This window comes from Podarcis raffonei, chromosome 7, assembly GCF_027172205.1.
Source record: "Podarcis raffonei isolate rPodRaf1 chromosome 7, rPodRaf1.pri, whole genome shotgun sequence".
Classification (NCBI taxonomy): Eukaryota; Metazoa; Chordata; class Lepidosauria; order Squamata; family Lacertidae; genus Podarcis; species Podarcis raffonei.
Window position 1 is genome coordinate 72605391 of NC_070608.1, and position 288358 is coordinate 72893748.

At 43.2% G+C, this 288358-nt stretch overlaps 1 protein-coding gene and 2 long non-coding RNA genes across 10 annotated transcripts; 1 reads left to right on the top strand and 2 right to left on the bottom strand.

Annotated features, from left to right (window-relative positions):
- Positions 1–31990: 31990 nt before the first annotated feature.
- Positions 31991–35367, bottom strand: LOC128417890 (uncharacterized). The gene is made up of 2 exons (XR_008331597.1): positions 35163–35367; positions 31991–32586 (listed from the first exon to the last, which is right to left on the bottom strand). It is a non-coding gene; the product is annotated as an uncharacterized LOC128417890 (long non-coding RNA).
- On the top strand, positions 32555–165025 carry CDH10 (cadherin 10). Of its 8 annotated transcripts, none has more exons than XM_053397105.1 (12): positions 32555–32675; positions 84251–84626; positions 124378–124672; positions 135697–135816; positions 137061–137228; positions 144641–144828; positions 148701–148954; positions 153262–153398; positions 154039–154160; positions 158175–158283; positions 159705–159956; positions 163548–165025. In XM_053397105.1, the coding sequence occupies exons 2-12, from the start codon at positions 84396–84398 to the stop codon at positions 164039–164041; spliced, it is 2370 nt and encodes a 789-aa protein (XP_053253080.1). In that variant the 5' UTR covers positions 32555–32675; positions 84251–84395; the 3' UTR covers positions 164042–165025. The 8 variants fall into 8 exon arrangements, with proteins under 8 accessions (XP_053253080.1, XP_053253077.1, XP_053253078.1 ...); XM_053397102.1 differs by lacking the exon at positions 32555–32675 and adding an exon at positions 34470–34706; XM_053397103.1 differs by lacking the exon at positions 32555–32675 and adding an exon at positions 34709–34730.
- Positions 53373–54854, bottom strand: LOC128417887 (uncharacterized). The gene is made up of 3 exons (XR_008331594.1): positions 54461–54854; positions 54259–54350; positions 53373–53579 (listed from the first exon to the last, which is right to left on the bottom strand). It is a non-coding gene; the product is annotated as an uncharacterized LOC128417887 (long non-coding RNA).
- Positions 165026–288358: the final 123333 nt, after the last annotated feature.

Consider the following 288358-nt stretch of genomic DNA (forward strand, 5'->3'; position numbering starts at 1 on the left):
AACAACAACATGCATGTATGTACTATTTACTCAACTGATACACCACTCTATACCCAGAAGTCTCAGGGCGGTTCATGACAAGACCACAACATATAAAATCAAACCAAAAGCAGTAACCCAATAACACCCCCCCCCCGAAAAAGAAAGCCACATTCCAAAAGGGTGGTGGATGTCAATAAGATCAACCAAAGGCCTGGTCAAAAAGGAATGTTTTTCTGATGCCTAAAGGTGTGTAATGAAGGCGCCAGGCCAACTTCCCTGGGGAGAGCATTCCACAGACGGGGAGCCACTGCAAAGAAGACCCGTTCTCATATTGCCACCCTCTGGACCTCTCGAGGAGGAAGCACATGAAGAAGGGCTTCAGAAGATGATCTCAGGGATTGGGTAGGTTTATTTGGGAAGAGGCGGTCGTTGAGGTATTGCGGTCTTGAGCCGTTTAAGGCTTTATAGGTCAAGGAATGTGGGTGGCGCTGTGGTCTAAACCACTGAGCCTCTTGGGCTTGCCGATCAGAAGGTCAGCAGTTCGAATCCCCATGAGCTCCTGTTGCTCTGTCCCAGCTCCTGCCAACCTAGCAGTTTGAAAGCACGTCAGTGCAAGCAGATAAATAGGTATCACTGTGGCAATAAGGTAAACGGTGTTTCCGTGCGCTGTGGTTTCCGTCACGGTGTTCTGTTGTGCCAGAAGCGGTTTAGTCATGCTGGCCACATGACCCGGAAAGCTGTCTGTGGACAAACGCTGGCTCCCTTGGCCTGAAAGCAAGATGAGTGTCACAATCCCATAGTTGCCTTTGACTGGACTTAACCATCCAGGGGTCCTTTACCTCACAGGTCAAAACCATGTATACATTGCTTGCTGTTTTAGAATAAAACATTTAATCTTCTCACTCACTTGTGTATTTTGTATTGCTTCTGAACAGGAGTCAGCAAACTTTTTCAACAGAGGGCCAGTCCACTGTCCCTCAGACCTTGTGGGGGGCCAGACTATATTTTGGGGTGGGTGGGGAAATGAATGAATTCCTATATCCCACAAATAACCCAGAGATGCATTTTAAATAAAAGGACACATTCTACTCATGAAAAACACACTGATTCCCGGACTGTCCGCAGGCCGGATTTAAAAGGCGATTGGGCCGGATCCGGCCCCCAGGCTTTAGTTTGCCTGCCCATGCTTCTGAATCTCATTTTAAAAGAGCCACCTTGAGTTTGGCAAGACAGACAATCCAGACACAGTTTTAGAACTTGAATGAATGGGAACTTGATCTCTGCTCTGCCTTGCTACAGGAATCTCCTCTCCTGAATTACCACTGGTGTGGATATCCGTGCGGCTTTTGATAGCCTTTTGGTGGCTCCAGAAGCCTGACAAAAATCCACCCATTCTGCAATAAACATTTGCAGTACGAAAACCCTCCCATTGCTTTCAAAGGGGATTCACCCCACTGATGCTAATTGCAGTGTGGCAAGAGTAATTTTCATCACTTCCCAAGATGATGATGTTGATTTTTAAACCCAGGTACAGTATGGTTGCTAACAATAAAGCCAGCCAGCCATCTTGTGTTTTATTGCTGCAAGCTGACCAAGAGACAATTTTTTTATAAAATATAAAATTGCAGCTTCAAGAGAACCAATTATTAAAAAAAAATGACAGCTAAGTTTTGCAATCTCAACAGGTCTAAGAGGCACGATGACTTTCAGGTATGTTGCCACCTGCTTGCTAATAAATATATTGGTCCCTCAAGAAAGATACACAATTAGTAAAACAAAAGCAGGATAATCTAAATGAACGTTGGGGGGTGGGAGTGGGGGGAGTAGGCTACCGTAAACCTGTGTGCTTGATTTGCCCTTGATTAAAATACAGAAACATCACAGAGGCTCATCAATGAGAAATTCTGTGATTTTTGCCTATCTTAAAAGGTAATATTAAATGATCACTTGGCAAATTCACTCTGGGCTTAATTATCCAGCACAGAATAGACAAGAGGAAGCCGAGAAAAGCCGAGAGCCATCATCACCTCTCTAGGCTGAGAACAGGCGTAGACTGTACACATGTCTACACACCTGATGGCTGTTCAGCTTGGTCTCTCCTAATTGTGATAGCAGCAGAACAGGCATCACTGAGATAGAAATGGCTACACTCAGCTTTCTGTTTCTCATATATATATATTGTTCCTTGCCTGGGTCTTATAGTATTTCAGCCATGTTTCAGCCATTACATTTGTGCCATTTGCTCCCACAAATAATTTGTTTGTGTGGAAGGTGCAATGTCAAGCCCTCCAACATTTCTCTGATGAAAATAGGGACGTATTATTCCATAATTATAATGTTGTTATTTATACCTGCCCTAGCCCTAGCCCTGGATTGCCCTAGCCCAGACATGGTCAAACTTAGCCCTCCAGATGTTTTGGGACTACAATTCCCATAATCCCTGACCACTGGTCCTGTTTGCTAGGGATGATGGGAGTTGTAGTTCCAAAACATCTGGAGGGCCAAGTTCGGCCATGCCTGCCCTAGCCACTCTGGGCATCTTCCAACATATATAAAAACATAATAGAACATTAAACATGAAAGAACTTCTCTATACAGGGCTCCCTTCAAATGGGTTGGGGGTCAGATGACTCCATACCCTCCAACATTCCCTCTTCAAGGAAAGCCCTAAAGGGAACATGATTTCTGAAGCCAAGAGCAATGTAGTCAAGTTGCTCTGATTAATGAGCAAGCATTGCTGACATTGGAATGATCAAGGAATATCCCACAATGCACTGTGACCTTTGGCTTGTTGGTGGCATCTGCAGTTTCCCCTTTTTGACAGAGATGCTTGAATTGAGTCCACACCTGACAGCCCTCAAGTCCCAGATTGGGCTTGAATCCTGACACTATAAACTGCTTGGGAGCTTTGTCCTGAATTCCCTTTGAGTACTCTTGAGCATGTTTTGATCTGTCCACCCTTCAGCAAAGGAGAACTGACCAGCCCTATTCTGCCGTGAATAGCTTCCTACAATTATGAAGTTTATTCTGAATTTTGTCTAAATCTGCTCCTCTCCAATTTCCACCTAGTATTTCTAGTCCTGGCCTCTGCAAATGTTTCCATGTATATATATATAAATGTTTAGGGTTACTCTCATTTTGACTCAAAAAAACCACTGAGCCTCTTGGTCTTGCCGATCAGAAGGTTGGCGGTTCGAATCCCCACGACGGGATAAGCTCCCAATGCTCCGTCCCAGCTCCTGCCAGCTTAGCAGTTCAAAAGTACACCAGTGCAAGTAGATAAATAGGTACCACTGCGTCAATAAGGTAAATGGCATTTCATGCACTCTGGTTTCTGTCACAGTGTTCTGTTGCGCCAGAAGCGGTTTAGTCATACTGGCCACATGACGCGGAAAGCTGTCTGTGGACAAATGCCTCAGCCTGAAGTAGGCAAGAGGGATCACTACGCAGTGAAAACAGCAATCCCTCTTGCTGTTCTGGCTTCTGGGATAGCTGGGCAGCCTGCATTCGCTCCATAAGACACACACATATTTCCCCTTACTTTTTAGGAGGGAAAAAGTGAGTCTTATAGAGAGAAAAATACAGTAAGATGAGCGCCGCAACCCCATAGATGCCTTGGACTGGACTTAACCGCCCAGGGGCCCTTTACTTTTACCTTTTACTATAATAGTAAGTGCATTAATGCATACAATAAAATAACCCCAGCAACTCTGATGCACGCCCAACGTTCTTTTAGCCCCACACGGCGAAAGCATTTGGGAGTAAATTGGTGTGCTTTAGGATTGCTGCGGTTTTTCTGTGCATCACATTAATCTTAACAGCCAAGAGCTTTCCCCCCTCTTCTTTAACACATTATTATTTAAAGGGAACTAGAGATGTGCTGTATTTCTCATGGGCATAGGAAATACATATAGTAAGATAATAGAGGTCATTCAATATGGGCTAAGTATGCCCAAAGGGCTTTTCTATCTATGATTTATTAAGTACCTGCAAGGATCCTAGATAACTGGCTGATAGCTTGGGAGAGTTGGAAACGGATAATTGAGAAACGCTTTTGCTTCTCACTGTATGCTACAATCGTGTCTGCTAGGACTCCTTGGGAATGCATGTCTGCCCTCCAAACACACACTGTGTGTTTGCAGCAGTTTAAGAAGCAGCACACATGTCTGTAACACAAAGCAGATCTTTGTACGAGCTCTGTGTATGCTGCAATCTTGTGGGATCCCTTGGCGTGGGAAAATGAGAATGTATGGTTGAGCATATCATGCCTATAAAATCCCAGCTTCCATGAACGCCAAGTTTCTAATGCTCCTGGGTGCTGATATATGTTCGGAAGTTTGCAGAAGTTTGTGGAACTCTTGAGTTGTCGAGAGTTCAAATGTGAGGCTGTTCCTTCCTATATCTAGAAAAAAATGGAATGTATTACACAAAACAGTACCAGAAAAAAGGAAAAGCAGAATGTAGTGCGAAATGAATGGAATTGTGCATGTCTGCTTAAACTTTGTGATTAGCAGAACTTATCTTTCTTTGGTAAAGCCTTAAACGGCTCAGGACCGCAATACCTCAAGGACCGCCTCTTTCCTCTAGGAACCTACCCAGACCCTGAGATAATCTTCTGAAGCCCTCCTTCTTTTGCCTCCTCCTCGAGAGGTCCGGAGGGTGGCAACAAAAGAACAGGGCCTTCTCTGCAGTGGCCCCCTGTCTGCGGAATGCTCTCCCAAGGAAGTTCACCTGGAGCCTTCATTAGACACCTTTAGGCACCAGGCAAAAACTTTCCTTTTTAACCAGGCCTTTGGCTGATCCGATTTACATCCTATGCCCTTTAAAAAAAAAAATGGGGGGGTATTGGGTTGCTGTTTTTATTTTTATTAGCTATTTTGTGGTTTTATATCTTGATTTTATTCTGTTAACCGCCCTGAGACCCCTGGGTATAGGGCGGTATAATAATAATAATAATAATAATAATAATAATAATAATAATAATAATAATATTGTGTTTTGTAATGCAGGATGTTGCTTTCATCCCGGTTGTACTTAGCTGTGTGCTTCCCAATTGTACACCGGTTTCTTTTGTCATGAAATATAAACAGGCCATGGTGACTAGCAGCAAGTTAGTTGGAATATTTTGCCTGCGATAATTACGCTTCCCTTGTGAAAGGCTTAGCTATTGATTTAATTTCAAAATGTCTCTGAGTGCCAGATGATTTGTGTACAATTGCCTAGATTAAAAATGATCCATTTTGAGTTCACTGTGTGATTTAGATGAAGGTATTTGCTAAATCTGGCTTAGCACGTCAATGTCATCTCTCCTGGATTAATAAGAAAGCTGTTTACACTAATGCAGCCTCCTTCTGATATTCCTCCTCAGGTGAATACAAATCCTGTTCAAAACTTACGAATCTGACAGTCAGTGGTGACTTACAGAGGTGCATTATTACATGGAGCTGATCTGTTTATACTGAACGTTAAGTGGATAATGCAATAACCTTACAGTTTGCGGCTAATTTTGTGAATGATGGGGAGGGGTTGTGTGGGGCTTCCTTCTGTCTTTGAAGGGAAAGCAGAGAGAGAGAGAAAGAGAGAGAAACGTTCAGATGGATGAATAAGTAATGCTTGGATCAATATGTTTTGAGAGATCTTGAAAAAATATCCAAGGTAGATTATTGGTGCAATTAGGTACCGTTGCATTTCAAAGGATGTCATGAATCTCTCCTCCTTCAATGCTATTCACTCTGTTTCATCATTTGCTAAGACCAAAGGGGAATTCTTTTAAATTGGAGGAAGTGTCACAGTGATCAGCAGAGACCAAAACTAAATATAGGTTCTTAGCAATCAAGTATTCAAAGATATCTCAGTTGGAATGAGATACGCAGCCCTTCTGTCCCAAAGGAAGCTGTATTTTCATGGACCCCTCTACCTCTCTACATCCTGCAAGTCTGCCATATTTCAAACAGTGAAAATCCAGACGGAAAAGTTGAGCTTTTTGGGCAAAATTGCTTTAATAAATGCTGCTTTTGAGATATTTTTATGGGAAAACGGCCCACCAAAAACCCCACATTTTAATACTGCATAGGATCCTCACAACATTTAGGGTAAGACAATTAACAAATCTTGATATGGCCCCCTGCATTTATTTCTAACTATCAAGTATTCTCCAGTCACATTGACTATTGATGAACGTTTGGAAATCTGTCTTATGGGATGGGCAAACTGGCAGATTGTCCCACCAGAGCACTGCTCTCAGTGTGCTTCTGCTTGGAGCAATCTATTTCCCAGTTTGTCTTCGAGGAGGATGAAAGAATAGATTTATTTTCAATTGCCACGATGCTTAAGAGAAAATAAAAATCCTTACTGTAGCAGCAGAAGCAGCTGCTCACCTGCTCTACTCTCCCCTTTACATTAGAAGATGATGCCTGTTCCCTAACATCTCTTTCAACTGCTGCTCCTACATATAGGTTAGTGACTAAAATAAATATTTAAAGAAAGCCTTTTGCTATCTCCAAAAAAACTGTGCTAATAGTCTCCCGTAGGCCTTCATTATAACTCATAACTCTGTATTATGCTGTACAGTCGCGTAATTGGGAAATGTCAGTACTCCTAACTCCTTGAATAGTTGCTTTCCGTGGAAGGAGATGGAGGAAAAAGATGTACTAAATGACCTAACGAGAGACTGAAACCAAGCCCCTTGGCTGCTGTCAGATTTCCAGCTGAATTTCGAAATTCCTTTTCTTTCTTTTTTAAGGGATATATGTTTTGTTTAATCCCCCCTCTCTCTCGAATGCTACTGACCTGAAGCAAAAACAGTATGGTCTCATAGAAGTCTTTATGCAAAATTCATTTCATGCTACTTGGTGACATTTTTGAGAGATGAGAGAGGGCAATAAGCAGCCAAGCTCATCAACTGCCATGTGAATTCCTATTGAGGGGGGGAAACAGCTGGCAAAATTTGAAAGCAGGACCTCTTATAAGGATACTAAGAATCCCTTAAAAGATTCGAGGAGGGATGGGATCACTGCCTAGGAAGGAAAACAGGTTGAAATGTGCTTTGCTTATTCACTTAACTGTTTCCTATTAGATACCTCAGAGTTTATTTATGAAAGGATGACTAATGGATGAAAACAGCGTAGCAACAGTACTGAATTATTTAAACTGCAGCCACAAAACGGCAGAGTTCAATATCTGATGATTTGGAATGATATAAAAAAGCAGCAATCCTTCGGTTTCAAGTGTGAAAAAGAGGAAGCAGGACTGTTATACATGTTAGGGTTGTGTAGATTTTCCCAGACATATCCATGCGGAAATCTGAAAATGACCGGATTTTGACTGTTTGAAATATGGCAACCCTATTATATGTGCATTAAGAAAAATCTGGTAGGAAAAGAAAGAGTGCGCTTTCATCTTTGCTCATGCTCCTAAATATAAGCGACAGCCTGTGGAAAACCAGAAGTGTAGCATATATGCGTAACTTTGTGCATGATGAGTTTAGGAGCTCAGCACCTGGCTATGGAGTTGTGACTGCATTGTCACATTCACACGTTGTCCAGCAAAGATTCTCAAAGTGTCCAAAGAGACCCAGACATCGAAAGGCAACATGGCTTATGGGTTACAGCAGAGTTAGGAAAGTTCCCTCTGGCTTGGTTTGAATCAGGGTAGGCAATGACAAGCAGAAGTGGTCAAAAATACTCTGTGGGGAAAAGATTGGGGGGGTAGCACAAAACGCATTAAAACAGCTAACCCTTCTGCTATAACTCCTCCTTTTCCACAATCCACCTTATTTGGTGACTTTTGCAGCAACTCCTTCTGTGGCTGTTGCTTCATTTAATCTCACTTTTAATTTGTATACTGCCTTTCTGCATTACTAGTCAGAAGATTGACAAGTGGAAGAAACAACAAAATAGACAGTAAAGCTCACACCAGTAGTTTTAATAATATGATCCAATAAAAAGCCACAAAGTGCTTAAAAATACAGTGGTACCTAAGGTTAAGAACTTAATTCATTCTGGAGGTCTGATCTTAGCCTGAAACTGTTCTTAACCTGAGGTACCACTTTAGCTAATGGGGCTCCCGCTTCCGCTGTGCCGCTAGAGCATGATTTCTGTTCTCATCCTGATGCAAAGTTCTTATCCCGAGGTACTATTTCTGGGTTAGCGGAGTCTGTAACCCGAAGCGTCTGTAACCTGAAATGTCTGTAACCCAAGGTACCACTGTAAGTGGTTTTAAAAATACATTGAAATTTCGTGGAAAGCATGGCCTCCATGGGGCTGTCCCTGAATAAGTTTTGCCCAACTCATAGCTGCGGACATGCCTTAGACCTGGTGCTCACCTCTATGGATGTTGGTGATCTGACATTAAATAAAAGTGAAACAAAAGAAGTGCCATGGTCAGATCACTTCCTGGTGCAACTGGACTTCTCCGTGACCCTTCCCCTCTGCAGGGAGGTGGGACCGATTTGGATGGTCCACCCCCACCACTTAATGGATCGAAATGGTTTCCAGAGAGTGGTAGGGGATGTTTTATCCCATGCTGATGGCCTTTCAGCTGATTCCCTGGTGACCCGCTGGAATACGGAGTTAACCAGGGCTATTCACTGTCTGACTCTGAAGCTCCCTCTCCGATTGCATGGAGCCCGGACAGCCCCGTGGTTTTCGCCAGAGCTGAGGGTGATGAAACAATCGCTGAGATGGCTAGAGCGCCGGTGGGGGAAAACTCACTCTGAATCAGACCAGACACTGGTTAGAGCTCAAGGTCGAGCCTACCAAGTGGCGATGGCAATGGCGAAGAGGGCCTTCTTCGCCGCTTCTATTGTATCTGCCGAAAACAGCAGCAGGAGACTCTTTCAGGTGGTTCATAATCTATCAGAACCACCTTCATCATTGGGGCTGGGTAGGGACCCCAAGATTTCCTGCAATGCTTTTGCAAAGTTTTTTGCAGATAAAGTCGCTCAGATTCGGAAGGAGGTATACTCCACCGTGGGAGCAGGGCCGGGGTGGGAGAGTGCTAGAGTCCTGTCTAGTCATGTTATATGGGATCAATTTCAATCTGTTACCTCCGAGGATGTGGACAGGCTGCTTGGACGAGTGAAACCAACCACCTGTCTTCTTGATCCTTGTCCATCCTGGCTGATAAAAGCAAGCCGGGAAGGGCTGGGTGATGGGCTCCATGGGGTTGTGAATGCTTCCCTCTGCAAGGATTTCTTCTCTGGCTCAAATTAATATCCGAGTCAAAGAGGGGGGACGGATGTTGGTTGTAATACTCACTTCATTACAAGTCAGTCAGGTTTGCATTCTGAGCCAAGGAATTAAAAACAAGAAGGCAATGTTTTGAGGCTAGAATGAAGCAGTTGGCATTAAGACTCATGTCTGACTGGTGAATTTGCAGAATGGCACTGGGAAATTCATGATCATGCCTAACTTCGTATACAGCAGTCTTGCATGACAGATCTTTTTCTGATAACAGGAAAAGTTTGAGGTTGCTCCAGTAACAACAAATGCAAATAAAGCTGTTTGCATATGCAAAACAAACACGTCAGGGAGATGGCATAATCTCAAGCCACTTGCCATCTAAATGGTGCAGTTTGGGGTGGGGGAGGGGAGAGATTAAATCTTCATTAGCATATGTAGATTTGGTGTCAGTCTGTGCTCTTGGGAATAATGGGAATAATACTGACTGACATCACCGAGCAGCTGAGCAGACAAAAAAAGAGCTGAAAGGCTCTTCACACACAGTGATCTGGAGATTTGGTTATATTTGTCATTCTGGTCCAAATCACCAACCATTGCTCCAAACTGAGGGAAATAGCAGCCATGATAATCAGGCATCACTAACTATATAGAAAAAGTCTGGATCCTTAATTTGAATACATTTTATTTCTTTTGTTTGTTTATCACCTTTTTGCTAATGCAGAACAAATACATGATATAAAGTAGACCCAAGGTTTTCAGTGTGACCGTCCAAATTGAAGATGGCTCCACGAAGATGTCATCTTTGTCTCCCTGCTCTCTTGCTCTTTTTTCTATTCAAGAAATTTGTTAGTCACTTTATCTTGCCCACAGCAACCTAAAGTAACTTACAACCAACCAATTTACCAATCCCAAAACCCCACACAGATACATTAAAACCAAGAGGGAAAAGAAATACATTGAAAACATTCCACAGGGCAGATGGTGATGTTGAGGTTCATTCTTTTTTTCAACGGACTTTTTTCAGTCATTATCTTGAAGTGAATATGAATGGATTCCAACTTCATTGACTTAAACATACATTAAAGGAAGATTTAAGGCTTCTTGAGCCTTCGACCCTTTCAGTGATCATTGAGTGGATAGTACAAATAAGCAGGTTTGACTGATGACTGACTCGAAACCTTGAATTTCATTGGGAATGAAGGATGGATTTCTTTAATTTATTTATTTTTTAGCGGTTGCTTGATCAATCCTGTTACTTTGAGAATAGTAATCAGCCAGGATCAGGGGAAATGTTTGAACACCCTAACCACAAAGCTCATACCCAACCAAGTAAAGTTTATTGTGTTGAGAATGAACCATAGTGAGCGGTGGGGTCTCATACTGTTTCCTCCCCTCTTCTCTGGTGTACCTGTTAGGACATCAGAAGTTTCTGATTCAGCCATACATCCGGAATTTCCTGGACATACCCGGAATACTTCAGTTGGAAGAAGTGTTCGGGTGAAATCACTAAAAATGTCAAAATGTCTAGGGAAATCTGGCAGTATTGCAACCCATGTCGGCAGTATCATTTTGCTGATCTTCCTTTCAAAAAAAAAAAAAAAAAAAAGCTCAACTTTTTGAAATATGGCAACACTAGTTTATCATTCACTGCAGTTTATTGTCTAAATTGGGGATGCCGGTGGCACTGTGGGCTAAACCACAGAGCCTAGGACTTGCCGATCAGAAGGTTGGTGGTTTGAATCCCCATGACTGGGTGAGCTCCCATTGCTCGGTCCCTGCTCCTGCCTACCTAGCAGTTCAAAAGCACGTCAAAGTGCAAGTAGATAAATAGGTACCGCTCCAGCAGGAATGCAAATGGCGTTTCTGTGCACTGCTCTGGTTCACCAGAAGCGGCTTAGTCATGCTGGCCACATGACCCGGAAGCTGTACCCCGGCTCTCTCGGCCTGTAAAGCGAGATGAGCGCCACAACCCCAGAGTCGTCTGCGACTGGACCTAATGGTCAGGGGTCCCTTTACCCTTTACCTTTATTGTTTAAATTATGGTAAACCTTAGCAATGTTTTGTTGAAACAGCCCCACTGCATAACTTATGGTTCAAAGCTGGTTTGTTTCAAATAAATTATCATTAAGGCTGACCACAGTCCATCTTATCTTTGTCAGGTTTGGACAATATGACAAACTGCAATTAAGAGAAAAAGAGAACCCAAGGTTTTCGGTCTTCTTGTGGTGATTGAAGCAGCTCCCTGTGAGAGCTGGGTTTTAATGTAGGGCAGAAAATACTTGCATATGCCCTAGATTTCAGTGGGGCTGTTAAAAACAACCACAGCCGGTTGTGCCTTGTCTTGCTGGAGGCATTAAGGAATCAGTCCAAGCAGGTAGCATAGTTACAACCTCTCTCTTTCAGCTACAGGTACACAACAGCCGCCATATTTTCTGTCAGTTCAAATGAAGGATGTCAGTGCAGCACAAAGTGTGGTTTGGACATGCATTCTCACTTGTAGCCTCACTCAGAAGGTGCCGTTTCGCTTTTTGTTTTGCTTCAGCTGGAATCAAAGACATCTTCTGGAACAAAGCTTCAATTACAGGGCAAGTTTTTACTAATGAAGCTATTCCGTTTTTCTACGCCAGTCAATTCTTCTTAGTTCCCTCAGGCATTTCATTTCATGTGACAATTTGAACCTCAAGTGTTCATATCCTTGCCCCTTATGGATTCATTTTAGTTGTTTTATTTTTAATGAATCTGTACGCTGCCCTTAAATTTTCAGGGCAGTGAACATTAAAAGAGAGAGAGAGAGAGAGGAATAAGGACACCTAAAACAATGATATTTTTTATAGCAGTTCAAACGGAAAGAAAAAGAAAAGAGAAAATGCAGACGAAAACAATGAGATTTAAAAAGCTGAAAGGGCATGGGGGGGAGAGATCTCTTATCAGTGCTGAACAAACACTAAGTGCCCCCCTCTTGGCAGAAAAATCCATAAGTGTTCTTCCACAACTCAGACAGTGCAGTACCAGAAGGAGGCCTTCGAAGATGGCCCCATGGCACAGTAAGTTTAATGTGTTTAGTGCTTCATCCATCTACCACAAACTGATAGGAGTTTGTACAACAGGGCTTGGATATCTGGGCCCCCCAGATATCATAAGGTTACTAGTTACCACTCCACCATCCCTGACTTCATCATACTGGTGGGGGCAATTGGGAGTTGCGTGGAGTCTACAGGTTCCAAACCTTTGCCGTACAATCTGTCCCTTTGACTGTTTCTCATGCTGATTTGTCATCTGTGCGTGGATTTATTCAGATATACTCAACATTTGTTCCGAAATAAAACAGGAGGTACTAGCATTATTTGTGCCTCTGCAGTGAGAGATTCAGAGGGTCGTCCAAAAATGGATGTTTTCTGCAGTGGCTCCCCATTTGCTTCCCCCAGGGAGGTTCAGTCTGCACCTTCATATACTGTACCTTATGTGCCTTTAGGCACCCAGCAAAAACATTCCTCTTCAGCCAGGCCTAACATCCTATATCCTTTTAAATGTGTTTGTGGGTATTGACTTGACTTGTTTTGGTTCTCGTTTCCCCTATGTATTTCATGTGTTTGTCTTGTATTTTTTGCTGTGAACAGCAACAAGAACTTTAGATGAAGGGTGGTATACAAATTTAATGAAGGTACAGTGGTACCTCGGGTTACATACGCTTCAGGTTATATACGCTTCAGGTTACAGACTTCACTAACCCAGAAATATTACCTCAGGTTAAGAACTTTGCTTCAGGATGAGAACAGAAATCATGCTCCGGCAGTGCTGCAGCAGCAGGAGGCCCCATTAGCTAAAGTGGTGCTTCAGGTTAAGAACAGTTTCAGGTTAAGAACGGACCTCCGGAATGAATTAAGTACTTAACCCGAGGTACCACTGTATAATAATAATAATAAATTTCTATGTAACCTTTCAGTATTAAGATTCTCGACATCATTGCCATTACATTATGAGCTCGGGGAGTGGTGGTGTACCAGACCCCTTCTAATTCCTGGATCCAGCAAGTGTTAAAATATAAGCTGCACCAGATTCCGAATGAGGTAATCGCCTGAAAAATGGGCCATTCTGAGAACAAAGGAAGGGGGCTATTGACTGGATGGAAAATGGGTGGGGCTCCTCCTCCGTCTTGTATATAATTAGCCAGAGTGTAAGGCAGAGTATGCAGGGATATGACCTAGAAGTAAAGCCAGGGAGGCAGAGCAAGGTGTTTGATGTCTGTTTGAACCCAAGGCTGCGAGTATGAGAGAAATTAGACCATTTTGGGGTGTTGATGCTGTGCACCCCTCCATCATAGGCTCAGGTTGTAAATATGTGTAAAGAAACCATATATTATGAAGACACCACAATCTCCACTATACCTCATTTCTAAAAGGAAACATGAACCCCTAAAATCTTACACCACTCAGAGACTGGAGTGGATTGCAACATCTTACCACCAGTAGTGGTTTTGTGTACAAGTTTTTGCAAAAAAATTCTTCCATCCTGGACATTTTACTGGCTCTTCTTCTTCTTCTTCTTCTTCTTCTTCTTCTTCTTCTTCTTCTTCTTCTTCTTCTTCTTCCCCTCCTCCTCTTTCTTTCTTTCTTTCTTTCGTTCTTTCATAAAATATAAATACCATTTCTTTGGAAAACCCCTTCCTCAAAGCATTTTTTCCATCTTTAATAAACCCCCTCAAAAAACCTAACTCATCTCCTTGCACTTACATCTGTGGGCTGATTTTTTCAGTTCTCAATTACTTGTCGTTAAAATGAGAAATTATGCTTCTGAGCCTTCTAAATCACTGTAAGGATATCATTTTGTGAGTCACTTCAGTGACTCACAGTGGCTGAATGTTGACTCCTATTCATCAGATATCGTTACTTGCCAGTTAGTTCGCAGACCCACATGGCAAATTGACTATTTCTTTTGTTCTCCTAAGTGGTAAAAATAATTTCACCAGTCTCTTATTTCCCCAAATTTCCAATCAGGTGCAGAATCCTGATAATATTCTGCAGATCACTTGTCAGGACAATGCAGAAGACAACCAGCTTACCAAACTGATGACATGATAACATGATAAATTACCACTTGGTAAATGATCATCTGTTTTCAGACAGAATAAAAACGAAAAATACAGTAATTCGGGAGAAATATGTTGGTATAAGAAAGAAAGAAATGAAATTAGCGTTGACAGGATTTGAAACTGTTATAAGGGAATGATGGTGTTGTCATGTAGGGCTGTCGTAGTAAAAAATAATAATGCAATTTTTGGGAAATCAGCAAAAATGACACTGCCAACATGGGCTGCCATATGTCCAGATTTTCCCAGACATTATTACTGATTTCTGCCCAGACACTGCTGCCAACTGCAGTATTCCAGATATGTCCAGGAAATTCTGGACATATTGCGACCCTATGTCATGTATCCCATCAATTATTTTTTGTGTGACCATGGCTAATGCATCCTGGGAAGAATATACATTCTGGTGTCTCATGAGTAACAAGATTGTTACCGAGTTCAGCCTTTCTATTAATTTTGATTATGCCCCTTATCTCTTAACTCCAGAAATGTCCAGGTTTGAGGGGAAACTGAGCAAAGCAAAAACTTAGGTATACATGGCAAGAAAGCCACACTTGTTATGTGCTGCCCTCCATAGACATTACTCCACAAAGATGTACCCTCATCGGCTAAGCATAAGCCTGTCAGAATAGGCAAAAGCCTTTCTCTTTCAACCTAATCTCTTTCAATGTCTTTCTCCTTCAAGCTGACAATTTACCAAAATTCTTATGTTCAATAATTTTTAATGAAATTCCCCCCCCCCATACCACACACACATTAGTTGATGGAGAACGGTTGGAAAACATGCAGGAAAGCTTTTAAGCACTAAATATTACTTCTTTTATGGCATGCCATGATTCTGAGCTCAAGACTTGGAAATGCTTGCGTATAGGGGAATCCATGTGCTCATGTAGACCTTGTTGGATGTTTTGTGCTCATGCCCTCAACCCAGTGATTCAACGGTTGTGTGAATCTTGTGTTCTATCGTAAGAGAAGTGAAGGACTGGATCTACACACAGGAAAAAATGCTATAAATAAGGAACTGCCCTGAGACCCTCGGGTATAGGGCGGTATAGAAATAATAATAATAATAATAAATAATAATAATAAATAAAGTCAGAAATTAAATCATTAAATCATTATAACAAAAGAAAAAAACACTATGTGATTTATTTATTTTTGCTCGCTGGCACCATCTGGTGTTGCATGTTTATAATGCATTCAAAACGCTGTAGCTAATGTAGCTGAGACCTGGGTGACTATCACAGGCACCACCACCCCCACAACAAAAGGTGAATTCTCTGGATTTGTTGTTGTTTAGCTGTTTAGTCATTTAGTCGTGTCCGACTCTTCATGACCCCATGGACCAGAGCACGCCAGGCACTCCTGTCTTCCACTGCCTCCCACAGTTTCCTCAAACTCATGCTGGTAGCTTCCAAAACACTGTCCAAACATCTCGTCCGTCCTCTGTTGTCCCCTTCTTCTAGTGCCCTCAATCTTTCCCAACATCAGGGTCTTTTCCAGGGAGTCTTCTCTTCTCATGAGGTGGCCAAAATACTGCAGCCTCAGCTTCAGGATCTGTCCTTCCAGTGAGCACTCAGGGCTGATTTCCTTCAGAATGGATAGGTTTGATCTTCTTGCAGTCCATGGGACTCTCAAGAGTCTCCTCCAGCACCATAATTCAAAAGCATCAATTCTTCAGCAATCAGTAATGTGGGTATTGATTAATAAGGGATGACAGGATGTTAGGGTGAAACAGATTGTTTGGGGTGATGTAGTTTTCATCCCTTTGACATTAGGATAATTTAGGCCATAGGATTGTTGTCATTAATCTGCCTGGTGACCTTTGTCAATTGCTTTGGTTTTCTTCCTCAGCGTTTCTTTCTCTTTGTCAGGTTTTTATCATTTGCCAATGACTGAGTCATCCCAAGGACGCTCAACTTTGTGTTTCGGCTGTTCTTTCAGATGTTTTCATATCCTTGTTTGGAAAGTGAGCATAAGGAAATTGACATAGTGGGAAGTACAACAAAGAAAAGAAAAAATCCCAGTTGAAATGATTCTTACTCATTGGCAAGTGATACGATTCAAACTGCACATACATGGCAAAGGCTTTGAAAATGTATTGACTGATGGTTATATTTTAAGTAATGGATCATGTGTCTGGTACAATTCCATTTAATCTATTGAGAGCCCTATGGATCGTGTGGGCTCTGGTCAATTTTCCTTTATACCTGCCCTTGCCACAAGCAGTTGCCTTTATTCAGTTTGCTCTCAATGCAACATCTGTGCATCAGGTCATTAAAAACAAACAAAAAACACTTTTGTTTCTACTGGCATATATTTTCCTCTCATATGCTTTCATTCTTTAGAAGTATCTGGTACATAGTTTTATTTCATTGCTCCGAATTGAATATCTTTTTTAAACAATGCTAAATGCTTTTTTTTAAAGTCCATGAATCTCAGTAAATGTGGTTTTTTGTTTTGGGAAACATACTTAGCTAGAATTTGTATCATGAGTCCTGCATGCCTCATGGTTGTGGCAGCCTCATCCATCTGAGGACCATATGTGTGAGAACATAAAAACCTCTGGATCAAATCAAACATGTGTCAATGCCACAATCCTGTCTTCCACAGTGGCCAGTCATATCCCTCAAGGGAGTACAGAAGCAGGTATGGAGGTCAAATAGCTCTCTCCAGCTATTGCTTCCTGGCAACTTGTGTTCAGCGTCATAAGACATTTAAACTTGGAGGTTCCATATAGCCATCAAAACCATCACCAAGTTCTCAAACAGCAGACTTAGGTGATTGGGTGCTGACAGGACTGGAGTCAAATTAGGACCATGGGGAAGCAAGAGAGAGACTGCAATAGGAACCACAGAGATAACGTTGATTTATTTAAAAACATTAATATTCTACTATTTCTCCTTAAAAACCTCAATACATCTAGCAACGAAATCAAACCATTACAGTGGTACCTCGGGTTAAGTACTTAATTCGTTCCAGAGGTCCGTACTTAACCTGAAACTGTTCTTAACCTAGAATCATAGAATCATAGAGTTGGAAGAGACCACAAGGGCCATCGAGTCCAACCCCCTGCCAAGCAGGAAACATCATCAGAGCACTCCTGACATATGGTTGTCAAGCCTCTGCTTAAAGAACTCCAAAGAAGGAGACTCCACCACACTCCTTGGCAGCAAATTCCACTGTCGAACAGCTCTTACTGTCAGGAAGTTCTTCCTAATGTTGAGGTGGAATCTTCTTTCTTGTAGTTTGGATCCATTGCTCCGTCTCCGCTTCTCTGGAGCAGCAGAAAACAACCTTTCTCCCTCCTCTATGTGACATCCTTTTATATATTTGAACATGGCTATCATATCACCCCTTAACCTCCTCTTCTCCAGGCTAAACATGCCCAGCTCCCTTAGCTGTTCCTCATAAGGCATCGTTTCCAGACCTTTGACCATTTTGGTTGCCCTCCTCTGGACACGTTCCAGTTTGTCAGTGTCCTTCCTGAACTGTGGTGCCCAGAACTGGACACAGTACTCCAGGTGAGGTCTGACCAGAGCAGAATACAGTGGCACTATTACTTCCCTTGATCTAGATGCTATACTCCTATTGATGCAGCCCAGAATTGCATTGGCTTTTTTAGCTGCCATTTCACACTGTTGGCTCATGTCAAGTTTGTGGTCAACCAAGACTCCTAGATCCTTTTCACATGTACTGCTCTCAAGCCAGGTGTCACCCATCTTGTATTTGTGCCTCTCATTTTTTTTGCCCAAGTGCAATACTTTACATTTCTCCCTGTTAAAATTCATCTTGTTTGTTTTGGCCCAGTTCTCTAACCTGTCAAGGTCATTTTGAAGTGTGATCCTGTCCTCTGGGGTGTTAGCCACCCCTCCCAGTTTGGTGTCATCTGCAAATTTGATCAGGATGCCCTTGAGTCCATGATCCAAGTCGTTGATAAAGATGTTGAATAAGACTGGGCCCAAGACAGAACCCTGTGGCACCCCACTAGTCACTCTTCTCCAGGATGAAGAGGAACCGTTGATGAGCACCCTTTGGGTTCGGTCAGTCAGCCAGTTACAAATCCACTGAGTGGTAGCATAGTCAAGACCGCATTTTACCAGCTTCTTTACAAGAATATCATGGGGCACCTTGTCAAATGCCTTGCTGAAATCAAGGTAGGCTACATCCACTGCGTTCCCTTCATCTACCAGGGTTGTAATTCTGTCAAAAAACGAGATCAGGTTAGTCTGACATGACTTATTTTTCAGAAATCCATGCTGACTATTGGTGATCACAGCATTCCTTTCTAGGTGCTCACAGACTGTTTGCTTAATGATGTGCTCCAGAATCTTCCCTGGTATTGATGTCAGACTGACTGGGCGGTAATTATTTGGGTCCTCTCTTTTCCCCTTTTTGAAAATAGGGACAACATTTGCCCTCCTCCAGTCAGCCAGGACTTCGCCTGTTCTCCAGGAATTCTCAAAGATGACTGCCAGTGGTTCTGAGATCACATCTGCCAGTTCTTTTAATACTCTTGGATGCAGTTCATCTGGCCCTGGAGACTTGAATACATCTAGACTAGCCAAGTATTCTTGTACTATCTCCTTAGTTATTCTGGGTTGTGTTTCCTCTGCTGAATCATTTGCTCCAAATTCTTCAGGTCGGGCATTGTTTTCTTTATCGGAGAAGACTGAGGCAAAGAAGGCATTGAGGAGTTCAGCCCTTTCTGTGTCCCCTGTTTGCATTTCACCATCTTCTCCTCTGAGTGACCCCACTGTTTCTTTGTCCTTCCTTTTGCTACGAACATACCCATAAAAGCCTTTTTTGTTGCTTTTAACCTCTCTAGCAAGCCTGAGTTCATTCTGTGCTTTAGCTTTTCTGACTTTGTGTCTACATGTGCTGGCTATTTGTTTGAATTCCTCTTTGGTGGTTTCCCCCCTTTTCCATTTTTTGTACACATCCTTTTTTAATCTTAACTCAGTTAAAAGTTCTTTAGATAGCCACCCTGGCTTCTTTAGGCACCTTCCATGTTTCCGTCTCATTGGTATTGACTGAAGTTGTGCTTTTACTATCTCCCTCTTAACAAACTCCCAGCCATCATGAACTCCCTTTCCTTTTAGTATTACTGTCCATGGGATCTCACCCAGCACTTCCCTAAGTTTTATGAAGTCGGCTTTCTTAAAGTCAAAAAATTGAGTCCTAGTATGCTTGGCTGCTCCTTTCCGCTGTATAGTAAACTTCAGAAGAGCATGATCACTCGCGCCTAAAGATCCTTCCACTTCTACCCCACTAACCAGGTCATCAACATTGGTTAGGAGCAGATCTAAAATGGCTGTTCCTCTTGTTGCTTCTCCCACTTTCTGGACAATGAAGTTGTCTGCCAGGCCAGTGAGGAATCTGTTTGACCTTATGCTCTTGGCTGAGTTTGACATCCAACAAATATCCGGGTAATTGAAGTCCCCCATGCCTACTATCTCCCTTCCTTTTGCATGCTTGGCCATCTGTTCCAGGAAGGCATCATCTATGTCCTCCGTTTGGCTTGGGGATCTATAGTAAACTCCCACAATTAGGTCACTGTTATTCTTCTCTCCCTTAATTTTGACCCAAATGCTCTCACTTTGGCTTTGAGGTTCTAAATCTTGGATCTCTTCACAGGTATACACATCTCTGACATATAACACCACTCCTCCTCCTTTCTTGTCTGGTCTGTTTCTCTGAAATAGACTGTATCCCTCCATTATTACATTCCAATTGTGGGACTTATCCCACCAGGTTTCAGTGATGCCTATTATGTCATATTTAGTTTGCTGTACCAAGAGCTCAAGCTCATCTTGTTTATTTCCCATGCTTTGTGCATTAGTGTACAGACATTGAAGTCCATTAATCATTCTCCCGTGTCTCTTATTTAAGGATTTTTTCCTCCCACCACTAGGTCTGCGTGCTGTTTGCTCCATTTGGTCTATGACATTTGGATGACCATCTTCATCAATTGATAGACTCCTACCTTCAGGAGCACTGTCTCCCTCCCCCACATTAGTCAGTTTAAAGCCCTCCTGATGAGGTTTCTGAGATTTTTTGCAAAAACATTCCTCCCAACCGTTGTGAGGTGCAGCCCATCGCTTGCCAGAAGTCCATCTTCAAGAAACTGCAGTCCGTGATCTAAGAATCCAAACCGTTCCTGTTTACACCATTTGCGAAGCCAGCTGTTCACTTCCACTATTTTTCCCTCTCTCCCTGGGCCACGTCGTTCAACTGGGAGGACAGATGAGATGACAATTTGTGCATTTAATTGCTTCAATTTCCTGCCCAGAGCCTCGTAGTATCTTTTGATCTTCTGGAGGCTATTGCTTGCAGTGTCATTGGTTTCTACATGAACCAAGAGGAAGGGGTATTTGTCAGTGGGTTTTATGATTCCTTGCAGTCGTTCAGTTACATCTTGGATCTTAGCCCCGGGGAGACAGCACACTTCCCGAGACATCTTGTCAGGCCCACAGATCACTGCTTCTGTTCCCCTCAGTAGGGAATCCCCTGCCACCACTACACGCCTCCTCTTAGGTCTGGTCGGGGTTCTTCCGTGAGCTGTCCGTTCCAAGGTCGCCTGCACATTCCCTGAGGACTGCCTTTGCTGCTCATCTTCATATACCTGATCGACTGTAATGAGGGAGAGATTCTCAAATGGCGTCTGCTCTTCGTCTTCCATGCTAGGGGAGAGGACCTCAAAGTGATTGTGTATTTCTAAACAATCAGAGCGAACCCTGGGCCTCTTACTTCTTTGAGTCACGTTTCTCCATATATCTGGCTCTGGTGTTGGTGAAGCACCTGAAGCACCACTTTAGCTAATGGGGCCTCCTGCTGCCGCCGCACTGCCGGAGCACGATTTCTGTTCTCATCCTGAAGCAAAGTTCTTAACCTGAAGCACTATTTCTGGGTTAGCGGAGTCTGTAACCTGAAGCATATGTAACCTGAAGCATATGTAATCCGAGGTACCACTGTGTTTAACAACACAGAACATTGTTTACAAGGGTCAGATATAAGAATAAGAATAATAATAAGACTAATTTATTATTTATACCCTGTCCATCTGGCTGGGTTTCCCCAGCCACTCTGGGCGGCTCCCAACCAAATATTTTAAAACACAATACATTAAACATTTAAAACTTCCCTAAACAGTATGGGCACAGTAGTCCGAAGTTCCCTGGAGTATGGAAAGTAAATAAAAAGGCTATGTCTGCAGGGGACAGCCTGTGAAATTGTGTGAGAGAATTGCCTCAACTCATCCTTTGGCTTGGAATCAACTTGATCCCCTCCCCCTCCCCCTCCCCCTCTTTCCTTTTTCCTTTCTCCTTCTGTGAAGGAACTCCTAATTGGGGACTTCCCTGGCTTTTTTCTGGCCCATGTAGCACCAGTCTGGATAGTTGGCCTTGGTGAAGATTTGACGTTTTCATCCCCCAAAAGTTTTTGATTTGAGTTTCTACTGAAATGAGGCTGCATTTTAATGTTGTATTTTAATCTTGTTTTTAAGTTGTATTTTAATCAATTGTTTTTATCCCTGGTGTTAGCCGCCCTGAGCCTGGTCCTGGCTGGGGAGGGCGGGGTATAAATAAAATTTATTATTATTACTACTACTACTACTACAGCATGGGGGCGGGGGACAGACTTTATGTTGTGGTGCCTAATTTGTGGAACAGTCTTGTCCCTGAAATAAGTCAGGCACCAATTCCTCCAGTTTCTCAGTACCTCCTGAATACATATTTATTCACCCATGCTTTTGCTGCTTCTTGACACCAGGCCATTGAGAATTGTCTGGCTGCTCCAGATTCATTGTGGTTTGTTAAATTGTACTTTTATTTATGAATTGTAAATGTTTAATGATACACATAAACACATGGGACAGCTGTGTTAGTGTTGTTGAGTAGAATCCCTGATCTGGACCTTTTGTAGAAACAAATCAGCTTTCCACCCCAATGATGAGCTTCAAAGCTTTCCTGCAAAATAGTTTTAACATTAACTACATATAAATATTGTTAATAACAAGATAACCAAGGAGCACATTGCAAACGTGAAATGTGCTTCAGCCCTTTCCCTTCTTTATGCAGTTCAGTCAACGTTCCTCTCTCTGGTCCCAGAGAGAGTTCCTGAGATTGTTCAACATTGCAGAGCTTGTCTGCAACAACTACTGCCAGCCATCTCAAGTTTCCTCTCCTGCTGTGAGAGCTGCAGCTTGGGTTTCTGGCAGACAAGTCATCAGGTAGTTTAGCTCGCTGAAATGAGAAAATGCCAGCCTTCTGCTTTAAGTGGAAATTCTTGCTTCAGGTGCACTTCTCTTTGCAGCATTCCAAATGCAATGAATTCAAACCCAACATGTTGTGTACATTAAACTTATCATTTTAACATGTTGCTCCTGCTTTATCCATTCAGCAATCCCATCGACCCCTTTTCCAGGCCCACTTTTCATGCACCTGCGCAACCCCTTCTCTATTTACACCTGACCCACCTTGGCCTATCCCTACATGCCAAGGGACGTCAGTGGCGCTTTGGTCTAAACCACTGAGCCTCTTGGGCTTGCCAATCGGAAGGTCGATGGTTTGAATCCCTGTGACGATGTGAGCTCCCGTTGCTCTGTCCCAGCTCCTGCCAACCTAGCAGTTCGAAAGCACACCAGTGCAAGTCGATAAATAGATACCGTTGCAGCAGGAAGGTAAACAGCATTTCCATGCACTCTGGCTTCCATCACGGTGTCCCGTTGCACCAGAGGTGGTTTAATCATGCTGGCCACATGACCCGGAAAGCTGTCTGTAGACAAACACCGGCTCCCTCGGCCTGAAAGCGAGATGAACGCCGCAATCCCATAGTCGCCTTTGATTGGACTTAACCATCCAGGTGTCCTTTACCTTTTTTACCTTTTATCCCTACATGATGCACTCGTTTGAGGTGAGTTGGAGGTGCTTCAGAGAGAAGTTTGCCAAACTTCCCTCTGAAGTGCCTCTCCGCATCCATTAAACAGCTCGCCTGGGGTGCCTGACACTCTTGTTTCTCGCTGGCTCACCTGCCTGCTGTTCTGTCATCATGCTGGAGCTCATGACGATTCTAAACTGCAGCAGAACAAAAGTGTATATGAAGACACACACACACACGTTTTGAACAAACATTACAGCTCCTTCTTGTGTTTTGATTTTGGAATGGAGAAAATGATTCATTGCATTTCAGCAAGGTCCTAAGGCATGGCCTGTTGTGGGCGGTTTCACACAATAGTGTTCTCCACTATTGGGTGACTTTCTGCAGTATCATCAGAGTGCCAACACCTTCTCAGTCAGACTGCAGATCAGCATGAGTATTACAAGCTCTGCTAATGATGAGTCAGAATCACCTGACGCCATCCACAGGAATATATATATATTAAAGAACACCACACATGCTGTTGTGATTTGGCTTTGACTGTGGTGGAAGGGCCTATCATTATGGCAAGGAGCAAGACAAAAGGTGTCACTGTTTCATAATAGTGGAGTTCACCATCTTCAGCTCACGGACAGGCAGATGTAAATTTGTGGTGGGTTGTGAAAGGTGCAGCACCTCGGGGTGCCATTTTTTCTTTGGGAACTGGTGGTGAGTTAGTTGCCCTTGCTCTTGGGGGAACCACCCACTAGGCAAGAATCCCCGGAGATGAAATCACTTGTCGCCACCACAGAGTAGAAACATGACTATGTAAATGTATTCCTCCTACTCTTGTTGAGCAGCAGTTATAATGCTGTAAAATGTTCTCACAGGCACTTTTTGTGGGCTTTGTGCAGTCAGAACTATGGTATCTGTGCCTGCAGTAGAGCAGCATTTCTGGAGTTTATAAGAGCTTGCAGTCCCTGTCCTCAAATGGAGGAGCTCTTTCGACATGGCATGAGTCAACAGGGCCAGGACACACCTCTCAGTTTCTTTTTTCATTTCCTGCACAATACAGAACACTCTGTGGCGCTCAGTTGCCTCCATCCACTTCTGGTATATTTTGCCTCAGTTTTCACCTTCAACTCAAAAGGGGGAGAGGAAGGTGGGGGAATGGGTGGGCTAAGTTTCATGAGTATTTTTCCTCAGTTCCCACTGCCCTTTGTTGATATTTCCTCCATTTTTATTTTTATTTTTTCAAAAAAGGAAGAAAAAGTGTCTTCTGTTCCTTTGCAAGGTGCCAGACTTGCGTACAGAATTCCCTTCACCTGAAGGAAATTATCAGTCTTGTGCTCCACCTGGATTCATAGCATCAACTCTCTACCTGAACTGCTTGAATTTTCTCCAACAAGCAATACAGGATTGGCTAAAAACCACATGCTTCTTGGGTTATGGGAATTAAACACCTTTGAGCTGACACCTTTGTCTGTCCAAACCAACCCTAATGCTGCCATAATAGGCTAAGAAAATACAGTGGTATGCTTCAGGTTACATACGCTTCAGGTTACAGACTCTGCTAACCCAGAAATAGCACCTCGGGTTAAAAGTTTGCTTCAGGATGAGAACAGAAATCGCATAGTGGTGGCACGGCAGCAGCGGGAGGCCCCATTAGCTAAAGTGGTGCTTCAGGTTAAGAACAGTTTCAGGTTAAGAACGGACCTCCAGAATGAATTAAGTACATAACCAGAGGTACCACTATACACCTCCAGAGAGTCCAATGTCTCATGGATGCCATGTTTGTCATAGGACCTTGGGTGACCTGAGTTCACCCACTTCCGAGTTGGTCAGCTTCCTAATCTCTCATGCATACGACTGCTCAAAACCCATTAGGAAGAAAGACAGCTATAGCTGGTATTTTTTGAGCAGACATCTGTGCAACCCATTCTCCCCACCCCACCCCGTGGGCCTTTGTCTTGAGTTTGTGGCATTCTCCAAGCAACTGGGGAGAACGTTTTGGCCATGACATCAAGATATGCAGTGACATGGGGGGTGGGTTCCTGCTCAAGAACAGGGGCTGCAAAATATTTCAAGTTCGAGGACACCGATGGGGTATCTATGGGAGGGAAGGGGAAATCTATCCAGTGAGAGGTCTGGAGAGTAGCAATGCAGGAATGGGCCTTTTCTGCGGTGGCTCCCTGATTGCAGAATGCTCTCCCTAGGGAGGCTCACCTGGCACCTTCTTTACACATCTTTCAGCACCAGGCGAAAACGTTTCTCTTCAACCAGGCCTTGGACTGATTAACATTCTATGGCCTTTAAAATGTGTATATGGGAGAGGGGTTTCTTGTTTCTTTCACATTCGCTTTTGTTTTATTATGTATTTTGTGTTTTCATTTCTTTGTTTATATTTTTTATTGAATTTTCAGTTTTACACTTCAGAATATTCATTTAACCAACCTTAAGATATCAATGACTTCCCTTCTTCTCTTTCCATGGTTCATTTTACATAACATAAATCCCTGCCTATTTTACAAAAAAACCCCTATACCATTCAGTATTCCATTACTGCATCCATCAAAACTTAGTAACACTGTTGAATTTATCTTAATGCTGCCAGTGTTTTCAGCTGTACACAATTATTTCCCATATATTCAATAAACATTTTCCAATCTTCTCTAAATGCATGTTCTTCTCGTTTTCGTATTCTATATGTTAAGTCTGCAAGCTGCGCATATTCTGTCAACTGAAGTTGCCATTCTGAAGTTGCCATTTGGTTGGGACCTCGCTGGTTTTCTATTTGGGAGCTAACAAAACACGGGCTGCAGTAATGGATTACATAAAGAACCTTTTTTGACACCTGGGGATTTCAGTCTGAATTGTCCCCAACAGAAAGGACTCTGGTTTGGGGGGGGGGGAGTACTTTCCAACATTTTTTTCAATTCATTATGGATCATTTCCCAATACTCTTTTACCCTTTTAGAAGTCCACCACAAATGATTGTGTTTTCATTTTTATGTTGTGAACCTCTCCGGAATATTTGGATGGAAGGCACGATACAAATGAAATAAGTGAATGGGCCTCCAGATGTTATTGGACTCCCGCTTCCAACAGACCCTGCCAACACGGCCAAATGTCGGGAGTGATGGGAGTTGTAGTCCAAAAATATCTATAGGGGCAAAGTTTCTAAGATGCTGCTCTGCACAGGTGCCAGTCCATATGTGTGACTGTACAGATGGCCAGTCAAAGAAAGCGTGTTCTCCATAATAGAGAGCACGTGTTGCGGTGGGGGCCAAAAAGGCCACCCCACTGTTGTTGGGCAAATTGGCCACATGCTGTGATTGGGGAAGGAGTGTTGCTGGGGTGAATGTTATGTTGCTAAAGTGTGGGAGGGGTCAGAGGTCTTAAATACAGGGCTCGCAGCCTGGGACCTTCTCTTGGGCTGCGTGCACCGGATCACCCGCCCACCCTCCCTGAAAAGGGGGGGTCGTTGTCCTCTGACCTTGCTATGCCTGTCATGGGGTCGTCTGCCTTGGGGCAGGGGCCTGGTAGGAATTTTGTCCATTTGGCTGATTGGCTGTTGCCATTTGGTTTTTGCCTACTGCGTAGCAAATTGTCACAACTTGTAAGGTTGGCGGTTAGGTATTAGTTAAAATTGGTTGGTGAAGGGGTAAGTGTCTACCCCTCCAATGGTGGTGCTGAAGGGGAATTTCGTTAAAGGAATCCAGGGGCTTGCCATCCCTTTCGTCCGAATCCCTGGAATCGGACTTGGGCCGTGCAAGCCCCAGGGGGCATGAGGGTGAGAGATGAGGGACTGATGCCCAGCTTCATTTCTCCCCAATATGGTTCTTGGCTTCCACTGGAATCTGGAAGTCAGTTCTGTCCCTGGGGCAAGGACAGATAGTCGTAACCAATGCCTAAGCAACCACTCACGTGTGTGTATTTAAATAAAGTTGTGGCCAAATTCATGCCAAAAACCTTAAACAAAAATTGATGTGTGAAATGTGAGTTGTTAGGGTGGCCTGGGGGACCTCGACGCACAACTACTTTCATATAAGTAACTGGTCTCTCTTCCCCATCCCTTTTCTCAATTATATAGTGTAGTAACTGCACCCGTCCTAATTTTACACGCTACATTTTTTTAAAATGAAAAATGTTTGTGATGTTGTTTTGATGACAAACGCTTCGCTGCACAAGTTCTGCTTCTTCCTCGTGTGAGCGATGGGACTGGAGCTAGTTAGCTGTCGTTTTCTATCGTTTAAGCCATCACATTTTGGCAAGTGCAAAGTTTAGACAATGTATCTGGAAAAACACAGATTAACCTTATCAAAGGAGGAGGGCTTCCTCGTTTGTTCATTTCCGTGCAATTGCATATGCACATATATGCTTATTTCAGCATAATGGGATGGCAATGTTACTACCTGTCATCTCTTCAGGAAGAGATGCATTCGCAACACTACTGAAGCAATGCACTAAAATTTACAGCCGTGCCAACTAAAATACATTTTTGATTAAATCTTCCCTCTGAAAAATGCTACGCTGACACTTGGAATGGGGGTAATTTATTTACGTTAGGAAAGGAGCGAGTAAACAGGTTGAGCAAACTGGCTTTGCTATTTTCAAATGCCACTGTCATTGCTGGAGTTACGGAAAGGCTGAAAAAACTTGGGAGAACAACACTGTGTCCCTGATATTCAAAATGCTCCATCAAGCTATGGCGTTTTTATACAACAAAAGTCCTTTACAGTAGTCCTGTAATGAAATGGGACATAGTGTTAAAATAAAGAATAACCCAACACCCACCCACAGCACACACACACCTACCAACAAATGAAACTGGTGGGGCCAAACTGAGGGGGAAACTAGGTGATTTTCAGCAGAAAATAAGGTGATGGGATACTAAATTATTTCATTCTCCGCTGCCATTTCTCTTTAACATTTCTCCTCCCCTCACAGAATTCCAGAAAGGGAGATATCATACCCTCCGACTTTTCTCCGATGAACATAGGGATGCCCTATTCCATAATAATAATAATAATAATAATAATAATAATAATAATATTTATACCCCACCCATCTGACTGGGTTGTCCCAGCCATTCTGGGCGGCTTCCAGCATATATAAAAAACGCAATAAAATACTAAACATTAAAAAGTTTCCCTATACAGGGCTAACTTCAGATGTCTTCTAAAGGTTGTATAGTTACTTATTGCCTTGGCTCAGAGGTCACATGACTTCATACCGTCCAACATTTCTCATAGTAAAAACACATAAATAGGAACTATCAATAAAAACACATAAATAGGAACTATCAAGCTTTTCAGCCTTGAAAATGATTAAAATAGTACTGTTACGAGTTTGTGGATGCCAGACCGTTCTTATCACTGGATTCAACAAGTGTTAAATGTTAATAAAGCCAGGCTAACTGCCTGTTGTGGTGATCATGTGGGTGATGGGTCATTAAGATAACAAAGGAATGGGGGATCCGGGCCAGATGTCAAATTCCTTCAACTCTTAGAAAAAACCTAAGTGTTTTAGAGCAGATTTTGCAGGGATGTGACCTAGAAGCAAAACAGCAAGCTGAAGAGAGGGAGAAGCAAGACGTTTTGGGGGTGTGAACCCCTCCATTGCAGGTCTAAACCACTGACCCTCTTGGGCTTGCCAGTCAGAAGGTTGGCGGTTTGAATCCGCACGATGGGGTGAGCGCCCATCGCTTTGTCCCAGCTCCTGCCAACCCAGCAGTTCAAAAGCATGCCAGTGCAAGTAGATAAAGAGGTACCACTGCGGTGGGAAGGTAAACAGCGTTTCTGTGCATTCTGGCACTTGTCACGGTGTTCTGTTGTGCCAGGAGTGGTTTAGTCCTGCTGGCCACATGAGCAGGAAAGCTGTTTGAGAACAAACACCAGCTCCCTTGGCCTGAAAGCGAGATGAGCGCCACAACCCCATTGTCGGACTTAACTGTCCAGAGGTCCGTCAACTTTTACCTTACCTTTATGTGTTAACAAACCTTATATCCTAAAGACACCACAGTCTCAACTGTGCCTCATTTCCAAAAGGAGGCACAAGCCCTCAGTAAGTGCCTGGAATCTCATGCCACTTGGAGATTGGTGTGTCTTTGATCAAAGATTGGGGTGGCATGTGCTTCTGAACTTGAATTCAGACCCCCTGCCCCCACCTCTGGAAACATAATGGGTATTACTGATCGTGATCCTTCATCAAACAAAAATACCCATTTTATGTTCATTTGACATAAAATGAGAATATTTTAAAATGTCACTTTCCACACACACAAAAACTCATTACTGCAAGGATATTACTGCCCCTCTTAGCCATTTCTCATTTTAAACCAAGGCTGAGAATGCCTGATCAAAGTTTAGCTAATTTTTCAATGCCAAGGTTCATCCATGGACAAATGTTGAATGATTTTAGGGGAAACAGTGTCTTTGAACATATGCAGAGTGTTTTTCTTTCACCACTTCCTTCAGGGATCAGTTAGGATGCAGGAAAGCTTCCAGGTGGGTTTTGGATCTTAGTTACAACATTGTATTAATATTAATTAAATTAAGCACTAAGTGGGGAAATATTATATTACATTTAATAATATAGCTCCTGGAGAGCTATTGGCTGCTGCAACCCAGAGATGTAAATGTGTAAATTTAAGGCTTGATCTGCAATTGGGGAATGGGTACTTTTATGAACCATCTTTTTGAGCATGGTGGGTGGGGGAAATGTCTGCATTGCCCCAAACATGGCAGCCATCCTCTATCCCAAAAGCTGATTGTGCTAGGGCTGCCATATTTTGAAGACGAAAAAAGAGGGCGCTATGACGATTCTTGTTTTAAATGTCCCTACTATATGTAAGCTATAGAAGGAGTGGTATATTGCTGAGGGGGCAGTAGAAGAGAAGAGGAAATCAAGTCTTCAACCACCAGTCTCGGTTTCATCCAGAAAGTTTAGCCAGAGGCATTTTGGCAAATTTTAAAAATCCACCCAGACAGAAATTTTAGCCCTGAAGAAGAGGACGTGTCCTGGAAAAAGAGGATACATGACAACCCTAGGATTGGGCTAATGTTTTCTATTTTTTCAGAGCGCTGTAATTGCCTTGGCAACAGTGTTTCCTCCCCTTCTAATAAGGAGCGTCTCCACCCCATTGTTCTGCCCAGACACTGAGGTCCAGCTCCGAGGGCCTTCTGGTGGTTACCTCCCTATGAGAAGTGAGGTAACAGGGAACCAGGCAGAGGGCCTTCTTGGTAGTGGCGCCCGCCATGTGGAACACCCTTCCATCAGATCTCAAAGAGATAAACAACAATCTGACATTTAGAAGACATCTGAAGGTTCACTGAAGTTTTTAATGTGTGGCATTTTAATGTATTTTTAATCTTTGTTGGAAGCCGCCCAGAGTGGCTGGGGAAACCCAGCCAGATGGGCGGGGTACAAATAAATTATTATTATTATTATTATTATTATTATTATTATTATTATTATTATTATTAACTTGCATGGCAAGTCCCCTCCCCCATGTGAAATGAAGACACTGGACACATTATTTAAGGTTAATGGGCATAAAAGGCCACAACTTTATTGATTACAGAATTGAAAGGTATTGGCTTTAGGCATTGGCTCCTATCGACTACCCGGCATGGGAACCGGGAAGGGTTGTCCACAAGCCGTGGGAGTCCTGTTAAAGTACGCCAACTAGGATCCCACGGGTGTCACCGCTCGGGGGCGTGCCGGAGGCCCTTACCTCCCTAGGTTTTGGACAAGGCCACGCCCCCCGGAGTCCTCTACCGGACTACCCCTTTCATTGGGGGGAAGGTGATGGCGCTTCCTTCCCCCCCATTCATTTGCATAACAATTAACCCCTGCCAATGCCTAACCGCCAATACCGCGGAAGTTGTGACATTTGCTACGAGGTAGGCGAAAAAACCAAAAGGCTCGAAATGCGCCAAGTTGGAAAAATTCCTACCAGGCCCCTTGCGGCGACCAACCGAAGTCCATAGCAAGGTCATCGCTAGCCTAGCCTCAGGGAGCCTAACCTCAGGGTGGGCGGGATGGGAAAACCTCACAGCTGGCAAGGGGAAAAGAGGGCGGTCCCCGGGCGTGCCTGGGCTTAAATAGGCTATGCCCCACCTCCCCGACCCGCTGAATGGCGGGCTGGGTCGGAGACACGCCCGGGGATTCCCTGTTCACGCGGGGGCAAAGGCCGGCCCCCGCGCGCGTGTGGGAGGGATTAGCCCGCAACCCCCTCTCCTCCCAGGTCGGAAATGGCTTTGTCACCTTCAGGCTACTTTGTTATGTGACCACCCTGTAGAAGTGCAGGTAATAACAGCAGAGACACGTTTGATGTTTTATCATGTTTTTAATTTTCTATGGGAGCCGCCCAGAGTGGCTGGGGAAATCCAGCCAGATGGGTGGGGTAAGAAGAAGAAGAAGAAGAAGAAGAAGAAGAAGAAGAAGAAGAAGAAGAAGAAGAAGGTGGTGATTAGGGAATAGGACTGGCTTTTTTGCACTCAGTAATGTTGACACATAATCCAATATGAGTTGCTTCGTGGTTTTATGACATCACAAGGCACAAACTGGCTGGGATCACAATGAGAAGAAACAAGGAGGTGGTGTGTGGAATCAGTAAAAGGAAAAGAATTGCAAGGAAGGACACTGTTAAAATGTGGGGTGGGGCTTTTTTTGAGACAGTTACCTTGGGACTAAAGACATCTGCCACATTTTCGCAAAATAACCCCTCAAAAACAAAAAACAAAAAACAACCCACACCAAAAGGGGTCGTTTTCACAGCATGTCAAAATGCTCACAAAAAGCTTTGAGGTGAGGGATGATTCATGCATGGCACCTTGAGTTCACTGGAGGAAAGGAGGAGTATATATTTTTTAAAAATAAAATAAATAAATATGCAGTGAAGCCCTAATTTGCCCCCCTTATCAGACATACTAGTAAATGTTGATAGCTAACATTTAGCATTTGCTCCATGCTACCTACTGACATTCACCGGCATGTCTGAAAGGGAGGGGGGAATTAGGGCTGTGACAATTTTTCAAGATATCCTGGGGCATCAACATTCATATATGAGTCTTAGCATTCACCATATCCAGGGCATTCACTGTTACATATACGTCACAAACAGATATATCACAAATTATGGCAGAAATGTTCATTGTCATGACTGTAGCTCATCCAGTTTCTTTGCCTGCACCGGCAACTGAAGGGTCAGGCAGTATCTCCCAGGGGACCAGAATTGCCCTAGCAGCTCTCAGTCCTTGATCCTTTTTCTGTTGCAGGTGTGCCATATTTCCTAAATTCATTGCTCGCTAACTCCCAGTCCTGAGCTGCGGTAGCTGTTGCTTGAAGAGGCTGCTTTGACCTCATGCAACGGAGAGAAAGTGTGCAGGTCTGGTGCCTTTATGAAACAGAAGCAGAATAGGCTTTGCTGGGAACGCCTGTAGTTTCTGCAGGACTTCACATGGCTGACTCTGTCTGTGGAGAATTTACAAAAAACCGAGGACTGTTTCATTCCGAGCTTCGGGTAAATGGAGGGAAACGATTTGAGGAGGTGGACTGCTCAGGTATGTCTGTGTGACTGATGCAACTTGGAGTTAAAGGAAACAGAGAGAGTATGGCAAGTGGCTGTGTGTCCTTGAGGAAAAGTGGTTGCAATTCTTGCCTTGCTTTTTAAAAGAAAATACCAAGATTTTGAGGTGTCTGTTGTAGGGTGTAGAGCCAGCATGACTTAATAAGTAGGAACTGTGTTTTGATGTGATGTATCCCCCCCCCCAGTTCCCTCAGATATTTTTCCTCCTTCAATTGAACTATTTGAAGCATACCAATTCACGACACTTCAGTTTTAGCATTTATGTGTTTGTAGCTTGCTTCTCCTGGTGAATAGCTTTACAGGCAAGCTTTGCTTATCAGTTACAAGCAAATTTCCCTGCCTTTCCTCAGTAAAGCTTAGGGCAGAGACTTTTTCAATGTTATAGTCGCACAAATGTCACCCTGTCTCCGGTGTGCTGGTTGGGCTGTGAGATAGTAGCTTGTCTAAGACCATCCCGTTGTGTTGTGTGGTTGAATTTGAACTCAAGTCCGCCTACTCCAGATCCTAAAGTACAATATACAACTCAGAGGTAAGTATCACTATGTTGAATTATAGTTACTTCTGAGTAAGTTGGGGGGGATTTCAGCCCCAAACTCTTTGCTATACACACAGTGGGTTTCCCAGACTCAGATCCTTTACAGTGTTTACTTCCAGACAGAAGTTTCAGTAAATTCCATAGCATTTACTCCCGGATAAGTGTGTGGATTTCAGCCTTACCTGACTATTTTGTTGCTTCTTCCTTGCCATCTATTTGTCACGCTTCAACTATGGCTAGCATCTTCTGACGAATACAGCATTTTGCTTGTGGTGTTTCTGCAGTCCTTCAAACAGGTATAACTTTCTATTTGACAAGGCTGATGTCTCTACCTCACCTCAGAACAGCGCAAACCAGTGCCGCCTCACCTTATAGCTATGACTTCTATAAAATTGCAATGACAGAATGCGTTCTTACTTTTCAGGCACTTCAGCCTGGGAGGACAAGAAATGCATATTATGGCACAGGCCAGCTGTCCTCTGGTCAGCAATTAGAAGGCCACTTTGAGAATTGGATGGAGATGTTCAAAACCAAGATAGCAAACTGACCTCCAAAGGCAGCTTTTTGAGATAGTCCTATTGCGACAGTTGTGATTCTTGCATATCCTATTATTGCCTTTGCTATGACTCCCAGTTCCTGATGGGTACTGATCTAGGGACTTCAGCTGCTAATCACTATTCTATAGGTTACTTGTGCCCCATGTGACAAGTAATCTCGGATCTGTTCTCTTTTGACTTACAGGATAAAGGGCAGAATTGATCCTTGTTCATTCATTCATTAAGAGGGCCTCTAGGGATATACATTTGCTTGTTTGTTTATTATTCTGGCAAGTCTACTCTCTTTGTTGAGGCTTATTATTTAATAGGCGTTGTTTCCTCTTTTTTTGTGGGCCATATAGATATTACTGTGAGCTCTTACGGACAGGATCTGAAATATAACACATACACCAACAAATTAAATTATTAAATATGTCTGTAGCCAATTTAAATTATGTTGTGGTGTGGAGCAAAATACAGCAGTACTTCACAGCCTACCTTATTGTTTGGAAAATTCCCTCCATCGTAAGTGGACACTTGAACCAATTCTCATATTTTAAAGAGGGTTTTTTCAAAAAATAAAAAAAAATAAAAAATTCCTCATGGCACAGAGTGGATGGAGCAACACTGACATCCTTTGGCTTAGGCTTAGGGGAGTGTTTGCAGCATCTGCCCCCAAAGTGCCGTGGAGTCTCTGCAATTCTCTCTCTCTCTCTCCCACTGCTGAAGGTTTGGGTTCAGTGGGATCCAAGAAGGGATTGTGCTGAGTCCAATTTGTTGCATTAGGGAGCATCAACTGTTACAGATTTAATCTGCGCAAAGGATTACATCCGCAGAATGGAAAGCTACAGGGCGGCGATCCCAGTAAATGTTACCAACACAATGTGATGCCAGAGATCAGCTGGAACAAAAAAAACCGCTGGACCCCAAAGAGGTCGGAATAACTCAAGTTTGTTTGGTGTGTAGGGTTTTTTTTTTTTTGGAGGGGCAGAGGCTGCCAGAAAGGCGTCCAGTACAACTCGTTTCTTGCAGTAACAGGGGGGGAAAGAAAACTCATCGTAACATAGCTGAGGATGAGCAGCGGATAAACCCCGTCTCTCCCGGACCAGGCAGTTGAAGAGTGTGTGTGAATTGGAAACACCAATTTATTCGATATCATCTCTGAGAGGGCTGTAATTTAATTTGAGAGGTGGGGGGGGGTGTCTGTTGGATTTGACATGACAAGTGCCGCAGTCTCTCTTTCTCTCGGTGAGGAGGGAGGAAAATTAGATACCTAACGAGGAAGTGTGGGGGTGAGGGGGGTTTAAAAACAAACCAGCAAGAAAAGCCAAGGAGTGGCGATGCTGTGATTGTGTATTATTACAGCAAGCGGAATAGATGAACTGATTACCTTGGACTTGAAGCAGAAGAGTGCCATTCTGTCAGGAGCAGGAGGAGGGAGTCTTCCATAGAAAGCCCTCCTTTCTTTCTTCCCCTCCCACCACATTCACTTGCAAATCACTGTGAGCCTGGAAAAGCCTTCTCTTCCTTCCAGTCTGTGTAACCTTCCCATGGCAAGTGCTTCGCCTCTATCAGCAGAACCACTCTCTCTCTCTCTCTCTCTCTCTCTTCCTGTGTGGTGGCTTTTTTCCTTTTTTTTTTTTAATCAGGCGCTCTGAATGAAAGCCAGTCAGAGAGGAGAGGGAGAGAGCGAGAGCGAATGCTCCCCCCCCGCCCCTCCTTTCCCTGCTGTCCAGAGTTAAGTGATGCTCGGAGAATAAGCCTGAATTAAATTCAAGTAGGATCAGTCTTGCGGGGGAAAGAGAGAAATAGGAGAAAACCACTAAAACAAAGAGGAAGGAAGCTATTGCAATTATCCCACGGCTTTGCATAGGTTGTTGGACGCTACTTCATTCGCGGCAAAAAGGTAGGAACGCTCTTGCTTCTAGCTTTCATTATGTGTGTGAGAGAGTTTGTTAACAGCAGTGTGGTTTATTGTGACAACAGCAGAGATCTGAAAGATGTAACTTTCTCCAGGATTGTATGATGGTCGTAAGAGAGAAGTTATGTGTATATATATATATATATATATATATGCATGCAGCCCAGGTAGAATTGCACATATACAGTATATATATCTGTGCAATTCTAGCTGGGCTGCGTTGCTACCTGCTCAAGAATGACAAAGCTATGCAGTTTGCAAAGCCGGTTCATTAACAGCCAAGCTAGAGTCAGAGTAACATATAATTCCTTACAACACACAGCCCACCGGCATTTTGCTGTTGTGAAGGAATTGGTAGGAGGGTAACCAGGAGGGAGATAAATTCTGTGTGCACTTGAAAAGCTTAATCTCTCACAAGGGTAACTATCATGGTCAGAGCTTCAGTTGAAAACACACAAGCCAGGTCTTCCAGCATCCTTGCACGAAGGATAATGGCTTTCTTTATCCATCAATAACACTATCATAGTTTTCCTCCTCCTTCTGAATAATATCTCACTGTGAAGTGTGGCACACACACACACACACACACACACACAGAGTGCGAATCCTGCTTCAGGCTACTCCTTGTAGACAGTGGGGATGGATTGATGCACATGGGCTAAACTTATGCGCCTGTCTTGATGGCTTGTAGGATACGCAGAGAATGCTAAGCTTATGTACCCATCCCGCTTTGTGTACTTGAGAAAGAGTAAAGCAGTGTGTGTGTGTGTGTGTGTGTGTGAGAGAGAGAGAGAGAGAGAGAGAGAGAGAGAGATAGCACATTATGTGGGAATACAGGCAGCAGTTGTGCAAGTCTTTACTGTCGCTGCTGCAATAAAATCCATATTTGATGTGGTGTTAAATTAATGCAGCATGCTGCAAGTCCCCATCCGTGCTCCTGACAAGTCACCGTTGGTGGCATTGTCAGCTGCTCTTACGGCTGCGCTGCAAAAATTAGCAGCAAGCGAACGTGCGACACGGTGCCAGATGTAGCCACCTAAACCTAACAGGGCTTTTAGCATAAAGGATGCCACCGACAGCACGTGCGGTCTGTGACAAACGGCAGCCAGTGGAACCTGACCTATCATCTTTGTTTGCTTGCACACAAATGGAGCCATTTCCTCTTGTCCTCGTCTTTCACTCTGGTAAAGGGGGGGGGAGAGAGAGAGAGAGAGAGAGGAGCATCTGTGTTGTTCAAAACTGCATATCCATTACTTCCAAGATGCTTGGAGGGGCATTATTTTGATTCTCTCTCTGTGCCATACTGAGAGAGGCAGGAGGGAGGGAGGAGAGAGCATCTACTTCATTTCTGTGTGTGTGTGGCAGCTGGCTTCATACGCATATCTGGCCAAATTTTGGCTTGGGGTTCAGTACCAAATTTCCAAATGATCTCCTTTCAGAAATGTTTTGTTCTTGAGAGCTGCTGCTCAACACCCTTGCATATCACCTGCATGCTAATATGCTTTCATCCAAAATACCTTCCTCTGCTGTGATTGGGTTTTTTTGTTTTTTAAATGTTCCAAAGGGAAATTGCATGAGCGAAAGAAAAGGTGGATGTAAAGCTGACTGAGAGGAAAGAATGAGTGAGAGAAGTTCTCTACTCTGAGGAGAAGAGACTCCTCTAGATTCATGCCGTCAGTGTGGTTGGGTGAGGAGAGAGATGCTGTGTTTTGGAACATAATCAAATTACCTGGTTCTAGCTCTGCAAACTCCTCAATTTCAAGCCTGCCCTGGTGAAGGAATCTGATTTATTGTGCAATGTGTTTCAGTGAGTGTGGGTGACCGTTCCATAATGCAATGCCTCTCTTTTAAGATTTTAGTTGGTTCTGAGTATCAATATGGCATTTAAATGAATGGATTTAATTTTATTAGAGGCTCAATGTCACAACAAATGACGTCACTTACACTGTTTTCATTTTATGTTTGTCATACCATATGATTGATTTGGGGGGGTAACTATGGGGGAGAATACAGCTCTTGCTGCTTTCTTTGCACTCATTTTATATTGGCATGTCTGTCTCCAATTTAGGTTGGCAACTTTGGGTAAAACAGATTAGTCTTAAAGGCATAGCCTTTTCCTTGTAGCTATCACGATATGCAAATGTTATGTGTGGGCATACTTAAGCATTGTTTGACAGTGTATTGATTTTTATTCAGAGTCGCAGTCATTTGTTACTTCAAAAATATGTAGGAATCTTCCCAGCACAGGAATACATAGCTTGAAAAGGTTCCGAGTGCCAAGAACAGAAGTGCAATTTTTAAAAATTGATACACTACACATAGTGCCATGGTCCCTAGATGAGCATCATTTCTCTTGTATTATATCGTCCAAAGTAATTTGTTGTTAAAGTTAAAAGCAATCCAGGGAGCTCTGCAACGAATGTGGCTGTTAAACAAAGACTATATTGTTTCATCTTTCTCATTAAAAGACTCAGTGCCGAAGACAGAGAGGGTTAATTTGAAAATGGTAAGCATTTCTAGCACTCAGAAAGTCATTTCCTGATCTCAACGTGATATCTTAGGGAATTGGGGGTTAAGGGTCTCTCTCCCCCCCCCCCTCTGCAATACTTACTCAGATGACTTATTGTCTAGATATTTTTGATTAAAAATGTTTTCTTTTTGTGTTGTTTTTTTTATAAAAAATCATCCCATATAATGCCACTAGGCTGCAGCAGTAGCTCACAAGGGTCAGTAAAGGGTTGGACAACTGCTTGAGCAAGTGTTAACAAAGTGACATGCCTTGTATCATTGTATTAAGTACTGTCCATTTGCCAATTGATTCATTGTCAGTGGTTGAAATATTCTGCCCACTCTCCTCCTTGGACTCCTCCACAAGTTCTGGCTTCTATGTAACACCAGTGTTGGCCCAGATGACCTGGAGAAAGCAACAGAGAGGAGACAGAGACATCCAGAACAATTTATGCAACATACATCTGAGCTATAAAATTTCCACTGTAGTTGCACCAGAGTCTTTCTTATTTAATAGGCGACAGGGAGACTGCTTCACATCTTAGTTAATTCTGCAGAAAGACCAGATTTTGAACAAGAAACCATCAGGTGAAGGACTCTTTATGGCTGATCTGAAAACTTTACAGGTGCCCCAAAAGAATTGACATGTAGGATTTAATCCATTGTGGATCTCTACACACTGGAGAACAAAGAATCCCCACAAGGCGCATGGTAGCATTGAAGCAGGAAGCATAAGTGAGTCCTTCCAGTTTCCATGCTTTGGGGACAACATCTCAAAGGGGAGTCACACATCTGCTGCAAGCTATCTTTGCATCACAGGCCTCCTCATGGGAGAGATGCACGATTTGCCCCTTTGCACATCTTCCCCTTCTTGCTTTCTCCACATAATGTTCAAAGCAATCCATCAGGATACTCTGTACAATGAGGTGCAGCTGATACAACTGAAAAGGCAGAACAGGTGATAAATAGAATCATAGAATTGTAGGGTTGGAAGAGACCACGAGTACCGTCTAGCCTCACATCCTGTGATGAAGGAATCGTTTGCCCAATGTGGCTCTCGAACCCACAACCCTGAGATTAAGAGTCTTATGCTCCGTTGTCACCCCATTTGCCCTATATTCTCTGATCAGTCACCTAGGTTAGCTGTCAGAGATTAACTTTGGACAGTATTGAAGCTAATGATGCTAAGAGTTCCATCTTGCAGGGCCTTCTTGGTCATGACTCCCTGAATGTAGAATTCCCTTCATTGGAGTCATATAGGCACCCTCCTCTGATAACATTTCACCAGTTGAAGACCTGTTTATTCTGCTTGGCCATTGAGGGCTCATCATCTGCTGTTGTGTGACTATGCAATCTCCTGTTGTTGGCTGTTTAGGGAAGCTTTTAATGTTTAGCAGATTACTGTATTTTAATATTTTATTTTATTTTAGTATTTTAATATTTTGTTGGAAACCACCCAGCATGGCTGGGGAAACCCAGCCAGATGGGCGGGGTATAAATAATAAATTATTATAAAATTATTATTATTGGCTTTCTCTATGTTATTATTATTTTATGGTGCTTTTTGTTGGTCGTCTATTCTGTATTCTGACTCTGTGGCACCCTGGGAAGTTCAGTTGAAAAAGATGGTCTAAAAATATGAGTGATATATAGTGTTAGTCAGAGAAGGCCACCTGAAATCAACAGACTTACGTTATTGATGATTTGGTTGGATATCACCCATGATAAAACAAAAATAAATACATCCACATGCAGCATGTCAATGTACATGGGCTTCCCCAAAAACACATTTGAAAACTCTTCCTATCACTCTGTCATATCCATTTGTACCTGGGCTTTCATCTCAGAATTAGAAATGTGCTTGAATACTTTCAGGAAGAAATACAAGACACACACATATGCTCCCAAGTATAAGATATACTTTGCCACTTTGAGAAGTACACAATTTGTGGACTCCAAGGGTCTTCTTTGTGGCCCGCACAAATTCTGCCTCCCATTTGAAAGGCATTCCTTATAACTTGAATATACGAAAGTAAAGAAATTGCAGGGTTACTTGATGCTGAACTTGTTTCCCACCACAAGTTTAAGCATCTCCAAAATACAGCCCATCCTTCAACGAATGAATTCACTAAACAGGCCAATGAAATGATGGACAGAAGAAGTCTTAAGACTGAGAGCTCTCAACCCATAAATTGTGTTGGTTTTACATGATCTTATATGTTTCCTGGCTCCCTAACTCCATTACTGACTGTTTATAGCAGATGTTGTTGGGGAAATTGGAACTGGTGTGCTGTTATCAAATAAGTTAGAAAACCAGGTGTATGGCTGATATGTTTTGGAAGCAGGTGTGTTTTTCTCCTATCTTATCTAGTATAACCCCTAAACTTTGCATCCCAGTACTTTCTCAGTGCAGTAAACTATTTCTTCCCAAGTATGAAACCTTTTTTTCATATTTTTGAATATGGAGATGCTGGTTGTTCTATAAACTGAGATCCTCATTCCAGTCTAACTCACTGATGTGGTATTTAATTATTGCCTCAAAATAATGAAAGATACAGGGCACACAATTAAACCCAAATGAACCATGTTTAAGTTCCACTGATATCATTGGTAGATAGTTCAATTTAGGCTTACATTTTCCATTAAGTCCAAAGAGACTTAAAATGCTAACCTTTGACTACAACATGCCTATAGCAATCAGATCTGCTTTTTTAAGAAGTCTCAATTCTGGCTTGGCTGCCCAAGGTATCAGAGCTGACCTCCCCGCTAAAGTAACTTGGATTATTTTGGTGCCACTGTGAAACTGTGGTTTGAAAAACCCAACCACCAATAGCTTTCTTTGCACTATAATCTCAACCTTTTATTTAATAAAGGGGATTGTTTTGGGTGAGAACCCATTTATTTTCCCTCGGAGACTATTGAGCATCTAAAAAAATCAAGGCCATAGATGTATTTTGTTTGCTGGTAAATTTGGCCCTGAATTAGGCTGATTTCGTGCTTCTTATCCTTTAGCACATTTGCTAATCCATGGAAGTCCATCCTGTTTTTCACTGTGTGCCTGCCCTAAACACAATTAAGGGGAATCGATTCATTGCAAACAGTATTACCTGCAAGTAAGTGTGCTTGGAGTGCAGCCATTTTTGTTGAGAAATCTTTTAAATCAAGGCCTATTGAACCATTCAATACATTTATACTGCCTCACATACTTCTAATCAGTTTCAGATATGTTTAGTTGCCAAAGTTCTGAACCTAGATCTTCCTAGAAACTGTAGGATTAGGAAAATGCAGGGAAATGGAGGTGGGGTTTTTGGAGGAAGCTATGGCAATTCAGTTGTTTTTAGACGGTCTACAATTTGTGCTTCTATGCTCCTGATACGACCTGAAATACTGGTTTTAACCAGGTTCAGACACTTTTATTGTCATGATTGTCAACTGAGGTACCTGGAACCTAGAGCTTTGTAAGTAAGCTTATTTATCTGCAACAAAGAATGACCAGACAGAACCCAGTGACAGCTGAACCATTCTGATTTTGTAATGTAGGTGTTCCCACCCCTTACGCCACTCAAACCCCCATAGACTTTTTGTCAAAATGGCAATAGACTTTGGGAAGCATGGTTTAGATAGATTGATTATTCCTTCTTAAATATAACACATATAATTATAGTAAGAACTCTCGTGTAGGAGTTAATACAGTCCTGTTCAGACAGTACCCCTTCAGACTACTGAGGAACGGAACACACTTCAATTGTATCCCTGTTTTCCTTCTGTTTTTCTGTTTCCTTTTTTTAAAGGCCCACAATCCCTTATACTGGCACATCAGGGGCTGGGGTCTGTCCTAGTTCTCTTCTACATGTGAATAACTTTCCATTTGTGTTGTTTTTTAATGCATGGGAGCATTTGAAATGCAGAGCCCCAGCCACCCACCCACACATTGCAAATAGGTATTATTCACACGGGACTGTATCAGATGATTATTCTGACTGTATAAATTGGCCAGGCTAAGGCTTAACTCTTATTAGAGTGGCATGGTTGGCAATCCCATCGCCCCCCACAGAGATACAGTGTTGCATAAACCACGCGGGAAGGAAGGGGATAATGAGAGAAGAACCACTCCAACCTCACCTGCCCATTCTACCTCTGATGTTTCTTCAGTCCTGTCCGCATAAATATGTCCTTAGTCTGTGCTTTCTACATTATCTTGTTGCTAAACAGGCAAGAGATGGAACTGTGTCAATCTCCCATACCAAGAATCAGGTCTGAGTCAGCTGTTAAGTTGCATTCCAAGTACTCGCATATTCTGTTTCTTTAATTTACAATCTGCATCCATTTCTGGTATCTTGCTAGAAGCAGCTCTCCCCCCCTCCTTTTTTTTTTTTTTTAAATGCCTCCCAGGACTGTATGTGGAATAGATTCTTGTGCATTCAGTTGATAAGGAAGAATTGTGTGCTGCAGGTGGCACGAGTGCGGGAAGTATCTTTTGAGATATTGCTTCGCTTGCTCTAGCAGAGTGGATAAGATTGGAGAAGCAGCTTCTGAACTAAAGGCTGCTAGTTGGCAGTGTGTAATATTTTCTCAGCACCAGTAGCTTGAGTCAAGGGAATATAAAACATGGAGTGAGGTGGGGGAATTGCCTCTACATATATGCTTTCCCCCCACCTACCCAGCAACATGCTACTGTCTTTCTGAACTTTCTTTGTTGCCAACATAAACTTTATACTTTCTCTCCTTTTTCGTGTGCAGTGCACATAAATCAAAATATGAAAAGAAAATGGTTGCTGCAAAGCAGCCCGTGGGAAAAAAACAGAAATCCTATCAGGAAATGAAATGGCCAAAAAATCTTCCAGGTTTTGCTAGTGCACAAAAGATAAAGGACTTTTTTGTTTTGTTTTGAAGAACAAAGAAGTCATTGCACCATTTTGGATTCTATGCATTTTTATATCACTATATATGCATTATTATTATTTTTTGCTATTACGATTTTATCACTGGCCACGTCGTGTGCTACAGGCTGACTGTATTACATTTATCCTATCTTGATGCTTTGTGTCACCCTATAAACAATATAGAATACCTCTCTACAGTGTGCCTAGACTGCATGATTTTAAATTGATGTAGCCTTATAATATTTGCAGATGTTATAACACTTGAGCTTTTAAGTCATAAATGGTTGGTGACAATGCAGTCCTCTCTCTTGGGGGCAAAGCATTCAAAATATGTTGAATAACACAACACTTGTTTCAGTTTGCATATGCATAACACTTTTGTCTTGATTTCATCCTGAGCATTGCATATGAGAGTCTCTGTTAATTAAATGGACATTTGAATAGTTATGACCCAATCCTAATTATAAACATGAATACATCCTATCATCTGTTTTACAAATTGGGTTGTAGGGTGTTCATATTATTTCACTGTGTTTACTGCAAAAATACTCCACCGGGGACCATTTATGAATATCTTCCCATTACATATTACATGCTATCATTTGTCATCAGAGCCTACCACTCTGGGGCATATCTAGCCAAAGTTAAGCACATTTAATTCCCATTTATATGCAGACTAGGGGTGGATATAGCCTGGATCCAGACACATAAAAGAAGCGTTTCAGTTAAGCACATTGTAAACTTTGTATGAGAAATCGGGTTGGCAAAAGCGGAACTCCACAGCGCCATCTGGTGTCATTGTGTTAGAATGCCTAAAACAACACATATAAAGTTCTTTTTCTTTGCCAATGTAGCTGAGTACTAGGAATATAATGTCATCAAACATATCACATAGTTCATCTAGTTGGTGTGGGATAGAGGCAGTGCTTTTGTTCGGGGGGTACTCAGGGGTACGCAGTACCAGCACCATATTTGTTGTTGTTAAAAAGCATGGCATGTAACAACTTCATGGTGAGTTGTTGTTGTTGTTGATTAGTCATTTAGTCATGTCCGACTCTTCGAGACCCCATGGACCAGAGCATGCCAGGCACTCCTGTCTGACACTGCCTCCCCCAGTTTGGTCAAACTCATGTTAGTAGCTTCGAGAACACTGTACAACCATCTCGTCCTCTGCCGTCCTCTTCTCCTTGTGCCTTCCATCTTTCCCAACATCAGGGTCTTTTCCAGGGAGTCTTCTCTTCTCATGAGGTGGCCAAAGTATTGGAGCCTCAGCTTCACGATTTGTCCTTCCAGTGAGCACTCAGGGCTGATTTCCTTCAGAATGGATAGGTTTGATCTTCTTGCAGTCCATGGGACTCTCAAGAGTCTCCTCCAGCACCATAATTCCAAAGCATCAATTCTTTGGTGATCAGCCTTCTTTATGGTCCAGCTCTCACTTCCATACATCACTACTGGGAAAACCATAGCTTTAACTATGCGGACCTTTGTTGGCACCTATTTTTCTAGGAAAAAAGCACTGGATAGAGGCACAGATAGAGGAGGCTCTGAAAACCCACATCATACGTCAACTAAAACTAGGGACCGGTTTACAAATACAAATTTGTTTGATGCTCTTAGGGAATGACTTTGTGGGTCAGTCTTGCAAGAGGTTACCCTATGGTGGCAGGGGGCGGGGAGAAAAAACACACGTGTTCACCAGGGGTTCTGTCTGTGTTCGTTTTTGCACAACTGTAAGAGTGGGAGGTGCTTGTTCCCGGCAAAGTCAAACAAATGTATTGTAGAGAAAGAAAGCTTGTTCGATTTCATGTGACACATTTTACAGTGGCCATTAACTGAATCCTTCCCCTCCTCTCTCAGCTTCTTGTCACATCTACGCTGTGCATATCACACACTACCCCTCTGTGAAGGTGTGTATCAAACTCTAGCTGGCCACAACGGTGAGACTTTACAGAGAAGCAGAGATGTTCTGCAACGTCCATCTTTTGTGTTTTTGACTTACGATTGCTGATATGTCCGTTTGGTCCCTTTTCGGGTGGGTGGCTTTTCGGATGGGCCCTGGTCCTCCCTGCCAAACTGGCCTATCGCAGGCTGGATCGTCTTCCTGACACCAAATGGGCCAATTGCAGCAGGAATAAGGGGGCATTCTCCTGGGCGTCCCCCTGGCCATGCCCAGGACATTTGAGGTCCAGCGCCGAGGGCCTTCTGGCAGTTCCCTTATTGCGAGAAGCAAAGCTACAGGGAACCAGGCAGAGGGCCTTCTCGGTAGTGGCACCCGCCCTGTGGAACGCCCTCCCATCTAATGTCAAAGTGATAAACAACTACCTGACATTCAGAAGACATCTTAAGGCAGCCCTGTTCAGGGAAGTTTTTAGTGTGTGACACCTTAGTTTATTTTTGGTCTTTGTGGAAGCCGCCCAGAGTGGCTGGGGAAACCCAGCTAGATGGGCAGGGTACAAATAAATTAATAATAATAATAATAATAATAATAATAATAATAATAATAGTAATGCCCGGATGGTGGGGCCTTTTGGCTTTTTCTCTCGCTGTGCCGGTTCTTCAACCCACGCTCCTTCAGATTAGGGTTTTCATGGATACTCGGACCTTGCTATGGAAAATGTTGGTCGCCTAACCTTCTCATGATCGGGCAGGAATTTTTCCTTCTTGGTTAATCAGCACCACCATTTGGGTTTTCACCTACCTCATAGCAATCGTCACAGCTTTGTAAGGTGGATAGGCATTGGGTAAGCCTAGTCTTGGGTTGGAGGGGCGGCTGTAGCCTCTGCCTGCCCCTCCACGGCTAAAGGTGTCATGTTAAAAGGTTCCAGGAGGAGTGGCTTCTGTCCGATGCCCAGGTGGGGGCTAGGGCCATACTATTCCTCCAACAGGAACCTCTCAGGGGATTCCCCAATTTGATGTAGGTCATAGGGTGTGCCCGCCACCGGCTTCATCCCTAGAAACCCTCCCAGTGGACGGGCAGGAGTGACATGTGCAGTTGCTTACCACAATGCCTATGGCCAAACCTCACATCTGTAACCAATAAAGTTGTGGCCTTATTTGACCCCAAAACCAATATATTGTGTAGTGTCTAGTTATTTACTTCTTGGGGAATGGGGTGATCACGCAAACACATTTGAGTCATTACTTGATGCTGCCTTTATCAACAAATGGGAAGTGTCCTTTTGGCCATTAATGTTTAGAACTTATCTGCTGTTCTCCTGAAGGGATCCCATTTCTGACTCATTTTTTATGGTTTCCATACATTGCTCATTCCCTCTCCTGCACACAATCCAGTTTGTCTTTACTTTATAAACAGGTCATATTTTGAATTCTCCTTTAATGGGACTAAGTGAAATTTTGGTGGCAACCATACTTGATTTGTGGGCTGAAATTGCCTTGGTGGGTAATAGGTTGTTCAGGCCTCTCTCGGATATCAAACCTAAATGTTCACATTGTTGGCATTTTACCTTTGATAACCTGGTTCCTTCCAGACGTTTGGTGCTCTTCCTATTAGCCCCAGCCAGCATGGCCATACAGGTTGTGACTATTGGGAGTTATAATCCAAAACACTTGGAGGGCACCAGGTTGGTGAAGGCTGCAAACTATGCAGGCTCTTCTTGCTTAGCTATTCTAATGCTAGCTTGCATGCAGTCATTTTATGCATGAACTGGGTCACAGCATGCATTTGTGGAATGGCCCGCAAACTGGATTCCAGAAAGGTGGATAAAGTTTAATTAGAATGCTTAATTCACTGAGAGAAGCAACATAAAATACACACTGCAACTTGCTATTGTTAACTGCATTATTTTTAGATGGTGTGCTCTTATGAAAGGAATGGAAGTGAAAATATCATATGAAAAATTACTACATTTTTCCTCTAGTCTTATAATTCTGCAGTATGCCAGGTTATTAAATTTATCAGCAATATACCTTGGTTTTGAAGGAATTTTTTTTCTGAGCCAAGGCAAGCAACGTGAACTTTTGGGAACTGGGACTGTATATCTATATCTGCCAATCTGCTTGCATGTATAAAAGAGCATTTTGCTTCTGTGGATGTGCAATGGGCTCAAATGGCACTTTTGCAAACCAAGATTTTCTTAGGAGTCATAATAATCCACCTATCTTCTTATAACCTTACAATTCGTGTTGGTTCATGTGTTTGATTGGCCCTGTAATTCTCTTTCATAGCACACGATAGAGCCAATGTTCCTTGCTCCACAACAATACATAACATATTGTGTGTGTGCCTAATTTCCTTTTGCAAAATATTTTCAAATATGTAAAAACATGTAACATGCCATTTTGAAAGGTTAAAAAAGAATCACATTTCTTCTTAACAGATGCAGAGAAAAAGGAAGGGAGAAAAAGACAGAGTAAAACATCTGTTGTCTCTCAACATTTTTTCTCCAGGTGTAGTCGTAATAATAAGTTCCATCTGTCTGCAAACTGTTGCCAGTCGGACCTCTTCATGCACTAGCTTCCAAGTGAACTGCTTGCTTGTCCAAGGTGGGGAGGGACTCATCCTCTTTGTCACCAGAGTAAGAGTAATACAGTCATACCTTGGTTCTTGAACACCTTGGTACTCGCACGTTTTGGCTCCTGAATGTCGCAAACCTGGAAGTGAGTGTTCTAGTTTGAGGACATTTTTCAGAAGCCGAACATCCGACACAGCTTCTGCTTGACTGCAGGAAACTCCTGAAGCCAATCGGAAGCCGCGCCTTGTTTTTCGAACACTTTCAGGAGTTGAATGAACACCTGGAATGGATTAAGTTCAAGAACCAAGGTACCACTGTACCAAGTTGTATATGCATGTGAACTGGCCCATCAGATAAAAGATCTCAGGATTGTCATTAGTTATTTTCAGTCCTTTGGTGAATTTCAACGTCCAGGTACCATGTGCCTTCTGTTAGTCTTTGTTTGCCACTGAGCAGTGCTTTGGAGTCACAAGACTCTGTTTACATTCCACACATTCCATATTATTGGAAGTCTCATGGGAGACAGATGTGACGTACTGGTTTCTTTTGTTGTTCTGTTGCTCTCTGTTTTCATAGAGAGAGGATGTATATTTCTTTGCTGTCTGCATAGTAAAAAATAAAGCATAGTGATGTAGCCATAAATCTCATCACTTCCCTGTGCGGGAAACTCTGCTGAATGGGAATGGTCCTGAAGCCTCATCAAAGGCTCAGGTTGTTAATTATCATCGGGGACGATTCCGAAGGCTCGGCCGGAGGAAAACGAGCTTTATCAGCTTGGCCGAGCAGAGATTCCGACACCTACCACCCCACAGGTCACCTCTGACCAAAAGACCACTCAAGATGACATTGTATGGTTCAATTTAGGCCACAACCTTATTGATCACAACAGTAAGAGGTTTGGCAAAGGCATTGGGTAACAACCAGCATCATCATGCCCAACTGCTGGATGACTGAACCAGGGGTCAGACAAATGTTGAGGAGGCCCTACGACATGCATAAAATAGGTGCCACCTCACAAGAGCAACCAACTCAAGAAGTGCTATGGCTCTAGCCTGGGTGTCTGGACAGAAACATCTCCTCCATGATCCCTTTAATGGGAAACCCCTATCCCCTTGGAGGGGCAGGCAGAGACTTATATTCTCCCCTCCAACAACTTGTTTTCACCCAATGTCTTCCCTCCCAGAGCTGTAACAATTGCTATGAGGAAGGCAAAAAACAAAAACAAAACCCCAGACTGGCCAACTGCTCCCTGGCCCTGAATACGGTGGCCAATTAACTCCATAGCAATGTGTAGTTACAAGCACAGCAACATGGAAGGTAGGTAAGAAATCCAGGAATGACTGCAGTGACCTGTGAGATGCAGGCTTGCTATTATCCCCACGGGAGCGGACCTGAATGAAGTCTGTGGTGGACCCAGTCAAGTCTCTCCCCCCCCCCCAATTAGGATTGCCATATTTTGAAGAGCAAAACAGAGGGCACATTTGCCAACTTCTCCTTTTAACTATGGATTGCTATGACGGCTCTCATTTTACATCCCCATGAAAAAGAGGGAGTGTCCTGGGAAAAGAGGACATATGGCAACCCTACAAATGAGCCCACCTCTGAGCCCAAGATTGGCCAATTTTTCAGGAAGGCTAATTCAAATGATCCAGCCCAGAGGCCGGAAGCGGGGCTAGTCAGACATTTCAGGAAGTGGGGTTATTCAGACATTTCTTGGGTTTTTATATGTGCTTTTGATGATGTGTGAAACAGGTCTTTTAAATCTTCGTCTCTCATAGTCCAGGCATTACATTCTGTTCCCACCTCCGACCTGATTGCAAGTTTCCCCCATTCCATTCCCTTGAGTTATTTTGGGACTGGCTTTTTAAAGCTTTTTACCCTACAGACTTTTTCTTTTGTTGTTGTGGGTGGGTGGGCAATTGTGTTTATTTTGGGGTTATCTTGAATCTGCCAGTACTTCTCTCTTGTGTATCAGTTGTTGTATAGCGCTCCAGTTGGAGAAGAGCCTTTGCCAAAGGTGTCACAGGCTTTGAAGGGAGAAATGTGCTAGGAGGAAGGCACGCTTGGCAAATGCGCACTGTGATCAGCTCCTGCCCGGAAACCAATGTCCCCGCTGTGGAAGGATGTGTGGATCCAGAATTGACCTCCACAGTCACTTACAGACTTATTGTTAAACCCGTGTTTATGGAAGACAATCTTACTTGGCTACGAGTGATAGCCAAAGAAGAAGATAGAAGTACAACTCTGAGAAAACCTGAATCCATATTAGCATACAGACTTTAAAACTTGTTTTTTTATTCAGTTAGTAAAGTATTTATACACTGGCATATCTTCAAATCATCGGGACAGTGTACAACAACACAAAAACGTTTAAAAGCAATACAAAGCGGTGGTTAAAATGACTGGCTACCTGAGGAGTTTTTTGAAAGACGACATAGGCCTCTTGCAATTTAATATCGAATATATACTAGAACAGGGCTTTGAACCTTGTTTCGAATCTTGCCTCCCCTACAGAAACTTGAAATTGCACCCCTGCTGGTGACACAGGGCATTGCAGCAGCCATATGGAGAATCCTAGCCCTGTATAGGAGAGAGACATCATAGCTAAAATAGTCCTTGCTCTCTGAAGCAAGTTCTGGTTAAATATACACCTTTTGCAGTTTTAAAATCTTATGCACTTTGACTTTTTTTTCGGGGGGGGGTTCCTCCTCTGATGGAGAATGTGCTACATAGCTGTCCATTAATGCTAATCTTCAGTTGGTGACAAAATGCAAGCATAAATTTTAAAGGACGTTGGCGGGGGAAGAGAGAGAGAGAGAGACACTAATGGATACATGGGGAATGAAGTAGATTCATTTTATTTTCTGTAAGTCATAGGCCAGATCTACTTTTCTGGAGATTAGCTCTGACTATGAATATCTACTGCAGGTAGAGTTAATTCTTTTTTTAAAAAAACTAACTAACAACCTGAGAGCATTAATACTTATATAGACATAGATTTAGATTATGCACAGTTTTGACATGTTCTTCTTTGCCTTAACTGGCCTTAGATGAGCTTACTGCTTAAAATAGACTGAACAGAATATTATGGCATGGGAACTAGGTGGGGGAAGATGCAAGGGTGATCCTGACTATGGGTATTTAGGTAGATTTATGCAATAAGCTACCAACAGGGTGACAGTGTATTTTAGGAGCCAGTGTGCCATACCCAAACATTTCAAACTGTGTGAAATTTAAATGCATCCTTGCAGATTCTTAGGATTGCCGCGGAGGGTGTACTCACTTGCCACAACTCCTGTATTTGCATGTATTTGCAAGCATCTACTTGTCACATGGGACGCGGGTGGCGCTGTGGGTTAAACCACAGAGCCTAGGGCTTGCCGATCAGAACGTCGGCTGTTCAAATCCCCGCGACGGGGTGAGCTCCCATTGCTCAGTCCCTGCTCCTGCCCACCTAGCAGTTCGAAAGCACATCAAAGTGCAAGTAGATAAATAGGTACCACTCCGGCGGGAAGGTAAACGGCGTTTCCGTGTGCTGCTCTGATTCGCCAGAAGCGGCTTAGTCCTTCTGGCCACATGACCCGGAAGCTGTACGCCAGCTCCCTCTGCCAATAAAGCGAGATGAGTGCCGCAACCCCAGAGTCGGTCACGACTGGACCTAATGGTCATAGGTCCCTTTACGTTTACTTGTCACATGCCTGCTTTATGCTTACAGGTGCATCACCAAGGCATCCCCACCCCATGCTTTTCTGATGGCATGGGAGCTGCTGCAGCACTGCCAATTCTTTCGCTGCCAGGGTAACATGGGGCAACCTCAGCCACTGACATGCCAATGCAGAGTGGCTACAAGTACCACATGGCAGAGACAGTCCTCTATTTCAAAGTATCCTCTCTGTTTGAAGGACTGTCCAATCCAAATCTGGTTTGAAGCAAAGAACCAAAAACAGGGCCTTGAAATTGCACACAGAGAGTAGAGTTTTTATGTCAACCTTCTTAAATGCATCCCTCTCATTTGAACTGTCCGGAAGGTTGCCAAACATCCCCTTCCAGAATAGACTTTGCTCTTGTGGTATGAATACACCAGATACAATATACCATATAATTTTGGACTGCCCTTTCTTCAACATTCTTCGGAGAGACCTACTCACGGCCCCTTTGAAGCTTAAAGTATCTACTTGCAAAGGATTTGTAATCCAGTATCTGTTGAGGGATTATATACCCAGAACTACTGAGATTGTTTTAGGATATTTAGCCAAGATCTTTATAGTCAAATTTAAAACAACTTAATTTTACTTAATGGTGGCTACTGAATCTTTTACATGTTTTTTGTGTTTAAAATATCTGGATTACCAACGTTTTATGGATGGTTGGGTCCCCCCCCCCCTTTCTCTCTCTCTTTTATGATTTTATTGTCTAAATTATGCCAATAAAGGCTGAATGAATGAAAGGATGCATGAGTAGACAGAGTGGTCACAGGTCATTCAATCTTTACCATGTGTGATGGATTCTATTTCTTTTCAAATTATAGTAGGTACTTTAAAAATGTGTAGCTATATATAGCGTATGTGAATTTTATGTGCACCTGTGACCTCTTCTTGCATGCATGAGGCATAATTGGCCACTCTGTGTCAGCACAAATGTTCTTGAAATTGGGATGCTGGCATAAAGAGAAGTCACAACTTGAACTCCAACTTGGCCTGGTTCACAGTGATGCTGCTGACATATGAAGTCCTGAGCGACTTGCAACCTGGCTATCCAAGAGAATGCATTGCCCTTAACAAACCTGTCCCTTCAGGTATACCCTGGAGAGGTCACTTCATTGCTGCAAATACAGCCGTTTGACTTCACCCTTGGAGGCGTACTCCATTGTCTCTCAAGACAGACAACAAGAGATCAGGACTTCCTTGTTCTTCAATCATCTGCACATGTATATCTTGTGGCAATGGGGGGGTATTATATGCTGTGGCATCGCCTCACTCCTGAAGGATGACAGGCTTCAATCTTAGTTGTACTTCAGGGCTTGTTGATGAAGACCTATACAGTGGTACCTCAGGTTACAGGTTACAGACTCCGCTAACCCAGAAATAGTACCTCGGGTTAAGAACTTTGCTTCAGGATGAGAACAGAAATCGTGCGGTGGCTGCGCGGCAGCAGCAGGAGGCCCCATTAGCTAAAGTGGTACCTCAGGTTAAGAACAATTTCAGGTTAAGAACGGACCTCCAGAACGAATTAAGTTCTTAACCCAAGGTACCACTGTATAGTCAACAAAACACCTGCTGATTTAAATGTCCAGTTTTAAGTGATTTTTATACAGTTGTACCTTGATTTTTGAACAGCCTAGTTCTCAAACGTTTGGCTCCCGAACAATCAAAACCTGGAAGTGACTGTTTCAGTTTTCAAACGTTCTTTTGGAAACCGTACATCCAGTGGGGCTTCCACAGCTTCCGATTGGCTGCAGGAGCTTCCTGCCGCCAAACAGAAGTCGTGCTTTGGTTTTCGAATGCTTTGGAAGTCAAACAGACTTCCAGAATGGATTCCATTCGACTTCCTTGTTTTGCTCATGTACCTTGTACACTGACCAGGGATTTTATAATGAAGGGCATCAAATAAATATTTGAAATCAATCAATCATATCACTGAACTACATGATCTCTCAAATTTGCCAGCTAGCTTTTCACACACATACACAAACACACAACTCGCTCCACACGATATCTGAGCAAATTAAGATGATGGGTATCTGGGAGTCTCACCACTACTATGTTCTTTAGCATGCAAAGCAGCATTGTAAATAGTAAAAAAATTACTTCTTTTTTTTTAAGGAAGAGAAGACACATAAGATTTGAGACCCAGTGCAAAAGCTTCTGACGGTACCTTTGCATCTAATTTTCTGTGCAGGATTACAACCTTGAATCTTTTTCAGCTTTTACGAACACGCTGGTTCAAAGGAGAATGATTTATGCATATATTTCTCTTAAGGAGTGCCTGCCTCCATACTCACAGAGAGACTTTTCTGCAGAGCCCTGAGAAATAAGAATTGAAAACTGAATGATGATCTGAAGTACTGTAGAAATAATCCTATTAAAGGTTTGCTACCTATACATATTCAGACTAATTCAGAAGTCTGCGCTTTGAGTAACAGAGATCAGGATGCCAGAGCCAGTTTAAATTGGATAGAAGAGAAGGAGAAGACGAAAGATCATGTGGATAAAATTACAAAATTGTATTTGTCTGTCGCCTTAAATTATGTTTGTGGTGCAGCCAGATGTTTGAAACCCTTCATGTTTTTGCAGTCCTAGGAATACCATAAAACAGGGTGTGTTTACAACAAAAAGTGGTTCTTAAACAATTCTCTCCCCCCCCCCCAATTGCCTTGTACTTTTCAAAGCCCAGATCCAATGACAAGGAGCTCTTGCTTATGTGCAATCCAGTTTTCATTTTAATGTATTAGAAATAATTTTGCTTAACATTGCTATGGATACTTAACCCTTTATTCACCAAAATATTGTAGGGATTGTGATGCAGTTCCAAGGAAAAAGGCTATTGCTTGTAATGTGTGAGTGTGTATGTGTGTAAATGAGACAATTTACATTATCACTGGGTTATAGAAATTGCACTTTGTCTTTTTCTGCATCTTGTCGTAGGATAACAAGACTAGCTACATTCTCATTTAAATCAATCCTTTCTTCAAAAGTCACTTACCTTTAAGCCATGCTAATGTTACATGCTTTGGCTACCCTTGAAACCTCTCCCTGAAGTCGACCATTTCCCATACATACAGTCTTACTGTTTCTCTGAACACGCACACAAAAGGGAAACATTAAGCATGTTAAATGAATCTAAATTAGGCATTATAGTGGCATGTCAGAGCAGGCAGGGTTATGTTAATAATGTATTGACCCACCTGAAGGTGAACAATAGAGTTTCCTGATGAAATTCCCATCAAGGTTTTTTTTCTTGCTTCCTCCTTCAAGGTTTATGATTTTAAATCCTTTGGTGCCATCTTGTGGTCTGCATAACAGTTTTTGAGAGGAACATGTTTTGAGGAGTATGTATCTAATTCTTTTTATTAAAAAAAATGTCATCTGTAACATATCATAGGATGGAAGATGTGTCATATTCTAAAAATTCTGAAAATATGAAATGACTAAGATGATGACTCCAGGAAAAATATAGAAATCGATAGGAGTCTCTCAGGCCTGATTCAAGCATCATCTTTGTGATGTGTTCGCCTCTCAGTGTGTTTGGCTCCCACATTGCCTCTGTGCCACTTGACTTTTTGCATCATGTGGATTGTCAGAGTTGCATAGGCAATGCCCACAACAATGGCAACAAAGAGCACTAGAGTGGGACCAGTGGGATGGGCAATACTTGCATGATTCCACTGAGAATGGGATGATAAAGGAGTCATTTTGGACTCACAGCTGTCCATGGAGGCACAGGTCAATCTGTAACTGGCTATATTACAATAGTGCTACTGATTTTAATATGATTGATCTCATATATCCGTTAAAGCTAGAGAAAAGGACATCCTAATTGCTTTATCTTAATTGCGGATAAGAGTGTTTTACAGTTGCTTTGCCTGCTTGGTCCTTATCTTTAGCAATAGACCTATGCAGTGTATAATGCAGGACTCATAATTAATGTTCATAAGAACGTAAGAAGAGGCATGCTGGGTCAAGTCCAACATTTCCTTGCCACAGTGGACAACCAGGTAGTCATGAGAAGCCTACAAACCATGCATGCTCCTTCTGATCTCATCTCATTACAAACGTTTGCAATGTAATTCCACATCAAGTGGAAAATGTCGACTGTTATTAATTAGGCTAGTGGGCCACTATGAATCTGAAACATGAGTTCCAGTCCCAGAGCTAAAATTTGAATTTCTAACCTCATGCTCTTTCAAAAATCTAGTGATAAATAGTTATATAGATTAGATTACAAACCTTCAGTGTGGGGATCACTGAACTTTTGTGCTTGTAATGTATTATGACGCACAAACTAAATAACTGTAGTATACAATTTTTTTAAAAGTTAAAGAAGGTATGTGCCTTTTTTGGGGATGTGACTTTTCTCAGTGAATCAGTCTTCCAAATGGAAAATAAAACTAGCAACTTTCAGTCCCTCACTTCACCAGATATGTAGGTTAAATACATTCTAGGCAAATCAGCCTAGACCATCCTCTTTCAAAGGTCATCTGTGTTGCTTGTTCTAGAGTTTAATTCTTCAGTGTCTGTTGAAACCTCTACAAAAGGCTTGTGCATGGGTCATCAAACTGAGGGCAGTATGTCAGAAGGACATATGGTAGGGAAAATGTTGACTTCTGAAAAGAATAAAAAAAGACTGAATTCCTTCATTTCATCTCTACACTCAGATATTCCACAACTATAATTCCCAGTATTTTTTCTTGTTGGCATGTGTCAGCGCTGCCCGAGGTCCCAGCTCACACAAGACCAACACTGCTTCGTTCTTTAGTATAAAAGTCTTTATTGAAGTTCAGTTTCACTTCCACACGCGCAGTGTGCAACGCTACGTCTGTAACCTTAGACCGCCGAAGCTCCGTCTGAATCTCCTCCCCCCTGACACCAGTTTAAGATTCTAGCCTTACTCCACCTCTTCCTCTGTTCCTTCCTTCTCTGGGTCCGCCTGCTAGTCGGGGTCTCACCCTTCCTAGACTCTTCTGACGCTGAGTCCCCTGACTCTTCCCCCTCCCTCCTTTGGGCTTTAGGACCTGGCTCCCAATCCGGGTTTTCTGCTGTCCCGCGCTCCTGCACATTTGAACTTGGCGCGCGCAGCCTCCCACTTTCCTTCTGACCGTTACACTTGTGTCACTGCTCCCTCCTTCGGGGAGGCTAGCTGGACCTGACCTCCCCTCCGTTTCCCCACTTTCCGATGGGGGCGTGGTCAGCCCTGACTCATCTTCTCTCCCCGCTGGAGGAGAGGCTGGTCCTGACTCATGTGACTCTTCCCCCCCCACTGCGCTCTGGTGGGGGAGCTGGTCCTGATCCTCCGCTGCTCTCTTGGGAGTCCCCGCTGGCCCCTTGCTTCTGGTGCGTCCCCCCTGGGACCCCCCTTGTCCTTACCATAGGCGCCCCCTTCTGGGAATCTTCTGATTCGCTGGAGAAGCTCATGGAATCTCTCGGGTCACTGTCATATTCCCCTACGCTCCCCTCGGATTCCTCTCCTCCGCTCTCTATTTGCTCTCTCCCCTGTGCTTCTGCTCCTGAGCCTCTGACAGCATGGGACATATTTGTAGAAATACATAGGTTAAAATACTCTGCTGCATACCCCCCGCTTGGATCTAGCTGTGCTTAATGAAACGTTCTCAGAATGATGTACATATCAACCCTGTAATATAATGTTTCCTTGCTATATCACCGTTCCTGAAACCAAGGAACCAAGTTTCTCTTTTCTGTGAAAATTGTTTGCAAAAGTCTAATCGCCAGGACTCTACCTGACCCGTTCAAGGGCACATAAATATCCATTGAAGGGAAAACTCTAGGAAACTTCATTTGTTTCAGAAATCTCTCAATGTTTGTGGATGTTGCTTTCCCTTATTACAGCTGACTGCTTAGCCAGAGGCTACACATACAGAAAGCCAAACAGGAATAAACCAATATTAACATGCAGATGCTTGCTAGTAAATGTGATATGATACAACATCTGGCATTTCAATTTAACATGGGATTTTCAGTTTATAGGTTACATTTTCTCACCCCGGCAAAGTTCTCTTGACAAAATATGACCCTAATTCCTGTTTATCTTCCAAGCCTTCAGAAATATGCATATGTATATAGCTCTGTGAGAGAGAGCTGGAAACTGGTTTATAGACTCCCAGTAAATGTAGCTTGCATTCTGCAAGCATAGATGCATAGAGTATGGATACTACTGGAAATTTAGCCTCCTCCAAATCCAACAAAACATGGCAATAATACATCTCATGTTAAGTTTTGACTTGCTCTGTGCTAGAATACTGACTAATATTTTGTGGAAATCTTTATGCTTTTGAAGGTGTGTGTGTTTGTGTGTATCTCCCATATTCAGACTCTTGAGTTATTTTAGTTTTCCGGGTAGTGTTGAAGTACCATGATAATTGTAGGGTCTGTTTCTTTCTCACTTATCTTGAAGGCAAAGGCTCTGTTAGACTGCTAGCATTAAAGGACATGCCCCCCCCAAAAAAAACAACAACAACTATCTGCCTTTAATCATCCAAATATCATCAAAAAATATGGATGGAATACAGTGGTACCTTGCTTCCTGAATGGCTTGGCTACCAAATGGCATCCATATTAGCCTCATCTCCCCACTACTCCATAAGTAGGGATGCGGGTGGTGCTGTGGTCGAAACCACTGAGCCTCTTGGGCTTGCTGATCAGAAGGTCAGCAGTTCGAACCCCTGCAATGGAGTGCGCTCCCATTGCTCTGTTCCAGCTCCTGCCTACCTAGCAGTTCAAAAGCACACCAGTGCAAGTAGATAAATAGGTATCACTGTGGCGGGAAGATAAACAACGTTTCCATGCGCTCTGGTTTCCATCACGGTGACCGGTTGCACCAGAAGCGGTTTAGTCATGCTATCCATATGATCCAGAAAGCTGTCTGTGGACAAATGCTTGCTCCCTTGGACTGAAAGCGAGATGAGTGCCACAACCCCATGGTTGCCTTTGACTGGACTTAACCAGGGGTCCTTTACCTTTTTTTACCTTTACTCCATAAGTACCCAGGGCACACAGGACAAGTCTATACCTCCCTGCTGCTTTCAGATACCAACCCTACTGCAAAATACAATGTTGCCAGGTTCTGCATAGCAGCGATCAAAACTTGTCAGATGATGACAAACTGGATTTAATGAACACTCATATCAGAGTGCTTATAAATTGATAGCCATAGCCATTTATATACTAACCTTTTATGCCATTCCACATCCATTTAATGCTCCTAACCCTTCTTTTAGCTTCCTTTTATTTGAAGAATTTTAGCTTTCCAAAATATTTTACAGATTTTTAATGATTGTACCCCACCCTATTTATGCTGGTGTATGATCATAGTAAAGATTTGATTGATTGATTGATTGGCTCCCAAATGTTGCAAACCTGTTCCAGTTTTTTTTCTTCAAGCCAAACATCCGTTTTGGCTGTCAGCATTGTTTCTGGGGCCAGTCAGCCAATCAGAAGCCGTGCCTTGGTTTGTGAACGTTTTGGAAGTCGAATGGACTTCCAGAACGGATTGAGTTCAGGAACCAAGGTATCACTGTATGCTGCTTTCAATCTAGATTGATTTTAGGTGGATGTAGTTATTTGAGACACAGTTGAAAACCATCCCCTTGGTTAGGTTATCCATGCCTTTTCCTCTTTGCAGTTGCCCCGAGTGAAGAATGAAGAAAGTGGAGATTGCTATCATAGTCTACACCCAACCACAACATCATTGGGCGGATACACACACCCCTTGCCAGAACCACCTCCATCTGTTTTCAAATGAACACACTGCAGGGTAATGCAGAATCAGTGCAGTGAGCCTTCTTCCCACCACTGCCCCAATAACTAAATCAGTTTCTCAATAAGTATTCTTTAGAGGGAGGGAGGGGAGATACAATGGCATTAGATTGGGTGTGGGTAACCTAGAAGTGGAACGCGGTTGGCGCTGTGGGTTAAACCACAGAGCCTAGGACTTGCTGATCAGAAGGTCGGCGGTTTGAATCCCCGTGACGGAGTGAGCTCCCGTTGCTCGGTCCCTGCTCCTGCCCAGTTCGAAAGCATGTCAAAGTGCAAGTAGATAAATAGGTACTGCTCTGGCGGGAAGGTAAATGGCGTTTCCGTGCGCTGCTCTGGTTCGTCAGAAGCGGCTTAGTCATGCTGACCCGGTTATACACCGGCTCCCTCGGCCAGTAAAGCGAGATGAGCGCCGCAACCCCAGAGTCATCCGCGACTGGACCTAATGGTCAGGGGTCCCTGTACCCTTTACCTAACCTAGAAGCAAAATACCAAGTCCTCGACCTCCATTGATTCTGGAATAGAGTGTATCTATGTAGCCACAGGTTGTTACTGTATCACTCTGAGTCCTTTCAAGTTGGGAGTGGACAAAGTAAAGCAAGTGATTTTGCAGCAGAATTCCCTTGCTGCTACGATCAACATGCAAGCCTGACCTGAAAGCTTTTACAGGACTCGGGTAGTGCCACATGGCCCTGTTATAGGCTTTCCATTTCATTTTCTGTATTTATTTTATAATCAGGCTTTCTGCTGTGCCATATGCGCTACATGCCTTACCAAACATCCCGCTTGTCAGTAATATTTGCGGCTAGGCTGAAACAGAATCAGATTTTTACATATGGAGCCCCTTTGGGAAGAATGGAGTTTACAAAGCCCAGATGTCATCAAACAGCAATCCCGGGGCACATTTAGTTCCCCTGGTGTGATCATGGCTGCCGTCTCAGATATGATTTGATTCTATTTCTTGTGGTCCCAGGCTGCCCAGTGGGAAACTCAGGAAGCTCCGATAGTTCTCTCCATTTTGTTCTCTTAACATTGCTCTCTTGCAAGCGAGTGAGAGAATGAATGAATATACTTATGCAAAGTGAGCCCAGCTCTCTCGCTGGTGATTTCTCTCTTTGACAGCCTCAGCGCCGTATTGTAATGTTCTACGACGCACTGATTCTGCAGACTTTCAGAAACAGAAAAACCAGGAAAGATGTGAGTAATTTCAGGGGCAACTGACATGTCAGAGATTTTGAGATTTTGAGTCATGTGGTTCATTAACTGTCTTGGCCAGTTATCAAATTATCAAAACAAAAGGTTCCAAAATTAAGCACTGGGAGGGGGGGGCTATTACTTAAGCCATTATCTTTCCAAAGTTATAACAAGACTTAATTAATGGAGGCTAGAGTACGGGGTTGCTGGTGTAGTTCCCAAAAATTTAACAAGCAGAAAACCTCATCCGCTCCCCCAATTAGTAATAGCCAAACAAAAAGAGTTATAGCTAAGTAAGGCTATGTGTTGAATGGGAGTGTAATGTGAGAAGCACACAAACCAAGCCTTATGAGGAAGAGTTGGAAGAGTTTGGTATGTTTAGCCTGGAAAAGAGGGACTGAGGGGTGATGTGATAGCCATCTTAAAATGTCTGAAGGGCTGTCACATGGAAGATGGAGCAAGTGTGCTTTCTGCTGCTTCAAAGGGTTGTTTTCTGGTTGTTTAGTCGTTTAGTCGTATCTGACTCTTCGTGACCCCATGGACCAGAACACGCCAGGCACTCCTATCTTCCACTGCCTCCCACAGTTTGGTCAAACTCATGCTGGTGGCTTAGAGAACACTGTCCAACCATCTCGTCCTCTGTCGTCCCCTTCTCCTTGTGCCCTCAATCTTTCCCAACATCAGGGTCTTTTCCAGGGAGTCTTCTCTTCTCATGAGGTGGCCAAATTATTGGAGCCTCAGAAAGTAGGCCTAGACTAATGGATTTCAATTACAAGATAGGAGATTCCAGCTAAACATTAGGAAGAACTTTCTGACAGTAAGAGTTGTTTGACAGTGGAGCAGACTCCCTCAGAAGGCTGTGGACTCTCCTTCCTTGGAGGTTTTTGAAACAGAGGTTGGATGGCCATCTTCCAGGGTATCTTTAGCTGTGATTCCTGCACTACAGATCCCTTCCAACTCTGCAGTTATGTGATTCCGTGAGAAACAGTGTGGTGTGAAATATTGCTGGAGTTGGGCTTTAAATGGGGGAACTGATGTCAAAGTCCAGCATTTGCACAATATCTCACCATGCTTGATTTTTTTTTAAAATAGGAAGAAAGGATCAGAATAGGGCTGACAGAAATTGTAATAGCAAAGTGCAATAGCTGGACTCTGCATGAAGAACAAGAGCTAGGAACAATTTGTAAAAGCTGGCAATTATTTAAATGGAGAATTGTGTCACTTGCTAAAATTGGGTATTGGAGAAAATTGTCCTGAAAATATAATGCCAATGTTTGGGAAGGCAAAAATATCTGAGGGTGAAATGTACATCCATATGAGTGAGTATGAATGGGTAAAACTGTGAAAAAGCCAAGTTTGTTCTTTTGAATAGGGAATGATATGCAATCAAGTTAATTATGCATGCAGTATGTAACATGTGTAGAAACCATTCTGGAACTGCAAAAATCATACCATTGTGAAAATCAATTATCCTTTTGGTGGATAGCGGTTCTGAACATTGCCAATATTCATGAGATCAGAATCGTTGAATAAAATAGTGGGAAGGTTTGGTACTTCCCTAAGGTGCAGGGTATTTGTCAAACACGGATGGGGGAGAATTTCAATTCAGTTTGCATTTAAAAGCAAACTTTCCAAATTGGCATTTTCCAAAACAGCAAACCAAAACACTGCTATCACTCAAAATTTACTCTTATCTGTCTATTGCAGTACACTTCTCCAGCCAAACCATTTACAAAAATAAAAAATGCATATATTATGGTAAGCGTACAGATGTTGGTGAAAATAGCATACAAAAAAGCAATATATTAGGGGAAATCTCTTTGCAAAAATGTGTATTCTAAGCAAAATTGTGCATTCAAACATGTATAGTTGGGGAAATTCACACAAAAATGTTGGTGGCTGTTCATGAGGACTTAAAAAATTGCTAAGTGGTGTAGAAATGTGGAGAACTGAACTGAAAATTGGAAGAAGAAAAAAGAGAAACAGAGAGAAACCAGAATTGGTGTATTTGGCCATTCCTATCCCTGAGAAGTGCAATTTATTAATGTTATTATTTATTTATCAGGAGTATTTATAAACTGCTAAAGATAGTGCCACAATAATGCACAGCAATGAAAACAATTAAAAACAGATGAACTTTTCTAAAACACACACACACACACAATCAAACAGTGCCCACAAGTCAAGTCACTCTTCTAGGAAAGCCTGTAAAAATAAAATGGCTTTTTAAATCATTTAACGAGATGTAGGTATCTGGTCCATGGGGTCACAAAGAGTCGGACACGACTAATCGACTAAATAACAACAAATGTATCGATGAGGAGGAGGACATATTTTTGTACCCCTCCCAACTGACTGGGTTGTCCCAGCCAGTCTGGGCAGCTTCCAACAGAATATACCTAAACACAACATAACTTCATCCACTAAAACCTTTCCGATCCAGGACGGCCTTCAGGTCTAATGGGGGGGCATTCCACCCATCCACTCAGTAGGGTGGGTGCCTCTACTGAGAAGACCCTCTGCTTGGTTTCCTGTAACCTCACTTCTCACAGGGAGGGAACCGCCAGAAGGGCCTCGGAGCTGGACCTGAGGCTGAGTGATGGGGGTGGAAATGCTCCTTCAGGTATACAGGACCAAAGCCATTTAGAACTTGAAAGGTCAGCAACAACACTTTGAATTGTGCTCAGAAATGTACTGGGAACCAACATAGATATTTTATGAGAATTGGGCCTTTCTAATTTCAATCAGATACGTGTTCTACAGGGCAGGTGCCATTGCACTGGAGGATCAAGTTTTAACTACGATGGACTGAACCTCCAGCACACGTAGCACCTAAAGAGACTGTAAATGACCATGGTGCTTAGCAAATATCTTCTTCTTCTTCTTTGGCGATCACTCGTAGCCCAGTAAGATTGTCTACCATGAACACGGTCTTAACAGTGAGTCCGTAAGTGACTGTGGAGGCCAATTCTGGATCCACACGTCCTTCCACAGTGGGGTCATAGGTTTCCAGGTGGGAGTTAATCACAGTGAGGGTTTGCCAAGTGTGTCTTCCTCTTAGCACATTTCTCCCTTTCGTCCTGAGTATGAGCATCTTCAAAGTCCATGACACCTTTGGTAAAGCTGTTCTCCAACTGGAGCGCTCATAGGCCAGTGTTTCCCAATTGTCAGTGTTATCCTACATTTTTTATTTGCCTTGTGAGAGTCTTTAAACCTCTTTTGTTTACCACCAGAATTACGCTTTCCATTTTTGCGTTCAGAATACAGTAGTTGCTTGGGAAGACGATAATCAGGCATCTGAACAACATGACTAGTCCAACGACTAGGCAAATAGATGGGGAGTAAGATGCTCGCTGAAATATCCTGATCCCAAGTTGCTCAGGGCTTTAGACAGTAACACTGCGTGTTGCACTGCAAGCTGTTGTGACTGATGTGATGTTGAAAGTAGGTTTGCAAGGGGAGACGCACAATTTGCAGGAATGACCAAGCCTACAGTCCTCTGTCAGTCCTCTGTCCGTAGCCAAACAATCTGGATTTAAGGAGTTTTCTCAGCAGTGGACAGGGGCCAACCCTTATTACAAACCATGCCACCATCTTCTAGACTAGCTCCTGAACCTAATGTACGGGCAGCCTAACATAGAGCACGTTGCAATAATCCAATTGCCAGGTTACCAATTCATGGGTCATGGTTGCTAAGCAATCTTTGTCCAAGAACAGCTGTAGAATCTTGCCAGAATTCTGTCACAGTTACTGACTTGGAGATGCCATGCATGCTTTGATAGAACTCTTTTCAACGAACAATCAGAATCTTCCAATTATTCTAGACACCTGCGGAATATTGTTACACACTAACATATGGTGACCCGATTTTGTTGGCTTCTTTTTCCTTTTCTTTTTCAATTGATGCTGTTGTTCCCCATAATTAAATATATTTTGTGCAACTTTGTTTCCTTTGCTACTCTAGTTTTGAATAGCTGAGTTTTGCGATTTTTTCCAATAAGTCACTGTGTTTTAGAAGGAGGTGGGGGAAAATCAGCTTTTCTTTGAAATCTAATTGTATTAATCATCTCCTTTTGAAAGCAAATTTGCATTGATCTGTTGATAATTATTAGGACACGATCCAGCGGACTCTAAGAACTTCTATGTGCTTTAGAATTTAATGGGAGTGGATTACTGAGCTCTCCCTGAAGTTAGGAGGAAGAAGTGCCTGAATCATGTCCCTACTTAGCAACTTTGAATTAAATGTGATTTGAAAGGGCTGAGCTACACTCTTAAATTCAAAGTCACCCGTTATACTGAAGACAAGACATTCTTCTCGTAATAGTGGCACCACTAATGTATTTATATAGGATAATCTCCTGTGTATTTCAGACTGCATCTCTTCCATGCATTTGGAACTGTTCCACTTTCCTTTTGACTACACAATATATGTAGGCATTGTACAGGGTTGTACAGTCATGCCCTCGAGCTATATTTCCCGTTGCCCATAATGGTAAAAGGCACTCCTCAAAAACTTGTAGTTTAAAGTGACAATTTAAACCGCAAGTCTAGCCAAGCAAGCTACCTTTAAACATAATAGGAGTGGATCTTTCGGCAGTCAAATTATACTTAACCCTCCAGGGCATGGGGGAAAGTAGGTAGGCTTTTTGAGCAGCTGATGCTGAATCTCGGTCAAGTGATCTTTATTCTCCCCTCTCCCCTAGAACCGTAATTCCCAAATGCTGGTGTCATAGGGTGGGTTCGGGTGGAGGTGATGTTGACTACACAAGCAGGTTTCAAGTTGCCATGCTGCATTCCGCTTTCAAGTTGTCATGCTGCATTAAAGAACTACCAGGTTATCTTTAAATGGCCAGTGCAAGTGAATAATGCAGCTACCTTAGGCTTGTTAATAACTTTGTAGCATTCATGCTGCTTGACTGCTAGTGGTTCGCAGCGCTCTCGTAAAGCCACTTACATATAGAGATGGATAGAAGTTAAGTGGTGACATAGAGCTGGACTGTCTCCTTTCGAAAACAACAACAAAGCATGTTCAAACAGCCAAAGGAAAACACGGGCCCTCCACTGGTGATTTAGATTTACAAACTAAGCAGCACTATGCACAAAGCATTCAAACTGCAGGTTAAAAATGCTAGGAATATTCACAGAGATCATAAGAAGACTGGGAAAGACGGGAAGACCTGCTCCTCTACCAACATATGCACGAACGCAGAACTCACTCCTCTTCCTTCCCTTTACCACACCCCAGTTTTTCTTGGGGATCAGTGCTACCCAAGGCCCGCTTTCAGTATCCCGGCTCCTCTAATTTCTACTGCACTCATCCTGAGGTGACAAAGTCTGCCTTTGTGAAAGAAGCATTGTAGCTACCGCTTTGAAATTTGGCGGGCTTCATCTCCTCAGAAGGGTCGACAGTGTCAGTGAATTGCATCCAGTTTGGATAATAATGAAGTTATAGGCTATCCGACCCCTTTTTATGAAAGAAAGAATCAAACTTTAAAGGTGCCTTGCATGAAAACCCCTGTGTGCTTCTGCCTACAATTTGGCAGGCTTAATCTATTCTGAAGTGACTACGGGCCCTGTAAATTCATGCGAGTGGCGCTGTGGTCTAAATAAAATAAAACCCCAAGGTGGTTGTCACCAATGGAAGCGAAGGCTCAGAAAAAGCTCAATATGGAGGCCAAATGGCCGAAATATTGGGAAATTTTGGAACAAGAAGGAGATAAACTGAAATTGCAGAGTTTTGAGAATTTAAAAGATAAAGTTCGAAGACTGGCTTCATTATTATCAAATAAGAGAGGCCTACAATTTGGACAAAAAAAATTGGCTTCCAGGTGGAAAAATCAAAATTGGAAACAGAATTGTTAGATCCCAAAACTAAGATACTTTCAAGAATGTATAACTTGCTGTTGAAATGGAATACGCACGATGAAACGGTTAAATCTGCTATGATTAAAGGGGCACAAGATATTGGTCATAACATTATGTTTGAGGACTGGGAACAGTTGTGGACCACCGGTATGAAATTTACGGCATGTAATGCCTTAAGAGAGAATATTATGAAAATGATATACAGGTGGTACATGACACCAGTCAAGCTTGCAAAAATATATCATTTGCCTGATAACAAATGCTGGAAATGTAAAGAAAATGAAGGTACATTCTTTTACCTTTGGTGGGCATGCGCAAAGATTAAGGCTTTCTGGGAGATGATCTATAATGAAATGAAAAAGGTATTTAAATATACCTTCCTGAAGAAACTAGAGGCCTTTCTCCTGGGCATAGTCGGCCAATTGGTGCCAAAGAAAGATAAAACTTTCTTTATGTATGCAACAACAGCAGCAAGAATACTCATTGCAAAGTATTGGAAGACACAAGATTTACCCACTCTGGAAGAGTGGCAGATGAAGGTGATGGACTATATGGAATTAGCAGAAATGACTGGCAGAATCCGTGACCTGGGAGAAGAGTTGGTGGAAGAAGACTGGAAGAAATTTAAAGACTATCTTCAGAAACACTGTAAAATTAATGAATGTTAAAAATGATGTTGGATTGGAAATAAATGGCATTAGCAACAAAGTTATGAGAATATGCAAAAATGAATTGATAAAGGATGAAAATATAGAGGTACAATATGTTAAGATATAGAGTTAAGATAAATGAAAGAGGGTAAGGATTTGCTGACTTGATTATTTTAATTTGGTAATACAATTTGGCTTGCCGATCAGAAAGTCAGTTGCTCAAATCCCTATGATGGGGTGAGCTCCCATTTCTCTGTCCCAGGTCCTGCCAACCTAGGAGTTCGAAAGCACAGCAGTGCAAGTAGATAAATAGATACCACTGTGGTGGGAAGGTAAATGGCATTTCTGTACGCTCTGGTTTCTGTCACGGTGTTCCATTGTGCCAGAAGTGGTTTAGTCATGCTGGCCACATGACCCGGAAAGCTGTCTGTGGACAAACAGCAGTTACCTCGGCCTGAAAGTGAGATGAGTGCCACAACCCCATAGTTGCCTTTGAGTGGACTTAACCATCCAAGGGTCCTTTACCTTTTTTTTAACCTATAAATTCACCCACTTTGGCCGGAAGGGGGAAAGTTAGAGCTTTTTTCAAATTCTCCAGTATAGTGAATTTTCATAGTTCAAAGTGGAGAGAGAACAGAGCAACTCAGACACAAATAGGTTGTTGTTTCTTTTCAAAATAATGAAAATAACAATGCGCAGATCTAGATACATATTATCCCACATCACTGAAATTAACATTCTGTAAGAATTCTTTTATTTGCAATGAACCTACGCAGCCTTCAACACACACTTTTGTTGGTTTGATTTCTAGATTGTGGCTTTCCCTTTTGTTAAAAAATGACTCATGTGCCCAGTGTTTCTCTGGAGAATGCAATCTTTCATTGTAAAGCTTCTTAAAGGATAATTTCTTAATGGAGTACATGCAGATATAAGCACTCCTAATCTCCCTTTCTCCCTCTCTCCCTTTTAAGCATACTCTGGAGACTAGTGACACACTGATGTAAGGCACATAACTAGTAAGCTACCTGATATTACATACTTGGTTTAGCAAATTGCTGCCAAGCGATGCTCCATATCCCTCCCCCTCCCCCCACTGTGATTTTCGTCTCCTTTTCTGGATTTCAGCATCATTTTTTCTAAGTTCAAAATGGTTCAGATGTGGCATGGTTTCTGGCAACATTCCCCCCCCCCCATAGTTCTAACCTGGAAGTTTTACATTGCAATATAAAAATAAGATTATCGTCCCTATGGATCGATGCCTATTTTACTTCTGGAAAATTACATGCAGTCAAATATTTGCAAGATGCTCAACACACACAAACTTCCCAGCTGAGCAATTTTCCTACCCCTTTTCCAAAATGCTTTTGTTTTTTTGAAATTCATCTGTTGTTGTCGCTAAGGCAGTCCTTCCACAGTTGGATTTTGCCATAGAAAATGCTCACGCAGAAGTGTGCACACACTGAGGAAATTCCACTTGTTTAAAGCTTTCCTTTGTTTTTGTTTTTTTTAGTAAATCTTTTTTTGTTTAAAATAAAGACACAAAAGATTATTTACAACAGAAGCGAATAAGAAAAAAGAAAGAAAAAGAATCAGGATAAAGAAAAAGAAAAACTGTATACAAAAAGATAACAATCAAATAAATAATTTGGGTATAAAACTTCCAATCGTCTTATTATACTATTTATATCGTTGTGGTTTTCTCACACAGCTTTGCATTATATCATATTTTTTCATATACTCCAGCAAAATATTTGTTACATTTTTTTTACTTACAGGTATCATTCAAGTTCTGCTAGTATGGTATTATTTGTACAGTATAGTCTTAGCTTTTCTTTGTTATTAAGATTTCGTGAAGAGGAAAACCCCAAGCTCACTTTAGAGTGCCTTTTGGACTTTAGGTGAAATTGTAGTGGGATTTGTAAGCCTATGCCAATGTAATGGCTAATATTATAAACATAACAAGGAGACAGTATACGTGACCCCAAAGGATGCATTTAGCATTCCTCTTTGGCTAAGACCTGAACCAGCTTCAATTAGATTGTGTTAGTCCTTGGATTTAAAAGCCTGTTGATGCTTATGCATCAGGTTTTAGCTGCATGCAACACCCTTTCCCAAATCTGACATTCACTGGCTTTGGGATGCTGATTATCGGGACTCTAGAAATCACATTGCAGGGTGGGTAGGTATCATATTGTTCCTCCCAATATGATGCTCAGTATGACTTGTAATTTTTCTGCACATCTCACAGCTCTAATTTTCTAACCTCCCTGAGCATGACTCTTTGCCTTCCAGTTGAGTATGATTGGGTGGCAGCATACAAGGGAGCAGGCACACATCCCATTGAGATTTGGATCTGGAGATGATTGAGGCAGACTGACTGTAAGCCCAGCAATATTTGAATATGGGCATATACATGCAAGAAAATGATTCTCCTGGGCCCTGGGATTGCTTAGGTTGTTTCTAGGGATGGGCAAATCTGTCCATTTTTCAGATTCTCATTTTCCCAGTTATAAATTCAATCCTCCGACTCAGTTTGAGATTTCTTTTCTTTTAAAAATCCTCATGAAAATTCACCAGCACTTCAGTATGAAGTTCTATGCAATTTCTCCGATGTACACATATTTGCAAAGCAATGTTTTAACTTATTTCCACTAATATAGGCATTTTTATGCAAATGTCATCCCGGCAAATGTGTATGTACTTCTGTACACAATACCTGGCTCGAGAACTGCGTCACAAAATTCAGAGAGATACGAATTTCCAAGGATGGGTGTGTTTCAGTTAGCACATTTTTTCAGAAACTACAAATTAGTTAGATTCACCTTTTAATCTGAACGGAATCAAATTTCTTCCCCTTCCCTAGTTCCTAATGAATACTCAGTTGCATACACAATTTAACTCTAATGCATCTTGTCAAAAGTTTATGATGGGGGAATAAAGGGAGGCTGAACTCATTTAGACTCCTTGAGGCTCCTCTGCACTTCAAAAAATACTTGCTTAAAGATTATGAAGGGGAATACAAGTACTGACAAGCTATGTAGTCTCTCGAAGCCCTTGCAAATAATAAATATGGAAGAGGGGAGGAGAAGGACCCAGACTGCATGCCAGTTCTAGCTTGGGAATCCCATTAAGGGCTTAGGTACGTGTGTAAGAGAAATAATGCTCAAAGATGCAGAGCCAGTGTGGTGTAGTGGTTAAGAGCAGTGGACACGTAATCTGGTGAACCGGGTTAGATTCCCTGCTCTTCCACATGCAGCTGCTGGGTGACCTTGGGCTAGTCACACTTCTTTGAAGTCTCTCAGCCTCACTCACCTCACAGAGTGTTTGTTGTGGGGGAGGAAGGGAAAGGAGAATGTTAGCCGCTTTGAGACTCCTTCGGGTAGTGATAAAGCGGGATATCAAATCCAAACTCTTCTTCTTTTTCTTCAGAGGAACAAAGGAGGGGAAGAGTAATATAGAGGTTGTCAACATGGTGTCCTTCAATTGTTTGAGACTGCAGTTTCTGCCAGCCTCAGCCAGTATGGCCAATGGCCAGCGATAATGGGAGTTGTAGTCAACATCTGGAGAGAATTACAGTGGGTACCTCTGAGTTAATGGGATGCAAATAAGGGGGGATGTGTGTGCATCCTTTTGGTTACAGGTCCCTAACTTGAGTGGGTGCAAGTGCATTTTCAGTGGTACCTTGGGTTACAGACGCTTTAGGTTACAGACACTTCAGGTTACAGACTCCACTAACCCAGATATAGTATCTCAGGTTAAGAACTTTGCTTCAGGATGAGAACAGAAATTGTGTGGCGGCAGCGAGAGGCCCCATTAGCTAAAGTTAAGAACAGTTTCAGATTAAGAACAGACCTCCAGAACGAATTAAGTTCTTAACCCAAGGTGTACTGTACTGTGTTGTCATGCCAAGGTGATGCTTGGTTTTGTCTATGTGGTGCTTTGGGGCCCTCGATAGCCAATCAATAGATGAGTCACATGGTTGACACATGGTAGAAAGTAAGACGAATGCAGATTCCAGAGGTTCCAGTCTCCATGGAGAACCACTCGCATGGTCTATGCTAATAGAGTATAGCCAGTGTAAACTACTTTCTTGTCATTGGATGAGGATCCTGAGAGGTTTCCATGCAAAATGGAAGCCTTTTGAACGCATTTGCTGAGATAATACTCAAAGTTACAGGGAAGAATGCTGTCCTGGCAACACTTTTCTGGTGACACTGCAGGGATATGCAAAATACTCTTGAAAAAAATTCACTAGTCTTACTGACTTTTTGTATCAAAATATGTACCATTGAGCACAAATGCCATTTTTGATTCATTCACATCCATGCTGCAATGATCAGAGGAGTGCAAAATCAGACCCATAGCTAAATTCTGATCTCCACATTATTCCAAGAAGTGCAGATCAGGTACTTTCATACAGCTCAAATTTCCTCAAGCATCCCTGGGAATAATAAAGGAAAGGGTTTTGAAAGTAAAAATAAAGAGGAAGTTGCATTTCACTGGAAGATAATTATTCAGCTTTATAAAGGTGTCTCCTCCCCTGCACTTTTCATCTGGAAGATGATTATTTTCATCGTGAGACTTGTTCGGTTGGCACCTGTCTGTCTATACAAGAGAGCTTACTCGTACTGCCACCATCTAATTAGCAGTAATGGTATTCTCCATGGTTTATGCTTGGGCTGTAGCACAACTTTGAGACGCTTGCATACAGACATCAGTGAGCACATTATTAAATTACACAGTCTCCTAAGCATGCACTGTTTCTCCATGCCCCAGTTCTTCATGCCTTGGTGAACCGGTTCTGCTCTCTGAAGCTGCAAGGCTTCAACCTGAGCAGACGCTGCAAACTCTTGATGAGCTAAGGGCTGGTTTTTAGATGCTTGCCAAGTTTTTATACTGCTTCCATTTCTCTGATAAACTCAGTAGCTGACTGACAGGGTGAGAGTGCTGAAAAGCAAATGCCCAGAGACTCCACATTTTATCTCCCCTGGAGGGAGAAAGTGTCTTTCTATAGGCAGTCAGTGTCATTCAATGGAAATCACACTTCAGGGCAGGAAATTACCTGGAGGACACAGGAAATGTTAACCTGGTTCATTCAGTTTTAATCTAGATTGTTGAAAGCATGCTAGCATATTGTGCCCTCCCTATCCTAGGACATCCACCATTTAAAAAATAAAAATAAAAATGCTCAATAAACAGAATAAATATCAGGTGCAACTATTTCAGACACTTTTTGTTTTTAAAGGGTCAAATTTATAATCATCCAAGTTACTTCCTATAATAAACATAAACGACCTGCATCCAGGAAGAGGGCCTTCTTGGTGGTGGCACCAGCCCTGTGGAATGCCCTCCCATCAGATGTCAAGGAAATAAACTATCTGACTTTTAGAAGTCAACTGAAGGCAGCCCTGTTTAGGGAAGTTTTTAATGTTTGATGTTTTATTCTGTTTTAAATCTGTTGGGAGCTGCCCAGAGTGGCTGGGGAAACCCAGCCAGGTGGGTGGGGTTTAAATAAATTATTATTATTATTATTTATTATTATTATTATTATTATTATTATTATTATTATTATTATTATTATTATATCCTTTTATACTGGTTCAACTTTTTTCCACACCTTTCCCCATAGTCATTTGTATTACAGATTTATATATTAATTTTCCTATGTACATAGGAATTACACAACTAATTATCTATCATAATTGATTTACATCAGACAACACTTCAATATACTTAACAATTAACCTGCATTGCCTTAGTGGATATCAGAAGCCAAACTGGATGGTGGAGGTCTATATACAAAATTGCAGATTCAGTTTATTTATGCCTTTGGCCCAACAAATAATTGCTGCAGTTGGTATACCAGAGGTTTGCTTGTTACAATATACTTTCATAGATAACTTCAAATGTTTTGGCAAGCCTGTGTCATTTTTACAGCCCCGTGACTTCAGGGTTTTCTTTGCAACTATAAAGTTAAGGAGGAAAATAAATGGAGACTCTCAGAATGCAGGAAGAAGGTGTGCAAGACTTACAGATGGGTTGAGGATTGTTCTGAGAAACCAATGGACCTTGCTCCGCCCCCCCTTTTGCTGGTGCTTGGTTTATAATCATAACTACTGTGGTACCTCGGTTCTTGAATGTCTTCGTTGATGAACATTTTGGAACCCAAATGCCGACAACCTGGAAGAAAATGCTTCCATTTTTTAATGTGCCTCGGAAGTTGAATGGCTTCCACTGCATGTTTTAAAATTTTCTCAACTGAATTTGCAGACAGCCCTTTGCTCTTCGGTTTTCGGACATTTCAGAACTCGAACGGTCTTCCAGAATAGATTACATTCGAGAACCGAGGTACCACTGTCTTCTGTTCCTACACAGAAGATGAGAAACTGTGCATCCTAACTATAGCTTTCATGTTGTTGTTGTTGTTAGCAAACATTGATTAAAGGGTGCGTGCATTACGAAGCTGAAATCAAGCCCTTCAGAGGGTTTTGCCTGTACTGGAAAGTAACAGTGCAACTTTTAGTAGCTATAGATGTAGACTGGTTTATGTTCTGAGGTGCATAAGGATGCAAATAATGTCATAAATGCTTGTATGCTGTGCTTGTCTTTTTTAAAAAATAAGCATATTATAGGTCACAGATGGAAAATTTATGGCTGTGTGAGCAGCATGCTGGTTCATATGTGGTTAACTGTGCAGCTGCTTTGTTCCAGACTTGACATATGGGAATGAGGCAAAGATGAGGCAGCCATGTACCGTAACTTCCCATTGCAGTACATATCCCTTTATGACCCGGACCTCAGCTGGTGGGCTGATGGAAATATATGGAGTACTGTATAGGTGCACAACAAAGAGAGAAAGTGGGAATGCACATGAGGTTAACAGAAACATTTTGCATACACAAACACCAGTTTTGAAATAAATGTGGGATTTTATCCTCAGATGGAGAATCTGAGGAATTTATTTTCATTTGATGCAATTAGCAGAATTTCTCTGTATGGGTTTTTCATATGTTCTTAGGTCACTGGAAAAAAATAATAATTTTGAAGACTGCCCCTCAGATGAAAATTTGAAGAATTTTGAAGGAAGCCAAAAGAGTTTCAATAAGATGAATGAAATACCTTGGGTCAGTGGGGTTGGGGTTAAATATTCCCGGGTATATGGTGTATATGGGTTCAAGAGAGAACAGAAACAGGAAACTCTGAAAAATGAATATTTTGGGCTAGGCCTTACAGAGCTGCACACTACCCAGTCTTGCTGTAGATTAAAATTATTAACTTGTCAAATTAATTCTATACTATGCATACACTTTAATGAGTACACAATGAAAATATCCAGAAGTTATTTTTGTACTGTAAAAAATAATGCTTAGTGCGTTAAAGGTTGCTTTCCTAAACTGTACTTACAATGTAATACAGCACAGAGTGAGTCTTGTTGACTTTATGGCAACTCTTTTATGTTTTAAGAGTTTTCTAAGGGAAAGATTCCCTTGTGTTCATTATACGAACACGGCTGCTCTCGATTACCAGGGCTTTTTAAATGCACAGAAACACACCATTGCTTTCAGCTAGGTGATCATGAAAGTTCCTGCACTTAAGGCAACAAACAGAATTCAAGCAGGAGTCTCAAAAGGGGTAGATATGGCAGGCCAGGGGTGGAAGAGAGACGTGAAACTACTATAGGAATCCATTAAGCAGCCTTGCCTGCCATCTCCATGTGCATTAGCTAGTTTTGTAACTTCGACAAATTCCATCCAAGCTTTCATTCCACTGACCTAATTTAACAAGAAGGAAATTCAATAACAACTGCTAACATCCAAGAATTATTTCCCCAGAGAAATTTAACAACACTTCGACATCAAATGGGAAAGTGCGGAAAGTAGAATATATATGCCTATGAAGCTAGGAGCGAAGAAACAGACCTGTGTAAAGTGTATCCCTCTCACACAGGTAGTCCAAAAAGTGCTCCATTTGATTAATCTGTTGCTGCTGTTCTTTTTTTAAAAAGCTATAGATGTAGTGGGCAGTCCTTATTGCCACATACTGAACTTTGAGCAATAAAGCCAAGTGTTTTCTGCTATATAAATATTAAAATGTGCATCTATCTGTACACCACCTGTCAGGGAAATGTTTTCCTGAGGCAGAATCTTTGCACCACATGAGAACATCTTCCAAAGATCTCCATGAGCAGCAGGAGATTGTGTGTTTGTTGATGATGCACATGAGGATCTTCAATGCTGCTGTCATCTTGAACAGAGCTGATTATCGCTTGGCAGGACCAGGAGTGAGGGTACCTAGAATCGGCTCCCCCTCACTTCACAATGAGTGATGGACGTTGTCAGAAATGACAGCAGAGACCATCTCTCTGGTAGAATGTGCTTGCGGTTCTCAGATTGCTGGATGTCATTTTCCCAGACAAATGATTCACACATGGGAGTCCTGTTTCCATGAACAAATTGTCCTTGATGTATAGGGGCATATATGTCTGACTATGTATGCTCTCTGGCATGATAGTTTGACTAAAAATCCCTATATTGTTTCATTTATGCTGCAGATTGAATATTGCAGTTTGAAGCAACTGGAAGCATAAGAACTGACTCCTTTGGAAATGAAATATTGCCCAGGCCCATGGAAATATTCTTTAAACTTTCGGATAGAACTTTCTTTAAAACAGAATTAAAACATCAAAAATACCTATACAATGTCATGTGCTGTCCAGCACAGGCTCGGCATCTTACAAATATGAAATAATCCAAAAGAATTTATAAGCAAAGGCCCCTCTCTTTCTCTCCAGCCTGCTTTTCAGCCTCCGGGTTGTTTGCTCTCCCTTCAGGAGAGCAACCATTTCCTTGCAATGTTCTCCCTGTAGCAGTCAGAGAGACAACTGTATCTGCATGTTCACTCTGTTGAGTTTGGAAGACAAAGACTCAGGACAACTCCTTTTAAAATGAAGATTGCGGCTCAATACCTCTCATATGATCCCAGGTTGTGGATCGAGGGCCCGACCCCTGCTATGTGAAATAAACACACAAGGACACGTGATATAAGGTTAATGGGCAAGAAAAGGCCACAACTTTATTGATTACAGCAGTGAAAAGGTATTGGCTTAGGCATTGGATGACTATAGGAGGTGGGCTTATTCAACAGTAGGTGGAGCCTGTTGATGCTAATCCAACTATAGGCTCACCCCTGATGTCACCGAGGCTCGTGCCATGGCCTCCCGCCAAGCAGGCATCGGACGGAATACACGACCGCCAGATTCCTTTAACGGAATAACCCACGGTAGATAGCATAGGCGATGGCCACACCTAGCCCTTGACACACATGAATCCAATGCCTAACCTACCCACCAATACCACAAAAGTTATGACGATTGCTACGAGGTAGGCGAAAAAACCAAAAAGCCTAATGCCAAATGGAAAAATTCCTACCAGGCCCCCCAGACAACCGGGGCGACCAACCTAAGGTCCATAGCAAGGCCAAAAAACCTAGACCCTGAGCTAAATGGGAGTGGAGGGTGGGTGACTCGCTGCGGGACGACGACGACGGAGGAGGAGGCGGAGCTGGAGCCGCAGCATTAAGCTGCTAAACACGCCCCCCGGAGACACCTGGTTGGCTGCCTCCGGTGGGCGTGGGCGCCAGCCAGGTGAGGAGGGGCGGGGGCTAAGGCCCCCGGCCAGGGGCGGAGCTCGGGCTCCCACCCACAACCACTCCCCTCTCTTCCAGGGAGGAGAGTCTTTACAACCCTCACATGTTAGCTACCAGAGAACAGTTAGTTAATCATTAACCCATTAAGGAGCTCAGAGTCCTTTAGAAAATAACGTTGGAAAAACTCCATTGTTAGCAACCCTTCAGAAATCCACATTTACCCATTTTCCATTTTAAACCTTCATTAATTTGTATACATTTTTCATTTCTGTGTGAATTAAACCATTATACTTAACAATTTACATCTGTTTTGGGCAACATAAATGTTTCATCACGCTTTATAATTTAGTGATGTTGTACCATAATGGTTATCTGAAACCAAAGAGCCTTTGTTTTCCCCAATGTAAATTTCTCAATAATATCCCTACAGAAAAAGCAAGGGCATGGTTGGCAAACCCATTTTTTCTCGCAAGATTACTAGGAAGACCACAATGAGTTATTTCTGTCCAAAGCTTATCCATCAACAGCATTAGTACCACACCTGCAATAAGATTCACACCATGGCTGTGAGCTACAGGGATTTTATGGATAATGTTCTGTAATGAAGGATGCATGACCATTGGTGATAACCTTTAGAGAGAACAAAATTAGTTGCAGGACAATGTAATAAATTTAATCACTGATATAGGGACGAGGAACCTGTAGTCTTCCAAATGTTGTTGGACTCCAGTTCCCATCATCCCCAGTCAGCATGGCGAAGAAGAAGAAGAGGAGGAGCAGGAGGAGGAGGAGGAGTTTGGATTTGATATCCTGCTTTATCGCTACCCAGGGGCATCTTACCCATAGAGGCTAGTGGCGTGGGGCGCCAGGGTGCCAAGTTCTGGAGGGTGCCAGGGAAGAGTGGATACAATCTGCTGGGCATCTCTTTGGCTCTGTCCCACATGGGCTGTTAGGACTGCAGCCCAATATATTAGTCAGGCATGGTAAGGAGTGGGTGGCACTGTGGTCTAAACCACTGAGCCTCTTGGGCTTGCTGATAAGAAGATCAGTGGTTCAAATCTGTGCGATGGGGTGAGCTCCCATTGCTCTGTCTCAACTCCTGCCAGCCTATCAGTTCAAAAGCACACCAGTGCAATAAATAGGTATCGCTGTGGCAGGAAGGTAAATGGCATTTCTGTGTCCTCTGGTTTCGGTCAGTGTTCCATTGTGTCAGAAGCGGTTTAGTCATGCTGGCCATATGACCCGGAAAGCTGTCTGTGGACAAACACTGTCTCCCTCAGCCTAAAGCAAAATGTGTGCCTCAACCCCATAGTCGCCTTTGACTGGACTTAACCATCCAGGGATCCTTTACCTTTTTTATAGCCTGCATTAGAGCTGTATATGTGTGTCTGTGTGCGCGCACGCATTTTTATGGGCACATAGCTCCCCCCCCCATATATCAAGTAATTTTGACTTCAGGGGAAATGTAACAACTTGTAACTGGCATAGTATTTTGGATTCCAATCTGTGTCATTCAAGCTGTTATACTCATTAGATATGGTCTACAGGCATCTTCTCTGAGAGAAGACAGCTCAGTTGATTCCCTAAAAATTGCACGTTATACAAGGCGACAAATCGTTTACAATTCGACGTTAAGCTGAATGACTCATTGCTGCAAGTTCTGGCCTATGCAAAAATGCACATTGTTTTCAGTAGTTTTGGTGTGAATATCCCTGTCACTTTCAGATGATGCATGAAGCTCAACTTCTGTATTTAATCAACAGATGAGTTGGGTAAGAAGTAAAAGGGTACGGTTAACATGAATTCAGTCCAGTATGTATCACAGCAGCACAACCATGCTTAGCATTTATCCCATGCATTAGAATAGGGGTGGGAAAGCTGTGGCAATCCAGAGGCTGTTGACTCCAAATCCCATTAGCCCCAGCCAGTATGGCCAGTTGTCAGGGCTCAACAGAGTTGTAGTTCAAAGGTTCTCCATTGCTTTTTTAGAATATTTGAAACACTTTTCTCTTAATTGCCCCAGCAATTCTTACAACCATTCAGTTCAATGAGGGTGCCTTGTTCAAAGCCACCTATGCAGATGCAAGACCTGAAGCTTCCTAATTTGTAGTTCATTCTTTAAGTCACATGCAGATAAAAAAATGGCAGTAATTTGTAAATGCCTGTGTGTGTGTGTGTGTGTGTGTGTGTGTGTGTGAAAGAGAGTGACTGAATACTCTGAGAGCTACTCTGGTTTATTTTAATAACCACAGCTGAAGCTACACCAACCAGAATTTAATGCTAGTTTGAAAGCACGTCAAAATGCAAATAGATAAATAGGGACCACTCCGGCGGGAAGGTAAACAGCGTTTCCATGCGCTGCTCTGGTTCGCCAGAAGCAGCTTAGTCATGCTGGCCACATGACCCGGAAGCTGTCTGCAGACAAACGCCGGCTCCCTTGGCCTATAGAGCGAGATGAGCGCGCAACCCCAGAATCGGTCACAACTGGACCTAATGGTCAGGGGTCCCTTTACCTTTACCCAAGACTGGGAGCTGCTACCCCTACTTTTTAGATCATGGTATCCCACTTTTCTGTCAAGGACCTTGAGGTGGCATACATGGCAAATGTAAAGATAAAGGGACCCCTGACCATTAGGTCCAGTCACAGATGACTCTGGGGTTGCGGTGCTCATCTCACTTTACCGGCCGAGGGAGCCGGCGTACAGTTTCCGGGTCATGTGGCCAGCATGACTAAGCCGCTTCTGGCAAACCAGAGCAGCACACAGAAATGCTGTTTACCTTCCCGCTGGAGCAGTACCTATTTAACTGCTTGTACTTTTTGCTTTCGAACTGCTAGGTTGGCAGGAGCAGGGACTGAGCAACGGAAGCTTACCCTGTCGTGGGGATTCGAATCGCCAACCTTCTGATCGGCAAGCCCTAGTCTCTGTGGTTTAACCCACAGCACCACCCATGTCCCTGACATACATGATACTCCTCCCCATTTATTCCCACAATAAATGAGGCTGAGGTCACCCAGTGAGCTTGGTGGCTGAGTGCATTTTTGAACTCTGGTTTCACAGGTTGTAGTCTAAAACTGGATCCAGGAAGAAGAGTTCCTGGAACTCCAGGAAGGGTGAAGTTGTCTCAGGTTGATGTGCACCTTTCTTATTTCTTTCAGGTGGATTTCCAGCTTACTATTGCATGTCCTCTGATTTGTCTAAAACACTGCTTCTCAATCTTTTAAACCCATGCCTCCTTTTGCTAACATAACCCCCACTCTTCAAACCTGGCTCCCCAGATTACTTCATCTGAATTTTCAAATGGATGGAAAAATTGTGACTTTAATTTTATTCAGCGGTACCTTGGTTCTCAAATGCCTTGGTACTCAAACAGCTTGGAACCCAAACACTGCAGACCCAGAAGTAAGTGTTTCGGTTTGCGAACTGTTTTCAGAAGCCAAACGTGCTCTGCTTTTGAGCGCAAAACTTCCATTTTGAGTCTGTTTTTGCTATTTATTTTGCCTTTTTGTTTTAGCAGCTTTTTTTTTTTACCGTGGAACCCAGTTCAGCTACTGATTGATTGATTGATTGATTGATTGTGTAACTGTGGTTTATTGCTTTCATTTTATGGATCAATGGTCCCGTTAGATAGTAAAATTCATGTTAAATAACTGTTTTAGGGGTAGTTTTTAAAAGTCTGGAATCGATTAATCCATTTTGCATTACTTTCTGTGGGAAAGCGCACCTTGGTTTTGGAATGCTTTGGTTTTGGAACGGACCTCCGGAACAGATTAAGTTTGAGAACCAAGGTACCACTGTACTTATACTTTCTGGGAGGAACACTCACCCCTGCAAGATTTTCGTATGCCCTCTCTCTGGGCTTAGCTTCCCCCTTGGTTCACAAACACTGCTCTAAAAATATGATGATCAAAGCAGGCAAAGTGGTTGTCATGGTTTGGTTATAGTACTAAACTCATTGCAAAACATTCTATTGAAAATTCAAGTGTGAGTTTGTCAGGAAAACACAAAACCATTTTAAAAAAACCAGCAGTAATTTCTAACTAATACTCTGTGTAGATATAAAGTGATATAGGTCAGGGCTTTGCACTTAGAATTACAGAGTCTACTGATTGCTAATTCATTTCTAGGGAACAAAACGATTTGCAAAGCATATACATTGTTAATCGGTCAAGGCAAGCCTCATTATTTTTTTCTTTTATTTTTTTGAAGTATTGTAATAATGGGCATAGCTCCCTCATCTGATTCAGAAGGGGGTGTTAAAGTGGATTCCTTTGGAGAGTATTTGCTTGATGCTCTAAATTTAATCCAGCTCAGATAACTCTATATTAAATTGTGGCCCTGTGTACTCCCAGGTATGTCATTGAGAGTGGGATGAGATGCAGAAGCTTCCGTGACTCCTCCTTTGCGTGGCAAGGTCCCAAACCCACCCGGGAAGTGGAATAAAAACACATGAAGCAGTATTTTAGGTTAATGGGTGAAAAAAAGCCACAGCTTTATTGGTTACAGAATGTGAGTGGTATTGGCTTAGGCATTGGAAACCACACAACTATATCTGACTCCTGCCCATCTGCAGGAGTCTTGGAAGGGTTAACCACCAGTAGGGGGAGCCCTGCTGATGCACATCAACTAGGAACTCCCCCAGGGTCACTGCTAGGGGTCGTGCCACGACCCCCCCCCCGCCTGGGGCTTCAGACAGAGACCATGCCCCCCAGATTCCTTTAGCGGAATACCCTTGAATTAGGAGGGGTAGGTGATGGACACTACCTCCCCTCCCCTTCGACCAAATACTCCAATACCTAACTGCCAAACCTTACAAAGTTGTGACAATTTGCTATGAGGTAGGTGAAAAACCAAATGGCTGGTGCCAATTTGCCAAGTGGAAAAAATTCCTACCAGGCCCCTTGGACAACCAAGGTGACCAACCAAGGTCCTTAGCAAGGTCAAGAAATAAAGAGCTTAACCTAAGGGACTATATGGAAATGGCTGAGATGACTGGCAGAATCCGAGACCAGGGAGAAGAGTTGGTGGAAGAAGATTGGAGGAAATTTAAAATTTATTTGCAGAAGCAGTGTAAAATGTATGAATGCTGATGACATTGAAATGAAATGAAGGGGTTTTAGTGACGAGAGTAAAAGTTTGAAATTATAAATTTGGGAGGTAGGATACTTAAGGACAAAGTGGTAGGATATGAATTTGCTGAACCAACTGTCAAAAAGGGATACAAAAAAGGGAGACGTGAGGAAGTCAGGAAAATAAGTTAATCAAGGTTGAATAATTAGAAAAGAGTGATTTGTGTTTTTTCTTATTTTACTTTTGTGTGTTGACTGGTGTTTTTTTTTCTTCTTTTCTTTTTTTCTTTTTTAGGTTAAATGTTTGTATTTTATGTATTTTATGTATTGTGAAATCTTGTTTTTGTGCTTTTATTGTCCTTTGTTTGGTGATGTCTTTCCTTATTGTTAAACTTAATAAAATATTATTATTAAAAAAAAAACTAAGGGAGGGACGACGGGAGAACTGACCGAGCAGGGAGAAAACAGGGGTGAGTCCTCAGCCACGGACAGTTTAAAAAGCCCGTGCCACACCCCCGGACCATCCGGGTTGGACGGCCTAAGGATGATGTGGCCAAGGACCAACCAATGGCGCAGGGGCTATCCCACCCCATGTGCGTGGGGAGGGCTTCCTCCCAGCCTTCAACATCATCTCCCCAGGAAGGAGAAATGGCTTTACCATCAGAAGGGAGAGTCATAGAGTTGTACAGTTGGAAGGGACCCTGAGGATCATCTAGTCCAACCTCCTTATAAGGCAAGAATATGCAGCTGTTCCATATGGGGTTCAAACCTTCAACATTGGGGAAAACAAAAGACGAGCTTGTCAAAGCCTCTATGACACATTGAGCTTGTCAAAGCCTCTATGACACATAGATATAGGACGTAATATAGATTTTAATCTCTGGGGGAAAACTTTGGAAGAGTGATCTGAAGTTTACAGAATGTTATTCCTCGAAGGAGAACTACCCGAAAATGATGTACCAATGGTATTTAACTCCGAGTAGACTTACTTAGATGTATAAGACTGAATTAGATAAGTGCTGGAGATGCAATGTGGCTGAGGGTACATTCTTTCATATGTGGTAGACCTGTAAAAGGGTAAAAGAGTATTGGGAAATAATTCATAATAAATTTCAAAAATGTTTAAAAGTATACTTTTCTAAAAAACAAAACAAAAAACAACAACCCAGAGTCCTTTTTGTTGGGGAGAATTCAGACGGAAATTCCCAGGCGTCAAAAAAGGTTATTTATGTATGCCACTATTGCGGCCCATGTTTTGTTAGCCGCAAAATGGAAAACAAGCAAGGTCCCAACCAAAGAAGAATGGTGACTTAAACTGATGGAATATGAGCAGCTTGCAGACCTAACATATAGAGTAAGAGAACAAGAAGAACATACATTTAAAGATTGGAAAATGTTTATTGAATATATGAGGGGAAACTATGTACACTTGAAAATGTTGGCAGCATTAAGATAAATTCAATAGTGTCAATAAGTTTTGATGGATGTAATAATGGAGATATTAATCAATAATAAAAGGAGAAGGGAAGTCATTGATATTTTAATTTTGGTTAAATGAATATTCTAAAATGTAAAACAGAAAATTCATATATATGAACCTGCAACCTTGGCATTATCAGCACCACACTCTACCCAGCTGGGCTACGCAAGTTCAAATATAACCAAAGTTACGGAAGGGTGCAGAGGGATGTGGGGAGAAGTGTTGAGCTTCAGCTTTTAGGGAGGGCTCCTGGGTGGGCATGGAGCGAATCTGTTCAATTTAGGTTCATCCATTAATGTCATATCATAATCCCGTAGAACCTATCTATAGTACAACAAGAAGTTCAACAATAGGCAGCTGCCAAAGGTTTGATTGACCACTAAGTCTGACTTTAACAAAGATAGTTGCATTTTAGGGATTCTAATACCATTGTGAGCTAGTGTTGCCAAAGAAGTTAACGGACAGGAGAGCACAGATTGGAGTTCCAATTTGACAATTTCCTAACAAATATTTTAGGAACAAGTAAAGACATGTCTTTGGGATGCAGCGCTTGACCCTGTATATCCAATATGGCAAAAAACAAAGGCCACCTTCCATTTCATCACTCCTTCCATTTACATTGGCTTTGTATCCTGCGTTGGATTTTGCTGGAACTTTGCATCCCAGAAACTCTCTCTCTTAGAAAGTTTGCTTCTTGTCATGTTGTATTTCTTCCGATGCATATGATGTCCTCTTTTGCCATTTAAAGCACCCTGGGGAACTAGTATTCCACCATTTCTGTGGTTTCGAAAACGGCCTTTGCATTAGCCTTTAAGTGCCTCTTGGTAACAAGATTAATAAAACACTGGGTTACTTGTAAGTCAAATCAGGTGGAAAACATTTCAAGTAAAGACTGCAGTATTTAATATGTAAGTGCCAATGGTGCAGATCCCCTAGTCTACATGATGAATGTTCTCAACGACCTTAAATACAAAAGTTAAAGGTAAGGGTATTTGGTGAGGGGCAGAGGAAAACACGTTTATCTGCACAATTCATTTTTCTCGAGCATTTCATGCTGAATATATTTTACAAAGCTCTGATTAGGTGACAGTTTCTAGATAACCTTTATACTTGCCACATCAGCTGTTTGTTTTATGCTTGGGGGAGCTAACCAATTTGCTGTAAGATTTTACAGCTATTCTGCCAGGAACAATGTGAAATCTAATGCAAACAAAAGGAACATTTTTAGCTTGCAATTATATATCTGTAACTGTATTGCACTCTCTCTCTCTCTTTCTCTCTTTCTCTCTTGCTGTTTCCTTTTCAGATTTTGGATATGCCCAGACGAGAGATGAGCTGGTATAAACAGCTTGGCTTCACTTTCCACTGAAGAATATCTAGAGCTCAGTTGAAGGCAAAGTGTCCAACTTGCAGCCAAAGGCACTTGAGAAGACAGTCAGCAGAGGAGAACGATGATAATACAACAAGGCTTGCTGGTGGTACTACTGTGGGTGTGCCTGCTCCACCCCTGCTTAACAGCAATGGTATTCAGCAGGACTACGGACCAGCAGCCCAAAAGTTTTGCTGCACGTGGAATAGGGAATGAAGGAAAAGCTCTGCACCGCCAGAAGCGAGGCTGGATGTGGAACCAGTTCTTCTTGCTGGAGGAATATACCGGCTCAGATAACCAATATGTAGGCAAGGTAGGCCATATGTATATCTTCTCCTATTCTTCTTATGCATTGCAGCAATTTAATGGTAGGAAATTATCTTTGAGGACTTCATTCTCAAATAGAATGAAGAGAGACCTTTTGTTTGTTCTGTTGAAAAAATAAAATCAAAAGCTTTGGAAATGGGAGTATTGGATTGAAACACCCATGTTCTAATGTGGATAAATAATCATGTGTTTTTTGAGTTTTTGAATTTTTTATTTATTTTTGTATACAAAAAGCAGCATTTTTGAGTATGACTTAACTTTTATACTTTGTACACCTTCCTCTGGAACACAAACTATCCTTCATCTTCCAACATTGATGAAAAAGGTGACCCTTGCTAACAAACCTGTTCAGAATTTTTGTTTTAACATGAAGTGAAAAAATGGATTAGTAATTTCATGAGTGAAAGAGTTTTATGTTCAGTTGAAGCATAAATTTTAAAAAAGGACAAAGCCTTATTCTCAAGTACTTTCGCCTGGTTTGAAAGAAAATTACAGCTCTAGTGTAGTACTATAGATTTCCAAGTATTTTTTACAGGACCCTATCCTAAGTATCATTTATGTATCACAAAATATGGCTGCAGTAGGTGGCCATTTCAGTGATTTAATACCTGTAGCCAAACTGCATGTGACCTAGATTTATTAAATCTTCTTCAAATGTGAAAAGTTTGCGTAGCAGCTGACACTATCCCTACCACTCCATTATGACAACATGCCATACACTAGGAAAGCCCTGATGGGGGTTCCTTGGAAAATTAGTTACCCAGACTTTCATAAATGGTGTCTATCGATTACCCTGCAATGAACAGGCCACAAACAAATACATGGTATGCTGTAGGGTTAATTCTTAATCAAATCAAAGTAACATTGAGGCTGAACAGACCTGGCCATTGTCCCTCATGAGCTCAGTCAGGGGTAGCAACTTGAAAAAAAATATTGGGGGGGGCAGGTAAGCTGACATAGAATCATAGAATCATAGAATCATAGAGTTGGAAGAGACCACAAGGGCCATCGAGTCCAACCCCCTGCCAAGCAGGAAACACCATCAGAGCACTCCTGACATATGGTTGTCAAGCCTCTGCTTAAAGACCTCCAAAGAAGGAGACTCCACCACACTCCATAACTGAGCACTTGACATGGTGTGCATACTGTTGATGGATCTCAACCAAAACTCTTGCTACCAGCTGCCAAATCGTACAATTCCAGGATGACGAACAGGAACAGAACTTGCTTGACTAGTAACTTTATTTTTAGTTAGCTTTATTATGTACAGCAGAGTAAAGCACAGCTTTGTACAAGTTACTGTATACACAGACTAGATTCAAACTTCTTTCCAAACTTCAACACTCCAGTACTCCAAGAAGAAAACTGCTTTGTCATTCTGCTTATAAGGAAGAACTTAACCAATCACCACCTGTTGCTAGGCTTCCTTTATCTCCAAGCAGACTTGTTTAACTTGGCTTGTTGCCAACCCACTAATTGTTCACTCCAAAAGCTGCTAGAAAACCAAATTCTCAACACACACACACACACACACACACCATTTAAATGGTAATGTCCATCAACTGGGGGGGGGCAGCCTCCTCAAATATTTTATTGGGGGGTGAAGGGACCTCAGCCCCTAGGAGTTCGCTCCTATGATCTCAGTGAGCATAATTCTCCGCAATATGCTTGTTTTTCTGTGCAGTACATTTAGCGATTTCTGATTGGGTGAGTCAATATGGAAAGGCTTTGCTGGAGGAGAAAGTCTGAAAACTACTACACTAGAAGTGCAGAGAGGCCTATAGCTTACATTACCCGATGTCCTGTCAGTGCGTAATCTTCCATAGTGGAATGTCAGATAAAATCCATGCTTGGAAACACTCAGAGATGATACATGAGTGATTCTATGTCAGAAGTGGCAGTGTGCATCTTCCCTATGGATAAATCCCTAGATTCTGGAGATGACTCTTGCATATCGCTGTCAGGAAGATCTAAGAGACACCACTACCAATGTTACAGTAGAAATGCACACAAACACTTGTGAGTTACTTGTGTGTCCTATGAGGGAAAGGATCTAGGAAAGGATCTACAACTAGATCCTACAATCTAGGAAAGGATTCCACAACTAGATTGGGACTGTGGGAACCAGGGATTTCTTTCAGCCAAAACTCACCAGAGCTCAGCTCCAGCACCTCTCAGGTGGGCACCATTGCCAATCTATGAGAACAAGGGAGAAGTTCATGGTAAGCTCTGGCACATCTTTATCTAGAAAAATAGCTCTGGATGGAACTCTTTTGATATTTATAATACCTATTTGGAATCAATAGAAGGACTGGGTCCCAGCATTATGCAGTGAATATTGATGGCCTAATTATATAATATCTAGAGAAATCTCTATACAGGTTGGCAAAGGGATATTTCAGGGGAAGAAATGACAAGTCGTTGTTTTTTTTAAAAAAAATAATAATACAAGAACAGGTTCGAAGATATTTCATGCTCCTATAGCCTGATCCTAACCATGTTAGCAGGTCTTGATGAAGACTGTCTGGCTAAAACAGTGATGTTCTCTTTTTCATATATTGGGTTAGTTGCTCAGCTGCATAGAGTCAAAACAAAGATCAGAATTATAGTGGACTTGCTGCCTGGCTTTGTGGACATTTTCTCTATTTTTGCTGAGTTCAAGTAGATTCATGCTTCAAATCTACGTGCAGTTGGATTTCAGCCCCAATGAAATTAGTAGAAAACTTCCACGGAATTGTGTTTTGGTATAAGGCCACTAGACCACAAAACAATTCAAATAGTTGGAGGAGCTATGCCTACAAATTAGTGTGCCATTCTCAGCATCAGCGACTCATTTGGAGCCATTCAGGGATAGCCAGAAGGCTTTGTGCTCCTGTGCAAATTTTCTAGCTGAGGTTATTCAAGCGCATTCAAACTCTGGCATTTGAAAGAGGAGATCTCTCCTTCCTCAAACCGTTCCTCTCTATTGTTAATTAGCAAAATATTTTTGCATCTATGAATGGAGATATTATATTTTATGCCTTTTGATAAGCAGCAGATTCCCTTGAAAGGGAACAAAAATAGATAAATATGGATTTGCAATAAGTCATATAACAGTGGAAGCTAGCCTGAAAGCATTCCATTTATGCCACATTACCCTGACTAAACATCCACATTGCATTATGTTGCTTTGCTCCAGAACAGACACTCAACTCAAATAACCTCACATAATGTAATGTAACATGCCATATTACATATGCTTTATTAATTCAGATAGGCCAAATTGAATGGGGGGGGGAATTATTTTGTCCTCTTTGGCTAAGGAAGCTCATAAAAAAATCAATTTATTGAGTACTCCAGAGCTAAAACATAAGATCTGACAATGTTCAAAACACCTTTGAGGGTGAACAGCTGCAAGAGGAAGGATTTTCAGCAGGTAACAGGAGTGGAGTCCTGATCTGAGTAAGGGAGCACATTCCAGAATTGGGCTTTTTCTTCAGATTCAAGTGGCCAACGAAAGCATGATCTTTTTTTAAAAAAAAGTGTGAATACAGAATGTGTACAGGAGTACCTTGGCTCTCGAACTGAATCCATTCTGGAAGTCCGTCCGAATTCCAAAACGTTTGAAAATCAAGGTGCAGTTTCTGATTGGCTGATTGGCCTCAGAAACTATTCTGACAGTTGAAACAGATGTTCAGCTTCTGAAAAACCTTCGCAAACCCAAACACTTACTTCCGGGTTTGCGGCGTTCGGGAGCCAATTTGTTCATCAACTAAGCCATTCAGGAACCAAGGTACCACTGTTAAACTATGCACTATAAAACAATTGGATAATATAGGCATAGGAGGTAGAAAATATAAGCCTTGACTTGGCCCATGCAAGGGATTTGAGCCGTTTTCTTATAACGTCTTCCTTATTTTTGCCCTGCCAGAAGATCACAATGTGGTGAGCCACACTTGCTCCTAGGAATGCTTGCAAAATCCAAGCCAACTCTCACCACAATTGAGTGGAGTTCATGGTTTGACAGCTTTAACACGTCCAATGAGGCCAATGAACAAGGACCCTGGGGGATGATTCCCGCAAATGTAATAGAACTAACCACAGGAGTGCCTAAAGGATAACATATTGTGTGGAAATGTTAATGTGTTTGTAAGTGTTCTACAAGAGGGCTTCAGTTTCCCATCTATAAAGCGTACTCAGAGATAATGAGGCGCTGGGGTGCAAGGAAGAAGGAAGGAAGCCAAACATTTCTCATTCATTAACACCAAAGGAACATGGCACTAGATAGCGGCAAAATTCTCAGAGGCCACAGCTTATTTGTAAGTGAAAGTTGGTGTTAGTAATCAACAATTCTGATCAACACTTCCTACCCAAGATCTAAAGTGACTTCTTCCTATTTGGCTGTTTGCAGCTTCTTTTAGAAACTTGGTTGCATGGATTTTACTTTGAGGAAAAATAACAAGGAACAAAAGCTCTTGGCTGATGGCTTCATTTACAGTGGTACCTCAGGTTAAGTACTTAATTCGTTCCGGTGGTCCGTACTTAACCTGAAACTGTTCTTAACCTGAAGCACCACTCTAGCTAATGGGGCCTCCTGCTGCTGCTGCGCCGCTGGAGCACAATTTCTGTTCTCATCCTGAAGCAAAGTTCTTAACCTGAAGCACTATTTCTGGGTGAGCAGAGTCTGTAACCTGAAGCGTCTATAACCTGAAGCGTATGTAACCTGAGGTACCACTGTATTAACAATTATTTACTTGCCTTCATTTGTTCTTTTTAAGGATGCTTTCCAAATTACCCCCATCATTTCCCTGACTAGATTTTTGGATACCAAACTACCTGTATATGGAAAAGCATTGTCAATCTTTGGGGTTCATTTGTTTATTTTTTTCTCCCCAAACTTTGTTGAGACTTTCCTGCAGACAAATATGAGCAAGCTGAATACAATTACCATACAAAGGACAATTGTTGTCATCATGCAATCCCGTCATATATTTATTTTGTGACTTAAACTTTTGCACATCTACTGAGAAGTGAAACCCCACTGAGTTCACAAAGGTGCATTCCAAGCAACTGTGTAATGGAGTGCAGTCTAAGTTACTGTGCAATGAGGAACCATTGATGATGAAATCACATCATGACTGTTTTTTCGTGGGTGAATGCGCATATGCACAATGCTCACATTGGACACTGCCAACTCATGGAACAATAAGGAAACAAAACAAGGGGCCTTCTGGCAGATTCCTCACTGTGAGAAGTGAGGTTACAGGGAACCAGGCAGAGGGCCTTCTCGGGAGTGGCGCCTGCCCTGTGGAACGCCCTCCCATCACATGTCAAGGAGATAAAGAATTACACAACTTTTAGAAGACATCTGAAGGCAGCCCCATATAGGGGAATTTTTTAACGTTTGATGTTTTATGGTGTTTTTATATCTTGCCGGAAGCTGCCCCGAAAAGGCTGGGACAACCCAGTCAGATGGGCAGGGTACAAATAGTAAAATCGCCATCGTCAGCGACTAAGCACTGTTGCTACCATGGAGGGGGGTGGGAAGGTGTCAGAAAGGGCAGTGCAGTTCTGATGCAGTAGCAGAAATATCAGACTGGCTCCGCTGGTGCATTTGCACTGCACCAACCTCCCTGCTGTTTGGCCCTTCTCCCTCTTCCTTCCTGTAAGCAGCAGTGATTTGGCTGTCAATAATAATAATAATAATAATAATAATAATAATAATAATAATAATAATATTTATACCCTGCCCATCTGGCTGGGTTTCCCCAGACACTCTGGGCGGCTTCCAACAAAATATTAAAATACAATAGTCCGTCAAACATTAAAAGCTTCCCTAAACAGGGCTGCCTTCAGATGTCTTCTAAAAGTCTGGTAGTTGTTTTTCTCTTTGACATCTGTTGGGGGAAGTGTTCCACAGGGTGGGTGCCACTACTGAGAAGGCCCTCTGCCTCGTTCCCTGTAACTTGGCTTCTTGCAGTGAGGGAACCGCCAGAAGGCCCTCGGCGCTGGACCTCATGAGTTCAGATGAGCACCCCCACACACTACACTGTCCTCTACTGATGCAAACTGATATGTGCAAGTGGATTTGAGGACTGTGCAAAATGTCATTTGCTAGGCCATATCCTTGCATTCATGTCCTAATCCAATGGTTTTAAAACAAGGTGTTTGAGGAATGCTGGGGTGTTGCTTTTTTTTTTTAGAAGCTCATTGGGCTTCTAGATAATACCAGCAATGGGCAATATGCATCTCTGAAGACAGCTTTCTAAGACCACCAATTCTTCCAGACACTGTTATTCTTGGGAACTTTTCATGTATTCTAGACTGTCCACTTAGCTCAATAGTGAGTACATGCCCCAGACATTTTCATTCCCAAAGAGACATCCAAATAGTGCCCCCTGAATAATTTTTAAAAATTTCTGTGGTAGTCTGACATCAGTTCTTGCCTTCCTCTATCTCCCCTCTCCTGCTGCCTGAAGAAAGTCACTTTGCCTTGTTTCATGACAGAACCAGACTTTTCAGTCACTAGAAAACCTGAAAACTTAAGAACCATGTTCCTCACAGATGTTTAGCATTGAGAGCTTCAGTTGGAAGGATGAGCTAAATCCTGGCCTCTTCCCTTGATAGTGTGTGGTCAAATCTTGACAGGATCTGGGTCATTCGGCCAGTTTAGGAGAAGCAAGGGAAGTGATAAGGGACAGAACTGTTGCAGGGGTACAGAATCAGTTCCCCAGATTGTTTGGGGCTGTTTTTGCTTTAAATGTGCTTTAAATGAATGGCTTCTATGCAGAGTGAATGTGCCTGTGGAGGCATATTTTTTCTGCTTTCCACAGGGACATTCAGTTGACCCAGATTGGCTTCACGAACAGTGCTAAAGTCTAGAAGCACAAGCTATTGTCCAAGTAAAAGATTTCAAACTTAAAGGCTGTGTAGAGTAATACAAGTCAATAAAATAAAAAAAAAGAGTAGAGTTCTAGAAATATGATATTCATCAGTTCAGCTGTGGGTTGATTCTTTTCTTTGTAAATGAAAATCGATATATTTAAATATGCTTCCCCAGCTAATGAAAACAGTGATGAATCTGTAGGGCATATACATGTAGGAGGTATATTGGATTTTATTATTGGACTATAACTTTTATAGCAATATCTGTCATTGGATGAAGGGGCGGGGGACATTCCAAGAATTCATAACTGACATAGTAGATATATTCTGTTCATAAGCATGAAATTGTTTACCCTAAGATGTGCCGTGGCAGTGTCAGAATAGCTGGTTTGAGGATTAAAGCTGAACATCACAATCCTGTGGTCCCCGGAAGGACAACCCAGGATCCAGAAAATTCTGTGGATCATTATCTCGACAAGAGGTTTGTCCCAAGAAGCCATAGTGAGGCATTCTGAGGACATGTCAGGAGCAGATGGGAAGTAGTTTTTGACCCACTAGATTGAGGGCACTTTAAGTTCCCCACAATGCTCCTGGAATAGGGGCAAAGTACATTAGCCCTGGGACTGGCATACTTATTTTATTGATTGATTGATTGATTGATTTTATATACCACCCTATACTTGGAGGTCTCAAGGCAGTTCACAAGAAAAATAGCAACATATATAATCAGAATAAAAACAACAACCCAATAACCCCCCCCCCCAAAAGAGCCATATTTTAAAAGGGTATAGGATGTCAAACAGATCAACCAGAGGCCTGGTTAAAAATGAACGTTTTTGCCTGGTGCCTAAAGGTTTATAATGAAGGCGCCAGGCGAACTTCCCTGGGGATAGCACTCCATAGATGGGGAGCTACAGGGTTGCTGGGGAAACCCTGCCAGATGGGTGGGGTATAAATAATGTATTATTATTGTTGTTGTGTTACCACCTTCCGGACCTCTTGAGGAGGAGGCACACGAAGGAGGGCCTCAGAAGATGATCTCAGGGTCCAGGTAGGTTCACAGGGAAAGAGGTGGTCCTTGAGGTATTGCAATCCTGAGCTGCTTAAGGCTTTATAGGTCAAAACCAGCAATTTGAATTGGGCCCGGAAACTAATTGGTAGCCAGTGCAGTCGAACCAGGATCGGTGTAATATGCTCAAACCGTCTTGCTCCGGTGAGCAACTTGGCCACTGAATTCTGTGCCTTTCCAATTGGGATAACTGGCAAAGTAAAGATTCTTTAAAACTGGGGGGGGAGGGGCGGGGAGTGAAAGGAGGAAGAATGTGTGAGTGGTAACACATTATGAAGCAGTACTAGAGCAACTGCTTTGCATAAAGAATGTCTCAGGTTAAATCCCTAGCATCTTTAGGTAGGATTAGAAGGGACTCTCTGTCTATAAAACCTTAGAGAGCCACTGTGAGTCAGAGGGGACAACACTGAACTAGATGGACTTACTGGCATGATTTGTTATAAGTAAATAATCAAAGAAACTCTAGAATTGAAAAATGAAGAATCTACCATCTCTCAGTACAATTTGTGATCCTCTTTGAAAATATAGTTTTAGAAAGGACTTGAATCCTTGAACCTTATCTTGCATCAGTACTATCTCTCAAACTTTGTCAAACTGAGACTTTCCCCTCAACACTGATTAAATATAGAGCTAGAAATTCCAGTTAATTTCTTATTGAAATCTGATATTTAAGATCCATTTATGAAACCTTTGCTCAAAGCGTTTTGTACATTGTGAAAAGGTACGCCGACTCTTGAGGGAAATGCTTAAAAGCAATATATTCTGCATCCTCCGACTACTCACTGACTCTGAGTGTAGGAAGCACATTTTGCAGTGCAAACATAATAATACCAAACTCTAATATAGCTTAGAATCCTTTTGCCCTTCTTGCTGCCTGTCCTTAAACAAGTTTTGTGCAATAAAAGTCCTCGATACATTTACGTAGCAGCAAAGTTCCATGACGTTATGCAGATCTCCAAAGCGTGCTGGCACCATCTTGTCTTATCATAGAGCCATTGGCAACTAGGCTTCCTAGCTACTTGGATCAGCTCTTACCTGTGAAACAAGACTGGATTATTATTTTCTAAAGAACACCTTTGGCCACCTCATAATTTTTGGAGAATTTATTGCATTTCATTGTCAAGTACAGGAGTTCCCCTCTCCCTTCCGGTGGCTCACCGATAAGAATGAATGGACATTTGGTAGATTTATAGTTCTTTTACTGCAGCATTCTGTTACAAGCACAAACAGGTAACCCTCCACAAGGATATCAGTTGCCTACTCTGACTCCTCCCCACTTCCTCAACAAGAAGTGCGCCAATGGGAAGTTCCTCCCCCCCCCGTGTCTCCTTTGTTCTCTGACATGCTTGGACCTCTGAGTTTGGGGGGAGGGAGGGGTTTCCCCCCACACTCGATTGATGTATCGCCTAGCTGCTCCCTCCCTTCTGGTTGCTTAGCTACTATCTCATAGCTGGGTAGCTCCTCTCTCAACTGTGCAGCTTCTGTGTCTGCCTGTCCCCCTGCTTCTGGAAACTCTGGAAGCAAGGGGGGTGAATATTCGCCCTCCTCTTCTGTTAGGAGCTGATCTCCCTGCAATTGCATCCCTCAAACTTCTGATTCATTTATTTGTTGTATTTAGCAGTCCCTTCCTGCAATAAGCCTTCAGGCATTTTACAACAGTAATATAAAACAAAAAACAATAATCACTGAAGCTCAGTGGTAGAACATCTGCTTTAATCCCTGGCGTCTCTAGGTAGGGCTGAATATAAATTTATTTATCCATGAAAAATGGGTATTTTTCATGCATGAAAGCCTAGTGTGTAAACTATACTGAGCTACATGGACCCACAGTTTACCTCAGTATAAGCCAGCTTCCTAGGTTCTAGTTTAAAAAAATAAAAAACCCCATCAAAATATGAACAATTCACAATAATGATCAAGCCTAGCAAAAAATATGTGCCAGAAAAAATATTAAATCATACAGAAAGAGAAAATTATTATAAATTCATTTGGAGATTGTATTTAACACCAATCAGATGAAATCAAATAAACAATGAATATTTGGTGTTATGTTGGAGGGGATGCCAGGAAACCGGGACTTATGTTCACATGTGGTGGGGGTGTGAATATGTGCAATTTTTCTGGTGAAAGGTGTTTAAAGAGAGAACAGAAATCACTGGATAAAAGCTGACCGAAAGTCCAGAGGTAGCATTATGAAGGACTTGCTCACAAATTTATTGACAGCTGCACAAATTATGATAGCTAGGAAGTGGAAAGGGCAAACAGAATATAAAATGGAAGGGTGGTATAAAGAAGAAGAAGAAGAGTTTGGATTTGATATCCCACTTTATCACTACTTGAAGGAGTCTCAAAGCAGCTAACATTCTCCTTTCCCTTCATCCCCCACAACAGACACTCTGTGAGGTGAGTGGGGCTGAGAGACTTCAAAGAAGTGTGACTAGCCCAAGGTCACCCAGCAGCTGCATGTGGAGGAGCGGAGACGCGAACCCAGTTCCCCAGATTACGAGTCTACCGCTCTTAACCACTACACCACACTGGCTCTCAAAGAGGTGTGGGATATAGCTATTAATGATAAATTAACATGTGCCATTAAGGTAAGATGGAGAATACGCAGGAGAAATGATTTTGAGGAGATATGGAAGGTGTTTGTAGAATTTGTACTCTTAGGGTCAAAGCATCGCAAGAGGTGTTGAAATTTTGGGAGGTTGGATAGTTACAATGGAATGGTCTCAGTGGTGGAGTGCACATTTTTATTCTTATTAAATTATGATTATTTATTTATGATAATAATAAATAGAAAAAGAGAGCAAAAAGTCTTGTGTGGAAGTTAAAACCAATTTAAAGAACTATATTTCAATCCACAGATTGGTTCAGGAGGAGTGGATCAGGTGAGCTTGCTTGGGGATATGCAAAGATATTCAAATTCCCTGAACCTCCCTAGTTAGCATGTATGCTGAAACCATCCACTTATTTTCAGCACCATCATACAAGCAGATCAAAAAATAATGGGCTACTGTGCCAGGAATGAAATTTATTGTTAATTCTGGTATCCTAACAAGGTAAGGAAGCAATTGGTCTTTTGGTTTCCACTGAGGAAAATTAGTTTCATGGGGTTTTATTGGTGCAATAACATATTGGGGGCTAATAATGATGGTTTGTGCTCTTAGCAGGGTCGGTAAGTCTGCAGACGAAATTTGAGGGGCTGTGTTGCTCTGCTTTTTGAAGGTTCCCCAACCATGAAACCTATGTAGTTTTAGTTTGCATGCACACAGAGTCTCTTTATAGAAATCATTCAGTACATTAGGGTGGGAGCAAGGCTAGCTAATGTTCTCCTCAGTGCATTTTTTCCCTGGGGGTACTCAAGGGTACGCAGTCCTGGAACCCCCCTATGTTAAAAGTGTGGCAATTACTGTCACAACTTCATGGTGAGCACCAGGGCTGTCTTAAGCATATCCGGCGCCGTGGTGCAAAGATCCCTCTGGCGCCCCCCCCCCCGTTTCCCAGAGTTGTTGACCTTTTCCCAAGCCTCTGCGGGGATCGCTCTCCTTCTGCGGAGGCTTGAGAGGCAAGCTGTATGCCCACCAGCCATATGGTTGACGGGGCACAGCTGGCAGGCATGCAGGAGGCCACTGGCAAAGCCGTGCAGCTCCCCCACTTGCTGGGGTGCCCCGAGAGGCTGGTGCCCTGGCTCAATAAAGACGGCTCTGGTGAGCACCAGCACCATTTTTTTTTCTTTATAAAGAGCACTGGTTTTCCTGCTCCTCCTCCTCCTCTTGTACACATTTGGTCTATCCAGAATGATCAAATGAAGAGGGTTTCCTTTCACATATCACCTGGCATGTTGTTCCAGCTTGCAGTTCTTTGGAGAATATTCATACTGAATGGCCTTTCACTTGACCTAAATCATTAAAAGGTAAACTAACTAACTAACTCTCCCTCTCTCTCTCTCTCTCTTGGCATCATTCATAAAAAATAATGAGGGAGAGAGAGAGAGAGAGCTTCAGTAAGTGATCTCATTGGAAATTCCGCATTTATTTATATTTCCTATGGCAGAAGGTGTGTTTCTGAATAATACCTGTGTTTGTGAAAATGTTGAAAGAACCTCCTGCTATTTCAATGCCCCCGACAAAGTGCTCAGAACACAATTCCACTTAATTAAGACATTTTAGCCACTATAGTTTGAAAGGACAATTTTGCACGGCTTTTCTCAAAGTTGCAGAGCAAAGAAGACCGTTTGCTTGGGAATTCAGAGGGTTGGGGTTAAACAAGAGGCTCTTTGTCGTTTGAACAATGTTTTTATGAATGTACTCAAACGAGGATTGCTTCAAACAATATGACTAACTTCCAACTAACTATTATGATGCTTAACATTGGCTGGATTGGTCTTCCAGATTGGCGATTGTGGTGGAATAAAACCCATCCCACTCAGGAAACAACTTTGGGGAAAGTTATTGTTTTCTTGAATGCCAGCTGTACATTCACAAGACAATGCCGACTTTGAATTCTGGTCCATAATGGGTGCTGCCACGAAGTGATGCCATCGCTGCTGTTTACCAGGCCCCATAAACCTTAGGGGTGCACTCCACTGCAATAATTCCTGCAAGCTCTCTGGTATCGCATCCCATTCACCGAATCACAGAGGAACGAGAAGTATGCCAGAATTGTGTTGAACATTCTCATTGCATGGTCCAAGTACGCATGGGGCAATGTACAATTTAGACTCACACATACTATGATGTAAGATCCCTTGAGCTTAGTAGTATTGATTTATAACTAAACACATACAGAATTGTCTTTTTAATCTTATGCGCTGTGGGTTAAACCACAGAGCCTAGGACTTGCCAATCAGAAGGTCGGTGGTTCGAATCCCCGCGACGGGGTGAGCTCCCGTTGCTTGGTCCCTGCTCCTGCCAACCTAGCAGTTCAAAAGCATGTCAAGTGCAAGTAGATAAATAGGTACTGCTCCGGTGGGAAGGTAAACGGCGTTTCCGTGCACTGCTCTGGTTTGCCAGAAGCGGCTTAGTCATGCTAGCCACATGACCTGGAAGCTGTACGCCGGCTCCCTCGGCCAATAAAGTGAGATGAGTGCATCAACCCCAGAGTCAGCCACGACTGGACCTAATGGTCTTGGGTCCCTTTACCTTTACCTTAATCTCAATTAGAAATAATGTGGCAATAAGCAGAATCTTCCTTTGAAAACCAAGGATCCCTGGTTCTTACTATGTAGTATTAATTATAGCTATTGTTAATAATTCTTGGACTTTTAAATTACTTTCTGGAAAGGGAAATAGAAAGTTTCTGTTTGGTGAGCACATGTCGTCTTGTTTAAGAAATACAACTGGAAATGAGATTTATTTACTGCTTATTTGCTACATTGGTATCCTGTCTTTCCACAAAGAAGCTCAGGGCTTGACATACATATTTCACATTTGCCCTGTTTTATTCTCACAACAATCCCATGAAGTAAGATAGGTTGAGAGTGAGTGATTGGCCCAAGGTCATTCAGTGAGCTTCCTTGCTGAGTGGGGATTTGAACCCTGATTTCTCAGGTCGTAGTCCAGTGCTCTAACCACTACTCCACACTGGCTCACCAGACTGGTAGATGACCTCCCCCCTCTCTCACTGTCAATGGAAACCAACAAATAACAATAATTTATAATAATAATAATTTCTTATTTATACCCCGCCCATCTGGCTGAGTTTTCCCAGCCACTCTGGGTGGCTCCCAACAGAATATTAAAAACACAATAAAACATCAAACATTCTAAACAAATAGAAAGAGAACCTGCCCAATTTGACACTGACACAAAAACCTCACAAATGTACCAATTTTGAAAAAAGAAAAATAATATGTAGGTTTAGCTCCCTCTCTCTCCACCCCCACCTCTCTTCCCCTTCAACCCTATACTAGATACAACATTGTCTTAAATTGAACATAATTATGATACTCTATGATCTGTAAGGGATGTGGGTGGCGCTGTGGGTAAAACCTCAGCACCTAGGACTTGCTGATCGCATGGTCGGCAGTTCGAATCCCCACGGTGGGGTGCGCTCCCGACGTTCGGTCCCAGCGCCTGCCAACCTAGCAGTTCGAAAGCACCCCCGGGTGCAAGTAGATAAATAGGGACCGCTTACCAGCGGGAAGGTAAACGGCGTTCCATGTGCTGCGCTGGCTCGCCAGATGCAGCTTGTCACGCTGGCCACATGACCCGGAAGTGTCTGTGGACAGCGCTGGCTCCTGGCCTATAGAGTGAGATGAGCGCACAACCCTAGAGTCTGGCAAAACTGGCCCGTACGGGCAGGGGTACCTTTACCTTTACCTATGATCTGAAAAAAAAGAAAAGAGACATTGCACGTTCTTTTGTAATTCAAGGAAATCTTTAATAAAAAAAGATTTTTAAAAAAATACAGGGAGAAAGAGTTGCCCTGGATAAGCCTGGTGTTTAAGCACTTGCCTAGATAGTTGGACAGTGTTCTCGAAGCTACAAACATGAGTCTGACCAAACTGCGGGAGGCAGTGGAAGACAGGAGTGCCTGGCGTGCTCTGGTCCATGGGGTCACGAAGAGTCGGACATGACTAAATGACTAAACAACAACAACAAAAGTAGTGTTAAGAAATGAAGATCTTCATGCACACAAGCACATGATCGTGGTGGACTTTGGGCTCACAAATTTCAGTACTGCCCAATGCGCTGCTAAAAATAGGCACCCCCACCTCTTGTGCTCCATTCTGCAGCTTTGCTTTGGTGCACCCTGCAGAGTGGCACCCAGAGCACCCCAAAACCGCCTCTGTACATGAAACTCCATGCTTGTTCCATTTCTCCTGTGTGTGCACCCAGCATTGAAGCCAGTGGGCTGACTATGGCAGGAAGCCAACTCCCCGCTTGGCATAGAAATGCCATGGGCTGCTGCCAGAAGACGTGGGGGTTTCTATCCATCACCTGTGAGCCCCCAGCAGGCTAAACTCTCTGTCTGTCACTCTTACCCGTGTGTGTGTGTGTGGACAGTTATAGGAAGCTGGGGCCAAACTAACTGTTGGCTAGTACTGCTGATAGGCAGCTTCATTCTAAGCAATCAAAGGCCTTGAGGATGTCTTGGGACGTAGTTGTCAGTGGGAGTTGAATTGCTTTGCTATGTTCGATCAGATTCAATAATTTCCTAATGGGGTCTGCTACACTATTGCAACCAGGGACAAAGCCTGTCTGGTGCTATTAATTTGTGCAGGAATTTTTTTTTTAGGCAATTAGCCTAGATTGATGTGAATATCTTGTTGTCTTGGTTTATCAGTGAGATCGGGCAGTATGATGTGTAGGAAAGCATCAAACAGCAGCCAATGAAGGCAGAAGCCAAAATTTTGTGCCTCATAAATAAGAAATCTTCTGTTATGTTAATCAGAATACACACACACACACACACACACACACACACACACACACACACAGTGTGTGTGTGAGAGAGAGAGAGGCTGCTAAGCTGGATGTTGTGATGGGAGCTGTGGTCAAGTTTTAAGATTTCCAGAAGCTAGTAAGCAACAGTGGGCTTCTTCGCACTTTTTGTGCTTCTTACAAGCAGTCTCAATTATTCCCCCGCAGTACAGACTCACAAGGCAAAGGATAATGTGCAAAGCAAGTAACCATGGTTATTATCAGCAGCAATTCTCAGTATTTCCAGAATGCCTGATAATGAAGAAAGTGTCCGGAGGAGCTAGTTGCTAATTCATTCGACTCCAAGCACTGAAAATTTTAGGGTGCTCTGAAATAAACTGGACTCGTGGGCTTTAATTAGGGTAGTCAGTAGACCGATCAGCTACGTTTTTACTACTGAGAAACGCCAGCGGAGTCTCCCTTGCCATCAGGTGGCTGGCTCCGTACAGACCTTTTTGCAGGAATCCTTTTTGAAAAGTTCCTGAGCCCACCCACCGCAGCCCCCATTGTGGCATTGATCTGCCATGGCTGCTTCTCACATCTAAATGAGACAATTGGTGCAGCCGAGTGCCAGCAAAGAAATGGAATCTCATTGATCAGCTGGCCGGGAGAATTAGAGTAGGGGCAGTGTAAGCAATGGGCATCTTTCCACAAGACACACAAGAGGATCATTAGTGAGATGCACTTAGCTACTGTTGCGCTGGGAATCAGCCAGACTCTCCCTTGCAAACGATGTGAGACTATAGGCAGTCTCTTTTTCCCCTTTCTCCCTTTCAGGGGAAGAAAACACTATGCAAAACCGTATTCATGGCTTAAATCAATGTCTCGGGAAACAAGTTTCTCTTTCTGAGTCGGTGGCTCCCCATCGCAAAAGCCTTCCCTTGCCCTCTACAAGAGAGGAATGAAATGGGATAATTGGTATTCAAGCAGCGGCTAATGGAGGAGGGGAGGGGGAAAGCAAAACATCCATTGCGATACAACTATCAAGAATAAGAAGAATGAATAAAATAATAATAGAGAGAGGTCATCCAAAATGGTTGTTTGAAGTTATATTTGGCTGCAATAGCTGCAGCTCAGTTATTTGAGTAGCGATTTTAAATCCGGTGCTTAAGGGCCATTTCCCCCCTCTTTCCTTCTCAAGCATTGTTGACCTTTTAAATCGCCTAGTTTTGGGGGCATTTGGGATGAGCGTGGGCTGTTTGATGGGGGTGGTGCGGGGGAAATCAGCGGCTTACATATCCCTTGTGGGTATTTCACTGCAACGCAAAAGTTGAAGAATGAACGTTTCTTTTCTTTTCTTTTTAAAATAATGTCTCTCTGCTGGAAGCCTTGCTTATGTGTGTATGTTTGTCAGGATTCTTTTGTCCACAGAGACTGGAAAAAAAGTTAACTAATGATTACAGCAGAGGGTTTTTGCTTTGTTTTGGGGGCTTGCTCCCAGCTGGCATATTTTCTGTTGTGATTCAAGGTATAATTACGGATCAAGTTCATTGTCTCTTCTGTACAGAACAGCATGGCTTATAATAAACATAGAGCCCATAAGCTTCCCATGTTGTGTAAAATGGTTTGCCCTAAAAGAAGGATCACCAGATAGCAACCACTGGGCTGTATCTGGCACCTTGAAGGCAAGTGACAGGAAGACGGTTGATTTGGGCATACAGTGGTACCTCGGGTTAAGTACTTAATTTGTTCCAGAGGTCCATACTTAACCTGAAACTGTTCTTAACCTGAAGCAGCACTTTAGCTAATTGGGGCCTCCTGCTGCTGCCGCACCGCCGGAGCACGATTTCTGTTCTCATCCTGAAGCAAAGTTCTTAACCCGAGGTACTATTTCTGGGTTAGCGGAGTCTGTAACCTGAAGCGTATGTAACCTGAAGTGTATGTAACCCGAGGTACCACTGTATTGAAAATGAGTCCTTCAGTTGGCCTCCCCTAACCAGCAAGATTTAGAAAGGATGGGTGGCACAGAGAGAAAGCACATCAGCCCTTTTCTCAGGCATGTCATGCAAGTATGTCCATCATTTCCCAAACTCTTTCTGTCAGATTGATGTTGGTTAAATGTTTTGTTGGGGTTGGTGGTTATTTTAATTTGGGTATAACTGTAAACCGATTATGATTGTTGTTGCCATTATTGTTGTTATTGGTTTTTATTGATTTATTGGTTGGTTTGTCACTTGTACAGTGTTACCTCAGAATCATGTTCCGCTCCCATTGATATAACTGGAGAAATAGGGCACATGCTCCCTTATTCCCCCTAGAAAACGATAAAGGTGCTTAGCGTTGTCTGAATCATTCCCAAAAGCTCTCTTTTCTTCTGACTAAATACGTAGCTATGTATATAATCCATATAAGAACTTTGAGAGTTGCCGTTTTATTTCATTAAAAGAACGCTCATGCCCATCATGGCTGAAGAAAACAGTTTAACCTTTCCTCTCAAGCCGTGAAGATTAGGAGCTTGTTTTAATGAATGAAATTCTCAAAGTGCAATGTAACATTCTCTATTAGATACCAGAAACAATAAAGATTGTTCTTCAGAGCATGAAAGTACAAGTGTGGGAGAGAGGGGGGAACTTAGGACGCAATTCTGCTGAAACTGAGGACTAAAATTAATTGAATAAAACATGGGTATATTGTTGTGAAGTATGTTTGTGGGGGTTTTTTTGGAGGGAGGGAGGCTATATGCCTGAAGGAGCGTCTCCACCCCCATCATTCTGCCCGGACGCTGAGGTCCAGCGCCGAGGGCCTTCTGGCGGTTCCCTCATTGCGAGAAGCAAAGCTACAGGGAACCAGGCAGAGGGCCTTCTCGGTAGTGGCGCCCGCCCTGTGGAACGCCCTTCCAGCAGATGTCAAAGCGATAAACAACTACCTGACATTCAGAAGACATCTTAAGGCAGCCCTGTTCAGGGAAGTTTTTAGCGTGTGATATTTTACTGTATTTTTGGTTTCTATGGAAGCCGCCCAGAGTGGCTGGGGAGGCCCAGCCAGATGGGCGGGGTATAAATAATAAATTATTATTATTATTATTATTATTATTATTATTATTATTATTATTATTCCTTCTCGTCTCTGGAGCAAACAAGGATCCAATTGTTGGAATAGCCAGATAAGTTTTTTGGTAATGGCCCATAAGTATGAGTCATCAAGGTAGCAAAGGAGATGGTTCTGTGCCAGAGATCAAATGGGTCGGTCCCACTCCCACAACCATCTGGTAGTTAGAAAGACAAAAGCCAGAGTTGAGGTGTGTGAACTAGAAGCAGGCTGCAGGCTGGGCTGCTGAGATACAGAGCCACATCTGATTTCTGCTGGGATTCAAAGCTATGGCTATGGAAGAAATAATACCTTTTGGAAGTGTTAATGCTGTGAGCCCTTCCATCGTAGGCTCAGGTTGCACATATGTGTAAATAAGCCATATATCATAAAGGCACCACCGTATCTGCTGTCCCTCATTCCAAGGAATCTGAACCCTGGGTAAGCACCTGGGACCCCTGGAATCTTGTCCAGTTCAGAGATCTGGGTAGCATGCAGCATTGGCGTTTGTGTTTCCTGGAGAAGGATCTTTGGGTGAGCTGTGCCTGAGCCAAAATAGAGGGAGGAACAGAAAAACTCATAGAGCAATTCAGGTTGATACTCCAGTAACAGATGGTGCCAGCTGCTTAGGAATTGTTCTGGTGTGTGGGGGGCACAAAGAGAAACAAAGGAAAGAATGAGCAAGGCACTGAAACAGATAGTAAAAACACAATTACACTTTTACCCAGTATGGTAACAGCTTACCTCACTCAACTGTCTCATAGTCAGAAAGACAAAGCCAGAGTTCAGGCATGTGAGCTAGAAGCTAGATGCTAGAAGCAGACTATAGGCTAGGCAGCTGAGAGGCAGAGTCCTGCCTGGTTTCTGTTGGGATCCAAGGCTGTGGCTATGGGAGAAGCAATATCTTCTTTGGGCGTTAATGCTGGGGGTGATGTTCATCCATCATAGGCTCAGGTTGATTGTATGTATAAATAAGTCATATACAGTGGTACATCGGAAGTCGAACGGAATCCATTCCAGAAGTCCGCTTGACTTCCAAAACATTCAGAAAACAAGCCACAGCTCCTGCAGCCAATCAGAAGCCACATTGGACTTTCAGGTTCCAAAGAACGTTTGCAAACCGGAACACTCATTTCCGGGTTTGCGGTGTTCGGGAGCCAAAATGTTTGACTCGCAAGGCATTCGGGATCCAATGTACAACTGTATCACAAGAACATCAAAGTTTCCATTGTCCCTCATTCCAAGGAAACCAAACCCTTGATAAGTGCCTGGAACCCCTGGAATCTAACCCCACCCAGAGACTGGGGTGACGTGTAACAAAAAATTACATTTCCACGAGCAATGGAAGAATTTCAGTGCCCAGTGAATTCTGTAACCTGCTATAAATCATGGAAAATGACCTGATTCAGTGATTGGCCACAATACAAAGGCCACAATACGATAGGTCACTGTATGGTACTACAGACCCTGGTAGCTAAATATGCAAAAGCGTATAAGAGCAGACTCTTTGTGGCCTTTGTTGACTTGACATCTGCCTTTGACTCAATCTGTAGAGATAGACTATGGAAAAAATTATATGAAACGGATATTGATAGACGACTTTTAAAAATTCTCAGAGAGTTACACACAGATACTACAGTCAAAATCAGAACTGGGTCATTGGGAACTCTTACGGACCCACTGCCATTGGGGAAAGGGGTCAAACAGGGATGCCTGCTAGCCCCATTTCTTTTTAACTTTTATATAAACGACATTGTTCAGTACATGGCAAAATACAAGTCATCGGCTCCAGCCATTGAAGGTAAACGTTTGAATATATTGCTATACGCCGATGACATGGCTTTAATGGCACTCACCCGAAGAGGCTTACGCAGTATGCTGGAGGGGATCGCAGCCTACTGCTCTCATAACTCACTAAAGATAAACTATGACAAAACAAAAATTGTGGTGTTTACTAGAGCCCGCCACACCTTTAGATGGTCTTTAGATGAACATGTGATTGAACAGTGCCCCTTTTTTAAATATCTGGGTGTTACATTTCAGGCTACATCTAGTTGGCTAGCCCACTTTAAGGCTGTAACCATCCTAACACGAAGAACAATTGGTGTCCTGCTTAGTTTCTTCCATACCCGGGGAGGACAATTGGTGATCCCAGCATTAAGAGCTTTTGTTGGGAAAGCTATTCCCCAGATGTTATATGGGATAGAACTCTGGGGGTGGAACCAGAGACTGTTGGAACGGCTTGAAATTTTGCAAAATTATTACCTCAAGAGGATTCTAGGCCTTCCTCAAGGAACACCAGCAGCTTTCTTGAGGGTGGAAGTTGGATTACCCTCTGTGTCTGCCAGGGCCCACTTAAGATTCCTACGATTTTACATCAACCTTGCAAACACTTCAAACACCTTATTGGCCAAACAAGCCTTTGTATCTCTTCAAAAGAACACCACTTGGCGTCAAAACCTATCTGAGATCCTGGTTAGATACACCCTACCGGAGTTTAATATTCTCAAACTGTGGAGCCCGGACAAAGTTCGGGAATGGATCCTGGAGAGAGACGCTCTGTTAGATATTACAAAAATACAGAACCCAGCGTTCTCCCACTGGTTTCCCCGACTGAAATCAGTCAAAACCTGCGCCAATTACTTGGCGAATATCACCAACCCCACCCTTCGGAGAGCTTTCACCATGGCCCGTTTTCAAACCATTCCTACGGCCTATTTGTCAGGCAGATATGCAAAAATCCCAGTAGAGCAGCGTATATGTCCTTGTCATATGAGAACCAAAGAGGATCTCACCCATTACATGTTGTATTGTCCCATCTATTCGGCCTTCAGGGATGCGATGTTACAAACTATTCCCAAATCAATAGCCAACCCTGAGGACCAAGTAAAGTTTTTACTGGTGGATGCCGATCCACGGATTTCTCACGTGGTAGCGGTCTTTGTGGTGAAGGCTATGAAAACTAGGGTACGGTTCTTGGAGGAAATGGGGAGGTTCCTCCCATTGCTCTCCTAACCTGTTGCTGTATCTTCTTTCCTGAATGGCGAGTTTTTTTGGGTAGTTTCCTTGCTGGGACAGCATGGCATGAATTTTAGCTTATTTTTATAATTTTATTGTTTATCTTTTAATAATGTTTTATGGTATTTTGTGTAAAGGCATGGACCTCACAAACCTAATAAACTTTGACTTTGACAGTGATTGGGAATTCACTGCTTTGGTGTCTTCTGCTAGTGATATTTTGCATAAGCAAATAGATTCCAGTCTTGCCCGTTTAATGAGTGCCAAAGTGAGAAAGAGATAATAAACAATGATGCTGAATGTCAGCAGGGCAACATTTAACAAAATGAGAAGTCTGCTCAATGAGGCTGAGCAGTAAACAAGCAAACGTCTCCCTCTGTCTCATTACCCACTTACCTGGAAGTAAGAGTAAGTGATTTGAAGCCATGACCAAAATAACGAGTGATTTATAATTTATTTGATTATAGTATAAATGTTTCCCGCTGGTAGCTAGGCAAATCATCCTGTGGCTTTCTCATTTCATACAAACACATAAAGAGCTAGTGGTGGATATAATATACACACAATTAGGGAAAATATTTCAGTACTAGCCAGAGGGTGGGGGGTAGAAATAAAATGATGTTTCTAAAAGCAAACAAGGTATAAATTTTGCCCGGCATGAATGACTAAATGGGTAATGATGGATATTAAATAGTGAAGGTGCAAGGAAAATGGTAAGATGTGACAAACAGAAGGCTCCTGAGGATTGCAAGAACATGTTTTCTTCAATTAAAATATCTGCTGCCTAGAAGTAATATTACCCAGCCAGGTGATGATTGGGTTTTCCCCCCTAATGATGTCTACATTAGGAATTGTTTGCAGAATTTTCATTGCCTTATTAATGGGGGGGGGGATAATCTAGTAATAAAGGAAAAGACAGGAAATGAATGAGCACCCGGATATTTTCTTTCCCTCTATAAAAGCAGAACCAAAAGGAGGAGAATCTTGAAGAGAAAAGGTCAGTGAATTTAGGGAGAGTGGTGCATGCTTTGGTGTGAATTGGAAATACAATTTACAATGAGTAAGCATTACAGAATTTAAAGAATTCTCACCTCCTGCAAACAGAGGAAAAAAGGAAATAAATTTATCTCCAAAATCACTGCTTGTTGTCCACCTAGCTGAAACCACTACACAGGATCTGTTCACCTTCCTCCTCCTTTTTAACAATTTTATCTATAATTTTCATTTATATACATTACAACATTTATTTTGCCAAATTTTAACATTTTAACTTTCAACTCCCTTCCCCCTCTTTCTGCGGTTCCCTACATTTATTTCTGTCCTTTCCTGTGTACTCCAAATCTTCTTATCTTATTCTTTTATTCATCTACTCTAATATACATTTCATATATATATATATATATATATATATATATATATATATATATATCACACACACACACACACACACACACACACACACACACATATATATATATATATATATATATATATAAACTTCAGGTTTTTACAATAATCCTGCAAATGTCTTAATCTGTTTACAGTTTATTTGTAAATACTCAATAAGCCACTTCCATTCCTTTCTAAAAAGTTTCTTGTCTTGATTTCTTACTCTTCCGGTACCTTTCACCATTTCTGCATACTCCTTTAGTTTCTGTATCCAATCTTCTTTCTTTGGAACCTCTTTATCTTTCCACTTTGGGGCAAATAGCATTCTTGCAGGGATCTGTTCACCTTTGTGATAACTTAGATGCTTTGTATGTGCACATACCTCTGTACCCAGCAAGAACTAATTCCAACAAACACCAAAGGGGCTTTCAGCAAGGGGAGTGCAGCAATGTTGATTAATGATGGGCAGGACTAGCATAGAGATTTTGTCACTGCCCCCCCAACTGGCCCTCCTTGACCCCACAATTTAACCCCTTCCCCACAGAACATTTCCTCTCAGAAGAAGGGCGAGTGCCATCACTGCTACACCAAACTGGCACAGCACACATGCCCTCCACCCTCTGGAGGAAGCCCCTTAACTCCAATTATATTATATTTTGTTCTTTGGTAGATTTACATAAATCAAAACACCAATAAATAAACCTTAGATGGTTTCTGGCTACATCACGAGTCAGTGGTGATAGCTCCTCAATGCACTCTGCGGGTAGCAAGGAGGTTCAGGCAGGGGAAAAACAGGATTTATGAGGCAAAAATCATGACAATGTTGCCCAGTGGAGTCTGGGCAGCTCACTGCATCCCGCTATACCACTCAAGCCTATGTCTGCCAACTTGAAAGGCAGAATGGGTGCAACCTGGGAGTGTGTCCCTACCATGGATGAGCCTCCGTCTCCAGCATGATTTGTAGTTCCTCTATAATTTGGACAATTGGCATTAATCAAGAGGTGCTCCTGGACTGACATATGCTAACGGCCTGCAATCAGTCAGCTGCCGAAAGGACTGGGCTTCGCCATTTGAAGGTATCTGAATGTTTTCTTTGAAGCTTGAGAATCCTTGCAACAGCCAGGAAAGGAAGGGGGAAGCCAAGGCACTTTGTGCTTTTTTATGATTTTCAAATGGACTCCTTTTTACTTGTCCTCCCCTGCAAAATGGAAGAGATGTGTGTAGCCGCTGTTATGTTATTCTGTTTGTTACTTCAGAAAAGATGGGGAGGCTTTTGATTTGTGCTCAACAAGGTATTTAACAAGGTTTTACTATGCCCTCCCCCCTCGACCGAGGCTGAATGGACTTTATTTAAAATTATTCCTGGACTGCTTTTGGAGGAATGCAGTGGGGGAGGGAGAGAATGAACTGCTGCTGAACAGATGTGGTAAATAGGTTGAAATTGAGAAAATACCTTGCTTTTAATTGTGTGCTGAGGAAGAACTCCAGAGCGGAATTTTAATGGCAGAGTTTGGATGTGCATTCTGTGAGATTTATGGCTGCAGCTTGTACGCCGTAATAATTTGGAAAATATTTTTTTTTAAAAAATTGAATAAATAAAAATAAACTTTAGCAAGGGGCAGCATTAGACATGGATGCGGACGTGCAAAACATTTTAAAAAAATCAAGACTCCTAGCGCTTTGCTCTGCTCTCTCTTTTTTCTTGCTCAGGGTGGCCCTGCCCCCTGCCTGCTCCTCAGAGCCAACCCATCATGTGGGGCTGGACCTCTATGGTGACAGCTTCTCCTCCTCCTCACCTGCTCTCCAGCAACCACTATGAGATGCCCAAGGGAGAAGACCAGAAGCAGCGGCCATGGAGAGGCAGCAGGGTGCTCCTTTGCAGCTGCCACGGCCATGAGCAGCTGCTCATGACAAGCACCAGCTCATCCTCTTCCCGAAGCTCAGCAGAGACAGCACTGGTGGGAGAAATAGGGGCATTCCAGGATCAAATCAGTAGCTTTCATAATTCCAGGACTGTCCCTGGAAAATTGGGACACTTGTAGGGTATGGACTACACCCCATGGCCCTGTGACTGCTTCCACACATGTTTTCAATGTGTATGGGAATTGTTTATTCCTTCTAAAAGGGACATGGGTGGCGCTGTGGTCTAAACCACTGAGCCTCTTGGGCTTGCCGATCAGAAGGTCAGTGGTTCGAATCCCCGTCATGGAGTGAGCTCCTGTTGCTCTGTCCCAGCTCCTGCCAACCTAGCAGTTTGAAAGCATGCCAGTGTAAGTAGATGATAGGTACCGTTGTGATAGGGAGGTAAACACAGTTTCCGTGTACTCTGGTTTCCGTCACGGTGTTCCGTTGCACCAGAAGCAGTTTAGTCATGCTGACCACATGACTCAGAAAGCTGTCTGCGGACAAATGCCAGCTACCTCAGCCTGAAAATGAGATGAGCTCCGAAACCCCATACTCGCCTTTGACTGGACTTTACATTTTACGTTTTTACCTTGTACCTTCTAATTCTGTTTTTGTGCTCGTGTGTGTACATGTAAGATTCTGTAAATGTACATGCAGAACTATAAACATGCAGTTGTTTGTCTCTTGCAGGCACACCACCCTGGAAACTAATATTGGCTGAAACTTGCTTTTTAAAAAAATATCAGAGATAAAATAGGAGCTGCCTCTGCACAATGTGTGAAAACACCCTTAAGATTAATTGTCCAGTCCTAAAGCTTGCTGTCCTGAGTAATTAAAAATGAGTAAAATTGAATGATTAGCATGCTTTCAAGGGGAATTGGAGGATGCAGTTTGGTAAGAAAATGAGGATAGGATAAAAATAGTACTGTACTACATCACAAGTTGTAAATGTTACAGTTGTGCTGCAGATATTTTAATAATGACATTGTAACTAAAAAGAAAAAAGTGGGGATCAGATAACCCCATGAAGATGTGTTCACACAATTTCCCCTACAATATATGTGTTTATTGCTTGTGCTTTCAAATTATGGAGATTTTATTTTATTTTATTTTTGGCAGCTTGTATGGGGTCTCATTGTGGGATGCTGACCCCCATTATCAGTTTTGGAAAGCATTGCTTTGTCTGTGTTGTGATGCTCACAATTATTGATAGGCCTGTTCCTACAGACACACACACACACACACACACACACACACACACACACACACACACCAGTATGATTATTTTTCTTCTTTTCTCTCTCTTCAACTTTGAATTAAAGGGAACTTCAAAGTATGGCAACATAAATGAGTGAGAATTCAGTCTATTAAGGGTGAGACTTTAAGTGTCTGTTTGAAATACAGTGTAAAATTCTTCATCACCAAAGAGTTACTTTTAACACGCCTTTCAGTGTAAAGTTGGAATAAGTGATTCGCGGTACAAATGAGTGAAAGTTGGCACCAAGCTAAGTCACATTAAAAGTGAGATGTCATAGAAGAGATGGAGAGGGTATATGTCCTGCGAGGAGAATTATGAAGTGGAAAAAAAAAATGACCAAATGTGTGGCAAAGAAATAGAATATCTAGACACACACACAGTTCTGCTTCTGATTGTTGGGTAGCTTAAAGGCCATTTAATACACTACAAGGGAACAAATATGTTTCTATCTATGAACATAGATATAAGGAGAAGCCATGACCTGTATGGCGCATATGCCTGTGTGATTATACCGTCATTGCTGCAACTAAGGACTCAGCTATACAGCTGCAAATAAGACATTTTAAGAGTGTTGTAAAGTGCATTATACAAATGTGGCATCAGAGCTATGGCAAATTCAATATATTTTTCAAAAAGCATTTTCACAGTGTTTTTTATATGTCTAGATTCCACCTAAGTACTGAACTTAAGTCAGTAACAATGATTGAAAGTATTGGATCCACTCTCGGGGTTCAACGGTACAAATGAGTGTGTTACACTCCTGGTCCAGTAGGCCAGATATGGTATGCCAAAAGCAAGTTGGGTCTTTCTCATGCGAAGCCTTGACCAGGCTTTGTCATGCGATTCACTCGCCTTTTTGTTTTTTCTTCTTTAATAGTTGTTTGTAGTTCCATCTTATGGAGATATATGTGGTAAATAAAGGGAGTGTCCAGTATTCCTATATTTACGGTAAATGCTTAAGTCAGTAGTGACTAGGGTGGCTGGAAAGAGTCACAGAACTACCTACCCACCCCTAACAGAACTGAAATCGCGGCAGTTTACCAGGAAAGGGCTGGCAGCACAGCAGAGTGGCAGACACATAGGTGGAGACAAAATGGCCCGCTGGTATGTCCCTGTAGCCCCAACCTTGCCGCTGTCCATGCATTCCCCTGTCCCATCCAGGCTAGCTGCTCCAAGGCCAGTGTTAGGTAGGGAGTCACACCCAAGGATATCATACACTTCTGGACTTAACAGTCTAACAGAGGGAGCCCTCTTGACACAGCCATATGCATTACTTTACTTGTGCAAGACACAATTATAATTTCTCCCTCACCAACCATCATCTGCCGCCTCACAATGACTTCTACGTTCCTGATATGCTTGAGCACGAAACAAACAAACAAGATGTCAGGGTGCTGTCAGGGCCCCCCGGCTAGTTGCCCAGAATAGTATAAAGACAAGAAAAAGTTTCTTACCATCCTTTTTTATTTCAGTCTTTACAGACAGAGGCCATAGGAATCAGCCTTTTGGATTATGGCATTGTCCCGAGTGAATCTTCAAACCCACCCTCCTCCTCATTTGTCATCCTCATCATCTCCTCTACAGGTGCTGCTCTGTCTTTGAGCTCTTTGCTCTCCTACTTTTAAAGCTCACCAGGTTCTGGGAAATGGAGGGTCTCTAACGATAACATGTCAGCCAGATGTTGTTCTGCCTCTCCCATGATTTCCCAACTTTCCTCCTCATCTGCCTCTGTGCTGCTCAAACCCTTGTTGTAAATCTATACTGTCTTCCTCTTCCTCCTCCCTGGAAGGCTCAGGATGGGGAGGAGGTATCTACCGTTCCTCCTCTGCCCAGTCCCAGACAATTATTTTCTAAAACAGTGGAAGCAGGTTTTCAGGTCATACACAGCTCTTCTTCAGGCTTTGATTATGAGAGCAAAAAATGAACATCCCATAGTCTAGCTAGAAGCAACTGGGTACTCAGGCTGATAGTTACTTGGCTGCAGAAGTTTACTGGCCATTGCTGTTGGCATGGAGATAGTCTAGGTTGAATGCAAACTGCCCATTCTGATGTCATGTGTGATGTCACAAAAAGGATATGCTTTAAGTCTTGGTAAAGCCAAAAAGAGTTAACAGTCAGACTGCATCTCAGCCGTGTCAAGATGGATCTCGATAATAGGTGATAAATAGTTTTATTTGGGGAATATATTAACTTTTACTATTGGGGGAAAGTTTTAGATCGGTCTGCCAGTTTGTATCCCATCAAGTTGAGGCCAATAAATATACATTCACAATCCTGTACCTATCAAATAATCAACTTTATGTGTGACTTTGGGACTGATTCATACAACCACATTTCCTTTCTCCACTCGATAGCAGCTTTTTCTCTGTAGTTGAAAAAAAAAATAACCCAGAAGGAGAAGAAAAGGAACCAGGAATAAGATTTGGATGAGTATGGTGAGGATTTAAGCTTTACAAGTGTGGGGGCTAGGAAGATGGCTTTGTGGTCCAGCATAGGAATGATGGGTGCTTCATATTATTGAATTCCTGCTCCACAAAGAAGAAGCCACAAAGACAAAGTCTTTGAACTTTTTGCTCTCCTACTTTTAAGGTACACCGGGTTCTGGGAGATGGAGGGTCTGGAATGCTTTCTAATGACAACGTGTCAGCCAGGTGTTGTTCTGGCTCTCCCATGATTTCCCAAATTTTCCCCCTCACCTGCCCCTGAGCTGCTACCTCCCTCAACCTCCTGTTGTAAATCTATACTGTCTTCCTCTTCCTCCTCCCTGGAAGGGTCAGGATGGGGAGGCTGTCTCCACAGCCCAGTCCCTGACACAAGAACCCACTTTGCCAATCCTGATTTTTGAATAAGTGAAATACTCAGAGCATGTGCCATTTTGCATTGTAAACTTGCTTTGATCATGGCGCCTGCGGGGCTACAGACATAAAATGGATGCTGCTTCTGCTGCCCTGGTGCTAAACTGATTTAACGTGGGGATAGGTGTTATCTTGTTGCAGAAAAAGTAATACATTTTTTTAAAATGTAGAAAATAATAAAGTGAGTTTCTGTAATCATATATATGCCAAGCTAGCCACCACCTGATTGTTTTTAAAACTCTCTCTCTCTCTCTCTCTCTCTCTCTCTCTCTCTCTCACACACACACACACACACACAGAGAGAGAGAGAGAGAGAGAGAGAGAGAGAGAGAGAGAGAGAGTATCCTCCACCATACACTGACAACACACCTCTTACCTCGGGAAAGAGAGCTTGTGAAATATGACAGCAATCCCAAGGTACATGCATACAGCCTTGGCAGGTACATCATAATTGGTGGGAAGGGGTGGAGATCTCTGAGAGCAGAACAGCAAGGAAATAATAATAATAATAATAATAATAATAATAATAATAATAATAATAATAATAATTTATTATTTATATCCTGCTCATCTGACTGGGTTTTCTCAGCCACTCTGGGTGGCTTCCAACAAAATATTAAAAATACAATAAGCCATCAGACATTAAAACTTCCCTAAACAGGGCTGCCTTCACATGTCTTCTAAAAGTCAGATAGTTGTTTATTTCCTTGATATCTGATGGGAGGTCTTTCCACAGAACAGGCACCACTACTGAGAAGGCCCTCTGCCTGGTAAAAGGTAAAAAGGCAAGGGTAAAGCACCCCGAGATGGTTAAGTCAGTCAAAAGCAACTATGAGGTGCGGCGCTCATCTCACTTTCAGGCAAAGGAAGCCGGCGTTTGTTCGCAGACAGCTTTCCCGGTCATGTGGCAAGCATGACAAATTCGCTTCTGGCGCAACGGGACACGATGATGGAAACCAGAGTGCACGGAAACGCCATTTACCTTCCCTCTGCAGCTGTACCTATTTATCTACTTGCACTGATGTGCTTTCGAACTGCTTGGTGGGCAGGAGCTGGGACAGAGCAACAGGAGCTCACCCCATCGTGGGGATTCGAACTGCTGACCTTCCGATTGGCAAACCTAAGAGGCTCAGTGGTTTAGACCACAGCACCACCTGCATCCCTTTATGATTCTGGTAGTGTGAGTCCACATGGGGAAATCAGACATCTTGAGATGTCCATCTCTCAAGCAGTGCTCATACCAGCTATTCTTTGGTTAAGTTTGGTGTAAGCATCTAGGCTTGCCACTTATCCCATATAATACAGGATTGTCCCATTTTTCAATGACCCTCAGGGTCCCTTCCCAGTACGAATCTATGAATATGCTATGTCCTGTATTGATACAGTTTTGTCCTGAATTTTAGGTCTTCTCTCCATCTCTCTCTCTCTCTCTCTCTCTCTCTCTCTCTCTCTCTCTCTCTGTCTCTCTCTCGGTGTGTGTGTGTGTCTGCCAAGTTAGGGATCCTCTCCAAATGCATCTGTTTGAAAGGATGTGCAAAAGATCATGCATTTAAACTCTGGATAGCTGAGCACAGACAGTTTTACAAAATCATGTAAAATGCCACACACGTCCGTGTGCGACAAATTCCAGAGAGGCCATCCTCTTAGGCTGCAATAGATTGCAATGAATTGCTTTGGTCACTCAGCACCAGATTGGGGGGGGGTGTTCCCCCAATCATCCTGCCCTGCTCTGTCCTATATTTTCCCAGAACAAAGGTGGCAACCTTAGAACATACCTTTCTGTTTGCTGCTTGGATGCAGCTGAGACAGCCAAGCTCCAGTCAGCTTCTTGGATTACCAAGCCCTGCCCACAAGGCACTCCCAGAGGATTAAGGAGCAGCATCTCGACACTAGGGACTCAGCTACACAGCTGCAAATAAAACGTTTTAAATGTGTTTTAAGTGCAATATACAATGTGACACTAGATGGCGATGATGAGCCTCATGGAAAATTCAATGTATTTTTAAAAGCGCTTTTTTAAAAAAAGCATATTCAAAATGGTTTTTATATGCATGTAGATTCCACCCGGGTCAGAGGCAAGGCTTTACAACAGGAGGCAAGCACATTCAAAGAGATCTATGCCGATGGGAAGAAAAAAGTTTGACAATTTAAATATGATTCGGACAGGGCTTAAAACAACCAGCATCAAGAGAATTGAATATTCTGAAAAGGATGAAAAATTAATTTAGAAAGCATACTAAAAAAAAAAATCATTTAAATTTTCTAGCCGCTGTGTCACTTTTCCTTGTCAGATCTCTACTGAACCTAAATATGCAAGAACCCATTTCATGTAGTCTCCTTCCTGACGTTATAAAGCATTTATGAGTCACAACACTTAAATAGTTTTTATCTTAACAACACTATGTTAGATCACACCAATTAATATATTCAAAGGGAAGAACCATATGTTATTACTGGAATGCAGGGCTATCATGTTCAGTAATTGCGGTTGCTGTAGGTGAAGTCCCGATGATAAAGAAATGAATGTGGGAAATGAATGTGCAAAATATTCAGATTTATTCAAATTTCTGGAGAGGAAGATGCGGTGTTGACTGCTGAAGAATGGAATGCTACCATTGGGGAGAGAAGAAAGGAATTCATTGCAATAACAGTTTGCAAAATATCTGAGACAGATATAAAAACAAAACCACATCTTTACAGCAGATCATTTTGGGAAACAAAATTGCTAAGTGAAACAGATGTCTTTTCCTTTCTCAGCTTGGCTGACATAAATCGCAGATGCCCATTAGCCAAAAGACGTGTGTGAACATTTTACGTGTAAGACAGAAAATGAGAACTTCACTGTTATTTGTGAGCTCCCTGCTCCTTCTGACAGCTTAATTCCCCCCCTTTTGTTTTGTTGTTGTTCTGACAGAGAAAGAAAATAGTTGTTGTTGTTTTTTATCTGAACTAGTAAATAGATAGTACTAGCAGTAAATAATCACAAGCATAATTAGGGGCTCGGCAGTGTGGCCCACTGGCAAATGAAATTTATATTTTGGTGTGATCTCTTGATCTCCTTGGGTGAGTTCTCTGAATGACCAGATTGTTCAAGGTTCCATGACTTCATGGGACTGTTATGAGATTACTGTCTTGCAGCCAGTTTTGTGGCTATTCCTACTACTGAATCTATGCAGTTTGGTCTTCAATGACAGAGATCCGTCAAAGAGGATGCTATTCTGTTGAGGAGCACTCAAAGATACAATGCACCCCCGAACAGTCACTGTAATAACCCTACCTGTCATAGTTATAGCTATTTTGCAGAAAAGGGGATGTGGTTCTTCAGCTTTATTGGTAATAGGGTGCTGATATGCCCTCTGCTCAACAAAGGTCTGTATAGTTAAAGCCATGGTTTTCCCGGTAGTGATGTATGGAAGTGAGAGCTGGACCATAAAGAAGGCTGATCGCCAAAGAATTGATGCTTTTGAATTATGATGCTGGAGAACACTCTTGAGAGTCCCATGGACTGCAAGAAGATTAAACACATCCATTCTTAAGGAAATTAGCCCTGAGTGCTCACTGGAAGGACAGATCCTGAAGCTGAGGCTCCAATACTTTGGCCACCTCATGAGAAGAGAAGACTCCCTGGAAAAGACCCTGATGTTGGGAAAGATGGAGGGCACAAGGAGAAGGGGATGACAGAGGACGAGATGGTTGGACAGTGTTCTCAAAGCTACAAACATGAGTCTGACCAAACTGCGGGAGGCAGTGGAAGGCAGGAGTGCCTGGCGTGCTCTGGTCCATGGGGTCACGAAGAGTCGGACACGACTAAATGACTAAACAACAACAACAATGTCCTCTGCTCTCTAATAATGTGCATACATCAGAAGGTAAAGGTAAAAGACTCCTGGACAGTTAAGTCCAGTTGAAGGTGACTATGGGGTTGTGGTGCTCATCTCGCTCCAGGCCAAGGGAGCCGGCGTTTGTCCACAGACAGCTTTCCGGGTCATGTGACCAACATGACTAAACTGCTTCTGGTGCAATAGAACACCATGATGGGCATGGAAACGCTGTTTACCTTCCCACCACAGCAATACCTATTTCTCTACTTGCACTGGCATGTTTTTGAACCACTAGGCTGGCAAAAGCTGGAACAGAGCAATGGGACCTCACCCCATCACAGGGATTTGAGTTGCCGACCTTCTGATTGACAAGCCCAAGAAGCTCAGTGGTTTAGACCACAGCCTAAGATGGCCAATGGACACTTTATGCTGTACCCAAAGAACCAATTTCTTTCCTTCATTGAATTATGTTGGGGGGGGGGAGATACCTGCTTTCCCATGTATGGCGTGTTGTCAAGCTGTCTTTGTACTTGCCTCCCCAGAGTTAAAATGATCAGAAAGGGTGAATAGGCACAGGGGAAGAAAAGCTTCTCTTCCCATTACAGAATGGCTTCCAAGGAACATAAAGAACCTCCACAAACAGCACCATCACCACCAAATAGCAGTGATGTACCGCTGCTCCTGAATAAAATTTAACAGCCTGGGTCCTAAGTTAGGTCAATGCTGCACATATTGCAGTCACGAGAAGGAAGCTAAAAAAAGAACTTGACAGGTTTGACAAAAGCCGGCTAATGAGTTTGTGGCTGAGGTGAACTTTGAACTGAGGTCTTTCCAACCCATGCTCTTATAGAGATCTATACTGGGAAGAAAGAGGTGAGTGAAGATCTACCTCAGGAACAAGTGTTGGGGGGGAATCAAATCATCCTTACCTTATGGGAAAAGATACCAACGCTAACAGAATGGCAAAATAAATTATTAGACTATGTGGAAATGCCTCAACTAACAAATAGGTTAAGAGGTAACACCAAACAATTATTTTCTCAAAAATGGGAAATGTTTAAGAGATACTTACAAAAAAATAAGTGACATATTATCTATGGTGGTGTTTGAATGACCCTTGTGTACATAAAATATTAAGAAATAAAGGAAAATCAGTATGCTAGGTTGCAAGAAAGTATTAGAAAGTATATTAAATGTAAAGTAATAATTATAAGTAGATTCAAAATCACAAATGTCAACTATATCGGGAAATGATGGGAAGTCTATATTTATTTTACTTCAGTTTGTTGTTGTTTTATATTATTTTATGTACCATTATATGATTTTAGTTTAGCTGAAATCTAAGTGGAATTAGAAGGTCTAATTTACATTCTAAGTTAAACTAATTTAAGAATATATATATATACATATATATAGTATGTACGTGTATGTGTGAAGTTAAATCTGTAATGACATTAATGAATTTCATTAATAAAAGACACAATGGCAATCAATCAATCAATCAATCAATCATCCTTACCTTATGGTTGAAAAGGTGATCAAAGGCTGTTGTTGTTAGGGAGGGTCCTGCTCTGTATCTGGCCAGGCAGGGGGAGATCCCAGAGGACAGTCTCTGCCATTTCTTCCCAAGCATTGGGAAAAGACCAGCACTGCTTCTTATTTGCCAAGAGCTCACTATAAAGGAAGCATGGGGGATGCCAAGGAGGTGGCAGATTTGACCTCCAAGGAGCTGCCCCTGTGGCAGTGGGCGATGCATTCCCTGGAGGCTAGATCCACTGCCCTTGTGGATCCTGCTGCCCGAGGCGATCACCTCACCTTGCTTCATGGGTGGGATGGCTCTGACAGTGGATGTGGGACTAGAGCAGGGGTCAGCAAACTTTTTCAGCAGGGGGCCGGTCCACTGTCCCTCCGACCTTGTGGGGGGCCGGACTATATTTTGAAAAAAAATAAATGAACGAATTCCTATGCCCCACAAATAACCCAGAGATTCTTTATAAATAAAAGCACACATTCTACTCATGTAAAAACACCAGGCAGGCCCCACAAATGACCCAGAGATGCATTTTAAATAAAAGGACACATTCTACTCATGTAAAAACATGCTGATTCCCAGACCGTCCATGGGCCGGATTTAAAAGGCAATTGGGCCAGATCCGGCCCCTGGGCCTTAGTTTGCCTACCCATGGACTAGAGGAAGTCTTATGTCATAAAGGTGTGGCTAGAGGCATGGCCTGCAGCTTCTTTCTCCATGTTAGCTCTTCATCTGGTGATAGGACAACATCTGTATCCAGATGTGATGCCAGATGTGGATGTTGCTTAGAGCTGGCTCTGGAAAATACACGTCTTGATGCATGGTGCCAGTGGGCAGCGACATTCTGAAGACTGCTTCCTTTCTTCCAAGCTAAGACATTGTCAGGTTGCTCTTTAAACATCTGAAAATGACCAGCAGCAAAGATTTGAGCAGATTTTGCACCGTATGCCCCGTTTGGAAGGCTGGGCAAATGCAGATGCGGATTTGTTTAAAGTGAAGTCTCTTCCCAAGCCTCAGTTGATGTTGTTGTTGGTGGAGGAGATAAGTTATCATTGGACATGGCTGATGTTACTGGATCCTAAAACCTGTGGTTATTTCGAAATACAGCACTGGTTATAGAATAGTTGAGACAGCAAGAGGTATCAATGCAGTTTCCCCCTCATTCCTGTCCCATCCTTCATCTCTGAATTAATGGTTGTGTGATTAATTTCTATATTGGCTGATATGGCTGAAGATAATCATGCAAACCACTGCTCCAGTTTTTTATTAGCGTTTGTCAGCGCTGCCCGAGGTCCCAGCTCACAGAAGACCAACGCTGCTTCGTTCTTTAGTATAAAAGTCTTTATTGAAGTTCAGTTTCACTTCCACACGCGCAGCGTGCAACGCTACGTCTGTAACCTTAGACTGCCGAAGCTCCGTCTGAATCTCCTCCCCCCTGACACCAGTTTAAGACTCTAGCCTTACTCCACCTCTTCCTCTGTTCCTTCCTCCTCTGGGTCCGCTTGCTCGTCGGGGTCTCACCCTTCCTAGACTCTTCTGACGCTGAGTCCCCTGACTCTTCCCCCTCCCTCCTTCGGGCTTTAGGACCTGGCTCCCAATCCGGGTTTTCTGCTGTCCCGCGCTCCTGCACATTTGAACTTGGCGCGCGCGCGCAGCCTCCCACTTTCCTTCTGACCGTTACACTGCTGTCACTGCTCCCTCCTTCGGGGAGGCTAGCTGGACCTGACCTCCCCTCCGTTTCCCCACTTTCCGATGGGGGCGTGGTCAGCCCTGACTCATCTTCTCTACCCGCTGGAGGAGAGGCTGGTGCTGACTCATGTGACTCTTCCCCCCCACTGCGCTCTGGTGGGGGAGCTGGTCCTGATCCTCCGCTGCTCCCTTGGGAGTCTCCGCTGGCCCCTTGCTTCTGGTGCGTCCCCCCTGGGACCCCCCCTTGCCCTTACCATAGGCGCCCCCTTCTGGGAATCTTCTGATTCGCTGGAGAAGCTCATGGAATCTCTCGGGTCACTGTCATACTCCCCTACGCTCCCCTCGGATTCCTCTCCTTCGCTCTCTATTTGCTCTCTCCCCTGTGCTTCTGCTCCTGAGCCCCTGACAGCGTTCCTCTTTTCTTACTCGAAGTTGCGAGGTGGGATGTGGGCAGCCCCTCAAAGAATCTGCTCTTTTTAAAAAAAGCCTTTAATGGTTTCTTCACTCATTATAGGTTTTCTGATATATTCTCTCTGCCCCCCCCCCCCACATAAGGTTGATACATATTTCCTTAAGCACGTTTTCCAGGATGCATTTTATAGCATGCAAATGTCTAGCAGATTGCTTACACACAGAAAAAGTTGTTGCTGCTGTTAACATTTAAATATAATGAAATCAGTATGCAAATATGATCATTAGGGACATAACCGTATGGCTGATTATTTGTATGGGGGGGGGACCCCAGATTGTTTGCTTGAACTTGCTTGATGCACATAAAATGAAAACTACATTCTTTCTTCTGTGTGTATTTCTTCCTGCATCAGTGTTCCTAATGTGAGATGAAATCGGTCTTCTTGGCGTAAATTCAATTTTGAGTTGAGCCCATTAAATCTTTAATCCTGTTCACACTTATCTGGGAAGGAAGTTCCATTGAACTCTATGGTGCTTATTTCTGAGCAGACAGGTGTAGAAAACGTTAAAGATTTGTCCTTCCTCACTGTCAAATACTTTAAAATACTTTTTTATTGTATTGATGCATGAAAAGCTCATAAAATGGGGAGAAGAATGCTGCCACATTCTCATGAAGGTATCGGATATGGAAGGATGCCTTAGATTCTAAAATATGCTGAGTAGCAGAAGATGCACGAGGTTAATGTTGAATAACAGCTGAATTTGAGGAAGGGTTCTGATACATTTCCAGGGACCTCTATTTTGAAAAAATAAGGGAACTGGGTTTGCGGACTGCATTCAGACAACACTTTATTCCGTTTCCCTGATACTTCCTTCACTGATGGTTTCCACATTTGATGTGGTCTTTCACAGAACATCAGAACCCCTCCTGAAAATCTAGTGCAGGCATCCCTAAACTCGGCCCTCCAGATGTTTTGGGACTACGATTCCCATCATCCCTGACCACTGGTCCTGTTAACTAGGGATGATGGTAGTTGTAGTCCCAAAACATATGGAGGGCTGAGTTTGGGGATGCCTGATCTAGTGGAATCCAGTGGAAGTTTACTGCTCACTTCTGTGTTAATTGGTTTTTTAAAAAATCAATTTGCAATGCCATTATCTCAGAAAAAGGTGGGAGCTTTGCACTGTAATTTAATGGGATGAAATTTGGGCCAGTATTCTGGCATGTGGTTCTGATGAGCAGGAAGGGGGCAGTTAACCTCAAACTCAGGGTGTTTGGCCCATCCTAGTGCTGTGTCTTATTTTATTTTTGGCACTATATTCAAATTCATTGAAGCCTTGGAGGGTTAAAATATTTTGGCTGTGGGTCCAGATCAGGCCCGTAGGTGGAATAATAAATTTAATAAATAATAATAATAAAAATAATGACAGAGATGGAAAGTTCTCTAGGTTCTACCCCTCGAAGTCCACTACTATATTATTACCAGTAGGTGGCCATTCAGAATCTGACTGGAAACCTCTAACCATGGAGAGTCCACCAGCTTCAAAAGTAGTCTTTTTACTATCAGGAGATTTCCCCTCCCCCCAAATGCTTACCCTAAATCCCCTTTCTTGTTATTTGAACCGATTGGTTTGTGCCCAATCTGCAACAACAAATCTGCTTCCTCATTTATGTGGCAAACCTTTAGATATTTGAAGATCATATTGCCTCTTAATAATCACTTGTCCAGAAATAATATCCCACCCCTTCAATTTTTCCTCATAGGACTCAAACTCTGAGCCCCTAACCAGCTTTGTCGATATCCCCTGGTCATACTTTATTTATCCCCTGTTCCACTTTATTGGGATCCTTGAACTGTGTTGCCCAAAACCTGACACAGTACTCCAAGTGAGGTCTGACCAAGCTGTTAGAAGAATAACAGAGGGGAGATTTTTCTTCCTTTGTAAGATAAAATGTGTCTATATGGACAAGAGGGGGAACCTGTGGCTCCCCAGTTGTTTTCAGATTACAACTAAACTGATGCTGACTAGGACTGTTGGGATGTGAAGTCTAACTACAACAAATCCAGAATGCGGCAGCTAGACTGGTGACTGGGAGCGGCCGCTGAGACCATATAACACCAGTCTATGAAAGACCTACATTGTCTCCCAGTACGTTTCCGAGCACAATTCAAAGTGTTGGTGCTGACCTTTAAAGCCCTAAACAGCCTCGGCCCAGTATACCTGAAGGAGCGTCTCCAACCCCATCGTTCTGCCTGGACACCGAGGTACAGTGCTGAGGGCCTTCTGGCGGTTCCCTCACTGCAAGAAGTGAAGCTACAGGGAACCAGGCAGAGGGCCTTCTCCGTAGCAGCGCCCACCCTGTGGAACGCTCACCCATCAGATGTCAAGGAAATAAACAACTATCTGACTTTTCACCTGAAGGGAACCCTGTTTAGGGAAGTTTTTAATGTTTGATGTTTTGTCACTTTATTATTAATAATATTTTGTTGAGAGCCACCCAGAGTGGCCGGGGAAACCCAGCCAGATGGATGAGATAGACAGACAGACAGACAGACAGACAGACAGATAGACAGATAGAAATATAATAATAATAATAATAATAATAATAATAATAATAATAATAATAATAATAATTTATCTGGAGGACCACACTGATGGAGACACTGCTATTGTCTACTAGGAATGAAAGGTCTCAGGTCCTGGTCCTCTTGGCTCTGCCCTCTGAATTCTGTTAATAAGCAATGCCTGAGATGGAAGCTGGGACATTCTGCATGCAGAACATGTGTTCAACCATACTTGAAACAGCTTTATGAATCACTAGCCAGCTTCAGCTCTTTGGGAGATAGCACTGTTTGGTGAATGAGAAAGCCGAGGAAATATATTAACCTTAAGATCACAGGCAGAGCACCTAGGGAGACTGCAAGATTCTCCCTAAGATTTTGTTCCCCATTTGCTCTTTGGGAAGAAATAACAAGCTTTCTTTCAAAAATTTTGCAGTTCCGGCACTAGTTATGCAGCTTTTCTTAATTATCATGTACCCCGCCTTGTCCTTTATCTGTTTAGAGAATTTACAACTAACACAGCAGGTTGTGAATGTTTAATAGATTCTTTTCCAAGGGAAGAAAAGGTCAGCATTACCATAAAATTCTTCTTTAAGATTTGTGACAGAAATGTTCCACAGCACGGAACAGGTGTTGCCGGAGAAACTAAAATCTGCCATGGGAGCTGAGCTCTTAACGAATATTCTGTGCATTATTGGGAAATGAGAATTTTAATGCTCTACGCACATACATGGTGATGTATTGAGTCAGCATAAATTGAAAGGGACTTGGTTTTGTCAATGCATATTTTGTTTGAAGCACCTTGTGTGACTCGCTGTCTTCTGAAGAAGTGGACCCGTTTTATTAAACACCTCTCTCTCTCTCTCTCTCTCTCTCTCTCTCTCTCTCTCTCCTCCGACCACCCAACCCTAGCTTCACTCTGACCAAGACAAAGGAGATGGGTCCCTCAAATACATTTTGTCAGGAGACGGAGCTGGCACTCTTTTTGTTATTGATGAGCGAACAGGTGACATTCATGCCACACGAAGAATTGACAGGGAAGAGAAAGCTTACTACACCCTACGTGCCCAGGCTATTAACAGGAGAACACTCAGGCCGGTGGAGCCTGAATCAGAGTTTGTCATCAAAATCCATGACATCAATGACAATGAACCAACGTTTCCTGAAGAAGTTTACACCGCAAGTGTTCCTGAAATGTCAGTTGTTGGTGAGTGTTACATTCAAATGGAAATAAATGTCTGCAAAGGTGAGATGCCACATATGTCCTGTTCTTGTAAATTCAGGCAGTCAGGGTGGGAATTGCGTTTTTCGGGCGAGATGCCATAAATTTAGGTCTTTTCTTTTCAAGGAAAAACAGTGGAATGGAATGGAATGAGGAACTGCATTATCTAGATCAGTGGTTCTTAACCTTTTTTGGGGCCATGCCCCACCTAAGCGTCTCTAAAATCCTGATTCCCCCCCATGACATATAATTCTTACTATTCAAAAAGTGGACTCCTATTCACGTGGATGAAGCCTAAAAGGCCACTCACTGTTAATAACTCATTCTCACATTGCCCCCCTTAAAAATCAAATCCCCTCCCTTAAAAATCAAATTGCCCCCCTGTGGGGCATGTGCCCCACATTGGGAACCACAGATCTAGATCCATAGTTTTCAATGTTTTTGGATCTGGGATCCACTTTTAACCCAAACGTGCATTTGGGGACACACTTCATATCCTTATGGTAGTAGTGCTGCTGTTGTGATGAATTTTATATCCATTATGGATCCCTGCCTATTACTTGTATCCCAGTGATCTATATTCTCCATAAAAAGTGAAGGAACAGAGGATACTTTGAGACTAAACAGCTAGTTGGGAGAACGACTGTGATTAAAACTTAGTGAGAATCCATCACTCCGCAGTGGTTACTAATGAATAAATGCGCATACCAGAGTACTAGGATATAACTTTTATTGTCACAGTATTACAGAACTGGAAGGTAATTTAGCATAAACTCCTGGATCAGGATTCAGATACATTTCACTGATATGTCCATAGAATGCATAGAGAAGAAAGTGCACCAACCCATTGGAAGCCATAAAACAAAGATTCTAAAACATTATTTGACCAGAAGGAATATTCATCCCCCATTTGCAAATGTCGCAACCAATTACATCCCGAGCATAAAAGCATGAGCCGTTCACTCAGAGTTCCCCAACAGAAAATGTTCTTAGCTATCTGGTGTAAAATCCAAGCTGTGCACTTTTAGCCATCCCAGAAAGTAGGACTGTGATGCTCCTTAATTCAATAGACCTCCATCACCAAGACATAAATGGCAAATTAGTGCACACTGACCCAGCAAAGCAAGTCTATGTGTGGAAGCAAGCTTTGATGTGCAGATTTCCATTCTGGACTAGGAACCGTGCACAGAGAATAGCTGCAGGTGCACATCTGTGTCACAGAGCAAATCTGGTGGCAAGTCATTCAATCTGATTCCCACATACATTGAGTGTGCTCCATAGAAGGAGATTCACTTTCATGTTGCATTGTGGATGGAAACTAGATTTCTTAGGCTACAGTCCCAAGCTTGCTTAGTAGAGAGTAAACCCTACTGAACTTACTGGGGCTTACTTCTGAATGAGCTTTCATGGATTTGCACTGTTACACCATTAGTTGTTGCATATATAAGTAAACTTTGTTCATTTTTTGTATTTGTTTTAATTGGTTTTGAACTAATCTGTGCCTGTAGAATGGAAACTGTATTTACAAGTAAATCAGTGGATCTGTTTGACATAGGATCATAGTATCATGGAATTGTAGAGTTGAAAGAGGTCACAAGAATCATCTAGTCCAACCTCCTGCAAGGGCAGGAATCCTTTGCCCATTGTGGGACTCAAACCCATTACCCTAAAATTCAGGGGTCTCATGCTTTACCAGTAGAGCTATCTGTACATGGCTGAGTGCTTCCCACGAATAGCTTGTCACATGTAGCATCAGGCAGCCACAATGTTTCACCCCTCAAAAAATCCAAACTGGCTGATTAAAAACAAATAATTCATGATGTGCCACAAACTTGGCATCCCAATATTTCAGGAGTCTGCCAGATAAATAGCAGTGTGAGGAAGGGTCATAATTAGGTATGGACAATCTCAATTTTGGTTTCTCGCAGCTTCTCACTTTTCCAATCTTCGATTCAGTTCTCCACATTTCTGTAGCAATTTGTGATTGATTGCTTTAAAATTCTCATGATAAATTGTCAGCATTTTGGTGCATATTTCTTTATGCAGTTTTTACTAATACACACACTTTTGCAAACAATTTTCCCTAATGTAATGCATTTCTATGCACACTTACCCCAAGTATATGCATTTTGGTACTCATTGTTTAGTTGTAGAACTACATCCCAAAATTCAGAGAAGTGTGAATTTCAAAAGACAGCTGTGTTTTGGTTTACGTGTTGATCTGACAAGTCCAAATTAGGTAGTTTCTCATTAAAATTCAAACAAATCTGAATTTCTCCTCCATTCTCCCTAGTTCACAAGTCTCATTTTATTTCTATGCACTAAAATGGGATGCAGGTTGTGTGTCCTTATGTTTCCAGACAGTCCCGTATAGCACGGCACAGTTGTTTTGGAACACGTTACATTTGGAACACATCACATTACGGTTGCATTCTTAACAAGATCCTGCCACACCAGCTGTTTAACTCTCTCTCTCGTCTCATCACTCAACAAGTAGTACTTATGTCCTAAATATTAATCCACTGTCTATGAAACAATCGGTGATTATCCCAGGAGTCTCAGGGCTGGATTAAAAGATCTAGAGGCTCTAGTCTAAGCCCTGGTTTGAGGAGCCCCCTCCACAATGCAATTTGTCTCTCACACGGCAGCAACTTGTAGAGAAATATATATTGGATATAATTTTTCTTCCTTGGCTGCAGCACAACGCCCCCGTTCTTTTATTATCTCTGGGTGAGTTATCTTCACCACGGCTTTTCTGTTGACTTGCTAAGGCCAATGAAAGACTTTGCGGCTTTGAAAACTCTTTAGGATTTTTATCCTGTTCTTTCACTGTGTCCCTTCTATTCATCTCTCCTAACCTACTTATTCCCTGTCTTTAATTTCTCTGCCCACCTTTTTCTTACTTTTGGATCTTTGGGCTTTAGCAGCTCATCCTATGAATTACCCCACCTACGTTTCTCAGCATTGCTGATTGCTGTCATCCTTCCTCGTCGGTCCCTCGGCCCTCTAATCTCTTCCACCCTCCTACCTCAGGGATATCAATGCAAACTTCACACAGGTGTGACCTCCCTCTGGGTTCACAGGCAGTTTGCAGCAGTTATCCTGCCATCATTTTCAGCTAGCGTTCCTTTTGTCTTTCTCTTCAGAAGTCCCACCAACTATTTATAGCAGCTACCGCATACTTTTGGTCCTCAGGCTTTTTAGTTCACTCCATCATTAGTATGATATGTCCTCTCTTCCTGTTTCCAAAGCCACAGTAATTCTTCTCAACTGGGCACCCATCATATTTCCTTCATTTGCCCGAGTGGTCTTTGAATATTATTACTCCACCACACAACTAAGAAACAATACACAGCAAAAATCCACAGCAAAGCATATTATCAATCCCCTTATGCATTGAGCATGATTTCAGATCAGGGGTATTAATGGCATTATGACAGTGGTTTTCAATCAGTATGCCGTGGCACCCTAGGGTACCTTGAATGATGGTCAAGGGTGCCTCTTTCCCTCTTACCTTCCCTCCAGTGTGGTGTAGTGGTTAAGAGCGGTAGTCACATAATCTGGGGAATTGGGTTCGTGTCTCCGCTCTTCCACATGCAGCTGCTGGGTGACCTTGGGCCAGTCACACTTCTTTGAAGTCTCTCAGCCCCACTTACCTCACAGAGTGTTTGTTGTGGGGGAGGAAGGGAAAGGAGATTGTTAGCCGCTTTGAGACTCCTGAAGGGGAGTGAAAGGCGGGATATCAAATCCAAACTCTTCTTCTTCTTCCCTCCTCTGGTGCCCTCTCGCATCTCTGCCTCCCAAAGGCTTGCACATCTGTTTTTTGCAGCAGCCCTGGCTACAAGCTCCCCAGGGGAATGAGAGCGACCTCTTCCCAGGCCCCTGTGGGGCAGTGTGAGGAGGCACCTCTCTTTGGGGTGGGGGGGCAGTTCAGAGACCAGGTCTGGCAGCCTCGGCTGCCCGGAGGACTCCCAAGAGAGAGGGGAGAGGAGAGGAGGCTGAGGGAACACTACACAAGGGAGGGTGATCGAAAAGGAGTGTCGGGTCTGCAGACAAGGGGTGACATAACTGGGCTCCTGAGCCCCACAGGGGTGCCACAGAAAGAAGAAGGTAATTAGTCAATGGAGCCATGGACTTAGAAAGGTTGAAAAACTCTGGCTTATGCAATATATATGGGGCTTACTGTATATTTCCTCTCCAAAAAGAATTCAGCCCAGTTACAGGGGAAGGAAACTGGCAACTGTGAAACCACATTTCAGAGACAGACCAATATGCTTTGGTGCATGGGGAGGGGGGTGAATCTCACTCAAAATGCCCCAATCCATGGCAATACAAGTAGTCTGCTAAATAAATGATAGCATTCACCTCTTTAACATTAGGCCAAAATCTGCTGCCTGAAGCACCCTTCCTCAACCTGCATAATAGTAGGGGCAGCACTTACCACAGTTAATGTGCCTTCAGATGAAAGAGTTAAAATGGCAAGGCCAATTACAAAGGCATTAATAACCTCCTGCTGTTCTTTGCCCACTCAGACGTAGGACCTGTACCCATACTGTCCACTTTTTCAAGCTCCAAACTAGGATGTGTGTCTTCTGGGAGCCGTGCTTCGCTCTCAGCCCTAGAAAGCACTTTTCTGGGGCAAGAGAGTGAGGTTAAGCCACCCAAATGGCCGCTATGATCTTGCGCAAAAAACCGGGCTGTCCCATTTTCCCCAGGGCACTTGGGAGGTACGATGTACCCAGTCGTGTTTTTCCCTACTGCCCATTTCTAAAATGCCCTTTAGCCTCCCTTTAAAATCCTTGTTTCATTTGATGTACGTATCGCATTTCATTCGAAAAACAGTAATTCCAATTATATTTCAATATTGATCTATGGACCAGAGTACAAATAATGCACATTGCAATTTAAGGAAAACCTCCCCCCTCTTGCATCGGAGCCAACTCCTAGGGACTAAGAACTCCTAGGGGCCATCAAATATTTGAGGGGGCTGTGCCCCCCAAAGTTAATGAGCATTGCCCTTCAAGTGGTGTTTGTGCACCATGCCATATGACTACTTATATAGGGTGGGGCTTACATACCCCCTCCCCAATATTTTATTCAAGTTGGCACCCCTACCCCCTCTCAACAGGAGCATTTGGTCCAGAATTTAAAATTACAGAACTGTAGCACTGCTCTGAAGTGTGGGATATGCAAGCACAGTGCATCCCTTCTCCACCCAGCAAACCGCTCTGCCACTTAAGGCAGAACAAACAGACTTAAAACACACTTACTCTGCATTTACAGGAGTGGCCTGGGACATTCATCTCCTTCCACCACCACCACCCCACCCCCTTTGAATTTCTGGCTATCTGCTATGATCACCACGCTTGGGGTCATTCCTGTCACATTAAGAAGACTATCACAGGGATCTTATTTAAAGAATGATCTGAAAGAATCTTCTTGAGAGCTCTCCATTTTGCAGAATAAGGAGGGAAATAAGAATAAGTGGCAGACTCTTGAAACTGTAGCGCTGCTGTCTGCAGGCAGAGTGTCAAGTTGTCGAATGCTCTTCCATTTTTATTTTAAAGAAAGTTTGTTGCATGTATTAGCTGCACCAGAAAGAGGGCCGTCTAATGTATGCTCGTTTGCTGCATGCAAGGTGCTGTTGATTTTAAAGAGCATTCAAAAATATTTTTGGCGCTCACCCAAGCTGCAGTTTTCAGTGGTGTTGTCCAGGTATCTGTTTCTGTGTCATTATACCTGCTCATCCTATGTAATTTGGTTCTGGAAGCTCAAAAGACTTAAGCTTGGGTAAAATACACATAAACACACACACAGAGAGAGCGAAAAATGAGGTGGAAATGAGGTGACAATTACAATGTGGCTTGCACTAATTCAGCCTGCTAGTCAGGGATTCAAGTTCTGAATGCACCTCCTGCATCTAGAAATCTATCGAAGCAAGAGAAACATGCTGTTCCAACCCTTTCCCACCTGTGCTGGTGTTTCAGAGAGTTTTTAACACAGGGAAGAATGTTTAAAAATGTGATATCCCACCAACCACTGCTGCCTCATGGGATGCAATCCATTCTCCCCTGTGTTACTTCAGATGTTGAGATAAATCACAGAGACTGAATCCTGGGATCTTATCTTTGCAAAATAGGAGGCTCTCACCCCCGCCTCCTTCCATAGCTTAGTAGTACACTTAAGCTTTCTAAAGAAGAAGTGTTACATTGTGCTGTAGAATTTGCTTCCAGCAAATATGAGGAAGAGTGTTAAGAGATACCTGCCTGGTGAGCCAGAATAATATTTTAGCTTATTCCTGAACTGAGAAAAACGAAACAAAATGAAAAGGAAGAAGTGGGAAATGGTGTCTCGCAATTTGTTTGGCTTCCCAAAACGCTTCTGATACCCTCCGATGCATTGCTAAAGGACTCGTTGATTCTTCAAAAGATTTGATCTACAAAGCACGGGGCACTGGGTGCACCACTGAAAGGGATTAGAAACTGGCTGGCAAGGCAAGGAATAAAAACGATTTTTCTAAAAAGGTAACAGTATAATAAGCAGAAAAGTAACAAGCCGGGTGGTGCTCTAAGGGTGAGTCAGGGCTCGCTTTAATTGTACCTCAGAATCCTTTGAAGGCTGTGCGGTTTCTAAACCGGCTAAATGTTGAGATGAAACAGAAGGGAAAGGCCCTTAATGTATTCAAATGGATTGGAACGGATTAAGTCTTCCAGCTGATTAGAAGCTCATACATTTCAGCACGGCAAAGTGGAAGGCAAGGAAGCTACAGCAAAGAACCCACCATGCCTTTAAAGCTGGCCAAATTATTCATTACAAACTTATCGAATTCAATAGACTGAATCCCATCTCCTGCTTTAATTATCCATCATTTTATCGGCGATGAATGAAACTGTGCTTTGCCTGAGCCTCTAGCAAGAGTGCGAGTGTTCTGGTGGCAAGTGGTAGTGTTTCAGGACTTCTTTGCAAAAGACCCCAAGTCTAAAGTTTAGGAAAAAATACCTTCTACCTTGAATACCAATTGCAGATTGACTGATGGATAAGCAGAACTTGGCAATGCAGTTAGGTAATTTTAGTCTTCAGATTTACCTGTTTTACAGAGGTTTCTTCCCCAGAGTGTAGTGTCCTGCTTTATTTTGGGAGTCCTGCATATTTTAGGGTTGCCATGTGTCTGGACATATCTGGAATAGTGCAGTTGGCAGCAGTGTGGAGGTGGAAATCAGTCCAATGTCTGGGAACACCTGGACACATGGCAGCCCATGTTGGAAGTTTCATTTCCCCCCGATTTCCTGGCCTTTGTTTTTGCGATTTTGCCCAAAAAGCTCAGCAATTTTAGGCAAAACTTAAAGAAGCTCAACAACTTTGCCAAAAAAGCTCAGCAACTTTTCTGTCTGGATTTTCTTTTCTTTTCTTTTCAATAAATTTTTATTGATTTTCCAACATAAATTATAACACATCACAACTTACAATACAAAGACAAACAAACATATAAACATGTATAATTTCAAAACCTTTCTTTCTTAAACCCAATTTCATCGACTTCCCCATGCCTCCCTTTTCTGCATCCCCATTTTAAATTTTTTTAGCAACCCCTAATCTCAATTACTTATAATTCGCTTTCTTTGACCTTTTTCTCTTACCCAAATCATTTATCGCTGCAAATCTGTTTTGCCTTACCCAAGACATTTTAGCATGGATTTTCACTGTTTGGAACATGGCAGCCCTAGTGTATTGTGATGAGTGAAACCCTGGACATTTGCCCCAAAGTCCTGCTCCAACAATATTGTTAGCTCACTAATTGCCTGCCCTTCACCCGAAGGTCCCAAGGCAGGTTACAACATTAAAACACAATATTTCAAAGATGCCAGGGGTTTAAGCTGTGACCTTCTGCATGCAGAACACATGCTCTGCAACTGAGTCACAGCCTTTCCTCAGACACAAAAGAGCCATCAAAAGTAGTAGTCCTCCATCTTTTCCTCCCCCTGCTTCCCTGGCCATGTGTCAGATATGATGTGGTACCATCACTAATTTTACCCACAAAGATCAACCAGTGAAGAGGAGTGGAAGCAGGAAAATACAAAGGAGATTCTGACTAAGCAACAGGAGAAACTTTCTGATAGTAACAGCTGTTCGACAGTGGAATGGTCTTCCTCTGGAGGTTGTGGACTCTCCTTCCTTGGAGGTTTTTAAACACATATTGGAGGGCCATCTGTCATGGATGCTTTAGCTGAGATTCCTGCATTGCAGGGGGTTGGACTAGATGACGCTAGGGGTCCCTTCCAGCTCTATGATTCTATGATGTCATATCCCACAAAGAGAGGAAGAGAGAATGAGGAGACATGGGCCTATAGTTTTTTGTAGCCATGTTGCATCCCCAGGGACAACTATTTTTGCCTTCTGAATCAAATTCTAAATCTATACAGTAGTACCTTGGTTTTCGAACGTAATCCATTCCGGAAGACTGTTTGACTTCCAAAACGTTTGAAAACCGAAGCATTTACTTCCAGAAGCATTTACTTATGGGAAACTCATGTGGCATGAACGTTTGACTTCCGAAAAGTGTTCAAAAATTGAATCAGCTACTTCCAGGTTTTCGGCGTTCGAAAACTGAAACGTTCGACTTCCGAGACATTCAAAAACCGAGGTAGCACTGTACTTAAAATAATAGCATTTATATGGAACTCATTACTGTTTTCTACTATTTATAAGGAAACTGCATGTTACCTGATCTTCAGTATATTTCATATATGGGCACAAATTGCAATAAAAAGAGCAAAGTTCATCAATCCATGTCTGCACCGTTCTCAGCAAGTATACACAAGGTTACACATGAGGAAGGGATGCCTCATTCTCTACAATGAGAATAAAGTCTTGGAGACTGACTGAGGGCTGATTCATACCCACAAAACTTATGTGTGACTGAAACAACCATCTACCTTACAGGCACAGTCAGCCGAGAGCCCGAATGTGCTGCAGCTCCCTATTGAATGCAAAATCTTTTGGCAAACCCAGATTTGCTGTCACATAATGTGTGAAAAGACTACATTCAGCATTCAAATCCCACAGGGGGAAATAAAGAAACACATGCAAGCATTAGCACGGTAACTTCGCATTTGTGGCCACTAATTCAATCTCCTCGTTAAAATGTCTACTCTACCACATAAGGCAAAATCACAGTCATTGTAAGAGGGAAGAAATACGATGCACTGTTCAGCGGCGGATTTGGGAACGTTTAGATACTACCCCATTTTTCTTTCGTATTAACCTCCAAGGAAGATGCTGAAGAGGTTTTCTTTTAAAGAAACACGAACAGTGATTTCACAAGGCACAGTATAAATGATGGAGAAAAGCGGATAGCCTTGAGCTGGAATTTAGAAGGCTAATTCTTGCTGAATAGCAAGAACAACAAAAGGAGGGGCACAACTTCTTTCCATCAGAATCATCATGGCTTGCGTCTCACTAAGGTAGCAAACTTGCATAAGGCCCTTCAGCAGAAATCACTGTAGGTCAGTGCTGGAGAATGTGCTTTGCATCTAAAAGGTCCCCAAGTTCAGTTCTGGGTATCTAGAAAAGAGAGAGCTCTCTGGAGCAGTGTAACTTCCATTACTTTCCCCAACCTGGTAGGTTCTAGATCTTTTGTGCTACAACTGCAGCTCCAGTCAGCAATGGAAGTCCCAAATATATGGTGAGCATGCAAGGGTAAGGAAGATCCCTACATTCCTTTACCACTTCCGACATCAGGTGGGGCTGCAGATGACTGAATGTACAAAATAATTTTTAAAAAATCCTCTACCTAGGAAACCAGGACAGAGACTTCTGTCCTGGAATTCTCTGTGACATACTAGTTTTGTAGGCAGAGGGACGCCTAAAGTACATACCAAAAGTGCTATCTTTCTAGAAAAAGAGGTGCCATAATAATAATAGTAGTAATAATAATAATAATTTATTAATTATTCCCTGCCCATCTGGCTGGGTTTCCCCATCCACTCTGGGCGGCTCCCAACAGAATATTAAAACACAATAAAACATCAAACATTAAAAATTTCTCTAAACAGGGCAGATTTCAGATGTCTTCCAAAAGTCATATAGTTGTGTATTTCCTTGAGATCTGATGGGAGGGCATTCCACAGGGCGGGCACCACAATTGAGAAGGCCTTCTGCCTGGTTCCCTGTAACCTCACTTCTCGCAGTGAGGGAACCTCCAGAAGGACCTTGGAGCTGGACCTCAGTGTCCAGGCTGAACAATAGAGGTGGAGACGCTCCTTCAGGACTGAGTTCCCCCTATATATTATAATCAGGGAAAACCGCCTAGAACTGAAAACAAGAACCTTCTTTTCTGTATGCGGGTGATGGTATCATATGTGGATATAGGGGAGCATATCAGGTTCTGTCACACTGGGTGCCAAAGCTCAGGGGCACTGCAAGAGTTGCCACAGTTATTATTTAGAATGGATCATGAGAAGCCGGGATGTGTGTGTGTAGATTTGGTATTGCACAACACACCACTGAAATTTGAGTCCCCCATGGTCGGCCACCAGTAGTGTCTGAACCCATTTTTATTTTGCTCACACCATGATATATTTTTGTCAATGTGAAATGAAATACAGCCTTGAAACTCTGTTCAGTATTTACAAGGGAAATTAGTGTCACTCAACTAATTCATGCAAGGAGGGGGCGTTTCAGGAGTTAATTTATGCAGGGAGAGGCATCTGGGTAACCTTGAGTCCTGCAGCTCAAAACTGTGTTGATTTAGCCCTTTGCTAGCCTCCATGTTTTGAGGATCTTGGAGCATCCATGACCCACCGGGCATCATGCAGAGGCACTGATGATATAAATTGGTACCCAGATGTCCTTGACTCTCCACCCAAGATTCTTTGTTTTAAAATGTGGGCTTCTATGACAAGAGATTCCAGAGGCAGAACAGAAAATTGGAGTTGTTAATAGGGCTACTTTGAAGCAGTGTATAATGCTTTCAGCATCCGAGATGACGGAACTATGTTTTATTTGAATAGGTACTTCTGTTGTGCAAGTTACAGCCACTGATGCGGATGACCCTTCCTATGGCAACAGTGCCAGAATCATCTATAGCATACTTCAAGGCCAACCATATTTCTCCGTGGAGCCAGAAACAGGTCAGGGATGCTGTTGCTATTTTTCTATATTTCAAGAAGGACTCAAATGCCTTTTTGCCAGTCACTCAGTGAAGCAGAGTACCTATAGCTGCATGCCATATTCTGGTAACTTCAGAAACTCTGAAGTGTGAGAAGTGTTAAAATGCAAATTTGATGACTGTAATCTGAATAAACCCTGGATGTATTAATTTTCTACTTTGAAAACAGAAAGGGGGTGGGGAAAATATAGGGGATGCAATGTAAGAGCTAATTTATATATAGTATACAGCGAGAGGTGGTAGATTTCTGGACTGTACCACTTCAGATTTATAAGCAAGGAAGGAGTGGGTTGTTTTTTAATGCTCTCCTGTGTAAAATGTCATCCGCATTTACTGAACTAGTAAATCGGATCGGTGGTTGGGTTCGAAAACCGAGGTACCACTGTTCTAGCTTATATGTCCCCCCTCCCTGAAAGGTTTGGAGAGTGACAACATGAGAACAGGCATTTTCTGTGGTGGCTCCCCATCAATGAAATGCTCTCTCCAAAGAGACTGCTTGGTGCCATCATTTCATGTCTTTACGTGCCAGCCAAAAACATTCCTCTCTACCCAGGCCATTGGCCATTAAATAAGCTATGGCCTGTTAAACATGGGGTGGAGGCTGTTATTATGATTATTTTATGATTATGTTTTTATTATTATGCTGCATGAATTATGTTCTTAATGTTAAACACTGTGCTGGGATCTTCGGTTAAAGGGCAGTATATAAAATGAAATAAATAATAATAATAATAATAATAATAATAATAATAATGCATGAATTATGCTGCTTGAATTATGTTCTTAATCTTAAACACTGCCCTAGGATCTTTGGTTAAAGGGCATTATATAAATTGAGGAAACACTAGTACTAATAATAATATTGCATGAATTATGATTCTTGAATTATGTTCTTAATGTTAGACACTGCCCTAGGATCTTTGGAGAAAGGGCAGTATAATAATAATAATAATAATAATAATAATAATAATAATAATAATAATACATGCAAAGAGTTTTGTACCCACTAATATATAGATTTTTCTCTACGTCTTGCTTTTGATCTCTCACCGTGTTGGCCAATCTTTTGCTGAACTATTCCTGATATTTTAAAACATACCCTCTCAATGTTATAATGGGTACATTATTTGTGTGTTTGTGTGTGTGACTTGCCGTGCAAAGGGAATGCCAGCAATGTTAACAAATGCTTGCTTGTTTTCTTCCAAGGCATCATCAGGACAGCTCTACCAAACATGAACAGGGAAAACCGAGAGCAGTACCAAGTTGTCATTCAGGCAAAAGACATGGGAGGCCAGATGGGTGGATTATCGGGGACCACAACAGTCAACATCACCCTGACTGATGTCAACGACAATCCGCCTCGATTCCCCCAGAGTAAGCTTCCTTTAATAGCCCTTCTGTACTACAAAAGCATCAGAATAAAAGAGTGAGGCGACTGCCATCTGGTTTAATTTAAAGCAAATCTAGATTATGGGGCACACACTCGAACACAAGGCTTATACATGGATTTATTCGCTGTTATTAAAAACAAAAATTAAATGAAATGGGGACATCCTTGTTTGGGGGAGGGGCAGCAGCAGACACAGTTGCAGGAACCCCACAATATTTCTTGGTATTTGGGGTGAAGGTGGGAATCGAGAAGGGGAGGGGGAAATAAGCACAGCTTTAAGAATGAATCATCCTTTCCTGCGACCTGGAGATTGATAATTTTATCAATTGAATTAACAAAACAAAAAAAGAGTGGAAGGGGTGAGTACAATGAACTCCCTGATTAAATGCTGAAGCAGGACACATCTAACCTGAGGGCAGAAGCTGCTTTTTAAAAAGCTAAGGAACTTTGTAAATACAAGGCTATCCACTTCACAGTTATGTGCATTTTAAGCCTATTGAAATCACGGAGGCATGAGTACCGGTGGAAAAGCCCCTTTGCAATGGCAATGCAATTTGTTGAAGTTTTCCCATGCTTTCTGGTCTCAAGAAGAGCTTGTGGATTTTACTTCAGAGCTTTCCCCAAGGAAGTTTGGAAAAATCAAGCCCTTGAAGCTGAACCCAAGCCCTTCCCACCAATGGGTTGGTATGGGGGGCTTCAGAAACTGCATATGTAAGGCCTGGTTGCTGCTGGATTCAGTTAATTCCTATGGAAGAACTTGAGAAACTCACACCTGTCAATCTGTTAAGCAGAGAAGCATTGGAAACTCCATTTCCTGGGCTCCCCTGAAGCAACGGGCTGTTTCTGAGAAGACTCAGAAGTATCCAGGCCCAACAATACCTTAAAAGACGAGGTCTTGAAAGCTGCTGAAGCCCACCAAACTAGCTCTCCCTATCATTCCTACAACCCTGTCCTTTGCCATGGAAAGTGGAGAATTGCAATCGAATGGCACCAAGATGGGTCATTACAAGATGGGTCATGACTCCTGAATTTGAGCATCATTACTAGTGGGTGGCGCTGTGGGTAAAATCTCAGTGCCTAGGACTTGCCGATCGCATGGTCGGTGGTTCGAATCCCCGATGCGGGGTGAGCTCCCGTCTTTCGGTCCCAGCTCCTGCCCACCTAGCAGTTTGAAAGCACCCTTAAGTGCAAGTAGATAAATAGGTACCGCTTTATAGCGGGAAGGTAAACGGCGTTTCCGTGTGCTGCGCTGGTGCTGGCTCGCCAGAGCAGCTTCGTCATGCTGGCCACGTGACCCGGAAGTGTCTCCGGACAGCGCTGGCCCCCGGCCTCTTAAGTGAGATGGGCGCACAACCCTAGAGTCGGACACGACTGGCCTGTAAGGGCAGGGGTACCTTTACCTTTACCTTTTACTAGGCCAAAAGGGACGCGGGTGGCGCTGTGGTCTAAACCACTGAGCCTAGGGCTTGCCGAACAGAAGGTCAGCGGTTCAAATCCCTGCAACGATGTGAGCTCCCATTGCTCGGTCCCAGCTCCTGCCAACCTAGCAGTTCAAAAGCACTTCAAAGTACAAGTAGATAAATAGGTAACGCTCTGGCGGGAAGGTAAACGGCATTTCTGTGCATTGCTCTGGTTCGCCAGAAGCAGCTTAGTCATGCTGGCCACATGACCTGGAAAAACTGTCTGTGGACAAACATCGGCTCCCTTGGACAGTAAAGTGAGATGAGCTCTGCAACCCCAGAGTCGTTCGCGACTGGACTTAACTGTCAGGGGTCCTTTACCTTTACCTTTTTACTAGGTCAAAGCGGTTCTAACACCAAGCTGGATTACAGTTTAAAAGCTTTTTTAAAGAAGAAGAAGGGGGGGGGAGAGGAGGAGGCGGAGGAGGAGGAGGAGGAGGAGGAGGAGGAGGAGGAGGAGGAGGAGGAAAGAAAGAAGATAACATACAGAGCACCACAATTCCTATGCTCAGCAGATTAATTCCTCCGATTAGACTAAACAACACAAACTTTTAAATTTATTTTAATTTGTAAGCTCTTCACTAGACTCCATACTAAAGAAATAGATATGACAAAAATGACTTTTCCAGAATAGGGTGATTGGATGCAAAGGAGGAAATTGCACCTTTATTAATCATACAATGACTTTGCATGAGAAGCCATTGTGGCAGGCAGGGGCACCAAATTGGCCCCAGCATCGTGACATCGCAGCAGCACGCTAGTTGGGGCATGGATGAAGATGTCGTGCCCAAGCCAGGAAGATGGGTGTGGAGGGCACATTCTGCTGTATGTGCTTCCGACCTAGTAAATAATCAGGTTACTGTGCTAAAGTCAATGAGGTTACAGACATACACACAACACGCAGCAGGATAAAGGCATGTATCTGGCCTACTGAACTGCACAGAACTCCTCTCACACTCTCTTAACTTGCTTGCCATCTCTCTCGCCATATGCTTTTTTTGAAAATTACTGAGCACCACCCAGGCGATCGGATCTGGGCCCCGATGTGCAAGGCACTGCCCTGGAAGCACCAGTGCCATGGCTGAGCATCCATCCAATTCTGTGCAGCTTTTACTATGCATTGGCTCAAGTTGCGAGGAAAGGCCCGTGGTAATATTGAGGTTCATGTCATGGTCAAACATAGACTTCAATGGACATTTCAAACCTCCCTCCTCTACACAGACACACTTGCACACACACACACATATTCTCATTTGAACTTAGCATCCACATGTCAATTTTGGTTAGACTTGCACTCTCTAGAATAATTCTTTTGACTTATTAACTTTGTAGATGGACTCATGCACAGAGAGAGACACATAGCCTGAGAGAGGAAGAAATAGGAGCATAGCCCCCACCTCCAGCTGTCCCATGGATGCAAATTCTATGTGTCATTATTTTTAACAACTTTAAGATCTGCTGCAAGTTGTGTGAGGTGATATTCAGTCTTAGCATACCATAACGTAAAAGAGAGGTGCCTGGAATATTTGTATTGACATATTTATTAATCCGCAAAAGGCCTGTTCAATCCTTCTTCGGTGAAATATCTGGAAAAGAGAACCCCTTTTAAAAATATTGTTGGAGGCCTAACATATGCATACTGAATTAAAGTAAATAAATGTTACTAAAAGCACATTAGTGAAAGTACTACTCAATTTTTTAAACCCTGCCTCCTGAGCTACCAAGGGTTGTTTTTTTTTTTTAAGAAAACAATGACAACCAGGCTTAAAAATGCCTCCTGAATAACATTGTCTATACAGTGGATGCTCAGGTTTTGAACGTGATCCGTGCAGGATGCACATTCACAGCTCGAAGTGTTCGTAACCTGCAGCGGCGCTTCTGCACATGTGCGGGTTGTGATTTAGTGCTTCTGCTCATGCGCAATCGTCAAAACCTGGAAGTAACCCGTTCCGGTACTTCTGGGTTTCGGCGGTCCGTAACCTGAAAAAACGCAACCTGAAGTGTCTGTAACCCAAGGTATGACTGTATTGAAAAAGCACAAGGAAAACAGAGGGAGTTTGTATTTTGTAATATATTGAATCTTTCTCTCCCCCCCCCCCCCCCAGAAAGCATATTTTAGAGAGACTGAAAACTCTCGGTATCGAGAAACAGTTTCCTTTGTGTTTTCCATTTGTTTGGTGCCGTCACATTCTTCTGCAACCCTTTGATAACATACCAAAGGTGGCTGATTTTTGCAGTACCCATTATTTCACCATTATCAGTTGAATGATTTTGCTTGTTTAAATTGAGTTATTATTGCTCCCAAGTGTCAAAAGGAATACAAGAATCTGAGATTACTATGGTAACATTGACTTTGACTCTTGTTCAGAAGCTTTAGAAGGAAGGGTGCATCTGATAGGAAAGGAAGGTCCAGATCTTCCCGTTCCAGTGTCAAGATCAAGCCACAGAATAGCAGGTTCTGCACCACTGCAATAACATACGAGGGAATAGAGTTTACACACTGTCATGGTGTATAATGCCGCAATGTAATTCTCTATGTCAAAGACCCTTTCTGTACTGTTATCTACAAGTAAGTTCCACTCAGCAAAGTTCCTTTCTAATGTATTTAAAAGTTTGCCATTGAATGGTCTTACATATTTGTATTGTTTCCTCTTGATAAAGACTTGGCTCTTTACTTATCATTGAACTGCCAACAAGTAACTTAAAGACTTGACAGTGCTTTCCTTGTCCACATTGGACAGGTTGGAGTGGTAACTGCATTTTAAATTATACAGGTTGGTAGCCATGTTGGTCTGCCGTAGTCAAAACAAAATAAAAAAAAATTATTCCAGTAGCACCTTAGAGACCAACTAAGTTTGTTATTGATATAAGCTTTCGTGTGCATGCACACTTCTTCAGATTGGTCTTCAGAAAAAGTGTGCATGCACCCGAAAGCTTATACCAATAACAAACTTAGTTGGTCTCTACTGGAAGGAATTTTTCAAATTTTGTTTAAATTATACAAAAATTGCCACGAGTCAGGGCTGAAAACAACAACAACAACAACAACCGGAATGCAATACAGAAAAGAGTCGATAAAGATTTTGCAAGAACAGTGTCTGTGTCCATATGTGAATGAACACAGGGTGGCAATTCTGATTGGGATGGCTAATCTGGAAGATATCTAAGAGTTGGAGCCACAGACCAGGGTTATCCCAGCAATGCTATCATACATGGTCCCTGTGGCAAGGCACATACTATTTGCATGTACTCAACAGGTGAGCATAGGCCCAGACATTTTCCAGGAGGGTCAACTTGAGGCATGGAGATGGTCAACCTGATGGTGATGGTGTCACTAGATAAGTACTTCTAAATGCTGCTCACTGGATGGGGCATGTCTACAACCAGGAGGCAATAGTAAAGACGCAGGTGGCACTGTGGTCTAAACCACTGAGCTTGCCGATCAGAAGGTTGGCATTTTGAATCCCCACGATGGGGTGAGCTCCTGTTGCTCTGTCCCAGCTCCTGGCAACCTAGCAGTTCAAAAGCACACCAGTGCAAGTAGATAAATAGGTATTGCTGTGTGTTCTGTTGTGCCAGAAGCGGTTTAGTCATGCTGGCCACATGACCCGGAATAGCTGTCTGTGGACAAACACCGGCTCCCTCGGCCTGAAAGTGAGATGAGTGTGACAAACCCATAGTCGCCTTTGACTGGACTTAACCATCCAGGGGTCCTTTACCATTTTCATCTTAGTAATGTGTGCTTCATCTCTGAAGGCTGACTTGTCTATCGGTGACAAGATGTGGGAATGGCACATGCCATGTTATTGGTTCTCCATGCACACAGAGAGAGAATCCATTTGCTACTTCTGCACAGTTCACATAAAATGTGCATATAGAATGCAGGCAATATGTTTAGACCAATTTTAAGCACCGGCAGCAGAAAAGGGGGGGGGGGAGGTTAAGTGGGATAATGTTTCAGCTTTCTGATCTTATTGTAATCAAGTTTTCCTACAACTTAATGGAAAGTAAACTGTAATCTGCATAGGTAAAGGTAAAGGTACCCCTGCCCGTACACGGACCAGTCTTGTCAGACTCTAGGGTTGTGCGCCCATCTCACTCAAGAGGCCGGGGGCCAGCGCTGTCCGCAGACACATCTGGGTCACGTGGCCAGCGTGACGAAGCTGCTCTGGCGAGCCAGAGCCACACATGGAAACGCCGTTTACCTTCCCGCTAGTAAGCGGTCTCTATTTATCTACTTGCACCCGGGGGTGCTTTCGAACTGCTAGATTGGCAGGCGCTGGGACCGAGCAACGGGAGCGCACCCCGCCGTGGGGATTCGAACCGCCGACCTTTCGATCGGCAAGCCCTAGGCGCTGAGGCTTTTGCCCACAGCCCCACCCGCGTCCCGTAATCTGCATAGCTGCAATCATAACCCTTTAACCATGAGCATTTTGATTTTTTAAAAAATTGTTGCAGTGTACATTGTTTTCAGAGGAAAGTCTGCTTAGTTCCTATGAAAACAATGTTTTCTTCTGACTGATTGACATAGCTTATTTAGTATTTCCCCGCATATGTTTTGGTACTGGGATTGTGATTCGTATGAAAGCGAATAATACAGTATTCTAGACATCAGTATGTTATCAGCTGAAGGTTCACTCTCTGTTCTAAATAGATTTCCTGTATTTCATTTCATTTCCATTGTTATTTTGGTCACACGCTCCTTCCATCTACTGTAGAGGATGTTTGCTAAGTCCCTTCAGAGCAAATTTATATCTACAGATGCATACATAACCCAAACTCCCTCCTTCTGCAATGGGTTGTCTTTTTTTATTAAGCATTCCTCCCCTTTCCCTTGACAGACTCTTTATTAATGAGACTTATATCACGTTAAAAGTAACAAAACTAATGGGTTCATGAAAGGGCCTAAAAAGTGCTTGATTCATGGAGGTGCTGAAGGCCTTATTGATTCTTTCTTAAAAGAGGAATCAATAAAATTCATGTCAAATGTGAAATTGTACACTAAACTGCTCTTATCTCTTATCTGATTTGCTGACTTGACCATGTATCAAGGGTACTAATGAAATTGAACACCTCTTATGCAGTTATTATCAGAATGCTGTAATATTAATATCAATGAGGAAGGCTTATTCACACTTACGGGAAGCTCCCAAAGACATGAGAACTGTTTTCCAGCATCAATGTTAAACATAACTGGGGAGCATTTTTGGAAGCATGTGTATGTGTTTGAATATACACATAATTAGGTGAAATTTTACCTGCAGCCAAGCAACTGTTGGTGCTGTTGGGCAACTCATCTGCTCCTCCTTTGTTAAAAGTGCTTTAATGCCATGTTTGAAAGTGAACTTCAAATAAGACAGGCTTGCTGGATTAAAGGCATGACTTCGTGGATTCAGTCAACTTCAAAATGAGAAAGACTGGCATATATAGGATAAATTCTGGTGTGAAAAACTAATGTTCCAGAACTAAGACCTGCTTCAAGGCTTCCATTAATCATTCACTCATTCCACACTTTGCAATACATTTCACATCACTTTCCAAACCGCAAAAGTCCATTTTTAACTGGATTTGTTGCAGTAGGGTGGCAGAGCCCTTTAATCCACTTTAAATGTTCAAACCTAATGTTATGATAGGGGCTCGCTGTTGGAAAAGCCCATTGGGAAGTTGGACAGATAGAATAAGCCTTCTCGCATACAAGGTTCTCCAAAGTTATGTCTCTTGAATGAAATCAGTATAACCCAAAGTGTTACTTTCTTGAATTAATGGCTAAAGCTATGGAGTCATGAAACTGCAATCCTATACCTTGGAGTAAGCCCCAGTGAATTCAGTGGGATATTCTTCTGATTCTGGGTAGACATTATGGGATTCTGCTGTTAATCCCGCATGATTTGTAACTAACAAATGCTTATGTATTTCTGACTGTTTCTTCTTTACAGGCTCAGTCCACCTTCGTATCCCAGAATCCTCCCCGGTTGGCACTGCCATTGGAACCATAAAAGCCTCTGATGCAGACATTGGGAGGAACGCAGAACTTGAATACCGCATTATTGATGGTGATGGAAGGGATATGTTTGACATTGTTACACAGAAGGAGACACAGGAAGGAGTTATAACAGTGCGAAAGGTGTGTATTATCTCCATGAATTACTGGGCGCTTTAAAATAATCAGCTTTGAAATTATATTTTATATTTTGCAGGGTTGGAACCATTATTAAAAGTTTGTTGGTTGTCCAGAAATGCCATGTAGCTCTGTTTTAGATTCCACAGTTATAGCTGTGCAGTTATTTTAAGGTTATCAGATTTTTTTCAAAGAATCCGGGGACACTTCTCTTCTGTGGTCTCCTTTGTCGCCAGACCTTCCTCTGGGTCCTGGCCTGCTCTCTTGGAGCGCTAGGTGCCATGAAGTAGGCTCAGGTCAGGCCTGGAATCGGCCACGTGTCCTTGTCCTCCCGGTGCTCTCCTACCTCTCCTCCTCAGCGGTGGCGCCTGCAGCAGTGCGGCAAGGTCAGGGCTCCCCTCTTTTTTCTCCTTCCTCTTTCTCTCTCTTCCTTCTCCTTCTCCTCTCCCCTTTCTCCCTGCGTCGGCTCCAGGGTTTTCCTGGCCCCGGAGCACTGCTGGGCAGTCAACCGGGTGCTCTCGCTCCTGGCTTGATTTGGGTTGTGGGGTGTGCGTGTCAACGGTTCCCCCAGTGGACGTGCCAGGCGTCCCCGGTTCCCCCTTGGCAGTAGCAGCAGCAGCAGCAGCAGTCTCAGCAGCCCGGAGCCAGACTGGTAGCACAGTTGGCTCTGGCTGGCTTCAGGAGCTGCTTGCTGATGTGGCGCCTGCCATTTTGCCTCACCGGAAGTCCCCATATGATGTGTCTTGTGCCGTTGAACCAATCACGCAACATTCATTCCCGACTAATAAATCCAGAACACTTAAAATATAAATCCAGGGACATTAAATGAAATCCGGGGACATTCCAGGGAGGGATTTTGTGAATCTGGGGACTATCCCCAGGAAACGGGGACGTCTGGTAACCATAAGTTATTTGCCATACCTTTCAATTTAGCAAAGGTTGCTTATTGTAGGAAAAATATTTTAACAGTAATGCATTCAGAGGTAGAAGAGTGGACCCAAATGCAAAGTATTTCATATTTGCATCAAAAGAGGAAAGGCCGTCATCATTAGAGCTGTTGTCATATTTTGCCAAAGCAAAATTCAGGGAAAATTTGAGAGGAAGTGCCTTAGAGATTTGTGGTAAGCCAACAGAATTTTCATAGTTCCAGAGCAGTTTCTCAAGGGGTTAAGGTCCTGCATAGCCACAATGAATGGGTGTCCACATAGCTATTCTGTGTCACCCTCTCAGTATCTATTCGGAAGACAGATTGTTGCATTGAGGTGCAGTACCTTTGGCAGTTTGAAAACCTGAGAATATATCTGAGACATAATTAGCATGTACAACGTAAAGTTCTCCTTGAGAACAAGGTTAAGATGGAGGGAGGAGAGTCTCAATAATGCGGGAAGGGAGTGTCTGTTGCCAACGTAATATAACTTCAGAGTAAATAGAAGATTTAAGCGCCAAGACAGTCTGGCATCCTTCATGAGCACTAATTTAACTTTAAAGATTTGAGGGGAAATAAATTCAAAAATGTCTCCAGAATCCATTTTGGGTCCACCTTTTGATATCTCTCTGTTATATTGTGCATGCTAATGAAGCTTTGCTCCAATGTCAGACAAGCTGCACTTTCTCTCAGCTTGTTCATTCCCTGGAAATCATTAATTAGCTAGCACTTTTCATCTGCAGTCACAGAGAAATCGGAGAATGGAATCTCTTGTCTATCCACCCCCCCCAAAAAAAGAAGTATTCTAATTATAACTCCAAACTTTTCATCTTCTCCCTTTAAAAAGCACTTGCTGACAAAATGTCACATATATTTTGCCAAAATTTCACTGATGTCAGATTCATGAAATGCAATGTAAATGAACCAGGTTATGCACAGATTTTCCATAAGATAATCTAAATTCAGGATATATATATATATATATATATATATTCATAAAATTAGCCAATTAGCCTTATGGTGGTCACTTGACCAATGTTGTGGACTATAAAACTGCTTGATATGGTGCTGATGATGAGACCCTGGATTTTGCATGGAAACTGCTATTACCTAAAGATTCGCTACTTGCGTATGCACTTGAGAGCTGAAGACAGAAGAGTCAAGTGAAGTATTTGTTTTTACATCAAATCCTTCTGACAATTTGATTCATACAGGCATGGATGGGATTGTCTCATTGCATAGTCACAACCACTCCATTGCATTAGAAGGTAGTTAGGAAGTAGTGACTTGCCCAATGAATCCAAGGTCACAAAAACAGCAGATATGCTGATAAAACTAGACCAGGTCATTTCATTGAGGACAGTGTTTCTAAAATTATTTGCCAGTGGGGAGGGAGGAACCCTGCACTTTCAAAGCTAGCATATCAAAAGGAAAGCTTGAATCCTTTTCTCTGGAATCAAGTTTTCCAGGTGTAATGGCATTCAGTCATGTCACCACCTCTGATCTGATGCAATGATGTGTAGATCTGCTTCTTCTCAAATTGCATTTGAGACACTCATTTCAAACTTTCTTGGCAAATGGCTGGGGAAAACAAATCCCTAGGTACTAAACTGGATCATAACATTTTGGCACATGTGCATTCTCCACAGTGTGGGTGCCAGTTCATGGTCTGAACAATTATGCAGTGCTCCTGCTTCAGCTGCGGTACTATTGAGGGCAAGGAGGACATGAGTAGCTGATTCAGTGGCCAGGCAACTGTTCTAGTCGTGGACATCTTCCCCACAATGCACACCCATCCTTTCCCCCAATTGGAAGAAGAGTCTGATTCAGTGCCAAGTTCAGGACTGGCACCATTGGGCAACTACTCAGATCCCAGCAGGAGGCTTACGGCCACATCCCAGAACCCTCTGCTTCTTCTGCGAGCAGTTCCAAAAGCAAGGGAAAGGAATAGCAGTCTCCACTCAAATTGCTTTCTTCTTCTGAGCAGTGATGCAGGTTGTGTCCACAGGGAGATGGCAAGTGGGGAGGAGGAGAAGAGGGCCTATTCACTCTTTCCCAGAGTTGGTTTTAGGGTGATGTTGTCGGTACGGTGGCGCTGGGCAGAACACTGCAAAGGACACCACAGTGATGCTGCAGAACGGACTGTGAGAGGTGGTGGGCACCACCAAATGTTAGCGTTCCAAAAGGTGCTGCTGAAATTTGAGAGCCCAAAGTCTGCCACTGCTTTGCCTAGTGACAAGATGGTGCCCTCTCACCATTTCATATACAGAAGCACGACAGTGGAAAATCTCTTTCCAATATGTGAGAGCCAACTGGCTAATTAGGACAGGCCTTGCGCATGGACAACTCTGTCATCTGACAGAGGGGAATGGCTCAGGGGGAAGAACCGGGATGTATCTGAGCTGCATGTTTAAATCTGCCTAATGGCTGGGCTAGCCCTACCAGTCTAACCCCAGCGTTCCAGTTCTTCAAGAGAAATCAGTATTCAAGAGAAGCCTTCCAGTGCACATGTGCAATCCTATTCTCAGTTGCATGATCACCCAGTCCTCATTAAATTGACTAAATGTGTGTTTGCCCTCCCCATCTAGAGTCACTAGTTGCTATGCATGACTACTTGTCCATGGCAAAAGCAGGATAGAGACCCAACACTTAACCCACTACATCCGGGACTTTAAACTCCCATCCAACCCATGGTCAACAATCAGGTGTATCCCAACATTTTGGGGTGGCACATGTTAGCCACGCCTGTGCGACACCATAAAGCAAGCAATATGTATCTTGGAATATGTCATTATTGTATGTGCTTTGGTACCTGGGATATTGCTGCCATTACATAAATGGCAAATGGTGCTTGCTATGCTATCCCACTTTTCACAATGTGACTTTCTGACACCTAACATATTGTTGTGTCATTGTGTTATTGAGTTTGTTCCATCCCTATGTTGTCTTACAGCCACTGGACTATGAGAATCGAAGGCTATATACTTTGAAAGTAGAGGCAGAGAATCTATATGTCGACCCGCGATTTTATTACCTCGGACCTTTCAAAGATACAACCACTGTGAAAATATCAGTGGAAGATGTGGACGAGCCTCCCATTTTCAGCAGATCCTCTTACCTTTTTGAGATCCATGAAGATATTGAGGTGGGCACAATCATAGGCACTGTGATGGCCCGAGATCCAGATTCTGCTGCAGGTCCTATCAGGTAAAGGCCAGGATCAAAAACCCTAGACTGATAACATCTCTATATCTAGTTATTTCAGCTGATGTTGTTACTCTGACTGGTGAGATGCATAGAAATGTAGGCATGAGGTACTTGACAAAGAAGACTATCTAAGGTATTCTATCCTGGACTGAGTGATACTATAGTCTTGAAGAAGATTGTTTTGATCATGTAGAATGACACTCTCAGAAGCCTATCAGGCCAGAGTATGAAACTTCAAGGCAATGTTGTGACTTTCTGTCTCTCATTTTTGTCATGAAACAGTAGCTCTGTCTCTGCTCTGATACTATTAGGGACAGATACTTACTTTTGGCCAAAAAAACTAGTTTATAGGTATATATCTCACTCTCTACACAAGGCAAAACAACATCATGTCATTCCCACCCCCAGAAGCTTATTTTGTAGAGCCAAAATGTTACCCCCAAAAATCTAAACTTGAAACACAGAATTTTGAAATTGACTATGCAACTTTAAATCTAAAATTGACATTCAAATGTTTTGGCAAACATCAAATATGAAATCTCAAAATGGGTGAGTTAGAATGTCCGTTTCGCAGTGGGAGCAAACAATGAAATCTTTCATTATTTCCCATTTTTTACTAATTGGAAAACCATAGTTAACAGTTTCAGGACATGCTAGGTTTTCAACCAAATCACGGTATATTGTCCTGGCTTATAATGAAGCTGTTACCAGGCAACTACAGTTAATGGAAGAGTTGCTGGTTTCTTCATTCCATTCCTCAAGTAAAAACAGGAGCAAAGACCCATAAACACATCTAATCAATTCACTGATATTTCAGCTTATTAAGCAGATATGCGTGTCCAAACTCAACCTATGTCATAGCATATCAATTTTCAAATGCAGTCCAAGAGTTAAGTATAGCATACCATCTACTGCCAAATACTGTTGTAATTATTGAAAACACATCTCAAAATCAATTGTTAGATATCATTTTGCAGCTATTACATATTCAATGAATGTTCAGAGAACAATGGAGCATTATATGAATATTTGGTTCAGCTCTATGGATTTGTTTTGTTTTCAGAATCATGCTATTTTACTTCTCCTCCTCAACTGTTTATATGTGATATTTATACAACCAAGAAGTAACGAGAACTCTGGTTTGGCTTCTTCGTCAATTTCAGTCATATTTGACAATAGCATAAGCCAAACATGAGCTAAAAAGGAAGGTTAGCTGGCCATGCCAAGACTTGGAGCTCTGTATTGGCATAAGCTCATCTCTCATCCCGTTCTATACTTTCCATTATATGACAGCTTTATTAATGTCTGTCCATGCAGTTTGGATATTTATTGGAATGACAATAGGAATTTCAGCAACAGTTAATGAAAGATGTGAATGTACGGCAGAAAAAATGGGCAAACAAGTACTGGCAAATGTATTCGGCAAGCTTGGATATGGCATCAGAAAACCAGTTAATATTTCTATAGGAATATATTACCTGATGTTTTTCCTAGGAAAAGAAAAGGGGAAAAAAACCTCTTTCCTCAAATCCAGCTATCCAGAGTCACTATTTAGGAATCCACAAGAAGAAATAATTTCTAAGTTGTGATTCAAGGACCCACCACCCACTTGGGGATAAGAAAGACACATGGACACAGTATATTAGGTTAATGGGCTAAAAAAAGGTCACAACTTTATTGATTACAGCATGTGAGAGGTATTGGCTTAGGCATTGGATAAAATAACAGAGCGTGACTCCACCCCCTCAGGGAGTGGTGAGTCTAACAAGGGTTAACCACCAGTGGGAGGAGCCTATTGATGCAAATACAACTGAAAGCTCCCCCTAATGCCACCGGGGGTCGTGCCATGGCCCTAGCCATAAGCAAGGGCATCAGACAGGATCCATGACCGCCGGATTCCTTTACCGGAATACCCATAAAGTAGAGGGGAAGGTGGTGGCCACACCCTGCCCTCCAATACACATATTCCAATGCCTAACCGCCTATACCTAAAAGTTGTGACGATTTGCTACGAGGTAGGCGAAAAACCAAGTGGCCGGTGCCAATTTGCCAGTTCAACCCAGAGGGGATAAAGCAACAGAAACCCACAGAAAATGCAAAGCAACTCCCCCCCCCCCCAGCCAGTCTCTAAACCTCACGGTCTCCAAACCACTGATGATTCTGCTTCCCTTGAGGCACTCCACTCAGAAATCTGCTGCCAAGACAAAATACTTGAGCCCCTGCTTCCCTGCAGGAATGGCTCCTCCTGGCTCTCGCTGGCCACACTCCCAAACCAGCCGAAAAACAACAAGCTCCTCCAGAGGTCTTGATCCGATGAAAACCTGCAGTGGAATGAAAAGGAAGTGCTGCCGCGGCCACATGTGAGCAGCAAAACCCCACCCCCAAGCCTCCATCTGATTGGTTGGCTGCCTGGGGATGTGGCATGGCAGCCAGGCCAGGCCAGCTGGGCAGGGGCTGGAACGCCCCCTGCCAACGCGGGAAACGGCTCCTGCTCACAACTCCTCCCCTCTGTAAGGAGGAGAGGCTTAATGGCAGGCACCAAGAAACCAAAAGAAAAATCACTGCAGTTTTGAAAGGTGCAGTCTGCCATCTTGATTTAAAATGGCATTCGATTTTCCTCCGAACATAGACAAACACTTGCTCCGTAATCTCTGGAGCTATTGTGCAAAACTTTGTTATGTTATCTTAAGAGCTGTCCAAATGCATAGAGAACAAAGTGAAAAACAACTTTCCAGAATATCATCGCGGGTTCCCTGATTTCATGCACATCCAGGACTGTGGTGCAGCAGGACAAATCCTCCAATGGAGGAGGTTGCATGTTGACAGCTTTGCGCTTTTATTATATAGTAAGGTAGGTCTTCGCATCCAAAGAATTTAACAATAATTATTCCCTGCCAACACACCCCTTACCCCTACCCAACACAATCCGGCCATGCCAAAATAAATAGCTGGTTTGTGAGAAGATAATGAAGAGGAAACATTGACACTGATGTCAGTTGCAATCCATTGTTCAGTATGGCCAAATCACCTGTTTTCTGTGAAATAAGCTGCAGGTGAATAATTAACTAGAACTATTGATAGTAATGGACGGGGGGGGGGGGAACTGTCCCTACAATTTTTGCAGTTTTCCATGAAATTATCTGGGGTTTGAGGAAGGAGCAGCAGGGTTACATTGTACCATTCTAATTAAATATTTTTGGACCACAGAGATAATAGAGCTAATAAAGGTAAATGACTGTATTTATCTTGTTCAGTTCACAGGGAAAGAAAAGTTACCTTTTTGCTTATTAAAGCACAGTAGTTGGTTCTTACAGTTCTGCCAGAGCTGCCTTTTTACAGAATACAGAAAACACTTGATGCAGCAACACTGTACATATAAAAAAGCAGAGATTAACTATGAATTTTCCTCAGTGATGATTATATATATTTATGCTAACACAAGTCTTTGGCACACAGGCTTGCACACATCTTTTCTGCCTCGGCAAACGGAGCAATAATTCTTTTTCATACTGACAATGCTGGCGCCTTCTTTGGGTTGCTTTCTTCATGGAAGTGCAACTCTGAGGCATTGATACTCTGAACATTTTGTATGGAACCTTTATTAGAAAGGCCAACATCAAGAATGGGGAAGGCCTCCATCTTAAAAGCACATGCACACTCCAGAACCCAAAGGTGCACAGGCTATATGGAACTGGGTTTCTGTTGTTTAGGGTAAACAGGGATCTGTCACCAAAAGAGAAGAGAATGAAAGGGAGCAAAGATTAAGAAAGCAAATAACATTGAGGAGGAAATTACCACAGTCAGTTCAAGAGATGATGAGGAGGAGAGAACAAAGACAGACATATCACTGCAGTAGAAGTTGAGCCCAGCACTGCAATTTATGTATCACATGTCAATGAGCTGGATACTTTTTCAGCAAAGGGAACATAGACTCAGTAACATTTCAGAGGCATTTCTGATGGCCGCCTGTGGGGCTGCTCCATTCCTCATGGTTCTTCTTCTTCACACATGAGAATAGACAAGTGAGAATTGGAAGTGCTTCTGTATCACCAAGTCCATGATCCATCATGCAAAATGGCTTCAGGAACTCTCATGGGGGGGGGGTGCAGAGAGATTTTAATGATTTCTTAAGAATCTTGGGAAGAGATAGGTCTGAATAAAATTTGGATCATGAGCTTCCCAATGGCTCCACGTCTCTAGTGACGCAACATCTGTCTGAACACTGATTTGGAATGGCTGTTTCTTATAGGAAGATGAAAGTGGTGCATGTGCAGTTGGCAAATCTTTCTCTACTTGATCCAATTTAGGTTTTCTTTGGATCGCCACACTGACCTTGACCGAATCTTCAACATACATTCTGGAAATGGATCTATTTATACTTCCAAGATGCTTGACCGAGAAATATCACAGTGGCACAATCTTAGTGTGATAGCAGCTGAAATCAGTAAGCTCATTGCTATTGATGCAAGTGTTTTCTTCATGTTTGCATGAGAAGAGAATATTGTGCAAAATTATTTTTCTTTCGATTTATGTGGAAGACCCAGTACCTCATGCAATGTTAAGCTTCAGCATGTGGGAGCTGATGCAGTCTGCGTTCCTTCATGACACTGGTAGACCCACACTGGAGAAGTCCATGTAGGTAGGCTCTTAGGAGCTTCTCACCATGTCAGAATTGCTTCTGTTTAGGGGAGGGTCAATGCTGGTCTGGGAAGGAGCTATGGTGTAGGCCCCCACCCCATACCAATTGTGTGAGCAGAGTGGCGTGAGAGGAGCATGGATTGCAGCAGATCCCACATCCTACAGATGCTGTCAGAGGGTCCCCTAAGGGTGAGACTGTCCCTCAAAAAGTATGAGTAACACATTAAAGGACCTCCTAGTTTAGTCATCTATAATTCTGTGTGTTGAAGTTGTGGCATCGAAGATTCTGCCTTAGCTGGTAGAAATTCATATAGTGAAACTGCTGGGGGTTTTTCCCCCATTTTTGTTCTTAAAGTGCCATGTATCCATGGCCTTCTAGTTTAGTTCTGATAGAAAAGAGAATCTATTTTTTAAAAAGATTACTGATTTCCCCCCTGCTTTGACAGATAACCCCAAAGAGATGACTCGCGTTTCTGTTTACGTTCGGATATTGGATGTGAACGACAACGCACCACAGTTTGCTGTGTTCTATGATACTTTTGTCTGTGAAAATGCGAGAGCGGGCCAAGTAAGTCAATTTATGGAAATGTTTAAAGCTATTTGGTTCTGTTATGGGAACAGGCACCAAGTCATTCATTTACAATAATGTGTCTATTCCTTAAGAGTGAAAGATTGCTTTTGAGAGCAGTTTGGGGAACTTAACATGAAAAGGGGGAAAATGGCTGCCAGCAAATCAGACTCCAGCCTTGTACAGCAATGCTTCCCAGCTACATCAACATGTAAATTACCAAATGACTTTCTTGCAGATCCACAAAAGGAAGCTTTATGCTCCGAAGACATCAAGCTCCTTTCTCCCTCCCCCCACCCCCCAAAAGAAAACAGTTTCTCTTCAGTTGTTTTCTCGGATTTGTCCTTAAAAAAACACCCTCTTAATTGCATTCAGTGCCGCCTTCATGGAGGAAAGTGTTATATGTTACAAACAGTAATTTGTAATCATTTTTTAAGCATCCTTTGCTACATAACTCAATTGCGCTTTGACTTGACATGGATAGTGTTCTAAAACATCACTGTCAGCCTTCTATTTTTATGCAAATGCCGGTTTTTATCTCAAAAGGCTTTCTGTGGGCAAATCACACAACAGCATAAAAAGTTGTTTGCATCCGAAGGACAAACATTTGCTTTGCTTTGCCTCTTTAGGAGATGCTTTGAACTGTACTCGGATCAATGTGAAATGACTTTGCCTTCAAGAGCGGCAAAGTACCGGCCATTAGGGCTTCTTGCAACTCACAATTGTGCCTCCTGAGGAGAAAGAAAATGGGAAGAGTGAGAGGACAGGGGCACCTTAACTCTTTCACTTCCTGCTGTTTTTCTGCTCAAATCACTCCTTCCCCCAAACTGCTTTTCCACTTTTGTGGGGGTGATGGAGGGGCACACATCCTCACCTTTAGGGAGGAAGATTTTTTAAAGGGTTTGCCAGAATTGGCAGGGAGAATACTGTGACATTGCTTCGATTACCGTATTTTTCGCCCCATAGGATGCACTTTTCCCCCTCCAAAAATGAAGGGGAAATGTGTGTGCGTCCTATGGGGGGAATGCAGGCTTTCACTGAAGAGAGTTGCCTGCATGCCGAAGGCTGGGCGCGCTGAGCCCAGCGCCCCCAGACTTCGCGCACCTCTCCGCAAGGTGCGGGAGCCCTGCGCTGGGCTCCCACTGCTTGCGGAGAGTTGCCTGCATGACGCAGGCTGGGCGCGCTGAGATCAGCATGGCCAGACTTTGCGCACCTCTCCGCAAGGCGTGGGAGCCCTGCGCTGGGCTCCCGCTGCTTGCAGAGATTTGCCTGTTCTGGGGGCTGGGGTCGGGGGAAGCTCGGGCTTCCCCCGCCCCAGCCCCGCACCTGGGGAGGGGAAATAATTTTTTTCCCTTTATTTCCCCCCAAAAAAACTAGGTGCGCCTTATGGGACGGTGCGTCCTATAGGGCGAAAAATACGGTATGTTTTGTGTCAGAGGGGAGCAGAGGAGTATCTAAGGGAAGATTTTGTGCTCCATCCTTCCACAGGGTTTACTTCTATCGGAGGCTGAGCCAAAATTTTCTACTCAGAAAGGGTGAGGGGGAATTTGACAAACTTCTCCCTCGACTCGCCATTTTCATTTACGCTGCCAGGCACTTTCTATCAGCAGCTAAGGCATGCACTGTAATATCATCTGAAGGCAGCCCTGTTTAGGGAAGCTTTTAATGTTTAATAGGTTATTGTATTTTAATGTTCTGTTGGAAGCCGCCCAGAGTGGCTGGGGAATAAATAAATTATTATTATTATTATTATTATTATTATTATTATTATTATTATTAGCCGGCCACCCACTCCCCATGCAGAAAGAGCAGCAGGCAGGTTGGGGACAGGAAAAAAATGGTCCCACACTCTCTGTCCTCGGGGTGATGTCATGTGACTTTAGCAGCACCCTGAAGCCAGAAAGAGCAACCATCTCCCTTTTTACTCAACCCGGAGTCAGTCCACCAATGAGAAAGCACCCGCTTCAGGTGGTGGAAGCACATGGCATTGTCCCACCTGTGTCACCGCTGGTGCTGGTGGTGGAACACCCACTTCTCACTGGTGAGAAGGAGGCATCCATGTGCACAGTTTTGCTGCTCATCTTTCCCCCTGCCCCTGTGTGGAGAAGACAAGAGGCAATGTTTTGAGGGACGCCTCAACTCTTGCCAAGTTTGGCTAGAGTGGGAACACTCCCCGGCAATGGTGGAAATAGGGGGTGGGGCACAATGGCATGGGGGGGGCAGAGAGCAGCACTTTCTCATTTCACCTCAGATGGTGAAAAGGGACACATTGCCCCTGAGTTCACGTGTAGTGAGAACAGACTGCATCCCCGAGCCATCAACATCTCGGGTAGCACCTTGGATTACTTTAGCCCAGCCTTTCTCAACCTGTGAGTCCCCAGATGTTGTTAGACTACAACCCCCATCACCCCCAGCTAGCAAAGCCAGAGCTCAGGGATGATGGGAGTTGTAGTCCAACAACATCTGGGGACCCATAGGTTGAGAACTGCTGCTTTAGCCAAACCCCAATATAAGCTCTCAGATATAGGGTGACAAATAGAGTAAGATTTAAATGTATTTACATTACTTCCCATGCCACATTTGAGGTCATAAGTTTATGCCATGCCTGCTGAATTCGATACACATGACCAGGCTACAAAACAAATTGCAAGTCAAATACCTGTGCAGGGCAGAAAGAAACTTTTTGATTTTTCTGGTTTACAACTAATTTTCAACAGATTTCATATTTTGAACTGAACAAAGGCTAAAGAGTCTGTAAAATTTGACTGTGTCCACAACTGCATTCTTCCCAAATGGATAAATAGGCAAAGACTTTTTAATTTCCTCTTCCATATTGATTTAGTTGGGAGTTATGCATTTATTTTTTTACTTTTCTATCCTTTCTCGCCTCTAAGGAGCACAAAGTGGCACACATGATTCTCCCTCTCTTCATTTTATCTTCACAGCAATCCTATGTGCTAAATTAGGCTGAAAGACAGCTATTGGCCCAATATCACCCATTGAGTTCCATTGCTGGGGTTGCAAAAAGGCCAGAAACTTTTGCTTCTGATTTGAGTTAACCATGGTTTATAATTATGTATGAACCGGAAACTGTGGTTAGCTGAACCTCAAGTATGGTATAGGGGGACAAACCAGAATTGAAAACCAATGTTTAAAGTTGGCTTGTTTCCCTAATTCACAATTAAGATTAATTGCAGTTTGTTTAGGTTCTGACATAACAAAATCATTTGAATAGAACATCCAACCATGGTTTATTATTATGTGACTAAGGCTTGATTTCATTTACTCTCGCTTTCCCTCTCCTTTTTCAATGCAGCCGCAAGGAGGAGAGAGGAAATTTTCATTTTACCACCATTTAGTGTTACATGTGAAGCCTAAACTGTGATTAATCTCAGTTTATGGCTCGTTGAAACAGGTTGGCTTCATAAATCACAGTTTGAAGTTGGTTTGTTTCAGTAAATCATAGTTAAGATAAATCTGAAGTTGATTTGCATAAAGATGAATCATGGTAGCCCAAGTCCTTCCCTTAGGCATCCCCACTACATTTTCCCATCTGTTTTCTTGTGCAGAGGAGTTGAAAGGCATAACATTGTGGGAGATGGGGCAAGGATAAACTATCCAAACGTGTCTTACGTGTTCCTCCTGCAGGAAGATAGATTAAAGAGTTATTTGCCTATATCTCATTTTGGAAGAAAGCAGCTCAAATGAATAATAGTGTGTTGGCGGGGGGGGGGACCATAAAGGATATGGGGCAAAATGCAAAGTTTTCTGAAGCCAGATTTGGCCCCTGGGCCTCCAGTTGCCTACTAAAGCTCTGGGGAATAAAAAAAAACCAAGTAAACAATGTAATGTGCATTTGACTTTACTGTGTTGTTTGGGGTGGATAAATGTTACGTACCATGCAAACACAGAAACATATTTTGAAAGCGTCCTTCAAGGCCACTTGTACTTCTCTGAGCACTCAGACAACCTTCTCACAAATGTCAACTTGTTTTTCCTTGCCCTTCTCTGCAGCTAATACAAACCATAAGTGCAGTTGACAAAGATGATCCCCTCGGAGGACAAAAGTTTTTCTTCAGTTTAGCCGCTGTTAATCCAAATTTCACAGTCCAGGACAATGAAGGTATAATGAATAAGACATCTCGGGATGTGAGATGAGTGATTCTTCATGCACATTTCTGGAGTATTCCCATTTTTGTGTAGTTGGGTAACTGGATTCAGAAGCACGGCATAGAAATAAAGACATGTTTCAACTCATTTTCAAAGGACGGATAGGCACTATTCTGGCCCACTGAACCACTGAACAGTGCTCTAGAGCAAAACCTACCCCATCAAGTTGCTGTAGATTAGCTCCAGATAAACTCTTATTTCCCAATGATTTTTGTAGTAGCAAAATGGTGGGCTGGTCCACCTACTCAAGCATTTAATTTCCAACATTGTCCAGCTGGGTGCTTCTGAGACACCCTGGGTTTCAACCACTGAGCCTCTTGGGCTTGCCAATCAGAAGGTCAGTGGTTTGAATTCCCTGCAACGGGTGAGCTCCCATTACTCTGTCCCAGCTCCTGACAACCTAGCAGTTTGAAAGCACTCCAGTGCAAGTGGATAAATACATAGGTACTGCTGCAGTAGGAAGGTAAACAGCATTTCTGTGTGCTCTGGTTTCTGTCATGGTGTTCCATTGCACCAGAAGCAGTTTAGTCATGCTGGCCACATGACCTGGAAAGCTGCCTGTGGACAAATGCTGGCTTCCCTCAGCCTGAATGTGAGATGAGTGCTACAACTCCATAGTCTCCTTTGACTGTACTTAACAATTCAGGGGTCCTTTACTTTACTTTTTGTTTTCTGAGACACCCACAAGCAGGGTGTGATGGCAGAGTCCTGCCCAGTATGTGATCAGTGAATGTATACTGTTATTGCTTGCAATTAATCATCATGTACAATAGTCAATGATAGATCCATCCCTGAGCAGCACATCAGCCACCATTTTTTTCAGAGATGAGAGATCCAATAATGGATATCTGTCATCTACCTAGCTTAATCCAGAAAACGTTCAGTTACTAGTGTGCACCTTCAATCATTCAGATTGTCTGTGGGGTTAGCTAGACATTTCTTGGGGTTTTCTTTGCATTTTGTCTATGATGCAGCGATTATGGAGTCATATCCCATGTCCCACACCACTCAATTCCTGTTAGGGGACTAAAAAATAACAATTGCTCATTAAGGAAACAAACCGGTTCTTTTGAGTGAAGGGGAAATGGAGGGAAACATTGATGGCCTTGAATATTATTCATGCTAGCTCACATTATTAATGACAAAGTTGTAGGGTTTTTCGTTCTTCATTTAAAACACAACGGCAAGGGGAAATGTCAATAAACGTGGAACTGTGGCTTTGGGTCAGAAGGCTGCACACACAAGACAGCTGACTGCTTGCTTTAGGGGAAATATTTAATGGGAAGTCTGTTCAAGTTCTGTTAATGTAACACTGAATGCATAGCTCTGTGGTTTTGTTGTAATGTGTACATTGTTTGTGGCTAACTGGTCTAGATAACACTGCCCGGATTTTGACGAGAAGGAATGGCTTTAGCCGGCACGAAATCAGTACTTACCTTCTGCCAGTGGTGATATCCGACAATGACTACCCCATCCAAAGCAGCACTGGCACACTGACTATTCGGGTGTGCGCCTGCGACAGCCGGGGGAACATGCAGTCTTGCAATGCTGAAGCTTTGCTCCTTCCAGCAGGTCTTAGCACAGGAGCGCTCATTGCCATTCTGCTCTGCATCATTATTCTCCTGGGTAAGTTGCAGGGGAACGCTACTCTTAGGCCCTGCCAAGCTGCATCCTGCAGTCTTTTTTTTTTTTTTTTTTTTTTGCAGCCTTACTTACTTGTCACCACCTTTCAGTAATCAAATTGATACACTGATTGTCCCTGAAATTGGATTAGGGTGCAATATTATCTTATCTGCACAGATGAAGTCGGAACTGCATAACCACTTCAGCACGTTCCAGCTTGCAAGCTGCTGCTCCAGAGATCACCAACCTTTTTGTCGGGTGCATGGGCACATTAGGAAATCTAGGCAACTGCTGTGGGCACCACAAAACACCCATTTCATAGAAGAAGAAAAACTGGCGCTGCTCAGAACCAGCCCAAACAACAGGCAATACATTTATACAGGGCAAGAAAAGCAAATAAAGCAAATGAATGAATGAAACAGGCAACATCCCCACCACCAAAAAACCCCAACCAAGCAACAACAAAAAGTAAAACTGAAGAACATCCCTATTTAACAAAAAATGAGAGGGTCAAGGGGCCTTGGTGGGCAACAAGGGGCTGACAAGGTGCCCACAGGCATCAAATTTGAGGCATTTTTGTCCCAGGACATTGATAATCAAGGCTACTTACTGAAAAAATAGGAACAACTAAAAAAAACCCAACAATTGAACATTCATAGAATTAAAACTATATATAGATATAAAATATGCACACACCATTACCTCTCTGGAGAGCTTCACATAGAGTAAAAACTGTGTGCCTCTTCCAAGATTCACGCATTGATTTCTGAATCATTTGGTGAATCGAGCGCCTCATTTTTTACAAGGGGAACTTTTGCATTAGAGAGTAAAGGAAAGAGCAGACGAGAATAAATGCTGCCATACCTTAAAAAAGAAAAGAGGAAATTGAATTAAAAGTGTGAATCAACCTCTACTCTTTGGAGATAACAAGCTCAAGTGGAGTTCTGTTATTCTCTCTCTTTCTTTCTTTAACAAAATAAAAAAAAATCCTAAGTTTCCTACCCCCTCCTTTAAAATAAACTTCCAGGGCCCTTTTCGGCCTAAATTAGGAATACTTTATCCGCGTAAACAAATTGTGCAACGTATGAAGAAATGAATGAATGACTTAAAATAGTCAGCAGCAGATTTCACGGTGAAGCTATGCTGCTTACCTTACCGCTGGCTGCTGGAACCAATTGCAGCACTTTGGGGAGGAGAAATGGTGCCAGTAGAAAGGTGAATGGCTCTGCTGGCAAATTTGCATTGCAAAAACCTTTCTTCCATCCTGGCCCCCTCCTTACCATCCCAGTCCACTGCAGTGACTCAGCCACACAGAGGTCAGGTGCACAACACAGCCCCACCAAGCCACCCTAGCTGAAAATAGTACACTCTTTAATAGGGATTATGGGGTCAATTAAACTTTTTTTTTTAACTGTGGATTTCCAATTAGCTTTGCTGTCACTTCTTTCCTCAAAAGAAGGCATAGTTCCTGCTTCAGCAAGCAGATCTGAGGGAAACGAGATGGGATATGTCAAAGAACAGCTGTCAAGTTTGAAATGACAATTAGCAGCTACTTTTCGAAGCAAAAGAACAAAGGAAGCATTAGTTAAGCGTTGCACTTTACAGTCTATAGCACTAAAAAAGAAGAAGGCTATTTTGGGCAGACTGTTTTCAGTATTTGGTTAAAGTGCACTTGCCGTAGGTTCTGGGCAGACAAAAGGAAATTCTTTCACATAATGCATAAGTAATTTAAGGAATTCACGACCAAAATATGCAGTGATGGCATACAGATGATTTTTTTTTTTAAAAAAAGTTTAGTCTTATTCAAGGGGGATAGAACTCTCAACAGCTGTTAGGATAGCTAAGAGAAACATCCACGTTCAGAAATAAATACCTTGTTACAGGCCACCCCAATCTCTCCCGAGCAGAAGCCATATTTTAGGGGTCTTGGCACTTAACCTGGGTTTGTGTTTCTTGGGAATGAGGCACAGAGGAGACTGCCGTGTCTTTATGAAATATGGTTTATTTTTGCACATATTTACAACCTGAGATTTGGTGGAGGGTGTGGAGAACATGACACCCCAAGAGTGCCTCTCGTTGTTCCTCTCATAGCTTCAGCAAACTTGATTCCAAACACCCTCTGTTACCCCTGGTAACTTCACCCTCTCAGTTCTTCTGTTACTGTCCACTTCTCAGCTGGGAAGAAGGATGGCATCTACACAGTCAAGTGTTCTTAATGGCCCGGTGCTTAGCTGCCTTTGGGTTCTTAATGGCATCACTGTCAGCAATCTTCTGAACAGAAGAATTGGTTCAACCTGCGTTTTTCATTGGCCTGGCATCTTCCCTTCATAATCTAAATATTTGCCAAATTCTACCCTTCATTAAATTTAGGGGAGTCTTGTGCCCTTGCAAATGCATAACAACATCTTCATTGCTAGAGCAATAAATAATAAATAATGAAACCTCACACCCTTCCTGTGAGTTTCCAGAAGTATTGCGGTAAAAAACAAAACAGATTGACCTTCTTGGTTTGATTTAGCCAAGGAATTTCATATGTTCTCATTTCATCTATTCTGGACGTCAAGGGTCAGGATTACAAATCCCCCACGATGTTTCTTGGTAGAATCTAGCAATGGTTGCACATAGATTAATATTGTTATAGATTTAAGGGGGTAATGCCCCCAAACCCCATACATGCCACGGTTTCAATTAATTGGGATATGGATTAAAGTGCAGAACTGTGCCTGGCTGGTTGGCTGGCTGAAGAGCAAACTTGATAACATGACAAAAGGTGTTGATGGCCCACTGGGGAGTGAGATGTTACCAAGGGGGTGGGGTGTATGTTTGAGGGGACAGGAAAAGGGTTTCTGGGAAGAAGAAGCAGGAAGAAGAGTTGAAATCCATCTTTGGAGGAGGCTGCTTGCCCTGCTGCCTCTTGAAATGAGCATGCCATGAGATCTGGACTCCCTCCATGAAGACTGAGGGTGTAAATAGGCAAATAAACCGTATTTCTTAAAGGCATGGCAGTCTCTGCTGCACATTCAATTCTCCAAAGAAGGACAGACATTTGGCGAGTGCATGGCTGGGCTCTTGCCGCCGCTTGGCAGAGAGAGGGGCAGGCACATGACTTTTGAAACAATATGGTCCAATATTCATATATTTGGTATAAAAACACACAACAACAGTGTGCTGATTTGATACAGGATGCCAAATACATCATAGAGTACAGTGGTACCTTGGTTTTCGAATGTCTCAGTTGACGAACATTTCAGTTTTTGAACGCCGTAAACCCGGAAGTAAATGCTTCGGTTTTCGAACACGCCTTGGAAGTTGAATATGCCACATGGCTTCCACTGAGTGCAAGATCCTGAGGCCTAGCTGTCGGCTATTGAGTTTTCAGTTTTTGAACGTTTCAGAACTTGAATGGTGTTCTGGAATGGATTACGTTTGAAAACCGAGGTACCACTGTATTACCAAATAGAGCATGGCTGAAGTCTTGCACTGAGCTGGTAAAAAATAGTAATAATAATAATAACAAAGATGGACACGACAGACATGTTTGTTAGTATCGCAAACTGCAATTCCTTCTTAATGGTGTTCTTTCTTTTTTCCAAGTTATAGTGGTGTTGTTTGCGGCTCTAAAGAGGCAGCGAAAGAAAGAGCCTCTGATCTTGTCTAAGGAAGATATCAGAGACAACATTGTGAGTTATAATGATGAAGGTGGTGGAGAAGAAGACACACAGGCTTTTGATATTGGCACACTGAGGAATCCTGCGGCTATCGAAGATAAGAAGCTACGCCGAGATATCATCCCGGAAACATTATTTATACCACGGAGGACTCCTTCTGCCCCAGATAACACGGATGTCCGGGATTTCATTAACCAAAGGTTGAAAGAGCATGATAATGACCCCTCTGCGCCACCGTACGATTCCCTGGCAACTTACGCCTATGAAGGAAATGATTCTATAGCTGAATCCTTGAGTTCTTTAGAGTCTGGCACTACTGAGGGAGACCAAAACTATGATTACCTCAAGGAATGGGGGCCTCGGTTTAATAAGCTTGCTGAGATGTATGGTGGAGGCGAAAGCGATAAAGACACTTCCTAACCGACCGTAGGATATACAGTTTTTGTTCATTTGAGAGGAAGTAACTTTACAGACACCTTCTCCACGTGACAATATTTGATGTTCAGGAATGTTTTCCTGCCACTCAGCACAATGGGTTTTTTTCCTTTCCTTTCTTTCTCGTTTCGTTTCGAATTTGCTCATTAATGTCCTTTATTCTTTCTCGTAGAATGTCACATGGAATATATACAGCATTTTATTTAACCCCTTTCCAAAAGCCAAAGCTATTGAAATTCAGTGTGGTCCAATTTATGAAATAAAGGATACACTACCTTTGTGCAGGTTTATAATCTCCCAAGCAACCATAGATTTGAGTTGCTTTCGTTAAATACATGTTCTACACTTGCAAATACAGCTTTTTAAAAAGACCCAGACCATGATCCACAGAGGGTCATGAATGCACGTTCCACATGCACTCCTATGTTTTTCCTTAGAATTTTATTTCTTTTTCAGGAACTGCCCACACAAGACCCCTGGAGAGCTTTCCAAAATCTTGCATAGAGAGCATTCTCCCCAGAATCGACATGCCTAGAAAACAAGGGGCTTCTTTTTCTGTTACAAAAAATTACTCTTCTGAATAATAGCCCAGTGTGCAAAACCCATCAAATTTTCCAATAAATTCTTTGAATTTTGCTATAGGTGAAATTTCAGTGGCACTTCTAGTTTGTGGGTTCTGTTTGTGCAATTTCTGAAAAAGGAAGTGAAAAACAATTAAAATGAATGCATAGAACCTCTGTGCACTTCTTTTTAGAGATTGTGGCCCTGGAAGAAGAAGAAAACATATGTCCCTATTCTGTACATTACAAATTTCCCTGAAAATATACACGTGGTGTTAATGTGATATGCAGCTGGTTTAAAAAAGAAAAAAAAACTTTGTGCAACTTCATTTCATCAGATTCTATCTGCCAATGTTTTATATTTATATTTTTGTATTTATTTTTAAGAAATAAACCAGTTTTATAACGATATTGTTGCCTGCCTGATTTATAAAGAACATGGCCTTTTATCAGTTTAGAGGGTTGTGCTTTTTATACACATTTATTTCTGGACCACTTGTCCTTCCAAGGAGCTCGCAAATATTTAAATACAATATAATCCAAGCATAAAATCATAGTGTAAAACAGAACTCATCTAATAGCAGCTGCAATTAGGTGCACATAAGCCCCATTGAACTCAATGGGAAATTTCAGCAGATAGATATATCTATATCTATGAAGAAAAATAGAATCACTGACCTTGAAAATATTAAGGAATTGCAACCTCATTTTGAAGCTGACTCCCACTCAATCCTTACCAGCTAATGTATGTGAGTTTATGTGTATCCCATTATAACTATGCAAAAAAATTCATGCAATACAGCTAGTGGCTGTATACTAGTTATACTGCAATGTTAGCTTAAGTGCAGTTCTATGCATTGCAATGGGACTTACTGCCAGGCAAATAATGGATATAGGATTAGGATCACAACCCAATTTAATCGCTGGTCTGACTCTCGACCATGTTGCCTGGAAATGGTTACACTTTAGCTCTTCCACAAGGGAATCTGGTATGAAGGAAGTGAAAAAATGGGATCCCATTATTTAACCAATATAAGAAGCCTTCTCAAATAATGGCCCTGATTCAGCTTTGAACTACTCAGCAGAAGGTATCTTTGCTTGGAGGGAGGGGCAACATTCAACATGGCCTAGAACATTCAAACTGGCCTAGAACAATTTACCCTGAATTTAATAGCAGAACTAATTGGAGTGTAGCAAATGCTAACCCTACCCAAAGCTTAAAATCCTAGCAACTGAACCATCAAATTGTGAGGCAAACATATTTTCAGCAAATCCTGAACTGCAACACAATTGGTATACATTCTTTGTTTTTTTTAGGGGGAGGCTATTTCAGAGTTTGGCTGTCACAGAAATAGTCCTCTTCATGGTTGGTAGCAGATGGATGTCTGGAAGTTGTGGTATAACCAGGAGGTCATTTGATGGTAAACACAGTGTTTGGGCAGGTCAACATGGAAGAAGCCATTATCTCATGTATTCTGGTCCCAAGTTGTTCAGGGGCTTATTCATACATAAAGTTTCAACTTGATCCAACAGCAAAATGGCAGCCGGTACAGTTCTTTCATTAAATGTGTTACATGGCAGAAGCCAGATGCATCACACAACAGCCTAGCTAGATCCAGCTTCTAGAGCCCCACAAAAAGCATATTGTAGTAACTAAGACACAAAGATAACAATGGTCACTGTGGCCAAGCTATTCCCACCTAGGAAAAGCTGTAGCTGGTACACCAACTGAAGCTCATAAGAGGGGTTCTTTGTCACTTGGGCCTGTGGTGACATGATAGCTCTAGGAGCACCCCAAGACTACAGACTTGTTTCTTCAAGGGCAGTGCAATCCCATCCTGGACAAGTAAGATGCCTAACTTCTGAGCCCAGAAACCACACACACACCTACAGGACATCCATTTTATCAGGATTCAGTCATCCAGCACACCTCTGTGTCCAGACACTAGTCTAAGACCTCATGATTCGGATGTACAACCTCTCCCGTTTTGTGATTCAGAAAAGTGGATTTAGATGACATCAGCATGGTGATGGCACTGGACTCCAACCCTCCTAATGTGCTTTGTTTTACCACCTGTATCTGGTATTCATTTAGACAAGACTTCCTCCTCTAAGCAGGTTTCTGCAGATATATTGTCTTCCACCAATAGCCTGAATCTAGCAGTTCTGATGTGTGTTGGAAGAAAGGATGAAGTTAAGTGCTGTAGAGGTAGCTGAGACACCCTTGTAGAACCCCCATTTGGAGGTAGTATAGTATACAATGGTACCTCGGTTTTCAAATGTAATCTGTTCCGGAAGACCGTTCGAGTTCCAAAATGTTCAAAAACTGAAAACTCAATAGCTGACAGCTAGGCTTCAGGATCTTGCACTCAGCGGAAGGGAAGCCGCAAAACATGTTTGACTTTTGAGGTGTGTTTGAAAAACGAATCATTTATTTCTGGATTTACGGTGTTTGAAAACCGAAACGTTCAACTTCTGAGACATTCAAAAACCGAGGTACCACTGTATTAGCAGAATGTGTGGTTTGGCCCAAGTCATGTTTTGGATCTGACAATGCTGGTGGCTCTCTAGTTGAATATTCCTGTCAAAGGAAGGATGAGCAATCATTTTTTGACAAGGGATCACTCACTGACTTTGCCTGATGACTAGATGGGTGGGGTATAAAAAATAAATTTATTACTACTACTACTGCTGCTACTACTACTATTTGGCAATTACATTAAGTAATTCAATATAAGAATGTTCATCTATACTATTTACTTTTGAGGTGGGAAAATCTTCTTGCCTTTTCTTATAAAGTGAACGTCAGTTACGGAATAACTTTCTGAAGAGACAGAATCAAACCATGGTCATTTGAAACAAATATTGTAACTGTGCATGCAGTGGAATAAAACACTGTACAAATTTTCAAGCATGTTTATCATTTTTTCAATAACTGCTTAAGCCCACAGAGAATGAGGAACTCCACGTCTGCTAACTAAATTAAATATCCTGCTTCAGGGCCAAAACAAAGAACACCTTCAGATGGACATGATTCTAACCTGAGGGCTCAATCCATTCTGCTTATGAAGATAAATTATTTTGAACACTTATATGCTATCAAATGCCAAACATATTGAGAGGGAAGGTTGCCAGTTTAATATGAAGTATTTTAAGAGCAGAATTAGCCGTTCTAATATATTTTAAATTTCAGGAAGTAGAGATGACCCCCTACCCATACACATTGGAAAAACATGCAAGGGAGATTGCAAGCCTGCACAAGATACACCCACATACTAAAGTATAGGCATGGAGCTCATTTAGTGTGGCTGGGATGGGGGGTGGCACTGTGGTGTAAACCACTGAGCCTCTTGGGTTTGCCGATCAGAAGTCGGCAGGTTGAATCCCTGTGATGGATCCCACCCCCTTATGTCCCCATTAATCTACATCACTTCTACGTCTTGTAATCTGTGTTTGTACCCTCGGTGCTTTGTGTGCTTTCTGTTCTGACACTTTCTGAGCTCTTCTTGACCTTGGGAAGAGTGGAGAAATGCTGTCCAGAGACAGTGAATCTGTTAATCTCCTGTCTCCCAGTGTTTCTTCTCCTAGCTGTTCCCCATCCAGTATTTCCCAGCTTCTGCCTTCTGAACTATGTCCCTCTGCAAACCACTGTTCCAAATCTATACTGTCCTCCTGCTCCTCAGCACTGTCCCTGACAATTTAGTTGCCCCCCGCCCTGGCCCCGTAATGCTCCCTTTTTAGCCATACTGACTTGGGAAACTGAGGATAAGAAGCAATGGTGGTTGAGCTTTTCAATGACCACACACCTCAAATCCCTTCCTCTGACTGCAGACCTCCTTCTAACTCAGCCTTCCCACTGTCCTTACTGGAAAATTAGGTTTTCTCCCTTATTTAGATATACCTCCCATCAATAATAGTGCTTTCCTCAGGATTAGCTATTAAAGTGCTGCAGTTGGATCCTTGCTGCTTTGACTGCAAGCATTCTGTCATGTTTGTTTTATACTTTATTAAACATTACAACTTGAGACCATTAATTCCTCAAATTTAATTAACAAAAAAGAAATCTGTTTTGCCATGTAAAATGTCAAGTTCCATTCCAAAGGATCTGGTGTTGTAGATATAGCAACGGCAAAGGAACAAACATGGTTCATTCATATGTGCAACAGAATGTTTTGGAAATGTCATAGTAACCTTTGAAGACGACAGTCGCAGTGAAAGGAGCCTGATTTCGGATCCTTAATTATATGAAATGTTATGGAGGGGGAGCACCCCTGAAAGAGCAGCTTTCTCTTTCTGAAATCTCATTTGGGCCTTGCACTTTGAGACACTTCACATGGGCAATTGTCATGGTGATAATTTCTTCACCTCAAAATGTTTCTCGCCTCAAACAGCGCTCCAGGCTAATCAATCAATTGCAAATGGAGAAACTATATGATGATCAGGCTGCCACCTGATATTTGTGAGCACAGACCCTCCAAGTGTCCCAGGTACACTCCCTGATTGACAGAAGCCATCCTGGTTTCTGATTTGACCCCGGAACATCCCGGAACAGACCCTCCAAGTGTCCCAGGTACACTCCCTGATTGACAGAAGCCATCCTGGTTTCTGATTTGACCCCGGAACATCCTGTTGTTCCTTAGGACATCCCTATTTTCATCAGAGAAATGTTGGAGGAAATGGAGTTATGCAACTCCTGAGCCAAGGAGATAAGTAACTATACAATCTTTAGAGGACATCTATAGGAAAGTTATGCTTTTATATATGGGCAGGCAGGCAGTGCAGCCTGGCCCTGCTTCGCTCCAGTGGGGGCAGGGGCGCTCCACAGCGTGGGTGGCTTGCCTGCCCTGGGTGCCAGAAACCCATGTTACGTCACTGCCACAAGCAGAAAGTGAGCACTACAGTACTCCCCTCACCCACAATTCCTAGCAACTGGTATTCAGGGGCATTTAATTGGTACAGTCTAATTATCCTCCATGAAATTGCCTAGTAAAGTTAAAGGGACTCCTGACCATTAGGTCCAGTCGTGACCAACTCTGGGGTTGTGGCGCTCATCTCGCTTTATTGGCCGAGGGAGCTGGCGTACAGCTTCCGGGTCATGTGGCCAGCATGACTAAGCCACTTCTGGCGAACGAGAGCAGCGCACAGAAACACCGTTTACCTTTCCGCCAGAGTGGCACCTATTTATCTACTTGCACTTGATGTGCTTTCGAACTGCTAGGTTGGCAGGAGCAGGGACCGAGCAACGGGAGCTCACCCCGTTGCGGGGATTCGAACCGCAGACCTTCCGATCTGCAAGTCCTAGGCTCTGTGGTTTAACCCACAGTGCCACCTGCATCCCATGAAATTGCCTAATCCTCTTTTAATGCCATCCAAGTTGGTGGCCATCACTAAATATTGTGGGAGTGGATTCCATAGCTTACCTACGTACTGTTTCCAAATAGCTACACAATTGGCAAGCGAGAAAGCAAGAACAGAATTCCCAACTTCCTTTGTTGGACAACACCTGGAAATGTTTGGAGGGAAAGCAAAAGTTATCCATGCTCTAGAACATCTGAAAGGACTCAGCCATAAATAGATGTGTGTAGCCACTGCTACATTATCCTGTCTGTTACCGTGGAAGAGAGGGGAGAGGCTTTTGATTGATTCTCAACAAGGAATTTAACAAGGTTTTACTATGCCCTCTCCTCTCGACCAAGGCTGAATGGACTTTATTTAAAATTATTTTTGGATTGGACCAGGAGTGTGAATGAAATGCTGCTGAACAGATCTGGCAAAAAGGCTGAATTTGAGAAAAAAAGATCTTGTTTTTAATTGTGTGCTGAGGAAGAACTCCAGAGCAGAATTTTAATGGCGGAGACCAGACATGCACTCTGTGAGTTCTTTATGGTCACAGTTCATACGCTAGTCAGTAAACAGCAGATGGAATGGAATGTGACCTTGTACCATCCAGAAAAACACTGCAAAGGTCTGAAGTTAATGATTAACTCTCCCAGCACACCAGGTCTGGAACAACAATGTGTATGAAGGACTACACAAGTGAAATGGATTGCCTACTTATAAGATGTAACAGAGGTGCTGTTTGTAAGGTGGTGGGGGGGAACGGTCAGCTGGAAAAATGGTTTAACAGCAAGTGAAGGATGTCAGCTGGACTCCAAATAAGAAACAATTCAGCAATGTGTGGAAATGATGGTCATATGTTTAAAACAGGAGCGGGAAACCTGGTTTTAAGAAATTGTATTAAATTAATTTAATTAAGTTTGATTTGCAAACATTTGAAAAATTAATAAATATAATGGGGGGGGAATGACTCAGCAGTAAGCATCGCCATAACACTTGTGCCCAACAGCAGTAAAAATGTTATCACATGAAGCAGTTCTGATCAGTGAGTTCAGCCTCATAATTCCAACATATCGTTCATTCTGATGCATCCATATTTTAGACTCCTCCTACCATTATTACTGTTTCTCTGCAGCATGTCTATTTGGCTCTCGAAATTAAAGAACTTCATCTGGGGATGAAGCTTGATGAAGGTCAATAGTCCAGGTCCAAGTAGCACAATGCCTTCTGTTCTATCATGGCATGGATCATTAGTACGACTTTCCTAGCTATTACGACAAGGCCAAAGGTTACGGAATCACAAGGTCACCTGAGAGAGGTACAAGGTGCCAGTGAGGCTTGTGCAGCACCAGATGGCTCTGCTGTTGTGTCCTCAGAGTGCAGACTACCCCACTGTTTCATCCATTTCATGAAGTTGTGTTGATGGCAGTAACCAGAAAGCCATGTGTTCTCCACCACTCCTCCCCACCAGTCACTCCTAGGGCTGCCATATGTCCATATGTCCAGACATTACTGGGATTTCCAGAAGGCAGAGCTTTGTCCTGGATCTTAGGCAAGTCAATTGTGTAAAAAAAAGCTCAACAGCCTTCAGGAGGTCCTGGTTTGTACTTTTTTGAAATATGGAAACCTTAGTCACTCCTGATATCACGTTCTGACTACACATCACACAGATACCAGGGAGATACCAGGCTGTCAGCTTTCCTCACCCAAGCCCATTTGCGAAATGCATTTTTTAATTATTATTTTTTTTAACAAAAACTTTCATAAAGGGCAATTTGGTCTCTGTAACAGAATCCTTTTAAGTCTCACAGGACTCACTTCATTAATTAGGATGACAGGAATTGCACAGGGATATCAAAGTAGGAACAGTTGGATGAAGCAGCTCTGAAATTTCTCCAGTCCCTCAGCTCATAAAGACTATGGCTTTTATCTGGTGTCAGACTTATGCAAATATGGTTCTGTTTTATCTCATCTTGCACATGGCCAGCAGTGAGCGGCAGCTTTTCACAGTGTTCCCAAACCATTATGGGCTAACTATAAAGTCTGTTCAGTCACAAGTAAATCTGTGTGCAAATGTCCTCTCAAAACTATCCACCTTATTTGTGGTGAGATGAAACATTGTGCTGGGGTTTTCACAAACTCCTCATGAGGCAAGATAAATTCTCTAGAAGTTTCTCAGGGATGTTGCTTACCATTTAGGTGGAGCATCTGCTTCCCCCACCCCACCCTTGTATTCTCCCCCCTACTGTGTTGGCAGGCTGACCACCATTTTTCATCCACTACAATGCCCCAGACTTAGCCTCATTCTGAGGCATAATATGGGAGAGGGAAGATGGCAACAGGAGGAAAGCAACAATTTTCAGTAGTGTTTCCTCCCGGCTGTTTGAAAACTTCAAGAATTCAGCTGGGTCAAAATGTTTGTCAAGTGCTTTTTGTGCTGATGGAGAGTCTCATGAGAAGAGATGCTCAGGAGTTAGGAAGATAAGGAATGGGAGACCTTGAGGAAGGTAGCTAAAAGAAGGAGAAAGAAGAAGGAAAGGCAAAATTCAGGAAAAGAAGGGTAGGTGAGAAAGACAATTTTGGGACGAAGAGGCTATTATCAGTGCATGCAGCAGAACCCCATGCCCTCCTAATGTCTTCTTAAGTAGATTGGGGAGAACCCAAAACAGATTTAAAGGTTGCATGGTGGGTGGGTAGAAAAAGGGGAAGTTTTGTTACACAAGTATAAATCCTTGCACTGGTTTGGCAAATTACTTGGTTCCTACCCAGTATTTATTAATCACTTCCTATGAATCACAACTTGATTTTAAAAAGACCCATATAAAACAACTGTTATATATAAACACAGGAAAAAACTTAGTTATAAATATAATAAATAATTTGAAATCCAATAGTAAGGAGACTGAAAAGTAGGGAGAGCTGTAAAGAGACAGGGAAATAGTGGAGGTATAGATGAGGATGATTTGAGGGTTGGAAGGCAGAAAGGATGGGTGAATCAGTCAAGCTGTTTCTCATGTTTTCTCACCATAAGTTCCATTTGGCCCCTTTCTTCACCAGTTGAGTATTATGTTTTTTGAAAGCAGAAAAGCCAGTATAATTCTCAGGAGCCATTTCCCCTAACGTATGCATTTTTGCAGCCATTTCCCACAACACAACACACTTTTAAATGTTATTTTTACTTGTATTTGTTTCCGTGTGCACTTTCCCCTTACATGTGCATGTTTTTCCTGTGCATGTTTTTGGGTTGAAGAACTGCATCACAAAATTCAGAGTACGGCAGATTCAGAAGGGCAGCTCCATTTCAGTTTATGAATTGTGTGAACTAAACAGGCTTGCATTAACATGTGAACCCAATGAATCCCAGCCCCAAGTATCCCAAGAAAGAGAAGCAGCTCAGTGGGTGTTGCAAAACTGCTGGGCTAATTTCACAGCAAAGTGGGTCACTGGTATTTAAAGGAGCGTCGGGGGTATAGGGCAAAATATTGAAATGGGAAAGATTGTGGAATGTGGATTTGAAGCATGTTATGTGATAAAAGAAAATGTTTGAAAATGATGTATAGATGGTATCTGACTCCCAGCAAACTTCCAAAAATGTATCAGTCGGAATCAGATACCTGTCCGAAATGTAAGAAGTTACATTTTTCCATATGTGGTGGTTATGTAAGACAGCAAAAGCTTTCTGGGAAATGATTTATGAGTTGAAAGAAAACAATGATGATGACTTTTGTGTGTGTGGGGGGGGGAAACAGAAGATTTTCTCTTAGGTAAAATCAGTGCTTTTTTCTAAAAAAATATGTTTAAGGGTACTCTCATTTTGACTCAAGAAAATCACCATTTTGTAGTTAAAATAATGAAAAATAAATACAGTAAATGGACAAAAGTACGAAGATTCACAAAATGATTTGTGGTATGCATCCCCCGTGTCCCCCTGGAAAAAAGCACTGGATATAATTGGTAGAGAAGTACCTAGTGAATGGGGGGGGGGGATGTTTATGTATGCTACTATGGCTGCTTGAATGATTTATACCCAAAGATGGAAGGAAGAAACAGTTCTGACAAAGGAAGATCGGCAATTAAAAGTAACAGAATATGGATAAATGGCTAAACTTGCCGGAAGAATAAGAAATCAAGAAGAGAGACTTTTTAAAAATAGAACGGGGAAAATTTATTGACTATTTGAAGATACATTGTAAACGAATTAGAACATTAGCGGGACCTGTATAAACATGTGCAGTAAGAGACAATTAAGGCAAATACATATATACAGGAACGCCAGGGGGTGGGGTGGGGGTGAGGCAGTAAGGAAGTCAGATAAGTGCAAACACGCTGGCAGGAAGAGTTGTTCCACCAATGTGTTCACACACTACCAACCTCCCTGCCACCTTGCCCCTAAACTTACTGGTATGTAAAAGCAGCACACCTGTTAGGAAGCAGGAAGCCATGGAGACCAAAGTCATGACGGCTAAACAGATAATTCGGGGGGGGGGGGAGAGAATAATCTAGGTAATGCATTTTCCATATTGATTTGAATCGAGCATGCTAGCTGGGGGGGGAGGTGCTTTGGGCCCCCCCAAGTTCTTGAGGAGGAGGCTGGAACCCCTCAATATTGGGTGTTAATGTCACATGCCACGTCAGCATGTCGTTGGCCCCCACAGTTTGGCTGCACTGATGTGCATCTTTAACAGCTCCTTGGATCTGTTTGCTGAGTACAGAGATGCCAGTTCAGGGGTCAGCAAACTTTTTCTGCAGGGGGCTGGTCCACTGTCCCTCAGACCTTGTAGAAGGCCGGAATATATATATATATTTCCTATGCACACTGAGAGGGGGGCAAGTAGTCCTCCCCCCCACCCCCACCTGCCTTCTTGGTTTGCCACCTGCCTCATTCGCCAAAGGGCTGGTGGCATGAAACAGGCTTTCTCCCCAGCTAGAGAACGAAGGCAGTGCGCTTACGTTCCCAGGGGCTGCCACCACCACCACCACTGCTGCCACTGCTGCTTCTTGTGAAGCGGGTAGGCAGAGCAAGCATGTCTGCTCCGCTCTCTGGCCCACACGAGCACCAGGGTGAGGGCGGTGGTGGGAGGAAGAGGCAGAGCAGTGGCGACTCTGCCAATCAAACGTCGCTGAGGTAAACCAGGCAGAGCCACCGCCGCTCAGCCTCTTCCTCCTGTTACCATTGCCAGGAGTCTCGGCTTTGAGGCGCGGGCCGGATTTAGGAGCCAGGTGGTCCTGATCCGGCCCGGGGGCCTTAGTTTGCTGACCCCTGTGCTAATTGCATATCACTTGATGGTAACTTTTCTCCTTAGCCTGTGCTCACTGCAACCCAGCCCAGAAGTTAAAAGAAACACTCATCCCAGCCCTTCTGCTCTGGCACAAGTCAGTAGAGCTTGCAGACAGCGTTGGAACATTATAAAATAAACCAGCACCGATTCAAGATGCAGCTCGATTTCAAAATAATTACTCCTATCCACACACTACGAATTCCAACCGCTGGCTAATAAACTGAACGGTCTCATTTTGTGTGGGTGCACTGCACTTATGGTAAACGTACTACTGAAGGGGGGGGCAGGAAGCTACACTAAGCATTAAGGTGACAATGGAAGGTCATATTGCATTACTGACAGATGGCTTCCTCTATCGCATTTCTCCCATGTTAGTGATGGGTGAACCTCAAACACTTCAGAGGTGCAGTTCTGATAAGCACTCCAAAGTGTGCCTGATTAAATTTGAAGCTTATCTAAACCCTTTTATGGTCTAATCCTGCAGCTTTTCCTCATTTCCTTTAACTCTGATTGAAGGTGTCAGAGAAAGCATAGTGCTAGGCTTGGAGAGAAGCCTGGAAATTGTATGAAATCTAACTTTCCAGGAGATTGAATATATGTCGCTCCTCTCTCTCTCTCTCTCTCTCTCTCTCTCTCTCTCTCTCTCTCTATATATATATATATATATATGAGTTGGGGCACAGATGGCATCAGCTCAGTCCTTTTTATAAACTTTGTGATTCTAGTCTCACTCTCCATCCCAGAGCCAGCGGGCAGGGGCAATGAAAGACTCTCTGTGAAAACTTAAGTTCTTGTTATTTCTGAAATGCATTTGTCTCTTCCACCCAGTGGCAGAGGAAGGGTGTGGCGGCGGCCCTGGGTGCCAGCCTGGGGGGTGACATAGCTGCGGGCAGGCGCCTCCCCCTTGGGATGCTCGCCCGGGCAGGCTCTGCCCCATTGGGACGATGCTCGGATGGGCGGATGCCTCCCACTTGGGACGCTCACATGTGCAACGTGCCATGCCCCCATGTGTGACATGCCATACCCCCACGTGCAATGTGCCATGTCCCCACCGCCCCGGGTACCGAAGCCCCTTCCTCTGCAACTGCTTCCATCTCCTCACAAAAGAGGCTGGATCTAACAACTTGCCTTAGAGAAGAAGAAGAAGTGTTTGGATTTGATATCCCGCTTTATCACTACCCAAAGGAGTCTCAAAGCGGCTAACATTCTCCTTTCCCTTCCTCCCCCACAACAAACACTCTGTGAGGTGAGTGGGGCTGAGAGACTTCAGAGAAGCGTGACTAGCCCAAGGTCACCCAGCAGCTGCATGTGGAGGAGCGGAGACGCGAACCCAGTTCCCCAGATTACGAATCTACCTCCCTTAACCACTACACCACACTGGCTAGAGCAAAGAAGGAAATGAATACTAGCATCACTAGTTGGAAATAATGTCATACACTGTGTTGCTCTGGTTTAGGAACCTGTCCACAGAATCCACACATCATGTACTGGCACTTCAGGGGGGTGCATTGTATGTTTCAGTGTTCCCACATGGGGATGGAGCAAATGTTCTAATACTGTATACCTAACATACAGGGTGACCACTTAACACAAAGGGAATGAGAGTGAGCAGGGATTTGCATAAAATGTGCATATGCTGATTTATATATCAAAGTACTATTCATTTGATATGAGATTAATTGACTCTCAAAGTTTTGCTCATCCACTGTCTTGCATTTTTCAATATGGGAAGTGATTGAGTAGGTCCAAGAAGAAGTAGCCAATTTGCAGAAATAATAGTGCGTTACTCATGAAAGCAAAGGAACCACCTTTTATCGGCGGCTTCCAATCTTCCTGACTTGCTTTTCCAGGCCTTCCCCTCCTCCCCACCTCTCCCTTCCTACAGAAAAGGTTTGATCATATCCCGAATTATCTGAAAAAGCCATTAGACCTTCTAGTTACAAGGATGCTAAATCGGGAGTTCACCTGCAGCGTTAACTATCAACTTTATGATTGAAGTTTGACACCCCAAAAAAGAGAATGCTAATTTTCTCCACAGGAATGGCAAGATTACCAGGAAAGATATTACATTTTGCATTGCCTTTAATCTTTTGTTTTACAATGTGCATTTCACAGCTATCACCACAGGGGGGTTGGATGTGCCAGCCTGGTTTCTTTGAGGGACATTCCCTGAACTGTTGTCTTTTAATAGACAGATGGCCTTAGTCCTTCATACATGTAGAGGCACAGGTCTTCTAGCAGATTGCTCATCAAGAAGAAAAGTGCTCCCAGGCTTCAGTTGTCTGGCTAGGGACAGCCATTTTGACTAAGAGCAAAGGACACCAAGTGTACAAAGTTAAATAAGACCGTAGGAAGAACCATGCTAGAAATCCTACTTTGTTCTCTTTCAGAAGACATCAATATGTGGTCTTCATCGCTCATTTATTAGACCCCCAGCCATGGAGTTATTAAGACTAATGGTATTATCCCCAGCTGTCTTATGTCCAGCTTGCAGAAAAACAGAATTCTCCTTGCTTCCATTTCTCCTCTATCTTTCAACTGAATGGTTTTACAATAGTGTGGTGTATCTGAACAACATTTTATAAAAGCCAACTTTAGACCTTAAGTCTTAAGACCTTATTACCATATGCCATTGTGATGGGATGGTGAGCTGCTTGTGCATAAAATCCTAGTCCCTCAGAGTTTGGCTAAGTCCACAAACCTCTGTCTGTGACGGAGCTCCTTAAGCATGGCTCCATCAGTCGCTCGTAGAATCGGACAGTGGGCGTTTACGGAACTTCTTCCAGCATAAAAGCTCCTTAACGGAAACGCGTCTTCTGGACTCTCGGCGTGACAGTTTCCGGCGAGGAGTAGGTGTCCCTATGGGAGGTCCTGAAACCTCCCCACTATTTTCGCTGGAAGTGTCTCTGAGCCCTCCCTCCGACTCACTTTCCCTTGGAACTCCACTTCTCCCCCTGCTGGTTCCCTCCTCAGCTGAATGGTCTCTCTCACCCTCTGTGAGCCCTTTCACCTCCTGCTCCTCCGATGGCAGTTCCCTGACATCCACCTCCCCTCCAGGGCCCCCTTCACCCCCTTCCCTCCCCTCCTCTGCGGGAGGCGAGGGAGCAAAACCCCTGAAAGAACCTCCCTCATCTTCCGAAGTTTCGAACACTTCCCTCCACCTGTTGCTGTTTCCGGTTTCCAAGTACTCCTCCTCATCGGAGTCTGTTCCTTCTTCCAACTCCGATTCCCTGAATCCTTCCAGTTCCTCCTCATCGTCGGTGGTGCCAAAGTACTCCCTCCGGAACCTCGCTACTGGCTGAGGTTTCCTGGGGAACCTTTGGTGGAACGTTTCGATCAAGATCTCGTCACTGACCTCCTCTGCCGTCACCCAGGTGTTTTCCGACTCCGGTTCCCCTTCCCACGCGACCAAATACTCCACCTGATTACCCTTCCACCTGGAGTCGATGATCTCCGCCACATGGTTGCTGCTTTCCCTTTCTTCTAAGACTGGCCCCCGTGTGGATACCCCTTCACCTTCCCCCCTATATGGTGACAGTAATGACCTGTGGAATACTGGGTGCAGTTTCATGTGGTTCGGTAACCGGAGTCTGAAAGCCACTGGGTTGACCTGTTGGATGACCTCAAATGGTCCCAATCTTTTGGGTCTCAATTTCTTGCAACCCCCCTTGAACGGCAACCCTTGGGTTGATAGCCAGACCTGACTCCCCACCCTAATGGTTTCACCTTCCCTTCTGCTCTTGTCTGCCTGCCTCTTATATTCTTCTTTGGCCCTTTCTAAGTTGAGTTGGAGTTGACGATGGATCGCTTCCATTTCTTCTACAAAATGTTCGGCGGCCCGGACACTCCATCTCTCCCCTCCTCCCCCTGGAAACGCCCTGGGGTGGCACCCATAATTAGCCAAAAAGGGGCTCATCCCGGTGGACACATTCTCCGCATTATTGTAAGCAAATTCCGCTAGCGCCAACTTTTCGACCCAATCGTTCTCTCTGTCATTGACATAACACCTCAGGTATTGTTGGAGGATACCGTTTGCCCTCTCCGCCTGCCCATTGGTCTCAGGGTGCCTGGCAGTCGAAAAGTTGACCTCTACGTGCAACAAGCTCATAAGTTTCCTCCAGAATCTGGACGTGAACTGTTTCCCTCTGTCGGAGACCACCCTCAAGGGGGCGCCATGCAGCCTAAAAATATGTTCTACAAACAATTTCGCTGTCTCTTCCGCCGTGACTGCATGTGAGCAAGCTACAAAGTGACCCATCTTAGTTAACAGGTCTACTACGACTAGTATGGCGGTTTTCCCCTGGGATTTAGGCAGATCAGTCATAAAATCTATCGATACCGCCTCCCACGGTCGTTCTGGTGTGGGTAACGGTTCTAATAACCCCGCTGGCGCCCGCCTTTCTCCTTTGGCTCTCTGGCATTGGTCACACCCTCTCACATACTCCCGTACATCCTCCCTCACCTTGGGCCACCAAAACTCCCTGGTCACCAACCACATGGTCTTGTGTTGCCCAAAATGCCCCGCTGTGGGGTTGTCGTGCAGCTGTTTGAGTACTCTCCCCCTCAATTCCCCTTCGGGTATATATAGTGCCCCTTTGTAATACAATGCCCCGTTTCTTTCTTCAAAACCTCCGGGGTCTTCTCCCTCTCTCCTTAAACCTCTGAGCTTATTCTGGGCGTATTCATCATTTACCGTTCCCTCTACCAGTTCCCTTTGCCCCACCCAGGCCGCCCCACACACCCAGCGGTCCTCTGGGATAATATGTCTCTCTTCAGGCGCTCCCTCCCCCTCCAAATATTCAGGTTTGCGTGAGAGAGCGTCCGCTCTGATGTTTTCTGGACCTGGCACATAGCAAATTTCAAAATGGAATTTGGAGAACTCCTGGGCCCACCTCACTTGTCATTGGTTGAGCACTCGTGCCGTTCTCCAATACTCCAAATTCTTGTGGTCCGTACACACTTGCACCTTATGCTGTGCGCCAATTAGTAAATGTCTCCATCTCCGGAACGCTTCGTGAATGGCGAGTAGTTCTCGGTCATATACGGTGTAGTTCCTCTCGGATTTGTTCAGCTTACGCGAAAAGAAGGCACACGGTCTCCATTCCGACTTATTGCTCCCTGGCTGAAGCAGCACCGCCCCCACCGCCCGGTCTGAGGCATCAGTTTCCACTCTCATGGGTTTTTGTAAATCCACATGCAGGAGCTGTTCTTCCGAAGCGAATGCCCTTTTCAATTCCTCAAATGCTTGCTCCGCCTCCGCCGTCCAAACGAATTTCTTCTTGCTGCTTAGACAGTCCGTGATGGGAGCCGTTAAGTGGGCAAAGTTCTTGATGAATTTACGGTAAAAGTTCCCAAACCCTAAGAACCTTTGCACATCCTTTTTCGTTTTCGGTGTCTTCCATTCCAGCACCGCCTGGACCTTGCCTGGATCCATGGCTAATCCCTTGTCTGATAAGCGGTACCCCAGGAATTCCACCTCCTTGGTGTGAAACTGACACTTCTCCAATTTCACCCACAGCTGGTTTGCTTGCAGTTGGCTCAGCACTTCCCTGACATCCTTTACATGCTGCTCCTCATTCTCTGAATATATCAGCACGTCATCGAGGAAGGCCACGCAATTCTTGTAGAGCAGAGGTCCCAGGACATGGTTCATGAACGATTGAAAACATGCGGAGCCTGATTGTAATCCGAATGGCATAACTAAATATTCAAAAGCCCCCAAAGGGGTGAACATGGTGGTTTTCCATTCATCCCCTTTCCTTATTCGTATCAGGTTGTATGCCCCTCTCAGGTCCAGTTTCGTGAATATCTTTCCCTTCCTCACTCTGGTCAAAATGTCATCAATTCTGGGCATGGGGAAAGCCACTGGTTCTGACACTGCATTTAAGGCTCTAAAGTCCACTACAAGCCTGGGTTTATCCGTGTTTTTTTTGTCCACAAAAAACACTGGGCTCCCCCCCACCGCTCTGGACTCTCTGATGAAGCCCCTCTTCAGGTTTTTATCAATAAACTCCCTTAACTCCTGCATTTCCCTGTCTGACATGGCGTACAGCTTGCCCACGGGGAGCTGGGCCCCAGGGACCAGGTTAATTTGGCAGTCAAAGTCTCTATGCGGTGGTAGTTTATCTGCTTCCCTTTCGCTGAAGACCTTGCTCAGGTCAGCGTATTGTTTGGGCACCTTCCCTTTGTCCGCCACTTCCGTCCCTGCTAGAAAGGCTTTTGCCCCTTCTGGCACCTTTCCCTCTCTGCAGTGTTCCAGGCAATGTGCTGACCCAAAGGAAACCACTCTCTGATGCCAGCCCACTAGCGGATCATGCAACGCTAGCCAGCTCATTCCCAAAATAACGGGAGCCCCTCCCAGGGTGGCCACATTGAACGCTATCCTTTCGGTGTGCCTGGCCACCCTCATAACCATTGGGACGGTCTGTAGGCTAACTTCTCCTCCCAACAGCTCCCTCCCATCGATCGTGGTCACCTGCAGGGGGTTGCTTAAAGGGAGTATCTGTATCTGGTGTTCAGCTGCAAACTCCTTACTCATAAAATTACAGGAGCTGCCTGAGTCCAACAGCGCCTTTGTCTTTAGTGGGTATCCGTTTGCCAGCTCTAGCAACACCTCTATTACCAGGGCTGGTCTTGGAGGTTCCGGGGTGGGCACTTTTACTGCTCCTTGGCCTGGCTGCAGTGCCCTGACGGTGGCAGCCAGGCGTTGGCTTTTACTGGCTCCTGGACTCCCTCCTCCTTCCCCCCAACAGCTCCCGCCATCCCTTGCCATTCCTTTGTTTGCGGGCAGACTCTGGCAAAGTGACCTGGCTGCTGGCAGAGATAACATTTCTTGGTGCTCTTTCCCTCCTTCTTCCTCCCTTCACTGGGATTTGAAACTGCGCACGCGCGCGCTGTTCCAACTTCCATCGGCTCTCCTGGCGGGAAATTTGGCTCCGGAATCTCTGGAATGCGGAAATCCCTCCAACGCTCTCCTTTCCCCTCCCGCTTCTCCAAGGCTCTTGCCTCCTGGCGCGCTCCAATGGTCAGCGCTGATTTGGTCAGCTGGTCCATAGACTCCGCCCTGGGCGCCCGGGAAAGTTCGTCTTTCACTGCCGAAGAAAGCCCCTCTTCAAAAAGCATTTGAATGGGTTCCGCCGATAGGTCCCACCCCAATTTATGTATCAACATTGTGAACTCAGTCCAGTACTCACGAACCGATCGGCTACCCTGTTTACAAGCCATCCATTGTCTGCGCACCAGTCCCTGTTCAATCTCGCTGGAAAACATCAAATCCATGGCGCAAAAAAACTTCCTCGTGTCCTTCAGCATTTCACTATTCCCTGCCATCAGGGGTCTAACCCAGTCTCTCGCCCCCCCTTCGAGATGGCTAATCACAAACGCCACTCGCGATGCCTCGTCGGGAAAGTCGTCAAACTGCAGCTCGAGAGCATACTGCATCTCTGTCCTAAAGGCTTGATAGTTCCTGGGGTCCCCCCCAAACTTCTGCACCAATCCTGGCATCTTTCTTGCTAGTGTAGCGCCTTTTGCCTTTTCTGCATCCTGCGCCCTCCTTTCCTCTAGCCTCGCCGTTTGCAGCGCTAGCTGGACTTCCAACACCCTGTACCTTTCTTCCAGGCTTGGACCCTCTCCAGCTCCTCCTGCTCCCCCGGCTCCGGCTGGGTTGCTCATGATGCCTCTCTGCACAAGCTGCTTTCACGGACTGTCCGATTGCTGTGATGGGATGGTGAGCTGCTTGTGCGTAAAATCCTAGTCCCTCAGAGTTTGGCTAAGTCCACAAACCTCTGTCTGTGACGGAGCTCCTTAAGCATGGCTCCATCAGTCGCTCGTAGAATCGGACAGTGGGCGTTTACGGAACTTCTTCCAGCATAAAAGCTCCTTAACGGAAACGCGTCTTCTGGACTCTCGGCGTGACAGTTTCCGGCGAGGAGTAGGTGTCCCTATGGGAGGTCCTGAAACCTCCCCACTATTTTCGCTGGAAGTGTCTCTGAGCCCTCCCTCCGACTCACTTTCCCTTGGAACTCCACTTCTCCCCCTGCTGGTTCCCTCCTCAGCTGAATGGTCTCTCTCACCCTCTGTGAGCCCTTTCACCTCCTGCTCCTCCGATGGCAGTTCCCTGACAGCCATCAAATGCAAGAAGCAGAAATTTGACGATAAACCCTACGGACAGCCAAAAGAAAATGCATGATCAAGGTGTCTCCCCTGCCAGGTAAGTATGTTGGACAGAAGTGAAAAAAGATTTGGAAATATGGTCAAATTTGAAGCTTTCCTTGTTGGGTCGAATTGCAGCTATAAAGATGAATATATTGCCAAAAATGTTATTTTTGTTTCAGTCACTGCAAATTTTGGACAAGATGGACTGTTTCAAGAAGTGGCAGAAAGATATTTCTAGATTTGTCTGGCAGGGCAAGAAGCCTAGAATAAAATTTAAAATACTAACTGATGCAAAGGAAAGAGGTGGATTTGCCCTGCCAGACTTTAAACTGTATTATGAGGCAGCAGCATTCTGCTGGCTGAAAGATTGGCTGCTTCTTGAGAACACAGACATTTTGGATTTAGAAGGGTTTAATAATGTCTTTGGGTGGCATGCATATTTGTGGTACGACAAGGTTAAAGCACATAAAGCATTTAAAAACCATATTGTCAGGAAAGCATTGTTTAATGTCTGGATAAGATACAAAGACTTATTGGAAACAAAAACCCCAAGGTGGTTGTCACCAATGGAAGCAAAGGCTCAGAAAAGCTCAATATGGAGGCCAATTGGCCGAAATATTGGGAAATTTTGGAACAGGATGGAGACAAATTGAAATTGCAGAGTTTTGAGAAATTAAAAGATAAAGTGCGAGATTGGCTACACTATTACCAAATAAGAGAGGCCTACAATTTAGACAAAAAAATTGGCTTCCAGGTGGAAAAATCAAAATTGGAAACAGAATTGTTAGATCCCAAAACTAAGATACTTTCAAGAATGTATAATTTGCTGCTAAAATGGAATACGCAGGATGAAACGGTTAAATCGGCAATGATTAAATGGGCGCAAGATATTGGTCATAATATTATGTTTGCTGACTGGGAACAGTTGTGGACCACCGGTATGAAATTTATGGCATGTAATGCCTTAAGAGAGAATATTATGAAAATGATATATAGGTGGTACATGACACCAGTCAAGCTAGCAAAAATCTACCATGTGTCTGATAATAAATGTTGGAAATGTAAGGAAAATGAAGGTACATTCTTTCACCTTTGGTGGACGTGCCCAAAGATTAAGGCTTTCTGGGAGATGATATATAATGAAATGAAAAAGGTATTTAAATATACCTTCCTGAAGAAACCAGAGGCCTTTCTCTTGGGCATAGTCGGCCAATTGGTGCCAAAGAAGGACAGGACTTTCTTTATGTACGCAACAACAGCAGCAAGAATACTTATCGCAAAGTATTGGAAGACACAAGATTTACCCACCCTGGAAGAGTGGCAGATGAAGGTAATGGACTATATGGAATTGGCGGAAATGACTGGCAGAATCCGAGACCTGGGAGAAGAGTTGGTGGAGGAAGATTGGAAGAAATTTAAAGATTATCTGCAGAAACATTGTAAAATTAATGAGGGTTAAAATGATGTTGGATTGAAAATAAGTGGTATTAACAACAAAATTAATAAGAATATGTAAAAATGAATAGATATTGGATGAAATTATAGAGTTATAAAATGTTAAGATAAAGAGTGAAGGTAAAGGAAAGAGGGTAAGGATTTGCTGACTTGACTATGTAAATGGGAATACAAAAAGAGGAGGTGTGAGGAGGTCAAAGAAACAAGTTAAGGAGTTTAAAGTTATGAAAAATGGTTTTGTTTTTAATTCTTTCTTATTTTTTTCTTTGTTTTTTGTATGTAGTGTTTTTTATTATTATTCTTGTATGTTGTATTTCTCTATATATTTCTACCTTTTCTTTTTTGATGTTTTTTTCCTTACTTTTCTCATGTGTTTTTTTGTATTTATGTTCTTGTGAAATTTAATAATTTTTTTTTTTAAAAAAAAGAAAATGCATGATGTCACCATCTTCAGAATCTTGCAAAGTCTATGTGCGGCTTTCAGTGCCACAAGATGTGGCGGTGCCAGTCACCATGGTATTTAACAATAATATATTATGTCCTTTAGAGTAGAAATTGTGAAATGTAGAATTTTAAATACCCGTCATCATCCTTGGTTTCACTGGCGGTGCCAGTTACCTTTGATGACTTTTTGATAGACATTTCCTCTGAAAATTTGCATATCAATAGCAATTAGCTATGATAGCTAAGCCAAATAAAACCTCCATACGGGGAGCAGAGGCGCCAACTTCTAAAAAACATGGAGGGAGCCTGATGTGATGTTCTTGCACAACATCCTGAAGTTAATCTGCACCTGGCTCCATGTTCACCCTGAAAATGGAGAGCCTGGCCCCCTAAAAAAAAAAAAAAGCCCAGCGATGAGGGGCCCTAGGGGTCAGTGCTTATGATGAAGAGGCAGTATATTTCCAATTACAGTGGTACATCGGGTTAAGAACTTAATTCGTTCTGGAGGTCTGTTCTTAACCTGAAACTGTTCTTAACCTGAGGTATCACTTTAGCTAATGGGGCCTCCCGCTGCCGCTGTGCCACTGCTGCGCAATTTCTGTTCTCATCCTGAAGCAAAGTTCTTAACCTGAGGTACTATTTCTGGGTTAGCAGCATCTGTAACCTGAAGCGTCTGTAACCCGAGGTACCACTGTACCAACTGCTGAGGACAAACAACATATGAACAACTTCATAGCCTGCTTCTTTGCTTTCAGAAGCATCTAGCTGGCTGCTGTTGAATTCTGGACTGATGGGTGTCAATCTGAGCCATCACAGCAAGGTCTTACATAGGGTTGCCATATTTTAAAAAGTAACATTCCTGACACCAGCAAAGCTTTTTTAAGGAAGACCCTAAACCTCCCTCCCGCAAAATAGTAATTTTAAGCTTTTGCAGCTGTTTCTGCTGCTTTTTCCATTGTGTTGCCATGCATCTGGGTTTTCCCTGACATTTTGCCATTTCGGCAAAATTTACCCTGACACCATTCTTACACCCGAAAACAAGGACATGTCAGGAATTTTCCTGATGTATGGCAAGCCTATTTTACATCGTCAAAAACACAGCATCGTGCAACATGCGTATGGGTTTTTATTGTATATGGGACAGATCCCATTATGCTATCACCACCTGCAGTATCTTCCTGGGAATGCAAGCAATTATTTCCCTTCATGCTGCTATTTTTTCGGGTGCTTCTTGCTGCCTTTGATCTCAACACAATGGGACTGATTGTCTTGGGTCATTTCTTCTCTCATTCTCATGCAGACCAAGTCACAACTACACAGTACGGGGTAGGAGAAAGGGTTAGTGTCGAATTTTTCCGAGGCACACAATTCGTACCGTGAAGCAAGTTATTGGCAAACGAGTGAAGAGGCACACTGTTTTTGTGCTAAGAGTGAAATGATCCGCAAGTGCAGGGCTTGAAATAATTTCACAGACATGCCCCTGACAAGTGCCAAAGGCTCAGAAGAGCCATATATATGTGAATGAATGAGTTTGGGGTGTTAAGATATATGCTGAGACCTTTCTAATCCCTGGATTTAGTGGTTAATGGTTATTGTATTTGTATTTGTTTAAAAACCAATACAATTATTTGTTGTTGTTGTTTAAAAAATAATAATAATCAAGGCTTCAAATTCTTGGAATAGCCAGGCTAGCCTCCTCATGAGGAGACAACCCGGGTGATGAACTGTTAAGTAGATTTATTGCTTTATTGTCCGGCGTCCAGCACGCCTCCCCCTGCTAGCCTCTGCAGGTCGTAAAGCAATTAGCAGATAGCAAAGTTGCACAGCAGGGACGCGGGTGGCACTGTGGGTAAAAGCCTCAGCGCCTAGGGCTTGCCAATCGAAAGGTCGGCGGTTCGAATCCCCGCGGCAGGGTGCGCTCCCGTTGCTCGGTCCCAGCGCCTGCCAACCTAGCAGTTCGAAAGCACCCTCGGGTGCAAGTAGATAAATAGGGACCGCTTACTGGCAGGAAGGTAAACAGTGTTTCCGTGTGCTGCGCTGGCTCGCCAGATGCAGCTTTGTCACGCTGGCCACGTGACCCGGAAGTGTCTCCGGACAGCGCTGGCCCTCGGCCTCTTAAGTGAGATGGGCGCACAACCCTAGAGTCTGTCAAGACTGGCCCGTAGGGGCAGGGGTACCTTTAAAGTTGCACAGCAGTCGTGTGTTGGAAAGGGCAGTAAACAAGCCCAGGCTTTTCTTCTTTCTTAATATCTCTTTATTTGCTCAAAAGTAGCATATTTACAATTCATAAAAGCCATCAGATTCCAGCTGCATCTTCTCCCTCTGTTTGCAGCTACGCATCAAACTGCTTTTTCTTTTCACTCAGCTCACAGCATTCCAAGCTGCTTTCCTCACGTCCTGGCTTACTTCCCTTGTAAGCGCCCCCTCTCAGGCTTGAGGCACAGAAGGTTAACCCTTCACTACACCCAACATGAACCATTAAGGGGAACTAAGGAATCTATGTGAGACAGAAAATGGTTGTGGCCATGGCCAGATTTAGATGAAGAGAGACCCTAGGCTACTCCACTTGTGAGGCCCCTCCCCATCCCCCACCCTCACAACTAGAAGAAAATGTAAAATAGTGTTATAAACAAAATTGAGTGAAACCAAGGATGATGACGGGTATTTAAAATTCTACAATTCACAATTTCTTCTCTAAAGGACATAAGATATTATTGTTAAATACCACGGTGATTTTAAAAAATGCATAAAATTAACACTGAAAAACTTTTGCAATAACTGACCTTTGTAAACCTTTTGTGGCCTGGAACTAGTTTCCATGTCTTGTTCCTCTCTAAGGAATCAAGTTCAGCCTTCATGGCATTTAACCATGGCTCAGCATCCTCTGAGGTTAAACTTTGGACCTCTCGGAAGCTTGAAGGTTCCAAAACCTTCTCTGAGTTACTAACTGCTATGTATTGGGTTTAACACATTTCATGTTACAAGGCGCATTCTAACCAATCGTATAAGCGTTGGTAGACGAACGTTCTAATGGCAAGTAAGTGCATGTACTTCCAACTGTCAACTGTCAACGGTCAGTTCATGCTCGGGATTATGATTGTGTTGTCCAGTCTGTTTTGGTCCTTGTGTTCCCATGAGTGAGCTGTTGTCACTGACAAATGTTGAATAAACTTAGTTGAGGAACTTATACTGCCTTGGGCTTCTGACTTTTTGTGAATATTCAACATTGGCAATGAGGATGGGATACATGAGCTCCCGCCGGCTGCCAGAGGCCCAAGACCACACCGCAGCACCGCTGCCTGCCACCTCGCAGTAAGCGCAACCTCACCGCCATGCTGGACTTAGCAAATAGTCCCGTAAACGAGACTGCACCTGCCACATCTTCGGAACCACCCACAATAGCACAAGTGACTGCTCCAGGTCTGAGGATGGCTACCAGTCATAGTCAGCCACCACCGGACTTTGATATGAGCCATCCTGCAGAATGGCCGCAGTAGCTCCACCGAATAAGGAGCTACATCCTACTACAAGTCTTCAGTAGAAGAGTTTGGATCTGATATCCCACTTTATCACTACCCGAAGGAGTCTCAAAGTGGCTAACATTCTCCTTTCCCTTCCTCCCCCACAACAAACACTCTGTGAGGTGAGTGGGGCTGAGAGACTTCAGAGAAGTGTGACTAGCCCATGGTCACCCAGCAGCTGCATGTGGAGGAGCGGAGACGCGAACCCGGTTCCCCAGATTAGGAGTCTACTGCTCTTAACCACTACACCACACTGGCTCTCACTAGGGAGGCAGACAAGGTGGTTGTGCTACTGACGGTGCTGGGAAGTTCCGCCATCACTCTACTGGAAGGTCTGATGGCACCCAGGGACATAGAGGCATGCACTTTTGATGAGCTGACACAGGCTATGACAAGACACCTCACACCTCAGCCAACTAAAAACCACCACCGCTACCATGATTTCAATGTCTCGTTCCTGGTCAGTCACTGCCAGTTCAGACCACATGAGCATATATGAGTCAGAATGGGTTTGAGAGTGATTAATACTAAAACAGTCTTAAAAAGCAGTCTTAAAACAGCAGTCTTAAAAAAGCAGTCTTAAACAGTCTTAAAAAGCAGAGACATCACCTTGCCAACAAAGGTCCGTATAGTTAAAGCTATGGTTTTCCCAGTAGTGATGTATGGAAGTGAGAGCTGGACCATAAAGAAGGCTGATCGCCGAAGAATTGATGCTTTTGAACTATGGTGCTGGAGGAGACTCTTGAGAGTCCCATGGACTGAAAGAAGATCAAACCTATCCATTCTGAAGGAAGTCAGCCCTGAGTGCTCACTGGAAGGACAGATCCTGAAGCTGAGGCTCCAATACTTTGGCCACCTCATGAGAAGAGAAGACTCCCTGGAAAAGACCCTGATGTTGGGAAAGATGGAGGGCACAAGGAGAAGGGGACGACAGAGGATGAGATGGTTGGATAGTGTTCTTGAAGCTACCAGCATGAGTTTGGCCAAACTGCAGGAGGCAGTGGAAGACAGGAATGCCTGGCATGCTCTGGTCCATGGGGTTACGAAGAGTCGGACATGACTAAACGACTAAACAACAACAATACTAAAACAACATCTATAGTGCTCTCTGTCTGTCTGACTTTCCCCATTCAGTCTCCTGGCAGCTCCAGAGAACCCTGGAAAGTTGCTTCCAATCAGACTAGACAATATTGGGTTAGATGGACCAGTGGTCTGTCTCAGAACCAAAGCGGCTCCCCATATTTTATGCAAACCATAAAACAGAAAGCAAACAAAACAAAACTTTAAACCAGCTGTCATTTACAACCAGCAACAATAAAATATCCATTTAAAGCTCAACTCAGCCACCTAGCAACACACTGAAAACAGCGAGAAGAAAAATGCTTCTTCCTGAATAAAAGGCACTTTGATGTCAGAAGAAAGGAATACAAGGACGGAATCTGGGGTATCTTTCAGGGTAGTGACTGAGTGCCACACAGGATAGGGGCCTTCTTCCCTGTCCGCATCATTAAAGAGGCTGCCTCACTTTGAAAATCACAGTTGTAGCAGAAACAGATATAAAAACAGAAAGAGGGAGAAAAGCTAGTAAAACTAGATCGGAGATGCCCAAGACACACACAGATTTTTGCAATAAAGGTTCTTTGTGGGACAGCTTTATCTGCAAGTGACGGTTGATTCATAAGACTGGTAAAAAGGGTTCCTTCTGCTATACAGGAGGGCATAATTGCTATAATAATCATAAATTTATTGTTTCCACCTGCAGCTTTAACTAGAGCCTGCTTCCTACCTTTGCAGTTGTAGACTTCCAAAGGCGTCGTCTGCAAACCTTTTATGTCATGATTATCTGCTATTAGCCCCCTATTTTATAGCTTTATTATTGCACCATTTATCTCTCTTTCATCATTCCCCGTTCCCTTTGAACTGGGGTTTTAATCTTCTTATAATGCAGTCTACCTCCTTCATTTGTATGATGAACTGGGTAGAGTTGCATTTGCCTTTTATTAAGTAGCGTGGTTTTATTAACGGCACAATCCTAGTGATGTCTACTCAAAACTAAGCCCCATTGAGTTTAATGGACCTCACTCCCAGGGAAGTCAATTGCAGTCTAAATATCACTATTGCCCAGCCAGGCCAAAAGACATTGAGCTTGAAGATTTGGTATTTCTTAAAATGCAGTATAAAAGGGTTTCAGTATTCAGAGGGGCATTGCCTTCACCCCCAACTTCTTCCCACACCCAGCGCAAAGGGAGGTTGGGTTGCTCTGTTAAGGCTGTGATAGTGTTATCGGTTGAGGGGGTAAGGCTGTATGCCGAGACCTTTCTGATTCCTGGATCCTGCAAGCGTTAAAATTTCAGCAGTGATTCAAATTCCTGGAATTGCCTGGTGAGGTGATAGCCTATAGTATCGTTATCAGTACCAAACTTTATTTTGGTCACGGACCAGCATAAGATAAAACATATGGATAAACTGAACACATGAGACTAAAAGCAGGTAAAGGATAAAAACTAGCCATTAAAGAGGAGCTCTTTAATAAAGAGCAGAGAAAGTTTATGATTTATTTGAAAAACTATTGTAAACAATGGCATACATTGGTAGGATTGACAGAAGACTTGTAGTAAAAATTTGAACTGTGGAATGACTTATAAGAATAGAGTTATGAAAGAGTTGCAGAGGGGGAAATCATTCTATTAAGATCCACAATGGAGGGGAGGGGAGGGGAGTCAAAGGGGATTATATGTTTATGTTTTTAATTCATTCGTTTATGCAAAAATAATATATACAGTGGTACCTCAGGTTAAGTATTTAATTCGTTCCGGAGGTCTCTTCTTAACCTGAAACTGATCTTAACCTGAAGCACCACTTTAGCTAATGGGGCCTCCTGCTGCTGCCGCGCTGCGGGAGCTCAATTTCTGTTCTCATCCTGAAGCAAAGTTCTTAACCTGAAGCACTATTTCTGGGTTAGCGGAGTGTGTAACCTGAAGCGTATGTAACCTGAAGTGTATGTAACCAGGGGTACCACTGTGTGTGTGTGTGTGTGTGTGTGTGTGTGTGTGTGTCTATATATATATATATATATATATATATATATATATATATATATATGACATATGATGATTATATCTTACATAATAAAAAGATAGAAACAAGGAAAAAGATAGAAACGGTTAAAATGCGACTGCTGGAGCTAGAAATGGTTAAAATGTGACTGTAAGTGCAGGAGTGTGAAGGAGCACAGGCCTTGCATTTGGAGCCTAGTTTGTGGCGCAAACCATCATGGCAGCACAAAATCTAGAAACTGAGTACATAACATCTAGGCTCTATCCTAGGTAGCAAATTTAGGAAATGAGAAGAATAGCTCTCTACTGGATTGGAAATGGGATGCCCCTTCATTCAATGCACTGGTGGTTGGAAAGACAAAGAGGAGATTCTAGAAACTAAAAGCAAGGCAGCAGGCTAGAAAGGCAGATGGACTGAATTATGCTGGAATCCAAGGCTATGCAAGAAGCAAGGACCTCTTTGGGTGTTAATGTTGTGAACCCCTCCACCATAGGCTCAGGTGGTATATATGTTTAAATCAACCATATACCATAAAAACACCATAGTCTTAACTGGAAACACAAACACTGCACAGGTGCCTGGAATTCCTGGAATCTCACCCCACTCAGAGATTTGGGTGGTGTGCCACATTATGCACAATTAGTTGGCCATAACCCATTTTGACCTGAGTGCAGAATATTTCTGAGTAGACGTAAATAATAGAGCTGGGCTGTTAACAAAAAATCCGTAATGAGCCGTCTCCAGACCAAAACTGCCCTCGATCTGAAGTGGAATGGATTGAGATAACCTGTCTTGTCCAGATATATCTAGAAGACTCCACACATGCAAACTGCTTGCCAAAGGATGGGATGCCTGCAACTGATAAAGCTGAAAATTCTTCATTGTGGTGGGACCAAGAAATGCCCTACCAATGGTCCAACTAATGTTTCCTTTTAGTCTTGCTGGAGCTAATTCTTCACACACGGCAGTGTTAAACATTCCCATCACCCAATCAACCTTTGGCAATCTGTAAAAGGCAAGAATCAAGAAAACAAATGGTTGTTCTTATTTCTCCAAGGTCTCTCTGCATATCCTCAGGCTGCACAAATTACAAAGTATCTCAGAAAACTATATAAGGAAGTTTCAAAGGACTCGTTTGCAACAGGCCTTTCCCTTGCGGAAGATGAAACATTAGTATTACATCTGCTCTACAACCAAAGCTAATCTTTCCCCCTCCCAATCTTATTTCAAAGCTATTTTTGTCTTTGTATCAGAAAGGCACCCAGCCAAATTGGTTGCCAATAAATATTGCTGCAGACATTTCTGAGATCATGGTCTTTCCAATGAGTGGCTCCTGTCCAGTTTGTTAATTGTCTTACTCTAAATGTTGTGAGGATCCTATACCCTTTTAAAATGTGTTTTTTTGGGAGTTATTGGGTTGTTGTTTTTATTTTGATTATGTATTTTGCGGCTTTACATTTTGATTTTATTCTGTGAACCACCCTGAGACCTCTTGGTATAGCGTGGTATATAAATTCAATAACAATAATAAGAAGCATCATCATCATCATCATCATCATCATCATCATTTATTGGACCTGCCTTAATTGCATTCTGCAAGTCAGAATAGATGAGAGCAACTTCACCTGCAGATTGCCTAGCAAACTGGTCACAAAAGGCTACCAAGAGCTCCCCCTCTTCCTACTTGGGGCCCAGGATATAATGGTCAACTGACTACCTGTAAAGCCTCCATTAGACAACTCTGAGGACACAAAGGTGACAGAAAAGGAAGATTTCTTTCCCGTGATCACTACCACACAGTAAGCACTAAAAGGTGAGCTTTGGCCCATGCTGGATCAGATTTAACACAAGTTTTCTGCCATCAGAACCCTGTTGCTTCATTAGCTTCTTAGACCACAAGAGAACCAGTTTTGCTCTGCTAATGGAAAGAGGATATCCAAGAGCATCATGTTAACTGCTGGGCAGTGGCGTAGCGTGGGTTGTCAGCACCCGGGGCAAGGCAAGTAATTTGCGCCCCCTAACGCGTGGATTTTAGCACTCGAGTGCGAGCGCCCCCCCCAGATGTTGCGGCCGGTGCGGCCGGCCCCCCCTGCACCCCCCACGCTACGCCACTGGGGCTGGGGGCGAGCGAAGGAGCCAAGGACCCCCCCCCAAAGGCTCAGCAGGAATTTATTAAATTTATTATTTGCGGAGCCCCCGCAGGCCGAGGCAGCCGAAGCCCCCTCCCCTCGGGCGCCTCCCCGCCCCCTCCTCTCCTTGGGCTGTAGGTGGAGCCCGCGCTCCAAGGCGCTCCAGATCCGGGCTTGGCGAGCGCCTCTCCTCCTCCCGGCCGGGTCCGGGGGCTTCCAGCCGCGCTCCGTCCTCGCCCCCCCCGGCGGCTGAGACTTGCGCTGAGAGCCGGAGCCAGCGGCGCCCCCTTCCGACGGGAGACGCTTGGCCGCCCGCCGGCTTCCTCTCGGAGGGTTTTGGGGAGCGCAGGGCGTGTCGAGGCCCCTCGGAGCTCTCCTCCCTCCCAGTCGGCAGAAGCAGCCGCCACCTGTGGCTGGGCCGAGGGGATGGCGTCGGCGTCGGGGTGCGGAGGCTGCCGGTGCCCGGCCAGGCGTCGGTGGCGGCGTCGGCGCTGCTGCAGCGGCTGCTCCTCCTGCGAGCAGTGAGTGGAGCACAGCCGCAGCGGCGGCGGGGGGGCGCGCGCGCTAGGGAGCAAGGCTGGCGGTGGCGGCGGGGAGCCCGGCGGAGGAAGGAACTTGTCCCTTCCCTCTGGACTCGCGCCCCCCCCAGATGTTGCGCCCGGTGCGGCCGGCACCCCTGGCACCCCCCACGCTACGCCACTGCTGCTGGGGTCATTACCCCATTCCAGAGGTCCATCAGGGCTTTAGCAGGACTACCTCCAAAAATGATGGGATAATTCCCAAGAGCCACAAGAAAGCCACTTGGATCCGTTTATCTCTTGGGGAAGGCCATCACAATAGGCCCTCCACCCCTGTAGAAGTTAGTGGGTTCAGCAAGTCTAAAACTGATCACCCACACCTGCCAAAATCTCCTCTTCTGTACAACAGTTGAAGGATTGAATTTGCCTGTTTGACAATGCACTATATAAACAAGAAGTTAATGTGCTTTGTCTTACTTTTTCTGATTAGGAGAAAGGGTACAATATTGTACTTGGAGCCAGTCCCAATATTTGAGGCACAGTTGGGAGACTGAAGCTATTTATAACTTGTATTAGATACAATTATGCTAGGCCTTTCCCTGAAGCTTGTCTGTGCCATCGTTATCTGAGAGAGTTATAGATACCTACATTTGAGTTATCTATAATAGAGCTATAATTTGATCATAATGGGAAGAGACCACACATCTCATCTGTCAAGTCAAGTTCAACAATGTGCAGGGTTTGCTTCTTCTATGGTCCCCCAACCATTCAAAGTGAATTCTCCTGAACACTGTTCTGTGCCTCAGCAAACTCTCTGACAGAAACTGAAGAGGAGAAGCCATTTGTGAAATAAAGACTGAGCGATGACATCTGCACACCCCCATTAATAGGAAGTACCTCCTTCAGTTTCCACTGTGTGATAACAATTATTGACCCAGATTCCCTTCCTTATGTTCACCTCGTATTTCCCCCCACTGTTCTTTTGTGTCACACTCACCTTTCTTCATTTCTGTCACTTGATGGTTGTGAGACTCCAAGTTTATGGTCTGAAGCAAGAATGCAGACCCTGCATTCCTTGAGATGCTGTTGGATTACAATTCCCATTAGCTGTGGCAAGAACCGCCAATGATCAGGAAGGATGGGAATTGTAGTCCAACAACATACAAAGGGCCACAAGTTCCCTATTCTTGATCTACTGTAGGGGTTCCCAAACTTGGGTCTCCAACTGTTTTTTTCAGACTACAATTCCTATCATCCCTGACTCCCAGTCTTGCTAGCTAGGGATGATGGGAGTTGTAGTCCAAAAAACGGCTGGATCTAGAGTTTTCATCCTAAGTACTTGGATGCACCAGTACTTGGGGTGGAAATACTACAGTGAAATGATATAAATATTTATTAGAACTTAAATCTTACTCAAATGGTAAGATTATACATAGGGAGTGTGCCAGATTTCAGAGTTCTTAGCTGTCTTCTCAGGGTCTCTAGGAGAAAGCATGAGATCTCTTGGGAGCAGGAGCATACCTGAAGGAGCATCTCAAGCCCCATCGCTCAGGCTGGACACTGAGGTCCAGCTCAGAGGGCCTTCTGGTGGTTCCCTCATTGTGAGAAGTGAGGTTACAGGGAACCAGGCAGAGGTCCTTCTTGGCAGTCGTGCCTTCCCTGTGGAACTTTCTCCCATCAGATGTCAAGGAAATAAACAGCTATCTGAATTTTAGAAGACATCTGAATGCAGCCCTGTTTAGGGAAGTTTTTAATCCTTGAAGTTTTATCGTCTTTTAATATTCTGCTGGGAGCCACCCAGTCAGAGGGGCATCATGCAAATAAAAATAAAAATAAAATATTATTATTATGGTACAGTGGAGCAGTGATACGGAGCCACTCTCTCGACACAGGCATCATTGTCACTTAAAAAGATAGTGCAGAGGCTATGCAGGACAGCGGTGATGTTTGACATGCACTGATACAGGGATGATCCCCACATCGACCTTATCATTGCCCTGCCAGGCACCCACATCATCCAGTGGCAGTGATGACAAAGTTGGGAGGGCAGTTCTGCAGTGCTGCTGCATGACACCAGCCACTCCTCCTGAGTAGGAGACAATTCAAAGGCGGGTTTGATCAGTTTTATGGCTGGCTTGAGAAATTTACTTATTTATTTGCTATTAGCTGAGCTCCCATGTCTTATCAGGCTCTAGCCCTGAGCCAGGCTCCATCTTCTTGTTCACAAAGTTCTACACGTTACCCACTAATCTCCATCCCAACTCTTCCAGACTTCCTCCCTCAATAAGTACCATCCTTTAGCTCTTGAGTTTCTCCTCCTGAGTTCTAGAAATCCTCTAAGGAATCAAAATGGGAGCGTAAGAAACAAGTGTGGCATATTGAGGGAAATGTGTGCATTGAGGGAAGTGGGAGAGTGATGTGGGTGCAAAACAAAAGTAAACTCGAGAGGGTGGGTAATGTTCTAAATGGCCATTAATTTATGCTGTAGCCAGAGAGGTTGCTTACCTCAAAAAGGCATTAATAGACAAGTGTCTCAGATAAAGGTTAGGAGCATAGATGAACCTCAGATGGCTTGTTGATGGGAGAGAGGCAGCACTACGCAAGATTACAGTATAGTATTTCAAGAGAGGAGCTTGATGAGTATGATGGATTGCTATTTAAGAGACAGAAATACATTGTGCCAGCTATTATAAGAAATGAAATGCTGCAAATTCCTTACCTGAGCCCATTGGGAATATGAAGTCGGGGGGGGGGGAGGCAAACCCACACCGTAGAAACACTCACAGGCAGGGAAGAAGACACATTAGTCTTTGGTCTGAATTGTCAGCTCATAGAATGAGTCTTTGCAGAAAATGCTCACTAGGCTGGCAACACCAAAACATGAATCAAAAGGAGCTTTCAATTAGTCATGAGCTGCCTGATAGAGCTTGGAGGTTAGTAGCAATGGATTTGTCTCAGTCTCGGCAAAGAGCTACCCTTTTGATCATAACAGATTGCTCTTCAAGGCGTTGTCTAACTTCTGCTGAAAACAATGGTTTTTCATTGAGTGAGAGGCAATCCATTGATGGAGGTAGGTATACTTTCATGGATTGAGACCCACCGTATGCTCCAGAGTTTTGCAGCCCTGATATGAGACTCTGATCTTCCACAGAAATACAGCTCTGTGTGCAAATGAAGGCAACCAGATCAGGTTCTTATGAATCGACTGCACTCAGTTTACTGTTAAAATGTGCACAATATTGTAAACAGGCAGTGACCATTTTAGGCACGTCTGATATGTGTGCAACTGCACACACATGCATCATGCCAAACCCAGAAGTGATCTGAAAACATCACAAAAAAATGTAACAAAAAGGGGCGGGGCAGGACAGAATAGGGCGTTTGCAGGCTTTTCCATGGTGTTTCAAATATATGCGATTTCAGTTAAATGTGTGGTGCCTTGAAATGCAACCATCGTGAATGGTTACAGAAACTAATGGAGTATGCAGAAATGGCAAAACTTACTTGATTGTTTGATTATTTGATTGTTGTAAGCCGCCCTGAGCCCGGCTTCGGCTGGGGAGGGCGGGATATAAATAAAATTTATTATTTATTATTATTATTACCAGAAGAATAAGAAATCAAGTTAACAAACTTTTTGGAAAGGAATGGAAATTGACTATTTAGCATTTGCAAATAATCTGTAAACAGATCAAGTAATGGGCAGGATTACTGTAAAAACCTACAGTTTCAAAAAATCTATATGAGATGTATATGAAAATAGATAAATAAAAGAATAAGTGAAGATAATTTGGAATATGCAGGAAAGGATGAAAATTAATGTAAAGAACCACAGAAAGAGGGGGGAAGGGAGTCAAAGTCGGAAATGTTAAAATTATGGTTGAATAATTGTTGCAATGTATATAAATTAAATATATATTATATATGTGTGAGAGAGGTGTGTGTGTGTGCTTGAAATGTAACCATCATGTAAATTGGGAGTTGTCTGTCTTGGACAACTTGACTAGCCATGATGCTGTGCCTCCATAGCTCGGTTGGATAGCTTAGTTGGTTAGAGCATGGTGCTGATAATGCCAAGGTTGCAGGTTCAAACCCCGTATGGGACAGCTGCCTATTCCTGTATTGCAAGGGGATGAACTAGATACTCAGCTTCCCTTCCAACTTCCAACTTAAAAGGTATATGTTGTGGTTCGAGGACCCGATCCCCGCTTTGTGGAATGAAGACACACAGACACAGAGTATAAGGTTAATGGGCAAGAAAAGGCCACAACTTTATTGATTAGAGCAAGTGAGAAGGTATTGGCTTAGGCATTGGACCACGACAGATTGACTCCACCCACTCGGAGAGGGGGTGAGCCCGAAGGGGGTTTATTCACCAGAAGGTGGAGCCTGTTGATGCTAATACAACTATAAGCTCTCCCCTGATGTCACCGAGGGTCGTGCCATGGCCCCCCGCCACACAGGCATCGGACAGGATACACGACCGCCAGATTCCTTTAAAGGAATACCCAAATTTGAAGGGGTAGGCGATGGCCACACCTAGCCCTTCCACACACCACAAACACATTCCAATGCCTAACCTAACCACCAATACCAAGAAAGTTGTGACGATTGCTACGAGGTTGGCGAAAAAACCAAAAGGCCTAATGCCAGATGGAAAAATTCCTACCAGGCCCCCTGGGCACCTGGGCGACCAACCTAAGGTCCATAGCAAGGTCAAGAGAAAAACTGAGCCCTAAACTCTAAGGGAGTGGAGGGTGGGTGACTCGCGATGAGAAGGCGGAAAATGAGGCCGAATGGCAGGCGCAGCAGTATCTTAAACTGCAAACCGGTTGGGCGCTTTCCTGTGGGCGTGGTGCGCCAGCCAGGTGAGTGGGGCAGGGGGGATAATGCCCCCTGTGTGTTGCAGAAATCGCGTCCCGCCCACAATACCTCCCCTCTTGTAGGAGGAGAGGCTTTTCACAATACTAGTTGCAGGAAACCACAAAGAGACAGGAGAATGCTCTTGTGCTCAAGTCCTGCTTGCGGGTTTCCCACAGGTATTTGTTTGGCCACTGTGAGAACACGATGCTGGACTTGGGCTATGGGCCTGATCCAGAAAGCTCTTATTATATTCCTATGAGTTCTCAAGCCAAATGCAGCCTACTTGAGGGAAGAGTTACCATCTCTCTGTGAATCCTCCATTTCTCTGTGAATCACAGTATATGGGTGAACATAGGGACACAGAGTACACAGCAATGAATAGGATAAAGGAACTATCTGTGACACCACTGAAATGCCCTCTTGTGGTGCCCGTGAACCAGGGGTGGGGGGTGGGGAACATGGCTCTGTTGAGCTTTTGATGGCTCTTCTGTGTATGTGTGTCACATTCAACGGGATCAAGTCCTATGAATGCAAATGCAAGGGCTACAATTTTAAAGCTTGAGCTGTTGAAGACCAGAGTTGTTTTCTAAAATAAACTGTATGAATGACCTTGGAAATTTGGTTTCAGGAACAGGACAAAGAAGGGAGATTTCAAATGGAATGGAATAGTCTCAACGGATAAAGTCTAGGGCTCATTCCAAAGAGAAAGGGGTTGGCCTATTGCACAAAGAGAAAGGGGTTGACCTATTGCACAAAGAGAAAGGGGTTGACCTATTGCACAACGTTCTCAACGTGCTGTTGAGGGTTGTTTCCTTTTCAAAAACACAAGCTGGGCTAATGCATATTGTTTCAGGCTCATTGTTCCCCTACACAGTCCTACCATGCAGATCCAATTAAGCAGTGCACAACACATGTCTAATTACTTAGCTGAGCAAAAATGTCATGACTCATGACTCCCCCCATCAATCCATTGATGCAACTCAACCCTGATGGTGGCTTAGCATGATCATCATCACTGATATGTTTCTTGTGTGGGGGTATGGAAAACCACGAATATCTAAAGCATCATGATGTTGCTGTGTTTTTTAAACAAAAACTCTGGTAGATTACATTTTGCCTGTTTCTCCACCCAAGCTCAATAACTACATCTATCATTTTTTTTCTGGATGTTTGATAAATTTCTACTAGACAAGTGATGGAAGATTCCAGTTGTACTGACCCTTAGATCCGATGCACCTGATTGCTTGGTATTGCGGTTGCCACAGCAAAAATGGTCCATGAGGACTAACCTCTTCACAGCTATGGTTCCAGACGTCTATCTGTAACACATAAATAGCTTGATTTGCATGGCTACTAACATTGCTAGCATTCCATCTTCCATCAGCTCATCATTCTACAAAGTGATATTTAGGGCATCATTGTCATCTGATTCTTGATTTTTCTTTCCAACACAATGTTTATATCCCAGCTTAATATATACATACTTAACAGCAGACATCATGGTGGGGTAAGCTTGCCATATGTCAGGAAAATTACTAACATCTCCTGGTTTTCAGGTGTAAAAATGGTGTCAGGGTGGAATTTTGCCAAATTGGCAAAATGTCCGGAAAAACCCGTATGTTGGGCATTGTGAAGGAAAAAGCAGTGGAAACAACTTCCAAAGCTTAAAATCACTATTTTTTGGGGGGGGAGGTTTACATTCCTTCCTTCCAGATCAACAATTTGTGTTTCTTCTTAAAGAAAGCTGAAGTCTTGCTAAAAAGAAAAAGCTCCACAACTTTGCTGAAGACCTTGCTGTGGTGGATCAGATTGACACCCATCGGTCCTGAATTCAACAGCAGCCAGCTAGATGCTTCTGAAAGCAAAGAAGCAGGCTATGAAGTTGTTCATATGTTGTTTGTCCTCAGCATTTGGTAATTGGAAATATACTGCCACCTCACCATAGGCACTGGCTCCTAGGGCCCCTTGTTGTTGGGATTTTTTAGGGGTGGCTCCCCAATGTTTCTGGGATGCGGGTGGCGCTGTGGGCTAAACCACAGAGCCTAGGACTTGCCAATCAGAAGGTCGGCGGTTTGAATCCCCACGATGGGGTGAGCTCCCGTTGCAATGTCCCTGCTCCTGCCAACCTAGCAGATCGAAAGCACGTCAAAGTGCAAATAGATAAATAGGTACCGCTCTGGCGGGAAGATAAACGGTGTTTCCGTGAGCTGCTGTGGTTCACCAGAAGTGGCTTAGTCATGCTGGCCACATGACCCGGAAGATGTACGCCGGCTCCCTCGGCCAATAAAGAGAGATGAGCACCCCAACCCCTAATGGTCAGGGGCCCTTTACCTTTACCTTTTACCCCATTGTTCAGGGCGAACACCAAGCCAGATGCAGAGTGATGTCAGGATGTTGTGCAAGGATATCACATTGGGCTCCCTCAATGTTTTTTAGAAGATGGTGCCTCTGCTCCTCATATGAAGTCTGTGTTGGGGCTGTGTTGTTCACCTGCCCTGCCCCTGGAAGCATTGCTAAAGCATACTGGGACAGAGATGGAGAAGGGTGCACAGGCAGCAAGGTCAGAGGGGTGTAAATACACTGCTCATCTCATCTGGCAGGCTGAAATGCTTGCGCAGACAGAATCTTCCTCCCTGTGCAATGTTGAATTCTGCCCATCATGCCACACAGTGGATTCTGACCATTTAAAAATGCTTTTGTAAACAGGGACAAGGCCACCCCACCCCTGTTTGTGGATAAATCAATGGGCAATAGCATTTTGGTGATTTTTCAGGACGACAACATTGCTAGCTTCCTGTTAGGAGCAGATGAAAAGAGAGCTCTTCTTGTCGGCTGCTCTTCTCCTTCCCTTGAATACGGAGGCGACTTCCCACCAGGAAAGACTCTCCAAGACTGGGAGCAGCAGCACCAAAAAGGGGGAGGGAGAGCAATTTCACTTCCCTTTGCTCCGCCACCCCCAATGTGCAGTTCTGAAAGAAAAGTTTTCACCTGAGAACTTTCAGTTTAGCACTAGCAGAAATGCAGTCGGGACTGCATGACCTTAATATTGGCTTAAAATGCCCCTAAATCTGCCCTGGTAATATAGGAAATATATAGGAATTTGTTTTTCACCATATAGGAAAACAAAGCAGCATGATTTAGATGTCCTTCTAATACATAAATAGTTTTTTCCTCCCTCTCCCCTATCTGTAATACCTCAAACATTACAAGCTGCCAGGAGATTTCCCACGCAAGCACTTACTGGGTCGAATAGAGGTGATTTGCGGAGTATCAATACAAGGCATTAATATTTTAAGTCCTGCCAGACTGCAGGTTATAAACTCAAGGCCATAACAATAATAATTTGGCAAGTGCCAATGTAACTATGCCTCTTTTAAGTCCCGTTACGAAAACAGCAGGTTGGGCAGAAAATAGAACTTTAAAAGAAAAATGTCATATGGTTTTATAGTTGCTGCTTGGTGCTGATCAGGAATCCCATTATTAAACAATATTTTAATAAAGATGGATAGGGTGGACAGAATGCATGTGAAATAATCTGTGCTCATATAATGAACTTCCATGACACTGTTCTGCAATTTATTCTCTTTATGCTTGCAGTACTTTAGACTTATATTACAGCAAAATTTGTGTGTGTGTGTATGTGCGGGTATTTCATTTCTTCCCAGGGTTTCTTTTTTTACTACTTTCATGCTGTATAAGCTATCTCTTTCTCTTTCCTGCTATTTTTATTGAGTAGTATTTCCTCTTTTATTACAATAATAAAGTAGATTCGCTATATATACAAAAGCCATTAGTGCTATATATTAAGGTGACGTTCACTTTTATTATTATTAAAATACCTTAATGGTTACTGCTATATTAGTGAGATATATAGATTAACCCTCTAATGGTTATTCTGATATTAATAAGATCTACACAGCAATCGTGCAATCCTTATTGCTAGTTTAGTAAGATTTACAGGATACTTTTATAAGACATAAGAGTATTCAGTACTTAACTTACTCACAGGAGCAGCTGTTACTACACATGTTGGCAAAAAGCTGCAGAATAATTTAAACGATATCAAGCAGGTCTTTTATGAAAGCAACGATGCTGTGGATGCTTAAATCGGGCGCATTGTACCAATATGGAAGGCTTCCTGAAAGGGTAGCAGCTTTGAAATAGATGACATATTGAACCCTTCCATTCAGCCCAGTTTCATGGGGACCAGACCATCTGCTGACTGTGCAAGAAAGAAAAATAATTTAATAGGTGGGGAAATTGTCACCTGAACTGCTTGTTTACCCTTCACAGATCAATAAACATGGAGACATACCGTATAATGAAAAAGGAAAATATGACACGGTATTTAAATATTTTGCAGCATGTGTATGACATCACGATCATGCGGATGATTTTTTGAGGTGGTCACTGCTGTAAAATGCAAGGTCCAACTTTCATCCATGAAATGGTCACAGCAAATTTTACATTAGCCACAATGATTCTGCTAAAACATATCAATAAAATATTCCCATCAGGACCAGATCTAGATGAGACCTCCTTCTCAGGAGCCCCAGAATTGGCAGGGACCAAGGGAGACCATGTGAAGCATATTGAGACTACCAACCTAGAAAACACCAAGTCAGTCCACAGAACTGGAGAGATGATTCAATGGGATTGTTCACACATCTTAGCTCTGGACCCTCCATGATAAGGCTGGGGAACCCACAAGCAGAGATGGTGATGGAGTTTGCCTCTGTTCAGAAGGTGTATTAGAAATCTAAGAGTATAAGGACTGCTGCCTCTGAACACTTCTGAGAAAAACAAACCATGAACTGAGGTGCAGTCTAGAATCAGGTCCTCATGATGTTCCAGGAAGCAGTGAGGAAGAGACCAACTATAAAACCCTTCACTTGATGTCTGACTGTTGCTAGTGAAACATCTCATTCTATCGAATGGCTAGACTTGGAGGCAAGTCCTGACATCCTGGCTACCCTCTTGCATCATCAACCACACCGAAGCTCCTTGCCCTGCTCAAAAGTTGCCCAACTTTATGAGTAAGACAGGCAACCCGAACCCTACAACAAGCTCTTCCCAGGTCAGTTGAAGCCATTGTGTTTTCAGTCTCTACAACCCAGTCCACATCTCCATCTCTCAATAACAGACTTGTAGAGTTGGAAGGGACACCAAGGGTAATCTAGTTCAACTCCTTGCAATGCAGGAATCTCAGGTAAAGCATCCATGACAGATGGCTATCCAACCTCTGCTTTAAAGGAGAGTGCATAACCTTCTAGGGGAGGCTGCTCCACTGTCAAACAGCTCATACCATAAGAAAGTTTTTCCTGATGTTCAGTCGGAATCTCCATTCTTGTCACTTGAAGCCATCGGTTTGATTCATACGCTCAGGAGAAGCTTGTTCCATCTTCCATTTGATAGCCCTTGAGAGATTTGAAGATGGCTATCATATCTCCTCTTAGTCTTCTCTTTAACAGGCTGAACATACACAGCTCCTTCAACCGTTCCTCATAAGGCTTTGTTTCCACACCCTTCATCATCTTGGTTGCCCTCCTCTGCACACGTTCCAGCATCTCAAAATCTTTCCTAAATTATGGTGCCCAGAATTGGACAAAGTACTCCAGGTGTGGTCTGACCGAGGCAGAATGGAGTGGTACTTTTTCTTCCCTTGATCTGGATGCTATACTTCTGTTGATGCAGTCTAGAGTAGCATTAGTTCCCTCTCCACCCGCATAAAAATCATATGAAAGGAGATTTCTCAGTTGCAATGGGGAAGCCATTTTGGGAACCATCTACATGGCAAGTGTCCCTGTTTACTACGGGTGTTTAGAACTGAGGAGCAAAGTAGTACTTTTCTGCTGATTAAACCATCGCTTACATCTTTTGCAGTTGAGAGCTGCAAAAAGAAAAAAAACCCCAGACCAAAATAAAATCCCAATGGATGTCAGTATTCAGGAGCATATGTCAAGCAAATGCAACAAATGAAGGGAGGAAGTGTGGAAGGAGGGGGAACCCAAATAAAATCAGCTATGCAATAAATATGAATCCCTTTACTGCAAGCTAACCAAGTGGCGCCGCAGTCGGCATTATGCTTTCAAACCAGACTTCTACAAGTCCCAGAAGCCTCTGACACTTTATGTAATTGGTCACAGAGTGGCTGTTTATTGAAGCGGCATCTTTTTTCTCTTTTTTTTAACAATGTGTCGGCTGCTGAGCGTTCTAGCAGTTCTGGGATAACTACATGCCTAGCGCAAATACACAGCACACTAATCTTGTTAAGTTAACTGGATGTTTGGAGAGGAACAGAGGCACTAGCCTTGACCTGCTGGCCACCTCTTTTTCTCTCTCATTCTCTCCCTCCCTCCCTCCCTCTTTAACCTCCGGCCAGTTTTCCTATCTGGCTACAGCAGGGTCAACTGAAATGGTACAAAGAGTTCAGCCGACAGCTAACAGTAGGATGCTAGCTTCAAATCAAGGGATGGCCATTGGTAGCGCCATGAACTCAGGTGTACTCAGGGTCAAGGCCCAACTGATACTGCAGGAAACGCTGGGCAAATAAGGCCAAGGATAAAACCTTAACTTTGCTTCCTCACTTTTCAATGTACAACTGCTTATTTGATCCAGTGCCATCCTGGCCATATTGTTGTTGCTGGTTTTTTTAGTAGATGTCAGTGCTTTCTTGCCCTTAGCCCTCTGATGATAGTCCTCCCCATGGAATAATGGATTGTATATCTTTTCAAATCTCAGCTCCCAGTATTGCCAACAGAAGGAACTTTTTGATATCTCTGAGTATATGGAGTAGCTTTGTTTGTGGGGTGGCACTGGGGTGGATGGAAGAAACCAAAAAGCCCCATTTTGCACATGGAAGATTCCTGGTGCAATTTGGCCCATAGTTTATTTATCTATAGCATTTTTGCCATAAAGATGGAGCTTCACATCCATTGAAAACCATTTCAAGATGTCTTTAAAATATATTTTTTAAAAAAACAAACAAACCACAATGTACAGTTTACTTGTATTAGGCTAATGACTCATAACTAATGCAGCAACCTCTGATAGTTGTAACGACACTGTTGGAATTGCATGTGCCTGATCTTTTATGAAACAGAGAAAATAAAATACATATAGTCTTATGAACTATTAGAAAATAAGTATTTGAATATATCAGTAGTGGTGAGGACAGAGTCTTTTACCTATGCTTGTAGTCATAATATCCTTTCCTTTGTTTTATTCAATGAGGCATAAGTTAAACACATAAAGTTGTATTTTTAAATTTCCTAATATCTCCTGGCATCCTATATTATTAACTTTTCAACTGGTTCTGAAAGGAGTGTGCACTCTACTATACATGACTGGTAATGGTGAAACAAAAACAGAGGTAGTGAAATATATATTTGCTTTCCACAAAATGCTGACCTCCTCTTTGCAGTTTCCCATTTCAGAAAAGGAGCAAAACTGTTTGTGAAGTGGGGACAAGGGTTAGGGAAGAAGAATATGTCCCTGTCATATACAGACGAAATGCGCCAACTCTCCCTTGCTCCAGATGCTATCCATGCACACTTTCCATTACACAGGGTCGTGGGTAGCACTGTGGTCTAAACCACTGACCATCTTGGGCTTGCTGATCAGAAGGTCGGCGGTTCGAATCCCCATGACAGGGTGAGCTCCCTTTGCTCTGTCCCAGCTCCCAGTGGTGGAAGAAGGGGGTTTGGAGGTCAATGACGTCCGGGGGTCCGGCACACTTCCTGCGCGGCTCTGGTCTTCCCCCCTGGGACCTTTGACTCAGCAGAGCGTAAACACAGCGGAACAGAAGCAGGAAACGTTCTTCGTGTGAAGGCAATAATTCAGGCTGAAACGCAGCAGTCTCCTTATCTTTAAAGCCTTTATTCCTTAGCAAAACACAACAGCAATAAATCTCCTGCCTGGCGACAGTTCGCACATGGCTGCTGCTCTCTCCTCGGAGCAAACACGCACACTGAAAGAACACAGAGAAACCACTCCCTTCAGTGTTCTAAACCCGCCCTCAGAATGTGAGGCGTCATCACTCAGAACTCTTAACCCTGTAAGTTCTGAGCCTCTCCTAACAGGGGGATGCAGTGGGTGCGGGCTGCCCCAGGTGTCATCCCTGAGGGGGTGACATCACCCCCCCACTCCCCTGGGATGCTCACTGTGGGTGGCGCCCGCGGTGCACCACTCCGGGTGCCATAGCAGCTAGCTCCGCCTCTGCCAGCTCCTGCCAACCTAGCAGTTTGAAAGCATGCCAGTGGAAGTATTGTGGTACCTCGGGTTAAGGATTTAATTTCTTCTGGAGGTCCATTCTTAACCTGAAACTGTTCTTAACCTGAGGTACCACTTTAGCTAATGGTGCCTCCCGCTGCCACCGCGCTGCCACCACACGATTTCTGTTCTCATCCTGAAGCAAAGTACCTGAGGTACTATTTCTGGGTTAGCGGAGTCTGTAACCTGAAGCATCTGTAACCTGAATCGTCTATAACCCAAGGTACCACAGTAGATAAATAGGTACTGTTGTGGCAGGAAGGTAAATGGTGTTTCCATGCACTCTGGTTTCCATCACCGTGTCCCATTGCACCAGAAGCGGTTTAGTCATGCAGGCCACATTACCTGGAAAGCTGTCTGTGGACAAACGCCTGCTTCCTTGGCCTGAAAGTGAGATGAGCGCTGCAACCCCATAGTCACCTTTGACTGGACTTAACCATCCAGGGGTCCTTTACTTTAAAACAAAAACAAAAACTTTTTTACCATTACATGCACATTGGGGAAGGAGGGGTTCATGGGACACTCATGTGCGAGGGACAATGACGTTCATGGACCATTTGCCCTCCCATGTAACTGAGTAGTTTGGTTCAGTTGAAAGGATGGACATGCCCCAAGACTATGCATGTGCTTTGGCTTTACTCTGAGCAGTGGCGTTGTGGTAAGCCCGAGAAAGCTTTTCTGCACAGATCCCAATATGTGTCAACATCAGTCAGAAGGCTGCCTAGCTGGATCTGCTTGAGTCATCCCCCAGAAATCAATACCATATCTAATGCAAATGATACCTATCGCTTGACAATTAATCATCCCTTCGGAGTGAATGGATCTTCGCCAGCCAGCATATCCTGCCTTGATTAAACCAAGTTCCCCTTTTGCATTTCCTGACGCATTTCAAGCTCTTCCACTTAACAGCATCACCTTATTTTTTTTTTAAAAAAATAATGATTTGACTGGTGGAGATACCTTGAGGGGTGGGCTTTGGTCTTTCAGGTTTGAGCTGAGCCCTGAGCGAGGCTAAAATTCAGCATCCCACCCCTTGCACCTCACCTTCTGTTTAGTACAAATCACTACATTATAGTTGTGATGCACTGTGGTGCCCCTAGGCTTGGTGTCCGGTGTGGTGGAACTGGTTGCTCTGCCTGAAAACTTCCTCTGATGTTTTCAACACTATCCCAGCAATCTGCAGAAGAAAAGGATACCAGCCAAATTCACGTATCTAGGTCAAGCATTTTTAAGTGTGAATCTTCCCACCATCGCCTTGAATTTGGTTGCAATGAATGTTTCACATTCCTACTTCTCTAAACTGAGTGCATGCTTATGATCAGTCAAGGAGTACATAGTTGCTATTCATGCTGCCCCTAACAGTAAGTTTTAATTGTCCTTTAAAGTCCTAAATGGCCTCGGCCCAGTATACCTGAAGGAGCGTCTCCACCTCCATCGTTCAGCCTGGACACTGAGATCCAGCTCCAAGGGCCTTCTGGTGGTTCCCTCTCTGCGGGAAGTGAGGTTACAGGGAACCAGGCAGAGGGCCTTCTTGGTAGTGTAGAACACCCTCCCATCAGATCTCAATGAAATAAACAGAAGACATCTAAAGGCAACCCTGTTTAAGGAAGTTTTTAGAGTTTGATGCTTTATTGTGCTTTTAATATTGTGTTGGGAGCCGCCCAGAGTGGCTGGGAAACCCAGCCAGATGGGTGGGGCTATAAATAAATTGTTGTTGTTGTTCTTCTTCTTCTTCTTCTTCTTCTTGTTACTACTACTACTACTACTACTACTAATAATAATAATAATATAGTGCCCTATGCCCTGAGGTCTCAGGGCTGTTAAAACTCTATATATCCTTTATGCCTTTACCCTCTAGCGAAGATGCAGAAATGCACAGAAACTACGCTCAGGAAGACAGAAACAAATACATAAAGAGAGAAACAGAACATTCTTGGCCACAGTACAAAGTCTAAATGTTACTAGTACAGCACAGCATTCAAGCTCAACATGAATGCTGGCAAATCATTGGAATTTATAACAACAAAGTATATATTTGGATTAATTCATTTCTACACTCCCAACTCTCTCTCTCTCTCTCTCTCTCTCTCTCTCTCTCTCTCTCTCTCTCTTATTTGTACGTATGTGGCAGCATGCACAAAGTAATGTATATGGGCACCTAGTTCTTATGGGCCAAGTATGCCCCCCCCCAGGACAGAGGTTCCCCAGCCCTGAAACACAATGGCCAACCACAGAGTCACTGTCTCTCAGCCTAAACTAACTTACAGGGTTGCTGTGAGGATAAAATGGGGAGAGGGAAAGCTGTGTATGCTACCTGGAGTTCTCTGGAGGAAAAGGTAGGCTCTCACTGTAATAATAGATAAAAGTACCTGTATTGTAGAAAAAGCAAGAGGGGTCTCCTAGCACATGTTGCAGGCCAAATTATGCTTTTCTTCTTAAATAAATTCTATGCATGTTTTACTCAGGAATTCCACTGCATCCAATGGTGCTAAGTATGCATGCCATTGTGCAATCGAGTAGCACCAGGGTGTGGGAATATCGGAAATATCATTTACTCTCCCTGGGCAAGTTAAAGGGACTGCCTATTTACATATGATCACTTACCTGACTTTTAAACAAATGTCTTGTTGAGAGGATACATACCAAAGCTATACACTCCCCCCCCGCCGCCCAAAAAAAAAGTAAAGGAAAGAAGAAACATAGTTTTATTTTCCTCCCACGGTAGAAAGATCATATGTAGGGAGCTTAATGGAATACTAAGGCCTGACACCAGCCGAGATTGTCACTAAGCTTCCGCAAATATAATATTAATGCTAGGTCTTCAGAAGTGCAAGATAGCTGAAACCAATCATTTGGGGGCATACAACAAATTTCATCAAAAGGTGGAACCTGCTTTAATTCATTCCAGCTCAAGAAAGGATTAAGCATCAAACAAAGAGCACATTGCAAATGCATCTCTGTCTTGCTTAGCACCGTTGATTCAGCTGGCACGGTTTAAAGGGTGTTTATCAAGGACCATAATCTTTTCGAGTGCATTTTCCCCCTAATTTTTATGCTGAAACAGCATGGCATCGTGAAGATTATGGAGTGAAGGGAAAGCAGGAACTTAAACCCAGTAGCTGTAGAGAAAAGGAATGCACAACCCCCTCACATCCTTTGAAGTGTTTCATTCCACCCCTTAGTCATCCCCCACCCACAATGGAAAAAAGTACATCAATAGGGTGATCCTAAGCAAGTTTGCATGGAAATAAGCTGCAGTGACAACAATGTGTCTTGTGGCATCCTAACAGATTTGTGGCAGCATAAGCTTTTTTTCTCTTTCACCCCACAATGAATCTTTTGAGGTTTTTAAGGTACCAACAGACTTCCTGTGTTGTGGGTGATTTTAAGCATTTGTGCGTGTGAAGATAAGAGCTGAGCTAAAATTTATCAGATAACATTTTTCTAGGAGGGAAACCCCTTTTGATATTTTCATTTTACTCGCTTCCACCTTCCTACTCCCACTGCTCCCATAAGATCACATTGCAGAATTCTCTCTGCATATTCTCCATCATCTTCTGCTCTCTCTCTTGGACTCATCTGCACAGCGGCAAATTGAATGTTTTAAATGTGTTTCAAAATGCGATAAACAAATGTGACATTAGATGGCGACAGTGAGCTATGCAAAATTCAATGTATTTTTCAAAACGTTTTTTAAATAAAGCATTTTCACAGCGTTTTTTAACATGTGTGTAGATTCCTCTCCCCCCCTCCTCACACACACACACCCATGAAATGATACTAGATCAAGGGCATTGTGGAAGATGAAAAATAGTAGCAAGGCTGCCAACACAGTTACATCTGGTGATGCCACTTACAGCAGCAGCAAAAGAGAGAGAAGAAGAAGAAAATGATTGGAAACTTTTTCATCCACTTGGACAAAATCACTGAACTCCATCCCATGTCTCTCTGGCCACCATAGGTGCTAACTCCTGCCTGAGCACCCATAAAATTTCCCATGACGGGGCCGGGCACCCAAAATTTCAGTGCCAGGGCCATGCACACTGCATGACACACATGACCCAAGGCATCCTTGGTCGTGGGGGCAAGTTGGCACTCTTGCAGGCTGCAAATGAGATGGGGGATTCTGAGAGGCCATTTGCACACAAGAAACTGAGGTATTTTCATAAGTCTGCAAATCTCACAAGCAGCAAGCTGAAACCAGTATCTCAGTCATACAGAGCCTTGTATGGCCTATCTATGACTTAAAAAAAATATACAGTGTTGTTAACAAACTGGCAGGTCGCAATCTCTGGCCGGTGAGCTACATCGGGCTTGGTGGGTCAGAAGTTCTATGCGTACAGGCTCAAATGTAGCCCCAAACAGCTGTTTCATTCATAGACACAGAACATTTGAGACTTTGCTTCTCATCAGAATACAGACGTTCTATCAAACAAGCTAGGACTGTGCTTCAGTACCATAGCTGTTAACCGTCCCTTATTTGGCGGGAAAGTCCCTTATCCCAGTGCCGTGTCCCACTGCTGTCCCTTATTGATGATGTCCCTTAAATTTCCCGGGTTTCAAAGGAAGCAGCTCCTCTCCCTCCCTCCCTGCCGGCGAGGGAGGAGGGAGGCTCCAACTGTGTGGCTTGGCTGCGTTGCTCACCCAATAAGGCATCTAAGAACGACTGGGGAGTGGAGCTTTCATGCCTTGTGCTGACCAAATCGGCCACGTTGCCTGGGGACTCGCCTTTGTTCAGCACTTCCCAGCGGAGAGGTGACGGTGGTTTTCCTTGCTGCATCCCCTTTGCCGGGTTGCTGCGCTGTGGGAACCACTGCTTGAGGCTTCATTCGGCTGCTGGCTGGGCTTTCTGCCTTTGGCTTGGAGCGGCTCAGAAGTCGAACATACCTGTGCTTGGAAAATCCCTTATTTTGGCTGCTGATCCCTTATTTTCGAGGCTGCTGGCACCTTATTTTCAAATCTGTAACTTGACAGCTATGTTCAGTACGAAACAAACAACCCTTAGCCACATTCAGACTACAGAATTCGGATGACACACAGCTGAAAGAAGAGCATGTCTAGCACAACGTGGAAAAATATATATCCTTTTGTCTCTCCATTAAAACAAAGTCTAATACAAAATCAGCTAAATGACCTCCTCCAGCTACTGCGCTTGGCGAAATATATAAAAAAATTAATCTTTTGACTAAACAGATTACAAAACATCTTTAAAAAAATATAATTCACCAGCTGAAGACATTCATTTTCCTGGGGTTATTCATCCTACTTGGTATTAGAAGCCACTCATCGTGTTCTGCCCCCCCCCCTTTTCAGCGCATCAGAGAACTTGAGCATTTTGCCATTATAATATATGGTTCAAACAGTGGGGAGAGCCTGATTTATGGAAAAAATATATTGATTCAAAATGATGAAATATGAAATAGAAAACAGTGGGGAGAAGCTGATTTATGGGGAAATATTGATTAAGAATGATGAAATAGGGGAAAGTAGGCAATGGAGAGGAGGTGGGGAGTACCGTGGTTATCAGCCTGGATTCAGAAAATGAGGCTTTTATTCAGCCAGTCCTTCAAATCATTTTTAGATGCTCATCCCAATGCTGAGCCCACTTTGCATTACTGTGTATGCACGCTTCCCCCAGTAACTTCACTAAAGTGAATTAGAAAGTCCTTGCAAGGAGGGAAGAGCTTTGTGTGCATGAGAGAAGGAGGTGGTAGATCTGGGCAACTCTCCATAATCGTTAGCTTGCAATATTAGCAAAACCATATGATTGCCAACAAACCAACAAAAGCATTGTGGACAAAAACACACCCCTCTCTCTCTTTCTCTCCCCCCCCCACACACCCTAAAAATAAAAATAAAAATCACCTGGATTGCTTTTGCGATGGGAACAGCTGTTGCTCTATTCCTCAAAGACTAATAAACAGTGACAGTCTAGAATCATTGCACAACGAAGCACTTGACTTTGGTGGCCTTTAGGCATTCCAGCAGCAGCATGGGAGACCATTAGCTCTGGGTAAATCCAAGGAGGCAGCTGCAAAGTTTATAGCCCCAGTGCTTCAAGGTAGAGGGGCGTTCCCAAATACTTGTCACCTCTGATCCTGGCAAAGCGTTAATTATGTCAGATGTATCTGAACCTTTGTTGTCATTATTTAAATGTATGCGCTGCTTTCCAACATGCATCAGTCTGAAAAACGTAGAAGCTTAAACAATGTGCAGAACCATCACACCATAGTTTATATAGGTAAAGGACCCCTGGACGGTTAAGTCCAGTCAAAGATGACTATGGGGTTGTGGCGCTCATCTTGCTTTCAGGCTGAGGGAGCTGGCGTTTGTCCACAGACAGCTTTCCGGGTCATGTAGTCATGATAACAGGGTGCATCAGGGATGAATAACAGCAATGAGCGGGGGAAAGAAAGACATAACATCTTACAAGGACAGGAAGAAACACCACAGATAGAATAATTGCCACGCACAGGAAGAACAAGGATATAGTTTGAGTTCCTCACTTGCAGTTTTATAATTCATGTAATGTGTCAACACAAATAGAAGTTACTAATATTGCAGTTGTCGTATAAGGGGTTATTATTATGACCGGAATGTAATGGAAATTAATAAGATTTTGGAATGCAGAAATAAAGCAAATAATCCACCCATCCATTCCAGCACGTAGAGGGCCACCTTATCTAAATTATATAATTCAGTACTTGAACTATTGCTATTAATAATTGCATTCCAAATTGGTATTGTTATAATGAGGCTATTATTGGATTGTAATTGAACACTAATAAAAATTATTATTACAATAACAGGGTGCAACATTCTGTAGATTTCCAGAGGGTTTTTTTTAAAGATAACAACAACATATATTGAAATACTGGAGGAGTGAGGGCTGTCACTTACCTTAACCATATGTGGTGTCAGAAGGTATTTTGCTTCCCATATGGCTTGGTACCAGTGGTCTATGTTCACTCCTGACAGTTCCCTCCTGGGTCCAGCTATGATTCTCCTGGGAATGAGTGTCTCACGTCAAATATCACTGATCTGTAGAAAAGATTCTACGAACGGAAAACAGAGACACTGCATGTATGGTACTTTTGCAATTCGAGAAAATCTTAAATTAAAACCATTTTCTAAAAGGGTTCCTTGTTTTCTTTTGTAAATGTTAAAATCAAGGGGGCTGTGCCACTCACAGCAGGTGTTAAAAATTGGTAGATAGGTCCTGGCATCACTGTGAGCAGTGTGAGACACATGCTTTCAAAGTTAAAAAATCCATCATCAGCTCATTTTTATAGGATAAGTGGCAGTCCCACCCCTCAAAGACTTTGGGCTATTTCTCAAACTCCCCCAACCAATTTGGGGGAGTTTGAACCACCACCAACTGCCCCATAAACAGCCAGAACAAAGATACCCAAAATGTTTCTAACAGCTCAAGGCTCAATGTTTGTTGTGCCGTGCAAATTAAGGTTTGGTTCAATGCTCCAAAGAAAATATTAATAGTCAATTTCCTAGGCTTGTCCCAGGGCTGAAAAATATAGTTTATAAAGCACCTTGCACACTAAACAGTGTTATGGAAATGATGAATTGTTTAAAAAGCCATCCTGGTACAGCCCTGATAGTATCAACCGTCACATTATCCATACTTAAAATATCAAAATAAGCTCATGGCATGCTATACCTTAAAAGAAAATTACATGAAGATGTTTTATCGATAGTACAGCAAGTTGATGAAAATGTCTAAAACTACCGTAGCTCAAACCTTTGTTGGAGATGTAAAGAATCCAAGGGAACAATGTAACACATGTGGTGGGAATGTAATAAGATAAAAAAACTTTTCGGAAATAATTTATAATGAGCTGAAAAAAAAATGTTCAATTTAACTTTTTTTTTTTAAAAAAGAAGCCTTTCATTTAGGAATCATAGCTGCAGAGGTTCCAAAGGAACAAAGAAAGGTATTTATGTATGCAACTACTGCTGCAAGAATGTTAATAGCTAAAGGGTGGGAGAGAGAGAAAATACCAACTAAAATGGAGTGGCAGTTGAAATTATTTGAATATGTAGAATTGGCGAAGATGACAGGAAAAATTGGGAATCAGACAAACCAAAAGTTTAACAAAGAATGGGATTTATTCAGAATGTGTTTAAAAGAACATTGTTCTCATATGAAATCTCTGAAATGCTTCGAATAATTTCTGCAATGTTATATGATACAATTATGATGAAGTTATGATAAGTTAAATGATATATAAATATTCAGTCAACAAGGAAACAGAGGACTCCTACTGAGGACGAGGAAAGTCTTAAGATATGGAAAACCTTTATTTTATAAGTTACATCTTCTTTGTATTTGATGTGAGTTGTTTTTTCTTTTGTTCTGTTTGTGGTGAAGGGATTTAGTATGTAAAACAATAAAGATTAAAAAGCAAAATAATAATAATTAATATCAAAATAAAATAAAATACAGCCAGGAATTTTCTTTGCAGATGTTACAAAGACCTTCATACCCTGGAAAACCACTTAAATATAATTTGTGAAGTGTTATGGCACCAGAAATTTCTCCACCCTGAATCTGCCTCCCTTTGCCACTGAAGGAATCATCAAATTGTCATTCACCAGCACAGCATATGGTTGCGTCGTTTTACACAGATACTGCTGAACTGTTAAGTTCATAGGTCCAGTCCCAGGGAGCTATTTGCTTTCAACCTTGTCATAATCTAAAAAGCTGATTATTTGATGGGCTCGCTGTTTGTCTGTGGAACCATAAAAACCCACCATTGCTCCATCTGACAATGTGTACCCTCTGCCGGCTTGTGGCTGACACCCAGTACCCAGAAGAACAGAACTAATGAATAACTCAATTAGTACATTTGTCAAAGGCAGGATTTAGAAACACAGTCTACGAATCAGTCACAGACAGGTTGCAGGTCCAGCAGTATTCAATATATACACAGTTAACCTGGCTTATCAGCCCCAAAGCTGTGTTTGTGTGCATACTTTCATCTGAATGTATCTTAACCTTTTTAAAGAAGCCTAGTAAATATTAACTTCTCTCTCTCTCTCTCTCTCTCTCTCTCTCTCTATATATATATATATATATATATATCCGTGTATAAAGGTTTATAAATTATCTACATGCGCATCATTGCAGGAACAGCAACTTCAGCAATGCAGTTTCTTATTCCTTTTGCAAAAACCAATGAATATTTAAAATACAATTTGGTGAACAGTGGCTTAAACGCTAGTCTTTGTACAATCTAAGCAGGATTCAAGTAAGTCTCATGTGCAAAGTGAATTTCCTGTGTGCATATTGTGTGTATCTGTGCACAGATTTTACTTTCTGATGGCAGCCCCTCCTCAGGCTGGTCCTCTGACCTGCAGAAAAGCAGCTTTTTTTGTTAAAGGGAAAGAAGTCCACATTTTTTCAAGCTGTGGTGTGCATGAAACCCTTTGTACATACGCTGAGACTGGCATCTCTTCTTCTTCTATTGGTTGTACGCTCAGCAAACCCTTAAATCTTTCAAGATAATGTTTTTTACAGTAATTTATTTGCATATGTATTCATAAAATCATCCAATCATAGAATTGTCAAATTGTTGAGGGACCCCGAGGGTGATCAAGTCCAACCCCCTATAATGCAGGAATCTCAGCTAAAGGAATCTCATCCAGGGCAGATGGCCACCCAGCCTCTGCTTAAAAACCTCCAAGGAAGGAGAGTCCACCACCTCTCGTGGGAGACCATTCCACTGTCGGACAGCTCTTAGTGTCAGAAAGATTTTCCATATGTCTGGTCAGAATCTCCTTTCTTGTAATTTAAAGCCGTCAGTTCAAGTCCTACTCTCCAGAGCAGGAGGGAAAAAAGCTTGCTCCATCATCATCCATGTGACAGCCCTTGAGATATTTGAAAATGGCTATCATATCTCCTCTAGAGCCTGGTTCTCCAATCTATTAAGGTAATTTTGAATTCTGATTCTGTCCTCTGCGGCATTAGCTACCCCTCCCAGTTTGGTGCCATCTGCAAATTTGATGAGCACATATTTCACTGCACATATTGATATACTGCTCAACATATATATATAAAATCAAAGAATGAAAAAACAACAATAATAATATAAAATGCAGGACAACATTGTACCATGTTGGACAGGGGCACATACATCTGGGACCTGCCTAGCATTAATACAAAGTGAATTCCACAAGGCAGGTGTTTCAGCCCTGAATGCTCTGCTCCCTGTGACCTTGGAGCAGACATTCAGAGAATGTCAGGCTTCAGGGAATCAGCTTCCTCCCCCCCCCCCTTTGGCCGTAGATAAGCAGAACAAAGCAGAAGGAGTCTCTTACCAGTTAAAAATGTTGATGATCATAGCGAAAGAACAAAGAATCCATTCCTCAGAATGAAGGTGCTCCCAATTAAGGGTTCCACCCACTTCCTCCCTAGTCACCCACTTCACTTCCGCGTCTTGGAACCTGATCTCGCAACCACTGTGCTTTCTGTGCTGCCAACTTATCTGCTCTCCTTGACCTTGGGCTGAGCAGCTAGACGCTTTCCAGTGACAGTGAATCTGTTATCCCCCCCCCCTCTCTCTCTCTCTCTCTCCAAGTTCTTCTCCTCCTAGCTGTTCTCCACTCACTACTTCCCAGCTTCTGCCTTCTGAACTATGTCCCTCTGCAAACCACTGTTCTGAATCTATACTACTTCCCTGCTCCTGGGAAGATTCAGGATCCTGGTCAGGAGTAGGGGGAGGGGCAAGCTCCCACTATTCCTCCTCAGTGTAGACCTCTTCGGCACAGTCCCTGACAGAGAACCACTAAGGGTGCTGCTCCTGATTCCCACAAGAAGAGTTTAAGAGCACCTGAAAGTACAGGAAAAACCACGGGTGTGCATTGCATCAGTTGGGATTGGAGTCAAATCTTCCAGATTCAGCCTGTGCTATTCACAGGTGGAAGAAGAGTTTCCATGTGCAGATTTCTGCTCCTGAAAATATAAGATAGTCAAGAGAAAAAACACTGCACCCAGCAGCTTGAGGAGTGTGGCAAGGGAAGGCGAGCAGGCATTAATTGTGCCACCAATTAACTGTCAATGTGGATGAGGGGAGAGTCGATATTAATCTCAAACTACAACTCCCATCATTCCCAGCTGAGCTGGGAATCAGCTGGTTTTGCCAGAAATTCACCGGGCCCTCGGTTGCTCATCTTGGCGAATTGAGCCAATTAAAATTAGTGAATGGTTTTAGAAGGAGGGTTTAAATAAGGTACATGCTTTGCGGTAGTAGTGGTCTGTGGCAGTGATTCCCCCACTGCAACAGAAAAAAACTATTAAGGGGGTTTTGAAGACAGTTTTAAGGAGCGGATGAGGAAAAAAATGTCTTCAAAATTACCTAGCTCAGTGGTACTGCCATAGGTAAGGTAACAAGATTATACATCCATCTGCATACATAATCTCTTTGCACAGAACATTCAGTTTCATATGAATTTACTTTCTCTGCTGCAAAGGTCACAACATTCATTTTTTAAAGACCAGTAGGGAACGGGATTTTACATATGCCTGTAGGCAACACGCACAGCATGTGAGAATGTTTCTAAAAAGAGCTGCTGAAACACTTACCATTCCCTTTTCTTTTCTTTTTTCTTTTGGATGGTGTATGCTATGCCTTGGTAAAAAGGTGTAGATAAAGGTTAAGTCCACTCTGGGGTTGCGGCACTCATCTTGCTTTACAGGCCAAGGGAGCCAGCGTTTGTCCGCAGACAGTTTTTCCAGGTTATGTGGCCAGCATGACTAAGCTGCTTCTGGCGAAACCAGAGCAGCACACGGAAACGCCATTTACCTTTCCACCAGAGCGGTACCTATTTATCTACTTGCACTTTTTTGTGTGCTTTCAAACTGCTAGGTTGGTAGGAGCTGGGACCGAGTGATGGGAGCTCACCCCATTGTGGGGATTCAAACCACTGACCTTCTGATCGGCAAGCCCAGGCTCAGTAGTTCAGATCACAGCGCCACCTGCGTTTTGGTGTAGAAGCTTAAATGTGGCAGAAAAGAACGCGAGAATGAGGTCCAGTCAAGTCCCCCCATCACAACTGATAGAACAATTCACAACCGCTACAGCACATCCTTTCAGATTCAAGTATGGGAATACTGTAGATTGCTCTCTTTATTTTTTGCATATTTTCACTTTCATTTGCATCTTTGTTGCCGTCGTTTTTCTCCCTCTCGCTTCTCCTTCTCCCCACCCCCCCATATCACTTTATTTCTTTTAATTGACCTCACCTTAATAAAATATAATTAAAAAATAAAACAAGGTTCCCATAAGAGATGTGCAGTCGTGCCAATAAACAAAGAGCTCTCTGAAAGAGGGAAAAAAACTTTACAATCCACAAATCCATCCAGCACTCCAGGCAACCATTTGTCTCAAAGATACTTGTACAGTTTGCATCTGAAAGAGATCAACAACAGTGATCCAACTACAAACCACTTGTCTTGGAGTAGCTCTACTGATTTCAGCCTGAATACTCCAAGGCCATTTGATGACTACGGCCTCTGATGCTGAAATACTTTTAGAGACGTAAATGTTAATGCTGTAAAGATAATTTAGTTTTCAAGGCCTGCACCTTTCTTGCCCTTATGTTCTATAGTTGCGCATTAAAAGTCCTTGTTCTCGATGGCTTGATATTATCGAAGGTTGATGCATGATGCCATAATAATCTGTTAAATGCCAGCAGTTTTGTTTTCAACCCGAGGAGCTGGGTTAATTAAAAGAGGGGATCCATTTTGAATCTATGTTTTTCAACACTATCCAAATGTTCCTGTCTCGTTTAGAGTTCAGAACTGGAGAAAGATAGATCTCAGACTGATAACAGGTTGTAAATCAAACTCTTGTAATGCGAATGTTTTATAGCAGGCATTTGCAAACTTAAAAAGGCTGACATTTATACAGTAATACTTGCACAGTCTCTTTCTCTTATATGTCACATCCTTGAGATAAAAGTAATTTTGAAATACAAGGTCAGAAAGAGAAGGGGGAGGGGGTATATATATATATATATATATATATATATATATATATATATATATATATGAATGGCATTTCACAGAAATATGTAATCTGATGGCCATGCTTAAAAGTATAAGAAACTGTTTTTTGCCATCAGACGTGTATCAAACCAAGGTACATAAATTTGTTCATCTATATATTGACTGCTGCACGCCCATTCCCTGACTAAACATTTGCATCTCTTATTGTGAGATGGCAACATCTTCTCTATCAAATAAATGCTATGACCAGAACCACCCCAGTCTCAACAGGAAAGACATTGAACAAATTGTCGGCGTGATTTGCATACAATTTGTCACCAGCATCTGGGTTGTCGCACAGAAGAATGATGGGTAACAGATGTTCTGGGAAATGTTTCCATCTGCCCTCGTTGGAGACACATCCTAGGGAAATGATATATTTGAATGGCTACAACAGAGATAACTCTCCTGTGAAGACCACAACCCTCTCCCAGTTTACAGTATTACTTCAGCACATAAATCTCTTCAAAGCGAGATGGAAGTGCAGGGTGTGTGAATTACTAAGGCTGATTTAGATTCAATATTGACTCATCTCACCAGACATTTGTAGCACTGGAGCTCTTACTCTGTGGTTTCTTTCTTCCCGTGCTTTGCTGGTAGGATCAGGAATGGGGAATCTGTTGCCCTTTAGATATTGTTGCATTGCATCTCCCATCAGCCGCTGCTGGTATAGCCATTGGTCAGGGATGATGGGAGTTGTGGTCCAATAACACATGAAATGCAAACAGGCTCTCCATCCCTGATCTGGATGTTTCATCTACATAGGAGAGCCCAGTGCTTCCCAAACTTTGGTCTCCAGCTGTTTTTGGACTACATTTCCCATCATCCCTGACCACTGGTCTTGCCAACTAGGGATGATGGGAGTTGTAGTCCAAAAACTGCTGGAGACCCATGTTTGGGAAACGTTGGGCTCGACCATTTAGGTGGTTCCTTCCCATAACTTGTCCTCTCAGTAGGGCAACACTATTGTAGCAAAGAACATTGCTGATGCCACCTTAAAGATTTCTACATGCAGATTGGACCAACACAAACTGTGACCCCGTAAGCCAAACTCGGTCCACCAACCATCATGCATTGTGGTCTCTTGGGGAATCAATAAACTGTCCTCTGATTTCAAGAAGCAGTCCTTATTTACATTTTCTTGTTACTGTATCTGTTTCTCCCCATTTTGTCTTTGTAGTGTATTTGTTTCAATTTGCTACTACTAATCACAAGTGTTGCCATTCTTTAGGTTTCAGTTGCCTCCCTTGAATGTGCAATTTCAGTCCATGAAATTGGTTTGGGAGCCAAAGGTGCATCTTGAGTCCAGTGCTCTTATGTGTAAATGCAGGCACATGGACTTGGGATGAAAGGGAATTACATTTGGACCACATTTTTAAGCCAACAGATCTAATTCACAACACAAACACATGGATTAGAAATCATGTCTCAAATTTTGCAATACATTTCTCAGCTCAAAAGAACAGAGAATAATATATTTTAAAAGGAAAACATTTTAGGAAAGAATATGTGGATAGCTCAGTTGGTTAGAGCAGGCTTCCTGAGCCTTATATTTATACACACACACACCTGGAAATATACACCTGGAAATATACATACAATACACACACACACATACCTGGAAATATACACCTGGAAATATACATACAATATACACTGAGATTTGCGTTTGTGTGTGTGTGTGCATGGCATATACATGGCTTTGAAAAGGAATTTTTCAAACAATGTGTTGTTTAGTAAAGCAGGAAAGTGGGGATTTAAAATCGGATGAAAGAGCTGAAGACAAGTTTTACTGTTTTAGAAAATTGCCCGTTGTGATTCGACCTTGGGGGGGGGGGGGAAACAGCTGTAAAGTACTGTAGCACATAAATACTAGTTTACTTAACCCTGTGTATGTTTACCCAGAGGTAAATCCCTCTGGACTCAGTGGTGCTTGCTCCCAAGTAAGTGTGCATCAAATTGTAACCCAAGATGGAACAATTGCTCCGATCGCCGTTGTGAACAAAACACTAAAATCTATCTGCATGCAGTCAAAAACATGAAACGTATCTGCTTTATAGTGTGTTGTGCAAAATAACAATATGGGAGCAAGTGCTTTGTCTCGTCCTTGGGCTTTTGCCTAGTGAGTTACTGCACGTATGCAGGGAAGGTAGACTTGGGAGTGAGGATTTCAGGCATGCCTATCATGAATTTTGGCAAGGGCTAGATGTCTATGAAACTGGAATGTCTGCTTGCTACTTTTCAGACCCCATTTACTGAATGCAGGGATTTTCCCAAGCTGGAAAATATACTCTCCAAAGTCCAGTTATTTTCACAGATCTGTCTGAGGCATAATACCCTCTGGGAGATATTATAGTTTGAATCTTGGAGGGTACTTGGGTTGAGGAAAGTTGACATATACAGCCTTTAGCCTGGGTTAGTACTGCCCCAGTCTAAAGATTTGAACTATAATTTCTGCCAGCCCCAGCAGTTGCAGCCCTAAATATCTGGAGGGCACCAATTGGGAAGGGTGACATATACAATCTCTCCTGTAAGCAGTGAACAGTCCCAGATATCATTAGCTTCAGAAATGGAAGCATAGAGAGGTAGGTGTCTCTCTCAAAAAAAACCGGTCAAATGAGGATCGATCAATCTAGCAATTTCAGTTTTTCTTTCTTTGTCATTTTCCCAACCTTAATTTCAGTTCTTCTCATTTTCATATCAGGTTTGTTTTAAAGGGTCATTAAAAAACAACAACACCATAAGCATTGTAGTGCAAATTTCTCCAAATATACAGATCTTTGTATGCAATTTTACGCAATAGACACATTTTTGAAAGCAATTTCCCTTCATATAATGCATCTTGGTGCTTTATTCTCACTAATATATGCATTGCTACAATTTCCTTTGTTATATGCTCTTCTGGAGAAGTGTAAATTTCAAAAAATGGCTGTGTTTTGGTTTCCATATTGTTTAGGAAAGTGCAAATCAGGTTAGGTCTCTCAGTGTGAACTGATTCCGTATCCCACTTCTCAAAGTACTTCAACAGCGCAACGGAATGGGGAAAAGATGAATAACTCACATTTTGACCTGAGTAATGCATCAGGCCACCTCACAGTTAAAAATCTCAGGAGGCTCGGATACATGAAGGTGAAGATCACTGGCATGAAGATCAAAGGATATGTCACATGTAGAAGAAAGGTAGTTGCCTGTGATTGGTGTTGACTGATAAACAGACAGATCTTCATTTTTAAACATATGATTCAAGGATGCTGCAGATGCTCTGAAAGTCACAAGAAGGTTTGATCTCATATGCCAAGCTCTGCTTCAAAGATGATTTCCTCTCCTCCTGGCAAGCGAAGCAGGAGTTTTCAGAATGATCCATCTGCCTCAGCAGAATGTATGAATTGGGCTAATTACCCCTTTTTCACCTCCTCGAGGGACAGTTTCTTGTCTTTCTTTCTCATTTCAGATTTAAATGGGGGAGGGGGAGAGATTTCCACTAGGGAAACCAGAAACACAATGGCCCTCTTCAGACATCAATGTTCCCAAGGGGGATAGGGAACATGCTTGTCAAGTGGCTTTAGTCCTTTGCCTTCACACAAAGAACACAACCATGAGTATCAATGGATCCTTTGCCTGTACAGTTGCATACGCAAAGACTTCCCCATGGCCATGATCCCTTTGTAATCAGAGTTCCTGGTCCCATGGACAAACTGATTTATGCATGAAGACTCCAACAGTACAGGCAGTCATGGTGTTCACATGAAGGCTAATGGACAGGGCAATTTGGCATGTCTACACATTTCCATGTTGATGGGCAGAGCGAGCTACATTCCCCACCCCCTCACCTAAAATCCTTATGCCAGGCTTAGGTGCTGGCGGGCTGAGTGGAGATGTCCCTTCAATTAGTTCTCCCAACTAAGCTGGCTTCTTGTCAATGCCAATGTCCCTCTTCCAGCTGCCGAAAGTGTGTGGGAGTAGGAAGTCCACTGGTGAGTTGTCCAATGGTGGAGGCCAGCAGAAAGCCTTGAAGGAGGTACTCTCAGGCAGGGAAGGGTGTGCAGCTGAGCACCTGATGGATCCCAAGGCAGTATTACTGTGGTTGTGTGACAGCATCAGGTTTGCTCTGAACTAACCAGGGCTGATCTGGGCCCAGTTATTTTGTTCTACCACCTTCTGCTGTGGCTGGTGAGCAACAAAACTGGATCAGTGACTAGTCCCCTAAATGTTCCCTTGCAACAATAATATTATTATTTAATTATACCCGCCCATCTGGCTGGGTTTTCCCAGCCACTCTGGACAGCTCCCAACAGAATATTATTATTATTAATAATAAAGCAACAAAACATCAAATATTAAAAACTTCCCTAAACTCAGATGTCTTCTAAAAGTCAGATAGTTATTTCCTTGAGATCTGATGGGAGGGCATTCCACAGGGTAGGTGCCACTACCAAGAAGGCCCTCTGCCTGGTTCTCTGTAACCTCACTTCTCACAGTGAGGGAACCGCCAGAAGGCCCTCGGCGCTGGACCTCAGTGTGGGGGTGGAGACGCTCCTTCAGGTATACTGGAGCAAGGCCATTTAGGGCTTTAAAGGTCAGCACCAACATTTTGAATCGTCTTGGAAATGTACTGGGAGCTAACGTACTGTAGGTCTTTCAGGACCGGTGATATGTGGTCTTGGCGTCCTGTATATCTGAGTCCTTTTACGTGAGGGAGAGGAAACCAATTATAAGCCAAAGGGAAAGGAGGTTGCTTAAAAATAAATAAAAATGTAGTAACTAAAGAGGATAAAATTTGCAAATAAAATTTGTTTATAAAATATACACAGAACTCTACTGATTTGAATGATCCTTGTGTTTATCCCTGCTTGGTAAATCAGGGCCTGGCAAAGGAAGAAAACTAAATTCCGTGAAATAGAACTCAAGGGAAAAAATACAGCTCACAAAATGATAGTCCCCATATGTTGGATGTGATATTTAAGTAATAACTAATCAGTGGAAATGAGAAAGCACCTGACAGTCTGATTCCAGTATGCCAGTGGGTTCCTCTGTGATTGATAATACAGGGCTGGCTTTCAGCCAAATAGGAAGTTGGCACAAGAAGTCACCCTTGAAAGGAAGAAGAAAGGGACAGGGAAAGCGAAGCTTTAAGTAACTATCGATACTCAATGTGTAAAACAGATAGCACGGCGAACACAATCCATTTGAATATCAAAGAGGTTAATTACTGCAGTTCGACATATCTGATTGGACTAGACCAGACAAAAACATTAGCAGGCACAAAGCCTACATCTATGGCTCAAAACCTGACTGGATATTTTGAATCAATGACCCAGCAAACCATGGAACATGGATTGCCATGAACAAGTAGCAAGTTATGGCCCCCTTTTGCCCCTCCTTCTCTTGAACTGAGAGCTGCAAGCTGCAAGCATTCACTCCGTGTGCCACTCATGGCTTATTTATCTCCAGAAACTCTCACGGTTTCCTCTCGGCTTACTGATAGTAGTTTGTAGGGTGGAACTCCCAGGTCATTGAAAGGAAGGGCACAAAGGGAGCAATTTAGCAGTGTGCATCAGTTCGTGGTTTGTTTGTGTTGATCCATGGTTTGTGACTCACTGTGACATGCAGAACCAGGCAGAAGGCCATCTCAGTAGTGTTGCCCACCCTGTGGAATGCCCTCCCATCAGATGTCAAGGAGACAAGTAACTATACAGCTTTTATTTTTTTTTATAATATTTTTTATTACGTTTCTTTCCAAATTTTATACATTACAAACAAATAAGGAGTTTACAAGAAACCATTTTTTTTTTTTTTTAACAAAAATCCCAACTTGGACTTCCCCACCCCTTCCGATTCTGCGTTCTTTATATTAACAATGTCAGCAATTTGTTACCTTATGTCATACCTTATTGTAACTTTTACATGTTATGTATCTATATTCAATGTATTATGTCACAATTTTTATACCTTTAAAATAAACGTAACATGTTCAATTTCATATTATCTCCTTTTCTCTTTTATCACTTAGTTTACTATTTACTTAATCATAATTGCTAAAGCGTATCATTTCCAAATCATGCACCGTCTTAAGATTCATACAGTTTATAATACTTTTGCAAGTAGTCTTTAAACTTTTTCCAGTCCACCTCAATTGTTTCTACATCCAAATCTCGGATTCTGCCGGTCAGTTCAGCTATCTCCATGTAGTCCATCAACTGCATCTGCCATTCCTCCAGCGTGGGTAAATCTTGTGTCTTCCAGTTCTTTGCGATGAGTATTCTTGCTGCTGTACTAGCATACATAAACAAAGTTCTGTCCTTCTTTAACACTTTCTGGTCTACCATGCCCAACAGGAAGGCCTCTGGTTTCTTGGGAAAGGTATACCTAAATGCCTTTTTCAACTCATTGTAAATCATTTCCCAGAAAGCCTTAACCTTTGGGCATGTCCACCAGAGGTGAAAGAAAGTCCCCTCTGCTTCCTTACACTTCCAACATTTATTGTCAGACAGGTGATGTATCTTAGCTAACTTGACTGGGGTCATGTACCACCGGTATATCATTTTCATAATGTTTTCCTTCAAGGCCGTACTGGCCGTGAATTTCATTCCGGTGTTCCATAACCTTTCCCAGTCTTCAAACATAATGTTGTGTCCAACATCCTGTGCCCATTTAATCATAGCAGATTTAACTGTCTCATCCTGTAAATTCCACATAAGCAGCAAGTTATACATTCTAGATAACAGCTTTGTCTTTGGTTCTAACAATTCTGTCTCTAGTTTCGACTTTTCCACCTGGAAACCAACTTTTTTGTCCATTTTGAAAACCTCTTGAATTTGAGCATAATGTAGCCAATCTCGCACCTTATTTTTTAGTTTGTCCTGGCTCTGCAACTTCCAATTGTCTCCAATTTTTTCAGTCAATTCCCAATATTTCGGCCAATAGGCCTCCATATTGGGTCTTTTTCGGGCCTTGGCCTCCACTGGTGATAGCCACCTCGGAGTTTTACTCTCTAGTAAGTCTTTATATTTCATCCAGACTGCAAAAATTGCTTTTCTGACAATGTGGCTTTTAAACAATTTATGTGCTTTAACCTTGTCGTACCATAGGTATGCGTGCCATCCAAAAGCATTATTAAAACCTTCCAGATCTAGGACATCGGTGTTTTCCAACAAAAACCAATCTTTCAGCCAGCAGAAGGCTGCAGCTTCATAATACAACCTCAAGTCCGGCAGGGCAAACCCCCCTCTTTCTTTCGAATCTGTTAATATTTTAAACTTTATTCGGGGCTTTTTGCCCTGCCAGATAAATCTAGATATATCCTTCTGCCATTTTCCAAAGCAATCCACTCTGTCCACGATCTGTAAGGTTTGAAACAAAAATAACATTTTCGGCAACACATTCATTTTTATAGCTGCAATTCTTCCCAACAAGGAAAGTTTCAATCTTGACCAAATTTCTAAATCCTTTTTAACTTCCAACCAACATTTCTCATAATTATCCTTAAATAAATTCAAATTCTTGGAGGACAAATAGATCCCAAGGTATTTCACTTTTTTAACCACATTCAGTTCTGTTTCTCTCTGAAACCCCTCTGTTTCTGTAATTGTTAAATTTTTGGTCAGAACCTTAGTTTTTTGTTTATTCAACCTAAATCCCGCCACCCGACCAAATTCAGATATAAGTTCGAGAACTCTTTTTGTACTGGATTCTGGCTCCTGCAGTGTCAAAACTAGGTCATCTGCAAAAGCTTTCAGTTTATATTGTTTCACTCCGACCTCTATCCCTTGTACCAACCGGTCCTCTCTGATCATATTCAATAGCACCTCCAGGACTGAAATAAATAACAGAGGGGATAGAGGGCACCCTTGTCGTGTCCCTTTTTCAATTTTAAATTCCTCCGTCACCACATTGTTCACTATTAATTTAGCTTTTTGTTCTGAATAGATTGCATGTAATCCATTCTCAAACCCCCGTCCCACTCCCATCCCTTCCAAGTTCTTCTTCATAAACATCCAAGATATGTTGTCAAATGCTTTCTCCGCATCAATAAAGATTAACACCGCCCTTGTGTTCCTGTTAGTCTGCAAAAGTTCTAAAATGTCAATGATGTTTCTAGTGTTCTCATATAAATGTCTACCAGGGAGAAAGCCAGCTTGGTCTTTATGAATTACTTCATTTAAGACTTTTTTAAGTCTATTTGCCAAAATGTCTGCAAATATTTTGTAATCCACATTTAGGAGTGAGATGGGACGGTAGTTTTTAAGCTGAGTCTTTTCAGATTCTGACTTAGGTATCAATGTGATGAAGGCTTCTTTCCACGTTTCTGGTGCCCTCTTCCCATCCATAATCTGGTTACATACCTCCAACAAAGGTTGTATCAAATAGTCCTTCAGAACCTTGTAATATTTGGAGGTAAGTCCATCCGGGCCTGGAGATTTGCCTAGTTGCATATTCTGAATGGCACCTTCAATTTCCTGTAAGGTTATTGTAGAGTTCAAGATTGATCTTTTATCTTGAGTTATTTTTGATAGTCCATTTATCTTTAAAAATTGATCTATCTCTGATTCTTTCTGGGGCCCCTGTGCATACAGTTCTTTGAAGTATCTGTGGAAGCACCTCCTAATTTCTTCTGGTTTCTGTACGATCCTTCCATCAATCTCTAGATTTGTTATCGTGTTTAGCTTTTGTCTTTTTTTCAGCTGCCAAGCTAGCAGCTTTCCACATTTATTTGCTGATTCAAAAGATCTTTGCTTCATCTGTTTTATTTTCCATTCAATCTCCTGATTAATCAATTTTGAGTATTCTGCTTGGTAGAATTTAATTTCTCTCAGCACCTCCTTGGACTTTGGTTTGGTTCTCAGTTTTTTTTCTCCTTGGTGTATTTTCTCCAATATTTTGTCCTTCTTTCCGTTCCAGAGTTTTTTCTTGATTGAATTCTGTTGTATCAGAAACCCTCTCATAAGAGCTTTGCTTGCGTCCCAGATCGTTCTTTTTTCAACTGTAGTATTCAGATTTATCTCAAAATAGTCCTTTAATGTTTTTTGGGCCTTTTTCACAATCTCTTGATCTCTTAGTAGTGTGTCATTCATTCTCCATCTGAAGGAACCGGGTTGAGTTAATCTAAGTTCTATTTTCAAGGCGTTGTGGTCGGAGCATGTTTTTGGGCAGATTTCCACCTTTTTAGTCTTGGGTGCCAGCCCCCTGGAGGTCCAGATTTGGTCGATCCTTGACCAAGACAGGTGGGCCTCAGAGAAAAAAGTTCCTTCTTTACCTAGGGGGTTCTTTGTCCTCCATATGTCGATCAAATCCAGATTGTCAGTCAGTTCGAAAAAAGTTTTGGGCAGTCTGCCGTCTGATGTTAAGTTTTGGTTGTAAGACTTATCCATATGTGTAGACACCACTCCATTCATATCTCCCATCATTATGATGTTAGCATAATCCAGATAGTCCAGCAACGTCTCATGCAGCTTCTTGAAAAATTCTGATTTCCCGTCATTTGGGGCATAAATTCCTAATATCAATATTTTTTCTCCTTGGGTTTGAATTTCAATTGCCAAAATTCTTCCTTGTTCATCCTTAAATAGAAATTTGGGTATCAGGCTCTCCTTAGCGTAGATCACCACTCCTCTTTTCTTTACTTTGTCAGACGAAATAAATTCTTGGCCTAATCTTTTATTTACCAAAACCTTCCTGTGGAGCCTGGTCACATGGGTTTCTTGTAGGCAAATAATGTCCAATTGTTCTTTCTTCAATATGTGAAATAACCTCCTTCTTTTCTCCGGGGAATTTCCGCCATTTATATTCCAACTGAGTAGCCGCAGAGACATCCTGAACTATTCTGCTACACCTAGAGCGGTGTATCTTCTTTCTCCTCTGGTTCCGAAGGTGCAGGTATTGCTCCACCTGGGTTGGGTATAGGCCAATTAGCTGCTGCTTCTTTTTGGAGGTCTTCTCCGTGATCGTGCTGGAACTTTTGTAAGTCCTCTGGTGATCTTATTTTAACCTTCTTCTGTTTGTAAGTGAATGATAGCCCTTGTGGGAACTCCCACCTGTAAGGAATTGTGTTGAGTCTCAGCAACTTAGCCAAATCTGAGTAGGTGGCTCTCAAGTCCAATAACTGTTTAGGAATATCTCGGTAAATTTCCACCCTTTTCTCTTGTATCACAATTGAGTTTTTGAAGTGTAGGCCTAGTATTTTGTCTCTCTCCTCCCTTGATCTCAAAGCTATTAAGCAGTCTCTGGATCTATCTTTTCTTACTAATCTTCCCAACCGAAAAGCCGATACAATTTTGAAATCAATTTCTTCTTTTAAGTCCCAGAACTTTGTAAACTCTGTTGTCAAAAGTCCTTTCAAATCTTCTTGTTCAATTTCTGGGACTGCCCTTAGTCTGAGGTTGGTCTCGCGATTTTTCAATTCCACCAACGAGAGATAGGTTTGTTGGTCCCCTATCTGTTTATGAAGAGGCTTGACTTCCGCTTTAACTTCCTCGACTTCTTTTTTAGCTGATGTTGCAATTTGAACGGCTTCCCCTGCCAGTTTACGATTCTCTTCTGTTGCTCCTTGCAATTTTTCAATTGCTTGGGTATGTTGGGAAACCTGATCTGTCAATTTCTGGATCGAGGATGTTGCTTGGTCAATTTTTGTTGATTGGTTATCAATTTTTTGATTTATTGCTGACAATTGTTCCAAAACTTGTTTCAGTACTGCCTCAGCTCCTCCTGCTGCCATATCTTCCTCTTCAGATTTTTCAGGCTTTTCGGTTTCTACTTTTTGTGTCGCAAGCACAGCTGGAACTGATAATCTACGTCCCTGAGTTAAAGTTGTTTGCAAAAGCTGTGCTTGCTTTTTTGCTTTCTCTTTCTCCTTAGCTTCCTTAGCTTTGGCTGCTCTTGTCTTTCCTGTGCCACTCATCAGTCAACGTTCAAGGTCAAGTGTTGTAATCCCATGGGAAAGGCAAGTCCAGAATTAAAAACAGTCTATTGAGAGAAGGTAAACAGAGAAACTTTCCCAGGCCTCTATATTCCCAATGTCCTCTAGGGGGAGTGCCACCAAAGTTTTAGTAAGAAGAAGGTAACTTTCCGCAATTAAAGTCTCTTTGTTCCAACTTTAAAAACAATTTTAAAAGCAAATTAGTTCCAGCACGCTAAAAGAAAGGTCCTGCAGAGCCCTTTTAAACATATAACAAAGTTCCAGCAAGGTGCCTGCAATTGTATCCACTTCAGCTAGGTGAGCTCAAAATTACACTATCCAGTTACAAAAGTATCTGGAAGCTTGCAACAGTTCCGCAGTTTAAACAACTTTACCCGGCCACCCGGGAATTTGGGGTTAGAGTCTTCCCTTGCCCTTGGGGTGTCCGCTCCAGGTCAATTTTATGCTGTATTTATTCTTTAAAAGTAAAATTCAAATGTGCACGAAAGTCCCGATTTAAAGCTTCAAAGCTTCCCTGTTCACAGCGCTTTCCGCTCTTTAGACCGTCTGCTTTGATCTTGAAAGCAGTGTCGGAAGACGGACTTCCTCTTTCTCGTCTCCCGTTTTTAGCCAAATTTTCCGATTTGATTTGTAGAATCTTAGGTCCTTACTCACGGGTTTGATGTTTCAGCCCGATGTTTCTTGGAAGAAAGGTCAGCGCTCATCCGTGACAGCCGCGCGGCTTCGCCTCCGCAGAAAGAGCGATGAACCCACAGCACCGCTCCCCCTCCTTCACTCCGGAGCCCCTTACGGGGTTCCTTTTGTGATTTCGGGGTCGCTCCAGGTGCCCGCAAGTAACTATACAGCTTTTAGAAGTCATCTGAAGGCAGCTCTGTATAGCAGGGGTCAGCAAGGTTTACCTCACCTGGGCCAGTTCACTTGAGTGGAGATCCCTCCGTGGGCCGAATTGCGTGCATGATTTCCAGCATCTGCGCAGGTGCAATTTCCGGCGCTGCAGAAGTGAGTCCCCGTACCGTGCTGCGCTGGTTTCGTGTGGGCAGCTCGGTTCGTGTGGGCGGCTCGGTTTGGGGGCAGCTCGTGGGCCTGTTAAATGAACCCCATGGACTGCTTGTGGCCCGTGGGCCTTAGGTTTCCTACCCCTGCTCTATAAGGAAGTTTTTAATGTTTGATGTTTTATTATGTTTCTGTATATGCTGGAAGCCGCCCAGATTGGCTGCCGCAACCCAGCCAGAAGTGACTTAGTCATGCTGGCCACATGACCCAGAAGCTGTCTGCAGAAAATGCCAGCTCCCTTGGCCTATGGAGCGAGATGAGTGTGCAATTCCAGAGTCGTCTATGACTGGACCTAACAGTCAGGGGTACCTTTACTTTATATTCGGGTATTGTGTTCCCCCCCCCACTTGAATTTTAAAGGTGCGGCTTATATTCAGGTGCAGCTTACATTCGGGCCAATGTGGTATTTATTATTATTATTATTATTATTATTATTATTATTATGACAGTGCATCCTTGCAAGCACCCTGTCCATATCATCCGTTTCAGCCACATAAGCTGAAACGGATCCTACAAATTCAGACAAGATTCAGCAATGGATACCTCCGTGGGAACCATAACAGTAGTTTGTAAATTGCCACAAAAAACAACTCCTTTATCCTCACAGGCATCCTGGATTCTCTGCCAGTGGGTGAAATAAAAACTGCAAGATTCAGTTTTTTAAAGAATCAAATCTATGCTTATAAATGCTAAAGACTGAATGAGATAGTTTACATTTCTTGCTTGCAGTCTGAATATCAACGCACTCCAGTGGATGAACCAGGCTCTGCTGTGATAAAACGTAACAGCAGTCGTAATATGTAGTTTTTAACTTGTCACGAAAATGCCTGACGTAGCAGTGTGGTGCAAACTGCATGCTCTCTGCATCCAAGGAAGGTTTTAAATTAGTCATTTCCAAGCCAATTTTATGCCAGGTTTTGAGTTCTTTATGGCTGAAATCTATCACCTGGAGTACTCCCTGCTCATTCCATATTCACTTCAGAATGCATTGTGGTTCAGGAAAAATTGAAGGTTACAGAAGCCCCATAAGAGCAACAAGAGAAGTTGCAAGTGCATTGCTTTTGTGTAGCTTCTCCCCCTCCCTAATAATAATAATAATAACAATAATAATAATAATAATAATAATAATAATAATAATAATAAAAAAATCACAAGAAACTATCTTGGCTGCTCCATTAGCTTAACTCTATAAATCTGATCAGCAACTAGTGTTTGCTGGAGGACTCATTTTTAAAAGTGGGGAGGAAGGAGTGAATAGCCCGCACCTCATCTTCCATCCCCTAAAACGGGCTATCAACATTTTCATTGCAATGAAACAGGAATAACCAACATGGTACCCTATAGATGCTGCTGAAGTACCACTTTGATAACCCCCCTGACTATTGTCAATTCTGGCTGGAGCACCACGTTGGCTACCCCTGCCACAAAAAGTGCTTTATACACATTTTTACTGCCTCTCTGTTTGGGGAAGGATGATATTGTTCAGGTTCTAGGTTGCTACAACTGTCAAGCTCTGCCCACCCCCCCAGGAGAGGCATTATTTAAGATTTTACAACAGAGTCTGTCTCTCTAAAGTATTCCTAGGTGAAATGCTGTGAAAATGCTTTCTTAAAAAACGTTTTGATAAATACATTGAATTTGTCATAGCTCGCCATCCCCATCTAATGTCACATTTGCACATTGCAGTTTACAACACAAATCATTTTATTGGCAGCTGTATAGCTAAGTCCCCAGTCAATTGAATAACTGCTGCCAGTTAATTTATCAATTTAAACAGTTTGATACAGCAAGAATCTCAACAGTGACAGATAGAAAATCAAAACGACCACCTATGAATCTAGCCAGACTCTATTTTTAAAGTGAAATCAATTAGCTAGTAATTGAGCTAAGACCACTGACTGGTGTTTTTCACATGATTGTTAGACCCTTTGTTTACTTTGTCTCCTAATCTATTCCTTAAAAAAAAAAACACAACTCAGTTTAATCAACGTGGAATAAATGAGATAAAAGTGAATGCAAATATCTCACTGGAGCTATGCATATATTTTAAATGGAATTCTCCAGTCCATTATTCTATCAGTTTCAGTGACCTAATCCATATAACAAAGTCAGCAATAAAACAAAAGTCAAACCCTGAGGGCTATACATATACAAGCAAGATTCATAATAAGCCTTCAAAATGTAAAGTACATACACAGTGAAATAGTGGAAGTTTAAACACAAGTTCGGTGGTGAACTTGAAACGAAGACAAGAAGATTCATTTACATTTCAATCTGCCCAGGCTGGCAGGGAAGAAAACAAGATAAAAAAATACATCTTTCAAGCACGACATTACTGCTCGTGACAGTATTTACCAATTGGATAAACACGGCATTTGTATAAGTGAAAAAAGGCAAGATAAGTGGCAAAATGGAACACGGTTGAAAATTTACTGACCCCAAAGCAGCTCTTAAAAATGTTTTACAATGAGTCTTATCAAAGGGATTTTTACTGGCTAACAAAAATATCAATTTTGCAACAGAGAATAAAGATGTTTAAAAGGCAGGCTGTACCTCATGGAGAACGCAAGTCAAGCAGAATATATAGCCCTGCTATTTTAGGAAGATAGGTACTGTCTTGCTGAATCAGGCCTAGGCCATAAAGTCCATGGCTCTCTCTCTGTCCAAAGCCAGTCACCTGTCCCAGGAAGCTCATAAGCCAGACATGAAGGTCAGCTTTGTCCCAAGCATTTGCTCAACTGCCCGAATCACTGCAAGATGGGATAATCGTGCAGTGCGTGGATCTGTATGATCAACAACAAGGGTGCCCAGGGACAGCAAATTATTCACTAATAATAATAATAATAATAATAATAATAATAATAATAATAATTTATTATTTATACCCCGCCCATCTGGCCGAGCCTCCCCAGGCACTCTGGGCAGCTCCCAATCAAGTGTTAAAAACAATACAGCGTTAAATATTAAAAACTTCGCTGAACAGGGCTGCCTTCAGATGTCTTCTGAATGTCAGGTAGTTGTTTATCTCTTTGACATCTGATGGGAGGGCGTTCCACAGGGCGGGCGCCACTACCGAGAAGGCCCTCTGCCTGGTTCCCTGTAACCTCACTTCTCGCAATGAGGGAGCCACCAGAAGGCCCTCGGTGCTGGATCTCAGTGTCCGGGCTGAACGATGGGGGTGGAGACGCTCTTTCAGGTATACAGGACCGAGGCCATTTAGGGCTTTAAAGGTCAACACCAACACTTGTGAATTGTGCTCGGAAACGAAATATATTGTTTATTTGTTATAAATGTTAGCTCTCCTCCCCTCACCCGAAACAAAACTGACATAAATGAACATTGTGAAAAAGGATGAAACAAGCAGAAATACACTAGCATGAATGATAGTCAGGGGTGCCGTGGGCAACACTGGCCTCTGTCCCTCTTTCCTTCCATCCCTCTTCTGATGCCCTCTAGTGTCTCTGCCTCCCAAAGGCTGGCAAAGCTGTTTGTTGCAGCAGCCCTGGCTGCAATGTGCTCCGCAGGCGAATGGTGCTTCTGGGGCTGGCCAGGGGGTACTTCCCAAGCCCCTGTGGGGCAGTGTGAGGAGGCACCTCTATTTGGGACGGGGTGCTGCCCAGAGAACTCCTAAGGAGAGGGGAGAGGAGAGGATGCTGAGGGAAAACCCCACAAGGGAGGGTGTTTGAAAAGGGGTGAGGGGCTGTTGGCTCTGCAGGCAAGGGGCAGCATAACTGGGCTCCTGAGCCCCACAGGGGTGCCACAGAAAGAATATAGTTGGTCAAGGGAGCAGTGGACCCAAAAAGGTTGACAACCTCTGCACTAGTAATTTGTGTGTTTGTATGTGTTTGTGAAATACAGTGGTGCCTCGCAAGACGAACGCCTCGCAAAACGAAAAACTCGCAAGACAAAAGAGTTTTCCATTTTGGAGGTGCTTTGCAAAATGAATTTCCCTATGGGCTTGCTTCGCAAGAAGAAAGCCCATACGGAAATCTCCGCCGGCCTTCAGAAGAGGTCCTGGACCTCTTCTGAAGGCCGGTGGGGGGCAAAAGTCTTTGCTCCCCCCCGCCTGCCTTCCCGGGATAGCGGAGAAGCACAGCACGTTTCTCCGCTATCCCTACGGCTTTTGAAGGCAGGCGGGGGGGAGCAAAGACTTTGGCCCACCGCCGGCCTTCAGAAGAGGTCCTGGACCTCTTCTGAAGGCCGGCGGGGGGCAAAAGTCTTTGCTCCCCCCGCCTGCCTTCCCGGGACAGCGGAGACTTCTCCGCTGTCCCGGGGCAATCTGAAAATGCTGGCGGGTGGCAGCGAAAGCTTCGCTGCCGCCCGTCAGCTTTTTAAAATCTCCCCAGGACAGCGGAGAAGTCTCCGCTGTCCTGGGGGCTTTTAAAATGCTGGCAGCCGGGAGGAAAGCCCTCCTGTCCCCGGAGCTTGCGGGGTGGGAGGTGGGGAGAAGGGCTTTTCTTCCCACCGCCAGCCTTCAGAACAGCCTTCTGAAGGCTGGTGGTGGGAAGAAAAGCCCTTGTCCCCCCCCCCCAAGCCTTCAGAAGAGGTCGGGGGACAGACTGTCCCCGGACCTGGTCTGAAGGCGGTTTCCATAGGAACGCATTGATTTTCAATGCATTCCTATGGGAAACCGTGCTTCGCAAGACGAAAAACTCGCAAGAAGAAAAAGCTTGCGGAACGAATTAATTTCGTCTTGCGAGGCACCACTGTATACTTGGAGTCCTGTAGTGATTCCATGCTCTTTAATGCAGCTTGTAAAACAGTGAATGAATTGCCCCCCAAACCTCAGGATTTTATATACATTATTTACACAATGAGTCCCATCTGATTGACTGATTCTGCTTCCCTCCTGGAGCCTGATTGGTCTTTTCCTGCAGGCCAATCAGTTGTTGCATTCTACGATCCTACCAGCCTAATAGGCTGATTAACTTCCTCCTGGAGCCTGATTGGTCTTTTCCTGCAGGCCAATCAGTTGTTGCTCATGGAACTTTGAAGTGTCAGGCATAGCTCTAATGGCTTTAGCCCAAACGTAGCAGAGTTTTCCTGCACAGCGAAGAAGCTAGTTGAGGTGGAAATGACTAGTCAGCTAGACTCAGAATAACTATTTACAGGATTTATTAAAAGGAAAAATAAAACCAGCAGAGTTTCTGCATACAAATCAAAGCAAAATAAATCCTTTCTTTCTCTCTCTCTCTCAACCATACACAGCACTCCTACTCCTAACACACCCCACATCACACTGTGCTAGCAATCCCTAGATAACAGAGTTGAGTGCTGGTCGTTAACCAATCAGAGTAGGTAGTTTCTAGGTCAAGCTGACCTTGGCTTTCTGCCAAGAGTAAATTGACACTACCTTGAGTTAATTGTGTGAAGCCAGAATCTGTAAGTTTCCCATGAGAACCAATTAACAGAAACTCAACACCCCCTCACAGATTCTGCTGGACAATTAACATCAAATACACCTATGTAGGAGATTATTTTTCCAGCAAACCTAAACCCTTGCACATTCGCTTGTTTTTTACCTTTGCCAATGGTTTAGTTAACACATCTGCTACATTTTCTTCACTTGATACATAAGTACAGGTGATTACATTGTCTTGTACACAGCAACGTACATTTTGGTATTTTACAGAGATATGTTTGGAACGCGATTTGAAACCCTCTGTTTTACTTAAGGTTATACAAGCTTGATTATCAATGTGAACTTGTACTGGTTCTCCACAATTTACATTTAAATCTGCTAACAAATGCTTGAAATAAATCACCTCGTTGCACAATTCACTCAACGCAGCGTACTCTGATTCCGTTGATGACACACTTACAACGTCTTGCTTGCGTGATCGCCAGCTGATTAAAGCTCCACCGACCATTATGACCAGTCCTGTGACAGATTTTCTATCCGGCAAATTTCCCCAGTCACTATCACAGTAGCAACTCAACATTTCATCCTCTGAAGAATTTAATTGTAACATATAGCCAATTGTCTGTTTGAGGTATCTCAGAACTTGTTTTACCCCTTTCCAGGCATTTAGTGTGGGTTTTGAGACCAATCTACTTAATATGCCTACTGCATAGCTAATATCAGGTCTGGACCACTGTGCTAGATACAATAAACTTCCAATTACAGAATGATATACATCAGGATGTTCAAATTCAGGACTTTCATCTGTATGAAGTGTTTTTATGAAACCTGGATCCATAGGCACCACTGCCCCTTTGCAATCCTGCATCCTGTATGTAGTCAGTAGTTGTTTAACTTTGTTCTGCTGACTAATTAGGCAGCTGCCATCTTGGGCCCAGCACACTTCCAACCCTAGATATGTCCTAACCGGGCCTAAGTCTTTGCCCCCTCAGGCGCTGCTACTGGTGTAAAGACCTTGTGCTCATTCAGAGAGGACATCTCTTCCTCCATTGCCAGTTTCCAGAGCTCTGCCTCCTCTTTTGGTAACTTTAACACCTCCTGAAAACTCTTGGGCTCTGCAATTACACTAAACACATTTGCAGTATCTGGAGAAAAACGCACCGGAGGCACTCCTTTGTTTTGTCTTTTAGATCTTCTGGGAGAAAATTTTTCTTCTGACCCACTTTCCTCCTCAGAACTACGACCTCTCTTTTGTTGCTTAGCAACTGGTCTTTGGGCAACTCCACTTTCTTGAGAACTCTTATCTGAACTTTCCTCCCTCTCAGACTCTGATTCTCTATGTTTACCTTCAGAGTCATGAAGCTCCTGGGAAGGTTCAAACCAAACCTCAGTATTGGCATGTAGTCTCTCCCAGCCACTATGTTCACAAAAACTGGCATTCCTGGAGATCACAATGCCATTTGTCCCTTCAGCAAAGCGGAAACCTTTTCCCAGCTCCTGGTAACCCACAAACACTAACTGTTTGGTCTTAGGATCTCCCTTCTTCCTCATTTGTTTTGGAATTAACACCCAGGCTTTTGATCCAAACACATGCAAATGGTCAATTTTGGGTTTTTTCTGAAACAATTTAAAGTACGGGGTTGTACCTATTGTTTGATGAAAGAGCCTATTTTGGAGATAACACGCGGTGAGCATGCTCTCCCCCCAATAAGACATGGGCAAATCAGCATCATCAAGCATGGCAAACATCATGTCTTGTAAAGATCTGTTTTTTCGCTCTGCAACGCCGTTCTCCTCTGGGGAAAAAGCGTTCGTTTTTCTATGCCCAATGCCACGCTTTTGTAACCAATCTCTAAAAGCATTTGACATAAATTCGCCACCTCTGTCCGTCTGAATCCTTTTGAGTTTAGTGGACAGAAATCTTTCCACAGATGCCACCCAGCCTTTAAACTTAGTGAACACGTCACCCTTATTCTTCATGGGAAAAACCCAAGAATAACGCGTGGCGTCATCCACAATTGTTAATGAAAAACGCGATCCACCCCTGCTTACAGCAAATGGACCAATTACGTCCATGTGAACCAGCTGTAGCGGTGACTCACTAACTCTGTCACTTCTGGGGTAAGAGACTCTGTGGGTTTTAACCTTTTTACAAACGTTACAATCAAGGTACTTGTTACAACTCTTTAAATTACCCCCATCAGCCAATTCAGACATTTTTAGTACACTTTTCCAGCCAGCATGCCCCATTTTCCTATGCAATAAGTGCACACAGTTGTCATGTATAGCTTTGTTATTCACTGCAGGCTGAGATTTACTGACTACTGCTGCAACTTGAGATCCTGCTTTAAGCCAAAACAAGCCTCCCTCTGACTTAGCAGTGCCTAAAATCTCACCAGCCTTCTTAATAATGCAACTGTCTCCTTCAAAATACACTTTAAACCCAGCTTTTAGTAAACAATCTACAGACATCAGATTGCTCCTTAATGAAGGCACATAAAGTACATTTTGCAGGCATTCACGAAGACAAGGAACAAAAACTGCACCCCCCGAAATCACTTCGGAAGTACTTCCGTCTGCTAGAGCCACCTGGCTGCGCTGTGCTGAGTTCTTGGAAACAAACAATTCATCTGAATTTACGATGTGCCGAGACGCTCCCGAATCGACCACCCAGACAGCTTGTTTCTCATCAGCAATCTTGACCTCGGCGGTCACCAGTTGAGCCGACTGTTTTCGTTTGAAGAATTTCCTTTTACGCTGCTGCTGCTGCTGATCTCGTCTCTGCTCCTGCACCGGCCACTGAGACTTGACCAACTCCGGACATTGTCGTTTTAGATGCGCTGAAGACCCACATCGAAAACAACGCCTAACAGCAAACGCAGACTCCTCACCGGCACGCTGCTCTTGCTTCACCCCTGGCACGGCATGAGAACTCCTTCCAAACCGCCCGCCTGTAGAAGCCTCTGCAGCAAACGACCTTTCTTGCCTCTTCTGCCATTCTTCAATCAAACGCCCAGTAACGTAACTGATTGATAAATCACGCTCCTGTATGCCTTCTAGAGACAAAACTAAATTATCCCAGCTTTCCGGGAGAGAACTCAAAATAATAGCCACCTTCTCCTGCTGGTCTAATGCACAGTCTCTTTCCTGTAGTGCAGCAAACTTTAACTGTAAACTGTGTAGGTGTTCCTGCATTGTAACCCCAGGCTGTAACATTGCCTTGTACAATGCCTTGCGAATGAACAGCTTGGAAACCGCTGTCTCACGCACATGGAGTTCTTTAAGTGCTTGCCACACACCTCTAGCTGACTTGATTCCCCTCACATACGGCAACTGGGAATCTTCCAGCCCCAAGACAATTGTGGCCCTTGCTCTTTGGTCTTTATCGAGGTCCTCATCATCAGGCTTCGCAGGAAACTTACTCACCACTTGCCAGAGACGATCCCTCTGCAGCACTGCCTGCATGCGTTCCGACCACAGCAAGTAATTGGAGTCATTCAGACGCTCAAAAGCCATCTGAACTGGTTGTGAGGCCATCTTGAGAGCGATGTCCCTGGAACCCGGAACCAGCTACTCACGACCACCGAGAGAGAAAACAGGAACCACAGCACCCAGCACTCACACGCTGCAGCTGTTGTCCTTGTGTCCACTGCGTCACCAGCTCACAACAGTCAGGAACCAGCCAGTGTCCATCTGCTGCACCAACAGGAACAACAACTTCTGGAACTACTGGAACCAACACCGTTGATGCTGACACCACCGCAACTCAGGCTGGCAGCACAATGCCCATAACCTCATGGAACTTTGAAGTGTCAGGCATAGCTCTAATGGCTTTAGCCCAAACGTAGCAGAGTTTTCCTGCACAGCGAAGAAGCTAGTTGAGGTGGAAATGACTAGTCAGCTAGACTCAGAATAACTATTTACAGGATTTATTAAAAGGAAAAATAAAACCAGCAGAGTTTCTGCATACAAATCAAAGCAAAATAAATCCTTTCTTTCTCTCTCTCTCTCAACCATACACAGCACTCCTACTCCTAACACACCCCACATCACACTGTGCTAGCAATCCCTAGATAACAGAGTTGAGTGCTGGTCGTTAACCAATCAGAGTAGGTAGTTTCTAGGTCAAGCTGACCTTGGCTTTCTGCCAAGAGTAAATTGACACTACCTTGAGTTAATTGTGTGAAGCCAGAATCTGTAAGTTTCCCATGAGAACCAATTAACAGAAACTCAACAGTTGCATTCTAGAATCCTACTTGCCAATTGTTCTAGGATCCAAGCTTAGTGCATAACAGTTTGTATGTGCACACACACCAGATCCAACTCCACCCTACCGTGCTATAAAATGAAAATGCAAAAGCCTGAGTGAATAAGTAAGATTGATTTTTGCCTGGCACGTACAAACAGTTAGCGATGGCACCAGGCATGCCTCCCTGGGGAGCACATTGATTGCACAAGGGGCCACCACTGAGAAGGCCCAATCTGGTTGCACGCCTCTCTCAGAGGGGCTGTCAGAAGAAGAACCAAGGGTATGGGTTCGTTCATGTGGGGAGATGCAGTACTGTAGCACCCTGCTTGTGGTTAACGCTTAGCTGGAATGAAATATTCAACGCAGCAATAGAGAAATTAAAATAATAATTTATTTGTCAGACAAATAAATGAGAGACACAGTAGTATATGGTTACCAAAGCTCTGCCCACTCCAGCCCTGATGGTCAGCACTTATATTCCCTCAGCCCAGCCCCCTTGCTCCTCCTTTGGCTGCCTCTATCCAATCAGCCTGGTTGAAATTCCTATTGGCTGTTTGCTAGAACCAATCATAAAAGATACACCCATTTCCTATTACCTTTTATGGGAGACAAAGAGCTATATTTCCTTCTATCTATAAATGGCAAACACGTAGCCATATATCTTAACATTTGCCTCAACAAGGCACCTTAATTACCAGATCACCTTTTGCCCTTATTGCCCTATTGCCCTATTGCCCTATTCACTCCAAAACAGATGGCTCATTCTGTCTTAAACAGATCTTGGGTTCACATTCTCACACACCATCAATGAAATAAGAATCTAACATTTCTTACTTTCTAAATCCTTTGCATAATTACATTTAAGCCAATATATTTCATACATAACATATATAGATTTTTAGAAGCAAAGGCCTTTTCAAAGTAAAAAGGAACTTAGTAAAAACACTTTCCAAAAGCAACTCCTTAAATTTACACCCCCCTTTCAAGCCAGCTGCTGTTTCTATTAGCTCTTGCCCTTTAACCTTAGGAAAATGTGGCTAAAGTCTCTAATGGGAGACACATGGTATTATATTTTGTTAAACAATAAATCCTACTATTTACTAACTCTTAATTAGTGTTTTTGCAGCTTGATTGTATTCTATAATATGTGGGGTCAGCGTAACCTTTTTGCTCCCAGCCTATAATTCCCTTTTACAACTTTGAGAATTTTGGCTCCTGCTATAAATCAGGGGGGGGGGGGCCCTTGTCCAGGAGGATAAACATCTGCCAAAGTCTTTTAGCCAGCTGGTCTTCTGCCTGGCATAAAAACACACAAGCATCTGCAAATATATTTTTTAAAGCTCATTTTAAAATACAAGTCTTGATCAGATGCCTCAGTACGATGCAATACAAGGAATACAGGGAACAATAAAAAAAAAAATAAAGTTCAATGTGAATATTTAATGTGACAGACAGTGCCATCACCTGTCTTCAAGGCTACCTGTCTGCTCACAGGCTACCTGTCTGCTCAGAAGATCCCAAAATACTCTTCTGTGAGGTTCTGTTAAATAGGACTGTGTGATTCGTATCAGTTCAGCTTTGGAATTGCTTCATTTCTTCTCTTTATAAAGCTTACATTTGGTGCATCATATTTTCACATTGATTTGTTTGGGAATACCTATACTAGGTCTAAGTGGGTTCGGGGATCATACAGTCATGGAAAGCTTCCTGAGCAGCCTATGGTCCTCCTAGACATCATATGTACTTTTAAAATTGGAGGTGGGGGTGGGGGAGTTATTGGGTTGTTGTTTTTATTTTGATTATATATTTTGTGGTTTTATATTTTGTTTTGGTTCTGTGAACTGCCCTGAGACCTCTGGGTATAGGGACATGGGCGGCGCTGTGGTCTAAACCACTGAGCCTAGGGCTTGCCGATCAGAAGGTCAGCGGTTCGAATACCTGCGACGGGGTGAGCTCCCGTTGTTCGGTCCCTGCTTCTGCCCACCTAGCATTTCAAAAGCACTTCAAAGTGCAAGTAGATAAATAGGTACCATGCTGGCGGGAAGGTAAACGGTGTTTCCGTGTGCTGCTCTGGTTTGCCAGAAGCGGCTTAGTTATGCTGGCCACATGACCTGGAAGCTGTCTGCAGACAAACGCCAGTTCCCTCGGCCTATACAGCAAGATGAGCGCTGCAACCCCAGAGTCATCTGCGACTGGACCTAACGGTCAGGAGTAGCTTTATCTTTACCTATATAATTTTAACAACAACAACAATAATAATTGAGGCTTTATAGGTCAAAACTGGCACTCTGAATCAGGCCTGCAAGCTAATTGGTAGACAGTGAAGTCAGGCTAGGATTATGTTCAGACTGCCCTGCACTGGTGAGCAACATGGTCACTGAATTCTGAACCAGCTGCAGTGTTCAACCTGTGTTCTAATGCAGCCCCATGCATAACACATTGCATCCCAGCTCCTCAATGGAGCTTGGAATGGTGGTAATTTGCACACACTTCATTTAAAATGTCATAAATTTCCTACACTTTCCTGCACTTAGGATCACTCTGTAATTAAGTAAACAAAGAATTATTAGGGTCTTTCTTCAAATACCATTACCTAGGTGTGGCAAAATCTATGCACACGATTTTAATGGAAAGAGTTGCTGATCCAATTCAGGCGCAAAAGATCAATAGGGATAATTTCACTTATGTACCAACAGCAAGCAGTCTTGCTCTCACACTGCTTCAAATGCCTAACTCAGGACTCATTCTTGCATGCAACGGAATGTATTTATGCCCACCTGGTTTTAACAGAGCTTTTCTTTTTATGGAGGTAATGGTTATCAGCTGGAGTAAGATTTAATAAATCAGACGTTTGTGGTGTACTGATGGTCCCTTTTGATGCATCGTAACAGGCATACCAGTGCTGAAATAATCTGGATTCGTTGCTAAACTATTAAACGCCGAAAAGCATGGCAAATGAAGATACATTCCAGTTCAACACACACACAAACACAAATGGAAAGTGTGCAACCAGCTGAAACAGAGGATGCATGATCCACAGCGCTGGAGATCTTAATTCTTTGAAACTGCTGGAGTTATTCCTTCAGACTGAATCACAATCCCCCCTGTTTTCTTTGGCCAAAATCCAGCACAGAGTACACACATTTAAGAGCATCGATTTCAGTGGGCTTAGGCATGCTTAATTCTATGCTGGGTTGCAGCTTTGCACTCAGAGACACTACCAAACCTTAATAAATATTTTGTGGATGGAGACGCTTCAGAACAAGTAACAGAGACGTGGGGAGGCCCAGGGAGGGCTGGAGCCCCGGGCACATGGTTTGAGGAGGCACCCCCAGGCAAGGATCCTCACCCTGCTCGCCGCCAGGAGTATCGGGGGCCAGAGTCAGGCCTTGCCGTCGTGTTCCTGGTCCCCTCACCAAGGGCCACATTGGCTGGCTGGGCTCCCCCCTACACAGGCAGGTGGCCCATTCCAGCCCTGTGAATCCTCTGTGCTCCACCCCTGCCCATTAGTGGTAGCGGTGAGGGTTGGGTTGGCATGGCAGGTTTTGCTCGCCCTCTGTGCCCAGTCCCTGGTCCCGCTTGGTATGCCCACACCCTGGGCATCAATAAAGAATGCAACGCCACTGTACAAACAGACACAGCATCTAAGTTTGCAAGAGAAAGTTACTGGGCACAATACTCTGAAAGGTCTACTGCCCAGGCATCTGCATTCTGAAGGAGCTTGTATCTGAGAAGAATTGTGCCCACCCCTTCCTTTCCTTATCTCCAACTTCCATTTAGTTTCTTCATGCAATACTAGCATGCAATGGAAACCTGGGAACCACATTTTATATGTATGAATGATGCTGGGTTTTGCTTTTCTCTCATCCCCACCCTCACCCCATAGCTACCATAGGTCATCACTGAAAAACTCTATGGGAGACTGATCATAATTCTGCCATGCTAAACCTTGGCTCAGTGCAATTATGGAACAGGACTGCGTTAACCAATAAAGCTCTCACCAAAACAAGATAGTGGGCCATTACAGTGGTACCTTGGTTGTTGAACTTAATCCGTTCTGGGAGTCCGTTCTGGAACCGTTCAAAAACCAAGGCGCAGCTTCCGATTTGCTGCAGGAACTTCCCACACTCAGTTGAAGGCCGCGGAAGCTGCATCAGACATTCAGCTTTTGAAAAACGTTTGCAAACGGGAACACTCACTTCTGGGTTTGCGGCATTCGGGAGCCGATTTGTTCGGGAGGCAAGCCGTTCGAGGACCAAGGTACCACTGTATAAAGGGGGAAAGCACACACAAACACATCAGGATAAAGTCTATCCATTATCAGCCGATAACAAGTGCAGATAAAAGAGAGCACATGTGTAATTCCCTTCAGTGAGATGCCACTATGGTGAGATTGCTCCTCCTCCTTCTACCTTTTCATCACAGTTTCAAAGCAGCCGTGAGATGGACAGCGACACTGGAATTATCTACGAACAACACCGTTTGCTGAAAATGTATTTGTCTGACTCGTCACTTTCATTATGAGGTTCCTGTTCTGTAGCAACTTGCATACACAGCGAAGAAACAGATCCTCTACATACTTCATAGCTGCAATTTGCCTCTGTTGAACTGAATAGGAACTGGGGTTTGCAGACTATTAGCCCCCTGGCCCAGTCAACCTGAATATAAACCAAGAAGAGAGATTCACCCAGACGTAGGAGCCAACTCCGAGCGGCCAAGGTCCCTTAGCTCCCTCCCATAAATATATGAAGGGCTCAGGCCCCCTAAAGTGGATGGGCATTGTCATTCAAAAGGTATATGTGCACTGCATCTTGTGACATATTATGTGGGCAGGGCTTACCTAGCCCCCAATATTTTATTCAAGTTGGTACCCCTGAACCCGGGAGTTTGCAGCTTCCCTAGCTGCTGTCCATTCATGCCTCTTTAAGCAAACCTTTCTCATCAAACATTTCCCGGTCCACAGGTTATTGCATCCCATTCGAAGACAAGCTATGCACAAATTGCTTCTTGAAATTCCCCACCCTATCTGTGAACAGAAGAAATTGGGGAGTTGGGCATAATTCCCCAAAGAATAAGAAATTCTCTGTTTCCTAAAGGTGGAGCTCACTCCTAGTAGCAACATTGTTGGCAGCTTGAGCACCATGCTGCCGTTTTCACCACGCCTTGGCCCGAACATCATCCCATTGCATCATTGTGGTGGACAGGGAGGGATTAAATGAAATATTTTCTTCTTAGGGGGGGGAAATGTATTTGAGAAATTTCAGCTCAAGTCCAGTAACAGTGGAGAGTCATGAGCCAGTGTGGTGTAGTGGTTAAGAGCGGTGGACTCATAATCTGGGGAACTGGGTTCACTTCCCTGCTCCTCCACATGCAGCTGCTGGGTGACCTTGGGCTAGTCACACTTCTCTGAAGTCTCTCAGCCCCACTCACAGAGTGTTTGTTGTGGGGGAGGAAAGGAAAGGAGAATGTTAGCCGCTTTGAGACTCCTTTGGGTAGTGATAAAGCGGGATATCAAATCCAAACTACTACTACTACTACTACTACTACTACTACTACTACTACTACTCTTCTTCTTCTTCTTCTTCTTCTTCTTCTTCTTCTTCTTCTTCTTCTTCTTCTTTTCTTCTTCTTTTCTTCTTCTTCTTCTTCTAATAAGCACTTTAAAGTATAGGGCTTTATTTCTGAAAATAAATTAAATATAATATTTCTGAAAAACGTCACTGGAATAGTTCTCAACGCTTTAAAGGTACTTGATGCTGTGACCCAATTCAATCCTACAATATATAACCATTTTATATGCCATGTTGACTGAAATACCATTTTTTCAAACAATTTCCCCATATATATCCAAACCAAACCGAATATGTCCCCCAACACTGTGTACAGCCTTCCTTGACTCACTACTTGATCGTCAGCTAAATATGAGAAGTGGCTATCAAAAAGTACCACGTTTCAAATGACACCAGATAGCAATTTTGTCTGTGATGACTCATTCACACATGTAATTCACCACCAGGGAATGAGTGACAGGGATGGGCCGAAGGAGAATGGGAGAAGGAGATGTCCTTCAAGTATAGAATTTTAATTGTTTCTAAGCGTTTCTATATAACACCTTTTTACTATTCAAGATGGCTTAAAAGTTTTAAGAACATAGTTATCAAATGCCAAGTAATAAAAGCAAACTGGTTAAAAGCAAAAGTCAAAATACATCAAAACGCAATTCAAACTGGCATTAAGATACAGTTTGCCCCAAGGAATCAACATCGTCTGCCCCATAGTTTACAAAGGCCTGTCTGAATAAGAAGGGGGAAAGAGAACATGGTCTATTGCCAGGTAGGGTGAAGAACACAGAAAAACAACTTTGCAGGTCAGTATATGGATTGTGATGAACGTGTATGTTTGAATCAGTTCTGGAAGTACTGAAAAACATCTAATCCACTTTCACCTTTAGCCACAGTCATCAACTGTTTATTGACAGAACTAGTGAACCAAGATCCATTCCCAAGATACAGAACCTCCCTGAGATCTACAGATGGAGGATGCGATATTCATCATCATCATCATCACCACCGCCACCACCGAAGACTGGAGAATGTTCTGGTGCAAACATGCCTTTTAAGCCATGGTCAAAGCTATTACAGTAATTTTAGGTTGTCACAAGCCTTTTGCAATATCCACACTTTATAAACCAGTTCCTCATTTGCATGCATAATCTTTTGACAACCCAAGCTAAGCTAAAATTAAAATTAGTCTCCGAAAAGGTGCTCTTTAAATATGTGGCTCCTAACATCTTTGAAAATAAAATTATATTTTATAGGGATAAGCACGTTGAGACCTTCGGTTTTACATGAAGGCATTGGCAGTTGGGTTATCTGGGGCATCTCTGCTGAGTCTCTGCTAATGTTTTCTTTATGATTTAAAAAGACACATTTAGCACTAAGAGATATTTAAAGCAAACTATAAAGCCACAGGGAAAATTAGTAGCATCCTCTAAAAGTAAACAATTTAGAGAAGATTTCTAGTCAATTTCAAACCCTTTCCTAGTCATTCCAGTCTGTTTCATCATTCATGGTATATATTATAATGACAAGCTACGACATGAAAATGGCTTTTACAGATTAATTGTGCTTCACAGATGAAAACAAACATACTTTAGACCCAATTCAAGACCGTTAAGTGTACTCAAATCCATAGAAATCAATGTTCTTCAGCATGCATAGCTCTTCCTTGCGCATGGAGGGAGAAGAGGGGCAGAAGTCGAGATGTGCAAGTGGTAGAAATTCCTCTCTCACAATTGTTCAGCCAGATAACATCCACTGTTGTTTTTATAAAAATAATAATAAACTCTACACTGATTAGGATAAAAAGGGGGTCAAAGACATCTGCCTCTCTGCCTCTTGTTTTTTAAATAAGGTATTACAGCCGTTTAAATGAGTAGCTAGCTAGTTCTTAAAGCCTCCTCCATGAACACTGAAAACTATATAGCAATGCCTTCTGAGAGTGATGGAATTTAATGATGTCCCCTCATTCTCAGTATGATTTGTACCAATAAAAACAAAGTTGCCTCCATGTCATGTTTCATCTTGTTTTCTGGACTAATCCATCCGAGAGTGAGGGGATATCATCAAGTCCCAGCAGTCCCAGAAGGCAGTGCTGTATTGTTTTCTACATATACTATACAGGAGTGGCAGGAGCCCTTTGCGTTAGCTTTTCTGCCTGATAGGTGTCTGTAATACTTTTAAGAAACAGCAGCAAACCAACAAGACACAGGCAGGCAGTCCTTGGACCACCATGCAACAGAAATCCTTAAGTGATATTGGAATCTGGAAATTTCAAAACGGGCTTTGGTCCAATCCACATGTTGATTTGGGTGGATCAGGAGTCCAAGATGGAAATGCAGCACACTGAATTCCACTCCCATCCCTGTCTCTCATAGTAACAGAAAAACACACACAAGCTAGGGAAAGGGTGGTGCTTTGGTCTGAACCACTGAGTCTCTTGGGCTTGCCGATCAGAAGGTCAGCAGTTCGAATCCCTGTGATGGAGTGAGCTCCCGTTGCTCTGTTCCAGCTCCTGCCTACCTAGCAGTTTGAAAGCACGCCAGTGCAAGTAGATAAATAGGTACCACTGCAGCAGAATGGTAAACAGCATTTCCGTGTGCTCTGCTTTCTGTCATGGTGTTTCGTTGCACCAGAAGCGGTTTAGTTATGCTGGCTACGTGACCTGGAAAGCTGTCTGTGGACAAACGCCGGCTCCCTTGGCCTGAAAGTGAGATGATTGCCACAACTCCATGGTCACCTTTGATTGGACCTAACACTTTACTTTACATACAAGCTAATCAAAACACTCAAAATACAGGATCAAGACTTCAGTGAGTCCAGATATATAAACTAAATTATGATGAACTAAAAGGAATGTAATGCCTTTGTTCATGTGTGTGTAGGTCTCCTCCCCCAGCTCCTAAAAATGGCTAAAACCTGAATGCAATTTAAAGGGCCATTTAGTAATGATTAGGCCTTGCTCAATAGTTATTAGCAAACTTTTGAAGGAGGGATGGAACATTCTCTGCAGGGTTTCTCTCTCCCTCCCTGAATAATTTGACAATATTTATGGCTTTGATTAAAATAGTGACTGCAGCCAAAACACAGTGGAAGCATTACTAGATGTTTGCCTAATAGCCTAAAGCTAAGTTATTGATTGAAATACTAAAATCTACAGATGTTAGCCAATCTGTTATTTTCCTTCAGGGAATATTTAAGCCTGCAAAGGAACTTTTGAGGATTCTAGCCTCAGTGTGTCATTCTTCTGTTCCCTCCCTCCCTCAACCCCACTCATTGTCCTCCATTTTGTTCCTGTAATGCAATTAATATTTACTTGCAAGAAAATTAAATTCAGCTCTGCTATTTGGTTGATGTGCCTTCCCAGAACTCTTTTATCACAGGCTGAAAGAAACATGTTCTGTACCTATTAACTAACTCTATGGCTATGTGATAAGAATCTGTTTGCAACTGTGTTGCCCGTAACAATACTGAGAGCTAGCGTAGCAGCACGGAGCAGGGAAGCAGGAAAACCAGGATTTTAATCTTACCTTTGCTGTGAACTCCCTAGGTGATCCTAAGTAAACCACTGTCCAAGCCTCAATCTCTGTTACTAATCCATTGCTTCTCCCTAATCATATCCATGACATATATAAATAAAAATGCACACAAAAGCTTATACCAAGAACAAACTTAGTTGGTCTCTAAGGTGCTACTGAACAGTTTTTTAAATTTTTTAAAAATATATTTTGACTGCTTCAGACCAACACGGCTACCTACCTGAACCCATACCCATGGCAGTTAGAACATGTGTAACACATGTGTTACATATCAATTACTGATTTGTAAGAGGGCCACTCTCCTTATTCCATGACTGCTAAGCTTACTTAGGAAGCTTTGGTGATGTGCTTTATCAAAAGCTTTTTGATGAAGTCTGATAGCACATCGTTGACTGGATCATCTCTATGTTTATAGACATACTCAGAGAACTCTGAAAGGTAGAGAAGTTGCCCTTTTACATTTGCACTTCTTCAAATTCTATGATGCAGTTTTCCAACCAAAATATTACATTAGGAAAAGGAGAGAGTGTGTGTGTGTTTTGGGAGAAGTCATACTGTTGTGCTTCAGGAGATCTTCTTTGTCTATGTGCTTGGTAACTGTGTCTTTAACAATGCTTTCCACTAGCTTTCCCAGAAGAGATGTTATGCTAATCATCCTGTAATTTTGAAAATTCCCCTCAATTGTTATTTCAAAAAATGGTTCTACATTGGCCACATTCCAATCCTCAGGTATAGAGGCTTATTTTAGGAACAAGCTACGTATTTTTGTTAGAAGATTCTAAATTTCACATGCTGAGTTCTCTCCAGTTCTTGACCTCCTGATTTGGTGATTTGTTAGGGCTTTTTATTATTATTATTTAGACAATTAGGCATAGAATTTCATCTCATTTACCTTAGTTCCTCAGTTTCCCTTTCGTTGAAAGTTAGTTCAAATGCAAAGAATTCATTCAGATTTTCAGCTGTCTCATTTCCCCTTTACCTCACTTCTGATCATCCAAAGATCCAACTGCTTCTCAAACTGATTTCCTGCTACTAATGTATCAAAATATATTTTTGTTGCTGGTCTTTTAGCAATGCATTTCTTGAAATCTCTTTTTTGCATCCCTTATTGTCTGCCTGTCATAACCTTTGCCAAAGTTTGTTTTCCTTTAGTTCTCCTTTGCACAAGACCTCAATTTTCTGAAGGAAGCCTTCATGCCTCTTCCTTACTTCTGCTTCTTAACCACATTAACAGCCTCCAAGTTGATGCAAGAATATACAGATTGTCTTTCTGGATCAAACTAGAAGGACATCTAGACCAGCATGCAATTTCCAATGCTGAGCAGTCAGGATGCTTGTAGAAATTCAAATGCAGAGCATCTCAGTGATCACCATTTTTGCTCTCCCCCCCCCGCCTCAGTATCCAACAATTAAAGGTGTACTGTTTCTGAACAAAGAGATCCAGGTACTTATCTTGGTACTGAAACCCACCAAAAACCACACTTCTTTATCATTTTCTTATGGGGTAAAAGCACCCTTACCTGGTCAGATTTATAACACACCATTTCCCACATCCTTCAGCAGGAAGTGATCAGATGCATAGCTGCTCAAGTGGGAAAACACTAGAGATATTTTTTTAAGTGAATGAAAGAGGAAATATGCCATGCAATCACTTTCTCCCTGTAATAAGAACTGAATTCTGCTACATGTTTAAATAAACGTTGCTTCGTTATGTGACATGCTGGGGGTGGCAAAAGGTGACATTGCAAGAACATGGTGTATATTTGTGTTGATGCTCAAGAAGCAAAGGAGAAGTGAACAACCCAAAGGATCCAGATTCTAAGTATGATTACTTGGCAATAGGTTTAGCTGAAATTGGTGTTTTTGCTCTTGCAGTGACTTTCATTGCTAAAATGTGTTCCCCCCTTTTATTCCCATCAATCCCCCCTCCCTCCAGCACCAGCCTCTCATGTCCCAGCCCATAATATTTTGGAAGGACCCCTAATCCTCAATACTGGATTTTTAGAGGGTGCAGAAGGCTGCAATGGGGGACAAGATTGGGAGGGGAAACAAAACCCTGTTGTAAGAATGAAGTTCTACCTATGCACCTTAGGATTCAACCCAATGTTGTTTCTTTATCTTTTTTCAAAGTAATTTTTATTTGGTTTTACAAATTTAAAATTATAATCATACCACATCAAATCCACAGTTAAGAGATTCCTCTGAATTTCTGGACTTCGCACCTTCCCTTCCATGGGTTCTGTTGTTACTTCTTTTCTGCTGCATCTTTTTCTCATAAACCAAGTTTTTTATAACTCCATTATATCCATAATTCTCATTACATTGCAAGTGTTATTACAGTCTTGCTAGTGTTTTCAGCTGCTTACAGTGGTTTTTTTTAGGTAAATTAAAATTTTCCCCACATTTCTTATTAAAGTTTTGGTCTTCCTGGTTTCTGAGCTTCCCGTTCAATCTTGCCATTTTGGCATAGTCCAACAATTAAATTTGCCATTCTTCTCTGCTAGGGACTTTATCTTCTTTCCATCTCTGGGCTAACAGCATCAATGTTGTTTGTTTCTAAAGCAATGTTTAGGATCTGGCTGTCAGGCAAAAGACATCATGTAGCAGGATACCAGACGCCATCAATGCATATTTCAGCTGCAGAAATAGCACATATTTTTAAATGTACCTTTTATGATAGGTGCAACCTGTTTTCTTTTTTTTTCTTTTTATTTCTCTTGAGAGGAGAAAATAACACAGGATATCAAAGCAATGGATCTCAAATTTCAGCAGATATATGTGCCATAAGTATTCAAGTACTCAAAGCCCTTCTCTGCATCACTTACCAGAAGACATTTTTAAGTTTTACTGCCCTCAGCAAATGGATAATGCCTGGCATGTAACTGATTTATCAGATACTGCCTTTCTTTGATCGATACCGTCTAGCCAGGTCTTTAACAAAATTATGAAAATGAAAATAGTCTCTTCAATCAGGTGAAGAATGAATCCTCTCACAATTTCCGGTAACCTCTTTGTAACAGTGGTCACATGCCGCACCTTCTCTTCAAGACTGGACTTCAGTTTAAAGTATGCAGGATAATTATGGGATATCAGGTGCATATCCCCCCCCCAACCCACCTTTTGCTTCTGTCCAGAGCTGCAGAAGTGAAATAATTCTTTCTTGTAAAATGTACTTAAGCCCTTGTTTGGTTTGGAGAGGTCAATTATGGCACGGTGCCAAAGTATTCATGTGGGAAATGACACTTGACAGAAGGGAAGAAAGGAACCATGCTAGGGGAATGTGCCACAAGTATTGTTTCTTTGAGATGTTTTAGATCAGCCTTCACCAAAAAAAAATCCCCAGAGCAGTTGATGTAAGAAAATATAAAGAGGCCGAGCAAATCATAAACATAGCAAGAACTAAAGGGCTGCAGGAACTTAAAAGCCAGATAAAATTAGTCAACAGAACTGAAATTATGTCTAAAAGGCTTGGGGGAAATAGATGGGTCTTTGCTGGCTGACAAAGATGGCGCTAGGGAGATCACTGTGGGGAAAACGTTCCATAAGCAGGCCACCACCAATGAGAAAGCCCTCCTCTCCTAGCCATGCCTCTGACAGTGGGTGTCATGCCCAGAAGGTGGTCTACTGGAAATCAGGACACATGGATAGGAAAAAACAACTGAACAGGAATCACAACTGAACAGGTGTCTACCCTTACCAATAATCAGTATGCTGCTGGTAAGCTTGAAGAGCAATTGTTGTTGTTTATTTATACCCCGCCTATTTGACTGGGTTTCCCCAGCCACTCTGGGCAGCTCCCAACAGAATAATAATAATAATAATAATAATAATAATAAAGCATCAAAACATCAATCATTAAAAACTTCCCTAAACAGATGCCTTCAGATGTCTTCTAAAAGTCAGGTAGTTGTTTATTTCTTTGACATTTGATGGGAGGGCGTTCCACAGGGCGGGCACCACTACCGAGAAGGCCCTCTGCCTGGTTCCCTGCAATCTCACTTCTCACAGTTAGGGAACTGCCAGAAGGTCCTTGGAGCTGGACCTCATTGTCCGGGCTGAACAATGGGGGTGGAGACGCTCCTTCAGGCATACTGGGCCAAGGTTGTTTAGGACTTTAAAGGCCAGCATCAACACTTTGAATTGTGCTTGAAAGCAATCCTATGCTGCCATAAGCCCCAACTAGGTATAAGGAATCCCAATTCCGGAAGAATGCAGAGCAACAGTGGATACAACATCTCTTCCTATTTTTTGTGTTCCTATTTCTCTCTCTCCATGAATGGTGAGGTGGATTTGCTATCACTTTTGCAGGGAGAGGTGAATTTGACATTTTTCGGGAGGAAGTGAGGGCTTACCTGTATGGGGATTGCAAATGATTTGCTGAGGCCTGAAGTGGCAGAGAAACTCCATGTGTTAGCTTGTTGCCTCTTTTTAATTGATGGAATCTGAATAGGAATGGCCACTACCCCATGAGACGGCATTGTTTCTGTAGGAAATGTCAGTTCTCCTGCGCCTACCACCCCTCAAATGATTTTAAAAAATGATAAATGAATGATTCATCCCATCTCTAATAGGGTGAATGATTCATTCCATCTCTAAAACACAGGAGTGCAGCTCTGTCATTCCTCTGACCACGTTCAGACATGTGTGGTCCCCTGAATAGGGGTAATATCACACTCACTGAATTCCCTCCCTTTAACCCCTTTAACCCCAGACTAGATAGATATTTTGCTGCCGGGGAGTTACTTTACTGCTGCCAGGAATCTCTTACTTCTTTGTTTCTTTAACCCACTTGAAGCATGACTTCTCAGATGTAGTCAGATGGGAGCAAAGTGGAAGCGGAACAAAGAGCTAGGAAGAAACAAGGCAATGTCAGCAACAAAGGCTGACTCAACAGGAGTGAGAAAGGGGTGGGAAGCTACATTGGGCCACTGTATTTGCCAAGACCTTGTCTTGTACTCATAATGTCAGAGGAAGGGCGCCAACACTTTTTCAATTGGAACTCACTGGCCTTTTTTTTTGGCTTCTCAAGGCATCCATTTTCTTCCAGCACCCATGACATTTATATCATTTATATGACATTTATATCAAGATATGATGCAGGTGGCGCTGTAGTCTAAACCACAGAGCCTAGGGCTTGCCAATCAGAAGGTCGGCGGTTTGAATCCCTTCAATGGGGTGAGCTCCCATTGCTCGGTCCCTGCTCCTGCCAACCTAGCAGTTCGAAAGCACATCAAAGTGCAAGTATATAAATAGGTACCACTCTGGCGGGAAGGTAAGTGGTTTTCTGTGTGCTGCTCTGGTTCGCCAGAAGCGGCTTAGTCATGCTGGTCACATGACCCAGAAGCTGTACACTGGCTCCCTTGGCCAGTAAAGAGAGATGAGCATTGCAACCCCAGAGTCATCCATGACTGGACCTAGCGGTCAGGGGTCCCTTTACCCTTTATGAGTATTGACACCTCATTGTTTTTAAAAACAAACAAACAAAAAAGGCCCTGAGAGACACACCTTCAGTTACAAGCTCTTCCTTTCACCCTCCTTAAAAGTAAATGGTACAAGAGGATTCTCAGCCAGGAAAACCATCAACAGGATGTTAGGAGAATTACAGCTTGTCCACAAGACCCTGCTCAAGTTTACTTGAAAGTAAATCCCACTCAGCTCAGAAGGATTTAATCCTATGTAAGTGTGCCTAGGTGACCAATCTAAAGTAAGCAGTCCAGAAACAGAATAGAGATTACTTATGAACAGTGTTTTTTTCTGGGGTACGCAGGGGTACGCATACCCCTAAACATTTTGTGAATCTAAATTTGGCTTCATTGAGGGGCACTATTTCAATATGAGTAGGAAAATGAGAGTACCCCTAAACATTCTTTTTATATATAGAAAAAACACTGCTTATGAATAAACATGCATAAAACCAGATTATAAACATTTGAAATGACTCATCTGAAAAGCATGGCATTTGAAATACTGAGAGGTGATTTAAAAAGTTATCACTATGTTGTCTGATTCTTGGTGGATCATTCTGCATATTCAAGGCAGTCCTTTATGTTCCAACCATTGAAAGCTGGCCACAGATTTGTGGATCGGTTTCCACTTATTTGCATGCTTCTCTTTATAGAACAGAAGAAATGTTTTGTGGCTTGCAATCCTTAGAAATGAAAATTAAAAAGTTTCTTCGATCTAGGGTGAAATGACTTCTGGACATCATATGCATCCCCACCAACTTGGACTAAAGGAGCAATTTGCTGTTTTGTGCCATTACGTTTATTTATACTTCTCTTAAACAATTTTTTACAGTTATTTTAAACCACAGCATATACTTTCTACGATCTACACTAGGAAACAAATCCCAATATTGCGAGCCTTTCTGGCATTTCCCTTCCACCTAAAGACCAAGCTTTGACAGAACATAAGATGGAATGCTAAGCATTAGACGACGGCATGCTATTCCGTCAATTCATAATGGTAGCTTTTTATCCAATGACCCAAGGTCAATTGCATTGTCTTTGGTGAAATATATAGAATTTTTTCCCCAAGCCACATTTTACTGGGCAGCAACTTGAGATCCATTTCCTCTGATAAATGTCAATACCTTTTGGGGCTTCGACATATATCTTTTTTAAAAATAAAAAAATAATAAAAGGGAATGTAGTTGAAATTGCTTTTAAAGAAAAAGCCACTTAAGACATCCCTACAAATCATCCACCTGTATTACAAGTCTTCCAGAGCGGGGGAAAAATGTCATGCAAATTACTATAGGAGAGATAATGTCCTGTGTTCATGATTCCCACCTAATCCAGTGAATCAAGGGCAGGGCAAAATCATCAGGAATCTACAATTATTATTATTATTATTATCATTATTATTATTATTATTATTATTATTATTATTATTATTATTTTAATGGTGTTTCCCATTCATAGAACCATGCCTCTCAAAATGTATGCATGATGAAACAGGGAGAGGGGCGGGGATGGGACAGAATGAAAGGAAACAATATATATAGAAACCTTTTTCTTCTTTTTTTAAGGCATTTTTCTTTCCTTTCTATTATATGGATGGAATCACAGGCATATGACTTTTTCCCCAGAAATGATTCTGGATTGTTTTATTGATGTTTTAATATGCTGTTTACCGCTTTGAGATTTTTCTTAAAAATATAAAATGGTATAGAAATGAAAATAATAATAATAATAATAATAATAATAATAATAATAATAATAATAATATATGAAGCCAGGGCCAGTTTGGATCATCTCTTGGAGCACTTAGTATGGTTGCAAAGAGGCACATGAGGTATCAAATGAAAGTGAGGACTAAATTTTCAGTGGTTTAGTCAATTTGCCCCCCGTCTCAAGTCAAATAAATTCACCAAAGTAAGGCACACACATGTTATTTTTGCATACCAGTTAGAATCTTTGAAACTTTCATTGCTATTCCTTGTAGGAGCTCAAACTTCAGCATACTGAAATGTAATTTCCCTAGTGCTTACATTACAGCTGTTAAAAAATTCCACTCACCTTTTCCGGTGGGCGGCATTGTGGCCAAGCATCAGAGCCCTGCAGTGATCTGGCAGGGGGCGGAAATTGACGCCCCCTTTGTGCCGACCCGGCCACATCACCAGTGGGTGGGTTAGGATATCTGGTGAAGAGCAAGAGAGGAAGGCCCCCCCGGCCGCGCCATGGTTTACATATCCTGTGGCCAAGCCCCCTAATGGCACTAATTGGACAGGGAGACACACCTAGGCATGGCCCCACACAGCACTGGTGACATGGCTGGGTTAGCACAAGGGGGGCATCAATCTTTACCTCCACTGGATCACTGCAGGGGCCAGAATGCCTGGCCGCAACACTGCCCACCAGAAAAGGAGAATGGACTTAAGTGCCAAGGCCCCATGACCTGCAGTTTCCTAGTGGATAATAAACACATGGACATGAGTATTTAGGTTTATGGGTTCAAATAAGCCATAACTTTGTTGGTTACAGATGTGAACAGTTTGGCTTAGGCACTGGGGTTAAGCCAGGCTATATCTCGACTCCTGCCTGTCTTCAGGGAGTCCATCTAAAGGTTAAACCATCTATAGGGGGAGCCCTGTGACTTAAATCAAATAGCAGCATCCCAAGGGGTCCCAATTTGGGTCATGGCAAGGCCATAGCCCACATCTGAACATTGGACAGGATCCACACACCCGGATCCCCTTAACAGGATATCTTTAATGAGGAAGGGCAGGCGGAGGCTACAAGCTCCCTCTCCATTCCAACTAGAAATAGAAAACCTAATAGCACATTAGCATTAGGAACGAAATGGAGCAGTTGGCTGCAAAGCGTACAGACAGTGAAGGGAGCAGCACTGTCACAATAACAACCAACTGTGTTAAATGTGTGTGTGGAAAAAGTGTGGGGGGGAGCCTGAGGCAGTGTGTGAATGGTTTGTAAGTGTGAATTGTGTTGTTTGTGTAAGTTCATACCGTGAAACAGACTCAGAAGGTAATATAAACACACAAAAATGCATGTGAGAATTTTGTCAGCTCCGTCAGTATGTAGCACTATGCTTCCTTGTAATGAAAAAGATTGCTTAAGGGAAGACCAAGTTGTGATGGAAATGCCAAATAATTTGATATACCATTGTCATGGATCTCATTGAGTTCCCTCAGTATTATCAAAACCACATTGTCATTTCAAGGAACTGAAGGAATATATTTTACTAAGGTAGTTGTTCTTCCTATTGCTACAGACAGGAAGGTAAATGGCATTTCCGTGCACTCTGGTTTCCGTCACGGTGTTCCGTTGCGCCAGAAGCAGTTTAGTCATGCTGGCCACATGACCCAGAAAGCTGTCTGTGGACAAACACCGGGCTCCCTCGGCCTAAAAGCAAAATGAGCACCACAACCCATAGTTGCCTTTGACTGGACTTAATCATCCAGGGGTCCTTGACTTTTTTTTTTTACCTTTACAGACATGAGGCAGAATTTGCCAAAATATAAGACTTAATTTCTGACCGGCTGAAAAAAAAAATGCACAATAACAGGAAAGTTAAAGGTTTGCTTTGGAACTTTGTCTTTTAAGTATTAACTTCAACTTTAAATTTGGCTAATGGATTTTAAGGCAATGGTATTAGGTATGAAAATGTACTGGTCCATGTACTGGACTCCAGTGACAATTTGCAATCCAGAAGTACCTCCAGACTATGAACATGTTCCCTTGAGGGACTGCAACCCATCCTAGAACACATCATATACCTAATTCCCTGACATAGGAATCACTTACCCACAGCAGTTCTAGCCGAGGCTTATCAGTCCCATCCAGTCCATCACTGCCTCCAAACACCTGCCCAACATTCACACACACAAGTTATCACTTGATGCTGCAGTTGTTGCTGGAGATAGATACACAACCCATAATTTTGTGGAGGGAGTGGATGTAGTTTTGAGATTTTTATTGCAAATTTGAGTTCGATTTGTAATTTTACCTGCAATATTCCCTTTAGATGTTCAGAAGTATGACAACAAAAATACCCATACAATTTTCATTGAGACTGTCAGTTGCTGATCTTCCCCCCCCTTCTCCTTTCCTCTGATAATTTGTCTAAAGCATCTTGCAGTCTATGATATTCTTCTTTGATGTTACCTCAAGTGAGGAAAAGATTAAAGGCAAGCTAGAATTTATTACAGGTGACACTTCCGTGACTCTGGGCCATCCATCCTTTATGAAGACTCGATGTCAGAACAAAGTCATCACAAATTATATAATGCCATTCCATCCAAAGAAGGAATGCCAAATGAGGTGATGAAATGTACTGCTGTACAGTCTATATCCTTCTATATAGGGTAAGGTAAGAGGAACTGGTTATTTAATCTAGGAGGTAGATCCGATTAAGAAAGCACAAACCTATTTGTTGTCTAACCATTTATCCACACTATAGGGGATATGTGATGAGGAAGTGCTCAGATTCCATAACTCCACCAGATCGTTATGGACCATTTGGTTCAGTTTAATCATAGAATCATGGAGTTGGAAGGGACCCAGAGGGTCATTGAGCCCAACCCTCCGTAATGTAGGGATCTCAACACATAGTTCCCCATCCAATTTGAAATCACACCGGACCCTGCTTAGCTTTGCAAATATGCTAGCAGTTCATTGCTGTGCACTATCAAGCTGTAGCTTGCAGCAGAGAGACACCAAGAGTGGTCCAACCATGAACAAAGGAACTTTACTCTCAAACAAACCTCTATTGAGAGACCAGGTGCTGCATATTTTAACATGAATATCCAACAAAGCTAATATAAGCTGATGAGATGAGATTCAGAGGAAAGGGAAGCAATATGTTTGGCACCAGCTTGGCTGAACATGTTGCTAGAAGGAGGTGTAGCAGATGCTATCCAACCATCTTACGTATCCCACTCTGGAGTTGTGTAGGGTTTACTCCTTAGTCTTCTCTTCTCTTGAAGATATCCCTCAAGGCAGCGGAGGTTTAGGATCAGAGTTTTTCCTAGATGAGCTACCTTCCCAAGTTGGTGAGATCCATCTGCCGCTCACTTTCCTCTACAGCACATGCAGAAACCACCTCCTTGACCATTGGACCCACTCTTGGTCTGGTCTGCTTAGTCTGCTGAATCCTGTCTCCACATGCAAGGAAGTCCCTAACTCACCGAGGGTACCCTCACCTGGTTTAGCCAACCAGTTGATGCCATTCCCTGGGAGTGGCCACTGTCACATGCTGACAGCTTCTAGGAGCCACAGGTGAGAGCTGAGCACAGGGTGGGGACCGAAGGTAGACAAACTACAACAGAAGGAGCACAGCATGTTCCCTGCCAGAGGTACTACCCCTCCCCTAACACCCCATTCACACACACACACACACACATATTGACACCCTTTTCCAGGAAAAAAATATTTCCCTTTCCACTTTTGTTCGTTTGCCATCTGCGCTGAGCAATGCCACATTGTGCTGTATGATTGCCAGTGCTTTTTTTAAATCCAGAAATCAAGTGTCGCTTCCCCAGTGCTGTTCATGGAGAATCACATCTTTGTCACTGTTAGGAAGCAGAGGGAAGTGGGTTGATAAAGGAATCCTCCATGCTGTTGAAATGCACCTGCTTTGTTTGCATTTTAGTTATACGGATTCAACAAATGCCACATTATTTTAACGGCAAGTACAAAAGTGAACAGCTGATTTAAAACTGGCAGATTGATAAAGAAAACAGGACATGGGCCCTACCTTACAGACAACAGTCCTCTATCTGAAGTGTTGTCTGGTCCAAGTCCAGCTTGATGCCAAAGACCCATAAAAGGGAGATCAGAAGGGACTTTGAAGTTGTCCATCAACAGTTTGACTGGTCACATGTTGACAGACTCCCCCCTGGGGTGAGATTGTATTGTATTTACAGTTAAATTATAGCAAGGATTTCTAAATTTGCATCTCCACATCATGCAAACGTTATACAAATCTCCATCCTGAGATATCTGCCCCAAATGCCTGCTTTGTGGTAGTCACAAAATAATCCACAAGGTTCATTGCTGTTAGGCAAAAATGCAAATAATCAGGGTGCTTACAGATGATTGTTTTATTCAGCGACCAGGACTTTTCATGCATAGGAAGGTGTGTGTTTTTTTCCTGTGACCACACAACATTGTTGGGATCATAGTCCCATCTTGCATCCTCCCTCCACCATTTAATTCAGACATACCCTTTCCACGGAAAATCCAAGAAGCTTTTGTAAAAAAAAAATCTTTTTTTTAAAAAAACACCCCTCGCCCATGACCCATCTGCGATATCTCAACCACCCATTTAAAACATCAATTCCCATGTAGAAGCTCCTGAAGAGAATCAAAGACCTTGAGATTTCACGTACAGTGGTACCTCAGGTTACAGATGCTTCATTTTACAGACGTTTCAGGTTACAGACTCCGCTAACCCAGAAATAGACCACAGGTTAAGAACTTTGCTTCAGGATGAGAACAGAAATTGTGCAGCGGCAGCGTGACGGCAGTGGGAGGCCCCATTAGATAAGTGGTACCTCAGGTTAAGAACAGTTTCAGGTTAAGAACGGACCTCCAGAATGAATGAAGTCCTTAACCCGAGGTACCACTGTAATTTATTCCACTGGTCCTCACGATGAATCAAACAAGGCTGATGTAAAGAGGTGCTGGGAGTATGGTGAATGGGAAGAGTCCAGGAAGCCTGAAACAGAAATATTTAGGAGCACTTCACGTTCTTCCTGCCACATGAAGAATAGAGCAGGCATTAGAAGGAAGCAGCAACATAAAATAAAGTCTCTTAGCTACAGCTTGCTTGACTGCTATGAATCCTCTCTTAACAGGAAGACACCCACAGCCATAACTCCAGACCTAGAGGAGAGACTTAACAGTGCAAACCATGAAAGCCTGCCCATAAATAAATCCAACTGAGTTCAATGAGGCTCACCCTCAGGCAAGCATGCATAGGATTATAGCCTTAGGCTGCAGTTCCAAACATACATACTTAGGAACAAACCACATTGATTAAAGGGATAATAGGGTGGTTAGGCTTGGTTGTAGCACCAGCGGAGAATTGAGGAACAACAAAAAAGAGTACAGCTGCAGCGCAACAGCTATTATAAAATTCTCTTCTAAATGTGTGTCGTGGGGACATACATACTTTTGTAATTCAGCTCTCAGGAACTCTCGTCTAAAACCAGAAAGATCCTCTAAAATAGGGTTGCCGTATTTCAAAAAGAAGAACCAGGACACCAGTTGCTGAGCTTTTTTTTAGAAGGATCCCAAAATTTGGGAAGAGCTTGAAGCAACCCTGATGACTTCTGGGGACTCAGATGAACTGATAACAAACTGAAATATTGTTTCCTTCACAGTTTTTCAGCCTTCCTCTAGCAGGGTTGCCATATTTCAAGAAGTAAAAACCCACTCCGAAAATTGTTGAACTTTTTCCTTTGACTTGCCACCTTTTGGGACCCCCCCCCCCCAGTAATCCAGTAATGTATGGGGAAATGCACAAGAGAGATGGGTCCTGGGACATAGGTTCTGCAACAAAGTTACAGCTCTTTTCCTGACCAAGTATCTATGTAAGGGATGGTCGGAAGTGATGATAGTGGCCTTCTGCATAGTCGCTACTAAATTTGACCTGAAACCAAAAATATAAATACCTTTAGAAACATGTTCAAGTGAGTTTCAATGTTTCAGTCATGCTAGCAGCTATGTTATGCTGCTGTAGATTGCCACTAAAATGTTACTCAAAGTGGGATTCGGGGAAGAGGTTTGTTTGAGCTTCCTACTTAGGCAAAGCTTTTGAGTACAGTGGTACCTTGACTCTCAAACGCCTTGGTTCTCAAACGCAGAAAACTTGGAAGTAAGTGTTCCAGTTTATGAACAATTTTCGGAAGCCGAACATCTGATGCGGCTGTTGGCTATTGTTTCTGGGCCACCTGCACCAATCAGAAGCCACACCTTTGTTTTTGAACATTTCAGAAGTCAAACAGACTTCTGGAATGGATTAAGTTTGGTGCTTTTGTTTTTGATATTTATTTTGCGTTTTTTGTTTTTGAGGCTTTTCTGGTTTTTGTGACTGTGTGGAACCCAGTTCAGCTACTGATTGATTGATTGTGTGCCTGCAGAAGTGGATAAAAGCCCCATATCCAAACAATGACTATCATCAATGCAGGTAGGAAAAAGAATTAATTTTAATTTTTATCATCTACAATACCGTCTTATTGATTTTATAGTACAGTACATTGATTACTGCTTTCATTTTATGGATCAACGGTCTCGTTAGATAGTAAAAAATCATGTTAAATTGCTGTTTTAGGGGTTGTTTTTAAAAGTCTGGAATGGATTAATCCGTTGTGCATTACTTTCTATGGCAAAGTGCACCTTGGTTTTGGAACACTTTGGTTTTGGAATGGACTTCTGGAACGGATTAAGTTTGAGAACCAAGGTACCACTGTAGTTTCAAGGGAAGTTAGAGGAGTTTGGGTAAGGCCAACAACATTTCTTGGGGTGTTTCACATTTTTGGCTTATGCAGCTTCTTGAAACCACATCTGAGAGCCCAACCACCCCCACTCCGAGGCCTGAAATTAACTCAGGTGAAGCACACTGAGCTCCTTCTTCCTTGCTTTCTGAGTGTCCTGCAGGTATGCAGGTTTGGGCTTCTAATTCTCTGGATGACTATAGGGGAGACTGGAAACATGGCAAGCCTGACAAGGAGGCTTCTGTGAGTCATTATTCATTTCCTTCCTGTGAAACCAACTACCTATCAAAGCTGCCACAGAAAAGAAAAACCTTCCAGGGACAGAGGGAGAAATTCTATTTCAAAATGAGCAATCAAATTATCAGAGTCTCTCCACTGGAAATCTGCAGCGGATGACTAACGGCTGCCTGCTGCTCATTACTTCTATCAAAAGATGAATGGAGGCTCTTTGTGTTCTGCAATAACTGTTGAAGTTTCCATTTTGCCTTTTTCTATTTTTAAGAAGTAGTTACAGATCAAGAGAAAATGTTCTACATTAATAGAGCCACATCAGGATATATCCTCCCTCAGCTGCCTTTCGGAAGCAAATGAAAAAGCCACGCATTAGCATTGCTGCTTCTCCCGTAACATTTCTAAGTGACTCTGCTTCCCATTCCAAGTTCTTCATTATTCTGAATTGCATTACATTCCGTCAATGCTGAGCTGAGCATGAAGCACCCAGCCCCCCTAAACAATTTGCTGCAGAAATAAGATAATGCGGCTTGATGGTGTGCATCCATTAGTTAATACCTGAATAATAATAAAAAAGCCTTATAAACATATTTCACTTTGGCTACTACTTAATGATTCAGATGTTGCAACTCCAATTGGATCCAGCCAAGTAGAAGAGAGAAGGAAACTTTATTATTTTGATTACTAGAGCAAATATGATGGGAACTGAGAAATTTATCAAACAAGGAGTTGTGCGGGTAACAGGCATTCAGTGATATTCTGCCTTGCTACCTAAAGCAAAGCTTCAACATGAGTTCACTTTGGATAACAGAATGTATTACTTATAATTTTGGTAGACACTCATCGGTTACGGCAGTTTTAAGCTTTTTCTCTTTGGGGCCGAGAAGAGCATTCACGTCCAAAGTCTGCTGGGCATTTAAAATTGGCATTGCACCATTGCTAAGACTAAATTGTTTAGTCAAAACACTGATAGTAAAATAAGACAAAATATCCAGCCCAGTGCCAGTACAGTTCACATGGATTACATTTTCTTTGCTTCATTTAAACTATCTTTATGCTACGGTTGACCCATCTACAACAGAAGCCTCATATACTGCATATAAAATTTAAAGATTCCGACCTCTGATGAACCAGGGTATCGTGTTTTTGATGGCAGGATTCCAGAAAACCTTGCTTGCAGGTTTGTCTGTTCCAGGTATTTTACAGGCAGGGCAAGCCCTTTGTCCTCTCAGCTGATGCTTCATAAAAGTGTCAAGTAAAAGGAGAGGTGCTCCATTCTGCCCTGCCTGGCCTGCAAGAAAGCAGAGAGATTAAAACAATTCGCTCCATTTTTCCAGGTAAAAGATTCAAGCCTCTGGGTTATATCCAAGGTTAATCATACTTGGAGTAAGCCCATTGATATTAATGGGCATGTTTAACTTAGGTTCATCAGTTTTCAGCACACAGAACTGAAAAGACCATGCAGAAGACAGGAAGGAAAAATCTCCAATAGCACAGACCAGAAACAGGTTTACTGCTATGTGACAAGCTATTTCAGTGTTACTTTCAGGTTTTGAATGAAATGTACAGAATGCATTGGTCACTGGAAGCTGCCCACAGAGTGACTGGGGAAACCCAGCCAGATAGGAGGAGTATAAATAATAAAATTATTATTAAAATAATAATTATTATCACTAAGCAAACCAAGGACAAGCAAATTATTTTATGGTATCTTTAAAAGAGTGCTCATATAAAGTTGCATGTTGTGTAAAATCTAAATTCTTTTTTTTTATAAGATATTTATTAAGATTTTTTAAAGTATTACAATAAAGTAAAAAAGAGGAAAAAAACAGATAAGTAACAAAAATACAGAATAAAGAAAATTAAAAACACATAAATTTTCAGTTGCTTATTTTTCTTTAACTTGTTTCCCGGACCTCCGCATACCTCCCTTTTTTGTATTCCACCACAAATTGTTGGTTCAGCAAATCCTTACCATTATATTATTACCTATTTATAATCCTTTTTTTTCATATTCTCTTAAAGCATTACAGCTGGAAACCACTTAATTTCAATCCAACATCATTCTAACATTCATTAATTTTACAATATCTCTGTAGATAGTCTTTAAATTTCTTCCAATCTTCTTCCACCGACTCTTCTCCCTGGTCTCGGATTCTGCCAGTCATTTCTGCCAATCCCATATAGTCCATCACCTTCACCTGCCATTATTCCAAAGTGGGTAGATCTTGTGTCTTCCAATACTTTGCAATAAGTATTCTTGCTGCTGTTGTGGCATACATAAAAAAGGTTCTGTCCTTCTTTGGCACCAATTGGCCGACAATGCCCAGAAGAAAGGCCTCTGGTTTCTTCAGAAAGGTATATTTAAATACCTTTTTCATTTCATTATAGATCATTTCCCAGAAAGCCTTAATTCTTGGGCACGTCCACCAAAGGTGAAAGAATGTACCTTCAGTTTCTTTGCATTTCCAACATTTATTATCGGGCAAATGATATATTTTTGCAAGCTTGACTGGGGTCATGTACCACCTGTATATCATTTTCATAATATTCTCTCTTAAGGCATTGCATGCCATGAATTTCATACCTGTGGTCCACAACTGTTCCCAGTCAGCAAACATAATGTTATGTCCAACATCTTGTGCCCGTTTAATCATAGCAGATTTCACCGTTTCATCCTGAGTATTCCATTTCAACAGCAAGTTATACATCTTTGACAAAATCTTAGTTTTGGGTTCTAACAGTTCTGTTTCTAATTTTGATTTTTCCACCTGGAAGCCAATTTTCTTGTCCAAATTATATGCCTCTATTATCTGATAATAATGAAGCCAATCTCGCACTTTGTTTTTTAGTTTCTCAAAGCTCTGCAGTTTTAGTCTATCTCCCTCTTGTTCCAAAATTTCCCAATATTTCGGCCATTTGGCCTCCATATTGAGCTTCTTCTGGGCCTTTGCTTCCATTGGTGACAACCACCTTGGGATTTTATTTTCCAGTAAATCCTTATATCTTATCCAAACATTGAACAAAGCTTTCCTGACAATATGATTCTTAAATGCTTTATGTGCTTTAACCTTGTCGTACCACAAATATGCATGCCACCCTAAAATCTAAATTCTTAGCCAGTATTTAACTTTCTTAAAAGATGAGCTTTTGCGAAAAAGCAAAACTTGGGTATACTTGGAAGCCATGCCTCAAAAATGTATCCTGGACCATCAGGAACACATCAGCTCAGTGCCCACAAATCTGTGCTATGTACCAATTGGACAAGTACTCCAAACGGTTGGAGAGCTAAACAGGTGCTTAAATTTCTGGCAGTGAAAAGCAAAATGGCTTGAAGGCGCTTAACATTGGCTGGATCACGTGCAGAGTTGGCATCAGTCTGGAAAGAAAAATACACTGCCAGGAACAACTGGTGTCCAATATTGTTGCCATGAATTAACACTTGTAAAAATAATAAATAAATAAATTTTAATTTAAATCCCGCCCATCTGGCTGGGTTTCCCCAGACACTCTGGGCAGCTTGCAACATATACATTGGTACCTCGGTTTTCGAACGACTCCGTTGATGAACATTTTGGCTTTCAAATGCTGTAAATCTGGAAGTAAATGCTTCGGTTTTCAAACATCACTTGAAAGTTGAACAGGAAACACAGCTTCCATATTGACTTTTCCATATTGAGTTTTTGGTTTTTGAACGTTTCGGAACTCGAACTGTCTTCCAGAATGGATTACGTTTGAAAACTGAGGTACCATTGTTTAAAAAAACCAAACATCAAACATTAAAAACAAAAGATTCTATACAAGCAACAAACCAATAAATCAATAGAAACCAATAACAACAACAATAATAACAGTAACAACAACAACAAACAGTTTACAGTTGCAGTGGTACTTCAGGTTACAAACGCTTCAGGTTATGCGTTTTTGGGTTGCGCACCGCACCGAACTCAGAAGTACTGAAACAGGTTACTTCTGGGTTCTGGCACTCGCACATGTGCAGAAACACTAAATCACACTTTGAGCATGCGCAGAAGCGCAGAAGCGCAACCTGTGCGTGCACAGACGCAGCGCTGCGGGTTGCAAACGTGCCTCCTGCACAGATCACGTTCGCAACCCAAGGTTCCACTGTATACCCCAATTAAAGTAACCGCCAACCCCAATTAAACATTTAACCAACACTAGCCTGACAAAAAGGAAACAGAGGAACCCAAATTAGAACCATTTAAAACATTTTAAAACATTTGTAACATAATTGTAACTTAAAAGCAGAAGAAGAGCGTGCTGGATCAAGCCATTGTCCCAGCTATTCCAGCATATTTACTATATTTAATAAAACCCAGCTACTGAAGCACAGCTTCTTAATGTCTACAGTTTATGAATTCAATGCTTGATATGTGCAATTCAACCCGTCTTCAACTACCACAATATACAATTATATCTAGAAGCCCTAGGGGAAGTGCTGATTAATTAAGAGCCTAAACCTTCATATTGCTGACAGTTATTTCCAATGTCCCATGAATCCTTAATGCCCAACAAAAATCAATGAAGATTTTGCCCACATACTCTTCATAGGTGGATCTCAGCATGACAAAACATCTTTCCAATACAAGTGCCTACCGAGCCACACCACCAGGTAGACAATCCAAAAGCGATTAACGTACTAATTTCAAGCCACTTCTGGACATTTTATTTTGTGGAGGAGCAACTGGCAATTTGGAGAACATGGAACGAGACATTTTTAAATCTACCTCCTTTGAGATGGCTTTAATTAGACGCCAACACTGTGCACAGATATCTACATATTGCACAACGCTGGTACTACCATACATTCTGGAAAGCAAATGGGTGAATCGATTAGAATACAAGCAGAATGCAAAAACTGAACCACACTGGCTATTTACAGTTTGACAATGCTGTTAATGAGGGGGGAAATTCGCCGCCAAAATTGTGGGGCTGAGGAAAAATTGGCAGGTTCTGTGATTGGGCACAGAGACAACCAACTGGCTCTGTTATGTTTTTAGCTTGTAGATATTGAGTACGTTTCTTCTCTAGGGCAACTTGTGCACCAAAGTATGTTGAAATAGAGGATGTAGCTATCATCATTACAAACATCCTAGCATGAACATCTGTACAGTCTTTATAACTCACTCATTGAGACTGACCTGTACATGAAGCTGTCTGATTCTGAATGCATCTGGATCTAGGATGCATACTCTGACCAGCAACAGTTCTTCACTGCCTCAGATAGTTGACTCTCTCAGCCTTGTTATATGCACCAAAGGAGCCAAGAAATGAACCTTTGATTTTCTTCATGCAAAACCTGGCATCTACCACTCTGTCACAGCCCTTCCTAAAGATGACAGGATTAGAACAAAAAACCCTCTCTGGGACAAAGCATCCTACTTTTAATCACAAAACCACATTTTCCTTGCTTCGATGTACATACTAAGTGAGGGGGAAATAGATAAGTGAGCTTAGAATGGGATTCCTGCTGCCCTTAAATCGGACAGAGATAAATGCCATACAGTGCAATCCTGGACGCGAGTACTCAGAAATAAAACTCATTGAGTTCAATTGGGCTTACTCTGAAGTATATGATTGCAGGCTCAAAGGCTGAATCTGAGGCACCACTTCTCAGCTGCAAACCCTCCTTCCGAGAAAATTATGATGAATTGAGCAGATAGAAAAGTAGGAAAGGGTTCTGAACATCCCAGTAATTCAGTAATTAAAACTGAATACAATCTAACTTTCCCCCCAATCTTTCTCCTTCCTCCCCTTTTTTCTGAGCTTCACTTTTCAGTTCAGATTTTTTCCCCTTCTCAGCCACAAAACTGTTATTATCACCTCTCCATGCTAATCCTTTCTCTAGCTGACTAAGATTATCACTTCTTTCTTCAAGGTTTGGCTTTTCACCCTTGGATTCTCTAATTGGCTTTCCAGCCCTCTGATCCTACATTATTTCTTCTCCATAAAACCTCACCCTGTTAATGAATATCTTGGCCGTACATCTCCCTTTTCAATAAAAGCTTCGTTTTGCCAGGCCATTTCCACTTTTTTTAGAAGTTCTCAGGTTTCACTTTGGTGAGTAATACCTTGAATTTATAGCTCACAAAGTAATTTTAAAATTCTATCCTCCCCCTGAAATATAGATGAACATAGTGGCTAGATCACAGTTGGCTTACAATGTCAGCTTTTCATCCGGACCTCAGGATGCCCATGGCATTAGTTAATTCCACTATTTACAAGAGGCCATGACATTTCTGATTGGAAACAACCCAGCTGAACAGAGTTACAAAAATCAAATGAAATTGCATGATTTGTCAGGGAAGGATCCGGTTCTGGCAGAGCAAATGCACATTTCTGCATCCAGTCTTTGGCGTTTCCAATTAAAATGATCTCCGGTAGAAAGGCTAGAACTGTTCTCTGCTGTCAGTCAGTACAGCTAGCAATGGACTAGATGAACCAATGTTCCAACTCATACAATGTTCCAACTCATGTTCATACAGAGCTGCACTCAGGCATTTAACCTAGGCAAACAGAAGGTGTGAGCGAGAATGTGCACTCATTAGTTCCTCTCCCTATGTGTCAGAGACCAGGTTGAGAAGAGCTACTCTGATGAGGAATAGTGGGGGCCTACCCCTCCCCCTGCTCCAGACCAGGATCCTGAAGCTGCCCAGGAGAAGTGGAGCTGCATAGATTTGGAGCATTGGTTTGCAGGGGGACATAGTTCAGAAGACAACAGTTGGGCAGAACTGAGTGGGGAACAACTAGGAGAAGAACAGGGAGAGAGAGATTTAACAGACTCCCTTTTGCTGGAAAGTGTCCAAGCTCTCAGTGCAAGGTCAAGGAGAACAGATAAGGTAGCTTATCACCAAATGGATTAGAGATCAGGTTGCCAGACAAGGAAGTGATGGGGATGGCTCAGGGGGAAGTGGGTAGAAACCTTAATCGGGAGCACCTTTCTTCCAAGAATTGATTCTTTGTTCTTTCGCTGTGAACATTAAATTCTCTTTAACTGGTAGGAGACTATTTTCACTTTGTTCTGCTTATCCACGGCCAAAGTAAGTGAGGAAGCTGCTTCCCTGAAGACTTACACGATGTCACATTCCCATTGATCATCTCCTCAGGTCACCTTCCATATCTTGGAGGAGCAGTGTCTACAGCAGGCAGCCTGCTCATGGAGACTCCCCAAACAATTCAGAAGCCCGCACCATCTATACCATGGAGGAAATGTACGCAAGTGGAACAACCTACCTGCAGAAGATGTTACCCCTCTGACACCCGACAGAGGTGATTGAGCCAAATGAAAGGAATGTGATGGACGGGTTAAGGCCAATGATCATATACCACTCTCACTTTCATACAACTCTAACCATGTGAAAGGTGACCACCTGAACAGACTCAGAACCTGATTATTTGTGAGCTGCTTGCTGTGTTACATTTGCGTACCAAGGCCCCGTGACCTGTGGTCCCCTAGTGGATAAATAAAACACATGAACAAGCAGATTTTGGTTTATGGGTTCAAATGGGCCACAACTTTATTGGTTACAGATGTGAGCAGTTTGGCTTAGACATTGGGTGAAGCCTGGCTATATCACAACTCCCGCCCGCCTGCTGGGAGTCCAACTAAGGGTAAACCACCAATAGGAGCCACCCTAAGATCCTTATATCAAATAGGGGCATCCTGAGGGGTTCCCATTAGGGCTGTGCCATGGCCCTAGCCCAAGTCCGGGGATCGGACAGGATCCAGAACCCCAAATCCCTTTAACATGATACCTTTAATGAGGAGGGGCAGGTGGAGACTACAAACTCCCCTCCATCCAAACAAAGGCTTACACAATGCCTAACCTCACAAGGTTGTGGCGATTGCTACAAGGTAGGCGAAAACCAAATGGCGGAGCCAAGTTGCCAAGGGAAAAAAATTCCTGCCCAGTCCCAACAATATGGCAACAGACAATTATTCCATAGAAAGATTGTAATGCATCAAAGCCAAAGAAAGGGCAAGGAGTGTGGGAGTTCTGATGAACAGTGTGAGACGATGGCCTCCCTGCTGCACTGGAGGTTAAATTCCCTGCTGATTGGTTGGCAAGGGCCCCACCCAGCACCGACGGTGCAGGGAGGCGACAGTGGGGAGCACGCCAGTCTCCAACCCTCGGCTTGAGAGCCAGTGTGGTGTAGTGGTTAAGAGCAGTAGTCTCGTAATCTGGGGAACCGGGTTCGCGTCTCCGCTCCTCCACATGCAGCTGCTGGGTGACCTTGGGCTAGTCACACTTCGCTGAAGTCTCTCAGCCCCACTCACCTCACAGAGTGTTTGTTGTGGGGGAGGAAGGGAAAGGAGAATGTTAGCCGCTTTGAGACTCCTTTGGGTAGTGATAAAGCGGGATATCAAATCCAAACTCCTCCTCTTCTTCTTCTTCTTCTTCTTCTTCTTCTTCTTCTTCTTCTTCTCCAACCCTCGGCTGGGTTACACAAGGCTTGGGGCCCAGCCGCAATGCCACCCACCAAATAATGTAAGGAGACTTAACACATCAGTAGAGACAGAACTTAGCTTCCAGATTATAGGTCATTGGTTTCTCTCACACTTGATTTTGTGAACACAAACACCCACTTGACATTCACAAAGCATGGAAATGTATGAAAAGGAGACGTGTGGATTTTATTTGCTACTCACCTTTTCATAGGTTCAGGGTCACCAACTTTAGTTTGCTGTATAACCATTACAATGGAGGTATGAGAAAGACAGGACAATAGGCAGAAAATGGCAGAGTGGGTGATGACTGCCTCGATTTGCCATGCAAATGCTTCTGCCTCTTTAATGGGACATGCAAACATTTGCATGACAGGACTAGGAAGTGGAGCACAAACAGTGAAAGATAACAGAATATGGTCTTGCAGGCTAAGTTACCTCTTTGTGTAATTTTCTGTAGTAGATCCTGTGAAAACCGCCAAAGGTATCAGTTTACTTTATTTCTTCTCAAGCTAACACCTGTTTTGGCATTACATTCAAGATTCTTATATTAAACTGCGTTCCACAACTGCCTATTACAAGTTGCCAATGAAATTTTGCAGACTTTACAGGTTCTTCATCAGGTGAAACATCTCAGTAATTTCAAGGGAGACTCTTCTAGAGTTTGGATAAAGCTTTATTGTTATGGCTAGTCATAGATATGTAAAAAAGGGGATTTAAAACACACACACGGGGGGGGGGAACCCCACCCAAAAAACTTGTGGTCCAAAATGTGCAACTCTGTTACTATAGTTCACAAATCCTTCTAATATTTCTTCACGAAATCAATTGACGTTCTGTTAACATTCACCATTAAATTAATTCTTCAGTCCTTCAAGGATGGTAAACAATTACATATTGATCTCTGGATGTCTTGTGTTTTCATGACTTATACATTTGAAGGATGCCCCTGGTATTAAGCGAAATAAGTTAGAGGCATTTCTTAATGTCAAGCTGCCTACCTCAATCTAAGCTATTTAAATGGCTTTTGTTCATTTTGTAAAATCAATGAGCACTTACTTTCCCAGTCATGTTGCACCATTGAAGTGAAGGAGAAGTTGCCTTTGTATTGTTGGTTTGAGTTCTGCTTTTCAGACATACAGTATTTCCTTACATTATACAAAGCCAAATCTTATATCGAAAATGTTGACTGTAATATCAGTGTACACAGGGCTCAGATGAAGGTTTAACAGGAGCCAAAAAGAAAGGAAGGAAATCAGTACTAAATGCAACTTTGATGCCAAGTGAAATTAACATGGAAGGGGCGGTTTCAATTTCCAGCATCCACAAGTCCTGTCTTCAGCATCCTGTTGCCTGACCGTGGGCTGGTGCAGCAAACACACACACACACACACACACACACACACACACACACATCCTAGGAGTGTAGGAATTTAAGTATTGAGTTAAAAGATAAAATAGATATGGTAAAATAAAAGAAGAATTCCCTGGATGCCTAGATCCAGTTTTGGTGGCAAGTACTCTTTGGTCAGGGAACCCCAACAGAGATTCAAAATTGCAAAATATGCAGCAAAGCAAAGCATGGAAATATAGGCTGTTAGAAGGGGACATTTTAAAAGTCTTCCAAAGTTCCCCAGTCCCCTATAAATAGTTACCTGTTTGGTAAGTTAAAATTGTTTACTTACAACCTCTTCAGAGGTCAGATTCATGTCTTTTTAGATTCATGCCCTTTTCCATACAGCAAGAAAAGATAGGCACTATAACTTAGGTTCCAAAACACATTTCTCGATTATTTTCATGGAAACACAAATATGGCTTGCTTAAACCATATGGAGCATCCAGCTTACACCTCCTCAATGGTAGAATTCACATGGTGGAAGGGAGGAGACCATGTGCTTGGTAACCCTTCTTCCCAAGCTGAGGAGAAGTGATCTAGCTAAGCCTTGGCAGGACAGCTTGCTCTATGGTCTTAACTCCTCCAGAGTGAAGTATGTTGGTTATTGGAGGCTGATTTATCCCACAAGGAATGCACAGGTGGAGAACCTGATGTGGGATGTAATCCTTTGGAGCAGTCAAATACAACATTCCTTGTTTCCCTAGAGTGGGCACAGGCAGGGGGATCTTACTCCAGTCAGTATAGCTTCCTGTTCCACTGGTCTGGAGCGTCCTCCCCCTGCATGTGAACAAGGGGATGGCTGTGACCCTGGCTGACACCATAAAAGAGCGGAGTCACACAGCCATCTTTCTCTCTGGTTGCCATGCTGCTCTCCTGCGGCCATTTTGTTCTCTTGATGCTGTTCTCTTAATGTATTTTGCTTTCTGCTGGCTCTCAGCCAGCAGCACATGGGCTCAATCCCCATAAGGGATGAACTTACACTATGTTGTGTAACTAATAGTGTAACTACAAGCTAAAGTCTGCTTTCAGGGGTCATACTGTGAACTGAATGTGAGTAAACGTCTTGTTACTTTTAAGGAAAGACTCTTCTGTCTTTATTCTTTTAAGAGGGATCAAAGGGGACACCAGGAATAATCCAGTCTCATCAAGCCAGACTGGATTGCTTAACTAAAGAGATCCAAATGAATCTGCAAACTAGCTTCCTGCTGTATTGAGGGGAATCTGCTCTGCTACATGACTCACTAGTGTGAGTGAAGGAAGGATAATATTTAATCAATCTATCCTACTATCCTTCTCACATTCCCACACCTGAGTCCCTCTAGGTGTTGCTGGGCTCCACTGTCCACCATCCTTGACCATTTCCCTGACTTGCTGGAACTGATCGAAGTTGGCATTCAACACCAATCTAGAGGGCCATATCTTCTTGTAGGGGTGGATACATTATTGCAGACTCCAGCTCCCAGGTTATCTGGGATTTGGTAGCAGTCAGCTACCATGATGCTGATGGGTAGAGTTATGTCAGCACAGTGCACAAGTGAAAGTCAAATCTCATGTCCTAAATTGGTGAACAGCACAGAAAAAAACACATATTAATAAAAACATGCAGTGAGGAATTATATCTTGTTTTCACTCTTTCTAAATCACTAAAGCAGTGCCGAGATATTTGCCTTTCTCCCTTAATATTTTCCAGAATTATTCCTGACATGACAAGAATTGAGAATCTGCCAAGCTTGATTTATTAGTATATAATTAGAAGGGTAAGACACATTATTCAACTCCCCAAACAAAATTCAAATATCTAATTCAAAGAACCATCACCTGAGCAGCTAGAAGCTCCGTCTGCATAATGAAATCCCTCGCTGCCTTTTAAATATCCAGGAAATGTAATGAGGACATCTCAGAATTAATAAGAAAGCCATTTCACTATTAGTTGTAATATCTACTGTAATGCCTTTAGCAAAACAGTTCTTCTTTGCAAAACAGAACACATTTTAGAAACAAAAACAACAAAAAACCCGAAACATGAGAGCAAACACTAATTTTGGCATTAGCTGGAAGGAAATCAAAATAAGACGGATTTCAAAAGAAATTGCATCTAACAGTGTTAAGCTGCATTCAAAGTTCTTCTCTATTACACATGAGAGGCGGGGCTGGATGAGGCACACATGTCCCTCAGGCTGGACCAAAACAGGTCCACCACTCTCCACCTGTAGAGGGATGCCAACATCACACCTCCTGTGAAGAACTCTCTATTTCAGCCACAAACACAATTCTCACTGGCAGTACCCCACAGAATTTTTCCAAATGGGGTGTTCCATAGGCAGGGGAGGTGTTGAACCAACTAGAGACCCACCAGATCCCAAGCTAGCATCACTGTCATTACTTGATGGCACCAGACTCAATCCAGGCCTACTTGCTACACCAACTCCAGGCAGAGTTTTCCCTGTCCCCACAGGTTTCTGCCCCATCTAGCTTGAGCATCAGGTCTACACTGCTCCAGTAAGTCCCACTGCTAACTAGCCAGAGTGAGGATTGCTGTGTCCAGTAAGAACTCTGTCCCATAGTATGGCTGGAAAATATGTTCAGTGGCAGTATGAAATAAGAAACAATATGAAAATGGGTATTGTCAGGGCTACCCTAGGTCCCAGCTCACAAAGGACCAACGCTGCTTCGTTGTTAAGTATAAAAGTCTTTATTGAAGTTCAGTTTCACTTCCAGAGCCGCAGCGCGCAGCCCCACGTCTAAAGTGTCAGACCACTGATGCTCCGTCTGAGTCTCCTCCCCCCTGACACCAATTTAAGATCCTAGCCTTGCTCCACCTTCTCCGCTGCTCCTTCCTCCTCTGGGTCCGCCTGCCCGCCGGGGTTCCGCCCTTTCTAGCCTCTTCTCCCGCTGATTCCCCTGAGCCTTCTCCCTCCCTCCGGCGGGCTTTAGGAGCTGGTTCCCCATCCGGGTCTCCTGCTGTTCCGCGCGCCTGCACATTTGAACTTGGCGCGCGCGCCCAGCCAGCAGCTTTCCTCCTGACCGTTTCACTGCTGCTGCCACTGCTTCCCCCTTCGGGGGGGCTAGCTGCAACTGACCTCCCTTCCGTTCCCCCACTCTCCGATGGAGGCGTGGTCAGCCCTGACTCCCTCTCTGGAGGAGACGCTGGCCCTGACACATGTGACTCCTCCCCCCCACTATGCTCTGGTGGGGAAACTGGTCCCAATCCTCCACTGCTGCTTTGGGGTTCCCCTCTGGCTCCTTGTTTCTGGTGCGTCCCCCCTGGGACCCCCCTTGCCCTGACCATCGGCGCCCCCTTCTGGGAATCTTCTGATTCGCTGGAGAAGCTCATGGAATCTCTCGGGCCACTGTCATACTCCCCTACGCTGCCCTCAGATTCTTCCCCTTCGCTCTCCCAATCCTCTCTCCCCAGTGCTCCTGCTCCTGATTCCCTGACATCCATCCCCCCCTCGAAGCCCCCCCTTCCCCCCTCCCCCTCTTCGGGTGTGGGTTCCGGGTGCTCCAGTCCTGTGGGTGTGAGTGCGGGATACCATTCTTCCCCCCTGGTGTGTAGCCGGTCCACTGGATCCGGCCCAACCGCAACGGGCTCGTCGACATCGATTTCCTCTGCTTCCATCTCTCTGCTGATGTGCTCGAATCCAGGATCCTCCCCCAACACGTCCATGTCCTCCCCTCCCCCGGGTACCTCTGGTGAGACTGCTTGCAAAGGTCCCCGCAGCAGCTCCCTGTGCCACCCCACCTCCGGTTGAGTGTCCCACAATAGGAGCGGTCTGTGGCAAACCCCGAGAGAGACCCCTCCGAGGAGCTAGTGTCCGGCGTCATCTCTTCAGCTGATGAAAAACCCTGGAACGTACTGGCTGACAGTGTGGGTGTGAAGAGCCAGTCGTCGAAAAACTCTGCCGGCATAGGTCTGTGTGGGAAGAGTGCATGGAACTCGTCTTTAAGATAGTGCTCCTCTATGGCATAGCACGGTACCCACCTGTTGGCACTGGCTGGGGTACCTTCCCTGGCGAGGAGGTATTCCACCCCCTCTTCCCCCCACCTCGAGTCCAAAATCTCCGTGACCTCGTTGAGTGGCGTCGCCCTCCGTGACCCCTCCCTCTTCGGAGATTCACTAAGTGTGTCTGGCGCGTTCCCTGTCGCCTGAAACCTGTGGGGTTCCCTGTAGGGTGTGAGCACTGACCTATGAAAGACTGGGTGCATTCTGGAGCCCTCCGGGAGTGTCAACCGGAAGGCCACTGGATTGATTTGTGCCGCGACCTGGTAAGGTCCCAGCTGCTTGTGCTTGAGCTTCCTCTTAGCTAGCGTCCTGGCCGGCACTGCCTGGGCTGCTAACCAGACCCAGTCCCCCACCTGGATGTCCTCCCCGACCCTCCTGTGCTTGTCTGCCTGCATTTTGTAGGCGTGTTTCGCCAGTTCCAATTGCCTTCGGAGTTGCTCGTGGACCTCCTGTAACTCTGCTGCTAAGTGCTCTGCTCCCCTTGGCTCCCCCTCCCCCTTCGTCTCTAACCCCGGGAAAGTTCTGGGATGCCGCCCATTATTGGCGAAGAACGGTGTCACTCCCGTAGACCCGTGCTTCGTGTTGTTGTAGGCAAACTCGGCCAGCGGTAGGTAGTCCACCCAGGTCGAGGGTTGTTGATTGGCGTAGCATCGCAGGTACTGCTGCATGATGGCGTTGACCCTCTCCGCTTGTCCGTTGGTCTGCGGGTGTCGTGCCGACGCTAAGTTGATCTTGACGTTCAGGATGCCCAGCAGCTTCTGCCAGAAGCTCGAGACGAATTGGCGACCCCGGTCGGACAGGATGGACCGCGGCAAGCCGTGAGCTTCGAACACGTGGTCTATGAACAGCTTGGCGGTCTGTTCCGCTGTGGCCACCTTCGCGCATGGAATAAAGTGCGCCATCTTGGTGAACATGTCTACGACCACGAGCACCGCTGTTTTGCCTCGCGAGCTGGGCAGATCTGTGACAAAGTCCAGGGCCACTCTCTCCCACGGTTCGAGCGGCGTCTGTAGGGGTTCTAGTAGACCCGCCGGCTTCCTGTGTACTGGCTTGGCCCTTTGGCAGGTGTCACACCTGGAGACGTAATCCGCGACTTCTCCCCTCACCTTGGGCCACCAAAAGTCTCTGGTTACTAATTCCGCCGTTTTGTCCTTGCCGAAGTGCCCAGCGCTGGGCGCGTCGTGTAGCTGCTGCAAGACTTTCGCGCGGAGGTCGTCTCCGGGCACGTAGAGAGCCCCTTTGCGGATGAGCAGTCCGTCTCGTATCTGGAACTCGTCGTCCTTCGCTGTGCCTTTTCGCACCTCCTCCATCTTGGATTGTGCGAACGAATCCGTCTGCAGCGCTCGACGCACCGCGTCCAGGTCCACGGCAGCTGAAGCGCACGCCCACGCTTTCGGTGCGAAAATGTGCTTGGCCGCCACCGGCGCCGCTTCCTCGAGATACTGCGGCTTCCTGGATAGTGCATCCGCCATGACGTTGTTGTCTCCCGGGATGTATTCTATCCGGAAATCGAAATCCGCAAAGAACTCCGCCCAGCGGATGTGTCTCTGGTTCAGGAACCGCGCCGTGCGCCAGTACTCCAGGTTCTTATGGTCCGTGCGGACTTGCACTGTGTGTCTGGCTCCAACGAGGAAGTGCCGCCACGCCTTGAAAGCTGCATGAATGGCCAGCAACTCCCTGTCCCAGATGGTGTAGTTCTGTTCCGCCTTGCTGAGTTTCCTGGAGTAGAATGCGCACGGCCTCCATTCCCCTTGCGGATCTTGCTGCAACAGGACGGCCCCCACCGCTCTGTCTGAGGCGTCCGTCTCAACCCTCATTGGTCTGCTGGGGTTTACATGTAGCAGCTGTTCTTCGGACGCGAAGAGACGCTTGAGTCTCCGAAAGGACTGCTCCGCCTGGTCCGTCCAGGTGAACTTCTTCTTCTTGGAGCTGAGGGTGTCCGTGATGGCCGCCGTCTCCTTCGCGAACCCTTTGATGAACTTGCGATAAAAGTTGGCGAAGCCGACGAACCTCTGGACCTCCTTCCGATTGCGCGGGCTCTTCCAGTCCAACACCGCGCGGACCTTGGCGCTGTCCATGGCGAGTCCCTTGTCGGACAGCTTGTAGCCCAGAAAATCCACCTCCGTCATGTCGAACTGGCACTTCTCTAATTTGGCGTAAAGTCTGTGCTCCCGTAGCCTCTGCAGGACCTCCTTGACGTCCCTCTCGTGAGCCTCCTGCGATTCCGAGAAGATCAGGATGTCGTCCAGGAAGCAGACGCACTTCTTGTAGAGGAGTCCCGCTAACACGTGATGCATGAAAGCTTGGAAGGTATGGGAGCCATTTTGCAGACCAAAAGGCATTACGCGATATTCATAGGTGCCTAAAGGTGTAAACATGGCTGTCTTCCACTCATCGCCCTCCCGCATGCGTATAAGGTTGTACGCCCCTCGTAGATCCAACTTGGTGAAGATCCGTCCCTTCCTCACCGTCGCGAGCAGGTCGTCGATCTTGGGCATGGGGAATGCTGCGGGCTTTGTTTTGGAATTTATGGTCCTATAATCAACTATGAGTCTCCGTTGGGGCGTGTCCTTCTTCTTCACGAAAAACACGGGACTGCCCCCCACTGCTTTAGATTCTTGGATGAACCCCCGCTTCAAGTTGTGATCTATGAACTCCCTGAGTTCTTGCAGTTCATCTTCAGACATGGAATACAGTTTCCCAGTCGGCAGCGTCGCTCCCGGCAGGAGGTCAATCTTGCAGTCGTAAGGCCTGTGGGGAGGCAGCTTATCCGCTTCCCTCTCGCAGAAGACCTCCAAAAACTCCTTGTACTTGTTGGGTACCGCTTGCACCATGCCTAGGTGTAGCTGCGGTTCATCCTCTTGCCCCTCCTCCTCCTGGCGGGTCTGGATGCAGTGTTCTGCGCAGTAGGAGGAGCAGAAGGTCAACTGCCGCTGGTACCATGCTAATGCCGGGCTGTGCCTATCCAGCCAACTCATACCCAACACTATGGGCGTGTCCGACAGGTGGGTGACGTTGAAGCTGATGACTTCGCGGTGGTTTCCAATTTGCATCACCATCGGTGGTGTTTGCTGTACCACCTCTCCTCCCAGTAGCTTCCTGCCATCGACCGTGACGACGTTTAGGGGCATCGTGGCTGGCATGAGTGCTATGCGATGTTGCTTGATAAAGTCCACTCCAATAAAGTCTGCGTTGCTCCCAGAGTCAATGGTTATTGGTACTTGCATGGTGTGCCCATTGGGCAACTGGAGCGATGCGGTGAGTTGCACCACTGGTTTGGGTGGGAGGGGGTCTGTGGGCTGTAAAATCTCTGGGGACTGCTTCACTGACTTGCCTGGTTGGGCCCCAGTGGCTCTGTTTCCAACCAGGCTTCTTCCCCCTGCAGCTGTTTCGGCTGCTCACCTGTTCCCTTTACTGTTGCTGAGGCTGCAGTGTGCTTCTGGAGCCTCTGGGGACACTCTTTGGCCATGTGCTGTGCACTGTCGCAGATGTAACACTTCCTGGTCCCTCTAGGAGCCTTCCCCTTGACTGCTCCCGGTGTTTGGGCTCTGCTGGCAGTCTGAGCCCTGGCACCACCAATCTCCATCGGCTCTTCTCCCCTTCCCAAAGGAGGCATGGACAGCGCCCGCCCCGCCTCTCTGGGAAAGAAAGGGGTTGTCCTGGCTGGGGTGCTTGCCTTACGTCCTTCCTCCCTGCTCCAAGGGCATCCTTCCAGGCGCACACCAATCGCCAACGCTCTTTGGGCAACTTCTTGGGTACTTTGGGGCCGTTCCCCTCTTGCCAGCTCATCTTTCACCTCTCCACTTAGCCCCTCCCAGAACAGGTCTCTGACAGCAATAGAGTCCTTCTCCCAGCCCAGCACGTTCAGTAAGGCAAAAAAGCACGAGTGATATTGCCTCACCGTCGCTTTCCCTTGCTGTAGTCCATGCATTTCCCTCCGAGCAATATCTACATCTACCGTAGATTTAAAGCAAGCGTCCATAGCTTTGATAAATGCATCGGAATCTTTGAGGGCGGGGTCTTTTTCGCGCCACAAATTCCGCAGCCACGCTTTTGCTTCCCCATGCAAATGAGTGATTATGAAGCCCACCTTCTCTTCCTCATCTCTAAAGTCTTTCCGAAGCAAATTGAGCGCGTAAACCACGTCAGCTCTGAAGTTAGGGTATTGCTGCAGGTTCCCATCAAAGTGGGCTACTAGGCTGCCCCCCCCTTCCCGAGGCCTACTCCCTCCGGTTTGGGTCCTGGCAGCCCCTCTTTCCCCCAACGGTCCCACCTGGCCTGCAGATCCCGGCAGAGCGCTACTGCTTCTTCTTCTCTTTTCCTGGATGCTGCTACTTCTGCGTAAAGCGTCGTGACTGCTTCTTGCAGTTCTTTCACCTGGCTCTCTGTAGTCATCTTTGCCTATCTTCGTGAGCTCGCAAAACACCAAGTCTTGCCCCTCGCTGCACCATCTCACGCTGCGAGGTTTTTATAGGGGACGGAGCATACTGTCAGGGCTACCCTAGGTCCCAGCTCACAAAGGACCAACGCTGCTTCGTTGTTAAGTATAAAAGTCTTTATTGAAGTTCAGTTTCACTTCCAGAGCCGCAGCGCGCAGCCCCACGTCTAAAGTGTCAGACCACTGATGCTCCGTCTGAGTCTCCTCCCCCCTGACACCAATTTAAGATCCTAGCCTTGCTCCACCTTCTCCGCTGCTCCTTCCTCCTCTGGGTCCGCCTGCCCGCCGGGGTTCCGCCCTTTCTAGCCTCTTCTCCCGCTGATTCCCCTGAGCCTTCTCCCTCCCTCCGGCGGGCTTTAGGAGCTGGTTCCCCATCCGGGTCTCCTGCTGTTCCGCGCGCCTGCACATTTGAACTTGGCGCGCGCGCCCAGCCAGCAGCTTTCCTCCTGACCGTTTCACTGCTGCTGCCACTGCTTCCCCCTTCGGGGGGGCTAGCTGCAACTGACCTCCCTTCCGTTCCCCCACTCTCCGATGGAGGCGTGGTCAGCCCTGACTCCCTCTCTGGAGGAGACGCTGGCCCTGACACATGTGACTCCTCCCCCCCACTATGCTCTGGTGGGGAAACTGGTCCCAATCCTCCACTGCTGCTTTGGGGTTCCCCTCTGGCTCCTTGTTTCTGGTGCGTCCCCCCTGGGACCCCCCTTGCCCTGACCATCGGCGCCCCCTTCTGGGAATCTTCTGATTCGCTGGAGAAGCTCATGGAATCTCTCGGGCCACTGTCATACTCCCCTACGCTGCCCTCAGATTCTTCCCCTTCGCTCTCCCAATCCTCTCTCCCCAGTGCTCCTGCTCCTGATTCCCTGACAGGTATAGACCAGGCTTCCTCAACCTCGGCCCTCCAGATGTTTTGAGACTACAATTCCCATCATCCCTGACCACTGGTCCTGCTAGCTAGGGATCATGGGAGTTGTAGGCCAAAAACATCTGGAGGGCTGAGGTTGAGGAAGCCTGGTATAGACAAAGTTAGTGGCTGAAGGATTGAGAGGACTCGTTTTATGTCCAATCCTGATATATAACTTATTGTGAGTGCCAATGGATGCAATCCTTGTTCAAATATAGAAGGGCCTATAAACAACAAAAGGTGGTGAAATGTTATCCAAGGAAGAATAGAAATATTGACGTAAATAAATATCAAAAATAAATGTTGACACTATTGGGGTGGCAGATAAAAGTGCATTCATATTTCATTTTAAAAAGTTCAGAAAGCAGTAAATCAAAGAAACATTTGAATATTTAAAATCCGCTCATATAGACTTCACTGCATAATGTAGGAGGAAGGGAAATCCTGTTTTCTGTCATGGGTGTATTTATATTGTTCCTTAGATGATGGTGCAACGTCCATCCTAAACTTAATACTCATCATTGACAGGCATGAACAATGCTAAGCTGAACCCTAAACTTGGGCCTAATTCATGCATAAAAAAGAATTAATGTAGTCAAGACAGAAAAGGCTATCAGTGGCTCCCATCCATGATGGTTAGGCTCATAATGCTTCTGAAGACCAGCTGCTGAAAACTACAAAAGGGAGAAAATGATCTTGTGCTCAGATCCTGCTTTCAAGTTTCCCGCAGACATTTGGTTGGCCACTGTGAAAAGTGGATCCTCATTTGGATGGGCCTTTGGCCTGATCCAGCAGGCTCTTCTTATGTTTTTAGACTGTCCATAACAGTTAGTGTTGGACAATGAGGTATTAAAATGAAATTTAGTACAGGAGACTTAGGGAAGCTGATTGAATTTGATGCCCCTTTCTTCCAAGTGGAACATGCAGGGAAGATCCCCTTGCCTGAACTAATTTTATCGGGACGGAGTCTGAGGAACTGAGGCAAATAGTGATGACAAGAGACCCAAGTTCTAGGCCTTGTTGTTGTTATTGTTAATTGTTAATTGGTGCCCGACCTTGGCAGACCCACTTATTTTGTTTAGGGGAACCATTTTCTGCAACAATTTAATTTCCCCTTTGATAATTTTGAAATGCATTTCATAGAATCATAGAATCATAGAGTTGGAAGAGACCACAAGGGCCATCGAGTCCAACCCCCTGCCAAGCAGGAAACACCATCAGAGCACTCCTGACATATGGTTGTCAAGCCTCTGCTTAAAGACCTCCAAAGAAGGAGACTCCACCACACTCCTTGGCAGCAAATTCCACTGTCAAACAGCTCTTACTGTCAGGAAGTTCTTCCTAATGTTTAGGTGGAATCTTCTTTCCTGCAGTTTGGATCCATTGCTCCGTGTCCGCTTCTCTGGAGCAGCAGAAAACAACCTTTCTCCCTCCTCTATGTGACATCCTTTTATATATTTGAACATGGCTATCATATCACCCCTTAACCTCCTTTTCTCCAGGCTAAACATGCCCAGCTCCCTTAGCCGTTCCTCATAAGGCATCATTTGCTGGGGAGCTGAAGATGTGAGAGTACTGTTGCAGCCCTGTTTAGGGAAGTTTTTCATGTTTGATGTTTTATTGCTTTAATAATAATAATGATAACAACAACAACGTCATCATCAACAACAACATTCTGTTGGGAGCCACCCAGAGTGGCTAGGGACACCCATGCCTAGGGACAGAACTGACTTCCGGATTCCAGCAAAAGCCAGTAAGGGAAAACAATATTGGGGAGAGCATGGAGCCGGGCACCAGACCCTCATCTCTCCCCCCCCCACGCATGCTCCCAGGGGCTTGTGCAGCTCTAAGCCCCATTCAGCGGTACGGACAAAAGAATGGCAAGCCCCTGGATTCCTTTAACAGAATTCCCTTGCAGCATTGGAGGGGCAGGCACAGCCAATCCATACCCCTCCACCAACCAATTTTTTAACCAATGCCTAACCACAACCTTACAAGTTGTGATGATTTGCTACGCAATAGGCAAAAACCAAATGGCATCAGCCAATCAGCCAAGTGGACAAAATTCCTACCAGGCCCCTGCCCCAAAAGCAGGCGACCCCATGACAGGCATAGCAAGGTCAACCAGGAGCCCTAAATTAGGGTAGGTGGGCAGGTGGGCAGGTGATCCGATGCACACAGCAAAAGTGCCTAGTCAGAGCTGGGTGGCTTCATTTTATAACCTTTGGTCCAACCCCCTAAATGGCAACACCAAAATTTGCCCAACAACCCAACCGCCCAATCACTGTGGATGGTCATCCAAACTAACCCGCCCAGCAACAGAGGGGTGGCCTTCCAGACCCCACCGCAACACGTGCTCTCTATTAATGAGAACACGCTTTCTAAAAAATAATAATAATAATGTTTAGGGGTACTTCATTTGACTCAAGAAAAGTCACCATTTTATGGTTCAAATTGGGAAAAATAAATACACTAAATGGACAAAAAGTACAAAGATTCACAAAATGTTTAGGGGTATGCGTACCCCTGCACCCCCCCAAAAGCACTGATTAGAGTTACAAGCTTTCATGTCACTAGTCCAGATATTAAGTAAGGAGAGTTGTGGGGAGGTCTGAACAGGTGATATAATTATTTTAGATATTTTTTTCACTCTTCCGATACGATTCCCCAATTTGTCTCCCATCCCCATTTTCAACAAGTGCAGGAATCTCTCTTTGAAAATTCAGATATTGGAATTTAGGTTGGTGGACAAAAATTGATCACCACTGTCCATTTCAAATATCAACCCCAGCTTAACTAGGACACCCATTTTTCAAAGGAGGGATGCAAAATAGATTGCAAGAAGTGAGACATTAAATAAAATGTCACTGTGTTGAGTCTTCCTGTTCATACCACCTTTTCCAGTATAGTACTTTCCATCCCTGCTTCCCTCAGTTTTCCATGCTCAGTCTACATTTAATTTTCTTTGGTTCCTCCACCCTAGTCACTTCTGAAAACTTTGGCTTATTTGTTTGTAATGCAACATCTCTTTTGAACATGGAGATATTCAGATGGAATCTGGTGTGCACGTCCTGCTTCTGGAAAAATATATTAGTGTTGCCATATTTCAAAAAAGTGAAAATCTGGACACAAAAGCTGTTGCGCCCCCCCCCAAGAGAAATGAAGTTTTTGAGCTGGGGGGGGGATTCGCCAAAAAAATCAACATTTCTGAGATTTTCGGAGATTCCACCATGATGCTATTTTTGGTGGATGAATCCCATTGTATGGTATCCATATAATATAGAGCAGAACACAACAATTCCCTTTGGCTCTGAAACAGCACCATGGAACTTGGTCTATACATATGTATGGCAGGGATGTTGAAGGAATTCAACACTGTGAATTCCTATGCAAAAGATGTGATGAACACCTTTTGCTCTAATGCGCAGATCAGAACTTGGTTATCCACCGGATTTCTCACTTCTCTGAAAAGTTCCAACAAAATTCTTAGCAGCTTCCATGTATCAAAATGTACACTTAAATAGTGCATTCTGCGATAAAGCAATCATTTAGACACATATTTTATGAGAGGGCTTTAAAAAA

Excerpts from the sequence above, each read along its gene's own strand:
- CDH10 (XM_053397105.1), top strand. The coding sequence starts at position 84,396 with ATGATAATACAACAAGGCTTGCTGGTGGTACTACTGTGGGTGTGCCTG. Across the intron at positions 144,829-148,700 it reads GAGTTATAACAGTGCGAAAG|CCACTGGACTATGAGAATCG; the intron begins GTGTGTATTATC and ends GTTGTCTTACAG. Across the intron at positions 148,955-153,261 it reads TCTGCTGCAGGTCCTATCAG|GTTTTCTTTGGATCGCCACA; the intron begins GTAAAGGCCAGG and ends GATCCAATTTAG.